Here is a 288358-nt window from a genome sequence, read left to right on the forward strand (position 1 = left end):
CTGCAGATTGAATCAGTACCACTGCTGACATCCAGTATAAACACCATACATAAGTAAAGCAAAGTTTTCCAATCTTGAGCTTGGAGAGCTGCAGTAAACATTTCTTTCTGTGATTGTTATAAATTGGTCATGATGAGACACTCTGTGGTGTTTAATGATGACATATTCTTTACAATCAGGTGTGTTGGAAAAGGAAAACGCTTAAAACATGCAGGACCTCCAGGAGAGGACTCCCTAATGTGAAGTTACTGACTCAGATGCAGAGTTCAGTACATCCCATGCAGTACCTGTGGTGTCAGACTCACCGTGATGAAAAATGTTGGTACTTGCCTCAGTGCAAAAATCAGCTCAAAATCAATGAGACAGAAGCATAGAAAATTTAAATGCCCAGCAGAACCCAGTGCGGGCAAAATCACAAAGAATAAATTACATCATTGTTGTTTCTGACTGCCGTGTTGGAGAAAGTCTCAGTGCACTCCTCCTCTATTCTGTGAACGTGCTGTTTATTTTGAGTTCATAGCTCACTGCCGAGTCTCTCTTTAGCATGAAAAATGAGCCATATGAAAAGCCAGTGTGTGATTAGTCACTGTGTTTCTGAGGCTGGGACACAGCCGTCTGTGTACACTGCAGCTACATGCACTATGATTCATTTTGCTAAAGGGTCCAGAATACATTTGTTTTGTGTGTATGTGTGTGTGTGTGCGTGTGTTAGTGTGTTGTGTTTACCTGCTTTTAGTATGATATGTACATAAGACATTTTAATCCTTAATTTGTCTGTTTTGCTTGTGGGGCATTTATCAGGCTACATGCATTTTAATTTCTATAGAAAAAAATGCCTCCATGGTCTGTTTGTGGGGATCAGTCAATTTTCTGCATGGGTGGTCTTCAAGAGGAAGAAGTCGGCAAACCTGGTGGTGTCGTAGAACCGCGTTTCCTTTCAAGGGGAAATTATGACAGATTAAATGACAGTGGAACTGATACATCAATCTATCACTTCACGGTCTTCTTTGGTTTTTACTAAAACACAGCATGTCTGCTGAGTGAGTGGGAAGTTTTCATTGATGTTTTCTTATAACACGTAAAATTTAGTACTTGGCGTGAGGCAAATGATGTGCAACGTGAGTGAGAGGTTTCAGATAATTACGTGACTTTTATCCTCATACGGTGATCGCTAGGAACAGCCAACTAGTCAGCTATGTAATTGAGAAAATTAAGATATGGTAATCAGTCAGTGCAGTGTCCATGTACAAGGCGCTACTTCACTGTAATATGATTACATACCACCATGCAGAGGTGATTGCAGTCTTCCTCACCGTAGCAGTGCTCAAGTTGACGGATAACACAAGTGAAAACAGGCTGTCTCACTAAACCAGTGTTATTTGGCAGAGTGATTATCGAGAAAATTAAAACAAGCTGGAGTCTTTGCGAGGTCAACCGAGATGACACATAATCATTAAATATGATAGGAGCGATGCACAACCACCATAAGATTTCAAATGACTGCTCATGCTAGTACAGCTAACTCACCACACTCAGACCTGTTAATTTTCTTTTCATCCCTCATAACTGTTCTTCTTGCATTTTAGTAGTTAAAATGTATTTAATTTCTATAGTCATTACCCTTTTTTTGTCTTTTATCACTTTGAGGGGGGAGAAGATAGATTTTGTCCTCCATAAAACTCCTGATCCCCAACTCCCTTCAACATAATTAGACAGGAAAGTGCCTACAAAGACCAGGGGGGTAGTAATTTGTTCATCCCTGCCAGCAAATGGCACCCTGTCTGTTACTCAGTCATATATCGTGTTCATTACACATGTAACAAGAGGACGAATCTTGTCTTGACATAACAACCCGTAACAGTTTAAGCCAACCCTGAAGCTCTCACAGCATGAGGACACGTTTCGCCATGCTTTCCTCATAATGTTTCCATAAATATGAATATTTTCGCATGCAAATATTAACACATACTGTGCACAAGTGAAACTGGAGCTTTTCCACGCACAGTTACCCTTCAACGTTTGATCTTGTGCCTGCATTCACGTGTGTTGAGTTATTTAATTTTTTTTTTCTGTGTTTATTCAGCGTCCCAGCACAGTTGGAAATCACAGATCCTTAGGAGCCTCATTTATAATTACAACAATGATAACTTCACCCTACACTATATTGTGGGCCCCAGGGTGAAAATAATAGGAGAACAGCCTCAGAGCTGGCAGGAAAACTGTGCGAGACACACAGTACCAAAGCTGAGATTAAATTAATATTGCCAAAAGAAATGAAAATAACATGGTAACAACACAAATAGCAAAGGATTTGAAGCATCCAACCAACTAATCTTTAAAAAAAACATTCTCTCACACAAATAATTGTCCAGTGTGGAGAGTATCAGGCACACAAAAAATGGGATCCTAAGGGTTTCCTTTCCTCTAAAAGCCATTTCGGATGAACCAGTGTTTTGCTTTTCTGTGGCATCAATTTTGTTTGTGACACTCCAAACCATCTATGAGCATACTTGGCTGTTTTATGTTTTCACATAAATGTGGCATGAAACTAAGCAGGGTATTTTCTGGGCAGAATGGCCTCCAGTAAACTCTTCTTTATTCCCATAAGTCAGTTTGCTGATTAAGATGAGATTTTATAGTCAGAGCAGCCATGCAGTGCTTTCTTTTCTGCGAGAACATTTATTGTCACAGTGTTGCAAAGAATCACTTGATGATTCAGGTGTAAATAGATTGCTGCATGTTTGGTCTTTTATTGAGCATCTTCAGTGTCTGTAGAGTGACTTTGATGCTTCTTGCCTCCCTAAAGTCTCTTGCAGATCAGGTTCAAGAATCACTTCCTCTTGTGGACTGATCTTTGAATCCAAGTTTACTTGCATGGAAACTTTCACCATGTTTCCACTTTTCCAACTTTCCACCTGTTCTTAGTATGTAAAGACCTATCAGTGAAGCTATTTCAGCATAGTGGGGTTTCACATAATAAGTCAGTGTTAATCACAATGATTAAAAGTATGGAATGAGACTAACAAAGGAGCAAGGCAGAATTATTAGTCAGAGCAGTACACATTCATATTTAGGAGTTAACTTGGTTCAGAGCCCACTGCGGCTGAACTCCACAACCTCTTGACATCCAGATCTGACCCTGCCAGAGCGCAGCACTGTTTTCTTTATCACCTTAGCGTTATCAGCTTCCACACAAGATCTAAAATCTGCTTTCAGGACCTCATCATCGTTACAAAAAAAAAAAAAAAATCCATACATATTATTTGGCTTTATTTTGACACTTGATCCAGCTTAGAAATTATTGTTTGGATTTGATTCGGAGCAAAGTTTGTTTAATTTATGTGAATGAGAAGCACAGTGGTGGAGAACTTTATTTGTCCCTGAAAACATGTCAGTGACAATGGAACATGCAGCGATGAGCAACACACCACGTCTCTTGGAAAGCGACTCACCATGTGAAGCCACACACCAGGAAGCTTCAGCTTGTTTGTGTCTCCTCAGAGACGGGAACTCCATACTGCGATGCTGCAGAATCTCTGTGTGAAAGCCACTTTGTGGACTGAGCATGAAACAATAAAGAAGCTATTCAATTTAAACTAAATGAAACACATTCTTGAAACTACATAAATGTGCTTCTCTGGGCATGACTTTGTCCAGGAAACTTACTTTCCATTTTGTGCCAAACAACACAGTTACAAACTGCAAGGGAATTGAAAAAGTCGAAACAGTGGATGAAAACGAAGGTTTATGAAAAGGAAATATTGTTTGAAAAAGATATATATGTAACTGTGTTCTCGGTCAATATCGCTCTCTTCTGATGTTTATACCCTCCCCCATGTCAGGCTGATTGGTCATCATCAGTTTGTCGGTCTGAATCTTGAAGACCCACAGGATCTTGGCTTGGTTGTTCTCCACCACTGTCGGGGTTGTGCTCCATCTAGACCTTGGGGTCTCCAGCCTGTACTCAGCACAAATGTTCCTGTATATTAGGCCCGCAACCTGGTTATGGCGTTCCATGTATGCCTTTCCTGCCAGCATCTTGCACCCTGCTGTGATGTGCTGTCCTGTTTCAGGGGCTTCCTTGCACAGTCTGCACCTGGGGTCTTGTCTAGTGTGAAACACCCCGGCCTCGACTGGTCTTCTATTAAGGGCCTGTTCTTGTGCAATTGTGGTTAGTGCCTCTGTACTGCTCTTTAGTCCTGCCTTTTCCAGCCACTTCTTTCTATGTCAGCCACTTCTTCAGTGTGTCGGTGGTTCATGCCGTGTAGGGGTTTGTCTTTCCATGATCCCACCTCTGGCTCCTCTTTCTCACAGGGTTTCACTTGTCTGAGGCACTCGCAGGTTGTCGTTGGAGCCATTTTCTGGATGTATTCTTGGAGGGATGATGTTTCCTCCTGGACGGTGGCTTTGACACTCACCAGTCCTCAGCCTCCGTGCATTATGAGGAGTTTTCTTGTCTTGATATTAGTAGCTGGCATCTCTTCCAGTGGCCAGGATCTTAAACCATCAGGGTATCTGATTACTGGTAGGGCATGTATGTTGATGGCCTGGATTTTATTCTTGCCATTCAGCTGTTTGTTCAGGACCTATCTCACCCTCTGGAGGCATTTGGCTGTGGCTGACCTCTGGGCTGCTTCATCGTGGTTGCCATTTGCCCGTGGTATCCCCAGGTATTTGAAGCTGTCTTCTGTCTTCCACATCGCTTATGTTGCCTTCAGGGGGTTCAACCCCTTCAGTAGTGATCGTCTTCCCTCTCCTTGATACCATCCGCCCACACTCCTCCTGTCAGGAACTGGAGCTGTCCAGTTCTTCATTTTTGCCACTCTTTTCTGAATGTCTGCTGTTGTGATGACTACTGGTTCTTGTTCTGGGAAGCAGCAATGTTCTGCTTGCAGGTCTGCTAGCCACTGTGTGTTAGTGTTGTGAGGCTTCTCTTTCTCCCAGATCTTCCAGTATTGCTCGGTCTCCGTCCTGAGAGGGTCTGCTGTGGTCTTACTGCCCTGCCATTGAGAAAATATCTTTGCAGGACTGTTGGATGATATTGTGTTTATTCTCCTAACTTCCACTTGCCTTGTATATCTCTATTTCTGATGATTACGTTATTTTCTTATTCAATCATTGAATTGGCTTAATTTTATGTATTACATATTATTGAGTCCTCTCTTAAACAGGTGTGTCAAACATAAGGCCAGGGGACCAAAATTGGCCCACAGTCCGCCAAACCACATTTCAAAGAACATGTTAATTTTTTTTTTTTTCTCCCCCACAGATTTCCTAGGAGACACAACACAATAGTGAGAACCGAGTCTGGATTTGGCAATGCTGCCATTTAATATAGCAAGCTAGCATTCATCTCAGAGTGATGTGTTTGTAAAAACATCCATAAATCAGTTATATACAGGGACATTTGAGTTGAAAATACTACTGTAGTCTAATGCGTTGTAGCCTACTGGAATGCATTGTAGGTCATCAAATGTGATGAATAATATAAAACTCGTCTTACCTCTGTCAAATTGGCAACTTCTAGCAATTCGTCTTCAGAGCCTCGATTTACTGGCTGGTAGTCCTCCATGTGTAACACTCCCCATGCAGTCATCCTCAGCAGCAAACATGGAATCATGAAGCTCCTCTTTTAGCAGCAATCAGATCAGAACGGGAGAAGGTGGCTTGAATATAAAGTGTACTAAGTGCGATATACCACATTTACATTTTGGTCCTAATTAAAGCACGTATGCAGAGTTAAAAATTGTACTTTTGCTGATGGAGACTGATCAAAGATCAATAAGCCACTATAGTACATTTTTGGATCAAATCAGCTTCTGGCAGCGAAGCAACTGGTCCAGTAGACCAACGTAAAACATAAGCTGACTTCCAGGTTTTGTATTTTAAATAAAGTGTGATAGTGGCTGATAATTAATAACCTGACGAGCAGAAGTTCACTGGTTACATGTTTCATGTTGTCGATCCATTCATGAACAGTCATCTAAGACTACATTAAGAAATAGAACTCACATAGCTGAGGATGCCAGGAAGTGTCTGTCTCTTTTATATTATAGCCACTTTGAACTACTTTTATCTGTACAGTTTTAGGGGATTATTTTACTCTGGATGAAAACCAAGCTCATTTTTGTCCCCTCTCTACTCCCTCGTGGCTCTCCTTTCCCGCTTCTCTTTCCAGCCCTCTTCTAATCCCATCTTCTCTACTCTGAATTTTTCTTTTTTTCTCTTTTTTTTTGCCAAGTTACTGTCCTATCTCATCCTCCATTTTCTCCAGTCTTCACCTCCCCCTTTTATCCCCATTTCTCCTTGACTCCCTCCCTTCACACAATCCTCTGACAGACTTGACTATTATTTTGTCTCCATCCATGAATTTTCTCAAACTTCATTGTCATCATTCACTGTCCTTACATTTCTCTTCTGTATATTCCAGCCTTTCCATAAATCCAGCTCGCCTGCAGAGCTTATAATATTTTGTGTTTCACTGTCCTGCCTCTCTTCTTTTCACACCTCTCCTCTCCTTTCCTTGCCCGCCTTCACTTCCCCGACTCTCAGAGCTTTCCTTCTCAACTTCGCTCATCGGACTCAGTTTCCAGTCCCAAAGCGACGTGTCTCTAAACAGAGCAGCGGAGAAACAGAATCTTCACGAAGCCCGGGGATCTGCCCTCCCGGTCCCCTCCGTCCCCTCCGTCTGCTCATCTATTCATTTGTTTGTGTCCCCCCCCCCCCCCCTTCCAATACCATCTCTCCAACTTTGTGTGTGTGTGTGTGTGTGTAGCCGTCCCCCTCAGCATGTGCTCACCAACACACACATGCGAGCACACACAGACTCTGATTGCGACCTGACGGAGCGTTAAATTACAGCCCCACCAACACTGCTGTGAGGGGATCGCTGTGTGCTCTGTTCGCTGTCTCTTATTCTCTCACTCGCCCGTCTTCTTCCTCTTCACCATCTTCACTTACAGTATCTGCATCTCCTGCCTGATTCCTCCTCTCCTCTCACCTGTTGTGTTCGTCTTTACAAACACACCTGCTTGTGTTTCATTCTTCCGTGTCTTGTCTCTTCTAATTTCTACCATTCACCTGTTCTCTTGGCCTTCTCAGCTTTTTTTTTAAACTTCTTCTCCTCTGTTCATCTTGCATAATTTTTGAAAGCTATTTCCCTCTTCATGTCTTCTTTGCTGACATATTTTTCTCTTAATTTTACAGGCACTGCCGCCACAGGAATTCCCCGCGGTTCAGATGAACTCTTTTAATTCCCCCTCCACTTTGCGTCTTTCCTCCCCAAAGCTACAACATGTTCTGTAGCCTTTTCCAAGTCCGTCTCCTTTATTTCTGTTTTCCCCTAATTCCCCTATCAGTCACTTTCTTGCACTTCCCATCACATCTCCGCCTCCCTCCCTCTCATGTCTTCCCCCTTCTCCCTCCCAGCCCTCATTACCATGTGTGTGTGTCTGTGTCAGGTTTCATCCTGTCAGTAAAAGGTCAGCAGCAGGGATTTCCCTGGGCATCACAGCTAGCAGCTTTAGCACACTGCATCACCAGCCTTATGCTGCATATTAACAATAGCACCAGCAGCCGTAGCCCTTAATGCCAACCGCCTGCATATTAAACAGCTAACACCTCGCCCCGAGCTCCGGCAACAAAAGCCTTCTACAGTGTAGGTTATTTAAAAGACTGGCGGCTTTAACACTTATTGTCATCAGCTGAGGGCAATAGCATAGCTTAAGCTACAGCCCTTTTGCTGCATATTTAAAGAGGCCAGCAGCTGTTGCAAAGGGGTTAAGCACTGAGCCACCATGAAGGCGGAGCTCACAGAGATCAGACAGCATTTGGCTTAGCATTCATGCAATGGATATTCCACATGTGGGATCCAACACATCAACATATGTTCAATATGAATTTTGTGCCATGTTTCTGTAGTGAAAAACTGATTATATTTAATGCTGATTTTTACAATTCAGATAATCCTCTGTCACGCGTTCTGCATTTTCCAACATGAGGCTGTTGATTTTAGCGGCACGGTAGTATACGTTAGCAGCCTCGCCTCACCGTGAGAACATAACATCTGGATTCCGTGCTTGTACGTGTCTCTGTATGCAATTTGCATGTTCTCTCTGTGCATGAGTGACTTTTCTCCAGGTACTCAGATTTCTTCCAGTGCTTATGAATAAACTCTGTGAGAATGTACAGAAACAAATAGATTCACTTTATGCTTTGCAATCGTAGAAATGTAGGACAGAGAAACAGTGGACGGAGGGATAACGTGTAAGTGAAGAGAAAATGAAACAAGAGTCCGATTGAGGGAGTTGAAAACCAGACCCGGTCAACCAAAGATCTGTTAAAGTGAGTGCAGCAGCACTGAGCGTAAGTGTTGGCGTTCAGTAAATGTCAGCGTGCGATTGTGGCAGTATTCTAATAGCAAACTTGCAAATGGGACTTTGCTGGCTCAGCTCCACTGACGAATTAAAGATATTCAAGTGTGACAGAGATGAGAAATTCTCTCCCCTGCTCTGAGCAACAAGTGTGAAACTACTTGTGACAAAAAAGCATGAATGCTGAACGCAGACAGAAAAACTAACAATTGGGAACAAATTGGTTAAGATGCAAAAGCTTGGTTATGATTTATTTTATTTATTTATTTTTATTATTATTAGGATACTCTGATACTGGAGCTCTAAAACACACAAACCAAACACTGACAATAAACTAGGAAATTTAACAAAACATAGGACAAATACAAACTTTTCCTCTTGGGTTATTCGAAATGTGGGATGAAGACCCTTCAAAACAACAGTTAGACCACTGATAATTTGAATTCTTTCTTTCTGAAAGTGAAAAGCAGATAAATCATGCTGCTGATGCTCCCTGTGTGAATCTCATCAGAATGCCCTTAAACCTAAACCCCGGCCCGTACCTTTCTGAAATGTGGCGCTTAATTCAGTGAGAACATTTTAACTGTATTTCCCTGAAGCTGGTTCATTAAAGGTGGAGCAGTGATTAGCGCTCTTCCCTCACAGTAAGAAGAGACTGTAGTTTCCTTCTAAAGTACAAAACATACATGCAAACTGAATTGGTGACCCAAGAATGTCCATGGATGGATGGATGGATGGATGGATGGATGGATGGGTGGACTGGCCCCCTGGCCTGTCCTTCTTTACACTATATCCTTTGGAGCATAGGAGCAGGAACTTCACAATATATTTTCTGTGGTTAATATTGCATTAAGCTTATCCATTGTCCCACCGGCTGTAATAGCAAACCTCCTGAGGTCCAATTTCTTGAAAGCAGAGAAGTTTGGGGTTAGGAGAGAGGGCTCTGGAACATCCATTACTTTACTCTTCCCTTCTCTACATTGGTGTGGGTAGAAAAAGAGAGAGAGAGAAAAAAAAAGAAGAACTTGACGTGTCCTCAGCTGCCCTGTCTGCTGAAATGTAATTTAGAGCTCCCACAGCCAGAGACCCTCACGCAGGCCGGGCGCAGACGTAATGCTGGACAAATCAAAACAGGATTATGCTACACGCAGTAACAAGCCATCACTGGCTATGGCAATATGTAGCTGTAATTTAGACCAGCTTGGTGAAAAAAGAAAATAAAGTAATAGATCAGCCGCTGCAGCTTTGCTTCCATTGCCTCTCTTATCATTTTTTTGTTTAGTTTTCCACCTGCACAATTGCCTTTGTGTTTATGCCTGAAATCTGCATTAATTCTTCAAGTCTGGAAGGTAAAACTTTTTAAACCCTGAAAGCAGAATTTGATCATTCCTACAGCATGAGGTGTTGCCTGTCTCATATGTTTCAATACATGTTTTTCACTTGTTTGTTAGTGTATTTATTTATTTTTAAATTTTAGGGAAATGAGGGTGTTGCTTATTTTTTCCCTGAAAGAGGTTGTCAGTTTCGACTTGTCATGAGGCACGAGGCGATCTGTCTATATTTGCATATTTCATCCAAGCGAGATGCTTAAGGTGAAAGGCACTCTGTCCCAGGGGCTTTCTGGGATTCGAATCCTTCCAAATTTGAACTTGTGATTACTTTAGGATATATCTATGTATCAATGTATTCACAAAAAGAACCATGCTGAGAAAAGCCTCATTCCCTCCCATCTTGACTTCAATTTGGTAAGAGGGCTTATTGTAATAACAAAAAAGTGATTGACTGTATCGACACAACACTGCTGCAAAAAGAGGAAAGGAAAATGCGGCTATCCTCGCAAGATAAATATAACCGCACATTAGCATCACTCCTAAGATGCTAAAATGCCTTACAGCAATTCAAAAACTGATACATAAGCATGGGGACTACGCAAGTGTGTACTTTTATTATTACACTCTTCACAATTATTACTAAACAATAAGCAAGGTACAAAGTCTGCCAACAGGCAGAGTGCTGACGGAATACCTTTTTTTTTTTTTTCCTTCATAATTAGTTGGAGGATTTCAAATCTGACCTAAGATTGGCCTCCTGGGATGTTTAAATGAGTGAGTTTGATGAAGTATCAAAACAAATACACAGCTAATAAACCAAGTAAATAATAAAAGTTAAAGGTAGCAGGGATAAATACAGAAAAGCGGTGTAAAAGAAAATGACTTTCATCTTATTAGGTTAGTTACATAATGGCCATGCCGTCCCCTGAAGGAACTATTTCCGCCCCATTATTGAAGCTGAACAAATCAACCCAGTGGCATAAGGAGCAATGCTGTGCAACTCAAATGTTGTCCTAAAATTGCCTGTCAAGGAGCGGTAAACTGTAGTTAAATTTATGAAGCTGTTGCTTTGTTTTAATTATGATCTTGTCGAGGAATGAACAATGGGCCTTTTGGGAAAATGTTGGCGGAAAACGAAAAGAAAAAAAATGAACCACCGAGTTCTTTTGTTGAAACCTGAAGAAAAACGAACATATTTGCGGTGCTTTGATTCCTTTATGCGAACTGTGGCACTAATATTGAATTTCCGAACACGGAAGGACTGTAATGTCCTGAGATGTATTCATAAATAACTCAGTTTGAGAACTGGGGAAATACATGTGAAAATACTAACATTTCAGAAGCAGGTACAAGCTGCTTAATATGCAAAAGACATCAATAAAATAAATGAAAAGGGGGAATCAACAGTGAAACATGGACAACAAACCTTTTTCTAAGAGTGAAAACTGTCTATTAACAAATTCCATCCATCTCAACAGTGCAGAGTGAAAGACAAACATTCCAACATTTCCATCAAATTTACAGTCACCAAGTCAAAACAAAGACCCGTTTTTGGACCAGGAGAGGAAACTGGAGCCCAGAGAAAACCCACATATGCACTGGAAGAACATATAAATAGAGAAAGGCAGTCGAGTCCAGACTCCATGGTTACCTTGTGAGGGGAGAGTGGTGACCACTCCAAACACAATTTAGACACAAAAACCTACGCACTCAACTATTTTTTTTAATACTGAACAAAATTACAACTAAACATTAAAAATAAAAAAAAAAAAAAAACAACTTGAGGGTCATTATAGTCCTAACTGCTACTTCCATAACAACCTTGTAATCATGTCTCTTCTATATAATGGGGTTTTTTTTTAAATCACATAATAATCACAGTGGTACAAATTTTGTATCTAAAAAATTCACAAGCTGCAACAAAACAAAAATTCTTCCATCATAACAAAATTAATTTCTGGTGCAAGGTTGGGAAAGTAAGTCCATGTAATGCCTCATATATTTTTTGAGTAACTTTGCAAAACCCACCCATGAGTATGTTTTCTCTGGAACATGTTTTTCACATTAATTCAATATATTCAACAACATAAAACATAACAACCAGGATTCCTGGTTTCCAGTGGAGATGTATTATCTGCCTTGAGTGGAATGGTGTGAGTGTAGATTTACTGTTATGCACACACAGCCCTGCCTCACTTAGATTTCCAATGCATTTACTGGACGTGTTTGGCTTCTGCTGATGAAGTGGCTTTAATTCTTTCAGCCCCCCACGTACGATGAAAATAATTCAGTATAAGAGAGGGAAGTGTGGACTGGAGAGCAGATAGAGCCCCCATCCATCATCACTCCAAATCCCACAATGCCTACATCTTACTTGAAGAGATCAAGACATAATAATGAAGCATATGGTAATTTTAATAGTGTGGCTTTTGAGAGATGAAATTGTCAATTTACTTGCATTACTTTGATTAACCCAAATAAGACTTTTATATTGCCTGCTGCTGGTTTGTTTCAGCCACTTGGAGTTACTGCTAATTAACATATTGCTTTCTTTCAACCTATTGTTCACTCCTTCCATTGTGTTGCTCTAATAAGAGTAACTGCCTCTGATTAGAGAGGTCCACATTCATCTCACACACTCAATGGAGGAGACACAGACACATTGTACCTACACAGACCAGAACAGGCGCAGAAATGCTCAGTGCACCTGTGAACAAATGTTCCGGCACACCGGTGATGTGGAAGCAAAAGCCCACAGAAACGCTTTTGCGCTGACGCCCACTTCTGCAGAACTCCTTTTCTTCCTTCCATCTGAAAGCCAACAGGTCTACCGTGGACTAATCAATTGTTTATGTCACTAAATATAAAATGATTAACACGATCATCCCATCCATTCATCGTGGATGTTTGTGCTCAGGTGGGGAAGCTTGTTGAAGAGAGTGTGGGAAGTGTGGAGGTGTACATGAGAGGCTGCATGTCTGAGCATGCAAAAGGTTTTTGACTGCCTTTGTGCACTGTGTGCTTGTGCGTGTGCGTGTGGGTGTGGGTGTGTGTTGGCTCTGTGTCCTTGAAGCGGTGCTTCAGTGGCAGTGGCTGCTATTTATTGTTTACATGGTAGACATTAAAAGCACCTATTTATTGCTGGAGAAGGACTGAAGGTTCTTTTTTCTGACTTATTTCGGAAAAAAAACTGGAGACCCGAGTGTGCTTTGAAAATTAAAGTAAAGCAAGAATAAAGTCACATTTGATTTTCAGACTTGTCCTGTATGCTTTTGTGTGTGTCTGTTCGTGTGAGTGTGTGTCACTATTCCACTTTCCCACCTCTCCCCTGTAAAAAGCATTTCTTGGTAGGTAAGAGGCCAGCTGTATCTGTTATGGATGGGTGAGGATGCACAAGGTATTTATGCTAATGTGAAAGCAAAGTGCCTGATATATAAATGCTCAGTTTAAAGGTGAACAGTTTTATAAATTGATTTTTAAAAATTAGTGTCACATCTTGGAGCAGGGAGTGGAGCGGAGGGCAGAGAGATGAGGAGCTCGCATTTTCACTTCATATAACATTAGTGTCAGTACTTGGGTGCTTCACTCTACTGGGTTTTAAAACACTGTGATTACTTAAAGTATGTCTCTGCAGAGGCTGGAAACAGTGGAAATTTAATGGTTTAAGGAATTCAACGTGTGATTTCTTAGAGCTATGTATTTCACTGAGTTGGAATTAAGGGAAAACTAAATCTTAAATAAAATATACATTTTAATTATGAACATTTAATCTGAACGGCAGTCTGTTGTCATTCCGTTATTCTGTACCAATAATTCCTATCATCATGCACAATCAAGTCAAGTGTGAAAAACATGTCCAAATAGGAAACTCGAAGGCTTTTGACAATGTCAGGAAAAGTAACGATCACCACCTCACTTCCTCTCAGAGTGTCTGCTCCAGATTTCAGCTGCTTACAAACTCTGAGCAACAGAGCTGCACCGAAAGTGCAGTTTGCAATAGTCTGAGTGTCAAAGAGGTTGACTGCTATACATCGTTCATACTGCAAGAATACTGAACTCTGCACATATAAGCAACCAAAACAGCTCTTCAAATCTTGACTTATCAGCGTGCTGAAGTACATTAGCAGTGGTCATAGTGGAGAGAGAACTGAGTCATCTAACTTCTTGCTCCGGTGAGTTACTCAAATCAATCAGTTTATGAAATACAAAGCAAACAGTGGAGTATTTCATATACTTTATGGCCGTGCACATTCAGTGTGTGTGGTGGTCTGAAGAAGAGGTGTGATCACTGTCAAAAACAGATTTTAATATAAGATCATTATCAGGAAGTAAAGCTGTGTTCACAGCTATGGGTAGTGTTTCAAAATGACACATTTTAAATATTATAATTAAGGTACTTTGTTTTCTTTGAACTCTACTTATTCTTTGGTAGCAGACTGTTCTCCAGCTGTAAAGTGGAGAACATGAAGGACCTGCAGCAAGCAGGTGCTGAGGGTTCCAGAGTGCACCAGAAACAGGACAATACCCCCCCCCCCCCCCCCCCCCCCCCCCCCCCACCCACCCCCCACCCCCATCCACACTGATTAGACCAACTGTAATTTAAAGGAACCCAGGCCCATCTCCCAGCTGCCCTCTGACAGGAGACAGTTGATCTGATCATACCTCCAATTTTGATTAAAATCAAACCCTCTGGTTTTGTATTTCTGAAGACTTCAAGTTTATTCTTTGACAGAGAAGAATACCTGATCAGATGTTGAATCTTATGCAAATAATTTAAGCCAAACATCTGCGACACACTGATACCAGTTGAGTTAAATTTAAGGTGACAGAACTTCACACTTTGAATGACATGAAGACATGTGGGCAGCACTCCCTCCACCTCAGCTCATCATTGATTTACCTTTTTCCCCCCAAAGTAATCTAAATACCAGTGGCATTCTTCCATGGGTATCTGTACGATAACGCGGTAGCAAAGCGAAGACCAGATCAGCCAGATTTTCTTCGAGATGAATAAATTAGTTCAGGCACAGTAGCAGGTCTCAGTGTGGAGCTCAATCATGGCTGGTGTCTCCGCTGCGTGGCAAAGTGGCACAAACCTCTTGAAAGGGCCCACAGGTGACATGCTGTTCTGTTAATGTGCTGTTATATTCAGCACACACCGGTGGATAAAGCAGAGCCACCGTGTTAAACCAGACACACTCCAGTGGCGAAACAGTAAAAATGGGCTTCTAAGGTCCAAATATGTTAGGATCCTGGATATTTTAAATAAAGAAATCATAAGAAAAAATTATAAAAAACAATCATTTGTTGAATCAGTTATATCATGAATTTTCAGATAAAGTCCCAGTGACCTTATTGAAAACATGATTAGTCGTTTGCCTCTGATGGAGTTGTAGCGTTCGCCCAGTTTGTGACCATTTGGTCCACCAGTGTCTCTGGAGATGCGTTGGAGCAGCGGAACAGATGGGTAAAGGGATTGATTGAATGAAGAGCAGCTTGTTGGATGGATGTGTGTATGTGTGTGTACGTGTGTGCATGAATGTCATAAGGATTTGCATAAAATAAAAAATATTGAAGTCTACTAACGATTTAGGTGCCTGTTCACTTGATATGTTGTGTTAGACGTCAATGACATGGATTTATCTCAAGAGCTTATTTATGCTGAACTGAATGAATGACACTGCAATGTTATCCAGTTTCATAAGTTCTGTTCTAATAATTAATCACGTGGGATCGGTTTCTGCTGTTGCTCTCTGTCTACCCTCCCTTTTCAGTACTGCTACTTGACTGTGTGCAGGGGATTCTGTTCAGCTGTTAAGCCACAACATAAAGATTAGAGACATAATGGAGAACAAGGAAGGACAGTAAAATAAGGGGTGTTACCAGGAGTTTAATCTGCTTACCTAAAATATGGCCAAGGTGAAACTGAGAAACTGAGAAAGGAAATACCCATACTGGTTCTGGTTTAACCCTAATCTGACCCACATCTGACTTGGTGAATTCTACAAAGAAAAAAATATTTGGTACTTGCAACTGCACAGTAGTCATTTGACTGCATTAATTCTTCAAAGGGGAAGTCTATGGGAGTTTGACTTGTTCAGTTATTAAAAACTTACTACTACAACTACTACATTACTGCACAGAAGGACAAAGTCCATTTTTCTGAGGGTGTAAATCTCCATAGAAAAATTTTTTTGTAAAAAGTTAAGCTTGACCGTTGTTTTCTTTTTTCTTTGTTATTCAGTCCTTTGTTGGGGCAATGGCTCAATTAGTTGCCAAGTTGCCCCAGGTGTATCTGGGGCACCTTCCATGGATGCCATCAGCCCTGCAGTGAGGCCGTGATTGTGGAAGTTTTTCAGAACCTTCTCTTTATTCAGGTGTGATTGTTCTTTCCTTTTGTTTTGGTGAAAATCGAAGGCTTTGGGCCTGAAAGTTCAGCATGTGGTTGACCCCAATGCCAATTGGGAGCAATTTATTTGTTGGAGCAGGCCCCCTTCATCTTTTGTATTTTAAGTTAATACCTTTTTTGACTGTTAATTCTTAGGTGAACTCAGCCACGTAACTCGGAGTGTTGCCAACTTAATTGCATTGTTGCAAGTTTTCAGACTCCTCCAGCAATGCTTTTATGAAATTGAAAAAACAGAAACTAAACAGCAAATAGTGACAAATCCAGCAACTCATATTGATTCTGTTCTTCTAGATAGTGCACATGTTTAGGGTGATTTTCCTCAGTTTCTTTCTTCCCACAATGGTGTTTCTTGGTTACAAAGCTTCCATTTCTCTCTCTTGCACATTGGGAAATTTTCCGATCGGTCAGTGATACAATTCTGGGACTTTTGCAGTTTCAGCATTCATTTATTTTACTTACTTACTTTTACTTTTAGTACTTATTTTGTTCCAAGTTTGAAGGCTCCAATGTGAGTTTGCATGTTCACCATGTGCATGACTTTTCTTTCTAGGTCTAGTTTAACTGGTTCCTTCAAACCCCTAAAGGTGTCAAAGTGTGTGTGTGTGTGTGTGTGTGTGTGTGTGTGTGTGTGTGTGTGTGTCTTTGGACTAGCATCATGTGAAGCATATAATCTGCTTTTGTGAATTGGCACTACACGGCTCTAAATTCAATGAAGTATTATCAAAAGTAGTTAGATTTAGATATTTTATTAGCTTTCCTGCCATTTAAGGATGCAGATGAATGGCAATATTAGCATTAATTTTTATTTTATTGAATATTGCATGCTTGCGGTCGTCTCATAACCGGTTCCTCAGGGAAATAACTCTCTTTTAGCTCTGACGTGGTCCTCAATTTTTACAAGCGCTGTGGGTTCGTTTTTATGACTGACTCCATCCACATTTCTCTCAATGATTTGATCCACTGCATAAATATTGATCGAGCATTAATTGAGTTGATTCTGCTCCTTGTTTTTGACCCACTTTTTGTTTTGTTCGCGTTCTTTAATCGCCTTTTGCCGCTCTAGATTTTCCTCTCTGCCGCTCACCTGCTTTCTCGGTTGTTTTAAAAGATTGTCCAGTGGGAAAAGCTGCAAAGGTCTCGATAAATATCCTGCCAGTCATGTTAAGATAGCTATTTGGAAAGCCCATAAAGACAGACCTTGGGGCAGAAGTCAGGAACCCTTCGCCTGGCAGTGGCTCCACCGCTGCTCACCCATTTCAGGGAAGAGCATTATTAATACACTTTGGTGTATTTATGTGACTGCTTTGTGTTTACTCGATAAAACCATCTGTTCTCATCAATCTCCTCTCCTCAAAAATCTACAGGTAATACCAAAGTAACTCCCATTGTTCGCAGGGAAACTTGTTTGTTTTTCTCTCCAGTGCATGACTTTGAGATTTCGAGAATTACCCATAAGACTCTTACTGTCTGTTGCTGGTGTTCTGGGTACTTGTTATGTGCTGGTTTTAAGATGGAGCAAAACCCCTCAGGAACAATGTGGCAGCCTGTCATGGAGCTCATGTGAGAGACAGAAGACACGAGAGCGCCAGTGGATCAGAAGACAGCGTGTGAGAGCAAAAAGAGCCAGGGGGAAGGAGACAATCTAACTTGTGTTGATACTCAGAGGTTGAAATGTTTTTTTTTTGTTTGTTTGTTTGTTTATTATTCAAGGAGCAACAGCTTGTTGACAATCAAATACAGTTGAGGCATTGTTAAACCCCACCTCATAAGTCGGCGCTTGACACAAAAATGCATAATAGCAACAATTTTCATTTTGTAATAACATTTAACAACTGTCAAATAAACTCCCGTTTAAATTCTCATGCATGTTGAATGATACGGCAGATTTGAACGATACGTTAAAACCAATTTTTATGGGTGATTGTCACAGCATTGCAACATATATTTAGGAAAGGCTCTCACTTGTCCAGGTATCATTTTGCCATCAGTCATCAAGCAAAACGGATGTTTAAAAAAAAAAAAAAAATGCAGAAGCTGCTGGATGAGGACACCAACCTGGAAGACGACCAGACTGACATGCTTCACAGGAAACCAGCTGGGAATGGTTAAATGCACTTGTCTTCAATCTGCAACTATGAAACTGTTTAGTGGGAACATTTTTCTGAACATGTTCAAAATTCGAGCGAAATGTTTGGAGACCGTGCAATTCTACTGAGAATCTTGTGCAACCTGTGCAAATGTTTCAGGAAACTGCTCGGCAAATTCTGTTTACCATTTGTTTCAATCTAGTGAGACGGGAGCTTCAGTTTTCCTCCAGTGGAAAAACAACTCCAGCAGATTGGAGGGAATGGTTTGTGCAGTGAACTGCTCCCTGGCTTTATGTCTCATTTCTCTACAAAATTTGATTCACCCTGGAAGTGTCACCACTTTTCAAACTTTCTTTTTTTTTTTTTTTTATTCTCTCTTTTATTTGTCTCTTCCCCCCCTCCTTTCTCGGTTGCTTATATTATCCTCATACTTATTCATCTTCTCCCTTTGTCAAACCCAGGCAGACAGGGCAGTGTAGCAGATGCAGTTGACGTTCTGCACCAGCGAAGCATAACAGTGTAGTTAGCCTGCTTGGCATGAAACAGAATGCCTCAGCACGGAACAGAGCAGAGCACAGCGGGGCCGAGGGCTTTGTGGAGCAGCGGGAGCCTCTCACATCATCGACATGGAGTGAGTTCAAGTCCAGAGCATCACCTATTGCTGTACCTCTCTCCCTCTCTCTCTCTCCATTGTGACCAACAGTGACTTACTCGAAGCTATCATGATTATTCACCTACCCTTAACCCACACTCGGTCTAACCAGAGGTGGGAGTACGGGTCTGATGCCTTTCATGATTCTGAAATACGGTGGTGCTGTTTTTTCTATGGGTTTTAATTTTCTGCCTTATATTATTTCTTGTTGTTATAGATTTATAAATCGTTATTTAACAGTGTTTCTCACCTTATCATTACACCTTGGTGTTTACAGTCCTTTTTTAGTTAAATGACCATTATATAATATGATACATGATAATAGAGATAGATAATGATAATACAAGAAATTCTGATTCAGAGCATTGGGAAGCAATCAACAGGGTCTCCAAGGAGAGATCTTGGGAACCAGTGTTTCATAATCCTTTGGATGGATTCATGAGCTCAAGAGTCATGAGTTTCCTACCCTCAACTATGATCATGAGCTTTGTGTCATGACCAAAAGGACTCCATCCCGGGTACAAGTGACCAAAATGATCTCCTTTTGTAGGGTGGCTGGGCGCTCCTTTAGAGATAAGTGAGGAGTTCAGTCGCCAGGGAGGAGCTCGGAGTAGAGCTGTGACTCCTCCACATCGAGAGAACACAGCAGAGGAGGCTCAGGCACCTGTTTCATGTGCCTCCTGGACGCCTCCCTGGGGTGGTGTTCCAGGCATGTCCCACCAGGAGGTAGGCCTAGGACACTGGCTACGTTCACACTGCAGGGCTTAATGCTCAATTGGGTTTTTTTTTGTGAAATCCGATTTTTTTGCAAGTTCGTTAACATTCACAATAAAATGCGACTTGTATGTGATCTCCCATCTGAACGGAATACAACCCAAAAGTGTCTCGCATGCGCAGAAGAGGACATAACGACGTCACGCAGCAGCGCGCTTCAGTGTTTGCGGAACTCACAAACAACATACAGAATCCGTAGCTTTTCAAGCGTCGATGATTTATTTAAGAACTGATCAAACACGCGTTCTTACAATTGAACATTGAGTGATCATTTGAGCGCAGCGCTTCTAATCAGCCGCGCCGAGCTCCTTCTGTGTGTGTGTGTGTGTGTGTGTGTATGTGAGAGAGAGAGAGGGGGAGGGAGAGAGAGCGCGCATGTGGATATTATTATTATGTTTTTCTCTCCATTGTCCTGGCGCTGCAGAATTTAGCAAATGAGAAGGAAGAGAGCCAAGTTTTTGGCCATGGCGTGTTGTGGGGCAGTGGCAGCAACATCCGTCCAGAGAAACGCAGCCAGGAGTGGTGGGACAGTGATGAGAGGCTTTAATGATACGGAGTTCAATCATAATTTTCAGATGACAACAACTCGATTAATGTACGTCTGCGAGCGCCTTTTTTTAAAACTCACGGTAAGACACACGTCTTCAGCGCCCTATATCGTGATGTGTAGGTCGGATAAATGCGACCTAGCCGTTCAGACTGAAGTCGCATGGCAAAAGATCAGATACGTATCGGATTTAGGACCACATATCCAAGTGACCTGGGTCGCATTTGAAAAAAATCGGATCTGTGTCGTTCAGACTGTCAGGAAAAGATCCGATCACTTCAGCCTGCAGTGTGAACGTAGCCTAAGTCTCTCAGCTGGCTTAGGAATGCCTCGGGCTCCTCCTGGAAGAGCTGGAAACGGGGGAAGTCTGGGCATCCCTGCTTAGACTGCAGCCCCCACAACCCACTCCCAGATAAGTGGTAGAAGATGGATGGATGGATTCAACCTTCTGGTATTGTTTTCCTTACTCATTGAACTGTACCGAGTTCCTCTAGTTTGTTGACTTCCTGATACACAAACTGAATCACATAAATCCAAGCTAATACATTTGAATACTTGGGATCTTTTTCCATGTTACTGTAATTTGGTTTGAGTATCATCATTCGAGATGTGAAAATATCAACCCCATCACTCCCAAGAAGACATCCACAAAAGAATGCCTGTCCAAACAATCTTGAGCTAATCTTTCAATTTTATGCTATTCTGACCTAGTTTGACACAGTTCCTGTTTTGCTGATTGTTTCCAGCTCAGTTTGGCTCGTTTTCTCTTGTGCTGCAGATTTCAAGATAGTGCTTGTCTTGTCACAGAGTCCTGGGTCTCCCTGAGCATGTGTCCGATCCACCTCCACTCCTTACGTCCATTTGGTGTGCCGCTCTTTCCTGGTTGGTAATCTTTCATAGATCTTCATTACAGATTACCAAAGGCCATTGGATCCCAAAAGTGAAATGCAGGCACCAGATATCGAACAACTGGGCCCTGCCGATGATGTTTTTGTTACCCTGCAGGTCTCCATATTGTTTTTTTAGCAAATGGAAAAACTGATGTTGCTTGACCAATCCTTGCCTGCACATATTTTTCAGAGTCACCATTGGTAGGAATCACGCTGCCTGGATGGGTAAGGAAACTTGTATCTTCAAGTGCTTCGTTGTCCAGGATCATTGAGATCATTGATCATTGGCTGTGCTATGATTCTCATACCCTTGGGATGTGAAAATAGACGTATGAAGATTGCACTTCCTTTACACGAGCATGTTAGCCCAAAACAACCCTCATCTAATAGCAGTCATTAATGTGGCTGTAGCCCCTCTGTCTGGTTCTACTGCAAATTGACCTTAATAGTGACTATTAAAATAAGTTTTAATAATTCATAGAGTTTCTGCTCATTAGTAAGGAGGTCAACATTTGAAATATCCCAGCATGTACCAACTGTGAAGTCTGGTTATGCCAGTCTTTCAATGAACTAATTGTTGAAATTTGATCATTTGATTCCAACACAGAAAAAAAAAAGCTCAATTTGAAAGAGTCTGTGCGGAGTGAAAGTAGAATGTATCGATCAAAATGAATAGAAAAGAGTTTTTATGCTTTGTCCTTTCAAATCTTTTTGAGTGTTTGCTGTGCCAGATTTGTTCTCATAATGGTGTTCACTTTGGGGTACTTTACTGTTTGCCTTCGGGAGTTTATTCACCAAAAAGTACATTTTATTACTGAAGAACACATAGTGAGCCGGTTCATTTGGCTGATAGTCACCACATTTCAGGGCAGATGGGTTGAAAAAGTATGTTGTTCAGTTGGTTAATGTTGGAAAAATGCACAAAATGTTTGGAATCAACAAATTTGATTGATTGACCATGAGAATTCTGAGTTTCTGGAAAAGCAAGAAAAAAAGAGCATCACACGAAAATATAAGCTGAAGTCATTAAAAAGCATAGTGTTGGCAAGTATTAAGAAATTGCACCCTTGAATAAAAATCAATCAGTTGAATCATTTACTGTGTATATTAACAATTTAGTATGCATAAACAACTGAATTCATGTTGTATCTGAGAAATCTACAGAGTAAACATACCAGTGTTAAAGTTAAGTGTCAGTGTTCAATAACAGTTTTGGTGTTGCTTTAACACCACACGGCTATAAAATAATTTTGGTGGTATTATTTTTAATATTTCCATGTTGTCAAATCGGAGTGTTGATCAGCCGGTGTCATGACACATCTTCCCATAAGGGCTGCAAAATGAGAATCTTCCTTGCCAACTCATGTTTTTTCCACAGGCAGTGGACAAGATGTCATCTGAAGTTAGCAAAACATTCACATACAACCATTATAACTTCGATGGATATGTTGAATTTGATCAGGCATTTTTGCATGGATTTTAGCCTAGTTCAACTTCACAACTAAGAACACCCAAGTCTTTCCTTCTGCTAACATCAACAATAAGTTTGAATTCTGTTGGTATTGTTGGGTGTCGGCAGTGTTCACCCTCTTTCCTCTTGTTTCTGCTGTTTTCCTCTGTTCCATAGTGTCTCTTGTCTGTCTCTCTCCCCTGTCCATGCTGGTGCTGCAGGTCATGGCTGGCCACGCCCCTGCTGCTGTTCATCCCACCTCCAGTGTTTCCTCCACAAGCCTCTGAGGAATCTATGAACACAATTCCACTGTATGTCTTTGAATGTTGGTATGGGTGCTGGCTCGATAACGCTATAGGCTCGGATTAGAGAACTCCAGCTCACCTAATTAAGTCAGATTGAAAGAGGCGATCCTTATTGGATATCTTCAACATGTTTTGATCAGCAACTTGTGAGGAAACTTTTTTTTCAAATGTCTTTTAATTTTAGTTGTGGACAAGTCTGGGATCATTCCTTGACAGATCTGCACGGCCCCTCCTGTGATGAAAGAAATTTATAACCGCTGTTTTATATGAGCTACGCATTGTTTGGGGTCTTAAATATTGAAATGGATTCAATGAAAGGTTGAAATTTAATTCACTTTTCTGTGTCATGTCTTGGATATTAGATGGTTGGGTGTGGATGTTTTTACACTGAAATTGGTTGGTGTTGACGCAATGCAGTGCGAAAATAATTCACTTTTCCAACACTGCATCTTGTTTGCATTAACAACTTGTAGAGTCACGATTCTTACCTTTTCAAAACCAAAATGAGTTGTTTTTAACACCCTACAAGTGTCACAGTTATTAACCTTTCCAATGCCATATCTTGTCAGGATAACACTATGCTCATGTTATTTTTAACAATGCATTTTAACACCAACGACAGTATAATTTTAATGTGACGTGCAGTAGCATTGAATATTACTCATGGGTGTTAAGTCAACAAAAAATGAGTGTTAATCTTTTAACGCTTTAGGTAATGTTACTTTAACAGCAGTTAGTGTGGACGCATACAGACACTTTTGTGTTAATTTAACGCTGTTGGTGTTGAATTAACTCTAGCATTTTGACTGTGTAAGTCATGGAGCTAACCAGCTAGACACAGCACCATCAGCCATAACACTAGTACCACAGGAGAGTGCGATGAGCTCCCTCACCAATCTAACTGCGTTCAGTCCCAGAACAGAAGAAAAGCAGGAAATAGAATGTCCTGTTAAGAATTTAATGCTCCCATAATGCAACAGCTTTCATCTCAGCTGCGTGCTGAAATGGCTGCGAGTTACTTCTTTGTTCTAAATCTTGACTGTTCTGTTGTGCTTGATGTCATTTTGCTATAAGTTGTTTTCCTTAACTTGCACGTGTTTCATTAGAAACACCATCTGTGTTTATTCCTGTGGACATATGTCTTTAAAAATCTATTTCATTGGCTTGATTTGTAATGACACCTGCTGTAGATCACTGCATATTGTGTTCTGACTCCAGAGTCAAGCACACCAAGATTCTTTGCTTAGTTTTGATGTTTTTTACTGCGCCAAGGTTTTTCATTCTGTACAGAACAGCATCATATATCATCCTGAACTGAAATGTGATTTTCTCAGGAACGCTGTGGCATACCTTCCCTCTGTTGTGCTGTCCTATGCCATTCTCTCCTGGAGTATTGAAGATGATGGCATTGCCGCAGTGCTCAGCTCTGCATGCTTCAGCGATTGTCACGATAAAATCCTTTAATGAGCAGTTTGGCGCCACGCCATAACCATTCCAGGGTCCTGAAAACTGTTTAACATCAACTCAAGTTCAATAAACTACCGTCAGTATTGAATATAGCGTGGGTGGCAAAGGTCTGATAATGTTATGTCCAATCATTTAGTGGGGAAAAGAGGTAAAAACTATATTGAACTGTGATAGTTTCATGTCGAAAAGGAATATTCTGGATTACAATAACTTCTTCACTTTCAACTTTTTACAAATACAGGTATCAAAGGTAACTTCTCCTTTTATATATGTAGAAGTGTATATATATATATATATATATATATATATATATATATATATATATATATATATATATATATATATGTCTGTTGAATGAGGTCCTATCGAGGGCTTGTTTGTAGATTTGTTGTTTTCTAACTGGTGACCATGCAACATTTCATTCACAACATAATTTCAAACCATTTTAAAAAGTTTGCCTCCCCTAGTTTGAAAGCTGGTGTACGATTTAACAAATGCATTAAACACAGTTACTTGACACTGATGTGGAACTGAAACTAAGTGATATAACTCCATTTTTAATGCCTGACATTCACACATGCCCTGATTGATAGATGCCATTTATTTTTAATGTGTTTCACAGCCGCACAACTGGGCAGCAAACAAGTTTCAGGCACCCCATTACTTTGATTTCAGAGAGTTTCAAGATACATTATAGATGTTGGTGATGTACCAAATATCTTCTGTCTCTGGGAGAACCCCTTTCCAGCCAATAGGGAGCCCCATTATGTGGATTTGTGACATATTGTCATTGTATACAGTATCTGCTGTAAGTAAAGGGCTTCAAATATATTGTCACTGATGTGGGCCAAAGTCAGCCCTCTCTGGGTCCCCTCTTTGCAGCTCAGGGCCCTGCCTTGCCTAACTCATTGCATTGCTTGTGTTTGTTGTGTTAGAAATCACTGTTACTTCCAGGAGCTGCTGATTTGAAGGTTGCATGGCTGAGAAAAGACACTGTAATCAAATAAACACACAGAGTAATAAAAGTAAGGATTCAATCGAGAAGTTTAAAGCTCGAGTTTCAATTATGATGCATCTGCAGCTCTGCTTTGCCTTCATGTATATGTATGTTTGTTCGGCGTGCTTTGTCAAGCATTCTCGTGAAGTAGCTTCACTTCACTGTAGGAGGGAGTTAAATGTTAGTGTTTCCTGAGATAGAAATTCTTCAGCGGAATGATGATGCATCAACCGAAGGGTGAAGAGCAGATCTAAAGATCTGAAATCCAGGTATGTGTCATGAACTGAAATGTTCTGGTTTGCTTTGACTATACTCCCACTGGAATCGGGGAAAAAATACATTCTGGTACACTTTCACTTCATCATCACTTTCCAATTTGGGCTGAAGCACATCTGCTAGTAATTATGGAGACTGATTGAATCTGGGTGTTCACAGACACATGAGTGCACGGTCAACTGCACTCACTCTCTAAGGATTTTTATTTTTTTAAAGGCAAAACAGTTTAGTTGGTGATGCTCAGTTTTCAGTGTCTGCTGGGTGGATATCTATCAATGAAATGGATGGAGCATGTTTTCACTCCCTGGTGTTTTGCAGGATAAAAACGACAAGATACGGTCAACTCGAAAAAGAAAAAAGCACACTAAGCTGAAATCACTACAAGGAGCATGAATGACTTTTTTTTATTTTTTACCAAATTATGGTGGGACTAAAGGTACTGCCTTGCCTCCATTCTGCCCTCATACTGGTCAATAAAACCAGCCATTGCAGCATTCATCACTCGTTCCAAATTGCTTACACAGAACTCTTACCCCAGGACTTCTGCTGGTCGCACAGCTCACAGCTGGTCCCCCCTTCCCCGAGACTCAGATTGGCTGGACGGTTATCGTGGCTGCTCTGGCTGACCGGTGTTCATAGAGCTCAATCAGCTCTGTGTGTTTAGTCTCAGCCAGATCCAGGTGACCTGCCATTCACTGCCTTTACTGCCTCAAACTGCCTTAAGCGTCACCGTTAGCCAGACGACAGGATAAGTGACGGGCAGGCGAGAGCGCTCCCGTTAGGCTGCCACCAGCTCACCACCACCGGAGACACAAAACTGCAGAACCCACAGAATAAGCTGGAGAACACACACACACACACACACACACACACACACACACACACACACACACACACACACACACACACACACACACACACTACAGTTTGATTATTACCAATACTTATGGGGTTTTAAATTATGCAGAATTCAAAAGCATTTAGCGTTTTCTTAGTTCCTACTTTGCAATTTCGGTTGGAGTTAAAACTTAAATTGGTAGTTTTGATTATTTGTGTAACTGACAGGACTTACCTGGTGTCCATTATTTTCCTAAAGGTGATTTCCAAAAGAAACTAACAGGAATGATCATTTTCAGTAATTTTTCATGATTATTTCTGACAGCTGAATTGATCTTAACACACAAACATAACCAGTGCCCACACAGAGGGCACGTCGATAGCCAAGCCTGCTTGACACAAATGCCCTACAATTAACTGAACTTAGAATTGTCTTCAGGCTAATATTTACTGAGTCAAACAGTTGTGCTGAAATTCAAATAGCCTAAGATGCAAAGTTCGCCTGATCAATTTTAAGTGGCTGAACTTTAAGTATTTTTCCGTGACAGAAATTTTTGAAACTTCGAATGAAAACTGTTGACTAAATGCAAATGCGTTAGTTTGTCCGCTGTGTTTTTATTCTTCCCCCATCACTCTCCTGCATTCACAATGGACTACATCTGTACAAGTATACAATTTGAAGCACGCAAAGTGTGTTTATTACTATCTTTATCTCTGTCTGCAGTTTGTTCATGCCCGTGTTGGTTATACTTATTTTTGACCGGCTCATACTCACGCTTTGCAGCAGAGTACTCAGACTTGACAAAAACACTATTGAAAGAACGTCTTTCTGCACACCTTGTTATCTGGCTGAGTGCTTTAACAGCTCCCTCTAATGCATACGGAATCTTACATCGTAAATATGCACCTATTTCCTCCTCAAACATAGACACACAGGTTAGTGGACTGTGTACTTCACCCGAATGAACAAGGTGAATTCACACCCACGTCAGTGTTAAACTCTTACGGGGTCTGCATCATTTTAAAACATATTTTTATTTCTGTCCTCACTTTGCCGCTCTCTCCTTTACTTTTCTGATATTTTTTTTTTTTCCTGTTGTCAATGTAAGTGCATTTCTCACTTTCTGACAGCTGATAGCAGTTTCATCCAACTTCGAGTTGCAGAGGGCTGGAACGGATCCTTGCCAACATTTGGCAAAAAGCTAGGTCACACTCTACACTGGTCATCTGTCATTCTCAGACCAAACACAGAGAGACAAACAACAACAACAACCCACCTTGACTGTCAGTCAAAACAGTGGAACATTATGAGATACAGAACAATGTCTATGGGCTGTTTGAAGAAACTAGAGTACCCCGATAAACCTTAGTACCGAACATGCAACAAAAAAAAGAGAAACATGAGCAGAATAGAACCGTGGGCATTGATTATGCTTCACAACAATCTTAACCACTAAAGCACTGTTTACCGTCACCTGTTTACCAAAAGAAGATAAAGGTAAAGCCAGGGTATATATTAAAAAAGCATGCCGTATGTGTAACAACAACATTTTGAAAAAACAAAACAAAAACAAAGGCAACATGGCAAACCTCATTATTATGACTCACTTATGAAATAACAGCAACATGTGCTTCTTCTCTCATTCTCTTATTTTTGTGGTTTCAAGATTGAACCAGTTTTCATTTTGTGATAGTCTGATATGTGGATTTATTTTTTTAATCATTTTTAAAAAAAAATACTCATAAAATTAACAGTTACAAATTTTGATAATTAAAAAGAAACGAGTTTCTAAATTTGTTTTCATTAAACAATACTTAACATTTTGTGTGGTTAAGAGTTTCGAGCATGACTGTAAGAGTTCTCTTTCAAGAGTAGAGTACAGTACTGTGTACCCAGTAACCTACATTAATTGAAAAGTCAGTGACCTGTAATGTAGAGCCGAAAAAAAACCCCACTCTTACTCCCGTGCGCTCTGATAGCCTTTCCCCACCTGTCTCTCTCTCAACCTGTCTTTACTGACCTTTCCTCTCCTCCTTATCTTTCTCCCATCACTTTCTCTCAGCCCGGGCCCGTAAAGATAGACATCCACCAACTCGCTATCTTCTTCCTCCATCTGCCTTGTCCTCCATTTACTCATCTCCCTCAGCCTTCAGTCAATCTCTACAGATAACTCAAACCTCTCCCCTACAACATCGCAAGCTGTTGACAGTGTAAGTGTATCTCGCGATTGCTCAATTTATACATTTGCAGTATATGTATATCTCTGTGAACATTATATTATGATAAAAAGCTTGTTTTCTCCGGGTCCGTCTCTGCCGCTGTCCTCTCGCTGCCTCGCAGGATAATGGATGACCACGCTGTGTTGGTGTCAGGGTCTCCACACCTCTCCCCATCTCTGCTTCCCCTCTATTCCCTTCAGTGCATCAGTGTGGTGAAGGAAGGCCGTGAATTTGTGCTCTTTCTCCCCGTCTGTCTTTCTCGCTGTCAGTGTATAAAGCATAGAGTGGCTCTGTTCACCCTCACCCCATCCCCCACCCTCCCTGTGTCCCCCCCACTAATAGCCGGTCATTGTGGGGTTCGGTGTGTCAGGAGAGGCATTCATGTCGACTCCATTAAACTGTAACCTTGTTGCTCTGAAGGACAGTACTATAACATCTCTGTCTGGCTTTCCCCCGCTCTGATTCTCTGGTGGAAACAAACGGAGACTTTAAATGCTTACTTCAGTCACACATCGACAGAGATTTGCATCCATTTGTTAGGATTATTAAATCATTTCACAAAGCATAGGTTGTCTTGAACTGGAGTCAAATGAATGCAGTTCACTTATTTTTTTTCTGTTCCATTATTGTATTATAGGCTCAACATTGGCAACAAATACATCACAGAATCAGTACAGCAACATGCAAGTTCTGACCCCAAGACCCCAAGAATGTGTCAAAAGAAAAATGGGAAACAAAAAGGTTTCTGCTCTTTCAGCTGAGAGGTTTAATAGAAGGAGGGATTCCACGAAGAGCCTGATATATTTTATCATGACAGTGTGAAGCAGGACTGTATCCAGGCTCCCACCAGGGCAACAAGACAAAAAAAAGAAGAAAAAAAAAAAAATCAACCTCAGATTAAATTCGAAGGAGATAAAATAAAATCATCCAAAGAGATACAAGGTGAACTTCAAGAAAAGGCACAGCATTTTCTGATTTCATCGTCTTTCACTCTGTGAGTGACAGTGGGCTCTGCGGAGAAAACACCCAAAATCACTCCACTGTTGAAAGGAGAACACATTTTCGAAAGAAGCAGGTAAAATCACAATAGTTTTGGGAGACATGTTTGCTCTTTGTTCATTGAAAATGAAAATGTATACAACTGAATGTAAAGGAACTGAAGTCTGGGGCTGCTTGAATCTTTTGGGACAAAATGAAGTCTCTTTATGATTAAGGTATTAAGGGATGAAATACGCTGCACAGCATTAAAAAAAATGTTTTTTTACCTGTCATAGGTGATGATGAATGACTGTGAAAAAAGAGTTGAATCATTTATTTGAATTCAGCCTTGAAACATGAATAAACTGCTAAGGTTTATTCAGTGAGAATGAGCTCTAATGAATTGGAGAATTCTCTAAAGAGACGATGACAGAAATCACTTCTTTGCAGTTTGAAGCACTCCCTCAGACTTTTAACATGATATTTGGATGTCAATCAGAAGCGGAATCATAGCAGGTTTGAAAGAATTGTCGTCTCAAATTTAAGGAAATTGAATGCAATCCGGGTTGTGCATCAGGTCATTAAAAATAAAGAAAAAGTTTGTTGCCACAAAGTCGAACATCTGTTTACAGACAGAAGTCGAAAGAAAAAAACTTAAATAAAAGAGTTAAAGTGGAAAAGTTTTAACATTAAATCAATCTGCACTGTAGAAATTACATTTCCATCTGTCTCTTTAGTTTATTACGAATAAACCAAAATATTTCAAGACATTTTTGTTGTATGATCACATAAGGGAGGAAACACTGCATTTTCAGATAAGATGGCTTTGCAATCTTCTTTAAACCTGAAGCCATAATGATCAGAAATAAAATGTATAAAATGAGTGTAGAAATAACTATTCAATTTATCTAAGGTGCACCAGTATTGGTTTAACTTCAAAAATGCACATTTTCACATAAAACATATGTTAAATGTTGTAAATGTTAAGTTAGTGCACATATGATATTGAGTTGTGTTTTCCTGGAGTGTAGATACACCTATTTGATTATTCTCTGCCCCCTAGAACCACTCATAATCGAAAATTCTGGTTTCATTCTCCCTCCAAAGATGGAAAACCCTTCCAGTGAGATGAAGCAAAGGTCTGAATTAGTTCTTCACGATGTTACTCAAGGTGATGCCAATTTTCCACTGTGGCCTGTGTTTATGTCAGAGCAGAGAAACTCTCCTGTATTATTAATCCATTTGTAATTCTTCTGCTTTCCTTTGATCCCTCTTCTCACCTGGAAGTCTTTCTGGCTTCCCCCAGCTGCTGGCTGTGAATGTGCTGAGATTATTAATATGTGGATGCGATCATCCAATAACTCCTTCACATCCTCATCTTTCACCGATGACCTCGTGAACCTGCACGGAAACTCAGTTTCACTCAACAACAGGCACTGATTCAAAGCCTCGGGGTCCTCTGGCTGTGGCACAACAACAGAGTTTTCTCCATTCACTTTCGAGAGACCTTTTTCAATGCTCTTTCATTGATCTTTTGTCGATGAGGGATTTTTCAAGGATCTTTTTTTGTCTGTTATGGCTGACTTTGTCTCTTTGATCACTCCAGTGAAATATAACCTTGGTGTATAGTTTCTTAAGATTGGTGAAAGCCAATTTTAGTGAAAGTCACTTCTTTTCTCCACTTTATCAATAACAGTGGGGGTCCCTGAACCCGAGCATGCTGCCATTTCCCCTGGTACTGCACTGTAGCACACCACTGCTTGTTGTATTTGTTGAAAATGGTCACTTAGAATTGCAACACATTGAATGGAAAGAAAAGAAATCTGTCCGGAGGGGATCATTAAAGAGTAACTTAAAATCATTGGCTTATGTCCTTTTACATCCCTCCTGTTTGCAATCGAAACGCTCCTTGCATAGCAAATCTATAGCATCCTGTTCTTCTCCCAAATGTAAAAGGCCATTTGACGCTTCATTTAACTTCATACTTGAGGAGGAGGTTCACGGTGTGTATTTTTCTAGCCCTCTGAACATGCTGTCTGGTAATCTCAAACCTGACATATGTAGACCATACGTTTACATTTTACCAGAAATACTGAAATATATCAAAGTACGTTGAGCTTGGAAAACAGGAAGTAGGAAGTATGCTCACCTCTGGAGCACACTGGATTAGCATTCACAAAGGTATGAGTTATGACACCTACTGGTTCAGAAAACTGATGGATTCTGAGCTGGATCCAGGGCTGACGGCCCCTCCCTCTTGGTCCACAGCTGTCAGTCAATCAGTCAGTCACACAGATGGTGGAAGTAGCGGCAGGAGGAGGAGAGACCGCAACACCAGGTGGGAGTGGAGGGAAACTGAACCTCAGGTGAGAAATAATGAACTACAGTCTGCCTGGGTCAGATATAAATCAAGTTTGGGGGTAATTTATTTTCTTTGTGCTGTAGGCTACAAGTAGCTGTGCATGCTAGCTAGCTAGTTAGCATGACGGACTGGGCGGTTTTCCTTGATGTTGTATCAGTGATCATGGTTTTAGTCAGGGGCAGAAGGTGCGGCTGCCCCGAAGAGGGCCACTGCCAGTAGGATGGTGGTGAAAACAAACTGGAACGCAGTTTTAACCGCCTGAAATTAATATAAAACTATCTCTGAGCATGCACGAAAGAAGCCAGACTCTGAAACATTCCTTGCTCTCCACAGAGAGGGGCAATATCATTGATAAGAACCAGGTGGCTGAAAAGTTTGTGAGGATGAAGAAGAGGAAGATGGTGCTATATAAGGTATGAGGTCACATTACTGTATGTTGTTTGGAAAAAGTTCGAGAATGGCATGTTCAAACAGTGTTGGCTGCAGTGGATTTTTTTTGCTGGATTGGATACATCTTTGTAAGCACTTTTTCTGGATCAGATTCAACATTGGGGATGACATAGACTAAGCTGACTGGCCTTTTGTCTTAAATAGCGTTGTTTTCATAGCTGTCTGTCTGTGTTATGGACAGCTTGTCTGCTTGGTTGTTGCATGAACAACGGGCCACACATGCTGCTTGTACACTTGATTGTTGTCCTGTCTGGGTTCATAATAATGTGTGACTTTGTTATGCAGGCTCAGACTGTATGGTATCCATCATTGCTGAATGTCATTGACCTTCTATCCTTCCTTAACCATCCCTTCGGTTTAGTCTGCTTTAGTTTTTAACCTTTATCTGAACCAGGTTTTAGCAAATTATTTGAAAACTTTATGGCGCTGACCATGGTGCTGAAATAGCTAATCGGCAGTTGTGGGAGATTATCAGCAGGTCGCTGTGTTGCGGTTAATCCATGGCGCTGTCCATGGTGCTGAAAAAGCGCAAACTGTCCAGCACGACACATCGTAATCCAGACTCTCTCCGTTTGGCTCACTACAAATCCCCACCTGCTGCAATGTGACACAGGCTTCACGCCTGATCTTAGTGCTCAAGTAATTTTATTTTATCCAAGTTAGTTAAAGGGGCTGTATCAGGCTTTTTTTTAGCTAGTCCAAACCCTAGAAATGACATTAACATGGTAATAGTTTATTTTTGGCGCTAAGGAAAAGTCATTTTGTGTGAAATAAAAGATTTTCTGGGGCTAATTCTGAAACCCGGAAGAGAAAACGCTCTGTTTCACTGAAAATCCCACCTCTCCCCCTGTGGACTTTGACTGACAGCGTACTTCAACCAATCAGCGCTTCAAAATAAATACGCTGGCTAGCTTTAGCTCTTTAGCTCTAGCTTCTCTACACGCAAAGACACGCAGAAATGTCTTTTCCTGTTAGAAGCTCACCAAGCGCAGACCCTTCGGACTCTTGCTCTTGCTTGATTGTTGCTTTCAGATGATGGTTAAAGTTTAGTAAAGGGCCTGCGGGGAGTGGGGGGGGGGGGCTCAGGGGAGCCATCTTCGCCTTGTGACATCAACATGGGAAACAGCCCGTTTTCACGGGTGCGGGAGGGGCTGCCTCTCTGAGCAGCAGAAAAACGAAGAAAGCTCAAACACACAGGCACGAAGGAAAAAAAAACACTTTGGGGGTGTTTTTGGTGAGTACGTAACTATATAACAAGGTTAAAACATACAAAAAGTGAATTTTGCATGATACAGCCCCTTTAAGTATAGTCTTTATTGGCGAGGTAGTTTCAGTATTTATTATTTGATATGAGTGCACTATACAATAATTTTTACTCAGACAGCTAAAGCTTAACAGATCAAAAATGTCCACATAAAATCAATTGATTAGGTGAGTATAGATCATAAACCCTCGACACGTGCAGATATCATTTAGATTGAGTCAAAATAGAATTCGCCAGTAGATGTGATGCTCCTCACTAAAAATTGCATGGAGTTTAAAGTAGTTGTTTGAATGTATGTCTTTTAAACATCAATATACTCTTTTATTCTAGATAAGTGCTGTTTTTATCTCATTCTTTTTTACTAACACTTGCAAACATTTATTGACATTTATTGCCTGTGCTATTTTTGGAAAACTGCTTTTGTAGTCCAATGAGGTAAAATAACATGATCAAAACACTCCTTTTAATGTATCAGATGAGATTAGATTAAACTTTATTGCAATTGCAAAATAAACAGTTTAAAGTAAAGCTGCGTTCACACCGAACGCGATTTTGCATCAAAAATCGCGTCAACGAGAGAAGCTGAACGCGCATCAATTCTGAGGTCCAACGCTGAACAACGCGGGTCCAAAAGCCGCATTCACACCGAACGCGTCAAACGCGTCGCGTCTGGTAGGAAGGCGGGGCTTCCGGCCGTATTTCCTGTGTTAGCTTAGCATCATGGCGAACCCTGTTGAGCGGGTGGCTTGGCTTTATTTGCTTAATAAAGCCAGACAAAGACGCCGTCGGCGGACAGTACGCCATGCCTGGGTGCCCGATAATATCCACAGACGGTCGGAGTTTGGCGAGTTTCACTATTTGCTCCAGGAGCTGCGCCAGGATGAGTGTCGCTTTCACCGGTCCCCGCTCCCTGACCTACGTCACCATAGACACGCTCTCTAATTGATTTGACGTAAAATCGCGGGAAGCACTTGGCGGTGTGAACACAGCTTAAAAGTTTTTCATCGAACTTGACTTTCAACAATTAAAATACTCAGAAAATGCCTTTTAATTAAAATTGATTAGAACTGGTGCATCTTAATGTCTCAACACATAAGGCATGAGATAGAATATATATGAGAATTAGGTATTATGTGTTTATAAACAAGTTTTTCTGTAGCATTAACATTTCACTGTGTCTTTTAGAATGTTGCCACTCGTTTTTTTTAAACCTGCTGTGGTTTCTTCTAAGTAGGTACTGTACAAAATACACAATGAAACTATTTCTGTAGAGTAAAGATATGAGTACTGTGATCATCTGAGTCAGTCCATCAAGTTTCATTCTTACTCACCTTTCTCTGTGTGTCCCCTTTTACTTCTGAAAGGTTTCCATGTTTGTGGGAATAGTTGACATTGCAGTGCTGATTGTTGCTGCTGTGGAGGTCACAGGTGATTTTTTTTTTTTTTTTTTGATGTACGCAGTCCGTGGATATACCAGCCAGTCACAATCTGGGCACAGGGAGGATGGTGTAGGTTTAAGGTTTTCAGACAAATACATATACACCAACAAGACAGTGTACAAGCACCGTCACAAAAAAAAGTTTGTTTTCATTGATAGGCTTCATCATTTTTCCATCAATACCTGGTTGGCCGGTCAGGGCTCAGAATGCCTGGTCTGATCTTTGGCCCCAGTCCAGCCCTTCTCTGGAGAATCAAGTGTCCTCCTTTCTTCTTGCGAGTCCCTCACTCAGTAACTAAGTCCTTTACATTCTTCATGTTACAGAATTAGATGTTGCTGACTTCTGAAGTTTCATGAAGCTTGAACAAAACAGGTAGCCGTTAATTGCAACTTTGAAATAAATAGTTTTTATGTAATTATTTAGTCATCACAAACACTTTTCCTTTGTCCTAAACAGCTGACTGTATTACCATTACAGAAAGGAAATCCCACAAAGAAAACGGTAAAAACTTTTTTCCTGGTATGGATTATACAGACCAGGAATTACATTTTTACAGTATTAAGTGTTCAAAATCTGACATGGAGCTGCAGTGCTGAGTGTGTTTTTCGATTTCCTTTGTCCTTGACTTTTGCAAATGAAATAAAATAAAAATTAATCAATATTGTTTCATAAAACAAGTTAAACAGAACTACAAGTTAGTTTAATAAATGCAACTTTTTGGCTTTTATTAAATCCATAAACAATGAGATGTTAATTCAAAGCTTTTTGAGCCGTAAAAACTGAACTTTCTATACTTCCCTTTAGGGAAGACATTGAACAATCCACCAGCTTCATATTTTGCAGCAAACATTGTTCTTGCTCCTGTTTTGTTGTTTGCCTTCTAAGCTGTGTCACCCAACATTGATTGTGAGGATACTCTTAAGTTCAAATGTCTTTTAAACCGTTTCGGATCACATTTTGCTTCTTGACTTGCAAGTTGGAGAATCAGAGATTCTCCAAAGGATTTCTGGTCATTTCTTTAGACCTGAGTCTTTGTCTCATCTTCATCCAATATCAATTTAACACTCTGACACTGCCGGACAGAGACCAGTCAATGCAATGTTCTTCTATTTCTTCATAAATCAATTTGTTGTTTCCAAACGTGGCAGCTGATTGATGTTGTGTCATTCATTGGTGTGTTGGCTTTCTCCTCTCTTCTCCTGTTTCTTTGTTTTGTTTGTGACAAAAGAAAATTGTTTAGGCCAGACAGAGGGTCAAGATAGATGTGGTCAAGACATTTTTCAAAAAGCAAGAAAAAAAAAAAACAGTCCATGTTGTCCACTGGTGCCATAAAATGAAGATATTGGAAACAAAAATCTTTCTCTCAATGTCAGGTGCATCTTTCGAGCTATATTTTGTCATTTTATTTGAAGGAAATTTGAGATAAATCAGAAATGTTGTTGTGCAAAGTACAAATTTTGCAATCATGTATTTAAAGAACCCACCTTGTGGTAATCTGTTCATGAGGAAAATCACACTTAACCCCTTTTCACACTGACAAACTGAGTCTGCAGATCGCTGTGCAGCAAAGTTGTGTGAGAAGTGATTTATCACTGAAAAAAATAAAAATAAAAAGCGCTTGTGATTGTGTACTGATTTTCATTGTAAAAACTGACAGCCCTACTAGGTCATATGGACTTATTTTGTCTCTTAAACTCTACTTGTAATAACACCATTTTGGATGCTGAACTTAAGTTTCTGCAGATGTTGAACTTATTGAACTTAATTTGTCTTCACATTTTTTTCGAGTTGTCGACATAAAGTCAGCTCATGAGCGTTAGTCATGAGGAAAAAACAGAAGGGAGGGTCACTGTGTGGTGCCAAGTTTGAAAAACTGTATCAGCAATTTCGAAAAAAGACCAGACAATCAGCTTCTGATAAACAGTAAGAATTTTAAGTGTAAATTACATCTTCATTACATTTACATCACTGCCAGACTGTGATATGTGACCTCCGTGTTTTTTAATTTTGAATTCTAACCGTTTTTGTTCTGTCTTCCATCTTCTGTGGGAGGGATAACGAAAGAGAAAATGGAAAAAAATTGTTCCCTTTTTTGACATGTTTCAATGTTTATTGGTTGTTGTTTTCAATAAAGGAAATTGATTTTAGAAAAATGAAGTAGGATAGTAGCCAGATATCTTCAGATGACAAGGATACAGGATTTAAATAGGAGCTAAAACATTCACTTGGGAAGTAAAATCAAACAACCCAAAAAAACAGAAAACACTGTTTTACTTCCCGCTGCAGAGGGTTGCAGTACCTGAAGCTGTATCACAGAATAACAGCCTGGAGGAGGATTACTGAGCGATGTCATCTCACTGAGGGTGGTGCAGTGATTAACGCTCTACCTCACAGCAAGAAGGTCTCGGGTTCAAATGTGTCCCGGGGCCTTTCTGTGTGGAGTTTCTATGTTCTGCCTGTGTGTGTTCCCTCTGGGTAGTCTGGCTTCCTCCCACAGTCCAAATGCACACATATTTAACTGGTGACCCTAAATTGCCCCGAGGTGTGGTTGTCTGTCTTTGTGATGGAGTGGAGACATAATTATACAAGTTCTCTTCCAAGGATAATGCATCATACTAACATACTACTTGATTTGATTCAAAGCAGCAAGCTTAAAGAACAAATCATCATCAGGTGACCAATATTTACATGTAATCTCTTTGAGTTGAAATCAGTCTTGTCTAACAGTGGAGTTTACTCACTTTTTTGAGACAGCTTTTGAACTTTCGTTTCTAAGTTTTACTGACCTAAAATTCATACCAGCGATGCATCACTGGTGGAGTTTTCTTACAGTGCTGGTGCACTGACTATATATATATATGGTGTGCATATGGTCACATAAAACCATATTGTTGTCATATAGTTGCTCAGAGTTGGCGGATGGATGTTGTACATTATGGAGGGATGGCGTTCTGTTCTACCATGCAGTCTGACCTAGTTTACGTGGGGCATCGTCGCAGTCAGTAGGCATATTGCCCCGCATGATTACATTTGCACGCATGAAACAGTATAAATGGGCAGATGAATTGCCACACGTAATACTACGATCTGCGATTATTTGATTACTGTAGCCATTATTCATTTTACTATGACTGCATACCATCTTGTTTGAGTTCGGATTGACTTCGCAGTGATGTCTCACTTTCCACATTTTGCAGATTTAGTTCAGACTGTTCACGTGTAACCCAGTGCCAGCCAGTCTGCGTATTGATGTGTTTTTTCACAACGCATTTCATAAAGTCACATACCAGTCAGTTTGATAGCGCACACAGCCTGTTGTGAAGGGGAGTTGAGGAATGCTCTGCTTCATACCATTATTGGTCCATGTTTAATTATCAAGAGAGACAATTTTTGAAATGTCATATATTTGTAAACTAAGTTCTCTTGATTTACTTGACAAAATAATACCTTTATTCTAAGTGAAAACTGCAATATTTACTCCTAGTGTAGTATGTGAAAAAGACTTCAAGGTGTCTTAACCTAACACTTACAGTACCTCCAGCATTAACTAATCAATGGCAGTCAATTACCTGATTGATTGATCATCAGTCAGCCAGAGACACTGACCTAATGATCCCTTAACTGATCGTTTTGCTTTTTGATCATTTTTTGTCAATGAGCTGACATTCCCTTAAGCCCTGGGGGTATTTTAACATTTAACAATGACTGAATGATGCCACTCAATTTTATTTAAGGTTTCAAGTTTAAAACTGTCATTACTAATACCAACATTCTCAAACTCTATGACTGAGTAACACCTGCAGGAGAGAAACATCAGAGTAAGACTTGAAACTAATTTCATGAAAAGAAAAAAAAAAAAACACATTTGTCATCGGCTTCATTTCACTATTCATTTTCATCAGTGTGATATTCTAAATATATAACCAAAGATGCTTTTCCATGCCACTTTTGGTACTTGTTTTGTAATTTGAAAGATTTTATCAGGCTGCACTGTTACGAAAAACTCCAAAAGCAAATCACATTTTACATCAAATTAACTAATGGTGAGAAAATGCTGATGATCCCTAATCAAGCTCAAAAAGTCTCAATCGCAGCTCTTCCAAATGGGTTGAAAAAGACAAGAAAACATCACAAATACTATTTCTGTTGCAGTCATGAGGTTATGAACAGCATCTTTACTGAGTCTGCCACTCCAGGCAACATTGCAATCATCAAACCATCAAACCAGTAATAGTTTTATCGCTGTTATTTAAGATGAAAAGGTTAAAAACAATATCTGTACACAGCAGTAAGATTAAACTCAAGTTCGGTCTGAATGACTGCTTCAATTATGAGAAAGTAACATTGAGTTAATATTTCTCTCAGATGAGCCTGAATGAGGCAAAGACAAGAGCCTGGGACACATCTGACACAGCTGTGACAAATGGAATCGAGGAGGTCAAATGCCTTGTTGTCATTGTCTTTTACATCCCCGATTCTGTTTGTTACCTTCGAAATTTCTTTTTCTCCACTTTTTATTCTCTCATATTTCTCTCTCCGCTGTCCGTTCTTGCCTGTACACTCCTCTCTCAGGACTGCATGCACTTGTACTGTTTATAAATCACTCAACCGGTTCAGTACGCAGCGTCCTTATGAACCTTTTGCTCCTCTCAGTAAATCTATAGTGACTTGAAGGGGAAAGAAAACAACACCGAAAAGATGAGAGAACGAAAATAGACTACAAACATCTAAATGAGTGACTTCGATGAGGCTTCTTAAGTATTTTCTAATCATAATCCACACAATGAACTGGGGGGAAACCAATGGCAGAGGAAGAGTGTGTGTATCCGGTGGGTGGGTGGTTAGGTGCCGGGTGGGGGCAGAGCAATAGAAATACATGGCTGAGAGATAAGTGCATGTAAGAGTGGAAGGGAGTTAGAGTGAGAGAGATCAGAGAATGTTGAGAAGAGCTTTTGGCTTTTCTCTCCGAGGATAAAGCTTGTTCCGGCCTTGTGCAGCTGAATCCCGCTGCAGCACTGTCCATGGTGCTGAATCGGCTGGCGGGTCTTCCGTCTCTCTTTATCTATCGCTCTCTCTCCCTTCCTCTCATACAGTGGCTCTCCCACACTTGCTCCCTCTCATTGTGTTCTCTCTTAACTTCACAGGCCTCATTGTTATGAAACGCAGTGTTTTGCCGAAGCACTGTCAACACAGAGTAAACTTAACAACAAAGCAGCAACAGAATACATGAGGATGCATAAAGCAGATGTGATTAAATATTATGTAAAATGTAAAAGAAAAATGAGCCTTCAGTATTATTGGAAATATCTCTATTTTTTTCCACTATACGCCCAGTTTTCCTTCTTCTTGTGCAACTCAGTGCTGGAACTGGAAGAGAAAACATTCTGAGCAAAAACATGGCAGCTTTTTTCATCCATTTAAACTCAGAAACCTGCTTATGTCTCCCTCACAAGGACCTTTTGTGACCTCAAGTAAACTCTTCCGTTCACAGTTTCCCCCCAATCTTAAGTGCTTTCTTAACCCGATTCCGTTCCACCTTGGAGGTTTCTGTTTATGGATCTTTCCAATTTTGTTTTAAAAACATAGCTGGTGCTTTTTCCCCAAGGCTTCCGAATATGGCACAGTCACTGAAAAAGCTGGCGACTCATAACAGAAATGGGTGCAATAGTTACAGAAGTGAAATCCTAATATATCCTGGAGTCAACTAGAGGGACCAGATCTTTTTTTTTTTTTTTTGCTCCCTGGACAATAAAAATACGAATGTCTAATACACACACTGGATTTGTAGAATGGTCAAGACTGTTTGGATATAAAATCTATAGTTTTGATATTCCACTTACATTACAGAGGCAGGATGCTATCAGTTATTCTCTCAAGAAAACATTAAATTGTTTCATTGGTGGGGAAAAGGATAAAATCTATCTCCCTGTCACAGCGGCACAAAGGTGAAGCTTCTTCACCAGCAGACTGAAGGAAGCGCATTTTAAAATCCGGCCAACTGTCACAAAAGTGAACATCATGTGGTTGCACCGAAGACCACATGTGGCATGTAATCGTCCCTCGCTGAGGTGAACATTTTGATCGAGGTCAGAAGAAATTTTAAATCAAATAATGTTCTTACCCATTGTTGGGATCAATAGGCAATATCAGGGTTATGAGAGTTGTGCTGGAAGCTTTCATTGACTTGCTTTTCCAATGTTTTGCTCAAGTAGCGATGATGTTTTAAACTTTCCATTTCTTCTCATTTACAAGAGATTCTGTGCATACAGTTGGTAGATGGTAAATGGACTACACTTATATAGCGCTTTTTACCCTGCACTGACAGAGCCCAAAGCGCTTTACACTGTAATATCACATTCACCCGTTCACACTCACATTCACACACCAGTGGAGGCGGCTGCCATGCAAGGCGCTCAGTCCATCCACTGGGGGCAATTTGGGGTTCAGTGTCTTGCCCAAGGACACTTCGACATGCAGACAGGGGGAGACAGGAATCAAACTAACAACCTTCCGACTGAGAGACAACTGCCCTCCCCACTGAACCACCAAAATAAGACCAATGAAATCCAGTTGGATTAAAAAAGTTTAAACAAACCATTAAGCACATTGAAACTTTAACCTGCTTGTTAAAAATGCTGTAATTCCTGAGATTGCCCATCAGAAACACACACCAAAGAGCTGGCAATAGTCTTTTATTTTCTATTAAATGCATTTAATGGTGAGAAGGAATAAAAGAGAGGCAAACATTTGTGATGTATGCTAAATTAACTTGAAAAGAAAGTTCAGTCTTTCACTCAGCCTCATATCTCTCTACACCCTGAACTCCACTTTTATGTTCATTGAATCTGTATTTTCTAACCTTTTCCTTTTTGAGTGTTTATTAGTCCTGCTGTGTTCGTCTGCCATTATGGTGCTCCGCTCTCTCGGATAAACACAATTCAGTTTATTGTCAGGATTCTATTATCATCTTTATAGTTGTGTTTTTTTTTTTTTGGTTAGAATTTAGTTTAACAATAATGTCATGAAAGGTTGAGTTGAATGAATAGCACTAATTGAAAGGTTTATTGTTGTAGTCTAAAGTATATAGGTCGTATTTATGGTCTCTTTATTGGAAGTCTCGTATTTGTTATTTTTAGAGACGTTTGATCGCCTGTCCGCCTGGGCTGCACAGACGGCTGCACATCGCGTCAGGATCCTTTAGGCTCAGGATCATGTAAGTAACTGACTTTATTCGGTCGTCCAGGTAATAACTATCAAAATATTGTGAGAAAATCTGAGAAACCCTCTGTCTTGATGCTGCAGGCTTATTCATTCCTTCTCACATTGAGCTTTTAAATGCCGCGAGAAGGGACTTTTGTTCATACTGTTTCGTAAAATCAGCTTCAAACATGTTCACATCTCCCCATTCTCTCACTGCCTCTTTGTCTATTTCACTCACACGTGGACATATTTTTTTATTTATTTATTTATTTTTCATCGCTCTGACCTTTACCCTGTGTAGCCCAGAGATGTTTCTATTTCCACAGAGGTTACTGAAGATGAAGCAACACTTTTCATTTTCCCTGGCCTCTTGTCTGATCTTTGTCTGTTTTCTGAATCTCTTCGTCCGGTCATTTGTGCTGCCGCATGTTCTTCTTCTCATCCTTTCATTACCTCCTGCCCTCTTGATCCAGCCATCACCTCAGCGATTTGGTGTTTTTGCTTGCCGCGCACCATATCATTTGTCTCTTATCTTGTTAATCAGATAATTGTATAGAATTCTCACACATTATAATCCATAAAATCCTGCAGAATCTGTAAAGTGAACCTTCTAATCTTCCACACATGTTCATGCTCTCCGACATCTTTAATAGCAGATAAACCCTGTAGATACTGAGGTTATCTGTATTCATTTTTAAAAAACGGAAGAGAGAAACCAGACACATGAGAAATTTACAGGAAAGCTTATGTTGAGTGTCTTTGTGACTTCAGTTTCAGGTTATTTTCTTTTTGAACTATTGAAGCATCTCATAGTGTTCTGAAATATAAAATCCTTTTAAAATAGTTAAAATTGTTATATTTTGATGTTAAATGATTACAATATGAAAATACTCATCCAGATAGTTTTAAAGGAGACAACATTTGTTTTTTGGCTTGAAGTCCTATCTGAACTTTGGAAAATGATTGGATGATTTGCACTGTGTTTGTATAAGTGTGGCTCGTTTCGGTCTATTTGTTCCAGTCTGGTTGCAGCACACGCAAGATAATTTTACTACCAAACAGTCAGCTGGCTTCAGTGCTGCCAACTCAGTGGCCGCTATATTTAGTGACTGTTCAGAGCGTTTTTAGCAACACATTCAACGATAGAGACAAATCCAATCAAATGCAACGTGAACAAATTAAGAATTCAATTGTTATTGAAAACCCATCAATGACCATTGGAGCAAATGAAATAAACAATTGATATATCTCATGTGTTTAATATGTACAAAGAACAAAATATAAAAAAAAAAAATACGTTATTAAGAGGAACACTCCTCAATTGAAATGCTAGTCATTTGCATTCAGCATTTTTGTTCAATTCATCTGGAAAAACAAAAAAAAAAACAGGCATTTGGCATTATGGGCAGTTTAAAGATGATCCAACATCTGAGATAGAAGAACCGTGCTCAAAGCAGCCTCTCCAGGATTACGTGACGTCCAGCAGTAATATTCTGTGCAAACTGTGAGTGACTTTAAATGATTGAATTGTGCCTTGAAAAACCACACCTGACATTTTCATGAATTTATGAAGAAATATTGGAAAGTCTTGAAAACTGGACAGGTCTAAGAAAAAAAGAATGTTTGAGGAGGTAAGACAAGCATTTTCAGCGTATGGACACATTTATATTTATTTATACATACACACACACACATATATATATATATATATATATATATATATATATATATATATATATATATATATATATATATATATATACACATATAATTGAAAAGGCATTGAAAAGGTATCCTCATGCTGAAAGCTTCAAAGCTAAAGCTGATATGTCAGCTGAAAGAGCTTAAACTGCTCTAAAATAACTGCAAAGGCTAAAACAGCGAAACTGTGAAAATGGCTCAAACAAATACAACGAATAAAGTGAAACCAGCTAAAGTGGTTAACAGTGTCCAACGTGTTAAATTAAAAAAGGACAGGGAAAAATGGGAAAAAGGTTACTCCCTATGCTATGTTCTATTTGGACTGTTGTCTTTGGTTTGACTTTTGTAGGATGTTTTTTGTTTTGTTTTTTCATACAGTGGTGAGGTAAAGGTGGGCAAAATAAGCTTTGGCTTCAGCCTCAAACCTTTTCAGTCAAACTTTTGTACCTTTTGTACTTTTTGGTACTTTTCTGTTTATTATGCTTTATGACTGAAAAAAAAAAAAACAACCTCAATTTAGTCTGTTTTCCTGCGTTAAGATGGGATTAAGGATGCTGCTTTCCCAGATTTTGTAATAAATCTGAAATAAGATCGTTAATGTACAGGGATTTACTGTGGAAAGATGCACTTCCTCAGCTGGCTTCTCACAACTTTCAGGTGTGGACTGTGTTCAGTGTTGTCTCTGCTGTACGGTTTCCACGGTTTACCAATCACTTCTGAATCTCTTGTTCCTCCTATTCCCACAGGACAGTGAGACCTGATTTCCCGGTTTGGCATTTTTTTTTCTCTCTTTCGTCTAATTCAGATTCACTTTCGATATTGATCTTATTTGTTTGATAACTTCCTCCACTATCACGTAGAATCTCCAGTGTGACGTTTCACTCTGTCCTTGTTGAAGCTCGGCGCTCCATCTGATCACTTCACGTCGAACACAAATGAACATGGAAACTGTACTTTTCTCAGATGAACACACCCCTCATAACAACCCTCTGTGGCATCACTTGATTTCCTACTCTTAGTAAAACTCAGTTTGGTCTTTAAGTGATCCCTTTTGGGCATTTTATTCAGGATCTTACTAAATGAAGCTCAACATCTGTCCACTTCTTACAGTGATCCCACATTGTGACAATGTGACGCCTTCGCCGAAGTGCATGACGCAACTATTCCACCATATGAAGGGAAACTCTGATTCAGTTGAGGTTTTACTCCTTGCAGTGAAACATTTGGTCAAATCTGTTCTGGAGTTTTGTGAGAGAGAGCAAAAGATGAGGAGTCAGGGTTTTGATGCACTCGGGAAGGTTTATTCGGGGTTGCAGAGGATCCAAACACAAGGCGGCAGGTCTGAGCTGAACTCTTCTTTACTCTGTGGTCACTGGTTCTTCTTCAGCTTTCACAGGGGCAACTGTCCTCTACAACATCTGCTGTCTTCCTGTGGCTTCTGGGGACAGAATCCGAGGTTATGTGGCCTCATAAATTGATCTAATGTCAGGGCAGTTTGACCTCTCCTACAGTGGGAGCTTTATCAACAGGTTAGCTGGTTAGCTCACTGACAAAAGAAGCAAAATACAAGTCAATGCAATGTAAAAATGTCCAACTTCCAAACAAAAGGGAACAAAATGAAGAATAAATGCATGTGTTCTGCCACGGTTGTTGCAAATCTGTTGTGGATTTAGTCTGGTAAAGTTTATTTTTGAGCTTTATCCATATCTTGAAGAATATAATGTGAATTTCAATAATTTCAACTGAATGCGTTTGGCTTTTTTCAGTTCAGAAGACTGAAACTCAAATATTCAGGACAGCAATCCAAATTTATAACGTCAAAATAATGAGTTTACAAGAATGCTAAAAGTCTGAAGATGCCTTAAAACAGCTACATTGGTAGCAATTTAAAATTCTTGTTCTTTTCTTTAATTTAATGGATGCATCATCAACCACAATAGATGCATCGAAACTGTGCAACCGTGCCATTTTAATTATGAAGGTTCCATCTGTGTATTGGCTCTGTATGTGGTGGAAAGTGTGCATTAAAAAAAAAAAAAAGGTTGCAGATCCTTGTCCTGAACTCCGCGTTACTTCTTGCAGGCAGACGCCCCTGCGATGGCATCACCCAGCGTCGTCATAACGCATCCATCTGCTCCGAGCAGCTTGTAATCCCGGAGCAGCGACTCGTCAATAGACAGAGCCGGACACTGATCCGGAGGGAAGGAGACAGACAGGAGGGGAGCTGGTGGGCGGAAAACCTCCCGGGACAAAGCGCCGCGCCGTGTGAAAGTACCTGCAGGAGGGGCGCGCGCTCGCCGTGGAGGATCGGAGCGCTTTTTACCCCCTTTTTTCTCTCTTTATTCAAACCACGGGATCGGGACATAAATGTTTCCCTGCTGCGAGATTTACGATCCTCCACCTCTCTCTCTGGATCCCGACCGCCTTTCCCTCTGAGCGTGCACGCCCCTGCTCACAGCCGGCCATCCCCGCGCGCCCGTCCGGTGTCCCCGCTTGGAGAGAAGAGAGAGAGGTCAGGACAAAGTCACTCCTGAGGCTGGAGAAAGAGGGGAGACACGGCGGACCAAGCCCCCGCGATTCTGCAGTTCCTTCTCCACAAATGTGCCACTTCTTGACACCAATCGATCATCATCCAGGGAGGATTATTTTCCGGGCAGATTAAATGCAGAGTGAAATGTGGTGTTCGGACTGCAGCGACAGCTGCTGAATGGGGAAGCGAAAACCTTCTGTGGAGACCGGCGGAGTAGCCTAAAAACCGACTCTCTCTCTCTCTCTCTCTCTTTCTCTCTCTCTCTCTCTCTTCCCCCCACCACCACCATCCTTTTCTATACTCAATCCCAGCAATAAAAATCCCGGCTTGTGTATTTTTCTTCCTTCAATTCGATTGCGGAGTCTTGCAGAAACGCGGGGCGCTCATATGGAGACCAAGTGAGTGCGCAGCGCAGCGCGGCGCGGCGGTGCGGTGCGGTGCGGTGCGGTGCGGTGCGGTGCGGTGCGCCGCTTCAACGGCGTTTTTTTCCCCCACCCCAACACGCACAGTCCCGTCCCAGCGGATCGCCGGTGGACAGTGGATTGCTGGAGGGTTTCTTTCTTTCTTTCTTTCTTTCTTTTTTCGTTTCTTTTTTGAACCTTTTTTTTTTTAGGCTACCGCCGGTCGTGTGCCAGTGTTGGGCTTCTGATGCAAACTCAACGGGAAGTAAATTGAAACGCCCGGCTCGGTGCGCCACCGCTCCAGGAGCCAAGCTGCGCGACCGGCGCTGCGCCCGGTACGAGACCGGGCAAAGAAAAGAAAATTAAACAAACAAACAAAAAAAAAGTGGATATGGTTTCTTACTTGGTTTGACATTTTAGGAGGGGATTATTCGACAGAGCGTTTGGTGAGCGGAGTTTTTCCACCTGGCTCCACAAAGGAGGAGATAAACGGAGGTGAAATAGCGGAGGAGGAGGAGGAGGAGACGCGCAGGTATGACTCTCTATCTACTTTTTTCCTCTGTCCGATTATCGCTCCATTTCTGATCCTTCCATCACCTCGTCGGGGATTTTTCTTCTCTTTTTTTTTCTTTCTCGAGACTGCTTTGTAATTTCAGAAGAGTCGGGTTGAGTACACAGACAGGGAGACAGAAGAGATGGCAGATGGGGAGATAATGGCGCTGGTGTTTTCTCTCCCGTATACGATTTAGAGATGCTGATAGCCTCTCTCCAGATTAAAGACGGTGGGAGGGAAGATGAGAGGTCTGGAGCGAGGCAAGTGTGCAGAAATGGGTCTGGAAGTGGTGAGGAGACAGAATGGGGCAAGAGATAGAGCCTGATCAGCTTGCAGGTGAATGCCATAGGGCATGGCATGGGGGGGAGAGGAGAGAGTTCAGGGTGGGTGGGGGTGTTAAAGGGAGTTGTTTGGGGTAGGTGGTGCTGAAGAGGAATACAGAGAAGAAGCAGGGAGGGGAGATGGACTGGATGATAGAGGGGAGAGAGAGGGTGGGGGTGGGGGGTGCTGGAAAGGTGAGTAGAGAAAATATAAGGGGACAGGGGAAGGTAATGGAATAAAATAGATTTGGGTGAGCATGTTAATGCAGCCGAGGGAGAGTGACCAAAATACTGGAGTTGAATGGGGAGAGACGCTGAGAGCAGGTGTTGCAGCTTGCATAGAAATGATCCCCGAAGAGAGCTCTAACAATATGATGCAGCAAGCCAAGTGTGGAATACTTAATCTATGCTTCAGATGCTACATTATCCAGTGGGTCGCTGTGTAATGGTCGCTGCTGCTCCACAGAGACACGGAGACAGAGAGACCACAAATAGCTGAAGCCAACAATTTACTTTGCTGTGTCAGCTCATCAGCCTCTCTTTACCTGGTAGATTTCCTCATCCTTAACTGCCACATTTGCATTTTGATTGGGTTTTGCAATGGCTCCAAGCCACCTTCAAACACATGTAAACACACATGCAAGAGTAAACCAGCTTTTCAAGAATGTGCGCACTGCTTTTCCCATATCTGTGTGCAAAATGCAAAAACCTGTGGCTTCAGTGAAGCTTCTTTCAATGTTTCATCACTCCTTTTCGTGGTTTTGTCGTTATTGCGTTCTTGGCTAAAAGTGCTGCGAGTGCAGATATTGTTAATGAAAGATTCAATCTGTGGTGATATATTTTGGGATTTCATGTCACATCCTTAATGCATGGAGCATCTGGAAATTTTGGACACAAATGAGTTCATAGTAAGCTTCTGTTCTTCTATGCTGTTTGTCATAACCTGCAACAGTGCCTCCAATGACAGGCAAGTGGGAAGTTGAAGTCTTAAAGGTTGCAAACCTTAAAATAAAGAAAGGTGCAAACTGACTTTTTCACTAAAGCAACATAAAAATGCATTACCGTCAAGCCTTGGTATAAATAGTAAAGGTGTTGATGCAGCCCTGGAGTGTTCCTGGAGTTAGACAGACCTTGGCCCTTTAAATGATCTCAGTAACCGGCAGCTCTGTCAAAGTGACCCCACCATAGTCTTTGTTAACGCCCATACTTTGGCCGAGCTCACATTCGAAATGCACTATTAATGATCTTCAAACGCAGCGGACGAATACCACTGTACAAAAATAAACAGAATATCCCTACACTGCCATGGAAACAGCAGCGTTCACACAGACAGCCCAACAGTTAAAAATACAAAGGGCTTCTCGTCAGCGTTTTACCTTTTTTTTTGTATTGATTTAAAATATATTCATTTACAGACTGCTTGGAAACCGCACAAAGAGATTCCAAAGGATAATACCTGGGTTTCTCTGTGCGTGCGATTGCATTAATCAGCATCAATAAGTCAGACATAAACCATTTAAACAGAATCATTTGCACTAATAAGTCAGAGAATTCAAGACACTGAATATTAATGCATTTATTCATGTGAGAAAAGCTATTTGTGTTCATCAGTGGAAAATCGCATCAACACTTTGGTTTCTTCGAAAGCACCTTATCGAAATCATTGTTAGCAAATTTCAGTGCATGTAAACACCCTCATTTGTTTAGGGCCGAGCGTACTGCATTACTGGCTGCAACAGAGTAACAAAAAGCAATTACAGCTCCATTCAGTGTCGGCTTGATGAAGCTGATGCAGTGGTTTTGTTTGCAACATCACATCAGCATGATGGACGTACAGTATCAGTTACATAATAACGCTGTGAAGGGGGTTTGAAGTAACGTTGTGCGCATGGATCGATTCCTGCCATGTTGTATTGGCTTTAAGGGACTGCTTTAATATTTTGGGAATCACTCTCGCTTGTTTGCGTGGTGAGAAATGCTGAGTAGATCAATAGCACTCCTGTGTCTTTATGCCGTATTTTCATTAGCGGTTTGATGCCCTGCTCTGCGTGCTGAAGTGTCCTTGAGCAAGACAGTGGTCACTAAATTGCTCCAAATGGTGAGCAAGCGCCTTGCCTGGTGGCGGTCTCCAATGGTGTGTGAGAGTGTGTGTGAATGGGTTTGTAAGTAACTAAGTATTATGTTAAAAAGCTTGGAGACGGGTCAAAGCTCTGAGAAACATCTTTCCTTATATATTTTACACATTGATGAAATATTTGGGTCCAATTTGTGGTCTGTGTGTCACGGCGGAAACGTTTCTTCAACTGAAAAGAAACCCATCTCCAGTTTTCGTCCGATATTTCAGACATAAGGAATTCAAGGACCTTCAAGTTATCAGAGTTTAAACTGCAGTATTTTTGATGTTTCTCAGCTTGGGTTAAATAAATGTATTATAAAGTGCAACTTTTTCAGTCTCACCAACCGTGGCCAAATAATTAAAGCTGTATTAGTTAAGAGTCACAGTATCCTTTGACTTTATAGTTTTTACTGAGCAGCATTACATTGCTCTTCTTTAAGCGGTGAGTGACCAGTTAGCGCAGAACTGGTAGTTCACAACTGTTTTGTATTTAAAAAAAAAAAAAAGAAAATCCCTTTATAGTGATTTTAAAGTGGTTGCTGTACGCATTATCCATCCATCCATCCGTCCATCCATCTAATTCTTACTCTATCATGATTTGGGGTCGGGATGCTGGCGCCAATCCCAGTACATCCTGTGTACTGTTGTTACCTGCAGTCATATTCAGTTATTTGTTTTTCAGGAACAGATTCTACTGATTAAGCGCTCCTTCGGAATCCCTCTGAGAGAATTTTCAGTCACTGCTTCTGGCAGGAGGTTGAATTTAACCAGAGTAGTCTGGAACACAAGCGCCTGTCAAATTACAATGTCATGTTTTCAAACTTCCATCTCTGTATAACAACTAAAAACAAACCAGGCATATTGTTGTGATTTATGCGCTAAAGAACTAACAATTGGAGGCTGTTACTCAATGCTATTGTGAGACACACTTCATTGAGTTTGTATAAAAAAAATAGCGAGGTGGGCTTCCCTTGGGGATGCTGCAGTAAGAATAATCCAGTAATTATTTAACAAAGAAAAAAAAAGGAGAATTTATCTCATAACTTCATTCATGAATACATTTTAAGAATTGTCTACATGCACACTGCCTCAGTTATAGTGTGTATCAGTAGGGTTTATTTCCATGTTAGATACAACCTATGTGTTTTAAAGGTAGTTACAAAAAAAAGGACTTTTTTCAGCTTTTTAACTGTTGTCATTATACTACCTATATGAAGCCTAAAAAATTAAATATGTAACATACACTCAAAAGTTTCAAATATAACAAAAAAAAAAAAAAAAAAAATCACTACTCCGTGAGGAGCTTTGAAAATCTTTTGAAATCCCTGCGCTCAGCTACGAAAACCAGCAGCTGACTCCCATGTCTTTAATATCTATACACCACCGAGAGAGCCGATGAGCGTAGTTTTCAAAATGTAGAAATATTCCTGTGGATTATTGGAATTGACTTGCTCACGCACAGTTTGCTCTTGGTTCTGAGGCGAACACAAGGAAGAAAGACATTGGACTCAGCATCAAGGAGTCTCATTTGACCCTGGTTTCCAGGTTGAGAACAGGGTGTGAAAGTGGAACTTCATGATCCCTCTGCCTTTTTCAGTGCTTTACTGAAGATTTTAGAAAAAAAGAAGAATATTAGCTGACAGAAAGCGTGGGAAAACCACTGCCGAAAACTTTTGCCAAGCTTGATTTCCAACACACAAAACATGCATAGTCTGCTTCTGTTGCTAGAATTTCAAACTGAAAAACAAAAATAACAAACCTTGCTTTTTTTCCCCCAATTTTTTTAACTGAAAGCAGGAAAGATGTGAGACTGATGGGAGATGGTACATGGCAATTGCAAGTTATAGTCCCTTGACAATGTGCCTGTATGTAATATTTAAGTATATTTATATATCTTTGCAGTTTCCTCTTCTTGATGCACTGAGCTGCTTCTACCTTTAATTTCATGATGCGTCACCATGACAATCAAGGAACTCTGATTCTCTTCTGATTCTGATGAGTTGGGTGTGTGGTATTGAACATCACTATGTCAAAATACAAGACATTTGTTTTTCAATTATTTGAAGGGACACAATAGGATGCTTTCATATTTAAGTCATTGCCTGTATTAAAGGATTCGTGACACCTAGTGTTACAGGTCTGTGTTGAATACTGAGAGTTTCTGTTGCTCAATGGCCACAGAAAGGTGATCAAGAGCCGGCGCAAGCAGACTCTGAACATGAAAACCATCTATTTTTGGCCCCATATAAAATACTGGCCATTCACTTGACGTCAGATTGAACGATGAAGCCGAGGAGAAGTGTAAATTGTGGAGGAGTGTAAACTTTAATTGATTGATGTGTCTGCATGCAAGAGGCAGAGCAGAAAAGAAATGGAACTCACACAGAGAAACCCGTTGAGTTTTTGATGGGGAAGGGAAATGTTTCCCTCACTGTTGGGAAGTAATATATACCCCACGTCTGTAGGCGCAAGAAAGACTCCTGCAGTGGTGTTTCTAACGCGGTATGGATTGAATGTACATATGTTTACACTGCTGTATCGATACTTTGAAGTGTCTGCTTTGGTTCCACTTATATTACAATGCAATTGCAGTAAGAGCTTCTATTACAAGAGCAGAGAAGAGAGTTATTTTGGGGTGGCGACAGATGTGCAAGAATGAAGGCGCTGAAGCAAAGACGGGAGATATAAAGTGCATGACTGCATGTTGGAAAAGTGGAGAGCACTTCTGCCTAACAGTGAGACGATTATTTGTGCAGTTTGTTTTTTTCCTTTCACAGCCCATTAACATATACTGGAGGTTAGTTTGTTAAGTTCATCCAGGTTCAAGTAGTTGTCTCTCTTTTTGCGTTAACCTTGTTCTGGACTGATCTTTGATGTCTGTTCACTGAAATCAGCCAGTAGTGTATTGGTCCCTGGAGAAGTGGGTATACTATTCATTTCTGCCTTCTTTTGAAAAAGTATACCTTTTTTAAAAAAAAAAAAAAAAAACTTGCATGTAAAGCTACTCCATTTATTGAAAATCCATCCATAGTATTTGCTCATTGGCAAAATAACAAACCTGTGCTGTGTAGCCTGGTTCCAACTCCTATTGGCCTTAAGTTTTAAAAAGTGGTGTCAAATTGGATCGATACAAAGCGGAAGGACTCCTATGAAAAAGAAAGCTGAAGGAGAACACAGGTGACTGTTGTGTGAGGGTGGCCATCTTTAATCATCAAGTCAGATCAATTAAGAACAAATCCTGTATTAAGTAGAAGCAGACAAAGACAAAAAAATAAAATATGGTATTTTAAAAGACAAAATGGTAAAGAAAGAAATGTTGGATACATTTCAATGTGGAGGAAAAGAGTTAAAGAAAGGAGTGGGGGTAAAAAAAAGAAAGGAAGTAGGTGAGAGGATCTTGTAAAGAATGTGTAGGTGTTCAGGCTGTAATGTGGCAACCTGCTGTTTAATAGTTTTAATGCCCAAAATATGTCTTCATGATGTTTCGAGCTCAGTGACATGCTGTCCACTCCAGGAGGGATTTAAATGTCTGCACAGTCTGCGAGTGTGTACGTGCGCGTGAGTCCGTGTGTGCGCGGGCGAGCGCACGTGCATAGCAACAGATGCCGGTTCAGTGGCGCAATCCCGCCTCACCAGGGAAGAGCGGGTGAAAGATGCTGTTGAGAAAAAGAGAGAGGTGAAGAGAAGGAAGAAGGGATGGTGCCAGGAGAAAGAGCGTGAGAGCAAGAGGGAGCGAGCGGCGAGCTGAATGCCAAGCAGCACGCCGTTAGAATGGTGCTGTGTTGAAGGAGGCGGGCGGAGGAAGAGAGCGCTGCTCAGCTCGCCGCGGTATCCCGTAGGCTTCCCAACTTTACCTCTCCAGATGACAACTTGGTGAGTGGAGTTGTGTATTTATTTCCCCTCAACCTGAAACCGGTCTTGCTCATCTTTCGAGCTATACTGAATCACTTGAAATACAGTGCTCGGTGGTTAACCATGAACACCTAAATGTCTCCTTTCACGCTGCCTCAGTAGACCTGCAGTCATTGAGGAGACTTCAGCTTTGTCAAGCGTTCTATGGGAATCCATTTTCATTATTGTCTCACCTGCCTTTGGGCTGTGACTTGGCCTCTTGTGTGCAACAACAATTCCGAGCCCACTGAAAGAAAAGTCCAGCAATTATTTAGAGGAACTGCCTCTAAAGTCCCACAAGACCGGCGTGGTGCATTCTGAAGTCACCTTTTATCCATCCATTAAGAATCTGTCCAGGATTTTTTTTCAGATGTTTGGTACTTTGGATGATAAAAGAGATGGACCTGATTTTATAATTCTTAGATGTAGACATTCAGTTGAGCATCCTTCCTTTTGTGTCTTGTGATATTTTTATGCATGCTCCAGCTTCCTGCCTTCTTGTCCAATATCAGGTGGAATCGACAGCAGTTACCAAGAAACAGTCAGAAATACATCATATTTAGGAAAAGGCAAACCCCAGAACTCCATATTTATCTGACAGCTTTTTCTCCTCCCGAGCTATCTGGCACACCGCCAGCAATAACCGACGTTCAGATTAAGGAAGATTGATGGATCTTTCCAATATGATGTGTCACAAAAAACAAAAACAAAAAACAAACAAGCATTTCTTGTGTGTCAGATTGCTCTGACATGACAGCACAGATTAAAATATATGGGATGATTCCATGTTCCAGATACAATTTTTCTCCATTTGCAAATGAGTTTAAACCATACGACAACAAATGATGTTATATTTAGACGTATTTACAGACGTGAGCAGCACATTATGCTGTGGTCCACTTTTACCAATGGAATGAGGTATAAATATTGTGAACATGCTGTTAGTCTTTGGTTGAAGCACAAATCTTTGTGCTGTGTTGAAAAGAAAAATCTAAAAAAGTCTAAATGAAAAAAGTCAATGGGAAACGTTGTGTTAAGCGCAATTACCATGAATGAAAACTATTGCGGTTGCTTTTGTAAAAGCCCGACTCAATTCTGTTTACTCAGAGGCCTTTGTGACTGCAGCCTCTACAGCCAGCATGCAAATTGCACTGCAATGGATTTAATAATCATTGCTTTTTTAAATTACCCAGATCAATATAGTTTGTCTGGGTAATTTAAAAAGGTAAATTGATAGAAAAAATGAATATTCATTTGTATATAATGTTATTTAGTGAGTTATGGGTTTTTTTTAAGTGTGGTTTGAGGTTTGTGGGAGCTCAACCTCCAATGTTTTCAAAACTCCACATTCTTTTTTTTCTTTTGCTTATATTGTTCCCATTTGCTAGTAAGTGGTGTGTGGTTGAACGTAAATCTCTGTGTTTGTATGTAACTGTGATAGTTTCCCCCCTCTGTCCTGCGATTGTCTCCGTCTGGGGGTGACAGAGCAGACCTGACAAGCAAACCCAGATCGTGAGTGGAGATAGGTTGAGAAGGAGTGTCAGCTCTCTCTTCTATCTCTCTACATCTATTACTCATGTCTGACTGAAGCGGCGTCGCGTGATGGATGGATGCACCACTCCGTCTCCATCCACCCCTCACTCCGTTCCCTCTGTTTCGCTCTCACTCACTCATTTCTCACCACTTACTTTCTCTTCATCTTCCCTTCACTCGTTCTGGCCATTTTCTTCTGAGTGTCATTTGTCTTGCTTTGTCTCTATTTCAGTTCCTACTGCATCTGTTTTCCTCACTCTGTGATTTCTCCTCTTTTGTTGGCAGGATGTGCATAATTAAGGTCGCCTCTGTTTGCATAAGTGTTTAAATGACAGTGTGGTGATATACGCAGGCCTGGAGTTTCAAATTATTGCCACATTGCGATCTGCCGCTGTGTTTGTTGCGATTTGTCATCCTGCTTTGACTTCTAGGAAGGACGACTTTCTACCTGTGCTTACATTTGGTTACTTCCGTTTCATGCTGCGGGCGTAGTTACTTAACTTTTCAAACACGGATGTTCTGATTGAATTGCATGCAAGTTGGAAATTGCAAAGCTGATGCAACTCTGAAGATATTTTTTCAATTTTTCTGAGTTACGTAATAGAGCCTTCAGCAACTTACAAAACTTGTTCTACATTGTGGCTATTTAGTCTGTTGAAATAATGTACAAAATGCTAAATAAGTCAAACTTAATCATTTTGCATGGTGTCTCAGGCCCGATTTTTACAGTGTAATCCGAGGTAATCCAAGGACAGCCCAGAGCCTGCCTGTGATTGTCATGGCACAAGCCAGCAGCACTTGGACGGGATCTGGATAGTCTCTCCTCACACTCAGCCTCAGTAAAACACTGAAGTTTGGAATATTCCACATCTCCGAAAATGTTTCTGAAACGTTACCCAAGATGACATTTATAGCCAAGTCTGGCCGTGCTCGCTTTAGTCATAGAGCGCGGATGGGTTTTCAGTAAAAGTGCTGTCAGCTATTTGTGTGGTAATTTCATTCTGTGATTCACAACATTTGCAATTCTTATCTTTGCATGTGGAAGAGATTCCGCTCTCCTCTGCAGCCCAGTGCATAACACAAGAGACCTTTGCAGTATTATTAAGACAAGCAGCAGGCGAGGAGAGAAAAAGATGCTCAAGATACAAAGCAGGCTGATCACACTATGCTTGTAAAACAGTTCAGGTAGATTTTCATTACAATGAAATAACAACTGAATGTAGACGTCATGGAGTGTTTAGAATAAAATTGGAAACTATAAATTAAACGGGTCAAACAGCTCTGCAGATCTCAGAAGCTCCAAGCAATATCTTTTTGTTTAGGAACTCAAAGTGTCTTTTTGTTGTTTTTTTTTTTTAAGCATACAAAATCCTATGTACCTGCCCATGTTTTGCTCCAACAGAACCTCATCTCTGTAACAGTGTTACTATGCCATGCAGGTATGCAGGGAATGTGCATAGGGGAGACTTACAAAGGATAGAACGATGTTAAATTGGGTGACAAAAAAACTAATGGACAACGTAAAAGAAATTTGAGCTACACATAATAGACATACAAGTAGTAATCCATGGTCATTATCACAGAAATATTTTTTTTTTCTTTATAAGTTTAAGACAGTTGACATGTAACATTAAATTTCTGAGCATACCTTTAAGTTTCCTCCAATGTTAGATGATACATGAGGTCTGTGATCCATTGTTTCAGTGAGTTTTTTCTTCCATTTAAATAGGGGAAGTCATCTGGCTAGGAAGACAACCAAAGGCTATCATATCTTTTTTTCTTGGTGATTGATTATGCATATCCTGCAAGGCTATTCTGAATTCTGTGATAAGAGCACAAGGGTTCATGGGTAGTCCCAAAGTGCGGAAGGAAATCAAGAATTCAAATAAACAAATATTCAGTTAAATGTGATTAATGTGGGTTTATAGTCTGTTTATTTGTTCGGCTTAGAAGTAAATTAGAGGTAACTAATTGTGGTAGGAGAAAAAAACCTTTTAGCTGATGTTCGGTGGACCACATAGTGGAAATATCCCTCAGCAGCAAATCATACAATGTTCGTGATAATGAAAAAAAAAAAAAACATGGTGTCATTATCATTAGTTGTCTGCTCCATGCCCACCAGTCTGCACCGACAAGTTGTCGATCACTGGCTGTTTGATGATGATGTCCAGTTGGAAATCATCACACACAGCCCAAGACGTACATTTCATCAGAATACATTCATACGCTGAGGAGAATAGGTGAAGGTCTGTCACCCCAAACACGTTTTTGCCTCACCTGCTGTACGGAGTCACAAGTACTTGAACATAACCTTGTCTTAGGTTTTAAAAAACAGCTGAGAAAGAAGTCAGCCCTGATGTAGCCCACTCTGCAGTTCACAGAATGAGTGTTTATTAACACAGCTTAACAGGACAAACCCTGCTGCGTTGAAATGGTCCACTTGACACACCTGCTGCCTAATAGTCTGCAAGATAGTCAGAGGAGTAATTAGACTTGAGAGGGCAATCTACTGTAGATCATGGCACTCCTAAGGCCCCAACAGTTAGTTCATAAAGCTCTGCAATAGTTGGAGCTTGTGCATAAAACAATAGTGAACCAATAAATATGTTTTAATAGTGGTTGTGGTCTCGCTGTAATTCTAATCTGAGCCGCAATATTATTGTACATGGCTTTTATCAACCTATCTAATGAAAATGGCGACGCATGTACAGTGTATCATTGCCGCTCTAATGCGATATTGCAGTATTGACTGAGCAGTCACTGTATGGTGTGTTTAGCTGGTTACTATTCCCCCATGAGAGGCGAGTGATTTAACTGTAATTTTCTCGAGGCTTAGCGGCGATAATCAGAAATTGCATTTCTAACTGCCTCTTAAAAGCAGGGGACTCTTTAAGTCTACTTATATGAACGTTATACCAAGTGGAAAAACCCACATTAAATTCATCTCTCCAATTAAGCTTAAACTGACTCCGTCAGGGAATTTTTTTTCTTCATCCAGTGTTTCCGGCTTGCACACGACGGTGCTATTTGGACCATTTCCTGTCTAGATGAACATTGGGTTCATTGTTATCCTTCATCTGTATTGGTGTATTTAAGTGGGAAAATAACTTGTGTGTGCACTTGCAGAGTTGTGTGTATCTTCATTTTGTGTATTAGTATTAATATTTTATTGTGCACAATGTAGTTTGTGTATTAAGGTTTGTGAACCTACCACTCGCATTCGTGTTTCCCTACAGACACATTTCTGTCACACCGGGAAGGGAGCAAAATCCAATCGACTTGAAAACATTTACAGCCCCCCCCCCCCAAACATGCATGAATCACATTACATGCATCAAATACGATGAAGATCACGGATCTGACTCCACGAGCAAACTTTGACACATGCTTTCAAATATGTACTCATGAGTCTGAGTGTGAGCTCATGAATCTCATTATAGGCAGTAGTAATACACACGCACAGGTCGTGATACACGCAGAGCTCTTCACACACATGCGCAAGTCAAGTTGCTCCTTTAATCTGTTTGGAAAATGTGAAATATGGAGATTTTTATAAATCTGTGTAATTTATGTTTTTCCTATGGCAACTTAAACATTTTACAGAAGTTCTTAAAAAAAAAAAAAAAAAAAAAGAGGAAGTGGTGGCGTAAGTCGGTGCTTGAGGGCGATGGTGGGGGGAGCTGGTGGGTGTGGAGGAGCCTTTCCAAAAGAGAAAAGTTGGTTCAGTTTGCTCTGAATGTGTATGTGAGATGTGTCGAGGCTGTGTATCTCACAGGTCACACAAGGTCTGACTGAAGGCATTTATCAGCAGCACAGATTTATATTCTGTCATCCTCTCCAAAACAGCTCTTGCATACGAGCATACACTTACTGTCAAACATTAAAAAAAAAAAAATCCTTCATGGAGATGATTTTTTTTTTCCCCCACACTTTGCTTTTTGGAGCTTCTCGTGCACGTTGGATGTTAATTTAATTGACAGCACCAGAGTTGGTGTGCAACAAAGACCGTACAGGAACTGATATGGAAAAAGCTGACAACTGCGCCGAGTTCCTCAAACTGTACAGCAGTATTGACGATGGTGGCGAGCTCGGTCCAAAAAAAAGAAATTTATGACTACCGTCTTGACAAATGCAAATCAAATGCAAATTCAGTGTTGACTCCTTTGCCGTTCTTGATTGATAAGTGAGTGATGTACTGCGAGCGGCTCACTGCGCAACTTTTCTTTGCTTCTACTGACTCGTAATTGGTTAGAGCCGCTCCCGTCATTTGTTTTCTGAATCACTGAAACATGTCTAATAGGATTTTTCTTAAATGGTTGATCACAAAAATGTGACAAAGAGGTTGTTGTCAGAAGAAACCTCCAGAGTCATTACTAAATAAAGAGCTTCGCTCTGGTTTATTGAGTCCTTGAGGTGCTGATTTTTCCTGCAGCAGGCAGCTATTTTCAATCTAGTGGCTCATCAACCAAATGCACAGCACCTGCTTTGCATTAATTATTCTCTGCTAATTAATTCAAGGTTTTTCTTTCAAGAGTTTATCCAAATTGAGGTAGGACTAAATGTTACTGTTTCATTCGCCAGAAGGTATGAACTTAAAATTAATTAAAAAACCCTCCAACCATAATTTTATCAAAGTTTAGTTTTAAATATTCATGTTAAACTTAAATTAATTCTCCAGAAAATGTTGACATGGCAATTATTTTAGAAAAATAATGAATGTCCAGCTTTAAGAATGCGACAACAGCCCCATCATGTGCTGCTTCAAGTTTTTATTAGCGGTTTGAAGCAGGATGAAGAGCTTTAACTCAGCTGGCTGAGAGGAGTTAACCTGAGAGATGTTAGATATTTATATATAGACAAGCTATGCATTGATTACTTTAAAATACTTTGCAGGTGAAAACATCAGTGTGAATGTGACTGTTGTGCAAAATGAGTCAGCTGCTAAAAATGATCAAAATGGTTTTATTTATGGGCATATTTTTAGTGTGCTTTAGTTTGTCAGTCAGTAAATTCACAGAATGCAGAACCACGCCCCCATTTCCTGGAAACACTGTACAGCCCAGTGCACAGTTTTAGATAATTACCAAATAATTTATTCAGTTCAACAAAGCACTTAATGGTAAAACTTCCAAACCACATGGATGAAATCTTCTTCAGCTTGTATAGTGATCACCACGAGATAAGTTCGATTTCAGAATGTAGTCCCTGTAAGTGTAGTCCCATGTCCTGTTTACAAGACATTTCAAATGGAAACTGAAAACTTTGGGTGTTTTTTTTGTTTTTTTTGTAGGTCTTGTTTAAACAGTGCTCAACGATGCTGAAAAATTCAACTTTTTGCATGTGTGTGGTTTTGTTCCGAAAACAAGCAGCTCAGTACTTGAAAACTAAGTTTTATTTGTTGTTGTTGTTGTTGTTGTTGTTTTAGAATTTATGCCATTATTTTGTGAGAAGACATTGTTTTCAAATTATTTTCTGAAACAAAAATGCAAAAAAAGATGCATTTCTGCCACGATCACTTCATCAAAATGTTATTACAATCCAGAAAGCATGAAAATTGGAACATGCATAACAACATAAAATACAACCCATCATTAGATAACATGACAATAACATTGCGTTAAGTAAAAGATGACTAAGGAATTACAAAGCTTTAAGCAGCAAATTGAACTTGGCGGTGTGGCTCTGTTCTGGGACCTCCCTCCCCTTCCCCACGCCTGTGGGGAAAGCCTTGAGGCAGGGAGAGCACTCCCCCCTGCCTTCCAAGTGCCGACTTGGAGGGGCACGAGGGAGGGAGAGCAGCAGCAAGAACCCCGGAACAGAGCAAGCATCCAATTCAAGTCAGCTTATATGAAGTGCCAATTTCAACATGGTTGATTCTAGACCCCTTTACAGCGCAACCCAACAGATCCACATGAGCAAGCATAAGCGACTGTGGAAAGGAAAAACTCCCTCTACAGGAAGAAACCTTTGCAGAACCAGGCTCAGAGGTGGCGGTTTTCTGCTATTCCGGTTGGGTGCAGGGACAGAAAGAGGAGATGGACAGATACGCGGTAGTCGGAACACAAGGAGGAGCTGGGGAGGAGGTGGGTACGAGCAGCGTGCAGATGACGGCCAGACACTCAGGTAGACTGGGGCGGTTTAAATACACACCCAATAGATCAGCTGATCTGCCTGGGAGGGGAACCGATCACCTGACATGAGGTGGAAGGCCGCGCCCCTGATGCGTGGGAGCTCGGCCAGCAGCTTGACTCCGTGTGTGTCAGAACTACCGTTTTGCTCCATTTTCACTAGAAATGTTGTATAAACAGTTTTTAAATCAATATTTCATCATCTAATATATTTTTTTATAATTCAAGGTGTCACCTTCAATGTTTCCATCATTCACAGTGTAGGATTTTTCTCTTTTTGCCCAGTTTTTTTATAGTAAGGAGATGAGCAATGTGTGTCTGAAATATTAGTCAAATGATCCAGGGGATCATCAACTTGCCAGAAGGAGCAGTAAAATACTATATGAGGTCAAACATCTGGCTCAGGCCTCCTGCTCAGTGTGCCCTGCTTCAGAACAGCCAATAGAGACGTCCCTGTGTGAAACCAGGAGCTGCTGACTTGCCAACACTTCATAAATCAGATTATAGTGAAACACAAATTACTCAGCAACAGCCAAAGGGGAGGACTGTGGAGCCAAGATGGCGACCATCTAAGAAATGCTCTGATTTATGTGGGTTCCCTCACGCGTATCTTCAGGTTTTTGAGTCAGTTTGAAAGTATTTTCACCAACATCGATGCTCATTGGACGTTTATGGCTTCAAATGAAGGCTTCCCGGCGGTTCCAGGTTTGACACTCCTTGTGTACGCGTGTGACTGCGTGACAGCTGCAGGAGTCCGTGTCCCAGCTGTTGTGCTTTGCAGCCAACTCAATGGGCTGGCAGCTGTTACAATAACATTGAAGTGGGTAGTTTCTATTCCACCCTACGATAGTCCTGCGAGTATCTGGAACCATTTGGATCATGCACACTCTGAATTCATCACTGATATTCATTATTGCTGCGGTGCGTACACCTTGCTCGTCCATTTTGGTAGCTGTCATGAGGAGTGTAGCAATGAAGAGGTTTTCACTGGTAATTGTAGTTTCATAAAACATGATTTAATTGTTTTTCCTCCCCGAGGAGATTGAGTAATGAAATGGGAACATGATACAACAAATAAATAACCCACAATGTTAGAAACAAAGTGTCGTTTGAAGAAGTCATTTCAGGCTAATTTGAGGGCTAAAAGAAAATATTTTTGCACATGCAAGGCGCTAAGAGAAAAGCCACAGTATCCCAGTGCCAGGTAATATAACATTTGCACAGTGTGACGGAAATATTTAAGAAATAGTTAGTCAACAAGCAACTTTTAGTTTTTCATATTTGGAAAAAAAAAAAAAAAAAAAAGAACAAAGAAAAAAGTCTGAACTCTTAATATTTCTTGTTAGTCAAAGTTTGAACTTGTGTTCAGACTTCTTGTGTAACAGCTCTGCTTCCCAATCTGTGTTTCTCAACACTTGCTGCTAATCTCCACATTCAGTTACGGGAACATAATTACTTGTAATTTCAGAAATTATTACCTATGAATGTCTAACATGATATGAAGACCACTTTATGTCGCATTTGTCCAAATCAAGTATTGTATTTCACTTGGATGCACGGTGGTGCCTTTGTGTCGAGTTTGCATGTTCATTGTCAGTGCATGCGAATAGTTTCTGGGTGCGTGTGTGCGTGCACACGTTTTTCCTGTGATGGACTGACAACTGATCGAGGGTTTAACTCACATATTACGTATTGTAAAAGGATTAATTTCAGGCCTTATAACACATGATACGAAGTACAGTGGGTGGGTGAACAGACATTTTATTCTAATCAATGAATACATAAATTGAATTTGTTTTTACATATGTGAGGCCCTTACAGCAAAACATGACCCGCTTTGACTTTTTGAACACGACAGCCTCTCCTTCAACAGTCACACGAAGAGGCTGCAGGCAGTTTTCATGACACCCAGCCAGATGTTTGAACCTCATTTTGGTTTCCGAAGAGCAGTTCAGCAAACTGTTAATGTTCGTTCACTTCTGCTTCTGTTTGACAGCCATTTAGAACGACAGAGGGAAAAAAAATCAAGCTTTATCATCATTCAAACACCTTAATCTTACTAAACAGTGTTTTACAGCTCATTTACAGTTCAGATTTTGGACATTGGTTGAGTTATTGTCTTATTTTTCCTGTTCTCAACAGCAATCAAGATTACTCACAACACCTTGGAAATTGAATTTTGTTTTATTTACCTAAAGGTATGATGGATAGAGGTTGACTTGCATGGGACTCGGTCCTTGTTTCTGTCAATATTTGCCAATTAATCCACTCCTTTATGCAACACTTCTTCGCAGATTGGCTATGAAAAGAGTAATTTTTATGAGCTTTCTAATTTCGTCCAAAAACAACACATACGTCACAACACTTCTGAGTAGTTAATGATATTGAACATACAATTTAGTTAATGAAGACCTTTTTATGGTTTTAACTGGGAAAAAAACGAGTTAAAAACATCTTTTCAGTATTAATTATGCAAAAGTCTCAGAATAAAGAATTAAATGTGCAATCACAAGTCATATTTGTGATAAATAAAAGAATCACATTCACAGAACTTAACTTTCCACACGATGTGGTTATAAGAAGTCTTCATCAGATATTGTCTTTAAATATACATGAAAGCACACATGCACCAGCATTTGTTAGGCACACAACACCTAAAACGCAAATTTGTAGTTTCCACTGAATAAGAATTCAAATCCCATTATAGTGACTTCATTAGGATGCAAATCCAATGAAGACCTTTTTTTTTCCTGACAAATGTCACCCAATAGCGTGAGAATGAGGTTTGCTTCAGCAGAAATCTAAAGGGTTCATACAAACTGGCTCAATCTTGAATTAACTAGAGAAATCAATGAATAATTAAATAATTATTCATTTTCCTCTATAGTCGCAGTGGAGGAAATGTAGTGATGGGACCAATAATGAGAGCTCAGTATTGTTCAATGGCGGTTGCCTTTCTTTCTTTCTTTCTTTCTTTCTTTCTTTCTTCTAAATACTGCTCTGTTTTGGTGGAGGATTAACATTTATATTAAATGGAAAGCCTCCATTTGACCATACTGACTGGTGTCTGCATGGGCTGTAAAAACATTCACCAACATAAATCACGCTGCTGAAGATAGCATTTCATACACATTGATCCTGTTAACAGTGGCTTTTTTCTGATGCTGTTCCCCAAGGGTTTGAATTATCACAGGAAGTTCTTACTTCAAGCCAAACTCTGTACCAGCACTTCTCCTTCTCTTCACTTCTACTCAAACACAAGGAAATGTGGACCTCGGGTCTGCATTCAAATGAGGCATCAGTACATATCAGAATCAGATTTCACTCAGTGTTTTTCCCCATTTAGTTAACATTTTAATTCAGCTGGTCACACGTGAAGGATTAAATCAGATGACACACACACGCACACACACTCGCAGCCACACACAACATGCCACCTCAAATCATATTCATATTTTTAATTTTAGACCCTTCTCAGTGGCCTCTCAGCAACTTTAATTCTGAGCCTTTCCACTTTTCTTCTACACCCAGGGATATTCATTTCCATGCCAAATGCAGCTCTGAAAAGAGATGTTTGGACCACTGAGCAGTGGTCCAATTATTCTGCTTAGCACTGCTAAGCTTCTTCAGACGTTGCCTTCGGCTCAGCATTGGTTTAACATTGAAATGTGACACTTGCAGTCCATTTTAAAATTGACACAGGTTTTCCTGAGACCTTCCATTGTTTATTGATGGATGACAGATTCCGGTGATTCGCCTAATTTCCATTGGATCTCTCACAAATCAAGCAAGTACACAAACAGTCACACCCAACAGGCAGTATTAGACTAAATGTCTTAAGGTTTTCATTTTTAGTTTGCTCTTCTGATCAACCAACAAGCCAACTAACAAGCTAGCTGACCAACTGACCGACCGACTTACCAACCAACCAATTGTTTATCAGCCTTTGAAGACGTTAAACTGGAATAATGACAAACAACATTTCATCTACAGCAGTAATGATCATCTGGTCCTTGAGAAATGTAGACAGGTAATCAATGAATAACAACACATTTGAAAAACACCTTGAAGCCAATGATATTGTCTTCTGAGCTTCTCATACGTTGCAACATGATGATGCTTGTGCTTTGTTCCCACACTAGCTTCTTCTTGTCAACCTTTCAAGAGCATGCTTTGATCTAGTGGAATTTGCATAGCCAGTTCTTTCTGCGTCTTTTTAAAGGCTGACTGCCGTCTTTAGAACAAGTGTGAAGTCAGCAGTTCTTCATAGCAGAAGTGCAGAGATGGCCATCTCTGCTCCGACAGGACCAGAATCCCGCGTGGGTTTGACATGACTCCAGTAGACCTTATTTAATGAGGGAGTTGCTGTGTGAGTTTCTGTGGAGCGTGTTGATGACATGTTTATCGTATTCAGGTGTGTTGGAGCAGGAAGACATTGATAACATGTTCAGCCGGGACCCTCCAGGACCAAATGTTTCCACCTCTGCAACAGTGTGTACTTAACCTCACATCAGTATTCATGTAGCGGTACAACATTTGTAGAAATCTGCCCCATCTTGACATTTGCTGCATATTTGTTTGAAGTGTACACCTTGAAATTCAAAACAAATCATTTGACTGGTTTACTTCTCCTCAGAGCACTGTATAGTGCTTTTGCTTTTCCAGGCTACACACCAAGTGCCTGGTTTATATCACAGAGATTTTAAATTGCGGGTATTAACTATTTAAGAGAAAATCAATGTGGGACTCATTCTCCCTGAATCTGAAATTTGCCTCACATTTCAATTTGCAATGCATCCTTTCATGTGTCTCTTGTTGCTGTTGTCTGTGAGTTTCTCCAAATCTTTTCTCCTGGTGAGACAGCAAACGCTCTAATGTGGGGGTGAAGAAAGCCGAGTAGTTTTTCCTTCAGCAGCGAGAAGTAATGATTATTTAATTGTGGTAGACGTATAAAGTTTTATTCAGCTCACTGGTGGAGAGGTGGCAGGGCTCCAGCGAGTGTGTGTTGCTTTCGCGACTCAAAACATCCCCTCCTACAGCTGTGACTGCCGGCACAGAGCAAATAACGTTAATCCCTCTTTGTTATCGTCACATATATTATTAATGAGATCGCTTGTAATCTCCAGATATGTTGACAGTTGTTGATAATGATTATTTAATTAATGACCTGGGGTCAGGCTTTTAAGACAATGCTTTGGTTATTTCCCATGTAATAATGAAAAGAGCAATGATATCACATACATGTAAGCACCCTTTTTGTTTCCAACAGATAATTGAAAGATAAACCTTCTGAATTGTAAATGGACATCCTGTGCTTTGGGGAATCCAAAGTGTTATTTAATTGCAGTCAACTTTCTATTTACGGACTTCAGCTGGCAGATTTAGCTGCTCTGAGCCAAACCAACAATCTATACTTCAGTTTCTGTTATATTCCATTTTTTTTAATTTTTCATGACAAATAACCTTTTTTGTTTAAGTTCTACGGGTCTGTTTCCTTCTAGAGGACATGATGTCCGTGTCGGACGTGGTTTTAGAATACAGTTGGCCTTTGGCTGTCTGTCAGTGTCTCTGAGGAGGGGATGGGGGTTGGTAGTGGAGTGTTCATGATGCACTCTGCCACCCTCCCAGCTGCTCCAGGTCCTTCCTGTTCTCCACTGTGCAGCTGGACAGTCACACAGGGCAGCACAGTAAGTCGCAGCGCTCTCCATGTCTGCCTGAAAATAATCAGCAGTGGATGAGGGAGGTCATCTTGAAGAAGAGCGCTCTCGGTTAGTCCTTTTTTCCCCTGGTGTCCGTAGTCCAGGTGAGGTCAGCTGAGATGTGGAGACTAATGAATTTTAAGCTCTTCACCTTGTCTTCCTCAAGGGCACATGTACATCTCTTCAACTCTGCTGTAATTTCTTTAGTCCTCCATAGATCTTTCTAAATGCATTGTTTTGTTTTGTTCTTTGGGGGGGGATTCACCCTACTGTGTTGGCGTCATCATGACTCTATTAAAGGTGAGGATGAACAAACAGACACAACTGTAGAGGGAGTAGAGAAAACAGTGAGTAGATAGGAAGCCACAAAGCTTCACAGCATTTTCTTAAATGCCTCTCATTTCCTCATCATTGATTGGCTTAAAATGAAACATGTTTTAGGAGTGCCTCTGTAAATTAAATCAAGTCCAAATTAAATAATTGTGTGTGTTGATGAGAAACCAGGGAAATGTAGAAGGGACGGTTTCTATTCAGCTTCTGTATCTCATTTTAGCACATTGTATGTTCTTCTTATGCAGTATTGCTGACGGTACAATATGTGGAGCATATTCTGTGTGCGCACGAGGCATGCATTGTGCTTTAAATGATGTTTACCTACTTTTATTCATATCCATGTGCATGAGTGCCCGCACATGCGCACGCACATTTTATCACTGTTGTTGTGACCTAAATCTGTTTACACACTTACACTGCAGACAGTAGAGATACTTGTGGGGACAAAAACGACAACATCTCTTAAATTGTTTTATTTTTTGCAGTGAAAACATATTTTTAGGTTGCAGTGAGGTGTTAAGGGTATATGATACTTCTGGTTGACTTTACACTGAAGAAGATGATAAAAATCAATGGACTATTTCCAGGAGTCATTGATACACAGTACGTGTCTTTGTGCATGTGTGGATATGCACTTTCATAAATCAGCTGTATCAGGTATCTCACCCACTCACACATGCAGACATTTCTAGTTCGCTCTTCGTCTTTTTAGCTGTGCAAGAGCAGCCACTTTATAGATTGGCAATCAGTGCAGCATATGATTTACCAATTGATCCCCATCAACTCCCATTATTCTATCGGAACGGCCTGCACCACCCACTTGTCTACTGTATATGTATTCACAATATCTGTCAGTCTGATTCCCTCTCTTTCACTGACAGACACTTATCCCCACTCAGATCTTCAGTCTCTCTGTCTCTCTCTGCATTTATCCCTTGAACACACACACACACACACACACACACACACACACACACACACACACACACACACACACACACATTCCCACACTTGCTCTTCTTGTTAGAAAGAGGTTGCATCAATACTGGGGTTTGAAACCTTTTTTTTCACCTTAAAAGAAAATCAATTATGGCCAGTGACTGGCATGTCAATGTCTGCATGGTGCAATGTTTCTCACTTGTCCAGAGCCGTGCGAATGTGTTCGTCCCCTTGTCTGCCTCGGTGTCTTAAATGTCCCTCAGATATGAAAGAAAACCACCTTTAAGTTCAGAGCAGCAGCTCTTTGATGTAATTCAAGTCAAACACCAGTGACTGCTTGATCACAGCTACACTAATGACTGAACTCTTTGATATTAGTCCATCATTTTTCCACATCTCGGCTTTGTACTGTGTAATGGATTGGTTTTTATTCCTACAAAGCATGTCTTCCACAATGTCACCGCATGAACCTGTCAGGTTTTATAGCCTTTTTGCAAAGTGAAGCTTTCCATTTCTGAAAAGAAAGCTTCCTCTGACCAATGATGAAACTTAGTCTAATATGATAGTTAAAAATCTACAGTCTTTTGGAGTGCTCATTAAAATACTAACTAGACATGATGGTGTTTTCAGTTAAATGCTGAAATTCATATGGAAATATATTCATAACAGTAACAAGGAGACTTTAAGGCACTAAAACGCTTCCTGTGTTCAGTGTTCAGTGTCTTAATGTAGAGATTTACCCAGTCAACCTGGACTAACAGCACTAAACAGGAAGTGCCGCTAAGGCTGATCAGGCTTCCATTAGTTTTGCAGGTACTTAACAGAGGTGCTGTTAGCTTCCCTGCTGCGGCTCACCAATCAACCCAAATGTTTGGAGAAATATCTCGAGGTCAGCACAACGCTTCAGATGAACTTGAAACGTGGAGAAAATCAGTGGAGGTATGATTTATTTGTCATCCCAACAAATGATCAGATGTAAATGAACAATTCAGCATTACACCATCACATACCTGCCAGCAATCCATGAGCAGGTGTGCTCATTATTCCATGACTCTGCCATGAAAACACTGTCTTTACTGTCAGTGCCAATTAAATTAAGTCATCGTTCACTTGTCCAGCTACAATATTTCACATGGATGATTACCAGTTGCATGCATATCTGGATTAATTCCCTTAATACTTCCTATCGGAGGTTAAGAGGTCAACTGCTGTAACATCTAATGGCGACATTAAAACATCCTGTTTCTACGGCTTTGTGTGCAGGGATCATATTTCCTACCCAGGCGTAGTGTGGTTTGACGCAACACTTGAGCTTCACTTGCCTTTGCTGTGTCTCATGTGTTTTATTTTATCTTTACCATGCATGATGCAGCAATAAGAAATTCCACATGACCACATTTCTGACACTTTCAACACTTATGTTTCATGTATTCAGTGGAAACATTGATCAAGCTCAAAATTTAAGTACTCAACAATTTAAATGTAACAATGGCACCAGATGAAATGACAGTCTGAGTGTGTGTATCCAATTTCATGGAAATTCATGATATTGTTGAGTGAATGTTTCTCTCAAAACCAGGAATGCGTGAAGGACACAACCACAAGGAGCTTTAGAGACCATAATCTTGGACTGGTTACGTATCACTGCATAAGTAAACTGTGACTTTCCTGGCGGTGTAACTTGAAAAGGACGGCACGTCCTAAATTTAAAGGCCATCCATTACAAGGAGAAGTTAGTGGATCACCAGCTCATTCTCTCGGGAGCAGGGATGCCTCCACACTATTTCATGGCAATCCATCTCAGAGTCGTGGTGGCACAGACCAGCCAGAGACACAGAAGCACAGCAAGTGGCAAACAAAGCTAAATAAATACAAGACTTCTAACGAGCCAAACTAACAGCCATTTGGAAGGGAGGTGAAGGTGAGCAGCAGGGCAGCAGCCTCTCGTGTGAAGTGCAGTGAGGTGTTGTTTTTATTCTGTAGCACAGTGGCGTTGGGCTGTTGAGAGGCCGACATCCCACTGAGTCCCAGGGGCTTTGCAGGAGGCCGGTGGGATGGGTGTGCTCTCACACTGTGTCATAAGAAACAGGCCGATATGAGAAAATCGAGCAGGCAGTACATCGGAGGAATATGGATGTTTCAGCTGTGTCACCTTGTGATTTTTTTTTCAGCTTTGGCTCCAGCTGTAAAACCTCTGACTGAAACCACAACTCCTAAAGCCATTTCCTCCTGATTCTGTGTGAAGCCGTATGAAGATTAAGTTCTATTGTTCTCAACTTTGGCATCTCAAGTCGCTTTTATCTTCAACTTTTTCCAAGTGGGACTGAAATCCTTCATTATTATTTTTAGTATTCCTCAAAATTTATTTTAAATATCCACATTGAAGGGAAGCTTTTGTGTTTGCCCAAACCCCCGAAGCTAATTTGCTTAAAAAGGAACATTTTTTTTCCTCCTTGTCACATTAAGTTTTAAAGTTCATTTCAAATTGCTGCTTGTTTACTACAAATATGTTTGAAGAAACAATCAGCAGACTCAAGGACCTGTGTACTGTAACATAAGCAGCCTTCAGGAAGGTTATCGTATTCATATTCTATTGGCACACTGGATGAATTATATTGTACGACATTTATTTGCATTATCGACGCTTGAGCTGAACGCCCGACCAGATCAAATATTTGGTTCATTTGTTGGCAGCTAATCATTGAGACTAATGAAGTTATTGGTATTAGATTTCTGGAGGACTTAGACCAGAAGGCTCAGTGGAGAGAAAAACTGTAACTTTGTTTGAATGTGGGAAACAACTTTATATACATCTTTCATTTGTGTAGATCTTTCTCCAGCAAATGTCTTTTTAATGGCTCCCTTTTACAGGGGTCCCCAGAGCAAGTCACTGCAACTTGCACCATAAACTTGTCTGGTTATGTCACCGGATGTCCTTCCTAGTACAACACAGATTCAAGCCCAGGTCCTTCACACTCATTTTCAAAGCCTTAACAAGAATTACCACCTGGAGAAACCCAATGTGTAACATATACTGAGTTTTCATTGTGGCCTCCATGGATATACACATAGCTGGACTTGCAAGTTGGACAAACTTAGACTTTATCTTCAGTATCTGCAGAACAAACACACCCTGTAGACATCAACAGAATAACACTGTGACTGTTAGCTTCTTTTATGAGCTTCTTTGTGAAAGTTCTTCATACCTTTCATGTGGCATCTGAAAAGTCAGAACTGTGTACAATAGGGACGTAGTGATAAGTGGAGATATAATCACAGATCTCCGACCGCGCTGAAACAACTCAAGAAAGTATATTCATTGAACGTGAAAGTTTTTTTCTGGGTGTAATCAAAGGCTCTGCAGCAACCATGAAGATGAATCATTTTAATAAGCTAATTTGACCTTCCTAAATACAGGCAAGGCAAGATGGAACTGAAAGTCTTAAGCAACGAGACATTAAAGGTTTTCGTATTTCAGTTTGAATGACAAGGGATGGAAGAAGGTAAAAAAAGAAAAAGCCTGACAGGGTGCTTGTCCTCATTATGAAGCGTCCTTTCCTTGTTAAACAGGACAATCTGCCTTTTGTAGAACTTGCTCACAAAACAGCTGAACGGGACACAATGGCCTAAACACCGAGGGAATCACTGTTCCATTACTCCTCACACTCTTCCCTCCCTGCCCTCCTTCTTTCTTCTCATCCCAGAGTTTCTTTCCCTCTATACTTTTCTCCTCGGGTCCAGGTCGCTATGGTGACTCAGCCTTTCCCCTGCCAGCCACCAGAATCCCACTCACACTCGCTGCCATCATGACCACACACATGCACGCACACCCAGCGCCACCAGTGTGGCGGTGCCAGAGGCCTGATGAGAGTAATGACAGATTAACGAGTGTCTCCCGGCCACGGCTGACCTCTCCGTGGGCTACTCATAAACAGCTCATCTCTCCGCTCCTTCCATATTTTTTTCCTCTTCACTTTTACCCCGCTCTTTGTCTTTTCTCATCTCTCCATGCCCCGTTGTCTTCATTTCTTTTTTTCCCCGTCTCGTCTGAAGTAATTGGGTCCACACAATAAGGTTGAGTGTAGCTGCCAGAAGTGATATTTTATCGCTCTGACTCAAGCTCACCTTAGGCCAACCAGATACACTTTTATGGCGCTATGAGGCACTTAAGATAAAAAATGGCTGCTGCAGCCATTGGGAAATGATGGATTATGCTACTTTACAAATCAGGTAGGTGTTTTTACTTCTGTGTCACGCAGGAAATATTCACTGAAGCTTCGCTGGCTCTGCTGATGCATTGACACTTTTTCCTGTCAGACACAAGCCTTATACATTCAGAAAGCCACTAATTACAACTAAACACATCACCTGGTGACAGAATGCGGCATTAAGCAAGTTTAGAATCAAATTCATTAAGTCCAGCTAAGCAAATCAAGTTTGTAACAATTGGATTTTACACGTGAAGCTCCTCTCACAGAGCAGCCTGTGATCTCCCTTAAACAAGATGAAGGACGGCCACTCTTATTTCCTTTAGGATGTGACTTTACTTCTCAGTGCACCTTTCAGTTTGAGCAACTCAATGGTTATTGTACAAAGTGACAAACTTATCAATGAAAAGTAGTGCATTTGTTGATTTCTCTCCTTTTGGGTTTGTTACTGCTCCTATCACCGCTGGATGTCTGTCTGAATAAATAAGGCAGCTTCCACATCATCAAACTAACAGCCATAAAGCTGGAGTCAGCAGGATCACATTAAACCCAAGAGTGCAGCATAATGAACTAATAAGACATGCACTAAGACTCTGCATAGCAAAGTACATACTAATAAGATTACCACCACCTACACTACAAGTATGGGCCACTCTACTGCTTCGCATGCACAACAAGCTATGATACACTGTGAGTTGTCACACCTTTCCAGAAGCGGCATTAACTTCTGCAGCAGTTGGAGCTGCGGTAGCTCATCTGTTGGCTCGGATGACACGGGCCAGCTTTCGTTGCCCACCTGCGTCAGTGAGACTTGGCTCGACATGTCCCTGCTGGCAGTTTACTGCCTTTTCTTTCTTGGAACACTTTTTGACGGATACTCACCGCTACAGAGAAGCTCCGATCCGATCGTCGAGCCATCGCGATGCAAGACCTGCGGATGTGGTGTCATTTTGTGACATTCAGCCAAAACCTTAGTTTTACTATCGCATTGTGCCAGATGTCAGTAAATAAATGGGAGATTAGGTACCTGTATTAAATATTCATTCATTTCCACATTGATATTTACCTTAACTGGACTCAAATCCCAGTGTTAGTGTTGTATCGTGTGAGCCATGAGGTTAAATCATAGTTAAGGTGTCACATCTGGGAATGTGGTGAAGGAATGGTACAGCAGTTCATCAAGAGCTTGTCTCTTTTTAATTCATTCACTGTAAATTGATTCTGTGGCAGACTCAGGTGCTTCATTGAATTTGTAATTAAGTGGCAATTATTTATCAACAAGCTTTGCCACCAGTTTGGCTTAATGCTTTATAAAGATCATCTCTACAATTGAAAAATCCGTAATCCATGTTAGAGTAAATAAATGATGGCATTGCAGTTAGATAAAGCAACAGGACCCCCACAATCTGGAGGAATTTCGTGAAAAGTGTCCATCAGAGAGCAGGAAACCTCTGAAATTCATTTGATTTTTAAAAGCTTGGTCCTCGATGGTTCCTGGGAACATTGTAAGAAACGAAGAAACAGAAAAAAAAAAAAAGCTCAATAATCTTGGTCTCAAAGCTTATGAATATTGTGTATTTTTTTCAAGCTTTTAGCCAGAGACTGGTGCATTTGGTGTCTTGCCAGTAGACTTCAGTAAAAGCTTAATGTATCAACTGGTCCCTCTCATGCTTGAAGTATTCATGGAGAAAACTGGGACCCCAAAGAGTGCCTTCATAGCAGCAAAACAGCAGATGCTCCATGTTTAGGTGGACGTTCATTACCAGAGTTGCAGATGAATTCAGTCGAGCAGCGCAGTGGGACTGAATGTACTAACTGTCCCTTATCTGGGGCAAACCACAGTTTTAACTCACTGCTTTGTTTTGGCAATTTGGATTTCAGATTTATTTGCATAGTCTGGAAGAAGCTTAACTTTTAAATAGAGAATCTGTTCAGTGCCCTTATTTGGCTTGTTTTCAGTTTTTTTGTTGTTTTTTTTTCATGAATCAGAAGTGCAGACTTTTCTGATAACAATCATTGCTAAGTTCAGACAGAAAATATTGATATGCACTCTCTGAAGTAAACAACACAACTACTCTGGAATATATTGCATTTTCCAAGTTCAGGAGCTACTATTTATTCTGTCAAAAAATAATATCTTGTATTATTCTGTTGATTTTTCAAATAGATAAGAATGTAATTCCACATGAATAGTAGTTCTATTTACTGCATATGGTCTCCAACAGCTGTTAATAATATAAGAATTAAAACGAAATCAGTTGAAGTTAACTTGCAGTAGAGAATCACCCATTGAAATTGTGTGACATGACTGTGCAGACTGAAAGCCTTGGGCTGGTTTATGCCTGTCACCAGGCACAACTAATATGTGAAAGCTCTGCTTGGTCCACAATTCCTGCAAAGAATGGACATAGCAGATAATTAAAAGAATCAACTACTTAGAGTATTGAAATGACAGCTGATATCTTGAGGCATTATTACACAATTCCTGAGATATTTTGTAGAAAAACTACATGACACACATTGCCATTGAGAGGAAAAAATACTGACATGAAAATACAGACATGACAAGCTGAAGGCGCATCTGAGTCCTACTATGAGGCGTAATATAATGTTTATGTTTATTCTGAGTCAATTCATCAACTGATCTCCAGTTCATAACTCACCTTCTGTATGCACTCTTCATTTACACTACAGAGTGGTTAACAACCACACTGACAGTTTGCACCAGGAAACGCACTGCTGATGTTGACATTTGTCTCTGAGTCGGGTTTGTCAGTTGCTCATTACGCCTCGCTGTTCGTTCTCTTGACACCACTTAGCGTCATTGTTTCGGTCCTGGTGACTCAGTCGCGGCTCACCAGTGACTGCACCTGGAGCAGCGCTTGTTCTCTCCAGTGCCAATGAGAAGCCATTTTCAACTAGTAACGCAGACCCCATCTCATAGGGTCACTCAAGTTGGGTACTGCATCTTATCCACTGCAACGTGTTCTTTCAAGCGCAGGTTATGGGAATGACTTCACTTTTTCAGTCGAGGACTTTTTATCCACATTTTGTACCGATCTGTGGGATTCCGGGTTCGATCCCTGCTTGGAGGATGGATAGAAGGCAGGGCGCACACCGGAGAGGTCACCAGTAGATCACAGGGCAAACGCAGAAAGACAGACAGTGGCACAAACGTTAACGCCTCGGGGCAGAAACTCTCTCACACCTCCGGTTTACCTCAAGCACATGTTTGTCTGTGGAAGGAAACCAGAGTATCTTTACAAAACCCACTGAAACATTGAGCCTCCACACAGAAAAGGCCGCCTGCTCAGAATCTGTTCTATTTTTTTAATAAATGGTGTCCCATTTTAAAAGGAAAAAAAAAATGGATTCAGCCTTGTCACTTTTGTAATTTTGAGGACAAAGCCAACATGCTGTTGGACTCAGCAGTGCACACATGATCACTTTCACCGCTTGGTTAGCCTTTAAAAAAACAGTTTCGCTTAATTTATTTCATTATAAAACCATAATCTGCTCTGAAACACAGAATGCAAATTAGAGAAAATAAAACATGCATGGAAAGAAAGTGCGATTGGCCTTAATGATTTCTGTTAATGGGTTTCAGATGAGTCACTTCATGAGCAGAATGCCTAAGCACAGAAAATATAAAAGAGCACTTTATTGAATATTATCTTAATCCTTTTAAATACTTTTAGCACTCTGAGATGGTTGTGCATGTGTGTGTGTGTGTTGGGGTGCAGATAATTTGGAGCACTGAAATTAAAGTTTTTTTTTTTTTTTTTTTTTTACTGCGTGGTTCGTACAGCACGCAGTAAACTCCCAGAACACACTTCATATCAGCTTGTTTGGGTCGCAGTAACACTTGTGGTGACATTTAATTTTATTTTGCATCATGATGCGCCAGAAGGGATTTGGCCCCAAACAGCCCAGGTCTCAGTGTGGCAGAAGTCCGTCTGGTGTGTCCATTACCTGGAATCGAACCCTCTGAGCGAGCATAGTTTGACCAATAAGCATCAATGCTGCAGATACACACTCGTCACAGACGAAGACATCAATGTGTGACACTGTTTGTTTTTTTTTTTTCGTTTTTCTTCACTTTCCTTTTCTTTCAGTCTTTCCTTCACACTTTTTATTCTGAGCTGCTATAAATAGCTGTTCTGTGTCACCATCTGGTTACACAAAGGCTGCTTACCTCTGTGCGGTAGTCGAGATGTCTGCTGTGAACCCTGTGAGCCTGTTGGCTCAGGCGCCGCGTTACTGTGGCCTCTGTAAAGCACCAATTGTGTTAGGCCAGCTGGCCGGTGGCAACAGCGTTGATCCAGGATCACCTGCCTTCACGGCCTCGCTTCGCTCCACCTCAGCCGCCTCCCGGAACTTGGAACCGTCCCTAAACCGATGTCAGGAATAATTTATTCTTCAAATGAGGTTCAGCAAAAACTCAAAATACACAAATCGATTCATCAATCGTCCCCTGCACCTCCACTCACACGCACTTATGCGAAAATGGTTAATCCTCTGCGTCAAGATGGAGATTGGTGGTACAGGTAGAAACACATCAGTACAGTCATTGTCTGTACTATAAATGCAAATATGAAGTGAATATGAAAATTTTGAAGAGACTGTCATATTTTTTCAAACATGCTATCTTCAATGAGAGGATTTCAGAATTAATCTCTTAAGCAAGGTTATCAATTTTTGAATTCAGTTGATTTCAATTAGTTTTTAAACCAGATTTACTGCTGCTTTCTAATAGCTTATTTTTTAAAATGTTTAGTTGTGCCATCTTATTTAGTTTTACTACTAATTTCCTATATTAATTTTGGAATCAAAAACTCAAAAGATACAGTTTTGATAGAAAACAGATGAAAAGTCATCCATCAGTCAGATGAACCGGTTCACAAGATAGCAGCTTTTGGAGCAAAATGTGTACACATCGTCTGAGACTGGATGAGGCTGAAGACGTGCATTAACGTTACATGAACCATTCGTGAGACACGTCAGCATGCTGGAGAGCGACGAGTCTCAAAGCTCTCACTGTGAAACACTGAACAAAAGCAGCTCTCCCCAAAAAAAAAAAACGGCAAGCTGGAGGCTTCAGGTTTGATTCCTTTAACAACATGAAGAAGTGTAGAGGCGCAGCAGGCGGATAAATGTGCACTTTGGATGTCAACATTCATCTGGAAGAAGACAGAAGCAGATGTTTAAGATACAGCTCCATCTCGGATGGTGAATGAAATACATCTACAGAGATGGAAGTGAAGGATGTTTCCTCCATATCTGCAGTTATGTTAAGTTTGCTTGTAAATTTGTGTATTTTCAGACTCACAAATCACTTCTACATACAAGCCAGTTGCAATGAAATCTGCTGGGAAAGTCATCATTTTAGCAGCGCTTGCAGAATTCCATGGTAAATACGTTTCAGGGTTTAATCAAGAATCATTTTTTTCACCAAAGGTCATCCCGAAAGAGTGGAGCGTAATGAAAGAAAGAGCCTATTTCAGTTCCACTTATGAAGCAAGGCTCTAATAGGTCAAGCTTTTGTGGCATGCAGTAGATGGAGAGCTTTCCATTAACCAAGCGTGTATTGTGCTTTAACAGCGGCTGATCTGACTGCTCATCGCTCATGGTACGTGACTACCGCCTCAGTCCGGCCCTCTGCAAACCTGGATTAGGACATTTATTCTAAAACGGAGAAACTCTTGTGTGCAAGGTCAATCGAAAAGATGGAGAATTTTGAAGAAAGTGAAAAAAGTTGCATTAGGCAAATCATATTTCCCCTTCAATTATTCGAAAGGCATGAATAGTGCTTCGTTCATCATTGTGCTTCTTCAACCAATTTAGGGAAGCTGTCCTAGAATAAACCCACTTTAATTTTAATAGGGCCCAAAAGGAAGTGCTTGCACATGAAGAATTTCAGCTCACTGTGCGATTAACGCGTATTTGAAGAGCTTTAGGCCTTTAAACTCAGTGCAAATAAACACTCCTATATGCCATTTGTTACAGGCTCAACAAACTCCTCAGAAAGGCCGATGCAGAGTGCAGTGCAGAGCCAGAGGAGATCATTCATTCCTCTGGCAATAAAACTCCCCCCAGCAAAACAGTGTTTGTTGTGGTTTTTTTTTTTTTTTTTTTTTTTTTTTTGGTTAATTTCATTCTTTTATGCCTACACAAGTCACCGCTTAGCTCTGTATATGTTAATATTTAACACTTCTTATTTAACTTTACTCTTTCAAATTTATATTTTAACTGTTTTTTTTAATTCTCTGTTGATTTCTGTGTAGAACTATGCTCCACAATTGTATTGTGTTGTATTCTATAGTACTGTATGTATTTAAAATAAGAAGATCTTATTAAACATAATTTGCTTGTAATGAATTTCTGACTGAAATAATACAGTAAACCAGACAAATGCCTTCTTGAATATCTGTAAATGTCAAGCCGTCCTATCTCACTGCCACACTATAAAATAAAAAAAAACAAAAAAAAACCAGACTGCATTAAATATCCCTGCTATCACCTGCACTAGTTTTATGTTCTCTCTCTTTTCAAAATGTGTTTTGTTTTTTTTTTCATATTATAAGTTTTAAGTAATCAGGTGCAGTGACTTCAGGGAGCAAATTGCAACAACAGCAACTGCGAAAGTTATGAGGAAGTAATGTTTATGAAGACTGAATAAAAGTCTTGTTAAAATTAAAAAGGGGAAATAACATTTTTTAATGATTATTATTATTATTAATTTGCACACACTCTCTCTCTGTATTGCGTGTATAAAAAGTCCTTTGTAGTGCAGCGTGCAGCCTTGTCTGCCCTGGAGGTTATTGAGTCCAAGCCTGGCGTATTAAGATCCGTTTAACTTCCAGAAACCTTTACCTTTATCTGTTGTTTGGTGCCTTTTAAATACAAATTCTTGAGTTGACGTGGTTGTCCAATTTGTTTATGTTTTTTAATGTAAATTTCCCACTTCAATCCTCGAAGTCCCATATCAAGGTTGAATGAACTGTGATGTGGTTCGCTAATATTCCCAGCAAGAGGGTGAACTTTAAATTGTTCGGCCAACTAAGCACGTGCATTCATCGCAGCGACTGTCAGTGTTCACCATAACTTTACTGGAAGCTATCAAATATGCCGTTTGCCTGAGAAAGGGTTAATCTTAAATGCTCTCAAGGAAGGAGAGCCAAGTTGAGCCTGGAAAAAGATGTAATTGTGCTAGTTCTGCTCTATTTCTCCATATCTCTGTGGCACTGGAGGCTTCCAACGCACACAGAAGGGGTAATTTCACCACTTCAGATCGAGACCCAAAATAGGTCATAGACCTGTCCCTGGTGGTTCTTCACATGACAAGAGAGAAAATATGTTTTAATGAACCTTGTTTTTACAGCAAGAGACTAAACTTCCTAATTGGTCTCCTTGCTGAAGACCCTGTTGGATGGCTTAGTGAGAAATATATTTTTAAAACACAATGAATTCAGCTCTGCAGAGAAATGTGGGAAAAACATACGGTTATGTAGGCATGAACTTTTTCCAAGGATGAAAAACCACTTGCAGCCTGAGAAAGAACGTGGTTTGAAAAGCAGATTGTCGTGTGTGCGCCTCAGTAAATATCGACAAGGCATCAAGTGCAGAGCAGACTCAAACACAAACATCACAACAGATATGAAGTGAAGATTATCAAATGAAAAAAACATGAGCTCTGATAAAAAAATACAGGTGTTTCTTTTTTTAAATAAATTATATCAGTCAAACGTCCATGCTGAAGATTTATTCTATGCAAGCTGAACTATGTTCTATATTTTACTATCAATGAAGTTGGGAAATGAAAATTACAATATCTATAAATAATTTTATATTTTTTGATGGTGTGATGCACCATGTTTATCCCAAACAAAACTTTTAGAATTATATTGCATATAAAATAGCTGTGACAGGTGGACCGAATGGAGCAGAAATGGAGGGGAAAAGAGGAAAAGATGGTGTGTTTGTGCTTTGGGACGGAAGCAGGCACAGTTTGGACTCTGCACTCTTGATTCGTCAGAATGACTCCCCCTCCTCCTGTTACCTGCCCTCATGTCTTTCACCTGTGCCTGATTGTGTGATTGTCGTCACCTGGTGCCTTGGGTTTATCAGCGGCAGTCCCGGGGTGTGTTCTGGTCGCCAGTCCGTCTGTTTACGGTGCGTTTGTGTCAGTGTTTCTCAGCTTGTTGGCATCAGTCCTGCAGCTTCCGTGTTTTGGTATCTTGCTCCTGTGATGCAGTTTCTCAATGGTCTTTTTTGACTTTGCCCCTTTTTTTGGACTGTGGACTTTTTTGCTTTTTTCTGTTCATATTGGACAGTAAAATAAATTTTATTTCAAATGTGAAGTGATATCTGGGAATTTAGGTCCTCCTCCCAGAACCACCATATAACATATACAATCATCCATTAATTCAGCTTAATTAACTCATCTAATTCATCCCTTTAGCTATTTTTTAATTATTTACCAAGCACGATGAGAAATTTCCGTCACGTTGGAGTTAATGAAGCCAGTTTGAAAACAACCAGCCATGTTTCATGTTTCATGATCTACTTCTCATTCCTGTTCGGTACTGCTCCATAGGAAGCGAGATGCTTTCTGAGTGTGAGTTTAAACCGCAGAATGGGAGATTAAAATCAGAAAGGAGGATTTCTCACGCTGGCCCTCTTTCACACCACCAGCTGTTTTAAAGAGAGTGTAACGGAAAGACTGCGGGCCGGAGGATCTGGAGACGGGCAGACAGTGAGAGGCTGAGCCCAAGAGGAAAACACTGCGAGGAAATAAGAAGAAATACAGAAGGTGGTTGGGAAGTCAGTTCTGATGAGCTCCTGTCTTCCTGTGCCGTCATAGACACCCGTAAACAACACGTACTACAGTGGGCCGCGCGTCCCGTCACAATGCCATGTGGGCTGCACAGAAATCATTCAACGGGCTGACATACCACATCCAGTCGAGCACTTTTTACTATGTAAATGATAAACTTTTTCCCTCGCAGGACGCAGTCGTCTGTCGAAGCGTTGACTGCTTCCCTCGATGTGTTTCGTCTCTGTTTTCGAGCCCGTCAAGCCGTTATTTGCTTTGTATTATTCCTCCTGCTCTCCTTGATGTATTCTCTCAAGGAAGGCGCCAGTCATGTTGGAGCCTGGAGAAAGATCTAATTTTGCCGGTTCTGCTCTATTTCTCAGTATCTCTGTGGTGTTTTAAGTTGTCCTCGGAGCCCTGCAGGAAGCAAGGAACAGTAGCAGGCGGACATCCACCGCTCTCACACAGACGGGGTATTTTTACCACTTTGGGTCAAGACCTGAAATAGGCCATGGACTCATCCCCTGTGGTTCTGCATATGACAAGGGAAGTGATAAGCTTTAATGAAGCCTGTGTTCAATGCCAGAGAATAAACTTCCTAATTGGATTCAATGCTGGAAAAACTGACTGGATGACTTACTTAGATGGATATTGTCCTTACAGTAAAAATAGGCTTTTAACCATCCACAGTAACAAAGTAGCAGATTCTCAGTGTGAAGTCCGGTTAGTGGCTGAGCGCTTTTCAAGGTTCTGCACTAAAGTTACCAAGACTGGTGGCCTGGCGGTTTGGAGGGCCATGTTGAAGATGACTTGAGATCAGATGTGTAAACAACTGACCACTGCTGTGCCTAAATAACGAATCTCCCTGTACCTTTGATATATATTTGACAAATATATTCCTCTTCTCTGAAATGACTATCTGACATAGAGAGTGTGTGATCCACTCAATAAGAAGTAATTTATACTTTGAGTGGTTTGTACTTTTTTTCTGTACTTGTCAACAGTAATGCTTGAATTAATAACAATGAAATCAGTTAACAAAATCAAACAGTAAATGTACTTGGTTTGGGTTTAGGGTAAGTCTACAAAAAGTTAATGTGAATCAATGCAATTGGACACAAAAGCTGTGTGTGTTTGTGTGATTGTGTTTACTGATTTAATTTCAGCTGCAAAGCACAAATTAAAGCTGTTTGGCACATTAGCAAGAACCAGGTGTTCAACCAGGTGCTTGGGATGTTTCAAACAATCTCTTGTTTTATCCTCGGACTTAATGTCGAGCTGTCCTTTAAGACGGCACAATGAGGCAGTGGAAGCACCTCTTCCCCTCATCCCAGAGGTGGAATTCTGCTCTATAACCCAATGAAAAGATGTGTCACAACACATAGCAGCAAACCACGCCCTCCAACACAAGGCCGCTGTGTGCGAATTGAAAACTAAACCGCCCGTTTTGGTTGCAGCCAATTCAGCTGTCCTGTCGTTGTTTGCATCAGCTGTTTGTGTCTCCGCATTTTGTGCGTTAGAGGATAAAGCAGAATAAATGAGCGGAGGAACAATCAATGCAGGTGCTTCCACAGCGAACACAAAGCCTCGCTGAGTGGTATTGAGTGCAGAGTTTCTATGAATCATACAACCTCCGCTGTCAAATTTCCAATCAGATGAACACAAGACAGCGCCTTTGATCAATCTACATCAAGAATCAACTGAGGATGAGGTTTGAACAATGACTGAATGATCGATTTAACACTTTTAATAAGCCATGTTACTGTTGTGTTCCATTTCATTTGTGTTTATATATCAGGAAAAGAATGTTTTTGAAAGCATCAACAAAATTTGAACCATTTTACAAATACATTATGAGCAGATGTGTCACTTAGTGATGATTAGTTCTGGATTGAAGTCATTACTTTATAAATAAAAGGGAAATGCTTGGAGAAGTTTTGCTTTACTTTTAAGTGCCTCATATTTAGGCTGTTTTCGTGAGTTCACAGTGCCATCAGCACTGTGTGGGTCATTCTTATGATGATCTGATGGTCTGCATCAGATAATCATCCATTCATAAAATCTTGTTTTATTCGGCTGCACATGCTCCTGTCAGGGCGATATATTTTTTTGGCTGCTGTGCAGAACTTCACATATCGCCTGTTCTTGACAGAGATGGGATTTATTAGCGAATGACAGTGATAAAAAGCAGCAGTAAAGAGCCGGCATAAAATCCAACCATGTAGAAAGCAGCACACTGGTTTTATAAAAGTGAATTAATTGATTTCCATTTCTACAAATTCATCAACTTCTCTGCATACTTACTAATGATTTTATTATCTTTCTTGCTGCTGTCAAGAGAACTTAGTTGGTGCTTAGTGAGATGCTGTTCCTTCAGTAAATAGGAGGTTTAAATAAAAAGTGTTTGTTCAAGCTGATGCAAACAGTCGGACAGAGACAGCGGCTTCACAACTCTTCGCTTCTCCATCATAGACTTCAGTTTTGTAACTGTTGATTTTCTAAAAGTGATTAGTTAGATGGTTGATACACACACACACACACACACACACACACACACACACACACACACACACACACACACACACGCACGCACACACACACACGCTTATTAGTAAATCATTTATTGGCACAATTTCCAGAACACCAGTTCCTAAATTTGTGGAAAAGACAAGTCTCCTGCATGATATGGAGAACATTTTGAATTCTGGTGCTAAAACTATAAACCAAGGCTTGAAATGGTTGTATTGTTTGAGGATGGCATTCTTCTTTGTTATTCACGTCGCCAATTTGCAACTGAGCCAGTGGATTTTGAACTGCAGTTGAACTTTCCCACGAACATGTGAATATACAGTTTTCATGGAATTCCCAGAAGAGCTGATTGATGGTCTGGCACCAACAACCACTCAGTGTAGTGCAGATGCCCACTGTAATATTCAGCCGAACACTGACTGAACTCGGTGACCCGATCCGCAAACCTCATACTTATGTTTTATTCATGTTTATGCAAGTCATTGTCTGGAGGAGCTGGACGGTTGCATAAATGGAGAGTTGTACTTTTTAAAATATATGGAGTGGCGAGGATGTGCATAAGTGTGTGTGTGTGTGTAAGTATGTGTAGCGTGAGACGCCTTCGCAAAAAAAAAAAAAAAAAAGAAGAGGATCACCTTGGACCTCGCCTAAAAATAGTGTGTGACAATATAAACTGACAAGACAAACTCCTTCAGGGGAGATTTCTTTTTTAACACTGCAGACTCAACCCTGAGTAAGGGCCGGGAACTCCACCGCCGCTGCTGCATTATTTCTGTTTACCTGGGGTGATAGTAGCTTCTGAATTGGCTTCTATGAGGAATTTCTTTAGCTGTCTTCCACCGTAAGGACTCGTCAGTATGCTATGGTTTTAAACGGACTGGACTTGACTTTCTCCAAATATGTACCAAGAACATATTTGTGCTTAGATTTGTGTGACTGCACGAAGCCCACCACATGTCAGATTTATTTTTGACCTTAAACTGAGGGCATTTTCGCACAGACATTATTTAAAGTTCATTATATTTGCATTATTTCATTTGATGAATAATTTTTGCAGTAAAACAAAACAAAGTCTTTAAAACTGGCACACATATTTGTAATTTTGGATGGAGTATGGCGTTCTGGCACAATTGTACACATTTTCACACATTTGGGAAAGAACATAGGCGCACACCCAGCCCACCATAAACTCTTAACTCTTACAAGCAGTTGTCTTGGCGGGATTGTGTGCTGGTGAATACAGTTTGGCACCGACAGACACAGGCTTGTATCTATCCCGGTATTATCACTTGAGCTATGCATTTAAATGATGGGGAAGTGTGAAATTTAGAAAAATAAAAAAGACTCATAGGCGATCAGGCGGTTGCTAGGCAGCAATGACATTTCATGCTCCTCCAAGCAGTCTGTCTCAGAGAAAGAAAGAGAGGAGAGACGGAGAAGGAGGGATGTCACTTCTGTCTTTATTCAGTGTGATGGCTGGCATATTCAAATACCACACCGCACGTGCACGCGCGCACACACACACAGAAACGCAGATATGTATACTAAAGTCCCACGGTGTGTGTGTGTGTTGACACGCCGCAACTGTCAGCATGCATGTTGTTGAAACTCTGATTTTCACCCTCACTTTTCCTCGCACGTCAGTTGCCTCGCGTTCCTTTTTTTAACTTCTACCTCCACAGTTGCAGTTTTTTTTTTCTCTCTCTCTCTCTCCATGCTAAAAGCAAATGGATTCCTTCCATATGCCATCTATCCTGTCCTGTCTGTTCCTTCGGAAAGTCTGCGGCGCTATTAACATGGTCGTAAAAGGTTCAGGAACGACAGTTGTTGCAATGAGACTGTTATGAATATGTCTTTATGTCTGCAGGGAAACGGGTCATTTTACCAGCAGCCCTGGCTGTGTTAACAGCTGTACCGTAGAACCCCTTGTAGAGGCTTCTCATCTCGATCACAGGCCTAAGCAGGCAGAGAAAAGAGCAAGACAGCGAGCCTGCCTGGACTTGTAGTCATTATGAATGAGCCTGAAGCTGCTTGTCTGCATGCTGTTTTCAGAATCAGGAGATGACTGCACCAGAGAAATGTGTGGTTTGGCAATCACTGTCACTGCTCACTGTTAGGTTAAAACACACATCGCACCCTGTGGGAAGTCTGCCATAGTTTCCTTGGACAAGCAGTAATACACATCCATTTTTTTTTTTTTTTTTTTCCTGAAGTTCTTCTTCAGCGTGAGTCTCATTAATATGACAACAGCCATAGTGGGTAAATACTGATGCTTAGCATAGCTGTTTTGCTGTTGGGGTGCTCGGAGAAGCAGATTTTAGACTCAAAATTAAATCAAATATTCAGCACAAAAGAATTTATATGCACTTTTAAAAGCAAATACTGGTCCCTTGCAGACATGTGGAGCCTAATCTGAAATCTGAGGAGAACACTTGTATATTTAAAGTACATGTAGCAAATGATGATGCCAAAAAAATTATCGAATTAAATTTCCATCATGTTGAATACATTGTTGTCATTAAAAGTAACATGGATAATCCTCAGTCCGCTGTCTTTGCACATGCACTCTCTTGTGGATAAGATGGGTAGCGTCTTATTTGGAGCATCTCATTTGTCTGTCTCGGTACGAATCAAAGCACCGCGGTCTGCAAAAATCAATTTACGCCTGAAGACTCCATAGAAGGATCACAGAGCGTGTGGGATCCATGAGGACAACTTGAACCCTGACATATGTTCGGCCCTGCTACTGAAGCTCCTCGCTGACAGGTGAAGACAAGCAGGTGGTGATGTGTATCAGAGTGGACAGAAGCCTGTCAACAAGAGCCCAGGGCACACGGAGAGAGAGATAGGGGAGGCTGGACAAACGGAGATCTGCTCAGTTTAGAATTGAAGATGTCTATAACCTGAAGAACTTTAATGTCACATTCAATTTTTTTTAGTAAAGATCACTCTGACATACTGTTTCTGTCAATTTTTTTTTTTTTAAAACAGCTTGCTAAATACGATAGTCTTTTTAGGATTAAGATTCAAATCTATTATCATTTCATGTACAAGTACAGATTAATGAAAAGTCGTTTACCAGGGTCAAGCCATAAACTTGGTAGAAAAGCAGATACACATTACAATAATCGCACCATTTGACTTCTGCATCGTCTTGATCTTACGTCACATGCCTCTTTTTATTCCAGTATTAACGCTAATTAGTGCTAATCATTCCATAGTTTGTACACTGAAGCCTGTTGTGCACAAGCACCAGTTATACTCACCGGGGCGGATGTTTAACCATTTGGCCCACTATTTCCACACATCGATATTTCTGAATTTACCTGTGTCCCTTGCTCTGTGTGTTTGGAGTCTGGCTATCCCTTAGCCTCTTTTAATGATGAGGGTATTTATATTGAACGTATCACTGATGCAGCTTTGGACCCGAGGCACATTTCCCTGCTAGAGGCAACCGCTTACTGAGACAGTGCGAGTTGAGCAGAGGAAGTCTAAAGCCAGGACAGGACGCCAGGACAGGACGCCAGGACCCCTGTGTGAAGACACATCTCTATTAATGAAGGCCCAGTCACACCAGCCAGTCACGGAGTTGACTGATCCCTAATTGGTTTTGGGGGTTGTTTTTGAATCAAGGTTTGCAGTTTTACGCCCAGTTCCATCTCGTCACAAACCACAAGTTGCTCCTTAAAGCCCACTGGCACACAAGTGTGTATTTGTGTGTATCAATGACTGAGGAAAAATAGGTGTATGTCTCTGATTATGTAAAGCTCATTGAGAATCATGAAATATTAAAGTGTTGCTATGTCAGAGAGGTTTATTTACCATTTTACCATCTTTGTTGTTTCTTTTTTAATTATTGTTTTCTCTTTTTAAGTACAGGGTGAAGTGAAAACCTGTGACTGCACAGGAAAACACAGAGCTATTATGCTGTAATGAGAGCAGCAAATTGTAGCTGACTAGAAAAACATACAGCATGTTTTATTTAGCTTTGTTTAAATATTGTATCATGAAGTCAGTGACCGCAAGAATGTGTAGAAAATAATCAAAGATACAAGCAAAGCTGTTACATCTTCCAGCAGCTCTCAGCCTTTGAAATAGCATCATTTATTGAACAACAGCTCAGCTGAATCTATACCACGTGACACCATTTGCACTAAACTTCATTACCTGTAAGTGTACAGTTTAGACAATCCAATACTGTCACACACAAACATCTGCCACCCCCCCAGAAAAAAAATGTCAAAATAAAAACTACACTAAAAGCATAAAAAGTCAATGTAGTGCTGTGAAGAAATGACCAAATTCTCTACAGAGACACGTCATCAATACACTACACAGATTTCTTCATTGTCCAGACCAAAGAGCCATAAACAATACATAAAACGATATACTTGTGGAACCCTATAATTCTGGCGGAAGTCAGCATAAAGTTAGTCAGCCTGGGAGTTATTGGCTAACTCTTGCTCTGGAATCCCATGAAAATGTAAAATGAAAAAAGTAAAGCTGACCAGTACCAACCTAGTGGATGCAGAGGGCTGGACTGGTAGACTGTGGTAACCATCCTGATACCATCTCAGTCCATCTTCTTCAAACTTCCAAGTTAAGGTTAAATACTAAATCGGGTGAATGGCAGGCCCACCTGTATGGCTCACCAGTTTATCAACGGTCTTTCAGAGAGAAACATGCACTTAAAATACTGAAACCCCTAATCAAACCAACATTTATGTCACTGGTTCATAGAAGGATGCTGATGTACCTAAAGGACTCCCATAAATAGACAGGGAAAACATATTCTCCACACAAAAATCAAACCTGTCCTTTCTTGCTGTGCCCGCGCCTTTAGTTATGATTAAAAAGAGAAGAAAATATTCTTCATTACCATTTGATTGACTTTTTCTCGGTAGTCACGGTTTGTGCCAAAGCAACGTTGTTCTAGAACAACAAAATAAATTCATGTATTTTTCTTTTGAAATCTTTACAAAATGTATTTAAAATGATCCGTTATTACCCTGATTACATTTTTATTCTGGTTTTCTTCAAATGCCAGCTGCAGTGTAGTGAAACAGATTAACTATTAACATTATTCCACTGTGTAAAAAAAACAAGAAAAAAAAAAGATATGATATGAAGTCATTAATTATTCATCCAGTGGTGTCAAGAAGAAAAAAAATATATCAGCCTTTCAGCCAATGGCTCATGGATTGAACACTGGGAAACAAAATCAACTGGTTCTCGGGGAGCAGACGGCCTGCTGGGAGCAGCTTGCAATTTACTGGTGGCCTGAGAGTCACTTTGGCAGCGAGCAGTCAACTTGACCAGACAACAATGCAGCAAGGAGGGATGAGTTGACAAACCTCTCAAGCTGTGTCTCGACAGAAATTGCCGTGTGAGCGGCATGTTCAGGAGAGCAGCGGCAAATGCTCTGGTTGTCAACAGAAGTGTCCAGGTGCAGTGTTGAGTGGAGTTCTTCTGCGATTTGGAAAATGCCCAAAGCTGAATAAACAATGACTGTAGATGAGTGCCTGAAATGGGAGGGGAAAAAAAAAAGAAAGTCTGACAGTCTGTGACTGCTGCAAATGTATGACCAGAGGGAGTAAGGAAAAAAAGGAAGTGGAGGAGAGTGGAGTAACATTCAAGCCTCGATATGCCTTATCAAATGTAGGGTTGCAATGAGCTGGATCTGTTTGTCTGTCACTCTCTCCTCTCCCCCTGGTGGACCTCAAGCTTTTTCCACACCGACTATGAGCGCCGTAATCCCCCCAGTGGGTCCTGGGATGACCCTGGCCTCCTGGTAGGACGTGCCTGGCTAATAGGAGGAGACTGGAGGCTTCTTAATCACCACCTCAACTGGAGTCCCGCTCATTCTGTCACAAAGGATGAGACTCATTTCACGCAGTTGTATCCATGATCTTATTGTTTTGAGCGTGATCCAAAGTTCATCCCCACTGGTGAGGATGGGGATGTGGACTGACTGGTGCAGTGCGTTTTGCCTTACAGCTCAGTTCTGTCAGCCAGTCCCAGCTCACAGAGGAGCAACTGAAACAGGTCACTAGTCCATCACAAGGCAAACACACACACACAGAGGCATCAGAGACACTTATTCACACCTGAGGTACAAGCAAATTCACACAGTACACATGTTTTGGGACACTGGGAACAGTTCAGGTTACTGGAGAACATTCAAGAACGTGCGAACTTGACACAAAATTTGTTAAAAAAAAAAAAAGGATGTTCTTGTTACCCACTCACCAAATCCTTTTTTTGAGCCGAGAACTTCATTTTTATGGTATCACTATCTCCTTTTTTTTTTTTTTTTTTTGTATTAAGATGAAACATATCGTGACTGATCTGATATGTGATGTGATATGATCTGTGATTTCAGCTCTTCAAAAGAAAGACTTCTAACAATGATTAGGTCTTTGATAGTCATTGATAAATGATTTAAGGATTTAATCTAGCATCTATAAGTAATGTTTAGATGTAACAAGAAATACCCATAGATAAGAAGGAAGCAGTCACTCTCCATCTGCGCTTCAAAGCCTTTACAGCTGTGACTTCAATTATGCATTATAGGCGGTCATACAGCTGGAAGCTGCGAGCTCTGTTCTAATCATGCTTCAATTCAATGTATGGCAATGACCTCTCTCAGTGTCCACACCTTCCTTTTTTTCTTTTGAAGGCCTACATATTGGCAGATTACACCCAGTACATCATGTTCCATTGGATCAACCTCTCTGCTAAACTCTCTTTCTCCAAGCACTCACTGTTTGACAAAGAATGATTTGTCCAAAAGTGTCAGCGCTCAGTATTTCCAGGCTCAGAGAGACACTGTGGAGGGCCTGATACACACACACGTTCTGCACACACACACCAAACATTCTCATAATCCAGTCTTATGCTGTGTAAATGTAAGTGGTTTTATAAATGATCAGCACAGTTGCAGGCGTACACAAAACATGGACGCTGACGTGTTCTGCATTATGGTGAGATTTCAAGCTATCGCCTTCTGTTAGTCCGTTATTTCCACACATTTTCCATTAGTCTGATGCTGTTTTAGGTTTTGTAACAAAATAATCAGTGTTGAAATAGATACATGCTTTTGTTGCAACACTGCAGGAGCTCTATTGTGCAACGAGACATGCACACTCCATCAATACTTCAGTTTTTGAATATTAATAACAATATCACTGTAGGCTGCTGCCTGTAAAATTCCAGGTAGTATCACAAGGTTTTCAGGCCATTGCAATTACATTTTAGGTTGTTACGGTGCTGTTATATGTGGTCATGTTTTCAGGAGACGTTCATGAAGGCTTTGATGCTATCAAGAAAAAAAAAATCATTAGGCTGGGTTAACTTGACATACATTTAGTTAAATATTTTCATTCCATTTTTAAGAGTAAAAATATGCAGATCTGGACTTAAAGACAAAAAACATGGAGCAAAAGAAAACCTTTGTCGGTCATGGCCTCTCTGAGATACTGTCCTTCCATCCCCTGACTTCCAACCAGAGTAACAGGAAGTTTCCACCTCTGAGTCTGGTTCTGCAGGTTTTTTGAACTGTTGAGTTTTTTCTCTGTAAAAGTGCTTTGAAACGACTGTGTTGTATTTGACACTGTATCAATAAAACAGAATTGAATTGAAATATCCACACAAAACCCCAACCTAAACAGCCCGACACAGTAGGAGCTCAAATCAACCCTCCTCGACCTCAGGTCACTCTGACCCACTCCTGCAGCCCGGCCAGGGTGGATCCTGTGGTTAGAGTAAACGGCAACTGGTATTAATTCGCTGCTGAAGTGGTCTCAGAGCCCCTTTCACAGCTAGTCGCTGTGACTCAGGCTTTAAATACACTGTTGAAGGCTGACATGCAAAGCAAACCTCCAGCATCCGTTTTGAGGGAAAATTCAGGGTTCAATGTCTCTCTCAGCAACACTTATGAATGGGGGATCGACCCTGTGCAACTGTGTCATTGCAAACCACAGCGCTACCCAGTACTGGATAGGTGTTGAGGTAGCCCATGACTGAGTGTAAAGTCATTTTTTCTGAGATACAGTAAGCTAACCAGAAGCTGGCTTCAGCTTTCTACTTAACAGATTTCACAACTTTGAGTTGGATTTCTCTTCTAACACACTGTAAAGAAGTAAGAGCCTCAAACGAGCCAAAATGTACCGTATGGTCAGTTCACTCTTGAACTGGTTTAAACTGCAACAAATATGCTCCTTGTGTCCACCATGTTCAAGTGGCTTACTGATAAACACACATTGCACGCCGCCGTCAGGCCTGAGCCTGGCATTTTCAGCCTTCTTCTGCTGGAGAAAATTTTGCCTACTTCATGTATAGTTAGGATTAAGTCCGTACTTAACAGATTTTGGACAGATGATGGGTAAAGCGGGTCGCTTGATTGAGCAGCCCATCAGTTCCAGTGTGACCTTGTGCCGTGGAAGCTTAGTCGAGCTGAGAGGGCGGGTTGGGGGGGGGGGGGGGGGGGGGGGGGGGGATGGAGCTCTCAGCTTATGTAAGTGGTGTCACATTCTGACTTTGCTCTCAAGCTAACTGGACTGGCAGGGTCTGGCCCACACTAACAGATCAGGCTGTCGCCACATGTCTGCTTATGCATGGGCTGTTGTGTGTGGCTGACGGAGGGGCATTCTGATCAGCTAGATTATTGTCTGAGAAACATCCAGTTCATTAAAGCGGCAATGCTGACAAATCACCTTTTAATCAAGATCATCTCTATTGCTGTTTTTCATTAGGGGGGGGGGGATCAATGATTGAAAGATACTGGAAACAATAAAAGCCCTCTGTTTTATCAGCATGCCTGACATCTCCAAGCAATGTCACCTATGAAAGATAATAACTGTTCCTTTATTCCTTTATTATTCATGCTTATGCCAAAACAGCTACAAGGAAGCTTTTCTGTTGCTGAATGTGCTACTTTTATTTTGACACCAAGAATTATAAGCAAATGGACATGTCACCCTTCAGCATCACTTCATCCCCTCCAACCGTTTTCTACTCGGCTTTATCCAACTAAGAGGTAAAGTGGGAACTAGAGCTGAGCTGCACCTGATGATAGATCACTATAGCTTCAATCAGTTTATGTGTAATACTTGTTAAATTACATCAATGTTTCAAATTTTGAATCAGTTTTATATATATTATTTCTGTTTTTTTGCCTTTATGTGTAGGTTTAATTGCTCTTTTAATGTTACTGATTTGAACTGAAAACAATATGCCCAAACAATCCTCCCAACAGTTAAAACAAGACACTTTGAAATGTGGGTTTGGGTCCTTTTCCAACAATCTCTAAAGCTGTTCAGCTGAAGGATGACAGCAGGTCGGCCCAAACACGTCTACGTGGATCAAACCCAGGACGTGTCAGACGTCGGATCCTGGTGTCGTCTTCTGAAAACAGGAAGCTCTTTCTGTTGATTTGACTTTCTCGTACATTTTGCAAGCTGCTGGTTGAGCTCACTGTCGGTAAAAATAGCATAGCTGTCCCCTATGCATCGATTAGCATTTAGCCTGTCAAACAGCTTGGTTGTGGAATGTATGAAATTATAATTGCATAAATGGGCTAGATTGTATTGTAACAAATGTTTTGCATGCCTTATGCTCACAGATTTTGATCCAGTATCTATACATTTCTGACATGAACACATGAACAACTTGTGAGACCAATAAGGCCCAATTAATGTAAATATTGATTAATGATGCAATTTGGTTTGTGTACATGGACGGGGAATTATATACATTTTTTTTAATTATTATTATTATTATTATCCTATTGAAAATGCAGTATTCATTTTGACAAGCATCTCATTATGATTTAAAACAGAATTTGGATCTTGTTGCATTTGTTTCAATCACCAGCCCAAATGTGTGAAAAGTGGTGAGAAACACTTTATTGCATTCCAGAGGGAGGGTTACACAGAGGGCTGTATATGTGTGTTTGGGTTGTTCATTTATAGCTTTGCCACAGATATATGTGTGTCAGAGCTGCCCGCAAAACATCAGAGGACAGAAATGGCTGTTAAGGATGGAAGGAAGAGGAGAAGACTGACAGAAGTAGCGTGACAGTGGGTGGAGAGAGATCAGACATCCAATATGATTTATTTGTGGTTCTGAAATGTGCTCTATATACCAACATTTTTCATCTGTGTGTCCCTGCTAGAATGGCTTTTGATTGCAGCTGAGTGATGTCAGCAGAGCCTCCATATTTCAGACAGTCATCGAGAGCGTGTGTGTGTGTGAGTGTGTGTGGTCGGTGTTTGTTACATCTGACATTAAGGAGAGGTGAGGAAAGGTTATCTGTGTTTCTCCGAGAGTAAACATCTTGTTTTTTTTGAATATTTTATTACAGACCTTAGGGTATGATCGTAGTTCCAAAAGTACAAAAAGAAAACTTCCTCTTCAGCTCCGGGGGAAGTTTTGATCTGTTGGAAATATTTATGCCTACAAGACATTTCGAAGTACACATGCCATTCTGTGACTGATAGGCCTTGCTTTGGAAACTCAAACTTTGATGAAGAAAAGAAAAAAAATAAATAAACAGAATCAAATTTTGCATGCTTTTGGGGGGGTCAATCATAAGATTGGAGCGCAGGCATTGGATTTGTTGGTCAGGGAGCTATAGGCGCTAAATACTGATCAACAACTGTGCCAACAAAAAGAAACTGTCTTTGCAAATAAGTGATCAACATGTAAAGATTTATTATCCTAGTTTGGACTGATGTGGGACCGGACTGGCTGGTTGGTGTCGTCCAGGGTTTATACAGGGTTTACTACAGGTACTCTGCTCTCCTCACACTGTCCAAAAACACACACTGAGTGAATCTATCTTCCCTGGGTGTGTGCACGTGAGCTGGTGTTTTGATGGTGGACTGCTGACCTGTCCAGCCTGTTAATACATATCAGACCCACTGTAGCCTTTTTTATTCCTTATTTGTTTTTGTTTTTTTTTCTCACTGAGGGAGTTAACATGACCCATACTTATTAAGAGCAACAACATACGTTTGAAAAATGTAAGAAAGGAAAAAAGTCAATTCCTCATTATCTTTCTTGAGCCATCCTTAACTGAAAAAGAGACATTTTTTCTCCATAAAGAAGAAGAGGAGCTCTGCCAAAAAACTTGAGACTGAGTTGCATATAAGAGAGAACAGGATTTATTATTTCTGCAGTAAACTGTACATTCAGGTTTGTTAAATAATGACACGGCAAAGAGCAAAGCAGATGTAGAGTCAGAGGACCTGCCATGCTCTGAATTCCACCATTAACCACAGCATTATTACTTACCGGCACACATTTGTGAGCACAGTGTGTGCTGGTTTGATCTGTGCCTCCGTTTAAGCAACACATCTTTTGCTGAGCAGTGTTTTACTTAACAAGGATGGGGTGGTGCCGCCGGTTGCCATTATGAGGAATCGTGCTGGAGGTGTGTACGGGGGAGAAGTCTGGTGAGGTCTTCATCATTATTCCCCATAGTCGCCTCTGAAAAGATGTTAGAAGTTAGTTCGGGCTTTCTTTTGCTATGTGTGGAGAACAAGATAATAGAATCTTTTAATTAGACAGGAGCACATGGGTTTTCTCATTTTTTGATAGAAGGAATCAACTTCAAAACATTTTCTTCTTCGTTTCCGGCAATTATAACACTTTTATCTCAACACCTGATTTTAATGCTTGGGATTAGAATATGTGTAACATTTTGCTGTTAACTTTGATTATTTAAAGCATAATGCTGCACTTGAACCCCTGTGGCACAGCAGGTACAGACATTGTTTTTTTTGTCTCGGCTCCTTTGAACATGGCTGCAGTGAATTACAATTTAATGATTTAATGGATTGTATAATAGAAAGCTGCTTATGTCTCCAGTGCTTTTTCCAGATGTGTTTAAAAATGCATGTGGCATAGGCTGTTATTTTCAATTATCTTTTTTTCTTTCCTTCGGAGTGTGTTTTGGACTCACATGTGGACACGTGCACGCCACTATACGAGCGTTAATGAGAATGTTGCTGACATAGCAGGGGTCATGCATAATGTTAATTAAAATCAAGTCAGCGGTATATATTTGGCCTCGGCAGCGATACATGCATGTGACTAGACTATTGTTTTGGTTGTTACTGATAGCAGAAAATAGTGCGACCGTGCTAATGACATCCAGCGTATGTATATGCGCACCGTGCTAAAGATCTGACACAGCTGACTCGTTTTCGTAAAGGTCTCATTTAAATGTTGTTTACTGAGGCAATGTTCAGGCTCAAATGCACATTTTTGGACTTCGCCCAGAAAATCTCAACTGGGATTCAAATTATCGGTAACACTTTACTTGAAGCCCCTCTTTATAACACATTATAAGTAGTTATAAACACTAATACATGATCACAATGCTTTATAACTCACTATACAGCAGTATACAGCATAGGATTAAGGTTAGGGTTAGGGTTAGGGTTAGGGTTTGGTTCTGGCATTGTGATCATCTATGAATGTTTATAACTACAGCTACACATGTTATAATGGCATTATAATGCTTTATGAATGTACTTATAATGTGTTATGCAGGGGGGCTTCAAGTAAAGTGTTACCAAATTATCTTCTGTCTATGAGGTGAAACCTTAACCCGCAACACCACAAAGTAAGAATACTGAAGCTGCGGAAACATTGTGAAAGATGAAGCAGATCCAACAGTGGTTGTTATAAAGAGGGATTGAATCATATTAACTCAGTTGTTTTATTTACCTGTGCCAGAGTATGAATAAAGTAAAGCAACGTAATATTTGTTTCTTTAAAGGATTTGCACTCAGTCACGTAGACAGTATTTTAGGGGAAGACGAGCGGAAAACTGTGTTTCTGATCTCTGTTGCTCTCATCAGAATGTGCATTTACTCTTGTGAGACAATAAAATAGAAACTATCTATTGTTAGTTTGTGAAATTACAAGAGCACAATGTCTCTTCTGGCTCTGGATTCACTTGTTTCTCAAAGTATGGGAGATACAATTTACGTTCCCTACTGCTGAGGCGAGGATGAGACATATTGCATGTTGGGATGTGGCTTAGTGCCGCGGCTCCTTTTATGTGGGAGCTGAGGTCGGAGCCAAGTTCTCAATCAGTCTACACAATCCAATCTATTTTCACGGTCATAAACTTTGAGTGGCGGCTGAACGCTTGAAATGAGGGAAAGTGGCTAGTGTCTTCAGGATGAGGGTAAGGTCACGGTGAGCTTCTGGTTATGTTTTCAAGGTCAAAACGGGCAAAACAAAAACCCTCCTGGACTTTCTTTAGAGGTGTTTTTGATTTTATTTTAGAAAAGAAGAACATGCTGGTCTATCCAGAAGTAAATGCTGAAACCTAAGTGTTACAAGGCCGATACGGGGTCTTTGTTTGGAGCTTGAAGGAGGGTCTTGAAGGAGCTATGTTTTTACGCCTGTGACTATGTTGAGTGAATCTAACAAAATTTTTTTTTTTTTTTGTACTAGAAGAGATAATGTATGGTTGCTTGCTTCATAAAGGGTTAATGAACAATCCTTGGGGCAGAGTCCATGTCATGTTAGCCAAACTGTAACACATTAATATTGAAGAGACATGATTTATACAGTCCATCTGAGGCCCACCCTGTAGCTACTTGCACTAATGGAGAAGTCTATCTTCAGTACAACACTGGAGACACAAGGTCACCACATTTTCCTTCAAGCAAACAAAATAAGTCTCACCGGGCACGTATGTCTTTTCCTGCAGAGAATTCAAGCCTCTGTATTTCACCCGGAGGCCAGGGGGTAATGTACGGAGGTCTGGAATTGACAGCAGCAGGCCTGATCTCGGATCAGTGTCCACCCCCATGTCTTCGCGAATCTCCTTCATCATTCAGAGGACAAACCGATTGCTTTCCAGCGCTCTGTGAGGCTCGGTGCCGTCTTCCACCATTGTGGGACTGCAGTGGACCCTGGTGCAAGGATGCTTTGTGTGCCTTCGCCTGCCCCCGCCCCCATCCGTCAGTTTTCTTTTGGATGAAACCCCTTATAGGGCCCCACTGGACCATGTGGACAGCTGAATGGCCCAGTTGCATTTTCACAATCTCTCGATCGCTGGTGCCAACCGAAGGGAAAATAAGGTAAATTCAGAGCGCCGCTGCCTGTTGAGGTTACTTTGTAGCTTGTATTCAGTGGGCCTTGATGCGGTTGTGGCTGTCCTGAACCCGTGTCTTCTGTTCTGCACTGCTTGCAGTTAATAGACCTCAGATGTGACTTACACCTCAGTGCGCTGTACTCTGCAGTCTCTTTGTTCTCTCTTGCTGCCTTATTCATGCTCTTTTATTGGTATCGCCTCCACCATCGCGTACCTGCTTGAGCTCGAAACACTTTCCTCCTACCATCTCCCTTTGCACCCAAAATATTTGTTTCAGTTTTTTGCACTATATATGTTTAACAACAATTTACCAATTTTGCGGTCTTTCAAGCTACATTGGGATTCCAGGTGTAGATTTTTGTGAACGCAGATTTTTATGTACTGTTTACCTCTGTAGAGTCTGACTTATTATTATTATTAATATTATTATTATTTTGTATTTAGTGACTTGTGGTTACTTCACAATAATTGAAGCCGAAAAGACAAAACACATTAAATAATTGAACTTTAAAAATGGAATAAAGCAGAACTGGAACCTTTAATGCGTCGATAGTAAAACTCATGCTGTTAATTCTGAGACCACACTTTGCAGATAATTAGTCACATGTTCGGCAGTAAAGTTTGGGTGACATTTGACTTCACGAGGAATTCAAGATTGAAATGTTTTATTGTTAATGGCTGTTGAGATTTATGGGCAAAAAAAAAATCCTGATGGAGAAATGCTTATCAGAGGCTTTAGTTTGAAACTGGAAGGCAGGTGAGTCGCTTCTAATATGAGTTACAGCTAATATTTCTGTCACTATTTAATGACGGGGGGGAAAAAAGGATCTTTTTGCCTCCAGCAAACTTAGCCTGCACATGTGGCTGCAACTCGCTTTTGAGGAATTTAAAGGCTTCAGGATGGCTAAGATGGCAAATATTTTGTACACATTTCATTAACTTGACAGCCTCTCACTCACACGCACAAATCCAGGTGTCATCCACTTGACGCCGGCAGGTGTTGATCCTCATGTCTATGTAATCTTGTTGGACCAGCAGGGGTTCTTGTACACGAACACCCTCCCGTGCTTTATTTTCTCCTCCGGCTCTTGTCATCATCCTCTCCTCACAACCGTTTTCATCCTTTTTTCGGTTTTCTACACATGTCTCATCTTCTAACCCTGTCTCTCCTAGCAACAGCCTTTTCTCCTCTCACATTTCATTATGTTACTTCAAAATGTCAGAGAACTGGTTTTCCTACCATGAGATGATAATCAGCGTTGTAACAAAACAAAAACAAATGTTAAATAAACCATTAAAGAGACAGAATAAACACAGAACATACACCAGTCTCATAACTTCTTCCTGATATTTGTGAAGTCTACTCGGCGTCTGAAGGTGTGCTGTGGGTGCCGTGGGAGCTGTCAGGAACAGATCTTTTAAGCCCTGGAAGTTGTAATATGGAGCTTCTATTAGCACCATGTGCACTTTTTCCCTTCTTTGGACCAGGAACATCTGAACAAAGCTCCAGTTTTGGTGATGTTCTGATCCACACATTCCACCACGTCATTTTCAAAACGTTGCTGAGTGAACGCAAAACGTCACTGAAACGAACATATAGAAACACTGCGTTTACACTTGCCTTAGAGACCCTCCAGACATGTCGCTCTCTTGTCCTGAAGTCAGTTCCAGTACATTCCTGCAGCGCTTCGTGCCACCAGTTGACTGCGTGACGTATCTGCTGTTGAAGGAAGGAGCTCTGCGTTTCCGTTGTACGGTGCTGCTGAGCTGCTGAACAGCTGAGCTTTAACAGGGCTGACCATAAACCCCTAAACAGTCACTGTGCTAAAAGCATTAAACATGGCTGCACAAGCAAATGAGTAACCTGATACTGGCTCTTAGTGTGCATCCTGAGCACAGAGCCATGATAATACCGGTTAGTTATTGATAAACTGCTGTATATACAGCACCATGCTGTTTGTTGGGAAAAAATACAAAAAAAACTTAAAAAGCAGACTGATTTCCAGCAGACACCAAGTATTCTGGGATTAAAATTCCCTGATAGATAATTTTTTTTTTTATGACAGTAAAACGAATGTTAAAAAATGTGAGCCTGCTGAGGATATAAGCGGTGTGCAGGGTAATGAGAGGAGCCGAAAGCAAACGTGAGACTGATTCCAGAAGGCATGTGAGGAGTATTGTGCAGTTATAGCTGCAATCGATATCCAGCGGAAACTGATCAGCAAGGCCAGGACTGGAGGCTGTATAGACGAGGAGGAGGAGGGCAGCGAATTTGATCTTGATGCTTTCAGTGCAGATCTCTTTTTGTCATTCTTTTCCTTATTTAATTCAGCTTTAGCACACTTGGTTCCATCGTCTTTCTCCTTTTTCCACCTTCTGCCTCGTCGTCCCCTATCGTTTCTTTACTCCCTGTATTCTGGATAGCATTCTGAGCGATAACATTTGTGTGATAGCATTTATTTAGCTTACACTGAGATGCCGTATCGCAGTGACGGGTAAATGGGTGCCCTCCAGCACTTAGTTGTACGACAGAGTGGCTGCAAAATGGCAGACGCTGAAGCTCAGTGTGTTTATAACCTGAGGCTACACTCAAGCACTGCTCTAACTACTGCCACTAAAACTGAGGAGCCTATAGATGTGACAAATTGTAACCCATGCAAACAGCTGCGACAGCTGCACAGATAAGAGATGCATCATAAACTCTGCATAAGTAGAAGACTGAAAGTGTGAAAACAATGTTTACATGCATTGAAACGATCAAACATGCATGTAGTGGAAAATTCAGGTTGAGAAATATTTTGCATCATTGATTCCATCTCGAAGATGTCTCCACTTCATGCTTTTAAACTGCTTACATTTAAGTGTACGTTCAGCGGGAGCCATTATGCATGAAGTAATTTAGCTTTTTCCATCTTCACTCCTTACTGACGCTTTAAGCGTTTTATTCAGAGCTGTAGCGTCAAATTTTGAGCACAATCATCTGCATAAGTTTTCTTCCAAAGCATTTTTCATCACTTGGTGACTGATGTCTGTTCTGACGGCATGAGAGAGCAGGGATGTGATCTTAATTCAGGCAGTAAGTATGAAACATAAGGCATTTAAACAAAGACCAAACCATAGTTTAAAGTTGAATTGGCCATATTATTGCATTATCTTATACGCGACCCAGACAGTACAGGAGGCAGGGATGCTCACAGCGTTCGGGATTAACACACCCACATCCAGCGCTGTGTGAACGCTCACACACAGGGTTTGAAATTAAAGCAGTGCCTCTCCTTGCACCGAGGAAGTAACTCATGTTGCATGCTGAGTAGGGTCATGAAAGCATGTGTAAGTGCAAGTGCGAAAAATGTGTGAGGGGTGATGGTTATGTGCTCCATAACTGTGTCTCTGTGTGTATTTTAAGCAGCTGCTGCCAATGGCACTAAGTCATGAGTTATTTCGAGGTCTAACGACCAATAGATTGCTTAAATATCTGCTCCTCTTAGATGAAACAACCTTCTGAACATCTGAACCTGAAACAAGCCTCTCAGATGATCATTTTGAAGCCTCTTTGCATTCACACAGCGCTCTCTCTCTCTCTCTCTCTCTCTCTCTCTCTCTCTCTCTCTCTCTCCTCTTTTCCCTCAGTTCCTCTGGCTTTCATGTCGAAACCAATATTACAGCAGAGTTTCTCATAATTTATTGAACACACCCATGTATTTCAATAGATCAACATCATGGAACACAAACAAAACAGACGATATTTTGATTCTTATAATCAAAATGAATGGAACAAAGAAGCAAAGCATAGGAGCATATGGTGAAGCATTTTCAATAAAGTTTGCGTAAAACTCTTCTGTTCTTCATTGAGCCATTTGTTTTTGGAGGATGTGTCCTCACATTTTGGGTGATGATGTTTTTGATTGCAATTCAGGTTTAAAACATAAAAAGGATCAAACCCTTCACACTCGGCACACTGTTTCCTCTGTGAGCCCTCTGGGTTTAGAAAGGACTCCGGCTGAACCACTGACCTTGAGAGGGAAATATCTCCCATATCAAGGGTGAATTTTTGTAATTGAAAATCAATCATTAACCTCAACGAAAGGGATAATCACTCTGACAGACTGTTTGGAGGTAAGCAGGTGTGCAATTTATCAGTTGTCTTTCGGACGTGGGAAGGCCCTTAACGATGACTTTCACAGTCTCATGGGTTTATTGCCTGCTTTCCTGGGCAACACGGATTAAATAAACTTGAGAATGACAGGAAGGCTGACTGCACAAAGTCACCTGCCGCTAATTCGAAGTCGATATGGACAAATAACTTTGTTATCCTGTACATCATCCAGTTGTGGGATAAATGCTTTCAGGAGACGATAATTGATGCTAAACACTTGTTTTTTGATAGTTTCTTCAGTACCATAACACATTTGTTGTTTGCATCCTCAAAGTGGTATTATCAAGAACATTTTTGTTACAAGACTCACTAGAAACTGATCTCGAAAAAGAAAGACATGAGTGTTTCTATCTTAATTCAGCTGTCATGTCAAAATGAACCATATTTTCAGGAAATGGAAAAAACAAAACTTTTAAAATGTTTTTGAACCTGTTTGATCTGGATGTCTAGAGTTCAGGACATTAAGGCAATACAGACACCGTTGTCTCTCTTGATTTGAGCAATCATTTCCCATCTTGTGTAATGTACACAGCTGGAAATTTTCAAGTCATAAGTCATAATTCTCCGCAGAGCTTCACAAAGATGATTAGAAGTCAAAGTTTTACAATATAGTAGAGAACAGTCTGTGTGACTTTGGCCAATGTATTGATGCAAACCTCAGTTTGATAGGCTTATGTGAGTAGAAAAAGAACCGACTTACCCTCAAGTGACTCGCCAAATGAAACTCCAAGTGTTGAACAGTCCTTCATTTCAGATGCTTGGAGATATTTTTATCGATCTGTGGCCAAATTTTCCACTGCTGCTGTTTGATCCCCCACAATTTCTCATTTCATTTTAGAAAGAAAAAAAAAAAAAACCCTGCGTGGTATTGATATTGAGAATGGATGTTTTGGGTTGGCGGACAGTCTGTCACATCGTCATCATTACCTTTGTTTTTGCTGTCTCTGCAATGCACCATTTGCTTCAGTTGAATTCGATGCGCTCGGGGACGGCGGATATTACTCTCAGGAAACACTTCCAGCAGCAGATTCTTTGATGAAAAACCTCATAAAAAATGTCTTCACTCCACCCCGCACGCCTTTTTTTATCTGTTTTCTCCTCCGTCAGTGTTGTCATCGGTGCTCAGAGAGCTTTGCTTGCATGTTTTTACATTTCTAACAGTAGGTGCAGTGGCAGGGAAAAGAGGCTTAGAGTCAGGTGGCAGATTGGCAATATTGCAGAAGAAGTGGCGAAGGATAACTCACTGTAGCTTGACGGAGTACTCGGGGTGGCCATGGATTGAAATAATTTTATTATAATGAGAGAAGAAGTGTTTGTCAATAAGTAATTTTCTTTCCAATTGCTGCAGATTAAATTTATCTTACTTGATATTCTCTTTGAATAGATGGGACAGGCTGTGTGTGTGGGAGAGGAAGCTGAGGAAATCAAAGGAGAAAGTAGAGGACAGTCGAGACAGACTAACCAGGATGACAAAGGAGGGAAACACCTTAGTATTCGCAGCCTGCATCCTTTCTGACTCAGTATAAACTAGGCTTACGTGGCATAGCAGAATAATCCATCATAAAAAAAAAAAAGTCTGGACAAAAGCAAACATCTTGCCTTGCCAGATTTTAAAGGCCTTACTTGATGTCTAATACGGTGCGAAAGTCTGAGGCTCATGTGACATAGCGCTACTTATTCACAATGAAACACTAACAGGAATGTTTCTGATTGGTCTGAAACTCATTCTGCAGCAGAGGAAAACAATTCCAAATGTATATTAATAGCAACAGATCCTGGAGGTGAAACCGTCTCCCCCTACAAAGCCCTGATCTTTACAGGATGTGGGTTTGTATGAAGACACAGAAGGATCTGAGGCAGTCTATATCCACATACCATCCATGCTTCATTATCAAAGATGTTTCAAGACAACCCTTGCGCAAGATCCTTCAAAAAGTGTCTGTAAGTGTGCTTGGAAGAACTGATGACGCTTTGAAGGCACACGGTGTTCGCGCACGATGCTGTTGTTTCTCCTGTCAATTCACAGCGAGTGTGTGTGCATGCGTGCACTTTTTGACAGAACATACTTGCTGTAGCTTCTGGATGGTAGAGTCGGTTAAAAGGAAGAGAGCAATAGCACAACTGAGGACAAAAATAACGTGCTTACATATGAATCACAGGAGCCCGATCGGGACTGGATTGCCCCTTTTCTTCCAGTGAGCTTGTTATGTGCACAAAGAGGTTATCATTTCTGTTGTGTTGACTGATACAAGCTCAGATTGAATATCTGCAAATACAAGACTGAGAATTGTTCTTACGGTACGTACAGGAGGATCTGTGAAGACACGATGTAGCCATTTTATATATGCCAGCTGTGTATCGCAGTTTCAGAGAGAGAGGGCGTGTGTGTGTGTGTGTGTGTGTGTGTGTGTGTGTGTGTGTGTGTGTACATGTGTGTGCGAGGGTTGAATATATCATGTAAAGCCCATCCATTATTTAAGCCGCGTGGTGATGGTGTGTGTTTTTCGGCAGAGCGGAAGATGAAGCTACTCTACCAAGGCTGCTTCATCACACACATGCAGCTGTGTTCACGCTTACCCGCTTGCGACACACGCACGCACACACTCTCTCTCTCTCTCTCTCACACACACACACACACACACACACACACACACACACACAGGGGTAGCTGTGAAGGCTCAGCAGGAATGCTGACAGCTTGACTGTCTGACTAATGATTTTTCCTCTGTATTCCTAGACTCTCTCTCTCTCTCTCTCTCTCTCTCTCGCTCTCTCTCTCCCTCCCACCCTCTCCCTCTCCCCCTCTCTCTCGACCAGGTGTGTCCTACACCAGCCTTGATGCCGAGGATCCATCAGCTGATTTTCATGCATTTCTCAGGTTAAAGCATCTCGTTTTAAGATGTTTACATAGATCTACAGAAACTCAGCAGCTTGACATTTGCATTTAAAACTGCATATGTCTGCTGCGGCGTGTAAAACCATCAACAAACCCTTCAATTTTGATCCTTCCAGGCAAGAAGTGACCTAATTTCCTTTGACTGAACCTAAGTGTTTGTCAGTGTGAGTTTCGAGTGCAAACCATTATATCATGAGAATCAGTGCGCTGTGTTTTAATAGATTTATACCATATTGTTAAGCTTGTAGCTCAAAATTAAATGTGTTGTCATCAACATTTTGATTTTAGCATGCAAAAGTAGACCTCGGAAACCCTTAAATAATGTAATTGCAACTAAAAGACTAAAAAGTGTGCTTAAAAGCACACAGGGGAACCATCAGTGTTATTTGCAAGAAATTCCAAAAGAGAAAATCTAATATCTAATATTTTCTTTTTTTGAAATCACATCATATTTGAGCAGAGGACATGATGAGGGTTAACATGCACTTATATCAACCATAGTTTTGTATCAGAAGGAAATATGAAAAGGAGCCGGTATGTTTAGTTACATGCAGTCATGAGGATACTCAGCATGGGGGACGGAGCCTCCGACTGTCCTGCTGGTATCGCAGGTTTCCTGGGGATTCTACCATTGAGAAATGGAGGCTTATTTGGTACTTTTACACTCTCCATGTGTGTAAAAGTGCTTCTGTACATCACATGCTGTGTGCATGATATGGTAAAGGAGCCAACATGAATCCTTATATATGCAGTATTGAGCACAGGACTGACCTTGCAGAGTCTTGAAGGAACCTTTCTTTTGGTTTTTAACTGGTCTTCAATATTTCAGCGCAGGTTTCAAACCACTTACTGAGACATTGACTCAAAGAAGTGCTGTTGAAAGTGGCAGAGTCAAGCTCCCAGCTAAACTCCACCAAGAACGGCACATACACATGAATAATTACAAGACGAGTGACAGCATCCCAATAATGCAATCAGATACACATGTGCTAGATGTATTGATCCGGGGGATTAGCTGGTCGGGTCAGTTGATTAGAATGTGGATTAGGTTTCTGATTAGCGTATTGACCCTGGAAGGATCTTATTGGTGTGGTTGATGAAACTTCTCATAATGAAAGTAGTGAGGTGGATTGTTTTCACCAAATGACAGAGATGCAGAATTGTTGCCCATCACAACTGTGTGATCAATGGGTTACACAACCTGAAGTTACAAACTTTATTGGATCTGTTAATCAAGATCACAGGAAACAATTACCAACAAATGACACTAACCTGTTCTTGTTTTAGAATTTGTAACAAAGCAGAATTCTTTTCTGATTTGCAGGTGTCCCAGTTTAATCAGCTGCTTGATTTGAAATGGCCCTGGTGCGCCGTGAAAGCACTTTTTACTCTCCAATATTATGGGTCAAGTTTCAGCATTCGTAATGAGGAGATTAAATGTTCCCCAAAGTTCCCCGGAGAAATCAGTGGCTTCAAGTGCTACCAGTTGTTTCATGTTTTCAAAGACCTGCCAGTTTGTAGTAACTGTAGCCTGGTGTTTTACAACTCGAAAAACAGGCTAGTCTCTGTTGAATGAGGCTCGCAGAAAGTCAGCTGCATTAGTTCTGCTTCTGTTTTGTTGTCAGGATCTTAGAAAGCCGACTTCTTTTTGACGTGTTCATAATTTTTACCCGTTATACCAGAAAATAATTACTGTACGTCCCCGTGTCTTCGCTGTTTTAAAACGAATTCAGATTGGTTGGAGGGGTGCACAGGATCACTTTATTAGGACAGCTTGCGGCACCACAGGCCAACTGGCATCCAGTCAACACACACACACACACACAAACGCGCAAGCACACACAATCTCTCACACACAGACTTGTTTCTCTCTGTGTGCTTGTGTCTTTCATACATCCGGAGGCTGCCAGCACTGAGTAGCCACTGGTTGCAGGATTAAATTGTCACAATGTTGCAATGATAGAGTGGAAAAGGGAGCGATGAAAAAGAGGAAGTAAGAGTTTAGAAAAAAAAGTGAGATGAATAGAGAGTGTAGAGGAAACAGGAATTGGGTGCAGACAGAGGATGAATACAGTTGTATGAAAGACGCCGAGGAGGTTACAGCAGAATGAGAACAGTAAGAAAAATACTCAAAGGATGGTGTGGGCATGGTCCCTTCAGGGAGGCCTGAAGATTACATTTGAGAAGGACCGTGGCTTCGTTTGGTATTTCATTGCCATGTCTTTATTTGTATGGAACGCTCTTTCTTCAGTTCTCTTCCCATACCATAATCAGGGTGTCATTTGCTGGAGGATTTACTGTGACACACTGTGTATCCCCCCCTTCAGCTCAGCAATGTTTCTCACTGACAGGGATGAAATTTATCCTCCATCATCCTCACAGTGATGAGAGCTGCTTCACCAGCAAAAACACATAAAATCACTGCATTAAGAAATAGAAGTCGAGCAGAGCTGTCTGTCGCCTCTTGCCCACCTCAGGCCACCTGCTGAAGGCCTGGAGGGTAGAGAGGCAGGCTTGTGATTGGGAGTTTGCAGGTCTGATCCCCAGTGACAGGTCACCAGAATGGGTGCCTGAGTAAGAGCGCTGTAATGTGACTGCACCTCCGCACCCGAGAAATAGGATTGGTCAGTGTGGGGGGAATGAAAAAAAAAAAAAAAAAATTCCCCAAGGGGATTTATAAAGGAAGATTAGTTCAGAATTCAATCAAATGAAGTCAAAACCAAGGTGGCACCTGAACTAAGATGGGCTTCATATTTGTGCTTTAAAGCCGCATATACTGTACAGTAATGCCTTGGAAAGCCAAGTGGTATATTTTGGTTGAATGCCTGACTTTCTGGTGTGGTGGTCAGTGGGTTGAAATGCTGCTTTTCCTCTATAGGCGTATGCCTGGATTTTCTCTGTGTACTCCAGTGTAGCGGGAGACCCTGGTACTGGTGGGTTCTCTGCTGCAGACAGACACAGCTTTCCAGTATACCATCTTAATTGAGCAAAATTGGAAAAAAAAAAAAAAAAAACCCACCCACACACCACTGTTGCTGCCTTTTCAGGCAGAACCCAGCTCTCCTGGAGACCCACGCTGTCCTGCTGCCCTCCAGGCCTGGCAGTGCTCTGCAGCATGCTCTCCTGCTCTGTGTGTGTGTTTCCAGTGTGCTTCTGCCTTGTGGCCACACAGTGTGTCCCGTCAACGGAGAGGAGGTGATTAGCGCCTTCTCTCCGAAACTGGTTTCCTCCCACAGTCCAGAAACATGCATGTGAGATTGATGAGTGACCCTAACATGTCCGTAGGTGTGAATGCGAGTGTCTGTGCCGTCGGCCACAGTGAGCTGAGATGGGCTCCAGCAGCCCCAGGATGAAGTGGTACAGAAGATGGATGGATGGATTTGTTAGAGGCGTTCAGTTTGAGGGTGAAGTAAGCTAGACGCTACGTCTTTATAAAAAACCGTCACACCTGTTAGACAGAAGAAATAGCATACGTTATTGATCTCCTTGGGGAAAGCAGTAGGCTGCCGCAGTGCGGGGGGGGGGGGGGGGGGGGGGGCGGTGGGCTGCTAGACATCTGTGGGCTTGCTCAAGGAACCTGTGATCATTGGGATTGAACCTCTAAAACACAGTCTCTTGTCTCCGTCTTTGGGCCACGACTGTCAATGCGGTTTTTCATTTTAACTTGTTTTCTAACCATATATTCCCCAATTAGCTGAACCACAAAGTGCCCCCGATGATGATGATGCATTTTATGGCTCTTCTTTTTCTCTCCGTTTAAACTTGGAACACCCACCAGCAATTGCTCCTGTGCGGATTCACCCCAGTTGTCCCGAGCCGCGCTCACACGGAAGTTTAAAGTTGACCAGCGCTTCAGCGCTTCAGTGGGCCTGCTACCTGGTGCCGCAGCTCAACAGACTAGTTAAATCTCCATCCACCAACCACTCCACTCTCAATGAGTCATACTTGAACTGCTCAGAGTGGTCACTCCACTGTCTGTGGTTGGCTGCTGGTGCTGTTGAATCAGCACACTCGTATTTCCGACTTCTAACAGACAAAACAGAAGCAAAGGAGAGAGCCGCAGTGGACCCTCACCAAAGAAGTGCAGCTTGTTACAACGCTGACTCTGTAATTATGGCACGGAAACACATAGCAGGGTGACTTAAGGTGATGATTTGATTTCGCTGTAAAATGGAGCCAGAAATGAGTTGAATTTAGAACTGATGGCAGAGCGGTAAGAAAAGGTTACTGGAAACGGTCCGGAGATTAATAGCTGTCATAATGATGATCTTTGTTTTCTTCTTACTATAGCGACATCTAACCAGTTAAAAAAGCCATCCATCGATTAGTTCATCGACTTGTGGAGGAAACCAGAGCACTGGAGAAAACATGCATGCAGAGACAGAACATGCAAATTCCTCAAAGAAAGGAATCTAGCTGAAGGAAACAGTTTAATTAAGTTGAATTTCTAAACACTGAAATATTTAACAAGTTTACTTCTGGAAATGTTTATTGTGGACTCATTTATGTACACAATACTTCATGTTTTATGCAAATGTACTGGCTGAGCTTCAAAAGTCCAGAAATTAAAATACAATTAAAATCAGCATCTTGGCAAATCCTTTTTATTTTGCAGTGATATTTCATGGAGCAATGTAGACTCCATATTATCAAGGTGGTTTTTAGACTATTGTTCCAACAGTGTATGTGTGATGGCTCTTGTTTTTGTTTTGAAGACTATACAGTTCCTTCATATTTTCAGTTGGAAAGTTGATCTTCTGCTGTGCAACAGCAGCATCTGTACAAACTAGCAAAAAAAGATCCCAGCTGCAACGGAACAGCTGTGCCTAACACACACTGTAATTTATCATATCGGTGTAACACCTCTGTCCTTGTTATCAAATGTAGACAGAGACAAACAAAGGTTCAGAGGATACCGACAGAGACTGCCAGTCTGTATCTATCTGCCCTGTGTTTAAGGCTGAGGCACACACTGAGATTGAGTGGAGCACAATTAGTTTAGTGTCAGCTAGAAAGGTGAGGAGGAATGTCTAAATATATTATGGATCATCTTACCGTGAGCTGCTCTGCTGGGCACATCGCAGACATTTGGGCTGAGCTGAATTGCAGACACTATAATATTGCACAAGGTCAGGAGTTGTGCAACAGCCCTGGAGCTGTTTTGGTTCAGACAAAATGAAAATAATGCAAAACTTCTTTATCATGTGCTTTCCACCTGTCCGCCTCTGTGCAAGTGCTAATCCTCAAACTAAATACATTAAAAAAAGGAAAAAAAAAAATTTTTCTGGAAATTGCAGTATTACAGCATCTGTGTCAAATGTGACCTAAATTAAATTGAAATTGAAATCAGAATAGGGAAAATAGTCAGACTGCAAAGCTGCGTGAAATATAACTGATACAAGAGTTACATTCACTTTATAAAAATTCCATGATGTAACCACCATACATGCCACACAGCTTCCATTCGTTCATCCATATTTTATACCCATTTTATCCAGAGTTAAGGTACTGGGCCCATGGTGCCAGAGCACCTCATCTTCAAATATACAGTATAATATATTCATCAGAAATCTATAGGAAAGACTCTCCTTTTAAAACTGGAGCAACTTTTCATCCACGGCTCTGGTTGTAGTAGGAAACCCATCCTGAACTGCAGAAGGCCACAGCAACTGATTCCGATGTGAAAAAATATATACAAATACATGGAGCCATGATATAATAATAGCTCTGGATGATCACACATGAAAGACACACTTTTCATACTTTTTCCACTCTTGTCTCCATAAATCATTCTCACTTATCTTCTCTACAGGAGGATTTCTGTCTGTGTCTCTGAGGCGCACTGCAGATAGATTTTAAAGCAATTCAGCCTCCTCTTCTGGATTTCTCAGCTGAGACTCTGGGGGCTGTGAACAGATCGCAGTAGGTGGTGGTCCAGCATCGACCAAGGGGAGCGCTTCTGCAGTCGCTTCAGACATATTTATTCAACTTTTGAAGAATTTAAAGAGTCAAAGGAAAGACTTATGTTGGAAAGGAATGTATGATATATGTATTAGTCCAAGGAGAACCCAGAAAACCTACAGGATAGATAGATAGATAGATAGATAGATAGATAGATAGATAGATAGATACTGTAATCATGAGGTAAATTTCAAATAATGTAATTGCTTAAACAACCTCTTGAATTTAAGGAATTGAACACCACTGAAGAGAATATCCTAAACTTGCCAATACAAATTGCATTCAACTCCTGGGGAATTCACTGGATTCAAACATTGTCCAGATATTTCAGCGAGAGCAGTGCCATGCAGAGGACACCCTATCCCAATTCTGAGGTACCAGCCTCAGGAAACGTATGTATGAAGAGAGACAAAGCACATGCGTTTTGACCATCCGCAGATGCTTTGTCTCTGTAACAAACATTAAAAAGTTGCTTTTAAGGACAAATTTAAGGCCTTCAGACTGACCGGCTCCTGCCAATGTCTCAATGTGGAACAATGTCTCTTTCCTGTGATGGACAGAGTCAAAGGGTTGAAAGCAAAGACTGGCAGTCATATGGTGAGTTTTTTTTTTTTTTTTTATTGATCACAGTGTTTTAGGAGGCTTTTTTATTTGGCACCACTAAAGGTGTCCAGCCGGATTTGTGTTAGTACTTACTGTTGGCCAGTGAAAAAAATGTTTTCAATCATTTCTTTGTGCTGTTTGTTCTGTGCTTTCCTGTGGTTGACTTTTACTTCAAACCCAGTTTCCTATCGTTGTGAAACATATTTCAGTCCAGAACGTCCTGGTAATGTTGAGATGTCATGGTTTCTTTGATACGTCCATTACATGCAGCACTTGAGGCAGAAAAGCAGTCCCACAGCTTGATAGCAGCTCCGATATGGTTTACAAGGTGCAACAGTGCTCTACTTCATCTCAATAACACATTTCACTATCGATATATCTGAGTCTGAAACTTTCATCTTGAGGCTTGTCTTGTAGAGTTTCCTTCAGAGTTTTTGCAGCTACCTGGTTTCTAGCTTCCCCGCTATGAAAAGAAAACTGCAACAATAAGAAACAATGGCTCACTGTTTCTCAGTTCTTTCCGTTGCAGAATACCTGATTGTGTCCTTTTTATATTGCAACTTTGAGAAAGTGGTATGTCACCCTAAATTTGGCACAAGTTTTCACAAGCTGCTCTTCCTCGTTCACTGAAGTGCTCAAAAACAACATGTGCTCTTTTAGTATGCAGCTTGTGTCGCTTGTTGTCCTTTTAGTTAAAGTAATTCCAAACAGCTCTCCCTTTAATCCAACTGACAATTCATGGTGCATCACTCATTCACGCACAAAAAAAATTAATAGTTCTGAACAGTATGTTTTATTCCCTGTGCATATTTCTTTGCGCACATGTTTAGAAGGACCTTTTCTCAGGCAAAAAGAAAAACATATTGCATTTGTACATTATTGTTTTGGACATGCTATAGATATTCTGATCGAGTCTCCTTGGTCTTACCCCTGTCTTGTTTCACACTTTTGATATGAATAACATTTAATTGCACTTCCAGAAGGGCATTCAAGGTACTATCGATCTACTTTTTTTTTTTATCATTTTTAATAATTGAAAGCTTTCTATGTCTAAGGCTGAATGAGGTGAAGGTGCCCCCAGTGTGCCTAACAAGCTGTAAACAAAGCTACTGTATTTAAAGACTTTATAATCACTCTGTTATTTATTCACAAACGGCTTTATTTATTTTTTAAGTGGTTGGCATTATCTGCAGCTCCAATTTAAAAATAGCTTGAGGCTTGAGAGGTTGCATGTGTTGAATACTACATGAGATAGGCTAAATTAGACAAAGTTGTTGCCTTTATAGTGGGTACAGAATAAGCGCTTAATCACAGCTATTTGATGTCGCTTGTCCTTGGGCTATTTCTGTCTGCATAACAGACATTCTGTACAATATAGTGGTTTTCTTTGTAAATGGCTGCCTTTTTGGGAACTCCTCCCAGCACATGTAACACCCTCAGTGGCGCCTCACAAGTGCTTATGTATGAATGCCAACGCCCACAATTTTGCAGATAAAGCCCCATTATGTGTGCTTATCTCAGCCCTGAATATAAGCCTTGGTGAATTCACAAGGCAAAATAGGGGATCTACATGTCAGGCCCAAACGCATTCAGTGAATTAATTAAAAGTTGAAAGGACGACAGAAAAAAAGAGGAGAGAGAGAGAGAGAGAGAGAGTGCTCCGGAAAGAAATACAGAGAGAGAAACTGCTATGAGACACAGAACAGCAGCCTTCATCAAAGGATTAGACATGACTGGGAGAAGCATGCAACAAGAAGCAGGTACAGAGCATTTCTTCTGTCACATCCAGTTTGCATCTGAAGCACAGCGAATCTCCGACTACATTAATCAGGCCTGATCACCAATCACAGCTGCCCTGTCAATTCCTATATAGAAACTGAAAGCACTTCTCCAAAACACTGGAGAAAACAAGAATTGCTCTCTGCTTGTTTCTCTTAATGTTTCTGCAGCCTTATGTGTCATTTCAAACCTTTATATAGCACTCGATAAATACTTCAGTTTGAGTCCATAAAATGAACTATAACTTACTCAATTGGTATCTTTTTCAAAAATTACATTAATTTTCACTAGAGAAGCCACTCTTTAATTTACGTGCAATACAGCTAATTCTTTGTGCGTTCAATTTTTGGTCATTCGTGTGGAAGAAATCACCAAATATGGTCACTTTACTGATAAAAGTTTAAGTTGGTGTGTTGAAATGAGAAGAACACAAAAGGTTGAGTCAGAAAGCGAGCAGGGAATAACAAGCAAAGCTGACAGGAATAAGAAAAGAAAAATTGTGAGGGATGAGGGAGAAAGATGAACCGCAGAGATGAAACAGTAAAAGCCCAAATTCGCCCATTAAACTGCACAGTAATGAGGTCCGGGGGAAGTCAAGTGTTGAAGAATGCACCACAGGATTTATGGTGTGTCTCAGTAACCATGGCTCACTGCAGCAGCATGTGTGCGCCTCTCCGTGCGCGTTTGTGTATTGTGCGTGAACGGAAGCTGTTTTATTAGCGCGGGCTGATTGGGTCATATTGCAAGTTTAGATCAGCCGGCCCCCTCATTATCACCGCACAGACACACGGAGCCAGCATGGGACGGATAAACAGACAGATGAATGAGCAGTGACCACTACGCTGTGAAGGCAGACAGGTGGGATGGAAGAATGAGGGAAAAGAGGTGAGTCACATAGTTGGGTGGGAGGATGGAGAAATTAGAGCTGTGACAGAGAGGAATGGGGGGGGGAAAGAGGCTGTAAGGTCCAAGAAAAGGCAGAGAAGAACTGGTGACATGGAGGTGTGTGGGGTGTGGGGGGGGGGGTTGAATGAAGAATATTAAAATGAGATTTAAATTCAAGTAATGGCAGGATGAATTTAGAACGTGTTGAATGCACGAATGAGAAGGTGATGGATGTTGGACAGAGCAAAGCGATAGACAGCCGTGGGAGGCAGCAATCAAACGGGGTAAATGGAGTGAGTGTGAAATAATGTGGATGAATGAGAACAGATGGTAAGAGAGAGGACCATTCACAAAAAAAAGAAGACGAGGGTGACGGTGATTGGCTTTGTAATCTCGTTAGACTCTAATCTTCATCCAAACTACTGGCAACTGAAACTGAGTACAAAGACTTCTGTTTGTGAATTCCATGTGTCCTTAGAAAAAAATCAATTCAAACCAAACACATTATTTTTGTTTTTTTTATTTTATTTTTTTATTTTTTTGCACTCAATACAAGATGACTGGGCGTCTTAAGTTGTCAGAATGGGTTTTAAAGAATTATGTATGGCATGCTGGTTGGCTTAGTTTAATGTCAGAATGAGCGTGATGTGTGTACCTGATATGGATTATTAGCCTTTATGCCGATCATCCACTGAAGAGGAAATTACTTTAAAGTATCAGTACGGTCCTCCAACAGCCGAAATACACAAATGTAGGTTATAATTGCCCGTATTAATGGCGCTGAAAGCGGTTTCTCAAGGTAACATATCACCAAAAAGAAAGTGTTGCTTCCATTTTCAATACCTTTCTCTTTTTCACGGGACTGAAGCCATGGTTGCTAGGCAACCAGTGCAACAATTTCCAATGCAACTGTGGGGCTGGAAATCCCCCCGTAGACCCTGTCATTTTCTTAGCTTTGCCCTGCAGGCTGCCCTCTGGAAGCTGACAAGGCCGTGTCCTTGGAAGGATACAGCCTTCGAATGGACCTATCATGGCTAATAATGCTATTATAATAGGTCCCGCAGGAAGTGCCAGTAAATCTGATGCAGACGCTGGTCATAGGCCCGATTGTGAACCAAAGTTTTTCAGTTCCTCAAGCAGCCCGAATTTTGTGACAATACCTTTTGAATGGCATTTTCAAAACATGGCAGCACCTATTTATTTTCTTTTTTTTTTTCCAAACTGCAAAGTCACAGCTCATCAGAGACCCATGGAACAATCTGACATGCCTCAAAACGGATTCTGCACAGTCACAGTGACACTGATCATGACCAAGATATTATTAGAGCCCTCTCACACAATAGGACACGCACGGAAACTGCAAGATTGCTATTATAACGTTCCACTGGGGATTTCAACAGAAGAGGTGGCGGCGAGTTGAAAGAAAGAGGAAGATTTGAATAGAGCAAAAGTAGGTCTCAGCAAATAAAGTTTTTATCAAACCTGTAGCTCTGAGAAACAAGAATGACTGTTGGAAAAAGAAAGAGTAAATATATGGTAGGAATAAACTTGAGAGGCAGGGGAGATAGAAGACAATATCGACAGGCATTTGATAAAAGGGACGAGGGAGAGAGAGAAAGAGATAGAGAGAGAAAGAGGAAGAGTGAGAGAGTTGATTTTGTGTGGGAGGTGGCGATAAAGAAATGGAGAGGTCAGTGTTAACTGCTGTGGTCTGGCTTTCTCCCCAAGACCTATCACAACCTATCAGCTCACGCTGATGGGACACACACACACACACACACACCGGTGATGTGGACAGCCTAAATAGAGAGAAATAGTTGTGCTGTAAGTGGTTTTGAGATTGAAGAGATTGAGAGAGGGAAGGAATGAAGATATTGTTTTAGATGAATTGTGCTGGAACAAGACCACACTGTGAGTGTGTCTTCAATCTAGTCGTGTTTGTGTGTGTTTCTGAGTGTTCGAGAACAGACTTAATCCCTCTGACTAATAAGAGAAAGTGCAGCACACCACTCTGCGGGTGCTCTGCGACCTGCCGGCGAGCTGTTGAAGGTTGTGGACGGGCATCAACGAAGCAATTCTGACACAAACTTCAAACGCTGATGTACAGTGTCAAAGCACGAGAATCAAACGCTTCAAACGATGAACTCTCTGTACTTCTTCTATCTCGCAATTGCATGTGGGTTTGGCACTCATGGGCACTTGAGCATGATGCAATGAACACGATTAACTTTAGATACTGTTTGGTATTCCAGTTCCATCGTTTGGGGAGTTACAAAAACTCGACACTGATGCAGCAGAAACTCTGTGATGCATCATTATGGATCAAGTTGTGTCTTTGGAGCTTGATGGAGGCGTTTCTGCAGCAGGCAATGTTAAATTAGCAGTGAGCGGTGCTGTGGAGGCTCGGACTGAGCACATGCTCATGCTAACACTTCAGAAAATGACGTTGAGAAACATGCCAAGAAAAGGCCGCCCCCTGATGCCCCCAAACAACACGCAACATTATTACTGCTGCAAAGGTGACGTTTACGGCAGAGCTGTTGCACTGGATCACTTTGTATGGCACAAGCGTGCGCGATGAAGTGTCCGGTGGGTGTGGACATCTGTGAACGTTCACAGACCTGGAGACAGGTGAGGATGAGAGAACGAGCAGAGAGGGGCCGTGACGCCGTGAGCAGCTGTCACTCATCATCTGCCAAGTGGCAGAGGCGAGCTGGACGCCGCACACAGTGATTATACTCCTGACATCAACCAACCACCTGCACACACATCACACACAAACAGCGCAGCGCCAGTGTGTTTACATGCCAAACTCTCATGGGTAATTTGCACAAGCCTTTGCGCGATAATTGGCTACAGATTGAAATTACAATTGAAGAAAGGTAATTGTTGGTTTGTGTTTCGTGTTATTAGTGGGACTGTAATGGAGCTCAGCTTCTGTCTTGAACTGTTGTTTACTGTGTTTATGCGAGGTTAAGTTCAAGTGATCGGGTGTTTTTAAGAGTTTGCTTACTTTGGAATGAAAGTTAAGTTTGACTTCTCTTTGTGTCTAAGACACAAGCTGTCATAATGACTGACACTCGGCTCCCGAGAGACCCTCGACAGACAGAGATGTGGCGTCCCGTTTATGAGCTGTAAAGACCTTCTCAAGTGCTCTTCAAGTGTTCTCTCTCACCCCTTTCCTCCCCTCTACTCTCCGTTCTTCACTTTCCTCTTTTCTTCTTGTTTATTCCACTCTTGTACTAATCACTTTAAACCAAATTAAAAAAAATTTGATCCTCTACTTTCAGCAGTTTCAGGTTATTGCAACTTCATAGCTAAAGGCCAGTTTAATTACACAAATATTCACCGTTCCAAAAAAAAATTATTCACTATGATTTTTCTGCGCATGTAAAAACCCAGTACTGCCGTAACTTATAATATAGTTGATGATAAATAAGTTAGCCTGTCCTCTGGAAATATTTTGTGTCTTCTTTTTTTTTTTTTTGTTCTTGTTTGACTTAATTCTCAGGAGGCATACACTATTAATGCTGATGTGTTTGATTTAAAATGGGCTTAATAATTGATAAGACTAAGCACGTCAATAATCTCATAGCTTTGCAGTGGAGCTTTACACAACACAATGCATTACTCAGACACACACAAAAAAAAAAAAACAGGTTTGAAAATGATAAATAATTGTAAACAAGCAAGAGCTGACTGGGAATGTATCAGGATATCAGGAGTGACGTTATCAACTTGTTCCTGCAGTCGTGCCTTAAAGACGTCGGAGGATGTTAGAAGTGCACTGGGTGGTTTTCAGATTGAGACGGATTCTCCGATAAGAACAGACCTAATGTCTGCTGTCAACTCATCTCTTCTGTTGTGCGGGATGAATGTGAGGAGATGTATCTGTGTGGTTATATTATAGACCGCTGTGTTCAGATAGACTCATCCCTTTGACTATTTTAATCTCTAATCCCTCGCACAGCTGGGGCTCTGCATGCCTGTGTGTGGACCGTAGGTGTGTATGTGTGTTTAAAACACGCCGCACAAGCATCTATTTGAGATTCCTTTTTTTAATTTTTTTTTAATGTGTATTTTAGCGTCTGAAGGACCCTCATCAGCAACATATGAGGTGGTTAAACTGGTGCTTCTCCTGCAGCAGTAAACAGTAGAAATAGCAGATGAAATATATCTACTCAGTAGAGTCTGGCTCGCTATTGAAGATTACATGAGTGCATCCGTGGCAGAGGTCACTTGATATTACTGTGACAAAAATGGATGAAAGGTTTACTGACCTTCATTTCTGTAACAGCAAATGTGTTTTTAGAACAACACAACTCCATCCATAAAGCTTTGCCCAACCACTGGATTACAAAAGAGGAACACAGGAATATGCTTTTCTTTTTTCCTTTTTTTTTTAATTTTTTTTTTTAATGTATTTTAAAAAGGGAGACACATTGATATTTGTATTGGCCATTTAATAACCAGTGGTGAAATAGTTTTTCATCACTGAACATGAACCATATAGTGGTATTTGGAGGAATCAGACTTGCAAATGCAACGTTGATATAGACCATCCATCCATCCATCCATCCATCCATCCATCCATCCATCCAAACTTCTCAGATCTTTGTCCAGTGGAGTTCTTTGAGTATCGTTGTCATCAATCTCCACATAACTGGAAGGAGTACTGGGTTTGTCTGAAAACTGACCACCCACAGCGTAAAGAACTGATGAAAATAAAAAATTGATTATTTGCGCATATGCCTTTGATTAAACGGTGACACAAGATTTATATGTGGCACAGCTGGAGCTGTGATCCTCCTCTGTAGACTAAGTGCATCTATATTTGTAGTAGTGCCAGATAGCTTCAGGGTAACATCATGTGTGTGTATGTGTGTGTGTGTACATAAGCACATATGTGCTCTTAAGCACATGTGTTAGTGTTCTTAAGTGCACTGGCTACATGTGTGTGAGCATGGCCAATAACACAGCATCAGAGGTGGAGATCAAATGTTACACTGGGCCCAGATCCCTGTGTGCAACGGTGAGCATGCACGCACACACAAATGCACACTCTTGGTAACACACTTTCACTTTCTGTGCAAGGTTGAATGTCTGCCAGAACACGCTGTTAGAGGTCATCACAGGGACATTTCACAGTCCTGTTTTTGCACTTCCCTTTATCTACTTGACAATCTTCAGTTTATTATTAGTGTATGTTTCACAAATGCTCCACATATTTTTTTTCCCCCATAAATGGTATTCTTGCACTGTATTTTCTGTCATACTCCACAAGCTATATATTTTTTTAATCACCAACATTTTTACCACAGTGTTACTAGAAAAAAGTCATTACATTTTACAAATTACTAATTTAAAAATATAACATAACCATAGCCACAAAAACAATCTTATGAATGTGAAATCCAAAATAAATAAGTAAATATACCCTCATGAAAATGTTTCAACAGCAGGACTCAATTTACAGGACTGCTGCCGCACTTTCTTTCCCTGGGCATCAATATTATGTATACACTCTAAACTAATAAATGCTGGATACTCAATTTAAATATATACAAGTCATTTATACATTCAATGCCAATTAAAACTATCAATTTAGCCTAAAAAAGATTAAGTTCTCTCAGATCTGCTGTGCTGAAATGTTTACAGTGGGAGGAGATGAGCACAATCGTCATACTTTAGAGCAGTTACACTTTTTTATTGGAAAGTATTCCCGTTAAGTTTATAAATATCCTAATTTTTGGAAATGGGTGTCTTCTAATGTGACTATGTTACCCCCCTACAAAAAAGAAGGAAAAAAAAACATTTTAGTCTTTATTCTGTGTAGATTACTCACCTCAACCACGAACTGGAAAACATCAGACAAGTCTTGATATCAGGATTAACTCTCCTAACTGACTGGATATCTTGTTTCTTGACTTTTTGTGCTCAACTTCAGTTGCGTCTGTGTGTGTTTGTGTGATTTCTCTGGAGAGTGTTTAGGTGTGCTCCCACGAAAAAAAACAAAAAAAAAACAAACATATTGCTAATTGATGACACTCAGCTGCCCATACTCATGAAAGTCAGCCTCTCTGTGTCTGACAGACTAAGGACTTCTCTCGGGTGTGCTCTGCCTTTTCTCCTCAGGAGCCCGTTGGGATCCAGCCCTATGTTGGATAAAGTGTTATTTCAGAAGGATGGATATACTTTAAAGCCAGTGCCGCTGCTCAGTCAAAGCTAAACTGCAGGATTCGTTGATGGTTTTTGCTCATTAGGATCATCTTTGGGGATCACAGGACTCACATTAACAATGATGCCACCAAGTACAAGACCACGCCTCTTTGTTTGTCAAATGGTTTAGTGAAAGAGACATCAGTTTATTTAAAGTTAAACTATACCTACAGTAACTCATTATTGGCTGCATTCAGACCACAGTGTGCAGTGTGTGTACCATCACTGTCATTCCTCTGCAGGTCACAGCATATTAGTTCATCTTCACCCTTCTCTTGATGTAATTACTCCAGACTAGTTGCGCCTCTGCGTTCGCTCACTTAAATTGTTCACATGTTGGAACCTTGATGAGACGCATAAAGAGAGAATACAGACTAAAAACTGTACCTGAATGTCTGCGAGGCTGGCTGTTTATGCTGTGTCGCTTGGATTGGAAATCAGAGCAGATGGCTTTATAATGAGGAAACAGAATGATTCTGATAATGATGACCAGATAATTATACAGCATCTGAAGGAGAGAGGAAGGCATGGAGAAAGTGAAAGTGGAGGAATAAATAGACTAAAATTGATGAGAGAGCCAGAAGTACATGTACACAAAGAAGGGTTCAGAAATAATGGATTCAGTCTATTAGGAGAAATGACAAGGAGAGAAGAACAAAGCATATAGCAGCACTTTGACTCATTTAAAAAAGAATAGGATTTTTTTTTTTTTATGTAGGTATCCAGACTGTGTATTCAAAGCCTGTGACGGTCTGATGTTGGATCCCTTAAGATGAACTGAATGGTTTGTTTTGTTTGCCACTCAGGAGACCGTCATTAATGCAATATGGGCAGATGCTTTTTTTCTGATCTTTGACCAATGCACATCTATACATCCAGTTAATGATCTCCTGGACCCAGATAGCAAATCATATGATGCAGAAATATGAGCCAGATTTACTCTTTGATGTACACAACAATGGCAGACACATTTGGAGAGACAGAGACAAAGCAGTTACATTTGAACTGAGAGGAAGAAGAGAACCAAACTGGAAGGAACAACGGTGTCGGTAATTTACTTGTGTACAGTGCAAACACATTGAGTTTTGAACATGTTCCCTAACTTATGCAGAATAGTTTCAAAAATGTTGAAGATGTCATCAAACCCTCTCAACAGCTTTGTTTTTGTTGAATTTGAAAATGTATGAGGGGAGTCACTGGCGAGTCCGTCTGGTATTTATCCAGGTTGAGAACCTCAACCAGTAGCTCTATTTTCCTTGATGTTTGATGGCAAAACGATTGCCAGACGGGACAGAGACCCTGCATTTATCTGGTCAGGAGTGTCAGATGATGCTCATGGTTCCAGTGCTAGACAATAAGACACCAGCAGTTCATCATTTTAGCTTGCAGGTTATCTAAAGCAAGTTTGTTGTGAGAAAGTTAGGATGACCTTGGACCCTTAGAGCTGAGCTTATGTCTTTTTTTTTTTTCTTGCACTTACTAAAATTGGTCTTGACAAAACAGTCTCCTTGAATCAATTAATCCTTCAATTATACTCTGAATAAAAGTTACTTTAACCTTTTGCTGAAAACCTGCACAGTAGTTCTGCTTCTTCATTGCATGGACTCCCTTTGGCAGTGGGATGGATATTTGTATGAAATTCCTGCAAAGAAAGACAAATCAGAATGTTTTTTTTGTCCTGGAAGTTGAGAAATGAACGAACAGAAATGCCAGGCTGATAATTGCTTTGGATGAAGCACGTCCAGGAGCACTGATATCAGCAGCAGTGGGTAAGAACAGCAGAACCACAGAAACACCGTCTGAATAACTCAGTGATGACTGATCCCTCACAGCAGGACGACAACACTAATGTGGATTAACACTACAAGTCCAACAGAGCTAATTTCATTCCTAACCATGTTTGCACCCCCACATATTCTGAATTCTGTGTACTTTGCACTGATGCTGCTTCAAACCTGACAGTCTATCCAATAAATCCTGATCCCCTGTGCATAATTTATACATTTGGCTGTTTTCATTACATGAAATCAACCTTAGAAACTCAGATTTAGTTTGTTTTGAGAGAGAGAGAGAGAGAGAGAGAGAGAGAGAGAGAGAGAGAGAGAGAGAGAGAGAGAGAGAGAGAGAGAGAGAGAATAAGTAAATTTTGGCAACATTGGGAGAGGAAAGATGTGTGTTTTTGAGGAAAAAAACAAATGTATGTACTGATATACTGTATACTGAAAGGAGGAGAGTTCCCTGCCTTTTAAAAAACAAACAACAACAAAAAAAAACAAAAACAAATCTGGCAGCTCTGTGTGTGTTCTTGGAAGTACTCAGTTGTGAGGACCAGAATGAGTTTTTAACAGAATGAGGACATTTTTGTCCTCTCTTATTAACAGATCTCTTAAGACTTGATGTTGGAGTCAGGGTTAGAATTAGGTTTAGACTGTGGGTTAGGCTTTTATTTTTGATGGTTATGGTTAGAGTAAGGGACTAGGAAATGCATTACGTCAATTAGTGTCCTCACAACTGTATAAGAACAAACTTGTGTGTGTGTTTGCAGTTGCTGTTCTGTTTTTTTCTTTTTTTTTTAATCATTTAAGCCTCTGAGGTTACTCTTTTCACATTGCTCTTTGTTTTGTTTTTTCTACGGTATATCTTACTTTTATGTTCAAAGCTAAAATATCAGAACCATCCCTCTCATGCACGTGCGCACGTACACACACACACACACACACACACACACACACACACACACACACCTCATGGATGCCTTTTTTTTGTTTGTTTTTTTTTTGGCTTTACACTTAAACACACACTCACTGTTTGCCTCTCTGATTTGCATTCATGCACACGCATGCGTGTGCACACTGAGCTCACTGACAGGTCATTTTAACACCATCTAACGTAGCTGGAACAGAGAGCAGATGCTAAATATAGAGGCATACTGAGCAGAATATCAATGGCTTTCAAGATCACACAATACAGACGAGCCGCGCGACGGTTCAGCGGTGGTTCAAATGAGGCAATAAGGCAAAGACTTTCAAAGAAGAGTTCAGAGCCTTACAGGTGAATTATGGGACGCTTTAAACAAGCTAAACTTGAGGATTGATGTAACCCTTTTTTAGAATTAGGTTTGAAATAAAAAATATATAAGTTACATCCACCACGTTTTAATGGATAAATATAGCAGGTTGCTGCTCATGACCTTTTTGTAAGCTTCGTGGCTTTTCTGCCTGTGAGTACTGACAATGTCTGTTTTACCCAATTAGTATTCCAACTCGTGCTTTGAATGATGGGCTTGGCTCTTGGGAAGCATCAACATTTAACATTGCCTGCACACATTGGAGGGGAAATCTTTCAGCTTTTAAAATGCAAAGTTTGCCGGTAATTAGCCATTCTCTTGGGACATTGTAGCAACTTGAGAAAGGAGGAAGACATCGCATCAGGTTGAAGTTATTCTCGACACAATAAAGCACAAGTCAGATGACCTTGTGGCCTTTTTTTATTCTGTTCTCACTGTTTTTCCTGTGGATTTTTAATGATATTGTTTCATCATGTGTTGTTGACTCTGTACAGGCCAGCTTTGTCTATTCCTGCACCCATGCTGCGCAGCAATGCTGCGCTAAATAAACAGTTCAATCTAAAAACACTGTTTGAATTCAGAATTGTCCTGTATATGATCATGCAGAGAAGCAAATTTCTCACATTTTCCAAGTAATGAAACACCGGAACTAACAGTGAATAAAAATCCTCAAAATGCACTTTATTTAATCCAAATAACTATACTTTCAATATCCTTAAGCAGTGAATATCATTAGAGACGGATGAATAGCAACTGCAATAAACGTGCGAGGAAGATATATATACACAGAAAAAAAATAGATAACGAGAAGATTTTTGCTATTTAGTGGGCACAAAACTGCCACTCCATTAATAAAAAAAGAGGATAAAAAGTGACCAATTTAGTAGATGAGTACTTTCATATTACGAATTACTCCTCAGTTTACCAACGGCAGACATAATAGCAAGTTCATTTTCTGCCCACCAGAAATTTTTGGAAATGATTTTAAGAAGGAAAAGAAAAAGCCGCGCTGCAAAAGGTGACCTCGGCGACGCTGGTAGCGCGTCTCAGGGGGCTGAGCGGCAGCGGGGTATCACACCACAGTGTAGATTACTGTTTCGCCGTCAACTACAGAGCAAAGTGCGTGTTTGTGTGTAGGTGGAGGAGGCAGAATGCCTTTTCTGTTGATAATTAGCGCTTTAAATGTCAAAACTCCACCTGCGCTGTGTCTGTACGTCTGATGGAGCGGACCACAGGGCTGTCGTGTGCGTGTTGCATCTGATTCACTCTGCCGGTGCTGCTGTCACTGAAATGACTTTCCAGCATCTGTGAGGGGGAAAAAAAAAAAGTATTACCTTTACTTCTGCCTTTAGTAGCTTTTGATTATCTGCGTGCGTTCACCTGTACGCAGAGTGCCGCGCTGAGTGCGATCAGCCGCCCCGCTGTTGTGTCACATAGCCGTTTCATGTCTTAGCGAGGAGACGCCTTTAGGCCTCTGATGTGAGTAATGATTTTTCTAATAACCTGCAGCTTGTTAGCTCAGCTGGCTCAGAAACTGCCTGCCAAAGTGTCTACATCCCGTTTGATGTGTGTCTCTTTGTGTACTCTCCACTCGAACTCAAAAGTACAGCCTGTCAGTTTCAATTTGATCATACTTTGATCAATATTGGATGGATTGTTAAAAAAAGTGACATAATTTTTGCATCATTGTCAGAGTTAAAAATGTGCTTTACTTTTGGAACGTTTTGAGGTGCCAGAAGTATTTTCAGTCCATGCTCTGAAAATTTCAAACTATGTTCGACTTCTAGGTTTTTGCCTGTCAGGAACATAACTGAGGTCCTGATTTCCTGATATCTTATTTTAGAGAACATGAGGTAAAGATTCCTTTTGTGATCATTAAAAAAAATACTTTTTAAAAAACTACACCAGCATGAAAAGCATTCCTGCTTCATTTAAACTAACATACTTTAGTTTAACTTTTTTATCGATTAGGGGCTTACATCATTGACTCAGTCCCTTATCAGCAGAGATGTGGAAAGTTTTACTCATGTTTGAAAAAGATGGGCATCAGTATTTGAATTGGGCCACATTTGCCTGCCGTGTGAACGTAGTCTAAATCAATCCAAGTTGGGATTGTGTGTGTGTGTGTGTGTGTGTCATGGTCAGTCTCTTTGGGTTTGCTCTGCCTTCCCTCATCGTCAGATGGAGTCAGCTCCAGCAGTCCACGACCCTGAGCGGGATTAATCAGCAGCCTATAGACGAGGGACAAACGTTTAGTTGATGCCTCACACACAAAAAAAAAAAAAATATCCCCTGTTCAACCCTGACCTTGGAGGCGTCCCTTTGCGGTGATTGCATGTTAATCCTGTAGACGTGGGCTTTTTCAGCGTACTCCTGTTTCACTGTAACAACATGAATATTCATTTAATTACTGTATCCAGACTCACTTCAGCTGTGTGTTAATCTACGTTCAGCAGCTCTGAATGTGTGTGTGTAAGCATGTGTGCTCTTTGGTCATGGCTTTGCGATGGACCAGCTCCCTTTGTCTGGTTTCCGCCCTGACGTCAGCCGGGATCAGATGCAACCCCATGCCAGTGAGATAAAATGAGTATCGCTGGTTGGAAAATAGCAGAGTGGCGTCCTGGTGCTCGGTACGAGTGTCACAAATCACAGCCTTTCCTTTACTGCGCCTTTGCCTGTTTCAGACTTACAGACTTGTGCTGCCGTCTTGCACCCACACAAGTCACAAATGTACTTCCGCCCATATTAGTTGTGAAATGAAGTTCACTCAGGCACACTGGTGGCACATTGAGGGGGGGAAAGAAGTGAAGAAGCGATTGAGCAAATCAAACTGGGGCTCAGGTCAACAGCACATTGTTCTCTAGATGCATACATGATATAGAGAAGTGGTGGACATCCACACTCTGGGATTTTTTTTTTTTTTTTTCTGAAGTTCTGTCAGAAGATGAAGTTTTGACTTGTTAAGCTGAGTTTGTTGCTGCAGCCAGAGTGGCTGCATGTCCTCCATCATGTGCTCCAGACTGTGATTGCTTTGATTCACGCTATACTGAAAACATAATTTTGAATAATTTGGGGATATATATAATCCCTTAAAACTCACATCCACGCTTTGCACGCACACAATCAGTTAAAAAAAAAAAAAAAAATGAAGTTCAGGCACACAGACCGTCGCTTCTCAGACGTCTGAAGGTGGACTCTGTGTTTTCATGTGAGGCTGTTTTAATTGTCTATGTTGTCATGGACAGATCTTGATATTTGATCTCGACGTTACATAACATGTTTTCCGACAGATTTTTCAGGATTTTCTCGGAAGTAATTTTTGTTGTTGTCCCCTGTGAGGCGCACTGCTGGTATGCTGTCCAGCTGGTTCGATGTAATGATCCAGGTTACAATCCCTCCATAAGTACTGCATGGATTGTCATGAAATTAGGGCATTCCTTGTCTATAGAGGATTAAGCCTGCTGACTTTGGTAATCCGTTTGTCTGTGAAGTTCCGGTTATGGATAAAAATATCTTTAAAACCTGCTTCATGGATTGCTATTTAATGTAGTGTACATCTAACATATTTTACCCTCCTAAATATTAATAATCGCTGAGTCGTGTCGGAAGACAGAGATTGTAGAAATAAGTCTAAATATAAGACGCCTCTAATCATTTTTTTCCCCTGTCTGCTTTGTCCTCCACAGGTCTTTGGATTCAACCCTTTCTACCGTCAATTGCCAAACACTGCAGTACATCTTCATGTCGGTTCTTCATAAAGCACAGCTCACCAGATAGAGGTAGGCATGGACACACACACACACACACACACACACACACACACACACACACACAGGGATTTGTGACAGTTGTTTTTTTTTTTTTTTTTTAATTATATCTGAAAGATGAATAAATTGCTATTTCCAATTAAATTTACTATAACCTTAATGATGCCCTTTGGGAAATTAAATACATATAGGATATTGAATTATGCTTTGATCGATGTTATTAAGATCTACTCACAGCATTATATGAAAACAGACTTCATGCTTTGTTTTTATATATGTATTTGATATCATGGTGATGAGTTGGTGGTTTGGTCCATGTTTGAGTGTGTGAATGGCACAATGCACTGATTCACAGACACCTTTGGGGGGTACCAGGTATCTCAGATCTCTTGAGGTTCTCAAAATCAGGTCTGAAAAATACACTCTTTAGAATCTAAAGCAGACAAATAGGAAAAACATAGCCTTTTTTTTAAAACTTGTGCTTTATGTTGGTGAGAGTAGATGTGTACAAAACTATTGGCAGATCAATGATCACAGAGGGGGTCTGCGCCTTTCTGAGAGGCCGTCTGTGGCTTGGGTTCCAGGAAACGGTATCAGGAGAAGCTATGAAAGGTTTGTTCGTCAAACAGATTGCATATCCATGCGCTCACCTGCATGGAGGGAGAAAGAGAGTTTTTGACCAAAACAGAAAAATGCCTGTGCTCTGCTCAATAATCACATAAGGTGGAGTTCAGTTATTAATACTACATGTGAATGCAAATGGGATCCTCTCTGTGCACGCTGTCTCCTTGTGGCTGTGTAATGAGAGCAGAGGTGCGGTCCAGAGCACTGCCAGTGCTACAGACGTATTCGGCCGGCTGGAAGAGCACACAGACCAAACAGGCTTGCAGACAGGCAGTTTAGATGAGCAGAGGCACCGCTATTGATACTGGATGGAAGGAGGGTAGATGGATGGACGGGAATAAAAGAAGGAGCTGTTACTTCACAACACTCGACAAAGCATCACTTGTCATATGCCTGCTTTTGTCTGGATTCATATTCTGTCTGAACCTTCTAACACATTCTCTTGGTGAAGTTTATGCTTAACTGCAGAAGTGAGATCTCGCTTTCAGCCACAGGCAAGATTAATCTGTTAAGCTTTCCTCTTTTCTTCACTAGGACCAGAGATTCAAAGAGACATGAAAGTACAGCTCACTAGACATTCAGTTTGATCCATCAGAATCAGATTTGTCAATTAGAATTCCAAAACAGTGTTTTCATTTGAAATGATCTGTACAAAAACAGAAGGATTTTCTGAGGGCTTCCTGTCTACACCAGGATTTTTCACCTGTCATCTGGAAAAGTGCAGTGGTGCAAAGTTAAAGGAAGACTTTTCTTAAAGTAATAAACAGGGAACGGGGAAGTAGCCAACCACTTAAACATTATCATCTGTGCGTTCTCTGATGCAGTTTGCTTCTTTCAAGATAACATACGGTAACCTTAATGTGGGTTTCCTGTGCTGTTATACACAGTGATCATCAGTTAATCAGCTGTAGACTTCACACTCCTGCAGGGAATTTACGACAGTGGAGGTGACCAATTTTCCCCAACAAGTTTGACCAACAGTATTGCTCTGTGCATGCCGTGCTTTTGCTCTGTCTTGTTTGCACCATTTCAGTCTCTTGCTCTCCAGCCTCTCGTCACTACAAGCTGTCAGATTGAGTAGAAATAGTTGTCAGTTATTTTCTCTGACCCACAAAACACACATCTACATGTTTGAGAACTTATTTCAAATGTAAGTATAACTTTTTTTCTATGAGGAAAAAGTGAGACAATTAACTTTTTATCATAATAAAGACTTCAAAGCCAACTCAAGATTGGTCCTTAGAGCTGTGAGATATCTTACAATGCATTTCAGTTTATATTTATGTTTCTTATCCTTCTTGTGCATAATCTTTACAGATTACACATTTGAAATCAATAAAGCACGCTGTCTGTGATGCCAGAGAAGATTCTACTTATCTATGATTAGTTATCTAAGAAACTGAAGAAGATTGATGTTAGAGAATTGGATATTTGATAAGTACAGATGAACAATCCGACAGTCATTTCTTTGAGTGATGCTGTGCATGTGGACAGTTGGATTGTTGTGTGAAACTTTTTTCACAAATGGTCTGAAGTTGCAGTGTAACAAGGACGTTTCACTGGAATGTGTTTCAGCGTTTGTTCCTGTTAATTAATCCCCGTAAGGAAAGCTGGCAGCATTTCAGAGGGGCCTGTGATTGATCGAGGGCACATTGATTGACAAGTCAAACATATCAGTCACAATTTTACAACATTGCTTTTCTCTTTTTCTTTATTAGGACTTTCCACTGCATTTACACAAAGTTGGGGCCAGTTGTTTCATATATACCCACCCTGTATGTATTCATATCTTGGAACCTGTCCAGGGTGTATCCTATTCATGTCTGTAGTCAGCTGGTTTTGGCCGCACTTCCCTGTAGATCTGAAAAAGATGTAAACAGCATTTTCGAACATTTTTAGTAATCGAGAATGATCTTTTTTTTTACCTTACATATGTGACATCATTTTTATCTGTTTTCAATTTTCATCCTCAAGCTTATTTATTACTTTCTTGGAAATCTTTAGAAATATCTGTTTGGTTGTTGGCAGTTGAAATCGGTAGCCCATCAGCTTGGTTAACTGTAAGTGGTTTTATACTGAGGAACACTGATCATGGCATTTGGACATTTATGAAAGCCAGCTTTAGTCAGCTTCTGCACATTTTGTGCCTTTTTCTGTTCACAAACCTGTAATTTTGCCTGTGAAAACATGCCAGATTCAATTTGTTTGGAGTACACAGCTGGTTCGACAGTGCTGTCAATTCATGTGACTCAAATGACTCTTATAAAACCATTGTTGGAGGCAGCAGCTACTCACACAGGGGAAATGATACGAATGCTTCACCAGCCCAGATCTGAATCGGTGAAGTCGGTCATGTTCTTACCTCTTGAAGACTACAATGGATTTGTAAGTTCCCACCAGGAGACACAGACACTAATGTAGTAATGATGCTTCTTTCAGATGCTTTCCTGCACCAGTGAATATAAATGTCATTGATTAAATATGTCTGGTAGTCTGGAAGAGCCGTGTGTCTCTTCACAGCTCCACATTCACACTCAGCAGCTCTCCTCTAATTTCATCTAATCTCATTTCTTATGTCTCATTGTGGAAAGCTTTAAGTTAATGCTCTGTGTGTGACAGCTTGAAATAAAATACAGCATTTTTATGAATAATACTAAAGTTTTGATTGCACATAAAAGCTTTGCATCATGATTAGAGTTTACTGTTTACAATGGTTCCATAAAAATGAAGGAAAAGACACGGCAACAAAATAACTTTGATTGTTGAATATGGACAATTTGCAGCGTTTTGTCTGGATGGTATTTTGCAAACCATTGTTTGGGTATAGAGGTGGTGCAGGGTTAATCTCTGAAACATTTTCTACTGTATATTTTTCTAGTTTGAGATTATCCATCACTCCCGCAGAAGTCGAACTGTGAGGTATTGTATGACGGTGGTAATTTTATCTTTGGTCAGGAAACTGTGACAACAGCCATCCGCAAATCCCTTCAACTTCAACAAAAGGCCTCTGTTGTGAAGGTACAACAAAAGCTGTTGCCCAAGTTGTTCATCTTTGATCTGGAATAGGTCAAAATCAAACAGTATATGTCCACCTTTACCTCCACAGTGTTTCCTGTCTTTGACTCTGTCAGCTGGGATTGGCTCCAGTCCCGTCTTCCCTCTTCTAGACTGTAGCCTGTCTCATATAAGATGATTTATAATGTTATGTTTTCTAAAGATATGATTTATTTAATGTTATTTAGTATGACACAGGCCACGCCTTTTACCAATGTTTCTTTTCTGCTTGATTCAGAAATCATACAGCAACATGCTGCAGATCCGATATCACATTAACCTGAGCTGAACGTGCAGATTTAAGAGAGGTCGTCAAAAACTCCTGTGGTTCACAGAGTGAATAACACACGACAGTTTGGAGAAGTTTCATGAAGTGTTGACCCATCAGATCATTTTACCAACTTTGCCATTAAACTCATTCCAATTATTCTCAGATTTGTTCAGTGCTGGGTGGGGTGGCGCGGGGGTGGGGTGGGGTGGGGCGGGGGGGTGGGGGCTGAGGACAGACAAGATTGTTCCAGGATGACAAGAACATTATGATCAAGTTGTAAAGCGGCAAGTCCAATTAAAAATGGAATCTTTGGAAAAGGTGGGACATAATTGGATAATGGTGAAGAAAAGTCAAACAGTGAATCACTGACGGAATCCTCCCAGCGTGATTAGCACTGATGGCCTATTGGTGTTTTCCGTTGAAGCTAAAGTGAGCTTATTCAGTCAGTGTGAGAGCTCCTTATTTGCTGTTCTCAACTGCAATGTTGTCAGGATGCTGGAGGATTTCATTATTGTGCATTTAATTACCACAAAGCCAACTGCATCCTTTTGATTACAGCTGAAAACCGTAAAGACGTGTTTTTAATAAGGTGGAGGCAAGAGAGAAATCCCACTGGTGTAATGTCACTAAAATGAAGCCAAACTAGAAATACAGCACACTGTCATATCAAAAATATAGAGGAACTCTCTTTCTGCTCTCACTGCATTGGCCACAAAGGACAGCACAACACTAAAAATAGCTCACTCCAGGTAGAATGTGCTGAAGCAGAGGCACTTGCTGGTGCCATGTATAAGGCTCAGCGAGGAGGAGATGAAACAACAGGGTGTCAATAGTGAGTTCGGGCTGTTACTACCTCAGCCAAAGCTAAATATTCAGCATTAGCCCCCCCGAAGCAGGATCCCTGCATACCAGCAGAAACGTCAAGGAGCTCCCGGGGCATTGCAGGTTCAGATCTGTGGATGTTGAATAATGGACCAACAGAGTTAATTCTTGTATTGAAAGAGAAAAAAAAAATCAATAAGTCATGAAAATGTACTTGCAGATGTCTCAAGAAATCTGGAACTCCTCTCAGTTTAGTTTCTGTCAGTTTGAAAACGTGAGAAATGAGCCTCCAGCATGCCAGTCTGGTTTCATCCAGGTCGGTTCCAGCAGATCATTTTATGAGCTTCAGTTTGCTTCATTTCTGATGAGGAAATAACTGCTTTACGTGCTCAAGAATTTCTCAACTGCCTCATATTTGTGACATGTGCATCTGCCGCCTGACAGTCGCTGTATCATTCCAAGTGAATTGATATTAATTCATATATTTTCTAAAATGTTTCTGTCACCAACTCGGTGTGAGTTGTTACAGCCCAGTGAGCTCAGAACACAACCACAAAAACTCTCTCAAATGTTCTACAAGCAATTTCTGACATTTTCCTTCATGGGAGTCATGTTTATTGTCATATAACGGAACAAAACTGAACTTAACTAGAACTTAATTCAACCAGATTCAAAGCTGATGTTTTACAACGTCTACTTTGGTCCTAACTATTCTGCATTAAATATTATGCAGCATCACAACACAGCCCACCTCACACAGGGTATCCAGATATGCGTTGGGTGACTTGGTGAGGCCAGTGTTGTGTTTTGTTCCTATGCTCATTGACAGGTACCAGGATAAATAATGCCAGCAAATATCATGACAAAGGTAAATAACCTAATAGATTTCCCACCAGGAGACCTTAGATAAATAATGTGAATATTCCATTGAAGTTGAGAACCATGACAGCCATGTAATTCCCTAAGCTGCCTCTGAAAGCCATAATATTCATATTTCTTCATAGCAATAAAGCCATATTACCATATGAAGGCCATAGGATAATATTATTATCAGGCAGCCTTGTGAGTGTGTGTCTCTCCGGTAGCACGGATCAGTTCAAAGCACAGCCCAAAGCATGGGTGCATATGTGTGTGAGAGAAAGATAGTATGTGTGTTTGTACTTGTGTGAGTGTGTGTGTGTGTGTGTGTGTGTGTTTGTATCTGTAACTGAGGGTGTGTGTGATCAGTCCCTTGAAGCGACAGCTGCACACCGAGTTCCTGAATGAAGAGAACTTCTCTGTGATGACTACCAAGTAGCACACACTCATCGCTCTCAAACCCTTTTCTCTTCCTTCCGTCTCTTCATTCTCGTAGCTTGTGTTCAGTCTTTGACTTTGCTTCCCACTCATCTAAGATTATTTGCCCAACTTCCATATTTTTTGTTGTACTCTTTCATGCAACTAGTTTCTTTTTTATGCTGGCTTTAAAATTACCCCATAATCAGCATAAATGCCAAATCAGTCCTGTTTGCTCCTGCTCTCTGTTATTTGAGATGCTTTTTTCAGACGCTACCTTTCCACTCCAATGTCTCTGCTTTTAATCACAAAGGTTTGGTGAAAGAGAAAATGGTATCAGGGACCTCAAGTTAATTCAACTGTAAATATGTGTATATTGAGTAGTTCAGATTAATGTTTGTAGTTGCAGCCTCGTCAGTTACATGACTTACGTTTTTGCTGAGACGCTGCTGCCAGAGTGGAAAAAAGCAAGAGATAAACCTACATAATTCTCACTAACTCTCAAAGTTTTCATGTCAGAAATCCACTTATGCATGATTCAAAGACAAAATAATCACAGCTTATGTTGAAAACAAAGTGGATTATACAAGTGGATTAAGTTCTTTGCTCATTTTGTTGGCTTTTCTATTAGCCTTTATGCTAACATCTCGCAGTCGGCTCTCCCAAGGTCAACGTCGCTGAGGTTTGAGCGTCATCAAACACTTCCCATAATCTTTACAGCACTTTGGATTCCTTGGTGACTCTAAGTGCAGCGGCGCTGTTGTTGTTGCTGTTTGTCTTCCCCGTTTCAATATTTGATGGCATTTTTAGTATGTGTGTCGTCACATTGTCAGTGGAGAAGGAGTATAAAGTACCAAGAAAAACGCCAAACAAAATGCTTCATCATGACAAATGAAGATTCACATTTTGAACACATGCCACAACTTTAGGATTACCGGAGGACAAATATGGAGGCATAAAAACCTTTTAAGGCTCAGCTGAGTTAGAAGAATTATGTGGTTGAAGGGCCTCACCTTGACTTTAACAGAACTGTTTTCTGCCTTTACACAAAAAAAAAAAAATGAAGAAGAAACAACCTCAGCTGTAGCAGAGCTGTATTACTTCTACTGCCACTGCAGTCATTATTAATTATTGTTAATTTGAAAAAGCTTTTTAAGGGAAGGTGTGTTTTCAAAAAGAGCAATGAAGGAAGACAGGGTCTTTCCAGACTGTTGGAGAGAAGGCGCTGAGGCCACAGGTCTTGTGTATTATTGCTGGAGACCTTGGTCTGTGTTCTGGGTCAACAATGGAAAACATTCAGTGATGAATAAGGGGAAACGTGGTGTTCTTTCTTTAAAAGTAATAACCTGTACGATAATGTACTGAGAGCCAGGGAGAAGCCAGAATCAGTGATTTGCTGACTGCAGCATCTTGAATTAGTATCAGTTTAATTATAATAAACTGGAATATAAGATGTTTCACTAAGATAAATGGCTGATAATGAATGCAGGCATGATAGTTTCTATGGTTTATACTCTGCCAGTATGCCAGGCTGTTTTGGAACATGATGTTACGTTTAGCAGTGTCTAGAGCAATTAAAATAGCTCCAGATTCACCTGTATTGTGTCCAAGAAAGTTATCTAAATACTGTATCACTGAGGCGCGCACACATCGAGGTTAGGTGATTGTGGTGTGTAAGATCAATGGAAAATAGAGCTGGTTGTCATCAGCATAAAAGTGGACAGTAATATTATCTCTGCATATCATCTGTCCAAGTGTCCAAGTGGATCTTTTATAAATATATATATATATATATATATATATATATATATATATATATATATATATATATATATATATATATATATATATATATATATATATATATATATATATGTATATTTATTTATATAAGACAATGCTGAGTGCCTAGTTTGCAGATCTTAAGCATTCACCTAAACCTTCATCGTCCAAATAACCAACACTCCCTGTGCATCCACAGAGCATCTCCTATTCCAACTTGATTTTCATTTTTCTTAAACTATGAAAAACTGTGCTTGAAGATCTGCACTGCAGATAAAAATAAATGTAGTTTCAAACATTCAATAAATAATCCTGGCAAGTCATATCAGTTCTTTTCGAAATGAGTGTGCTATATTGAATGCTTTTTTTTTTAATGAATGAAACTTTTAAAATTATGGAATCTCTGTGCTTTTGGTTAATTTAAGTCACTTTGTGGAGATTTGTTAGTATATTTTTTATTGTTAATAATGAGCCTGAAGTTTACTTTTACCACTATCTCTCTTGCTTGTTTGTATTTTATAATGTCCTGTGGCACTCCTCACTTCAACTTTACTGTTGTCTGGCACTAACTGTTGATTGACCAACTGTCGACTGCCAGTCATCATTGCAGCAGAGCCTGTGGTGGATGATAGTCGTGTCTCTCTCCTCATAAAATCAGCTGGTTTGACTCGATGTGAGTGTGTTTCCTTCCAGCTCGGGGCCTCGTGAACTGCTTGTGCAGGGGACACTGTGGCGCATATAACTGTGCTGCATTCACCCATAAAGTAAAGCCCCCAGAGCGGCATGGGACCCTGCGCTGAGCATTTTCTGCTTTTTGGGAGTGGCGGCCATGATACCAACATAGTTTACCAAGCTGAATTACAACACATCATACAGAGAGCAAGAGAAAGGTCAAACAACTAGAACTCGACATGGCAATCGTTCCGTATTAGAGTGTAGCAAAAATAGAATTATTGATGTCTGGAGCTGACGGTTATTTCATACAACGCTGGTCACAATGAGACTGAGGTGTTTTGTTGTATTGGCGAAGCTGTCAAAGGGTAAAATGAAATGAAGTCATGGGAGCTTTGTAGCAAAGATGGCACCAATGTGTGGAAGAAAGGAAAAAATATTGAAAAGGAAAAAAAAAATCTTTATTTAATATAGTACACTGAGAAAGGGAGTCCCATAAACCAGAGTAGTGTGTGTGTGTGTGTGTGTGTGGTGTGTTTGTGTGCATGCGTGCGGTTAGGATTACAGTAAACCAGAGGCTATGGTTAGTATTACAAGACAGTACAGCGTGACAAGCATTGATGCACTGTCCTACCAGCCGCAATCACCTCATTATCTACTGTACTGACAGAGGAGAGGACAGAGCAACAGAAAGGAGAGACAGAGAGGAACGGGAGGCAGAATCAGAGGACGACAATGATGCTAAAAGGAGAAAAAAGATTAATAGATTGAAAGGGAAAAAACCGAATTGGTGACAGCGTGTGAAACAGCAAGGGAGAAAAATGAAAGGAGAAAGGGGAGGGGCGGGGCGCGGAACAAAAGGGCCGTTGGCAAACGCTTGCTTCCCTTCTGTGCTCAGATCTCTTAAAGACTGCATTCGTGCACATTTGTGTGGCGCAGACCCCAGCGGCATGGCAGACTCCCACTGCAGGTCAGGGAGGAGCTTCGCTACTCTGACCCAGTGATTGTGTGGATGAATATATTTATTAATGTAACTTTGTGTGTATTTGTGGAATAGCCATTGATTGTAAGGGATTGGACAGAGACCCTCTGTTAGCAACATGCTCACACTGACTTCTATATAACTTTAGCAGCATTTTGCCTGTTTTAAACCTCTGATCACTACAGTCGTGATGATTAGTGAAACAGTTGTATTACAGTGAAAGGCAGAAATGGCAGGTTGTATGTGAAGTGCTCTTCTTATAAAAACTGTGCTCTGAGCAAAGCAATCGGTTTATTTTACTGTGGTATATTAATCATAATTAACGCAGCAGCAGCATAATGTCAATTCCCTGATCTTGCAGCAGCAGTCATGGTTGTCTTAAATTAGCAAGCAAGTTAATGCCAATCCCAACTTTTACAAGGTTATTTGGAGAGTTCCTCTCATAATAAAATTTGATGATATGTGCTTCCTCAATCCCTTAATGTTTCTGCCTGACGGCATAACACATTAGCCTTTATTCAAATTTAACTGAAAAAGACTGCCAACAAAGCGTGCATTCAGCTGTGAAATTATAAACTTTTCCAAGACACTTTTACTTCGCGTAGTAAATTATTTATTTATTTAGTTTTTTTGAATGGGGGGCTTTAATTGAGATTGTTGGCTTTCAAAAGGTGGGTCGGGCCTTCTTTGGGAGCCACCGGAGGACTTGATCAGGGTCACAGCTGCATCTGTATTTAGAGGTTTAGTGAGTTTTATTTTCCTAACATTTTCAATTCCAAAAAAAAAAAATAAATAAATAATAAAGAAAACATGATGATAGAAAGGGGAAGTCTAAACTCCTTTTTTTTAGAAGCCCTGTTTTTAATGGAGCATGCCTCTGAAATGTCTTCTGGTCATAACAAACCCATTAGGAAGTTTGGCATTTAACCCATTTTGAAAGTTGGCGTTGAACAATGCATGTGCAGCGTGACAGTTGGGAGTGTAATGTGGCTCAAGCTCTGCGGGGGGAGGGGGGGGGGGGGCTCATCTTCCCACACACATCCCCACTTTAGCTCCTTCGTCATGTTCTAAATGAGGCTCATTAGCTGTGCCATTTCCCCACCAACATCTACGTTCATGTTACTTCAGCAATCCTCCCGATATTTCCTTTTTCTCTTCCATTTTGGAGTTTGAGAAAGGCAGACGATTCAGTTTAATGGATTAGCGGTCTCTGCCATAGCTTGTATAGAAGGTGTAAATTTAATACATTTTGACTTCAGGAATCTATTTCCACCATTTAAAACCACAACAAAGCTCAGTCAGAACTGTATCGAATCCAACATTTAAAAACACGGCCGCGCTTCCAGGTTGAATAATGGCTGTGACCTCTTTACACCAACCTCAACCCGGGTTGACTCATGACTCACTGCGCTGGCCTACATAGCCCATATGTACATGTGTAGATAATGAAACACGACAGCCAGTTCGGAAATGTAAAGCAGGGGAGTTGAGAATCGAATCACACCTTTTTACACGCGTTTCTATTAGAATTAGTGTCTGAGGTTACAGTTCAGGCACTGGAGACCTCGAGGTTATCCACAGGTTTGAATCTCATAGCTGATGTGTCACCGCTGTGGGTCCCTGAGCAAGACCCTTCGCACCCCCACCACCTCCATGGAGTGCCATAATGTGGCTGCACCTCTGCATCTTAGAAACAGAATGGATCAATGCGGGAAAAGAAAAAGGCATTTCCCCAAGAGGATTAATAAAGTCCGATTAGTTTAGTTTAGTTTAGCTGCTTCTCTGACAATGAGAAGGACTGCGTCACACTTTCCCACTGATTTTTGGAGGGTGAGCTGCACAGTTCATGGGCTATAATAATAATGATCCCCACACAGAGAGCTTTTAATCTCTCATTCTCCTCCATGGGAAGGTCAGGGTCAGTCAGAGAATAGCACCGCCGCAGCCAATGGGGGATTCAGCTTCTCACTTCGGTAGGAGAGATCCTTGCTTTCACCGGTGTTGTGCCCTTATCCTCCTGCTGGAGGCTGATCTACGTGTTTGACATGTGGACGTGGAACAGACTGTCAATCGACGAGATCAAGTGGAACTTATCAAAGATTTATTCTGGTGGGGTTTTCACAGACGCGCAGGGAAGTTTAGCTCAGTCGACCCATGTGTGGAACGTTGGACACTGACGCTTTCACAGCATACACAGACAGATGGTGTATCATTTTGAAGTAAAACTGTGTATTATTCTATTAAAACACACGTTTAGAACTCAGTATATGCTTAATGTGATAAAAACTAAGTCAGATCAATAAATGAGTTTGAACCCGAGATTTGGGATGAGACGCCTCTTACCTGAATAGATAATGCCACGCATAGACACGTTGCAACAGCTGCAGTCTAAAGACTTACCAGATATCTCAAATTGAAAAACATCTAATCAGTACAGGAAGCTTTTCATGGCTTATAGTTCTTGGTAATCCTTCATTTAACAAGAAATTGCTACGTTGGGTGAGACATGAAGCATTAAAGTTGGGGGGAGATGTGATTGGGTCTCATCCGCCTACACTTTAAAATCCCCTGCTCCATCCGAATTAGCTGATTTACGGCATAGAGAAGTTGTTCAAAAAGATACCTGGGCTGCAACAACGTATGCGTCTTCCTTATGCAACGAGAGCCTCTTTTTTTTTTTTTTTTTTTGGTGGGTGGGGTTCCTGGCTCCTTGCTCTTTACTTTAAAGTAATCTACATTCACACACTCCACACATCCTAAGCAGTCAGCACAGGCAGGGGAATGTTTGCCCGTGGATCTGAAAAGTGTCAGGCTATAAGAACAGTTGGAGTGTGTCTTCATTAGTTGTATATTGAGTAGTCGGGATCAAGCACACTTACCGAAGCCAGAGGGTGGGATTTATGGGATGTCGGGATGAAGAATCAGCCAGCGTCTTCATGAGGCTGATTGGAGTGATGCTGAGAACCAAGAAAAGAAAGCCTGGCTGGGAAACATGTGTTAAAGCATGACACGTGCGAAAAACAGCAGAACAAATGGAAGGAACATAGTTTCCAGCACCGTTTGTATTAGCTTGGTGTATTTTCAGATATTTTCCATCACAGAAAAGTCATTTGTTACCAAACAACAATTGCAAAATGATGATGATCATATATTTATTGATGTTAGCAGGACAGGAAATGCAATTTCCTTGGGCTGGCTCATTGGAAGCACATTAGTTACTCAGTTGCCATGGAGATCTATAGATATGTCCACATCTACAATCTCCCTCAGCTTTGATTGTGTGCATATCACTTGTACCAAACAAAGCTTTGCATGATGATTTATATGTGCAAAGCTTTGCTAAATTATGCTAAGTTCCCACCCAGGGGGGTTCACGGGTGCAAGTGCAGCTTTAGCTTTAATATATCGTCTGTCTTACTGCTTTATCAGGGTTCATTACAGTGCTGTAACACAGTGGTTATCCAGAGCAGACCTGGGAAACAGTCTGTTGCTTTTATTTGAAGGTTCGTACTGTTGGAGAGGGCGAGTCCACCAGTGATTTCACTGGAGTGTTCTGGAAAATCAGAGACAGAAGAGAGCCCATCTGGATAAATCCCAGACAATAAACCAGTTTGGATTCACAGGTCAAGAGGTCAGACTCATACACACACTTTGAGTTCAAAAAAAAAGAAAGAAAAGAAAATCGTATTTGCTAAAAAACGAAATGAAACGGGGTCAGACTGAATTTCCCTGTGGATGCAAGAGGCCGGTCATCTAAGTAGAGAGGAAGTTTAAAATTACAGGGTTGGCAGGTTTTATTATGAGCACATGTGATTGAAATGCTTAAAACATGACGATGCAGGATAGTGTTGATGCAATGTTTATGCTTTTCATGGACAAAAATGACATTGTTACTGTACGTTTAATGCAACACAAGCACAGTGTCTCTCTCTCTCTCTCTCTCTCTCTCTCTCTCTCTCTCTCTCTCTCTCTCCACCACATACACACATGCACTCTCTCTGATGGCAACACTCTACATTCATTACTTGCAAGATCTCCGGACCAATCTTGCACTTTCTCACAGCCCCCATACACACACTCTCACAACACCCCCACAACTATAATACACACACACACACACACACACTCTCCCTCTTCCCACCTCCTCACTGTTACCAGCCATGTGTCATTGGCTGTTGCTAAGATACAAGCCCCCACCAAGTTTTTTTTTTTTTTTTTTTTTTTGCAGCCAATACAAGCTTTGCCTTCACCACCGGTGTAGACAGATACCCCATTCTGTAGCAGCACTTTGTTTTTTTCTTTAGCTTTATCTCTTTTTATTGCTTTGCCTTGCCACAGCATTTGCCTGCACTTCATTCACTTGATCTTAGCCTTGCTCATGATTGATTTTCATTATGTTGCCATTCTACCTGCTTCCTGCTTTTTTCAAACCTTTTTTTTTTTCCTTCCGTCCAGCCAATCATGCAGTAAAACAAAATGAGACATGATCAAGGCGGTGAATTTGCCAGAGAGTGATAGGCTTGATGTAGTTATGGTTAACTGAAGATTGAAGCATTAAGTTTACCTCCATTACAATCAGAGTAACCTGGAACACAGACGTGTACATTTCCAGTTCCAGCATTTGGAACAAACTGTATGTATTTGTGTGTGTGTGTGTGTGGACTTTTTTCTTCTGCACCGGTGGGGATATAAATCCTGATCACACACTAACCAATGGGGACCCATGTAACCAAAATGTCGGCCCCACCATCAGGGAAATAAATACATTTGGAAGAGTCCACAGTCCACTGAGCTACATCCAGGGAAAGCGTGAGTTTAAGAGTTTAACGGACATTAGCTCAAGTCATAAAAACAAAAATTGCGCGCTCACTGAGTGAGCACAGAATGATTTGAATTCATACCATAAACAGGGTAAATAATGATCTCAAAACAACCCTCTTGGAAGCCCGCTCACACAGATCTCTAGATGGCAGACCCAGAAGCTGATACTCATACATCTGGCCACTGGTTTCTTTTTTCCTTCTTTTTTTACACACAAACTGTGCTTAAAGAAAATGTACATATATATATTAGAATGTGTATTTAAATCAACACAGCTGCATGGCTGCATTTTTAACGAGTCCACTTCATAAACACTCACTGAGCACATGTGCACATACACATGTGAACACGCTGTAGCGAGCGCACAGTACACCGCACGCACAAGATACTCTTCAGTGGCTCTGCACCGGAGCTGACAGGGTAATCCATCTCCATTGCAAGGTGCAGGGCACTCTGGGAAACCAGGCTGGGCACAGCGTAACCCAGGGCCCAGACACACACACTCACACACACACGCAGGAACAAAGATGAATTGCAGATACTGTGTGCATTGGAATATTTCCAATTATAATCCAATGAATGATTGCACACAGATCCCGGTTGATGATTTAGTAACTATATATAAACTGACACTGAGTCAAACATGCGCTCCGTCTATGTACTGTATCTGATACACTGTGTGCTACGTGCTGATATACAAAGAAAGTACAAAGCAGCTTTTTACTCTGAATGGTTTTCAGTTGTATTCATTTCTGCATGTTATTCAGTTGTATCCCTGTATTCCATTCACTCATAGATGTTTTGTTTTGCTTTTCTTTCATAATCTGTCTTCATCCTGTGGATTCCAGTGCTAAATCTGCTGCATATGTTTGTTTAGTGTCTCAGTGTTACGCAATTTAAGTGCTAAATTAGAAATCTGTTTGTGACGAATGTTGCCCGTGAAGGTAAAATCTATCTCCACCAGCTCCACACTCAATTAGATTCTTTTAAAAATCATAAAGGCACACCATCACACAGCCAGTGCAGCCTGGGGGAAAATCTGCAATTTTAGAGGTACTCTTCAATGGCCAATTAACAAATGAGGGAAAAACCCTTTCTCTTTTCAAATGCTCTGACTCTGTCAAGCCAGAAATGTACATGATTTTATAATACGAGCCACAGAGTCATGTGACTAGGAGTATGTTTCTCAGCCGTCGACTGTTTTTGGCAGCACATTTGAGAGAGATGAACTCTCTGAATCAACTCAACCCTCTAATAACTATATCGACAGGGCTTATTTTCATTTTACAGCTGTATATTTGTCCAGAACAAAAAAAGTGAGTGTTTCTGCGTTTGTTTTTTTCCGAGCCAACCTCAGTCTGCAATAACCAGGAGCTTTTCCAAGATTACTGTTTGTTTTTGAATGTAGTGAGAAGCTCATGTTACAAATGTGTGACACGCTTGTGAATCATGTGGGCGATTGGGTGGAAGTCCTGAGGGCCACCGTAATGACTGATGAACGGGCACAAAGCCAGATTTCTCTGCTTTCTCTAGGTCCTTGAATTTTGTGGACGTCACATGTGAAATTAGTGAAAGAAAAACAAACAAAAAAAAAACAATAGCCATGTTGCAAAAAGTTTGAACTATTATCACACCTCTTCACGTTGTGTGGAGTCAACATGCACAAAAGTTTCAATGTGTGTTTGTGCTTGTTTCCTTCAAAAAGGGTTGATACTGAATATTTTAATGGCTTGTATGCAATCTAATATTATAGATTCTTGGGGATTCTGTTGTCTGTCCTGCATATATCATATTTTACAAGAGCTGTATTGTATAAAAAGTCTTCCTCACATTCTCCAGACTGTCTTGTCAAATGTCTTCCTCCCCTTTGCCTCAATATTTGCTGACTCCTTGAATGGTTTCCCTTCATTATCTTCAGCTGCTTTCATTCATTTGGCCCTCTGATTATTTCGCTCGTCTGATGAGTGGAGTTTTCTGTGATCATTTCTCTCCTGCTGACTTGCTCCGCATCGTTCTGGGTCCCAAAAGAAGCAAATGTGTGTGTTCAGTCATTTGTGTTGCTAATTGGTTCAGAGGGAGCTGTAAAGCCATGGCTGTTTCTTTTTTAAATTTTTTAGCCACTAATCCGTTTCATTGTGTCTGACTGCTGAGAAAATTCTGCTTTTTGATGTTGAATTTGTGATATTCACAACATGAATGCCATAAACATCATTGCAGCCTTTTGTCTTCCATTACCCTGTAAATGCATTATGCAGGCATAGAAATACAGAAGCTTCAGCCGGCTTTAGGCCTCTTTGATCACATCTTGTTCCCTCTGACTGAAGAGCAAATGCTCAATAAGAAGAAAGTCCACTTTAATCGAATACACATTCAGGCTCTCTGCCTCTTCAAATCGGGTGAGCGCTGCAGCTTTGCCACCTGCTATATTTACAATAAACACATTAGTGAGGCAACTCCTTGTTTTCATTGATTGGTTAAGAAACGATGAAGAAAAATAGACTGGGAGCACAAGGGCTCTGCATTGCTATTAGGGTCGATAACACCAAGGAAGGAAAACTGTTCTTTTGTAAAATGGACTCTATTCTGGATGTGCATTCATTTATGCATTTCTCCATTTTTTTCTTTTTTTCTTTTTTTTTTTGGTGAGTAATTCTGTGAATTACTTTGATTGCAAATTTAATAGTTGATTTACTCTGTTAATTATAGTTTGATAACATCTCTGAAGTTCAAGCTGTGTCAAAACACTCAGAAGAAATACGGTGAAACTGAGTTGTGTGGATGGTTTATTGATGGTTTATTGCTGACTGACTAGTTGGTTGGTCGGTCGGTTGGTTGGTTTGTTGGTTGGTTGGTTGGTCGGTTGGTTGGTTGGTTGGTTGGTTGGTTGGTTGGTTGGTTGAGTTACTGATTGATTCCCTTACATTTTCTCAAGTTCTTCTTGTTTTGAGGGGGTTAATTGGTTGGTTGATTTCAATTGATAATTACAGCTCTAGAGCAATAATGTTAAGCGATTAGATTTTTTTTCTTTTCTTAATCAAATGACATTTCTTTGACAGATTTTAAATTAAACTTTATAAACACTCAAAATATCAGCACCCATTGAAAAACACTGTAACAGCTGATTGATGTATGAATGCAGTATGGAGAGCATACTGTCAAAGGGAGAACAAAGAGACTGTCAGACTGTCTTCTCTCAGTTCACAGAAACCATAAACACACAAATGTCTGTCAACGCTGAAGGAACCGTCAGCTTTTACAGTCACTGATAGAAACGTCACGGAGCTTTGTACTGTGTTGAGATGTCATGATCAATTAAAAAGTTGAAATGCTTTGTGTCTGAGGTAGGGTGGAACAATATCTGATTCTATCGTCCATTGCGATGAAAACACAAGAGATTAACTGATCATGGTGATTTTCTATTTTTGGGATTATCATTAATCAGGATTATTGCCAGTATTCTTCTATGTGTGAGTTCAGAAAGCTCTTGCTCTCACCCGTTTAGGTAGAATCATGTGAAAAAGTTGTTTCAAGTTCCATCAAAATGTGGATACAACTTTTCAAGCACTTTAACCTCAGTCAGATGAGTGGCCTTTTTCCTATATTCCATAACCATCTCTTTGCTCCCTCACAAACTGACTCAAATTTTGGCTGGCTGGCACAGACATGAATTGGTCTTTCTTGAAGATCTGTTCAATGAAAACTCCATCCTATCCTTTGAATTCCTTGTAAAAGTACACAATATCCCAAAATCTCATTTTTTCAGATACCTTCAAGTACGCAGTTTCGCTTCCAAATTTTTTCACCCTTACCCCAAGCCCCCGGACAAAAAATTATCGCATAATTTGCTAAACCTAAATCCATGGAATAGGGGTCTAATTTCTATGAGTTACAGAATAATACAGAGCATCGACCCTCCATTGCAAACTAAAACACGAGAAGCTTGGGAACGGGATCTAGGTATCGCAATTACAGATAATGTTTGGGCTCAGTGCATTACTAACATACACTTCTCTTCTATATGTGTTAGACATGGGTTACTACAATTCAAGGTCCTTAATAGAAATCACTACTCTAACGATAGACCAGCAAAAATATATCCATCTATTCAGCCCATCTGTCCCAGATGTGCTAACTTAGAGTCGCTAGGTCATGTTTTGGTCCTGCTCCCGCCTCACTAATTTCTGGTGCTCTGTATTCAATTGTCTGTCAGCTTTATGCAATACACCTCTCAATCCTAATCCATTAACTGCGATCTTTGGAGTCGTACCCATGGTAACACATAGTACAAACCCTCAAAAGAGAGCAATAGCATTCAGTAGCCTTATAGCGCGCAGGCTGATCTTAATTAGGAAATCTGACAAATGTCCGCCCTTTAGGAGACGGATCCAGGAGGTACCGTCCAACTAGAAAAAATCTGACATACATTAAATAAGCCAGATGACAAATTTGTGAGAGTGTGGTCTCCTTTTATTGAGTTTGTGAAGAAGTTAGATTTTTAATAGATTGTGTCATCCAAACGACAAGTTTAGCTGGCCTGTCTGAATGGTCCGCCGACATTGTACTTCGACACTGACAGCTTTAGCAGTGATTCTATTCACCCTTTCTCTGAAATTATACCATGCTTTGTCCATGCCTTATTGATCATCATGATCACGGTTCCAAGATCATTATGGCCTTTGCAAGTCTGAAATTTTGCCAGATTATCAATGGGTCCCTTTTTTTTCTCTCTCTCTCTCTTTCTCTTTCTCTCTTCCTCTGGTGTGCTTTTGGTCCCATGGGAGGGTATATGGGGAGGTATATGGGATTATGTTTTCTGGCATTTTCTATGTCTATTTGTTTATTTGTTTATATAACTGAAAACCGTTATCTTTGTTATTCTCGCTTCAAGGTAGTTCAAAAAAGGGGTTTTTTGTTTAAACCACAATGGCAGTTACACCTTTTCAGCGGTACAGCATTGGCATTGTACCTGGGATGAAATTATCTGCACGGTTATGCTACTCAAATGATTGAAGCAGCTGACAGAGGGCCTTGCATTTACTCGTCAGAAGTGCAGTCAAGGGCAGTCAGCTCAACCCTTAAACATCAAGCATATGATCGTAAACCGCTGAAGGCCAATTGTACCTTCTGTAAGGATCCCAGGCTTTATTGGAAACATGACTCTTAAATCACTAACACAGAGGTAGGCCGTGCCCACGGGATAATGAGCTCTGATGAGGGACGAGGAAAATGGCAGCCACCATTCATGATGGGAACAGTGGTGACTGGAGCCATATTTCAAAGCTTTAACACACACGCAAATGTGCTTTAAGAGCATTTGAGGAGTGTCCCACATGAAATATGCTCAAGTTTTAAGCAGTTGCTGTAAAGCAATTGTGTGCATTAAAGAGAGGAATGAAGACTTGACCGAGAGGGAAGCAGCTAAAAATATCTCAATGGTCTGAATAATGTATGGATTGATTTAAAAATGAAAAAGTGGAATGGCAGCACAACTTGTGGCCAATAGCACCTGGGTATAACTTACCATAGTAACTATTCCTGCTCCACTTTTAGACATTCAGTCTTGATATATGTAAGAAACACATCGCAGTACAAGTGTGAACCTTTTTCTCTCTCCTTGTTTTTGAATCACAATTTTGAGTCCAAAATTGTGAATATTTATTCGTGTCATACTAAAAACCAACTGACAACAACCATTAGAAATTGTCAAATATCAGTGACTCACCTCCTGTCTGTTTCTTTTTTAAGTAATCGTTTGGACTGCTGTAAAACATTTGGTTGAAAGGAGGTTGGATGCAGGATTTGTAACTTTGAGTCACATTTTTTGGCTGTATTTTGACTGTGATAGTGTGTGCTGTTTTTTTTTTTTCTTTTTTTAAGACAAGTAAATGTTGGAAGCACTGCTTTGAAAGAGCGGAAGGGGTGAGCTGGGGTTGGGTTTGGCAAAGAGCTGCCGAGCTCGAGTCTGCAGTGACATCTCAACAGTGAGCGTTTGCAGCGCATTAAATTGTCATTCAAACAACTATAATGGTCCCATCTAACTAGTAAGGCGGCTTGCATCGGTTTCTCTTCTATTATTAGCTCTTCATAGCTGAACAAGCATGGGAGTGAGTAATGGTGAGTGACTGATCACTGTTATACTTTCAGAACTGCCAAGATAACCCTTGTATGTCCATAACTGAACAGCCGTAAAAACACCCATGTTCTGTAAGTAAACCTAAATGTCTGAAATCACACAGTTGCGCAGCACGTTTACAATGATGTGGGAGTTTACTCAAGTAAAGGACAGGTGCATTTAGGTCCCTGTTACAATCACTTTCTGCTAAATAAATGCATTAAAGACACATTACAATAAAGGCGCCATAAACCTGAGTGAGGCAAGGTGAGGGATGGATGCTGCAAAAAGCCGGAGCCTGGAGAGCCTGAAAGAAAAAAAAAACAAAAAAAAAAAACAGATGAGGACTTGAGAGAGGAAGGCTGTGAGATAGATGATTATGAGAAAAGCAAGCGAGTAAAAATGAAAGCAACATTGGAGAGGATGCTATTAACAATAAGAATTGCATCCTCTGTAGGAAACATGCTTTATAAATAAAGGTTGGAGGGAGGATGAGCTGAGAAGCGACGAAGGAAGGGGAAGACGCTAACGGAAAGGAAAGTTGTTCAAAGGATTGATGCACAGCAGCAATTTTCAAATTGTACGACTTTGATCCTGATATGTTTTGTAGTACAAAAATGTTTCTGTTAACCTCATAGATAATTTCTTATTATTCATTCTATAGAATTTGCATCTTTTACACTTGTGAGTTTGCCCTATACCTTATTTCACCATTTTAATTCATTTATTAATGAAATCATCAATGATTTTACTGTCTGTTTTAATCGCGTTTTCTTAAAATATTCAATCGTGAAGGAAAATGCCGGAAAAGTCATCATGCTCCAGATTTATGTGTGAGGGAAGGCTTGCAGAAAAGTGTGGGCATCGGTGTGCTGCAAGAGTACAGGAAGTTAAACAGCAATGCCAGTGTGATCTTAATGTATGAAGACACTGTTAAAACCAGAGGAAGTGACATTTCTGTTCTACAAGTGACATGAAATAGAAAGCTTAGGGTTAGTGCATATATAATGCATACGGAAGTGGATAGAGAAATAATGAGGGGACATGAGAAAGTGTGGCCAGGAGCACAGATGACTGCTTTCTTTATGTGTAAGACAGCTGATCATCGTTTCTGTCCTCCAGTTTGCATGGTGGGAGGATGGAGATCGTGAACTATCAATTAGATCGTATCTATTTTTACCAGGCTCATGAGAGTGCATGTGTTTTCATTTGTTTGAGCGAGTTTGGCACCGTTGCTTAGCTGGATAATGGATGGATGGGGAAATGGGACAGAGAGAGAGAGAGAGAGAGAGAGGGGGGAAAAAACATGCGGCGGCACAGAGTTTATTATGTGTTGCCATGTTGTTGGACATTATCATCCTTTGATAGAAATATTGTGTGAGGGGAGTTTTAGGAGTATCAAGGGAGGGAGCAGAGAAAAGTGCTGCTACACAGACCCCCTATTGAGAAAAAGTTCAATGCTATTGATTTGCCTGTAAGCCAAACTGGTAAGGCCAAAACACTGCTTCACACAGCACACCTTGAATGATCAGACGAGCTTTCATGCTTTACTTCACCTCTGGCTGATCTGTCATGGACACAATTTGGACACAAGTCCGTCGAACCACTCGACAATGCAGGTTACACTAAATCTAAAATAGCAGTTTCGGGTCGTGGCTGTAAACGTTCGGCATTGTACTGATAGGCTGATTTTTATTTTTTTTTTGGCCCTTTTTCAAAACTGTCATTTCAAATAGCGGTCAACTTCTAGTGCACTTATGAATGTGACACTTCAGGTGCTGCTTTGGCAGCGCCCATCAGAGAGTAGACAGGTGTCAGAAACAAATGCTGAGCGAAGAAGTGACTGTACTGACGAGGTGTAAGTGCTGCAAATTGGATTGAGGGCTTTTTTTTGGCAGGTTTCTTTATGAAACGGTGCTAAACTGTGTGTGTGTCCTGTGTGTGTTGAGAATATCACTGTCCTAAGCAGTCTTGGCTTTTTTGCAGCGCACACCAATAAGAAATGAAACGGAGCACGGAGCGACAGTTTTTTTAATCTCGCCACAGCGCAGCATTGAGGCCCCTCCAGTGAGTCATGTGTGTATTATTGGGTTTGACCGAGTGTGTCACATTTTGAGTCAGTTTGAGTCACAGGACACAAACATTGTGGATGAAAGACAAAAGTCATAGGATTCCTCATGTCGCACTTTGTTTTGCTGATGATAAAGTCACTAACACACCGTTCAACCCTCAATTTCACTCTGTCCATGTTTCGAAGTGCCTTTATGCAAGGCACTGACCCCAAAGTGGCTTCAGTCACAGTGGAGGCTGTGTGTCTTGCATGACAGCTGTCACCATTAGTGTGTGAGTGTGTGTGTTACTAACAATGTAAAGTGCATCGTGGGTGCTGAAACTCTGAAAATAATCCAATATCGGTAAAATCTATCATTTATTGATGCAAAATGCAAACCGAAGTGGAGCCAGTGGCACTAAAATCTAATGTCACAAAAATATCCAAATCAGAATATCTGGAGAAAACCCAAGCAAGCTTTAGGGAAATGCCAACTCAATATTACGCTTGCATACTGATGGAGGTTTTCATGAGCTGACAGGATTATAAGATTCAGTCGCAGCTTTGGGAGTACAAAGATCAAACTCACTTTTCTCGGCGTTATTGTTCAAATTCAAACTTTTTCTGCTCCGTGGAGATGTGGGCGTAAAACTGCAACTTTAGGGTGACATTTCTCCCCGAGCCGGTCTCTTTCCCTGTAATTCCAGAGAATAAATCTTAATATAAAAAAGTAATACATATTATTTTAATAGCACTTTTCAAAAATACTCACTTAACATCATTACAATAAAAAAAAAAGGCAAACATTAAAACGGGAACATCATAAAACACACCATAAATAAAACAGATATTATGCATTTAAGTCCTTCCCACTTTGAAAAGGAACCAGGACATGTTTTGAGGGTTTCTTTTTGCCAGAACATGTGAAAATCAGAAGCAAAGAAAGTGAAACAAATATAGGTCTCTAAAAAATAAAGAAATGCTCAGAAATTGGATTCTAAGACCATCGTTTCTTCTGTGCTTCATTAGGCACTAGTATTTGACCAAGGGAAGTTTTAGTGCACCACAGTTTAAAAGCTGACTGATTCTCCACGCTGCCAAAGACATTCTTCATGTTGGTTTTCCTGAGAGAAATATATTTTGTACCCATATCTGTCAGGCCTGTGACTGATGTGCTTCCTTGTAGTTCAGAGGTCCGGCCTCGTTCGCCGTGTCCCGACAGCTTCTTCTTCCATAACAAAACTGCGGCCTTCACTTTAAATGATGGCTCTTTTGTTCCTGTCTTCCAGTTGTCCCGCTCCCAGTGGAGGATAATGGAACGGCTGTGGTTGTCTTTGCTGTTGCTGGCGGCAGCGTGCAGGGGACAGCCGTGTCCGAAACGCTGTATGTGCCAGAGCCTCTCTCCGTCGCTCGCCATCCTCTGCTCCAAGACGGGCCTGCTGTTTGTTCCCGCCGCCATTGATCGACGCACCGTGGAGCTGCGGCTTCAGGAGAACTTCATTACAGGTGCTTTGACAGTGTGTTTAATATTAGATTAAAGTTAACCAAAAAAAAAAAAAAAAAAAAACCTCCTGATTTTTAAATGCCACATTGACTTTACACATCTTATGCCGGGTGCGCGCTGGAGTCGGTTGTTTGCAGGGAAACAGACTCATGTCTGGAAGATAATTGGCAGCATATTTACCTTATTTCACAGTGCTCGTAACTTCAACAGTTTAACAGTCAATAAAAATGCTGGCTGAAGTGAAAACATTTCTTTGTTATTCTCTGCCTGACAATAAGTAACGTCTCTCTTTTTTTAATACTCTTTTTGTTTCATGGCACAGCCTAGCAAATCTCATTTATCATTCATTTTCTTCTCATATCAAAGAGTTCTCTTTGTTCCTTTGAAATATGCTTATTTTTTAAGAACTGAAGTGTGTATCTTTATCCTTTTATTTTAATCGGGATGGCAATTAGCTCTCTCTCCCACAGTTCACCAAAACAAAACACACACAGGATGTAATAAAAAAGACAGCTTCCACAGGATCTTGAAGGATAATTTGATGCTAAAAGGAAATCAGTGTGGCACAGCTGTATGCAAAACTAAAGATTCTCAACCTCTTTTTGAGCTGTCGTTGCATTCCTCCACCATTCATCTGAAGATCAGAATGCATTTTGCCGAAAAAACATTTTGAACTCTGTCATAACGTCCTCTATACTGTACATATATATCCGATGCCACTGAGATGCACTTCTACAAACTGTGATTTATACATCTGCAATTCCATAAATATGTCTTTAAAGTATTTCAGTTAATCATTTGCTTGAATTAATCTCAACATCCATGTTTAAGGTTGCCATTTGTTCTGATGCTGAGCAAACAACATGTTGTGCTCAAAATTAAAAAAAAGTATCAAACATGAGGATTTATTCAGTTAAACAAAGGCCAAATTGAAATGGTGACAAAATTGCTCAAAGCCTTTCTGATATAAGTTGGTGAGTTACAGTAATTCCGTTCTGCAGTATTCAGCATCTTTCATGACATGTGGTCCGATGGAACAGATGAAATTTACTGTGGAGGTTTTATGTTGATTCTGTTAAAAAGATGTCAGAACACAACAGAACCTGTGGAGAAAAAGGTGGAACATACTGTAATGACTCACTGCTGGAATACAGTTCAGTTTCTTCACTATTATACTGCTGCTAAAAAATGGATCAGTTTGATCCGACTTCTAATTCAAATCGCTGTTCTCTTTAAGGATCGCGCTGATAAATGGATTGTGCAGATCATTAGGGTTTACACAGTTTAATAATGCTTTTAGCGCCTAATATCTTTTTTTTTTTTTTTTTTTTTTGCATTCAGAGATTATGAGATTATGATTCTTCAACAAGACAACAATTTCTTTCCCAAGATTTAGTTTGGTGTCATCTGCATAGCTGTGATAACTAATCCGATGCTCCCTGCTGACAAAGACCATTAAGAAGAAAATGCAAATTTAGCAGTAATTACCTTTTAACAATAAGAGTCAAATGGTTGCCTGAAAAAAAATGTTCTTTTAGAAATGTGCTCTCATAAAAAAATGTTGTAATATCACCGAATTTATAAAAACGCTCCTTTATTTGCCTTTTTGCCTAGGATTTCCATGATAAAATCTTTCCTTCTGCCTCTTCTGTTGACTCACAGCTGTCCGACGGCGAGACTTTGCCAACATGACCAGTCTGCTACACCTCACCCTGTCCAGAAACACCATCAGCCAGATCCTCCCCTCAGCGTTCAGCGATCTGCGGCGACTGCGGGCTTTACACCTCGACTCCAATAGATTAACTGTGATCAAGGTGAGATGAGTGGATTGACAAATCAATACATAGGTGAAAGGACGGGTGGATAAAAGGATGGAGAGATGAACCAATGTTTGTGACAGGAAATTGATTGCTGTTAGATCACACGCCTGACAAATTGTTCTCACGTTTCTATTTTGACGTCCGCTCTCTGCCTGACCAGGATGACCATTTCAAAGGTCTGACCAACCTTCGCCACCTGATCCTGGCTAATAACCAGCTCCACTCCATATCCCCCCATGCATTTGATGATTTCCTGTCCACGCTGGAGGATCTGGACCTCAGTTACAACAACCTTGACAAGGTTCCCTGGGATACAATTGGACGTCTCACAAACGTCAATACCCTGAATATGGATCACAACCTGATAGAAAACGTTCCTCAAGGGGTTTTCACCAACCTGCATAAACTGGCCAGGTGAGGATGGAGGAAAAGTGAGCAGCGAGATAAAATGTTTAGGTGCATCAGTACCTTTACTGAAACATGTGTTATTGCTTCTCCTAGTTAATAATATATGTGGCTATTTTTATCGCTCTCTCTTCCCCTTTTTCTTTTTTTTTCCATTCCTTTTATCCCTGCTTTACATTTGCTGGGTACAGGTTAGACATGACATCCAACAAGCTGAAGAAGATTCCCCCAGACCCGCTGTTCCTGAGAATCCCAGTTTATGCCAAGTCCAAAGGCTCCCCGCTGTCCTCTCTTGTGTTGAGTTTTGGTGGGAACCCCCTTCACTGCAACTGTGAACTTCTGTGGTTGAGAAGACTCACCAGAGAGGACGACCTTGAAACGTGCGCCTCCCCGCCTGACCTCAGTGCCAAGTACTTCTGGACGATACCTGAAGAGGTGACTTTTTTTTGTCCTTTTGAATGTTTTTTTTTTCTATTATGTTGAAACCAGGGTGACATTATTGATTTTGCTTTGTAGGAGTTTATCTGTGACCCACCGGTTCTGACGCGGAAATCACCTCACACCGCGGCTATGGAAGGCCAACCCGCAAGTCTGAAATGCAAAGCGAATGGCGATCCAGAGCCCGAAGTCCACTGGATTAGCCCTGAAGGACGACTTATATCCAACACCTCCAGGTATCACAGTGCTCTGCTTTTATCCCTGTTCTTTAAATTGCACAAAGTCAGCTGCAAATTACAGCTAATGTAGAGCAGATATCCTCCCAGGGAACGGCGTCCGGCGTTGTGAGAAAACAGGAAAGCTGATTTAGAAGGAGATTCGCTCCTCACACACTCTCTTATGTTGATTTCAGTGCTGTGTGTCGGTGTGAAGTAGACCGTAGAATCTCTCACACACTTTGTGTCTTGGTTATATCATTCGGGTGCAGGAGCTTGACTTGTGTGGGATAACTTTGGAAGCACATTCAGAAACTGTTGTTGAGGTCAACGTTTCCTCACCCGTGACACCTTCCTCATGTTTCCATCCTGTAACCTAGTTGGCACGCTCAGATATGACTTCTAGTTTTGCATAAACTACATTCACTATAGAGTTATTGACAGCATTTTGAAATCCATACGCCCAAACTTCTTTAGAGGTTTTAAATGTCACAATCTGTAATCTTTTACAACACTTTTGCAGACAGGGTTCAATTTTCGAACACTCTTGTTGTAAACTAAATACTGTGCCATCTTGCTACGGCCATTTGATTGCACAAATATTTAATCAGGAGAAGCTGGAGGCAGTTAGCAACACAACCCCTCAGACTGGCAGTCACTGTATTGACGCAGAGCAAAGCCTGGGTTCATGCTTCTGGTGAAAACTGGCATTAGCATCAAGTGCTCGACACAGAAAAATACATAGACGAATAAATGTAGCTTTGAGATCTACATACAGTTAGGAAGTTTCTTTTTGCAACGTTCAAATTGAATGTTGCTTTTGTTTTTTTTATTACCTTTTAATCACATTGTCCTTCTTCTTTCTAGAACTTTAGTTTTTCCCAATGGAAGCCTCGAGATCAACGGAACATCCTTGAAGGATTCTGGAAACTTTACTTGCATTGCCTCGAACGCGGCAGGTGAATCGACAGGAAGAGTGGAGCTGGTCGTCACAGCTATGCCCCATCTGGCAAACAGCACAAGCCGCACCAGGGATCCCTCTGAACCCGCACCCTCTGACATCCTTACCTCCAACAAGGTTGCGCTGCCTAATAATGAGACAAGAGGGGCAGACAAGCGAGTTTCATTGGTGGAGCTGACAGGAAACTCTGCCCTCATTAGATGGAGCAGTCAGACTCCTCCATCTGGAGTCAGGATGTTCCAGGTCCAATACAACAGCTCCGGGGACGACACTCTGGTTTACAGGTCGGTCTCTCTGCACCGTCTCTGGTGGATGTTTTGTCTGTCTGTTCTGTCTGTGCTGGCTTTCAAGAATTCTTACAAGGCGTGCGTGCTCGTGTGTGTGTGTGTGTGTGTGTGAGAGAGCATATGTGTGTGCAGCTGTGCATAAGCTGATCAGGAGACGTCAAGCGCGACTGTCAGGATGAGAGCAGATGATACATGATACAAGTGGAGATTAGTGCCATCGAGTCGTAAATGTCTAATCAACTGAAATGATAAAGACATCTGTAGCTGAACAGAGCCATTGTCATGATCGCAGAATAATTGAAGGCCAGGGCCAAATGTGAGGAATGTGCGTTGAGCAAGTTTTAATGATCGCCTCCTCGTTTGCAATTTTGCTGTGCTGATATTTTCACCACGTACTATCATTGCCGGTATTTACATCATGGCTTTTCACTGAGAGGCTTCACGTTTGGTGAGCTTTCTTTGATTCGAACTTGACGAGTGGAGGAGTTGACGTTTCATTATTGTCAGATGTGACAGTAATTGGCTCTTTGACTAATAGCCAAAATTTTAATCTGAATCAAAACTTTGTCCCAGGAAAAAATGGACTCATACATGAGTTTAACTAGTTTCTGAAACAAATAGGTAAGTTGCAATATACTCTTGCACATAAATTAAACTGTCAAGCCACCTCTAATTAAAATGAGAGCGGGCTGGAATACAAGTGAGGTAGGCCATTTTGCAGTTAATCATTTTAGAGCCATTATAAAATAATGTGAGCCCTTGCATCCGACTCAGTGAACCCAAACACACGATGAATAGCTTCAGCGTGAGTTATATTCCCACAACAGTAATAAAATATTCAAGTGAAGATCGTTGCTCACATCTGGAGGATTGCAGCTGGTGTAGATCGTCACAGTGTTTCTTTACTGTTCATGGAAAAATTTGCTGTGGTAAAACTTTAAAGTGAAAAAGATTCAAACACACTGGAGATCAAAATATTTATAATCTGCTGATGTCATTCAGCTGAGGGTATAGTAATTCTATCAGGTGGCTGTTGGAATTAGACAGAACACATCATGCTGATTTCTTGTGATTTTCTCTTTTTGTGTTTGTTTTTGGGTCTGATTTTCCGGCCTGAAGATCAAGAACAGTGAACTGTTAGTCGAAGAAAAGAGTGCTCAGTGACCCTTCCACTGTTAAACAGATATTAGCTTGCTCTCAGGCCTTCAACAGAATAGTGGGAAGGAAATATTACAGAAAACAAAGTATCGGTGGCATTAATAACAAATATTTATGATTTGAAGTCTGACGGTAGAATTGCTGCTGAGGCTTACATGCCAGCTTAAAGAGGTTTGTGTTTGCGTCATGATTTGTGTTCCACTCAGTGCAGCGTACAATAAATATGTTATGTAGAGGAAAACTGTGTGTTGTACTTTGCACTAAAATGAGTATTATTGGCTCCAGCTTCTTGAAAGTCTAAAATGGAATAAGATTTTATACAAGATAGATGTATGACTCAGCACAGTGGAAGTTATGTGTCACTCAATCGATATGCATAGAGCTATAAGTACCAGTTTCCCATTGAAGTTGTGCTGGCCGTACGTCACCATTTCTTGCAAATGACACTTATTTGTTAGAAAAGGCATCACTCCTCTGACTGTGGCTCAGTTGGTAGAGAAGGCATTTCTTTGAATCTCAAGCCTCATGGTTCAATTCCCCATTTTAGTCCATAGGCAACAAGCTGAGGCTCAGGTTTCTCCCAAAAGTCTTGTGTATAAATGGTCGTGATTGGTGAACGAGCGCATGCATGAACCGGTGAATGTGACCGGTCTTGTAAAGCACTTTGAGGCCACTGAAGCAGTAAAAATGCACCATAAAGGAAAGGCCATTACTCTTAAATGTCATTTTCAATTTTCTCTCAAATGTGCACACAGTTGTACTTCTTTCCCAGTGGCGTGACACCACACCACTGAGTCAGTTAACGACTGATTCACTCATTAGATCAAGATAAAGTTTGGCTCTCCACCACCAGTTTGTCACCACTACTTTTGAAATGAAACAGGAGTACAAATGATATCAGTAACTGCTAAAACAGCAGAATAAACTACAAACACGCATTAAGCCTTCATTATACAGTGTAATTCCATCTTAGCCATCTCATGATACTTTAACAGAGAAACCCAACAATCCTGGAAGTCTCTGCAGAAGCATTCTCAGAGGTGGAGGCTTTGTGCTGGTCTGGTTGGGGTTAGTGGATAAGAAGGAAGAGAACAGGACTGAGACGCAGAGTGCCAAACAAACAAAAAAAAAGACTTCCAGCTAATCCACTCGCTGCAGACTTGATGGAGGCACGAAGAACAGCGTCATTGGTTTGACATTGCTTAGTGTTGCTTTGCCAGCATAGCATCCGTTCATCCTCTGTGTTCCTGTCAGGTCGACAAAAGCAGTTCCAGAGTTCAGCAAACTAATGCTTCATTGATGATTACATTTTTTTTTTTTTTTTTTAATAATGCTAATAGTGTGCTGCTTCAGGGAGGGCACCTGTGATCCTGAACTGCTCTGAGTGTGTGTGTTTGTCCTGCGATGGAGTGGCGACCTGTCCGAACTGTACTTCGCCCTTGTCCATAGTTTGCTTAGATTGCCTCCGTTGCCCCGCGACCCTGCGCAGCGTAATGCTATCTATTTGACGAATGCCTCGCTTCCTGCTAATGTGATGTCGGTAGACAAGGTCTTTCTGCTTTCACTCTCCCAACTCCTTGTAAAATGCTGCAGCCAATATATTTTATATGTCAGTGGCGACAATAATGCAGTGAAGTTTTTTTTAACACGTGCCTACTTAGAGGGCGTTTGATGTGATATCTTTCATGCGCATAACAAGAACCCTCAGCGCTGGCACCACTGTTGCTTGCATGTCTCTCCAAAACTCTGGGAAAGCCCCGTTTATTTTCATTTCTGGAGAGTTTTCATATGTTAGGTAATTGCCATGGTAACAGGTTGGGATCATTTCCCAGATCGTGTTATGAGTGACAGGTGGCTTTAATACTATCACATGGGTCCTGCAACTATATTTATTTCTTTCATTTTTGCTCTGATATGAAAAAAATAAAAATAAGACCAAGTATATTTCTCTGCCACCTGTGATTATAAAAGTAAATCAAAAATGTCTTTGTCGCACTGTAAAACTGTCTGATATGCAATTTGGCCATACAACAACAGCTGAAATTGTGTCTTGGCGGAGAACGATTCTTGAGAGGAAAATCTTCTGATCGTCTGATAAAATCTAATCTCTTCATGTTGATGTAGGAAACAGACACTTTGGTCTTAATTTGTGAAAAGGCAACACTTAAGAATAGGTAAATTGAGGTCTCCTCAGAAAAAGAAACATTCATATTCTTTACACAGATGGTTTTACAACAAAGAAAGACTTTCACCGTTTCCTGCATGCTAACTCTCCTGCATGCCAGTGGTCAGTATGGACGCTGTTCATGATCCTGAAGCTACAAAATACAACAGGTGACCCGTAGGTGTCGAGTCAAGTGGTTTCTTGACCTTCTGGAGTTAAAGGTGGAGGTGCAACACTCCCCCGATATTGAAGGTCTTGGTCATCGTCCTGGAAGTCACTGTGATCCAAATCGAGGTTTTATTACTGCACCGGATTCAGGCCCCCTCGTCATTTCTCATCAGCGATGCTGGAGCCATTTCAGACAAATTAGACATTAGAGGGTGGACTGTTTGACAGGTGCATCAACATGATTGTTCCTTTATCGCACTACAATTCTAATTGTATCAGCGGGATTTTTAATCACTCCTTTTTCACCTCCATTTTCCAAAAAGTTGACCTTTCCATTGTTTGCCTCAATCAGAGGTGGCACCAGCCTGGTGACTTGGCCAAGGTAGCTCCAGAGCCGTTGATTCAGTCTGGAGAGAGGAAATATAGAGAATATGATAAATAGATGAGCATCATACAAAACACCTAATCCACAGGAAGCATGTGTGTATGCGTATGGAACACCATTATTCTGTTTGACAGTTTTGTTTTGATCTTCACAGTCTCAAGCCAGAGAGATCGAGGTGCATTGATTTAGTCATGTTTATAGGATTTTTGCTAAGTTGTGAAGCAGTTAGATCGGAATCTGGAGTCAATATTAATGAAGCACTGCACTGAACAAAGAACAGGCTGTAAACATGACACATGGAGGTGTGACTGCTTAAATCAATCTTTTTTCTTTTTTTTTTTGTCACTGATGATCACTGTAGACGTGAGGGTTGACAATTCTTCAGAGGATAACCACTCAGGGCCTTTCTCTCCTCGCTGAATGAATATTCAAATGAATTGATTCATCACATCAATCACTACAGTCTTCAGAGAATTAATAAACCCCGAACTAAACAAGGAGAATATTGTCCACACTGGAAGATTGTTTAGCTGTTCTGAAAACTAAACTGCCTGCATATATCAAATCATAAAATAAATCCCAATTGGAACAATTAGCATACTCAAACAATTAAATACAAAAAAACACTACAATCATAAAAATCTCAGTGAAGTACTCAACCTTTTACACTCAACTTTCAACCTCTGCCCCAGTGGATACGAGCCACTTGAGAGGGTTATGAAATGCAATTACTCTACTCGTCTCCATAAAGTGAGATTTTTATGTCCGGCCATTAAAAACAGAGAGGAAGCTACATATTGAATAGTAAACATTGGACGGAATAGCATCAAAACTCTTTTCAGTAGGAGGGAAATTTCATCGTATGCCTGGTAAGCCATGAATGACTGTGTGTGTGTGTGTGTGTGTGTGTGTGTGTGTGTGTGTGTGTGTGTGTGTGTGTGTGTGTGTGTGTGTGTGTGTGTGTGTAAAACAGCCGACATCAAGGTTAAAAGTGGTGTTCAAGTACTTTACAACAGGTTTTATTTAGAATTAGCAGTTCAGTGACACTGAGAAGACAAAGACAGGGGTTGTCTGTGTTTTCTTTCAGTGAGATCTTTATTGACTATTCAGTTTTGGTTGTTCTTGAGCACAAAACATTTAAAGAGGCATTCAGAGAAAGCTTTTAGTCCTGGTTATGACAAGACATTCTGATTTGTATTGAACAGAGTGATGTAGGCTGGAAGTGTGTCAATCTGACACAGTGTTAGCATCTTGAGTATGCATTAGTTGAAATGACGGCAGGTTCATTTGTATTAAATTGAAGATCTGAATATCTTTGAGGCGAGCATGGAGGGAGGTTAAGTGTTGTTTGTAGGGTCAAAAGAACATTAGATCTGGGTGTCATCTGCATAAAAGTAGAAACTTTTATTGTGTCTGTGCATTATGTGGACATATTGGGGCCCAATGACGGACCCCTGAGGTACACCACAACTGATATAGACACATCATTCTGTAAAACAGCTGCAGTCAACAATAGCAATTCAATTTGCAGGATAGCAATCAGGGATCAATAGGAACATGTTGAAATAGCATTAACTATTGTGGTAACATTTCCCACTGGCTCCTGTGAATGTTTTGGAGCTGCATTACTCTCATGCACACGCACACTGCCATTGTTTCACATGAAACAGACTGAACTTGTAAAACATGTCTTTGTGATGCAAAACGGATAAACAAATGAGAACCACCTTTTCAAATGTCAGGCATGTTTTTCCACAGCAGATAAGCTTTCGGGTTTGCAGAGGAGCAGAAACAGGAATGAAAAAGCTGTTAGATGTAGAGCTGCCCACCCTCAGCTCTACAGGCAAAATAACTATCTCTGTGGTGCCCTGTGTGGCAAAGTACTTGCACCATGTGGAGCATGAAATCAGATTATGGTTGCAGTTATTTCTGACTCCCTCCCTTATTGACATAATATGTTCTTTTTTTTCTGGTAGTGCCTTTAACGAATACCTTTGAGGTTTTATCTTTCAAAAAGGTAAACTGTTGCAGCCGTGTATCAAACCACTTCTAGAGTTACCACAGTAACAGTGTGGCAAGAGAAATTCAACCTGAAGGTCAGTGAACAAGAAAGAAATGTTTACATAATGATTCCAGCGCCAGTAAGTAAATCGATTTTATTTATTAGATATTGTGAGTATTTATACGCAATAAAAAATGTCACTGTTCTGCTGGTTGGATGTTAAATTTTAAATACCTGGTCAGTCATGATATAATATGTGGGGTTTTGCACTAAAGCTTATTTTAGAACTTTGACTTATAATCAAGTAATCAAACTCTGCTTTCAATACGTGTTTGAATAGTTAAAACAGATAATTGAAAGTTTCACCCTATCCTTGTTATTATCATGATTATATTGTCAAAAGTTAAATGGAAGAAGCCGTGTTCCCCAGAGGAGAAAGGCCTCACATAAAAACCAGTGCATTATAGACAGGAAGATGAAATATGATCATTTTTATGTCAGGAAAAGGTATCCAGATCATTGAAAACAAAATGTGCACTTATTGACTGTATTATTCCAGCTGCACTTTATATTTTTTTTATTGTTTTGAGTGTAAATCTTTTTTTTTCTTTTTTTTTTTTTTTTTTTACATCATATTACAATAAATCTGAATCGGGGGTTTGGGAGTGTGCTTTTCACATGGTATCATGAGTAGAACATCCTTTGGAAGCTTCAGCATTGCAGCATTTCTATTCTGAGTCCCAGAGAAAGAAAATGAAGCAGCTATGACTGTGTGTGTGTGTGTGTGTGTATGTACATTTTCTCTCGTCTATCTTTCTTCGGTCAATATCCATTAGAAGGGGTGAGGCCAGAAGAGAGGGAGAGATGGGGAGGATAATCAAGGGGAGGGTACTGAGCACTGGAGGCTACAATGGACAGGAAATAGAGAAGAGAGCATGCAGCAATGGATCTGCAAGGAGACACCATGAGAGCTTTAACACTTTTATTTAGCTTTGGTTATTTTTGTTAGACGGTACTTTGTCAAACAATGACATGAGGGCTGACTCACTTCACTCTTGTTATTTCTCAATTGATATTACTGTTACGAACCAATAGGAAAAAATGCGGAAGTCCAATATTTCTTTGCATGTTCTTCAATTTAAGACATACGTTGGAGTGGATGTCAGTAAAAGATGGCTCAAGACATACATTTTCTGATATGTTTCCTACATGACACACTACCTTTAACCGAAACACAATGCCCAGGGTTTCCTTTTTGTTAAGGTTTTGACTGAACTCTAAACCATACAGATGAATCTCTGATGCAGTCTCAAAATCCCTCGAGTACTTATGATCAATGCATTTGTGGCATATAGTGTGTGCTTGAGTGTGTGTGTGTGCATTTGTGTGGATGCTTTGGCCACTAAATAACCCTCCATCTAAGAAACCTCCTCAGAACCCAAATGAAAAATTCAATCAATGCCTTTTGAAAAGTAGATGAATGAATGAAAGGACAAATGAATTATTGAGTCTTGATCAAAGTTCAGTGGGCAATATCTGTTAAAAGAAATATGTCTCATTCCAACTCGGCTGTAGAGAAATCATTGGAACTTATTATTTCACAGATATTTAGTCTTTACTCTTCTCTGCTGTCTGGCCTTAAACCAAGGGAAGGTGAAGAAGTTAATAAAATTGAACTGCTGCAACTGCAGGCACATTTTTTTTCTAGCAGAATCAATTATATTTACTGATATTTAGACAATGTCACACATGGGTATCATGTAGGGACTGGTTTTGGTGGATCTTTTTACTTTTTAAGTCAATAATTTACTGTGTACCTGATCACTCTCATCCTCCATGACTTAAAGGATCTGACGCTACCCTACAGTTATAGATTTTGCCCATTTTTTAATGTCTGACCTGCATATAGTGAAATTAAGGAACAGTAATATTTTTTTTTTTTCATCGACAAGTGTTTGCACACACTTGAATAATGCAGAATAAATGTTGACAACTTATAATAGACATTTTGGCCTTCAGTTGTTTGATTCTTAATATTTCTTGGGACCAGCGGTGATGGACTGGACAGCTCGGGGACATGCAGACAGTTCAGTGTTCATGTGGATGAGTTGTTTTATCCTAATCTGGTATTTCAATCAGGTGTGAGATTGTAGAAATAGATGCGGTCCAGTGAACACAACAATTGGACAGTGCCTGACTTCAAGTTTTCCATTTTAAAACCAAAGCCTCCCGAGTACATAGCTGAACAATGCACTTGATAGATTAATTTGGTGTAACATTTACAACCCGAATGAATGAGATCAATCCACAAAGACACGTTTCCTCTCCACTCAAAGCCTTCCTTTTATCTCTTCCCACCTTATGTCACGTTCTCCAGCTTCATTATCTCTCTCCCTCGTTCCGCTGTCCTACATTTTCCTGAATCTTTCATTCATAATTTTCTTCACCTGCATGAATTTGTAAAGATGTGTCACTTTTATTTAGTATAATGTTTGTTTAATGGACGATTCTTCTCAGAAGGGAATGTAGTTGACTTTATTTACTCTAACTGTGCTGACAGTTTTGTAATTGTAGTCTAGAAATTATCTGATTGGAAGTTTAGTTGGGTTTTTTTTCTCCCTCTCTCTTGGTGATTTTCTTAAAAAGAAAAAAAATACTACACTACAAAATCATCTGTGTGACGGTTGACGTTTAAAGCGGAGGAGGTAATTTAACTATCATTTATTCTATTAAGAGACACTTTTTTTTAGATTTAGAAAATGCTAATTGCAGTAAAGAAAAATGAAAGTAATCACAGACAACTATAACTTTTATTGTCAAATTGCTGAAGAAGTGCGATATCAAGCAAAATTTGCTACTAAATTTGGTAGGTGGGAGTTAATGGCCTGACAGTGGCCGCGTTCCTTTACTTGGAATTTGAAATACACTAATTTGATGTGTTTTGTCCAGTCTGCTCGTGAAGTAACTTTAATCACTATTAGAGGGAGATATATTTTTTTCCCGCCCCCACAATGAAAAAATTCAGCAGAAGAGGAATATGTTGTCCTCTGAGGAAGGTCGATCCCTCACCGCCCCCAGACAAATCACACCCTCTCATACCGTATATCAGTTAATTGTTAAAAGAAGGCGTTGCAAAACTTGGATCCATCAGTAATACTTCACAATCTGGCTTTTTGTAATACAAACAAAATGCAACATTATTCTCACGTGACCACTTTCACAAGTTTAGTCCAAGGACAGGCTGCTTCTATTTCTGATCGATTTATTATAGCTTTAAGCAACACAATCTTGCATATTTGTTTCTCTCTCTAAGTCTCACGTCTCTGAATTATTATATATTTATGCAGGAGGTAAAAGTGTGGTGGTGGAAAAAACAAAAAAAAAACATTTGACCTCGGAGTTCTTGTGCGTGTGCGCTGTACGTCGGAGTGTCTGGCTCAGGACTGCAGAGTTGGCATCGGAACGCACTGCTTAATGGACACGGACTGCTTCAGCAGAGTGCAGTATGAGCAGAATCTGTCTTGATAGTATAGAGACCTGTCAATCAGAGGGTCCTGCCTGAGAAATAAAACAGCAGCGGATACTCGGACTGTCTCCCAACCTCTCTGCAAGCATGCGAAAACACACTCTGACCGAATGGAATGAAGGTATAGAGCAAAAAAAACAGAAAACATATGAACTTTTCTCTTTATTTAAATGCACCATAGGAGAAACTGGCCCAATTAAACAAGAATGTCAATGAACTCTACGCTTGTGCTTGTAACAAAATGAATGATCAGTAAAAAGGGTCTTTAAGCTAAATGAGCTTCTCAGAAGTGGAAATGAGGGTGAACGCTAGGATCAAGTGTTTTGGGTCGATTTATCAAAATGAAACGATTGGCAGCATGTTGAATTGCTTGTGTGGAAGCAGCTTCTAAATGTAAGGGGGCAACAAGCACACATGTTTATTTTAGCATATTTAGTATTTATACCTATACCAACTGACTTACATGCATTTTCTGGAGACTACATAACTACTACTTAGCTAACTGCATGGATCCTACAGCAGCACAGCACTCAAACACACAAGTCCTCCAGAAAGTAAATAGCACTTATAAATTCAGTTTTTTTTTTTTACGCTGGCATCTTGGATTTTTTTTTAACTTTTACATGGCCACTTTTGTCTGGATCAGGCATGTGAGACTTTGTGTTTTGTCTGTGGGATTCAGTTTTGGAGTGTGTCCGTGTGTGTTTATTTGTGTCTCTTGGGTGTGTGTGTGTGTGTGTGTGTGTGTGTGTGTGTGTGTGTGTGTGTGTGTGTGTGTACGGGTTGATTTCAAGAATTTTATTCGCCTCACATTTCCCTCAACCTGGCAAGGGCAGAAAGAGGTCAGCTCTGTCATACAAGAACACACACACACACACACACACTGCAGACACCTATACAGATATCTTTACTACCTTTCCTTCCTTGTCGTGATTTGTGGTTCTTGGGAGACATAAAAAGGCCATGAAACCGAGGTAATGGAGGCTAAAACCTGCACTAATAGTCCTCGGACCACTTGTAATGAATTGCTGCTCTTTTGTCTGTTTTTCAGTGACGTCTATAATCTTCAGACAGAACAGTGTGCAATTTCTCTTCCTATAGATGTCACAACAAACTGTGATGCACATCTTTATGTTATTCTGAATCTTCATGCCTGGCAGGCATGACTCAATTCATGTCATATAAAAAACTAAGTTACAGGATCATCTTTTCTATTTCTGGTCGATAAGAAGACCTTCTAATATATTCTCATTGAAGGGATCGTATGAAAGGCTGTTACCCATTAGGCTGCTTAGTGTTGCATTAGTAGTAAACTGTGCGTGTACTGAAATATGAATGAACTGATATTAGTGCAGGTTTTAGTTGCTGATTCAGCAAGCATGGAAGTGGGTATGCAGTTGTGTTCATGTTTCTGTGCGTACATGAGTGTACTCTTGCATGTATTTTTTTTCCCACTTTGTGTGTGTGTGTGTGTGTGTGTGTGTGTGTGTGTGTGTGTGTGTGTGTGTGTGTGTGTGTGTGTGTGTGTGTGTGTGTGTGCGCGCGTGCTCAAACTTTTGTTTCCACGTGAGTCTGGAAAGTTTGCAATAATTTATTTATGCAGAAACCTTGAGCAAATCGGACTCTGCACTAGGATAATTAATCACATCTATCTATCTATTTATCTATCTATCTATCTATCTATCTATCTATCTATCTATCTATCTATCACGTGGAATAAACAGTTAAAGAGTAATTTGGTTCTGTGAGAGTGAAAGTGAAAATTGCATGACTGTTCTGTGGTAAATTGCATGATGTAGCTAATGAGCTTGTCTTGACTAGCCCCATTTCACACTAAATTGCAGTTTAATGAGTGAGCTCTGGCCAAACGCATGTGACCTTGGAGTAGGAAATAATCCATCATATACTTCATGAAAGCAGGGGAAGATAACCCTTTACCTTTTGCCTGACTGTGGCTGCCGCTTGTTTTCATACCAGCCTCCACTGATCACTGTGTTGTGGTAAGAGTCGGTATCCTGTGCTGACAATGTCACTGTTTCCAGGTATGATGTTTTTACAGACGTGGTTTTATGTTTTCCAGGTTTTACGTCAAACACAATACGGTGCACATTCCCACAGCGTCACATGCACTTCGCTCCGCCCGCTGGCTGCAGCGATCTGTCGGTTTGCTGTTGGTTATTGTCAATTAAATGAGTGATTCAGAGGATATGAACTAATGAGCTTAAGGGGTGGACTGACAAATGACTGCTCAGACGCAGACAAAGACTCACACAGACGCATGAAGAGACACACACACACACACTGACACAACCACGTGCACACGTATGTTTGCATTGCGGGTACCTTGCTGTTGCACTTGTGCCAGTTAAATGCAGAGCTAATGAGTCAGATCAGAGAGGTTAGGTTCAAAGACATTGGAAGTCATGGTCTGTTTAGTCATCTCTTTCTGTTTCACGTCTGCAGTCTCGTTCAATTACCTCTTTTTTCATGCAACCATCTTCCTTCTTCTTCTGATTCTTTTGTTCTTTCCTTTCACATTTTATGATGCCTATCTTAGTATGTTTTGCCTTGTTTACAATATAGCAATACTTTTGAGGGTTGTTGAGTTGTTTTCCTTTTTTTTTTACTCTATATTTCTCTGTGGATTCCTTATGTCATTTAGCCTATCAGCTCTATTTTCCTTATCTGCCCTCGTCTCTATTGTAGCTCTCCTTTGTATTCTATTCCCTAACTTGCAGTCTTATCGTTCCTATTCCTCCCACCCTCCATCCTCTTCCCCGCTCTGCTTCCCGTTCCTCTCCTGGATATTTGCGGTGCTCAGCAGAACGCCCGTGGCTGTCCGACCCATAATCCCCTTGTTTGGCCGTTCTCGTTGCCGTTTTCATCGTCGCCCCAAATCAATGCTTAATTATCCCGCGACACGCCTCCACCCCCACCTGCCTCCCCCACCCCCTCCCCAGTTTCTCTTCCCTGCATCATCCATCCATAACCTTGTTCCCTCACCAGCCCTCATTCAGCCTTTAGATCCTCATGGACAGAGGGGAGAGTAATTAAAACGGACACATGACACCAGTGAGCAAGCGAAGGGGAGAGAGAGGGGGAACGAGAGAAGGAGGAGGAGGAGCAGAAAGAAAAAGGCAGTCGGTTAGCAAAGGAGTCCGAGGGGCAGGAGGAGGAGGAGGAGGAGGAGCAGGGCGAAAGGAAATCTGGAGAGGATGAGAGGAGAGGAGAGGAGAAGAGGGGATTTGGACAGTAAGCAGGGATAAGAGGCGAGAGCCGGTGGATGGATTGCATCCCATAACGCTCAATGGAATATAAGTAAACAAAGTCTTCATTAATGATTGAGTTTCTGTTTCGTGCTCACACAGGCTAAATATTAATCTTCATTTTAAGCTCTTCACTTGTGCTGAAGTCAATAATTAATAGTGTGGCAGTGATCGGGACAGTGACAGCCCCGCTGAGGTCATCCACAATATCAGCTCAAAGAAAACTGGTATCATACATGAGAAATGCTTCAGTTTCAGTATTTTTAGGAGCGAAAAGAGCTATAAAATGCAACAGCTTTGCTCTTGTGAGCAAATGTGTGAGTTTTCATCCCATAGCTTAATTTATTTTAGACCACAAACCCAGACATGCACTGAGCTTCACCTGGGCTCAGTTCCAACCCTTATGGATCTGAAACTGGACGTTCGTCTCGGCCAAACTGTAAATCTGATATATTGCCATTGGTACGCCTCTTATTCATGTCTGTTTTTGACGCACACTTAATGAATTCTTAGTGTGTTTCACTTAATGCAGAATGTGGAGTTTTACTTGATTGTTGATCAAGTAAAGACAATTTTTAGCCTTTTTTTTCAACCCTTTACTCTAAAGAGTAAAAGTGCAACCTCAAATCCAGACTGTTGAGTTCTGGGTCTGGGTGTTGCGTGACGTGAAAATGAGCCCCCTCCATTGGACAGATTAAGATCTGCAGTCACACCTGTTGAGAAATTGTTGTTTTTGTTCTATTCGCATTTCGCGAGGTCATCCCACAGGTCTGATGGATCGTTATGCGAACCATTTCTGGCCTTCACACTCTACAAATTCAAAAGCCTAACTCAGGAAATGAAATCATAATTGAGCTGAACTGGCCTGATGACTCGCATCAGATCATGGTGGCACAGTTATCCTGTGTGACGAGATATGACAGACGTACCTTGACAAATTTTGCCAGCTGCCTCTGTTTAGGGTGGAACTCATGCAGAAAAAGCCCACCCGTCTGTTCTGGATGCTCTGATGAAGATATGAGGTGAAGGTTGTGCATATTTGGAGTGAAAAAAAAAACCGTTGACATTTCCGAGCCCAGGCTGTTAACCTACAAAGTGCACATTGTTGTTGTGACGCAGGAAAATGTTTAATGAAATATTTAATTTTTATGTTACATCAATATGAATCTCCCTTGTTTTCCAGTTTTTTTTTTTTTTTTTTTTTTTTTTTCGCTTCCCTTTCACAGTCCAAATGGTTTTCAGCTAAAGTGGAAATGCTAAATTTGTAATTCCCTGGTAGCACAGTCCCTGCTTTGGTTTTGTTTGCTCCTTTTTGTTTATTCCACACGAGCGGCTCAGCTGCAGCCTTACACCAATAAAGCTGGGCAGGAATGAATGGATGCTGATGAATGAATGGGAAAATAAGATCATTGGAAACAAAACACAGGAGTAGCATAAAAACAAGAAATAGTATGGCAATAAAGCTCTGCACAGGTTCACAACATAATCAATGTTAAACAAGACAAGTTAACCAATTCCAGTCTACCAAAACCACAAGTTACAATTACCCTGTGAAAGTTGAGGATTTTATATTTCAAAAAAAATTACAAGATATTTCAGTTTTGAAGCAACAAACTTGCACTGGAATAATTCCGTTTTCGCCTGTGGACTCCCAACAGTCCATGACAATAATATTTTCTAATATGAAGGACATTAGGAGGCCTGACATTCAACCAAAATGAGACGAAGCGTGTGTGTAATCGCACGAAGAGCAGAAACAGAAGCGTGAATCTGAGGTAAAATTAGTTTATATTCACCGCACAAACAAAACTGCCATCACAATCACCACATCACAACCAATATCACCTTATATATCAAAATGTCACTTTTTACTATTTATTTGGTGAACAACCACTAAAACAATAATAATACAGGGGAAAACAGAGGAAACATGAACAGATTAAATCAGTAAATAAATAAGCCTGTGTTCCTTGAATGAAAATGCTAAAAACTTATCAGGGGAGATAATCCTGGAAATTTGAATATGAACAAACATAAGCGGAAATCATCACTCTGTTAAAATATAGAGTAAATCAGGATGTGCAATTACAGGAAAACCATGGTTAACCTTGTTTTTCCAACTTTGCATGCCTTAATACTTTATGAATAAATTTTGAAGCTAAAAAAGCATTATTCTGTCCTGTTATTGCTTTTTTTTCTATTAAAAGTCCATTTTGTGTTATTTTCCTGAAATTTGTGGATTTTTTTTAAGCACGACTTCATCATCAGCAGAATTGTTTTAACCTTGAGCACTTTCCTCCGGTCTAAACAAACCTTCATTTCTTGTGTAAAACCCGACGTGGAAAAGGACTTTCTTTGGGATTTCGCATTAAGGTGTTCCGACTAAAAAAAACCAGCCATTCCGCAAGTTTGATTTATCTATTTACCACTCTTATTCTGATCATTATTTTTACTTCCTTGGTGTATTTGTTGGGTGTGCTGGCTCGTGTTCCAGTCAGAACAAGGGCGTGACATATGAATGCATAATGAGGAACCTGCGGGTCGTGTGAAACATGATTACAACCGAGGTATTGACGTTATGCTCTGTAGATGCGTTGGATATCGCCGGAAGATCAATCCTTCTCCTGTGGTATGGACTTGAAACGTAACACCTTTTGCTGTCTCTGTTTCCTTATCTTGTCCTGTCATTTCCCTGCTTGATCTCGTCGGTATTTATACCACTGCCCTCTTACTTCGGCAGGTGTCTGACTGCTTTTCATCCTTTCTTGATTCCCACTATAAATAAACACCTGCCTCCACGTGTACCTATACAGTGACCCAGGATTATATCATCTTATACTGGGTCATACATCTCTCTCTCTCTCTCTCTCTCTCTCTCTCTCTCTCTCTCTCTCTCTCTCTCTCTCTCTGTTGATCACTTTTTTTTTTTAATCCATTTGACCCCATTAATTCTCCATTGTGTGGTGACTGAATCCCGTTGAGGTTAATCTGCATTACATATGTACTTTAAAGAGTCCGATCATTAAAAAATTGCTCTGTATTCTATCTGAAAATATTAGAGCACAATAGAATTACCGTGGACATTAATTAGTCTGACCTGACCTGGGAGGCTTATTTGGGATTTTGTTGCGTGTGTTTAAGACTTAATGATACAACTTTATTTGATCTGAATAAAGACCACTTGTTTTTAAGCGGTGAATCCTTTTTACAACACATTTACTTGACCTTTTGCTCTGGTAGAGGCCATAATGACTTTGGAAAGAGTAAGCAGGCGATTCAATCTGTTACAGAAGAAAAACTCAATGTTGTCAGAGAGAAGTCCAAATGGATGCATTGAACAATGGACGATATGTGGGCATCATTTGTTGTTTCTGTATGTTTTCATGCTTGTATCTTTTATCTTTTTGTTAGTTCCAACAGTGTGGTTGACATATTATTAAGAGTTTGAATATCTCCTCGTTGTCAAATCATGATGCCAGCGTCAGCATCCATATAGTTATGACTGAAGTCATTAGTACTGCGATCTGCAGTCTCCTCAGGCACCCTCTCTCCTCCTGAGTGTGTGTGTCACCGTTTGACTGGTTGACTGAGTGGTTGATGCTGTTCAGGTGGGGAGTGCTGCTGGAGCTGGTAGGAGACCTCTGATTGGCTGTTGGCTGGAAGATTGAGGGATTTAAGGCCGCCAGTTTCCAGGAGGCAGGTTCTCAACTTCAGCTTTCCACCTCCAGCAATGCCACCACCTAAACTGTGTGTTTGTGTGTATTTCATGGGCGTGTGCTTGCACCATGATGTTAGGATCTTTTTGTGACAGCAGTGTTAATGAGTAGAGTTATTCATTGAGTAATGGTTATCACTGTTTTGTGTACCACTGTGTTTAGAGCACTGCAGGCAGTGAAGCTGGACTGAGAGGAGCTGTTTTTATTTGTCACAACCACATTTTTCTTCAGTTTTCCTTGTAAGTTAACAAATTTTACAAAACGTGGCCCAACTCACATCCTAAAGAAATAAAGTGCCCTTTTGGTTCATAAAGAATCATGTGTTTCTGCCTGCTTGGCAGTGGGAGGAGTGTGAGGAGCCTCTAAACATTTGGTGTCCTAAAACTCTTTGAATGGGGACATAATGTTTCACTGTGCTCTATACTGTGGATTAAACATTGTCCTTCTCAGTGGTGAAGCCATATACTGAGTCCATAAACACGTTCCAGGATCACACATTTCTTCCAGTTTTTTGTTGGCTGATCATTGATGAGAATCTCCAATCTCTTCCACCAAGTCCCAGATGTGCTCTTTTGGACCCAAATCTGTTGTCCATCCGAGACCAGAGAACTCGTCCTCATTAAAAAGAAAGAGAGACAGTTGGAGCTCCATGACACGGTGCAGAACTTGATGGAACTTTTTAGGTTTTTCACTCAATCTGCGCCTCATTTTGGGCTCAGGATCATTACTGGTGACGCCTGTAATAAAGATCACTGCATCCGGTAGAAAAAGTTGTGATGCCGTGTGCCGTCTCTCGCTGAGTCACAAGGTTCGTGCGTATATCTGGTCATTTATGAGACCATTATTGGAAAGTCGCCTTCTTCGATTAAACCCATGCTGGTTTGGTTCTCTGGAACACGTCGCTCCACATTTCAGCATCAGTTCTGGAACAATTTACACAGCATTTGAAAAATTGAATTAATTGATCATTGTTGGTAATTTTAAGCCTTCTGTTTGATACATTTTTCACCTGTTTTCATGTGAATTTCTGTCACACTATTTAAAATTGTCTATATAGTTATTTATTTATTTGTATTTTCAGTATGTGTAAAACTATCTAAACCACATTACACATTCCTGATTAAAAGGCTTTATAGAAAGCAGATGTGTAAAATAACTGGCGGTCACACACAAAAGGTCAGTGTCAGAGGTGTGGGAGCGTTTTAGTTCAAGCCAGGGATTTCTGAATCACCATGCAGGCGCTGTCATCCGCCACGCTGCGATCGACGATCGCCCTCTTCCACATCACTGGAAGCCGGCATGGCTTTGTTTTGTTTTCTCATAATCGTAAAGTGAATGAAGGTGGAACAAAACAAACCCGAGTCAAAATATAATCATGAAATTTACATTGGTAATGACTTTGATGACAATGAATTATGGGTACTGTTTTTAGCAGTTACTTAACAAAGGAACACCTTGATATGAAATTTTAATCAGCGTATGAATAATTACTGAACAGAGCATTAATCAGTTATTTATAACATCTGCCTAAGCCATGCGTACATGCAGATTAAGGCTGCCATAGGCAGAATTATGTCTGTCAGCGGGAGCCTGAGCACTGAATTAATATATTGAAGTGAGATGGTAGTGCAGCGGCAGAGACTCTGCAACGTCTCCTCATCGCAAACCAACACATTTCAACTGATCCGACACTTTATATCGGCTCGTTTGTCAGAACGTTAGTCATTTTGTTACAGTATGACGTATTTTATGTTAAAAGCTTTTTGTGTGCGGCCCACAATAAGTGACCTTGATATTTCGTTAAAAGAAAAAATATTCAAAATATTTGTATGTTTTTTTTCATACCATGTTTTTGACATGTCTGGAACAAAAATAAATGATTACAAATGCATGATCTTATAAAATTCTATATTCTGCAGTTTGCACTTAAGGTCATTCAATAATTTAGCACTATTCGGTTAAAAAAAAATCACGTTTTAACAAAATATCCTTTTTAGTTTTTTTTTAATTTAACTTACTAAACTTCAATTAATTGAAGTGATTTTAATACATTTATTCAACTTTCCATTTCAGTAATGGGAGCAATTAGCAGTATTTATGATATCGCCGCTCATGGTGAGTTTCCATTCCGACACTTGATGTAATTATCCAGCTGTAGTCGCCCAAACATCATTCCCATTTGGTCCAAATGGCATCCAGCAGACAGATATGGGCTTTCAGCGTCGTCCTCTTTCATCCTCGTTTACATAAACACTTTTTAAGCAATTGGGTGAAGCTCTTATCTGCAGTGACTTACAATAACTTCAAAGAGTTGCATACATTCATTTTCATTTCACTCCCATTCATTAATTTTCATATCACTGAGATGTGAGGAGAAGGGGTAAAAAATAGGGCAGAGGGATGAGTGAGAAGCATGGTGGAAAGTAGAGAGAGAGAGAGTGGAGATGGAGAGCCATGAGTAGGAGTTGCAGGTTAGAGTCGAGGACAGATGAAAGAAGAGAGAGGAGAGGCGGCTCGAAGGAAGAGAAGGTAAAGAATAAAAGTGAAGCAGAAAGAAAACTGTGAAGTGGTGCAGAAGGGCAAGGAGCAAGATGATAAGTAGGGAAAGGCTCTGGAAAGGAGGGTACAAAAGGTGGAAGGGTGGTGGAAGATAAAAGGGAGATTAAATAAAGGTAGGAGGGCGGAAAGGAGGATCTCTCATTAGGAGTGAGGACTCTGGCTCGGCTCCACACAGACAACCTACTGAGGTCCCTGTGAAGAAGCTCCAAGACACTGCTGAGTCACCAAACACACAAACACACATCCAGCCATCCACCATGGCTTATTCATTCAATCTGAGACACAAAGTCTCAAAAACCTTGAGGCGGCTTCTTTTTTTTTTTTTCCTGTGCTACATCCAGACCACAGGTTCCACCACCCGTATCACTTGTATTGATTGAAGTGTAACATAGAGCAGTATTTCTGATGTGTGTTTACGTGGAGTTTATGCTGTTAGATTCATGTGCAATCTGAGATTTACATTGCAAAGACCTTCTGAGCCTCCAGCTGAGATGCTGCTTTTATTGTGGCGAGAGGCCTTTCCTCAGCTGGCTTGACACTACATTTATTTCCAGACTTTCTTTCAAGATATTTTCAGTGCTCTTTTGCCCGTCTCCTCTGTTCCCTTTCTTTCTCACACAGCCTCGACTTTGTGACAGACCATCTCCCATATTGCATTTTCCCTTTTCTGCTTTTATTTTCTAAGCCCTGATTTAATTTCGATGACACTCCGGTTCAAGATTTCTTCCCAAACACATCCGGCTCCATGATGTTGCATTTCATTTTGTGCTTGTGGAGTGTCGGCGCTCCATGGTGAACACAAGCAACGGTGCAGACAAACCCCTCATGTGAATAATCCTGTTGCATGCGACGGCACTCAAGGTGTTCGCACATGAGAGGCATCTATTTATAAATGCTTTTATTGATATTATACTTCTTAGTAATTGTATTTAGTTTAATTGACTCTCCTCTTTTATCATTTTGCTTTGTGTGTTTGTAATTTACTAGTTGTGCTGTGATAAGTGTTATTAATTGTTTAATTGTTCTATGCTTGACTAGGATTCTCTTGGAGAACAGATTCTCATTAAACTAAATGTGATTTATTAGTGAAGCTCTGCACTTGGACTGATATAAATATCAAAGTTTAACTGAACTTTAGGAGACAGACTGCTGGCTGCTGAGTTGTCCTTTTGCTGGACGCTGATTTAAATCTGTCCTTGAGCTTTCTGTTGCAGTTCCTCCCAAAGATCTGTAGCTCGGGCTTGGAGAAGTGTCAGTAGAGTAAACAATACATGTGATTTGGTGCGTTTCCTCGCCACATAACGGACAAATGAAGAGCAAGTGTGAATGTTTGTAAATGAAAAGAGGTCTGTTGCTCTTGTGGGTGACCGGCGCTATCGCGGATCCGGCTCCTCTCCGCGGCTGGACGGATGCCCAGACCATGGGCCGCCTGGTGCTCCAACAGCTCCTTTGTGCCTGAAGATGTGTTGAGATTGTGCTCCTTTGAAGGAGAATACAACAATATGAAAACATTGTTAGGGGGAGAGGAAAAAACCACTTACTGGAGTTGGATGCCAAGGCAGGGTCAGAACTCCCTTCCCCAGACAGAAAGAAGACTGTCAGTCAGCTCAGTGCTACGCTTTAAAAGCTGAAGTGCAGCTTGGATTTCCAAACTGCTCAACCTGAAGAAACGTGTTGCTGGTGATGGTGGCATAAAAAGCACAAATATTTTTTTTTTTTTCTAAATTGAAATTAGATCACAGGTTCTTTGCATTTATTTTATTATCAGAAGCTTCAAGTCAAGTCTATTTGCTTGCCAATAAATCTATCCTCTCAGCCCAAATCAGTGTATCTTAACTGCTCCTGTAGAGAACGTTGCTTTTTGTGTAGATGTTTATCAGAACTTTCCATTATCCTTCACTGTAGATGTACTATTATCAGGTCAACTAAAATTAGAAAACAAGGAACTCTGTGACTGGATGTTTTGTGTTTACAGAAAGGGTGGACGATGAGATGAAGTCTGAGTGTGGAGATGAAAAAGCTGGAGTTGTGGCGTTGTGTAACATGGAGTTCCTGGATTGCTCCGCTGGAGTTGCTCGGGGTCACAGCGCTGCTGTGCACGTGTTGGACTGGAAGTGTGATCAGACTATTCCTGTAAAAGCAGTGAAACTACCCTGAGTGTGAAAAAGATTAACTGTAATAATTCCACTTGAGGGGAAGATAAATAATTCATGATTTACATCAAGATTTTTCTTTTTTTTTCTTTGTGCTCACTGGCTGTTCATGCATAAACCCCAAAGTCGAATTCTTCATTTCTCTTCCTAGTCTTGCAGGGTAAAGGTTAAAGGTAAATGATATAGACTCTTTATGAGATATTTCTGAGCTCACGACGTTGCTGCTGTTGTCTATGATAAGAATTAATATTGAAGTTGTTTCTCAGCATTCTGCTGCGCTTCCAGCAAGTAGCTTCATGGCACAATTATCACTGAGAGCAGAGATTTCACCTGGCCTGTATACATGTGTACCAATCCATGACATGCATGGATGGCGGTGAATCCTATGAACTCATGCATGCTCATGTGTGGGGTCAGTCATGTATTACCCAGGCAGTAATGAGTATAATTATCTCACTATCTTCCATAATCAGGCCACATTATTTTATTCTCTCTGCTTTCCGTTTGTTCATCTTTCTTCCTTTGTCGCTCCTTCTCCTCTCGGCTTTGTCTGCATTCCCATTTACCTTTGCTTTCATCTTCGTCTCCGGTCTATTTCTTAGTTTTCCACACAGCAGGGCGCTGCGGTAATGACCGACTCTCAAATAAACACCATATTCTTACACTCTTGCAAGGTTAGGCAACGATCGAGAATGCAATTCAGATCTCACACACACAGACACACACACACACGCCCTCACACACACACACAGAGAGAGAGATGTGAATGTTTATGAGGTCCATAAAGAAAGAGGTGGAGTGAGCAAGGACAGTAAAGCAGTGCGAGTGTGATGGATTGAGAAAAAGCTGCAGACGGCAATAATCGCAATCTACCAACTCGTCCCTGCGCTGTCAGCGCCCGTGATTTACATGTGTTAATGTGCATGCGCATCTGAATGCATTCGGCTGTTTATGTGCGACTGTGCACACAATGATTGGAGAAATATTAATCAATTATTGAAGGGGGGGGGGGCTATAGTTTGCATGTCGAGAGTGTTCTGTTTGAGGCGTGTGTGTGTGTGTGTTTTGGTGTGCGTACGGAGGACCTTGATGCCGTCCGTGACGACACGTTCTGATTTAATAGTGTTATCGCATTTGCTGACGCTGCATTTGCATAAGCCAAGTAGATCATTTGCAAAGACTATGTGTGAGGGTGTAAACATGTAACGAAGCCAGCTCCCGTCAGCGCAAAACATCAGTATTAATGTTTCTTTCCTGCTTGAGATATGCAGCCGGCCGATAAAAAGAGAGAGAAGGAGGAAAAAAATCCCCCTCTCCTTCACTTTGAAGTTGTAATTTTTCCATCTTGTAAAACTTCTCCATTCTCTGCATTGGGCTCTACTTTGTGCATCTTTTTTTTTTTTCCTTCTTACATATCTATACTTACAGGAAACCATTTCCTAAAAATATATTATGTATTAATGCATTCATTACAAATTGAGACGGGGATGAAGAGTCCTCAAAAACTCTAAGGGGGGCTTGATATATTCCCAGGATGGGTCACTTCTTGAAACGCTTTTGTATGCAGTAAGAGATAATGAAATTCACTGTCACTCCAGAGCCGTTGTAGTACGGATTGCTTATACCCTTGCTTCCGCTTTTCATTTTTACTTCTTTTTTTTCCACTCCTTCAGTCAGAGGTGTCTGTCATTTACTGGCATGTGTTTGAGTTTTATCCACCGTGTAGTAAGACTGCATAATGAGTTTCCCCTGATGAAAACTGATTGGTCCAATGTGACTGAGCCAAAATACGGTTTGATTTAAATGTACTTCTTGGTTTGTTATCTCCATGCATTGTTGTTTCAGCTCTAAAGACGCTACTGGAAAGGGACAAATGAAACCCACATGCATTGTCTGCGTTTTCTTGTCAGTTGCGAGTGGCTCGTATAGAGTGGAAACAACACGGCACGCGTCCAGGATACCTGACGTCTTCATTTAGTTGCAGCGCTGCGTTAAAACTGAGGGACTCAGCAAGCCTGAATCCTGCTTAACAGTACTGAACTGGAAACATGTTTTTTCCTGAGCCTCTAAAACCTCCATCGTGTATCAAGCACAACTTGTCATTGAACTCAAAGTCTATCCCAGCCCTTACAAGACTCTTAAGCCATTAACAAGCACCAGCCTCAGCCGCTCTCTCTCTCTCTCTCTCTCTCTCTCTCTCTCTCTCTCTCTCTCTCTCTCTCTCTCTCTCTCTCTCTCTCTCTCTCTCTCTCTCTCGCGCCGTCCCACTTAGATGGATGCAAAATTAGGCTTTAATCCTCCAACTGAACTAAATACATGCTCCCCAGTGTCAACACTTCTCATTCCATAATATTCCATCTCTCTCTTTCTTTTGCTCTTTTACATTTACGCTCCTTTCTTTTATGTTTCTCATTTCTTTTTTCTTATTTTTTTTCCTCTTTCTGGTTTTCTTCTCCGACTGATGCTCTAAATTTAGTTCGTGGCCCCCGCTGTCATCGCTGCTCTTTAAATGAATTTAATCTCCTCTTTCTTTCTATCTCACAGGCCTTTGGATCTGTTTCTCTGTGGTTCATGGCCCATGGGTGGTTTGTGGATCAATAGTTTTGATAAATGGGAGGAAATCCACCAACTGCTGTTGGAAATCTAAGCTATTACAGCTGATTCAGGAGCTAACTGGTTAAGAGTCTGTGTCTGTATTCATGTGAGCGTGTATGTGCCAAAATGACTTAGAAATGAAGAGACAGGAGAAGCAGCAGATAGACGGGAGGTAGTTACTGAGGTGTTCAGCTGGGAGCTGGAGGAACGATACAATACACACTCCCTGCGGAAACCAACACTGCCCAGCATAACACAGAGCCAATTTGAGGATTTTTTTTTTGTTCAGATTACTGTTATTACTGTTGTTTATTCACAATATTTTCTATCATTGAGTCACAGTTGCACATTTCCAGCATTCATTCATTTCACACCACCAGGCAAAATCACCAAATTGCAAAAGATGAGAGACATGCTCCCTGCAATTACTTCACAAAGGAAAAACACCAGCATCTTGCAGCTACCTGATTTGCATGCAACCCCCATGCTGTTGTTCAATTTTGAGTGTTCCAAGGTCACAAAAAAAAGCAACGTGTTGCACCATTTCTTATCAGAAAAAAGAAAAGAAATGAAAAAGAAAATGAACAAAACCTTCACAGAGAATGCCGAGTGAAAGAGAGTGACGGTACACACATGGAGGCCTGTGTCTCTATGTTGCTTACAAATATGCTTTTTATTTCATTATTTGTGTTTTAACAGGTAAAATGAGCTGGTAGTGGGCAAAACAGTTGAGTTCACAACAGATGGGAGAGTTGTTTCCTATGAGGGCAAAGAATTAAAGACAGACACTTCAAAACAGATGTACTGATCCGCTGGCCCGGAAGTTTAATTTGGTTCCTATAGTCCAACATGTAGGATCTAATAACGGTTTTCACATAGAATTTTTTGAAAAATAATGAAATAAAATAGCATTGTCCTGTTTAAGCTACATGAAACATTGCTGTTCATACATGCTGGTGGTAAATATGTGTCATCATTTTGCTGCACCTGTTGTTCATCAGTGTTCTACCTGACATTTTAGCTTCTATTAGCTAAACACAGTAATGAATTGGACTTTGAAAAAAACTAGAAGCAAACTAGAAGCTAATCAGTCAGCTGGATGACACAAAGTCGCTAACGTGCAAAAAGTACATAAAACTGTATCCACTTAGAGACAGAACCACAACTTCCTTACAAATATGGATGTTTTTAAATTAAGAACCCAAGACTTTAATCATTAAAAGTAATTTTTAAAGAAAGCTGCTCAGTGCTTCTCTCAGAGGACGAGCAGGAGTCCCTGAAGGACTTGAGCATGAGAGAGAAGCACGACCCACATTTAGGGGTGTACAAAGACGCACCGCCGTTTCTCAGCAGGCAGTGGAAAAAGACCTATTTAGTGGGGAATCTCAGCTCAGAGGTGTGGCTGGGGAATGCCGTAAAAGAGAATTAAAACCAAAAGGAAATATGACTCTGGGAATATCCCGGTCTGATGGGCTTTGCCTGGACCCAGGATGCACACCTTCACAACAGCAGCTGCATCCTGACCGATTAGAAACATTATTCTACTCTTCAGAGACGCAATATACAATCTGCTGTGCGTCGTTCTGGGAAATGACTCATTTGTCAGCTCGAGAGCTTTTGTAGTATTTCAATGAAGATTAAACTCAATCACAAACACGAACCAGTGGTTCCCAATGTGGGTTGAGATGGTGGCACAGATCTAGAGGGGAGGCTGAACCTTAATTTATAGTCCATACGTTAATGATATGCGAAGCCTGTGTATTGATGCGAGCCATCTCCACATGGCGCCTGTGTCTGTAAATTTGATCTGCACATGTAAAATCAAACCCTGATTAGACTTTATAGCCTCTTGAGGGGAACCTGGGAAACTTTCTATTACTTCATGTTGAAGGTTCCTGCTTTTCTACCTTTGTGAGAGTGTGTATGTGTGTGTGTGTGTATACGCCAGTACTTTATGGCGTTTTTAAGAGGGGATGAGGGAAGGCTTTAAAAAAACAAGGTTGGGTGCCGCTGCTAAACTATTGTGGTGCTTCTGCCAGTGTTTAAACGTCTCGATCTCACTAACAATCTCCAAACGTCCGGAGTCAAGCAGTGCTTGCAGTGCTCTGCTGATAAAATGTTGAATAATGCTCCACTAAATTGAATTCATGACGCCTTTCATCGCCACGGCTGGTGTTGTTGAGATGCTCTGAACAGCCTTGGAGCTGCACTCGCTCTGGTTTGGGAGTGATTAGAGAAGCACAAGTGCAAGCGAACGGAAACACTCTCGACCTTCATGTTTGATCACATTTGGATAACAAACATTTTCTTTTTCACATTGTCAACTCTTCACTATGATCTCTTGTCCCACCGGCATATTTTAACACGAAGAACATTCAAAACAGTCAATTATTCACATTGAGAGAGCCTTTAACCCATTTCTGCATGGCTTTCTAGTTTTTTTTTATTTTCATATCATTTCTGCGTAAAGCCCGATTCGGAGCCTGATATATAAAGTGTGATTGTCCAGGAGAAATCTATCATGGTCTGTGGTCAACACATCCCCCTGCTCTGCTGAATTATTTTTCCTCACTGCAGAACAAAGGGTTATACTTGGAAAACAATCGTGCCACCGCCGCCTCTCTTTATTCCTTCACAAATATGATTGTATGTCTGTTACTGCTGAATCGTGACTCCTAATCCGGTTTGCTCCTGCTCGGGTTTGCAGGTTCACAGCCTTTGAAATCTGTACGCTGTTCTAGTGTGCAAGCTCTCTTTCCCTTCTTGAGCTTTTGTTCATCTGGGTGTTTTTACGATGCATAAAATACCATTTTCCCCATTGCTTTCGTTCATGTTCTGCAGTCTGAACGAATGAAAGGCTGAAATGCAGATAGCGGCAGGTTATGCTTGTAAAGTTGATCTGCATTGAGTTATTTGCTCATAAACAAGGTATGTTCGATATTTGAGCCGCATGTCGTCGTAGTGGTTGACGCCTGTGCCTCACAGAGAGGTTTGATTGGTTTGATTCCGTGCTTGGGGGTGTTTCGATCCGCCCTGTGCGTGCACCGATCCTTGAGTTGTGTCCCACAGCGAGGCAGGTGGTTGAAGCAGGTGTGAAGTGTGTATTTACCCCATGATGAACTGGACCTGTCCAGCTGTCCAGGGTGTGCCTCACATTCACCACAGGACTCCGCTGGGACTGGATTCACCAAAGCCGAAAGGAGAATGAAACTTGTGACTTGGGTCTTTCGCTGATAGCCACCGAAAGCAGATCTACAGCGCCCAATTAGCGCAAATTATTCAGCCTGCTAAGCATGACATTTTATTAATATTCATAACTACTTTATTTCTGTTTGTCTGCGTCACAAGCTGAGCCGAACAGGAGCTGGCATGAGGACAGAGAGAAAGAAAGCCAGGAGTGGAAGACGTGTGGATAATTCAGTGAGGTAGAATGGCGGACAGAAGGCCATCTGGGCCAGACTGCGCTCTGGAATCCACCGCAGGTCTGCACAGACTGCTGCGAGCTTACTTTACTGTCATTTCAGAAATGTTTTGTGTGCTTATGGAAATTATTATCAGACGGAAATTCACATTAACACCAACAGACACTTTTAATTTACAGATAAATGACTGCAAACGGCTAACAACACAAGCTAAGGCAGCCTGCATTACAGATGGACTGAACAAAGTGCTCAGAGTATAATAATAACAGCGAGTGTAACCTCCACACACCCACCCAGCCTCAGCTGCTCTGCTGTTTCATTTATTCATGCATTATGTATATTCACAGCAACATTCCCATTATTGATTTTGAAATGTTACATTTTTTTCTCACAGGGCGAATGCCGCAGCCCTTTATGGCTTTGTAACTGCCTCTGGGTTGAGCCGCAAATACTCCAAACAACATCCCCTTCAGTAACTTGAAATCTGGCTGTAATCAAGACCGATAGAAATATCTCCTTTGCAGAAGCTCCCTTTGAAATCCGGTGTCAGAAAGCCATTTTCCTGGCAATGCTAATGTGGCCACTGTATTGATACCAAAGCTGCTCTTTGAACTGTGGACTGTGTGTGTGTGTGTGTGTGTGTGTGTGTGTGTGTGTGTGTGTGTGTGTGTGTGTGTGTGTGTGTGTGTGTGTGTGTGTGTGTGTGTGTGTGTGTGTGTGTGTGTGGCACGGTGGGCACGGCTGAAGGAGGGATTAGATTTTGACTGTGTTTGTGTGGGTCTAAATCCCTAACGGAGCGAGCTGACCTCAGGGCGGATGCACAGAAATGAGTTCATCCTCAAGATAAACACACACACACACACACACACACTCTCCATCCAACACACACACAGACTTTTCTCTGTCTGTCAGTCTCCCCTTTTCCCCTCTCTCCTCTCCACACACACACACACAGTTTGGTTGAATAATGGCCCAGTGAGTGGTGTGCCTATGGGGAAAGCTGTCAGTTTAATTGAATCCAGTATTCTCCATTCTCCCTGCCTGCTAATTGATTCTGTCAGGCTCTTCTGCTTGACAAAGAGACTGACATTTTCCCCTGCATGGTTATGATTGTCACAGTGTGAGAGGCTGCATGTGTATGCGTCTTTGTCCTTGCACATTATTTACTTTGCGCACACAGGTTTCTGTAGCACAATCGTCAATGTGTGTGTTTGAAGGACATCATCAATTTAGGAGAAAACGGGACAATCCAGCCGGCCGAGTGTGCATATTTATGAATGTTGTGTGGCCTCATGTTGTGTGTGTGGTCATGGGTATAAATTAAAAGCATATTATCTAGGAGCAATGGCTGGAATAACAATGAGTTTTCTTCAGATTTTCTCGGCCCTTGATTTTCATGCCTGTAGATTTTTTTTTTTTTTTTCCATTCTAAAAATAACTGAAAAATGATATTAATAAAAGTCTCAAATTCCAACCTCAACTTGAGTAGGGAACCTTTTTAGTATAATCCTAGAGTTTTTTTTTCCCGATTTTTTTCATTGTAGTGAGAAGTACAGATGTTTTAGATCTGTCGCACAAAGAAAAAAAATAGCTTTATATGTCCTTTACATTTTTTCCTCATAATTTATATTAATCTCAAAATATAAGCAATACCTAAAGAAAATCTGATGTTTTACAGTTTTGTTTTGTTTTTTTCGACGAATTTGATAATCATCATGACATAAGTAGAAATATATTTTCACTTTTAGCTAAATGTGAAAATGCATGCCTCAGTCTCTCTGCTGAGAGTCTGTTTTTGAGGCACGGACTACAGAAATACACCCTGAGCCTTTGAACATGCATACCGGTGAACAAGGTTAGTGCTTGTACTATATATACTGACCTTACTCTGTGTCTACCTTTGTCTGACGGTCTATCTTTATGTTCACGGGAGCGTTTTACTATAGCGTCAACGGGGCCTGCATCATTTTTATTTCATTACGCGTCAGCAGTTGATGTATTGCATTCACTTGAGTTCAGACACTCCAGGCCCTCTTCGCTGCCCTTTCAAACAATGCAAGATTGGAAATGGAGGGAGGGGAAAAAAAAAACACTCCACAACTAACATGCACACATGACAAACAGCAGGTTTTGACCAGAAAGCAACCTGGAAATGTCAAGTTGACAGCTGGTGTATTAAAAAAAAAAAAAGGTTGAATAATTACTGAAAGTCGTGTTGAATAGTCAATGTCAGGGAAAAGCCCTGGGAATGATCCACAGTTTCTCACTGGAAACTGAGACAGCAGCCCCCGTACAAACCAGGGAAAGTGAATTACTCTTCAGTGACGCAAGTCAAACTGTCCAGATGTATCAAAGACAGAATGAAGAGGAAATTCACTTGAGAGCCAACTTCTGTCTCAGTAAAGAACATGACACCGAAACCCTGGATGTCTGCTGACACCAGGCTCTGGTGCAACTTCTTCAAAAAAACACATCAGCCCATCTCACGCCATCAAACTCCGCTCCGTTGTTTTCTGCACTTCAGTGAAATTCCAGATGCTGATTTACCTGAACAAGTATTATTTCTCAAATAAACTTCATTTTTTTAAACCCTATTTACAGAGGCGGACGGTGCATGAGTGCAAACACACACTAACCACACACACACAAATTAATTGTGACGACAGATTATTACTCAACATCTGAGTTCTGAGTCATGAAAAAAAGCAAAAAGAAGCTATTAGTAGTTAAATTTCTATTTACTAAGTGTACAGTTTTCAACACTTCAGGTAAAATATAATGGAATGAATGTAAGGAGAAAACGATAAATGTTCTAAAATGTGCAGTGACCTAAATTTAACAGGTAAAATCATGATAAGGGATAAATAAAGACAGCAAAAGCTTTTGCTGACCACCTCATGAAGTTGCATTGAGAAATGTAATTATTTCATTGTGATTTCCAGCAGCTTTCTTGTTAAACCAGCTTGTCATCAGAACCAGTTAAAACTCCTCCGAGACTGCGAGTGAGCAAAATGTTCAAATGTAGATGTGTTGTAAAAAAAAAGGAAAGTAAAAGACGACACTACCATGGAATCGATACTGACACTGAGAGGCCGTCACATATGTCCCTTTTCTCTGGTTACTGTTGTGAGGTTGATGCTATGTGAATATACTAACTTCTCTTTATTTATGTATGCTCCACCACAATGAAAGCCTTATAAAATATGTAACATATATATGATGCACGGTTTGCTCTGTCTACACATTGAGAACATGGAGTGGTAAAAGGGTCAGGACACTTCGTGCGACCTATAAAAGGGTAGGTCAAAGCGCACAGACAGGATGTTTTGCGTTTAAATGACTGCCTTCCAGGCTGACAGCCTCCCAGCCGTTTTCCGACAGGTCCACATTTTAGTGTCTGTCTCCTGCCTCGCGCTCTTTTTTGTTTTTCCTCTTCCTGTCAGGCTGTCCGTCACTCTGTTTGTCTTCGGCTCGGCCCACCGTGTCTCTGTGTCTTGCTTAAATCCGCCCCTGCATCCGTCCTTACCTCCCACCATTCATCATCTGTGGCTCTTCCGCCACAGTAGACACACACACACGTACTCTCTCTCCTACACACACACACACACACAAACATACAGTAGACACTAATCTCACAATAATCTCTGCTCAGATTATCTCTCTGTTTGCAGGGGTGACAGAATGGGAGGCAGTACAGACGGAGAGAGGGGAAGAGATTAGAGTTATGGGTCACTGACTGCTGTCTGCAGTTCATGCAGCCAGAAGATGTTCTCAGTCGGGTTAACTGTGCAGCAGTTTTGGGAGGAGTGGCGCATGGCGTTATGGGGAGCATCCTGTGATCGCCGGGGGTCTTTCTGACTTACTGTACCAACCAAACCTGAGCAGCTGTGAGTTTGTTGGTTGCTTTAAGCTTTCTGTATGAAATGACACCTGATTTAACTTAAGAAATAGTCACATCAGGGCATCTTTTAACAGACACTGCATTCATTCTAATGTTGATCAGGATGGCATCATGAAAGAGAAACAAGTGGAATTTGAAACTGTTTATTTCAATAAAAACCACATGAAGTGAATGTGATGAGGACAAATTAAAACATAAGATAAGTTTAAAACCACAAGTTTCACAAGCCTGGAAGAGGATGCATTTATCCATTTTCAGATATGGATCTTTAGATCCCGACAGCCGTAACAAGAGACTCTTTTTTCTTTTTTTCTGTCATGAGGAAGTTGAGCACCAACCAAAAATCAACCTTAATGTGAAACTATGATAGATTTTTTTGTGTAGTTCTGTATATGTGTGTCAGATGATTATCACACACACACACACACACTCACCAATGGTTCCAGCTGCCATGCCAGGCACTCACACTCCCTTTGGAGAAACTGTGGGTTGTGTTTGCTCCACTTTGAAAGGGTAAACCACAAGACTGAACCTTTAACTTTGAGATTAAAAAAAAAAAAAAAAAAATTAGCAGCAAAGCAAATATTTAAGGACATTGTTAAAAACAACTCTATCACAAAAGACTTTTTTATTTAGTCATATGCTAAAACTCAAGTACATGTTGTCCTGTCTCAGATATGCTGTACGGTACAGTTTGAGTCTGTTGAGTCAAATTAAGGCAATTGTAGCACATTAATATTGATATTATTATTATTAGTATTAGTATTATTGTTTTTATTATTGCTGTTGTTGTTAGGATGGCCCACATTAAATTCATCTGTATTATAGAAATGACTGTAATGGAATTAAAATACTTATGGATCAGTCTAGGAATAAGAATGGCTTATCAACAAATCAACGCTCAATCCATCTCCATTTCACTCTTGAAAGTAACATAATTCAAGGTTCACTACTGAAAAATGCTGCTTTACACGTGGTCCATTAATCATCTTGAGCGAAAAGCAAATGTGGAAAAAGAAATGTAAATCTTGCTGATTGAACGGCAAGATTTTAAAGACATTTTTTAATCATTTGCTTTTTAAATGTAGACTCAAATAAATGGAACATAAGCCTCATTGTTTCTCGCTTCTCTTGTTTAATGTCTTTGAAACCAAGTGATTTATCAACTTGTGTGACGAATTCTCGAGGGCTGCATGGTGCTGTAGCGGTTGGCGTGGTCACTGCAGTCACAACATCCTCAGTCCGGTGGAAACGTCTTTGTACAGTTTTATATCCTCATGTGGTTTATTCCACAGATCACAAACATCCATAGCGGGTTAACCGGTGGTGGACATGAGTGCTTGGCTTCACTGTGTGTGTCCGGTGATGGACTGCCACCCTCTCCCACGTGGGGCTGCCTCCATCGCCTCCTGACCTGAAGTCAGATGAAGCAGTGTGGAAGATGGATGGACGGAGACATTGTGCAGTGTTCACGGAGTGTGTTTTGAAAAGTGTTTTTCCATCGCGTTCACCCAGATGCAATCATTGCAAAGTGCTATATTACTCGCTTTAAGTCTCTTGTTGGAATGTTCTCATCTGTTCTCGGGACTAGGCATTACATAAATCCTATAGGCATGCTTTATTGTAACAGATTACTTCCTGTGGGACATTCGTTAACATAACGGAGCGCTGAGCTCGTCACACACACTGAAGAATTTAACCTGAATGATGAGTCTCATCCTGGTGAAGAACAGAGACACTGGAGATTATCCCTGACTTTATCTGATGCTGATCATCCTTTGACCTTTGTCTCAATGAGAAGGTCAGCCGTCTCCGTATGCAGTAATAAGTATTATTGATTCATAAGATGTTAAAGGACACCCTGTTCATATGGAAGATTAGCTCGGTTCAATCAGGAAGCGCAGGGACAGAAAATCTATGTATTGTCATTTTATATGAGAAGAGTCGCAGCCATCTTTCGGAGATTGAGTGTCGGCGCACGCAGGGGAAGAGCAACCATCGCTCCATTAAATAAACTGACCTACTTATGACTGTGCTGAAGTACTCTTTGTAGAAGCCGTCCCCGTGCCTGCGCTTCCGCTGGGCGTGCGAGCAAGACGTCAGCAGCGGTTCCAGTTCCAGTCCTCACTCATCCAGCTGCCTACCATCCACCCCACAATCACTCTGCATTGTGCCTCCCACTAACAACCTGCCCCCTAAGGTCTGTTCCATATTAAGGAGCGAGATGTCATGCTCGACTCCTGTCTGTCACAGAGGGAGGTTATTTCCTTTTTCCCATGCATCCCAGATTCAGCACATGGTGTTCCCGCACACACATCTGCCGAGCGAGGAGCTGATTATTCAACTCGATGCCTGTTCATAACTGTGTGTGATGATCATCATCTCTTTCACTCGCTCCTCATTTTGGCTTCTGAGGGCTCGGTGCAATGTTCTCATCAGAGGAATAAGGCTGCGGTGAGCTTTCTGTTGAAAACACAGCAGGAAAAATGGCTCTTGCTTTTAGCCTATTTATTTTTGCATTAATGCTGGTTTTGTCGATTCACTAATTATCTTATTAAAAGTTGTAATATTATTTTTTGGGAGAATATGAGTCAGATTGTAGGAATACATTTTTTCAGTCAGCTTTCATGGGGCTTCATGCCACGACCCGCAAGTGTGTATGCAAATCCCACAACAAACACTCCTTTCAATATACGGTGCATTGATGCTTTGATAATGACTGAGACAAAGACTATTTGAAGAGTGAAGACTGAAAAGAGGACTTTTAAAGGTGTAGTATGTCAAATACATGTGCTGCCTGTCTCTTGAATTCCTGTCAGTTTAATGTTTAGTCGGTAGATACCAAGAATTCCAGGCTGTACCATGTGTAGTATTGAAACTGCAGATGCTGGATAGAATGGCATAATATCATGCTCATGTTAGAGTGTTCAGATCAGGCTGGGCTTTATGTGAACCCTGAACTCAAAGGAGTTTAACACCATTGTGTTGGAGAGTCTCACACAGAGAACTGGAATCTGCCACATTCAGCTGAACAGTGACTGTGTGGCGACAAACTCTCCACTTTTATACAGTCCAAATCATTTTTTTTATGCCTCAAATCTCTTCGATTGGGGCATTGTGGTCTTGAAAGAGGTAACTTCCTACAGGATAGACATGTTTGATCATTGGATAAAGATGGGCTCTTGTAACAACTATGTATTGATTTCCCTTTTAGAGGACAACTCAACCGATCTGTAAATATCTCTACAACACAAAAAACTCAATGTATCCCCTACATTTTTATCCTCTATACCCTTTTGTAGAGAGGTCAAATGTTTGCGAAATATCAAAAAAACCCATTAAATTTCCAAGCCAAGTGATGGAGGATCATTGCTCAGTGGGGCGATAATGTTAAATGTAATGGAAAAGCATTTTTTGCATGGGTAGTGACTCGGTGGTGTTTGTAGTTTAACAGTTGAATGTGCGAAGGAGGGAAATGTCTTTTTCTGCTAAATGCTCGACACCTAACAAGGTTGCAGAGCATGTTAAATGTCGTGCCAAACATTGTAGTGGGGAACTTTGATGAAAGTGTTTTTCCTCCTCGGTTACAGTGAATTTCAGCAGAGAGAGCCGCACCACTGGAAGTGGAAGGTAATACTGTTAAATTTAATGTTCAGATAAAATACATTCCCTCTGTGGTTAGTCAGCAAGTTCTTGAAATATGCCATAAAAACTGCTGTCAGATTCCATTTGAACTGGCAAATAGGGACATATATATTTCACCCCCTTTCTTCAGTTCGCTTCATGTTTGAGAATAGAAGGAGAGTGGAAGTGTACACCTCTTTTTTTTCTTTTTGGGGGATCCCCCTGTGTTCTCCTGCCAGCTGGAAGCCCCTCCAGCATGCCTTTCCAGCACACTGCAGGCCTGCCGCGGGCCGCTCTCTCACTCAGCCGTGGCCGGTATACATTGAGCAGGGATGCACATGAGGGGTCGGCGTCCCCATCAGGCGCCAAACAGCATCATCTGGCTCCTTTAAATGCGGAGAAGCTGGCTTAACTCGGAGGCCCTCTGGACTGTTTGGCTCCTCGCTTGGTAACGGACACGCGTGCCAGTTAGTCTTGTGGAAAAAACCTTATTTCCGCTGCTTGAATCCATATCCGCGTGCTGTCGGTCACCACCCAAAGCTCTTAAGAGAAATGCAAATAAAAATTGACCGATGAATAAACATGGACGCGTTGTCCCTGACACATCTGCTGATAACCTCAATTTTGCACAACCGTGCAAGACCTTGAAGCCGGCGCTTCGCTCTGAAATGTCACTATCAACAATCCTACGGTACATAAAGGAAATCACAGCCCGTTAAGCAGATTGAGGACGTTATTAGCGAACAGACGTACCATCCTAACCTCACAGAGCTGGACACTCAGGCCACGGTGTGGTTCGGGTTTCATGTCCATGATTTGCTCAAACTGAAGAAAGGCATGAAGGCCAAATGCCTCATCAGAGAATGTGAAATAACGCACACACCCAACACGTCTTGGATGCCCCTGGCGTGCTATAATTGCTTTTGGCACCCCGCGAGATAAAACACAAATAAAAATAGAAATAGAATCACAGCCTTCCGGTTATATGCCTCCGCCAAATCATCAACTCTCAGTTTACATCCCCATCCTTCTAAACTCATAAAAAATATATGGTGAGGACGACAGAGCGCTTCAAACGTGCACTTTGACTGCAACGGAAGCAACAACCTTAAGAAATGGAAAGTTTTATAAACATCTTTCTCTGCTCTGAATAGTTCAAAAAAACTTTCAAGGCGAGCACCAAAGAGTCGTCTCTGAATGTAGCATCTTATCCAATGTGCAGAATATGATCACATCTCTTGAAATGTGTCTGAGTTTGGCCTTTGAATAATGAGAGATGTTCTTTTTTGTTTTTGTTTTACACTCTGTGAACTCACAGTGGCGTATTTTTTTTTTTTCTTTTACCTTTTTGCGTGTAAATTGTCATGCATTCATTAGTTTCTCACGTAACGTGTGCGTATCATGTTAGTGTGTTTTCTTGCATGTTTATTTAGGTTAGAGGCTAAAATGACAGCTATCAATATGATCACAGACGAAGCACATGGCAACCCCACTGAGGTCAAAAACATCCCAGATAAGTACAGGACAGGACCGATTCCCTCCCATAAAGGCAGAAGCGCATTGCAAGGAGTACAATCTTTAAATAAGACAATGACTGGAATCTTCCCATGGAAATGGAATTCAAGTTTGGGGTTGAACTACTGGAAATGCATAACAAATAGCGACTGTTTCACTGATAATATCAACAGTCCATCTCAAGGTGAGGAAACATAATCTCCTGAAATACAGAGAACAGTGAAGAGGATCTGATGTCAAAAGGTTTATTATTCCACACAAATAGAGCTTTGGAGGAAAAACAAAATGTAACATTCTTTCTTTTCTTCTTCTTGCCCCTCCTTTACACCGGATGTGGAAGCAGTGCGGCTGCATCACGCCGCGTCACGCAGCAGTAGCCGTTGTAATTAACAGCTGTATTTACACGGGATGCAGTTTAACAGCGACATGACGCAACGCAGCTGCACGAAACACCATATTTTGCACGATTTTGCCATTGTCGATGTATTTTGTGGAGAGCTCTCTCTCGGAGGTTGAAATCTCGTGAGACGATGCCGTTCCCGTGCGATCCTGTAATCTGGCGATGAGTCAGTCCCTCCTCCGCTGAGACTCTGCAGCTGATGCGTCCGGCAGGGAGGACGCCACGCAAAGCAGACGCACCGCAGATCATGGTAGATCATGGAAGGAAAAAGCTTCTTTACAAAAATTATAAAGAAGCAAAGGAAATTATAATAGATAGGAATAAATTGTCATCCCAGTTTTTCTGTGTGATTTTGTGTCAGTTTGGAATCAAGCTGCTTGACAGAAAATATGTTGTGTAGTTATCTCAGAGAAAATTAAGCTTTGCACATTCAGAATGTGCAACTTCAACCAGAATGTTCCTGGTGCAACATTTCCCCATGGTGAGGCCTCAGCAGCATTATGAGGGGTGTGAGCAGTTAAGAGAGGAAACACCGTCCAGCATGTCTGGAAAGAAAGACCCTAAAAACCCTCCATGGTTTTTCCAGTTAAAATCTTTTGTGCAAAACAATAATGTTGTTTATTATTTTCCATTGTTGCTGCATAAGTTCAGAAGAAGGTGCATTCTAATTTTTTCTGACAGATTCTTTGCCTCAGTTACTCCAGAAAATTCTCATGTTTTCATGTTATTTGATTCCTCTTTCTGATTGGACGTAACTGATGTTGTCAGAGCAGAGGCTGAATGGAGTCCCAGAAAAATATTTGGACGTCACTGTGACCTCATTTATTTTTTTCTTGGAATAACAGGAGTCACTGACAGAAGGAACTAATATATTTAGGTTAAACATTTTGCATTTCGATGAAAATCATATTAAAGTCAGAAAGTCATAAATGGGGAAGCTTGATTAGGTAATCCCCTCTGGGTCCAAAGAACAGTAACACAGAGATTATGTTAACAGATGAGAAGGTTATAGGCAGGATAAAACGCCCGAGTGAAAAAACAATGACATTAAAAGTGCAGTAAATAGAATATGAGGGTTTTTATCATAAGGCCTGTGGCAGGATTTAGCCAACCTATTGAACATGCAAAGTGTAAAAAATTGCAGGCAGTGCGTTAAAAAAGCTGTATATCTATTAATTATATCAAGTGATAGAACTGAGTCGCCGTCGTCCACGTTTTGCCTCCAGTTCGAGTCTTTTAATTTCTGTCAGAGTTTTATTGCTTTGTTTTCCAGTCAGTAGCCACAAAAAGCTGCAGACTTGTTGTGCTCCCTGTTCAATCTGCCATTTGTCTTTTTGGAAAAAAGGATTTCCAATAGTGGACAGGCTGGGGTCACGTGTTTTTCTCTCTCACTCCACATAAACATCAAAAGACTAACATGAACACTGCTGTTCTCTTTGAATGTATTATTTTAGAAGATTTTTGCTGCTGCTCCTTTTCTTTACGACTTGCTCATGATTGCAGATTTTACGTTATCATTGTCGTTTCATGCCAATAGCTGTGTTTAATGTTTTAGTTTTATTTGATGCTGATACAGTATCAATATCATTGCACATCTCTGATTGTGTGTCACAGATCATGTTTGTACATTTTAGGTGTATTTAGGTTTGTACTGAAAAATAAAAATTCAAGATTTCCAAAGAATGAAAACGTCTTCATAATGCAAACTAAAGAAACTATATCATCACTCTGCTTTTTAGTGTCAAACTCATTTTAGTTCAGCGGTGACATGCAGCCCGGTGTGAGCTCTGTGGGGCCCAAGCAGCAAAAAGATGGTATTATATTAATAATAATAACATGAAAGATGACGGTGACACCATTTTCTCTGAGATTATTTGCAAAGGAATAAGAGTACGTTCTGAATATGTGTAATAAGTGAAGACCTCACATGAACAGCCTGAGTTTTCTGGAGGAACAGAGTGACATCGGTCAGAAGCTTCTTTGGTCTCATGATTTCGTGACACGCCCTCGTCGTATGGCGGCGGTATGGTTGTTTGCTTTAACTGCTGAATTATTCTATCAATGCTTCTTTCCGCTGTTCGTTTTTTTGGCTCTCGGTGGTGCGCCATGTCCCAACTCCTCTCTGGACAAATAAGAAAATAGCACCGTTATTGACTAACTGCAGATCATGTTTTCTTTGTCATTTTCACATCAGGCAAGGTCATTTTGCCACTGGAACACACCCTGTCAGGGGGATTCATGTGTGACATCCCTGTTCTATTAGAGAAAGTATTTTTTTTTTTAAATCAGACATGTATTACAAGCTGATGACACATATTTTTTAACTCTTTGGCTTCATATTCAAGTTTATTCCCTCCTGTCAAAACCATCAACAAAAGCACAAATGCTAGAACATCTCTATCCTTGAGGACGGCTCAATCTTCTGTTCTCTGTCCTCGTGAAAAGTTTTTTTCTCCACAGCAGTCCGGGTTGAAGCAACCCTATAAAGCCTTGACAACCTTGTAAAAACATATTGAGGCATTAACTTGATGTTTTGTAATGAGGACGGAGCAGCCAGAGAAGCGGAATGAAAGGAATCAGCGGTTAGGGAGGTGAAGGAAAACACTTAAAAGTAGGAAAACAAGTGATACATAACAAATCTGACGTGCACGCACAGCAGTGTCAAGAGATGGTATCCTGAGACTTTCACCCTCAGTGAATCTACATCGAGCAGCCAGTGTATGAAGTTTTAGGCTGCCATCTTTCCTTGGTTTGCATTGCTACTGATTTTTAATGATGTGCCATCACAGATTATTGCAAAAAGACGGAAAATCTACTCTGGCAGAGATCAAAACAGTCTAGGAGTTTCAATGACCATGTAAAGAAAAAAAAAAAAAGCCATTGTTCATATCGTGTTACTGAAACGGCTCCCAAGCTTCAGTCACATTAATTGATCCTGATTGCCGAGCAGCATCATTGTCTGCAACATTGTTTTCACCTGTCAGAGAAAAGTAGGACTGAAAGATGATGAACTACTCAAAATACTCCTATAAACACTCCAGTCTCGCACAGGATGCTGTTCAACATGCACCGCCTGGAGTCTCTTTGTTTTTTTTTTTTACCATCAAAACACAAAGTCCCACCTCTGAGAATAACCACCAATTTCAAGCCGCACTGGCTGAAATAAACAGGATGCAACAGATTTAATCCAATCTAAAATTAATGCATGCTGATTATTTTATTATTTATTTTTTTTTGTAGCCAAGGGAAACAGTGACAGCACATTTCTCTGCTTTAAAAAATATCCCGAAGATTTAATGCCATGGGATTTTACATTTGCCAAACAGTCTTTCTGAGTCGACTATTTGACTGAGCAGGTTTGCAGGATGTGCCGAAACAAGCTGGTTTGATACTTTACCGGGAGAGGGGGGCTCCACACACTCCACACACTCCACACACTCATTTATATATATCAAATTACACCAGTTTCATAAGAGGGTCAAGCTTCAACCTCACAAGTTGCTTGATGATCCCTAGCTGATCATCTACTTACGCTATAACTCATGTATTTAACTGGCCATCTGGACGCTGGATATGAGCGGGAAAGGCCCCGAATGAATCAGGGTCATTGCTTTATTGCTGATGGCTGCGAAGAATTATGACACTAACTAACTGCTTTTCTCCAGCAATGAAAAAATGATTAAAGGATAATGTGGCTGTGGCTCAGTCGGGAGAGGAGGTTAAATTCTGCAGGTTCCGTCTCCTCCTGTACATGTGACAAAGTGTCCTTGAGCAAGTGCTGCAAGGGTGTGTGGATGAAAGAACGAAAGAGCAGCTTAAACAGATGTACATGTGACTCTGAGGGTGAAAGTGCCCAGTTAGATTCCTGTCACGGTAAAATAATTACATTTTTTTGATAAAATGTGTGTCTTAATGTAATGGATATAAGCACCTCCCTGCTGATTTTGGGAAAAAAACATCCAGTGTCTCTTCTGGAGTTCTCTTCCTGGTGCCCCTCAGTCGATAACCCCCCACCCTCACCCTCTCTCCCACCCCCCCACCCTTCATAAACACTTCATAAACCGCTGCATTAGAGTAATCTGAGATGCGTCTTCACCTGCTGATTTAACAGCCAGGGGCTTCTTACATCATGAAACTGCAAGTGTTCCTGCAAGGCTGAATCCAAATCTGATCCCTTTTGTGTGTGTGTGTGTGTGTGTGTGTGTGTGTGTGACACACGGAGAAATGTGTTGATGGCAGGAATGAAACGGAAGAGAGAAAAGAAAAGACTGAGATTCCTTCAAGGGGAAAACGGAGAGAGAAGAAAGGCCGTCTCAATAAAACCTCAACACATTTCAAATTACTGACTCAGTTCCCTTTGGGCCAGTCGAGCCAGTTTACCTCGTTTGAGAGGGCAGCAGGACGGGGCCCTAAGCTCACAGGGTCCCAGAGGGGAAGTCCACACAGTATGAATAATTATGTGAAACTTATTTTTCATAATTACATCTTGTACCATCAGATCCTGTCCTCTGGCGAGTACCTGACGGCTATTCTGTTCCGCCTGGAAAAAAGAGAACTTCTACAAGTCATTTTGTAAGATTGTCATGTTTCCAGCCATGAATTATTTCTCTGAGTAATGTCAAACACCTTTTTTATTTATTTATTTATTTATTATTTATTTATTTTAAGAATAATGGAGCGTCACACATCCTTCCATCAGTCCCTCCATCCATGTTGAGTTTGGTGTCATTTTTCACAGTGTGCCTGGCGCGGTGGACAGCGGGTGTGTGCTGCAGGGATTTTTCTGTTGAACCTTTGCCCTCCTCTGTTCCGGACTGCCGACACTGGAGGGAATAATTGGCACATTAAATTATTCAAAAATGGCCGGGGCACATTTTCATAAATATTCTCCTGACGTTTTGCTTAGATCAACAGTCACAACCCCGAGCTCTGGATTTGACTTTGTGACACTGCGCGCGCGCGCGTGCTTCCGCGTGTGTGTGTGTGTGTGTGTGTGTGTGTGCGCACTGATTGATGGACAGTATTTACAAACAAACCGTCTTCCCATCTTCAGCCAACCTCACCGAATGCAGACAGCATGAAAATGTCAGGCTCATGCACAGACAGATGTGAGCGTATGTCCATGCTGGGCATGAAAATGTCAGAGTGGGCACATTTACTCAAGAACACACACACACACACACACACACACACACACACACACACACACACACACACACAGGAGCAGGCGGCGCAGCCCCCTTCATCGGTCCCCTGCTGTAACACGAGCCTCTTTCGAACCTGTCACCGGTCCGCCTGAGACAAGACGATCCTGACACGCTAACAAAGCAGAGCTCCTGAGAACGGCTCAATTAGCATCTATTAATGCCATTTGTGACGATGGACCCACACCTCAGTGGAATCGGCCCTGTGCCTGATTTTCTGTCACTGTATAGCTGATATTACATATAATGAAACATATTCTTTACACAGTTACAGTCCCTTTGGAATTTAGTTGTTTTGCAGGACTGCTCATGGGTCAGGCTCTGATCTGCTGCTCTGTCAACACCGGATGTGGGAAACTATCACTTTTCTCAACACGACTGTGACCCCAAAGCAAATAGATTTTGTGAAAATTCGTCATAATGACACAATAGTGGTGTTAAACTCCTTGTTTCCTTGAGGTGGAGGTAATTTACGTGAAAGCATAAATTGATCTTTATTGACCGTATGTAACAGATCAGCTCTGAGAATTGGTTAAACAGAAAACCATCCATCCATCAACCATCCATCCGTCTTATTTTCTCATTTAAAGTCGCAAAGTAGAGTCAACCAATTTTTTATGAAGAGTCTCTCGAGGGATTTTGTGTTGCTGGTTTAAAGCAGATAGACGGGAAACGCACGGTTAAGTTGTGCTTTGTAGTAAGCAGGCAAGGAATAACCCGGGGAAATGACAGCAATCTACTGTAATTACTCTTCTTTGTACGCGGTTGTGTTGAACGCTGTTAAGAGATGAAAAGCCAAGACAACAAAACTGAGCGGGTGGGGTGTGGAAGGGGAGTGAAACATGTCAATATGAATCATCTGTAGAGATGCGCGCAGGAACAGACCCGATGGCTTCCAAAGCGCGTTATCGGGGGAATGAAGACGACTCCAAGCCAGATCCTCTGCAGAACAGTATCTCGCCTCAACAGCACATGCAGCGATAGCGACATTACCGCGGCTGCTCTGCAGACACAGGGATGCATGTGCTGTGACAGATTGCGTTCTGTCACAGCCACGGGGGTGGGCATGTCTCGCTCCCCAGCTCCAAATGGTCAGAGCGAAATCTCATCGGGCTCTCAGCGGAGATTATAAATAGTATTCCGAGATTGGGGAGTAATTTGCAGGCATCATTAACACCAGGAGTCAAAGAGTGAAATGTGCAGTGGGAAAAGACTTTGTAGTGAACGGGGGCGATTTTTAAGTAACCGTAAATCTATGCAGTCGGGGATGGTCTTGAATAAAAATGAGGATACAGAACAGGAGACGAAAAATAGGATGTTATGTGATGAGGACGGTTGATCATTAAGTCTTCAACATAATTCCTGGTAATGAGTTTGCTTTGCCCTGCATAAAGTGGCCGGCTGTTTCGGCGCCATGCAACCTACTTTTTCTTCTTTCTTTTCTTTTTTTTTTTTTTTTTTTTTAATTTTATTTTTCTAGTAGTGACTGTAACCACGTTGCTCATGAAAATGTTACCGTTCATCGTTGACGTCTGTGTTTATTTTCTCTCTCTGATGGCAAACTGTACACCGTAGAAAAATGAACTCTTCCACTGTGTTTTTTTCCCTCAGATTCCTCAAACATTTTGTTGATTTTTTTTCCTTTCTAATTTTTCTTCATTAGGAAGATATAGAATACAGATTTCCAAAATGTAGATCAAATGTTTGACCTCTTTTTTTAATTACCTAAACACTGAATGAACAAAAAAAAAGTTCAAATCAAATCATCGATCACGAAACCAGCCTGTTGTCATGTTCGCAGTGTTCTTGTGCACACACAGCCGGATCCCACAGCGCGCCGTAATCCGTTCATTTCAAACAGTCAAATTGTTTGTTTGCGTATTAAAATGGTTTTCGTCCCGTAGCTGTTTGACGGCGCACAGTCATGTGTGCCGTGCGTGTGTTTGCATGCGTGCCTGTGAGTGTGAGGGTAAACTGAGGAGTGACAGAGCAAAACTGACTGCTCGTCTGTGTGTGTGTGACGAGAGCACGACACTCATGCAAAACATTACTTAGGTTTTTGGCACGTGTGTGTGTGTGTGTGTGTGTCTGAACAGTAGAGAAAAAAAAGAATCCATTAAGCTGTTTAACTCTCTCTGAGCATGTGTGTGTGTGTGTGTGTGTGTGTGTGTGTGTGTGTCCGTGGTTGAACCCATTAACTGAATAAACCATCCAGTATGATTGCGGTGTCAAATGGGTTTGCTGAAGCATTTCTGCTTGGCCCAGCAGTCCTTGTCCTTTTTTTTTTTTTTTTATTTTTTTTTTTGTAAAGTCATGACACACTTACGCAAGACCCAAAACTCCCAGCCCACAGTTAATTATTGATCGGTCAGAAATGCTGCATCAATCCTCTTCCATCTGCAGAACGGTTGATGTACAAAACACAAACAGATGCTGACCGATGCGCAAAATTAAAGGCCATATGCTGAAGTCTTTAGATATAATTGAGGTTTCTGCATTTATCTTTATATCAGGAAAAGCTGCAAAGTGGGAAAAACAAAAATGGCAAGATGTTGAAGACCATTAAGTTTTTTATGTCTGTAAACAGTGGTTTGCCAAAACAGGATGTAAATGACGAAAAGTAAGTACGCTCTCAGCATAGTTTCAGTTTTGGATGATTTTTATGAGAAAAGGAGGAAACTTCCTACTAAAATAATCCTACTGGTTAAAATGGAAATAGACTGATGGTGGTATTTCGCAAGGATTTTTGCTGCTTCATCACCACTGAGATGACTGGCATGAAGTCTGAAAGGTCAGCTGATGGGATGGAGCTTCCAGAACATCTATAAGCATTCACTCAGATCTGAAATTTCACTTCAGTTTTGTAACTTTATCAATGCATAGCAATTTCCTTACTCTTGCGGATATCTCAAATCCTTCTCAATCTAGTTTTCATGAATTTGAAAATGTAAAATGAGCTCAAAGCCTTCAGCATGTTAGTCTGGTGTGACGGATGCGTGACACGTCTGTGATGAGCTCCTTTTGGATTGTAATGTTTGGTGGACTAGACAGAGATCATGTGTTTATTTGATGTTTATCAAGTGTTTGTCTTTCATGCAAATCATTCCCAAGCATCCAAAATCTGTATTTTTATTAAGTAAATGTTTAGGGAATCATTGTCCAGTGTACACGTAAACCTTACACAAATTATAAGTAAATTATGTAATATCCTTGCAAGATAAGTACAACATAACCAAATGCCTGATTCAGTGTGATTCTAAGTTAAAATTGTAGCAGTCAGTGACATAGAGGTTTGAGGTTCAAATCCAGCTGTTTTATAATGAGGTATGTAGGCTGTCAATATCAGGAAATGTCCAGATCCCATCAGGCAAGACCTGTTTGACTGAAGGACGACGAGTGCTTTGCACGAAGAGAGAGATTTGTTTGTTTTCGCCTTTGCTGATTCTCAGTCAGAAGGTTGTGGGTTCAGCATCTCCCCCTGTCCTGTCCTGAAGCGTCCTTGAGCAAGACGCTGAACCTGTAACTGCTCCCAGGGGATGAATTGACTGCCTTGCATGGCAGCCACCTCTACTGGTGAAAAAGCGCTTTATATCTGTGAAATCCATTTACCCTTTTACTCCTTGGAGGAGATGGAAAAACTCAGGCTCTCGCTTGGTATTGACCACACCCAGTTAGATTTTACTGACCGATCACTCCATTGTTGTGGTAAACACTACGGTTCTGCCAAGATGAAGTGTTGAGAACAAACTGCAAGTCCCAAACCAGGGCTGTGAGTAAAGAACAATGTCATGTTCATGATAAGGGTGAGATGACGGCGGCGTTAAGATTTACAGACTTAAAGCAGAATAATGGAATAGACTCCATCTCTCCATCCATTCCATCCATCCATGAGAGGTCCTGAACAGGTTACGAGCGAACAGAGACCAACAACCACACATACTAATCCACATTGATTAAAAGACCAGTGCATGGAATGTGCATATTTTTAAACCAGGAAGGAAACGGCGTCCCTTCAGAAACCCATGAACATGCAGAACAGTGCCAAGCAAAGCTCAGCGCAGCCCATCGTGAACATATCATAGAAGTTGCACTTCTTCTGTAGCTTCAATTCCTGCAGTTTCCTTTGCACAGTGTAGTGATACCACAGGGGGATGTGACTGTGATAATTTGTTTAATGAGCCAAGTAATTGTAATGTGGAATAAAACTAATCAAATCAACACGACAAAGAGCTCGCTGAAATAAAACCAATTGACAACAAAGTGGAAAATGTCAAGAATCGGCCGCAGCGTCGGCATTACACACTTGAGCTTCTTCATTATGCTCTTGTTTTTGTAAGTTATTTGCACAGTGACACCTGCGATTATTCCGTTAATGCCCTCCCTCTCTGGTCTCATGGACGTACAGTGGTGTCTCTGCAGCTCCGAACACTGACAGTCTGACTGACTCCTGCCTTCAGCCCTCACATTCACTTCAAATAACTTTGTCATCTTGAACTGTTGGAGTTGTGGGTATTGTGGGGAGTCTTGAAGTTCCGCACAGTTAGCACAGGATGATAAAGTCACAAGCAGTGAGCCCGGCTCCCCCCGTCTCCATGACGATTTAATTATGATCAGTCACGACTTTTACATAATGTATTTTTGAGTCAGACTCTTGAGGGCACTTTCACACACCTCACTTTGTGTCGTGACAAACATGACACATATTCTCATAGCAGCAAACTATGGGTGTAAGTTTAACCACTTAGTTGCTCATTAAAATAGAACACGGTGTGCCAGACGGCAGCTCGATCGACGCTCCAGGATTGGAAAAAAGGGACATTACCAGTTCTGGCCCAGCCTCTACACTTGCCAGTAGTTTTCCTTTTATAAACACAGGCCGTTTTCTCTCAGGATGTGTGTGTGTGTGGGTGTGTAGGGAGAGGGGGAGTCATTACATATACATATGTAAACGTCATTTGTTCGTTTTCCATTTTTTTTTCCCCCTCTTTATTCTTTTTTCAATGATTGGAAGAGACACAAACAGCCAAAGCATCGTTGTGTTCAAACACTGCAGGAGAATTTCCAGCCAGGATATTTTGAAGTTTATTATTGTGAACACAGGTGCCTTTTCCTATTATACACTATTTTCTTCAGTACCCCTTTAAGAATTTCCTCTGGGAACAACAGCACGGCTTTGCTGGCGAATCACGATGCTACCCTTCGGCAAGACATCAGGGCCGTCAAAGTTTCTTGGTTCAATTCCTATTAGGAGCGCAGTCCAGGGATCCTTTTCACAACACTGAGCAACAACAGTAGGTCAGACACGCAAAGAGAGAAACACACACGGCGCTATCTGCCAAGTTCTACTTCCTGGTGGAGGTTCAATGCCATCGATGAGCTTGGCACCGAGACTCGGCCAGCCAGTACCCGGCTGCCCACTGGCTCTCACAAACACAGACACGAGCATGCACGCCCGCCTTCCATCACTGCTGGTTCACTCTGACTATGCGGAAAAGCTTGGCTGCCTCCATGCAGAGGTGGGAATGCATTAATGAAATGAAGCCGAGCAGACAGCGCTTTGGGGGGAAAGCAGGTGACGAAGAAGTGAAATAGAACTTTATCAGTATGTAGCATATGACAGTTTCATTTATCTTGTGAATAATCCCAAGGGAAGGTTTTGGTAAAAACAGGTAGCAGACCATTAACCAGGCTGACTAGTTTTTTTTGTTTTTTTTTTTGTTTTCCCTCCATGAAAATGAAAAAAAAGCAAAGAAAAAAGTGATCCACACTGTTTAGCTTTTGAAAGTCTGATGAAAAAGTTCACAAGAGGAAGAATCAGGAAGGTGTTTAACCGAAAGATCGTGGTTTCCTGCAGCTGTGAGGGTTGAATCCGTGTTTTCAGATCACAGACTTATGAGTCTCAGCTCTGTGGGGAAATAAGGCCAGTGAGGTGCCGCGCACGGAAATGTATGAAGACAGTACATGTGTCATTGTTAGACCTTCCATATTATAACGCTCAGCAGAATGTGAGGAAACAAAAAAGAGCTCTGTATTGCACAGATTGCTGTGGTGATGAAGTGACAGAAAAAGCTCGACAGGCAAGGTTAGTGTTGGAAAGTGTGGCGGTTTCTCTTCCCCGCCGTACAGCAGCCATCGCCTGATGAGAGCCGCCGCATTGTGAACGGCTACTGGCAGAATTGTTTCAATACATTGTGGCAAGATCAGAGGGAATTGTTGGCATATATATGAGGATTTTTTGTTTTTTCCTATTTTGATGTCTTTAATGAGATATGGTTAGTTTTTCTTGCTCATTGAAGTTTTTTTTTCTTTTTTTCATTTTATGAGAATTGAGCACTATGTGCTTGAAATTGAAACTTCATTTCTATATTATTCAAATATAACATACACTAATTTCTATTCTTTCATTCAGGTCAACAATCCTTCTCGGTCAGCGTATTTCTTCACAAAGATAACAGATTCCGCTTTTTGTGTGTCTGACCCACTTCTCTCCTTGATGTGGATGCATACCCAACATGTTTACTACAAGTGAAGAATTCCTTTGAAAATACTGTGAAAGTTTTAGTATAGCTTCAAATAATGGAAGAAAATGTTTATTTTATTTTCTGTAGAGTTGTCCACTGTCCCATATAACTGTGTCTTGTAAGCCTGAAACGCAGGGTCGAATGTTCAGCTGACCAAAGACGCCAGATAAATACTCATTGTATGAGCAGGGATTGATTTTTTTTTATTCTTTTTTTAAGTTTATGTGTGTTACTTTGGGAAATACAATCAAAAGAGGAACCTTTACTGACAGGTTCTTCTCTTTTGTCTCGTCCATGCAGGATGATTCCGTCCAGCAGCAACGACTTCCTCGTCCGAGATCTGGCCCCCGGACGCAACTACGATCTGTGTGTGTTGGCTGTGCTCGACGACTTGGTCACTTCGCTGACCGCCACGCGTCCGCTGGGCTGTCTGTCGTTCACAACAGAAACGGCGTTCAGCCATTGTGAAGAGCTGCGCAGCCACTTCCTGGGAGGCACCATGATCATCATCATCGGAGGGATTATTGTCGCCTCTGTGCTGGTGTTCATCATCATCTTAATGATACGGTACAAGGTTTACAGCCACCATGGAGCGGGCCATGGGAAAGCCGCCATCGCGGCGGCCGCGCCAAGACCGCAGAGCAACGGACAAGGAGGAAGCAATCAAGTCCAAGTCCTCCCTCGGTCTGCCTCAAAGATGACTGACAGTCAGGACGACCAGGCCCTCGGTCCGTCCAGGGCCATGTCGCCTAGCAACACTCTGAGAGACACTGTGGCATTGGTCGAGGAGGAGAGCAGTGGACGGAGCACAATGACAAGGACTGACTCCTCGGCCAATGAGGAGTTGCTCTCGCCCACCAAGGCCCGCTTCTCCTCCAGAGTTGCCATTGAGATGAAAATCAGACCACCATCTGTCGCCAAAGAGCCTACCTCTCCCAAGGAATTGGCAGGTAGAGGAGCGATAGACATAAAGGATGTGAGCAGCAGAGCAAGGAGGAAGCATTTCAGAGGGGTGAAAAGAGGAACTGAGAAGTTGACAGGGAAAGAGTGGAGGGGGACATAAAGAGAAGGGACACAAAGGAAGACAGTCGAGCTGCGAGAGATGGAGGACAGGAGGTAGACAGTGTGCAAGCGAGTGTGTGAAACCGAGCGAGGTAATAGCCAAGAGGAGAGGAGCGAGAAACCGAGTGAGTGTGAACGAGAGAATGAGGAAGGGAGACACAGTCCTTGCATAGGAACGATGGCAGGAGAGACGGAGGGTGAGGCGAGGGGGACTGCAGTCGTATGTAAGAATACGTGAAATTCTCAATGCACTTTTTAAAGTCACTTTTTTCTGAGTAGAAAATGGGAATCAATTTGAAATGGAAGCGAGATCATCCCTCACAAATCACCGAATATCATTCACCTTCCTGTCCTCCATTCATCCTCCTCCCACAAACTATTTGCTTGGAAACTAGCCGCACCATTAAGAATGACATATTCAAAGGAGCGAACTGCGAAAAGAAGAAAAGTTTCTTCTCTACAAATGATGTCCAACAAATGCTGCAGAAAAGATCCACATTTCCTATGAAAATGTGGTTAAATTTAAACCAAAACTAGAGTCTAGATCCATTCCTATGAAATGTGGTTAAATTTAAACCACAACTAGAGTCTAGATGCTCAAAACCCTCAGCGTGGGGGTCTTTCTGAAATTCTGGCCCTTCTTGTTAACATTTAAATTCATATTTTTTTACTCAAAATTCTATTTTGACAGTGTTTCCCTATAGATACACACAGAATAAATACACGTGTGCCACTGTGCACAGCACACAAACTTGTTTTGAATCTTTATACTCCAGTGGATATATGAATGTTTCTAATGCTGTATATACTTGCAGTTTACATTTTGCCCTTGAGGGTGCTCTTTATGTAAATCCAAGAATCTTGTTTTGCAATATATTCACTCAAAATATACCCGAGCCTCCCCGGGGTTAACAAATCAGAATCCTAGCAGACCCATTCCATTATGAAAGAGCATGATATTGAAAAGGAGAATTCACCACTAGCAGAAATAACTCTTTCTCCAGCATCTTAGGTTAACAGAACTAACAGCAAGTTGCAAGAAGTCAAAGTCAGAGGTATTTGCATGCGTCTATACACCAATTTTTTTAAGAAACTTAAAGCATCTGGCGTTAAAAATGTAGAAGGAACGAAGCAAAACGAGAGAAAAAAACATCAATAAAATCAGCAGATGAGAAAGCTGAATGACCTTGAACAATTGAGCCAGGAAGAAAGATGAAAACATGCCTCTCTGACACCAACAAATTAGAAAGCTCAGGTCTATGCTCCTATCCAAACCTCATTTCTGAAGAAGTTCCAGTGAGTTTGAATGACAGTTTGAAGTTGAACGTGGTCACAACCCCACCCTCTTACACCGAAATCAATAAATATTAGCTCTGCCTGTGCTCTGAGCTTTCACTCACTGCGGCTTGATCTGTTGGTTTTCCCTCGTCTAGTCATGGATCATCCTCTTCTGCCAGCTTCAGTGTCAGTAGTTTGGATTTCTACAAGAGTTGCTATTGACCTGATGCTAGACAGTAGCGCTCACACGTCTGGTAAACAGCATCAAACTGCACAATTATGACATTGTCTCAAAATTCTCCTGACGTTGATGCCTTTATGTAACGCAGTCTGCTTCCCATGATGCATTATAACTTGCATACAAAGCTTGATTGAAGTGCTCTATCATCCTGCCACAATATACATCAGCAACCACCTTTATTTTTTTTTTTTTCCCTACCTGTAATAAGCCTGCTAAAGTCCACTTCCCCTTTAACACTAATCCACTCAGGACATGGAGGTTTTATTGGAATAGATACACTATTTCTCATGAGTGGCTTAAACAGCTGAGTTGAAATACTTTATCTGTGGTTAATATGTCACTGGATTGGCCCCTGTGAATGGGCTGAAATGAGTTGTCACTGAGCCTCACGCTGATAGCAGGAGAGCTCGGTGCAGAGTGCAGCAGCTTTGCCAGCAGGTTTACGATAAGTTTTCACCTTCGTGAACTTCGCAGGTTCTTCAATAAGTCAACACAATCAAAAATCCTCGCCATTGCTCTCAGCTTTAATTGTAATTATTGTGTGAATTGAGCAATACAAACAGTTTTTAATTGTCTCCAGTGTCACACAAGACTCAGTTTTTCCACAGTACTGGGTCCTTGTGCAGGTTTGCAACGGATTGACGCAACTGTCAAGGGTCAAATGTACGAGGTGGCACGATGGCACCTAATTTACAGAATTCATCAATTTTGGAAGATGAGCAAGTATTTCTTAAAACTCAAACAAAGTCACGTAGAATGACTCGCCTGAATTCTTGTTCTCTGACAATATCAGTCATGTTTTAAACAACAGGAGACGAAGTTTACAGCTTTTTCAGCAGGTTCGCTGCTGGGTGGATAGCCAAATTAGATGAACAAAAAAAACGACTTGGGCATGCTCATTAAATCTGCTACAAGTTAGGAAAACTAATAGAAAACCCGCTCGAACTTTATGTGCCGCCACATAACGGCGCCACCATATGCACGAACTCCGGCATTTCCCCCTATAGACCTAATTAACACTTCCAACCTCACTTCAGCCTTATCTGACTGAGGTGTGCCACTCAGAGGAGTTTTTTTAGACAACACCGCAGCCAAGCATTCTAATTATTACAGGCTTTTTCTTTTTTTTTTTTTCTTTTTTCTTCTCAAGTCTCTACCCAGGAAGAAAAAGTTACCGCTGCCCTTTTGTGTTCTTTGTTTCTTTGCTTTGATTCCAAGATCGTTGGCACTTTGAGGGCAAGCCACAATGAGGGATAATACTCCTGTGTTTGTACAAAGGCGGTCGGGGTTTCTGAGGGTGTAACTGTGTCTGTGATGTGTTTCACTGGTTGCTGCATTGCAGAGAAAGGCAACATTGATCTGATCAGAGAGAGAGCCGCAGTGAGTCAGAGAGCCTGAGGAACAGAGCAACTGACAGCTACACAGAGAGACCCCATTAAAGGCCCAGGGTTGTCAAAAATGTGACCCAACATAAAAAAATAGGCACATTGTGGGTGATAGTTTTCCCTTTGTTTGTTTGCCGTGCGCAGACTATTTTGCTCACATTCATCGGCGAATTGGATGAATCATTTTGGATGTGGGTTTGTGTGTTGAATAATATTTTTAAAGAGGCTTCTTATTATTATACAATCGCACGCAAAGACACATGAGTAATAAGCACAATCTCCCGAAATTTAACCCTCTCTTATGCAACAGCAATCACGAGGTGTCTAATAAAAAGTGCTGGGACTCGGGCATCACATTTTAATGCATCATGGAGATCAGCTGACTGGAAACTTCAGTCGCCTCAAAATATCAGATAATACTCTAAAAAAAAAATCATGAGCTTACCTTTTAAAAGCTGTCTGCTGCTTTCTGTTAGTAGTTTATCTCAGTTCTGTTGTTGCTGCTTTGCCTTGGTGCGATTCGTACTTAAAGCCGTTTCTTTTCATGTGCGGAATCTTACACAACCATGATAAACTGCCCTGTGTGAAACTGGAAAAAAAATTGCTGATTAATTCAAACTAGAGCTGTCAAAAGATGGCTTTTTAAATCACAATTAATCACATCAATTCCATAGTTAATCATGATTAATCGCGCTTTGATTTGCATTTTTTAAATTCTGCTGTTTTGCATTTCAAGGCAGTTTTCAGCTCATAACGTAAAGCATTCGTCAGTCCAGACAGTCAGGTAAAAAGTTGAATTTGAAGTAATTGTTTCATCGTGCAGCATCGTGACTTCTGCAGCCACTGATTTCTCACCAGAGCGTCTTGACTGGGAATCAAACAAAAGAATCTCCTTTTTGAGCTTGCTGGATCTTCGTCAGAATAAAGTGCCACTGACTTAATACACTGTCTCTTTAAAAATACAGTTTTCAAACTGAAAAAAGCCTGAAGCCTAATTATGTGATTAATCACAATTTAAAAAAGAAAATCTGTAGTCATTCCTACATTAATTAATCATAATTAATGCAATTAACTCTGACAGCCCTTATTCAAACCGATGGAAATAACGCGTGTGCACCACCATTTGACTTTCCACTACGTGATGTGACTTCAGCTGAACGCAATGAGTGAATCGGCCACTGGGCCGACAGACGCCATGATCTGTCACAGCAGTACAGCAATACAATAAGCCCATTGTTAAGACATCATAAAGTAGACAAAGGTAAAGCAGGGTGACTGGTACTAGTTTTTATCTCTAATCTACTGATAGAGTAATTTCACATCTCCTGATGGCTTTAGAAAGAAGCACTTAGCGGCTAACACTAATAGCTACTATATTAAATCCTTTCTTTCTTTCTTTCTTCACTGTTGTTCACTTTTGCTAGAATACAATTTAAAACTGAAATGAACAAATTGTTAGCTTCAACATGTATATTTTCGGCAATTTGTGACTATTAATTTAAATGAGTGTTCATGTAGAATAAAAGAAGAATGATTAATTATCCTCCTAAAAATTAAGAAACATTGTCAAGGTAGGCTGCTATCCCCTAAATTAAAATGGATTAGTAAACAAATATACATTTAGCAGACAATATTTTGGCCTCTATGGTGTCACCTTGGAACAGTGTGTGTGGATTCAACGCTTTAACCTGAATACCAAATGAGGAATTTTCTATCTGGGTTAGCAGTAATTATATGCTTGAGTCAAACATATTATGATTATGTCAAGCAAAGTGCTATTAGTTCAATAACGTTAAATATAAGGGCGTGTGTGTATGTGTGTGAGTGTGTGCACGTCTCTCACTGTGTGTGCGTTTAATTGTGAGTTTGTGCACGTGTGCCGGCGCTTGTCTAACGTATGATGTTACAGGGACAAAACTCTGTGGCGCTGTCACATCGCGGTGACCCAAAAAAAAAAACCATGTCCCCACGAGCTAAAACATTTATTTTGTGAGGTTACCAAAAACATTTAGGTTAATTTTAGGGCACGGCCCAAGGTCACGCTGGTGTGAGTCTGCACACTGACCTCTCACATATGAGTCACACAAGCGTGAGGCTCAGCGATGGAATCCCCGTGAGTGTGTTCCCTGCTGCGAACACGGGTTAACGGCCTTGAGCCGACACGAACGTTCCCGCAAGGTTGGGCAGAGATGGGAGAATAGAGGAGGACGACACAGGGAGATGCGTGTGAGTGTGTGCGAAGAGCGGCTGTGTGTTCTCCCCATGGCCCATCCGTGACCCTGTAGCCTGTCTGTCCTCCGTGTATTTTAATCTATCATCACTCCGTTCAGCGTCATCCCGTGTGCCCGGTCTCATTCTTCACCGCTGTCTGTCTCCCCGAATCGCCTCCGCCCGCTGTGTTTTCCAATCTCTCTCTTTTCTCTCTCCCTCGTGCTTTTTGTCTTCCTCCTACTTTCTGGCTGTCATGACATTTTTGCTTCCTCGTTCTCCCCAGTTTTTACTGTTTCTTTCTTTCCTTTTTTTTTTTCCACTGGGCTGTTTAGCTTCATTTTTGTCAGTGTTTTTCTCATCATTTCTCTCAATGTCTCTTTTCTGCCATCTCTGTGTTTCCTTCCACTTTTCTCTCTTTCCTCCTCTGATTCTCGGACGCCTCCAGCAGCAGACGACAGGCGGCCTCGTAGTGTCGAATGGAGAAACTTTAAGATCTGAAGGTCTCTCGGCCTCATAACGAGACCCAGCCAATACTGCACAGAGTAATGACTGACACTTAAAGCTTATGCACCCCCTGATCCCTCTTCTCTATATTCCCACAATCGCTTCCCTTCTGTCCCCCACATGACTGCTCCTCGCCGATCCTTCTCTGCCCCGGCCCGACTCCTGTGTCGCATTTCGCCCTTTGACCCTCCTCTGTCTGCTGGTTTGGTCCCATCAAACCACAGAAATAAGGACGACTGGTGTCGTGTTTCCATTTGGTTTGTTTTCGCACTGAAGTTAAGAGATCATCCTTGATGTTCACGCCTCCACCGTAACTCAGAAGAAAGCAGTGACATTTAATTTATGGCGCTTACAGCACAGAACGATTACTGAGACAGCAGCCATTAGTCAGTTAATGGATTAGTTGATTGATAACACTTTTCACACGTTATAATGAAATTATTTTGGTAAGTAATTTTTTTGCGAGTGAATGTTAATTAATTGTAAGTGAAGCTGTCAAACACTGCCTCCTTACAGCTGCTCGTCTGCTCTCTTCCAGATTTGTGTGCCGTTAAATCCTCAGACTTCTGACTGACTTTTAAGCTCGAGAAGTTGTTTTTTAAGGATTTGATTTTTCATTTCAGAGACAATCCAATTCTAGCGTAACCTTTGGCCTGAAGAAACAATGAGTTAAATCTGATTAACCAATGATGAGGATTGCTGAAATATTTTTCACTCAGTTTTTTTTTTTGTAACAGAAAAAAAAAAGTAAGAGAAATTCCTGGAGCGATAAAGATGAAGGATTTTCTCATCTTGTGCTTCCTTCCCAAATGTCCCTCCCGCTGCTCAGTTTAGTTTATCCTGTTTGTGACCCATATTTTCACCCTGTTTCTGTCTGTTTTTAGACCATAATCTGTGTTCCTGTGCCTTTTCTTTTTCCTTCTTCTCTTCACACCTCAACACTCTCGCCACGTTACAATCATCGCACACCACCTTGTTCTGTCTCTTCTCGCAATCCGTCTCCGTCTCCTCCATCCATCCGCATGGTACCGAAAGTGACGGAGGCGCGGGGAGAAGAGTGGAGGGTGATTGAAGAGGAGACGGCGGAGATGTGCAGTGGTTGTGATGGATGAATATGGTGGAGCGCATTAAGAAGTTTGTGCTTCATTCTTGAACTGACACAATGAGTAAATGGAGCTGAGGAATATTCCGTCTGACGCACGCAGTTAAGAAATGCTCTCCTGACAAACATACACATCACCAGTACCTGCTGGGGCATTATAAACTGCCACAACAAGCGCAGCGACGTCGCTCCACCAAGCTGCGCTGCATCTCCGCCTTCCCCTGTCTTCAAACCGCTCTTTTATACGGAATCAGTTCCACTAATCACCACGTCTCACAAGATAAAACTAACAGGATTTGAAGAATGTGCAGGTTGATAATATTTCATTAAGCACTTTTGAAATAAAAGAACATGTAGGCTGTTATGTTCAGGGTGGAATTTTAACCAGAGGGATTATTTTTTTTTTTTTATCCTGTGGTCTATATATTCTCTTTTAATTGGTTTCACTAGAGAGTGGGGGAAAAATGCATCTCTGATTTATATTGTATAAAAGCTGCTTCCCAAGCAAATCGGATATGAAATAGATGAATTAAAGCAGGGCTAAAAAATTTAAAAAAATGCAACTCTTAATTTGCTCAGCACACACATTGACTCCTCTTATGTAGTCATTTTTTTAGCAAATGTAAACGACGGAAGGAAGTTTATAAAGAACTACAACAGAAGCTGAACTTAATTCATAAATGTCAGAGGCGATTGTTACTGTTACACCCCCCTCTGTTTCTGTGTTTTTGGTTTTTTTTTTTTGGATATGCTATTGCATCTTTAAAACTTTTAAAAACACATGAAACTATTAACGACAAGCTCAATCTTGTATCTTTCCAAATATCTGCCTGCAAGCCGAGTGCGATGCTGTCATAAAGTCAGAAAAAAACACACATTTCAACCTTCACTTCCTGCGCTCCTCGTGCTACACGGCTTCATCATCTTTCTCCTCAGGGAGCAGTAAAATCACACAAATACAAATGTTTCCCCTGTCTTCTTTAGCTTTTCTTTAACTTCTAAATCAACACATACAATGTGAAAACAAATTATAGCAGCTGCCACTGAGGATTGTATGAATCTGCCCCATGGTTAGGATTAAATCTAGCTCAGGTTATTACACTATATAAAAGGTGTTAAATCTCCTGACATGTTTATTTTCCCCAAGCCAAATAAAGCCATTTCTATTCCGAATACCATCCTTATCCATGTCTCATACATCTTTGAATTTGTGTTTTCCGCCTTATCTGCTTACACTTCTGATTGGCAGCTGGTGGGGGAAAAGTTTTTCCAAAAAGTTAAAGGCAGATTCAGTTTTTTGGTCACATTCACACCCAATCCAGTTTGAATCTAATTGTGTCGAAATAAACCACCTTTTGCATGTTAAAAATACCTGTCCCTACTTGAAGAGTTTGCTCAGTCAGATCAGGTGCTTCCCTCTGCAACACCTAAACTTTTTTTTTTTTGTTTTTTTAATTCTGCTGTCAGCTCTGCTCCAGATCCCTGCTTTGCATTGCCCACTTTGTTCCAAGTATCCCTTGAAAAAGTGATTTCATACCCCGATTCCCATGTGTGTGTTACTGTGTGTTTTTGTTCCTTCTGCTCAATGCCGCGTTCTCAAACATGGATGTTCTCACTCTTTTCTTTCCTAGAGCCCTGATGATGTTCTTCTGAATGGTCAATATGGAGACTGAACGCAACTATCAGGGAGAAGCTGGTGAAGACTCTGAAGAACAAAAAAAAAAAAAAAAAAAAAAAAAGCCCTAAAGCTCATCTTCCTGTATCTCCCGTTTCCTGTACCTATACCATTTCTTTCCATGGATCTCATGGAGTTTTAAATCTGTACTGTCTGGTTTACATTCAAGTGCTTATCCTGGTTCTCATGTCTGGATTGGACCACCGTGTCAAGGCCCAGTGTTTGTTGTGCCATTCTGCTGCAGGATCAAGCTGTCAGCGTGATCATCTTAATCATTTTTACTGCAAAGATTTTTCCGGAGTCACTTAATTTATTCAAACGGCATCGTGAAGAAGCATATGGGTATGTTTTAGAGTTTTGAGAAAAAAAAAGGACAGGAAAACATGGATTAACCTGTTACCATCTGGGGCGGCGTGGACGTGGAGCGGATGGTGAGAAAGGAAACGCTAACAGGGAGGCAGCGTCGGACGGGCAGTTCTCCTCAACCTGGATGTACGATCCGATCGGCTGCCGCGGAGAGGGTTCTGGATTACCTGTTCCACCTGTTACACATTAAAGGATGGCTCTCCCTGAAGCTCAATATGACTCTTATGATCATTCACTCCAGGTGGCTCCACTCTATTAATCTACGCAGAAAAAAAAAAAAGAGGCAATTTCGGTGTACTGAACTTGTTTGAGAAGGTCCTGGCTGGGCTGAACTGGAGCTACATCTCAACTGGAACTGAACTCCTATCTATTAATCAGAATTTTATCTCTGGAAAGCACTTAGAATATATAAGGAAACTTGAACTGAACAAGTTTGACCCGGACAGAGGTGAATAAACCTTGGCCCAGCTCAGCCAAAACCGGAGCGAAACAGAGATCAGACGCAGGCTAAACTGTACGGGACTGTCCCGGCCCGCCGTCAGCCTGGTCTGTGGACCCTGGTACCCCTGTGTGTTTTTTACTTTCTGCTGGATGGGGGCCGATGAGGGCATTATGGACCCTAACCAACCTCTCTCACGTCTCACCAGGCCCACTTGAACAGGTGAGTAATCTGCTCATTAGCTCCATTAACCTAACAAAGCGAGGAGCCGATTGAGAAGCGCTCGCAGCCGAAGACCCCGACTCAGTCCGCGAAGTAACCCCCCCCCCCCCCCCCCCCCCCCACAGTCACCTCGGCCCGTCCACCAGTCCGGGGTCACGCTCAGATGCTGCTGTGTTTAATTCTGCAGCGGTCTGCAACCTAATGAGGGTAATGCTTTAACGAGCGCCCGTCTAATTGCTGTCAGGTAGACAATTAGAGAACCACACTGGCTGAACGATCTGTTTCGTTACTACCTTCCATTGACAGTATCGCAACAGGAAATGCAACCCCCCCCCCCCCCCCCCCCCACCTCTGTTATTGTCTCAGTGTCTGACTCGCTCTTTATCTGTGCACCTCTCTCTCTCTCTCTCTCTCTCTCTCTCTCTCTCTCTCTCTCTCTCTCCCTCTGTCCGTCAGATGTCTAATTTTTTTTTTCTTTCCCAGTCTGCCCGAGGCACTGATTGAATACTGGTGGAGAAAATAATATGGTAGAGGAGGATCTGGTTATGAGTGAGCAGCACAGCCTCGGGGATAGCCTTTGCCTGTACAACAGGGGGTCAGCGGTGTCTTTTCAGTCAGTTTAAACACAGATGCTGATGTCTGATGCTGTGGAACTAAACGCACACAGACCCCAGGCTACGCAGCTTTCCTCTGTGAAAACTCAATTAGTCTTTTATCAGAGGTAATCGTTAGTAAAGTCTTAGAAATTGTAGACGATGATGTTCTTATTTAGTGGACACTACAAATACGAAGAAAAGTTTTTCACTCTCAGTTTGCATGTTTCCCCTGGGCATATATGCTTGATAAAATGGATATAAGAGACTGATGGGTTAATTTGGTTTTTGGCCAATGAAGTATTGAAGACAACACACAAATCTCATACATTTAGAACTCTTTCATGTTTTGGAAAGTCTTGTAATTCCTGATAAATACTATTAGAACTGATTTTATCATCATTTATCAGCTAATTCCTTTCTTGCCAACATTATTCACTGCAGTTCAGCGTAAAGCACAGTTGTTTTTAGAGTTGTTTTATTGCACCGTTGTTGAGTAACTACCACCAATGTGCTTCACTGATTGAATTTCCCTCACGATGTATTTCCTCTTGCAAATTACCCCTGATTCACTCACACAGTCCTGAATACGGAACAGCACAAAACAAGATATTTCCAACAATTTCACATTACTTTATATGTCTTTGGTGCCTTTGTTAACAATGCTATCGTGCCCCATGATTCTTGACACAGAAATGGTTTCTAATTTAGTGGATGACGCCAAGCCTGTTTTGTTTTTCTTAACACTTAAGTCTGCGGTGTGTTTTGTTGCCATTGACTCTACTATGAGCAGGGTATCTCGAGGAGGTGCAGCAACAAATAGATCTCAAAGGCCCATTTATAACATTAATGGAGTAATTTAACACACTGATTTCTGGTGTGTTTTGACTGGAAAGTGTAATACAGACATTATTTCCTCAAGTGACTGATGATTATGAGATGTAGCAGGACAGCCCGTAATGACACCGTCTCCAGTTTTAATTAACATTTCAGAAACAAAGTGACACAAGAACTTTCATTGTTCTTTCAGATGCAGCAACAGCGATGAATCACGCGGTGTTTTGTACAGCCTGCACGAGACCAGGAAGGCCTCAGAACAGCAGTTTTCAGTCTTTATACACACATTAGTGTCGGACTGTGTGTGTTTCTGCAGCAAACACAAAAGCCAGAAAGAGGAGGAAACATATGACAAACTTTTAAACCAAAAGCAGTGTCCAGTTTATTTTCTTTTTTTGGCAATAGAATTTTAGATTCACATTTCTTTCCTCTTTAGTTCGGATGAAACAGACTACACTTCCCACTGCACATCTTTCTTTCTGTAAGATAAGATCTTCATAGTTATAGTAATGACGCCCTCAGATTGCACAGCAGGAGCACAGTGTTGCTCAGTATTGCCTTAATTATTCCATTGTTGCATAATACAACATTATGGATGACAACAGATGTATTCTGGGCTCCCTTATGACTTAACTCTGCATGTCAGATTGATTTATGACTTTGTTTTTCTCATGTGACAGGCATCAGTGCAATCCACAACAAATCCAGCAGCTTGGATTTATCAGAGCAAAACATACCAGTCCAAGAATTCACCGTTTGGATGGATGGATTCTGCCTACAACAGTGGTCTGAAATTTTAGCGAACAAAACAGACGGTTTTGCCCACTTTGAAAAGACATTAACAGTACAGACCGATGTAGTATATATATGAATTAGCATGTACAACTCCCACATTGCATCGCACATTGTCTTAGAAATCACTGAGATGACATATTTATGATTTCTAATATGCAGAAATATCAAATTCATGCCCAATTGCAAACACCTGCAAACAGCTGAGCGTGTCAATTAGCACTTTCAAATTTACTGTTTTTTATTTAATTTCTGTCCACAGAACTTAATGAGCCGTCTACATTTAATAAAACATTCAGTCATTCCTCCAGGACTTGTCTTTATTTGGATCCATCAGTGATCAGAAAGCAGCAGTTTATCCACTGCAGTAAAGAGCGAAAAGTAACAGACTGGACGGGCAACTTCCTGCTGGAGAAAAGCACCGTCACCCCACGCACTGGCACCCGCTTCTGGTTTGAACAGACGTGGAAAGTCAGAACACAACAAAGCTTCAGCTGACTGAAAGGCAGCTTCACACGCACATCTTGGTGTGCAAGAAATTGATATAATAAAGTACAAAAAACTTGAAATTAAAAGTAGAAAAAGTCTCTCCATGGGGGCTAAAGAGCCACAGGCTGCAGAGTCTGAGTAGAAAACACATGTAGTGACATGGGAAGCAACATTCACCCCAAGATCTCAAACTAAACTGCTGAGCTTAAACTCAGTCCTGCAGTGGAAGCTGGTGGTCACCCAGGCTTGTTAAGAAGAGGTTATTATCTTGATTGAATTATATCCGTCCTGTCTAATTGCAAACGGGGGAGTGCGCTGTGAGGAAGCTTTGCCCACACTAATTAGCATTCGTGTTACTCTGTAACACTTTGTGCACAATGGGGAAACTCATTTAAAGCAACAGTTCAACCACAAGGTACGAATTGAGGGACGTATTTTGTGGTCTCTGACAAGATTGGGCATGTTTACTTCTCGTAACAATAAATCCTAAACTAATGTAGAAAATAAATATAGCACTATTCTATGACTATGAAGGTGTACTTTTCTTAAAAGGCCATGAAAACAGACACAGACATCACAAAAATACTAAGCTTTTCAGAAGATAAAAACATGCATTGTCACTTAAACATGGCTCAAAAGAAGGGTGAAAAAAAATCTTTCTGCTAATATTTTTGAACGGTTACACTTCAGTCTTTGTAGAGGCATTAAATACAGAACGAATAGTTCAGTAGAGGCTTCAGAACTGATCTAAACTTGGTTGAGATTCTCTGTGAAGCACTGTGACCATAACTTGAGTTTGTTCCACCTGATCAAACAGCATCCATCCGTATCCATTTACCAGAACAACTCTTTCTCAAGCCACCAGTTTTCTTGAAAGAGGCTAAAATGCTTTGTGGGAAACACACGGACTGCAGCTGCTGTTGTGGTCTTCCGGTACGGTAGACACGTGGCCATGTGAGTCTCTGCTGTCTTGGCCGATGGGCCGTGCTGCGACTTCAATCTGGGCTGCATGTCACATCTGGTCGCTGATGTGTCTGTGATGAAGCCGGATGTGGTCATGCATACGTTACTGCATTTGTATAAAAGTACCAAAGACCCTCTCAAACACACTCACGTGTCACTCTCTGCAGAGTTCTCTGACACGCGCGCCGCTGTTTGTTGCTTTCAGGCGGTTCATAACAGTTTCAAGATGTCTGCTTTCAACTATGAGCTTTAAAGAAAATGTAGCTTCAAATGGAAAAGTTGTATGGATTTCATACATTGGTGCTTCCATCCAGTGGTATGCCACCTCGACGCGAACAGGGGCATTTGTGTGTGTATTCCTTGATTGTGTTGGGAATGTGTGGCTGGTGATGGGGGGTGGGTGGGGGGGGGGGGGTTTGTACAAGGACACTGCTCAAACAATGGCTGGTATGGAAGAGAATAAAAAAAAAATGAGTTAGAGAGAGAGAGAGGTGAAAGGATATAAAGCATGGAGGAAGGTTCAATGGCAAGGACACTGGGAGAACACAGACAGGGATGGACTGAACAGGGGCGGGTGGTTTTGGATGGACTTGTTAAAATAGACTGTACCGCAGCAAAGAGAAACAGGAAGGAGCAAAGCGTTCGGTGGGATAATTCAGAATCTGCATACATGTGCTTTTACAGCAGTTTAACATGGTCGATTCATAAATGTTGATCTTATCGCCTCGACGTGGTTTCTTGGAACCAGCGGAGGGAAGGAAATGGAACTGAGCGGCTGTACATGATGAGTAGCTTATTAAAGAAGAGGAGTGAGAGAATAGGATGATGACAGGATGAGGAGAATTAACGGAGGAATAAAGGGGAAACCAGAGGAGCAGTGAGTGGGATGCGTTGAGGATTACTCAGTGCGTTCCGAGCTTCAGCTGCATTGTCCAATGAGGTGTTCCTGTGCTCTTCAGAAAGCAAACACCGTAGTATGAATAATAGATGACACAATACACACGCACACAATGCCTGTTTATTTTTGAGGTTGTTTATTGTGTGACTCCTCTTCCTTTTTTCCAAAGGCTGAAAAACCTTTGTTGACAGCACGACGGATGATTTGCTCTGTTAAGCAAACGTGTCAACACGTGGACATTTATTCATCCGGGCAACGGGATCTTTGTGAAAACATCCCAAAACCTACCACACATCTGTGGGTCTTTGTAAATTTGCGTGATGATGGCCTCACAAAGGACACTCAAATAGTCACTGAATGTTATTATTTTGCCATGTTTGAATACTCGGCAAGAAAAGATACAGTCAACAGTGAATACAAAGAATTATGAAACTCTTATTTAGAGATCTACTGTGATTGATGCCAACAGAAATAGTTTTTAGTTATGTTGGTTCTTTTATCTCAAGCATAATAACTAAACCGTGTCTACAATCAAATTTAATATGTTGATAGTTGTGTTATTTTTTTGGTAACACTACAACTTTTATAAAGTCTGAATTTCACTTTTTTTTTTCCTACCTGACATTCTCTCCTAAACCAACACGTTTTTCTCTAAATCCTACACTTTATTTCCAATTAAATAAAATCACATATCATGACAAGAACGAAATGGAAAATGATGTGTTGAAAATAATCGTAACTCACTGCTACAAATAGCAGACATGCTGTAGTTATGGTTCATGGAATCTGCTTTTCCAGTAAAAATGTGACCTTTAACTTTAAGTGTAGTAGAAAGTGAGATTGCTCGTGATATAAGCTCCTGCAGGTGTGCACAGGTGTGTAAGTACGTGAGTGTATGTTGCATGAACCTCTTCATTGATGATTAAGTTAATTTCTCTCACTTTCCACTGAATGAACATCATTTAGAGCTGAGGCCAAGCTTGGCTCAGCTTCCTGCGAGCACATGCTGAACGCTGCGACGTGACAGTGTGATGCAGTGTGGGTTTGCTGATCACTGACACAACAGGCAAGAAATGATGAGTGTGTGACCAGAGCAAAGCCGACACTATTTGTTAGGAGTCCACTAATAAGCACAACCACATCTGGACAGCTGAAAAGCCTCTACTCTTACCATCTCACTGGTTGCTCTGCTAGAAATCAACTCATTTTAATTGTGGTGAAATTGTGTGAAACACAACCGAACATGTTCTTCATTATTACGAGACCCTGATGCTCGATTGAGACCCATCCAAGATGGTGGCAAAACATATGAGCCTACACGTGTAAACATGAACATCCAGTAATCCCATTGGCTAATTTGCCCCTCGCAAACTCTCCATTTTATTTTAAATCTGTGTTGCTGAACAGGAGAGGGGAATCGGCTTACAAAAAGCTGAATAATTTATCCTGATTAAATCCTCGCCATGCAAACTACCCAAAATGGATGGATTGTCCTCTAATCATCCAGGGCTCTCTTTTTTTTTCATCATTTTTTGCCAAGACAAGTAATTAGGACCACCACAGGGTGACTGCTGTCAGCTGTGCTGAATATTCATCCGAATGCTTCCCGCGAAGCACCCTTACCGAGGTATTTACAGGACACCCCAGACAATACCTGCGCTTGTGTTATCCTCGCTAACGGGGGGAGAGAATCCAACTCTGCTTTGGTGAAGTGTGTACACACAACAGCCCAGAGGGGAAAATACACACAATCATGTCTCAAGAGCAATGTTTGATGGGAATAAAAACAGTTCCAGTTATCCGTATGAAGGAAACCAACAGAATTCAATTCAATCCGGATGAATATCAAAATATATTCATGTTTGAAACAGTGCGGATGTGCTGCATGAAGGTTTTTCGGAATATGAATTTCCATCAGTGACTAGTAAGCTGAACGTCCAGATGAAGATACTTCAATTTCAACTGTCTGTCCATTTCTCTCAGCAACACTTCTGCATAACAGCATCAGTATTCTCTAAATAAATGCAAATTTCTGGGAACAATAAATTCGTCAATGAACAAACCCTCATCACTAAACTCAAATATTTCACAGGAGAGTTTGTTGAGGCTTCTGTCAAAGCAAGTGGATTAACTATGCATCTGAATGTCGGTCAACTTAAAACACGTCAGTGCATAAAAAGGATTTCCACCCCTGAGAAGAGAATTTATTAACTCTCCTGTAAGATCTGGAGCAGAAAATTCTCCTCGGCATCCTTCGTCGCTGGACTGTCTGCCGTCTGCAGCGATTGTCAGCATCATGCTTGACCTTTGGTGTTATGTGCCAGGCACAACAATAAAGCAGATTTCCCAGAGCCTCGCCGGGCTCGTTTCAACACAAAAGAAGCATGTGTTTTTGATGTTATTGAGAGATCATACTTGAGGGATTTGTGAAAATCATCACCGAGGCCTGCAGGAGTGAGTTTTACTTTGAATCTTTGAGTTATTCGCTTGATGTTTTTATGAGTCATCCAAATGAAAAAGTTGGCATTTCAGCCTGTTGTCCACCTGGGAACAGGATCTGGAAATCTGTGAATACTAAACAACCAGAAAAAAATGTAGCTTGTGCAGGGCTCAAATATTTCTCTTTTTCAGGGGAGAGCTGAATGTTCAAAGCCACTCTTTTGTATGCAAACATTTGAGAACCAATGGGATTTGTTCTGCAAAGATTTCGCTCTCAGTATCCCAGTTTGTGAAGGTCAAAAGCATATTCTGCCGCTTAAAAGCACTGCTGTCGATTTGAGTTTTCAATAGAGAGCTACAAAAAAATGAAAAGATGCAAAGTAAAAATGAAAGAAGAAAAAAGATTTTGATTTCCACTCATTTCTGTCGTTAATAAATCTCTTTACTCTGCAGTGCAGGGCTACATGTATAATGTACTGAACGCTGCAGCATTTCGCCATCATTTGTTTATCACTTGTTGACTTTTTAAGACCTGAATCAACATTCACATATAATCATTTTAAGGCGGCTGGAAACCCACTTTCCACAGCTGAATTGGATTGCACATGTGTGTATTTCTACACACTGTAATCCATTTAAATTCAGATGGATCTGAAACACACAAAAAAAAAAATAAAATGAGTGAACGAAAAATAATGGAAGCGTGATTAGATCGCATTTTCCCCTTCAGGGAAAATTGCCTTGTCGAGGTCTAGATGGGTTAAATGACAAAATCAGGCAACATATATAGGTTCTAAATGGATTTCTTGACATGGTTATTTTCTGTTGTTTGTCATTGAAGCACATCTGCTACATATATGCTGGGTGGAACTGATGCGAAGGTTTATCTACATATGTATCCTCTTTTCTGGTATTTTTTATATTTCAACAGGCGGTATCGACGTATACTTGCCCTTGTCGTTATGAAAGCTACTTTCTCAGCAGACTGGTCAGAACATTAAATAAAAGTAACATAATCTTATGACAGTAAAGCTGTCACCTCTTGCACATTGAGTGTAAAACTCACACGATTAACTCTAAACTCGAGCCTCGCACCATTTACATTTTCGTTGGATGCCAGGCTCCCTGTATTTTCTAATTCATCAATGTTTTTTCAGCATTGACGAGTTTTAGGGTTTCCGTAGGGGAAAGGTTACAGGAGAGAGGAAACGAGACATACAGCTTCCACAGATCAACCATAATATGACAACTACTCACAGGTGAACAGAAGAGATTTTAATCCTGAAATTTTATGTTATAAGCATAAAAATGTGAAAATATAACGCTTTGAAAATGACTGAGAGTGCATTTTGTTGGCTCGACTGCTGGGTCAGCAGAGCATCTCCCAAACTGCAGCCTGGTGTTTCCATTTAGTGGTCTGAGGAGGGAGAGGAGCTGACCCAGCCGCAGGGTCAAGCCTGCTCAGAACCCTTCGATGCGTGTGGAGATTGAAGGTTGGCTGCAGTCCAGTCCGGCAGGCGAGTTCAGACGAGGGGCTCGCACAGCAGCGGGCCGGTGGTCGTAATGTCACGGCTGATCTTTGAATACGGAAGCAGTATTTCCCAGCCCTGTGATCACGCTATGCATCTTCCATGTGCTCTCTGTGTCATTTACAAGGCAGTCGTGACGTGATGACGTGGAGCCGATGTGTTAATTAAACACTTATTAAAAATACTGATGTCAGTTTGTGTAAAAATTACCTTACAGGTGATACTTTTCTGTTAATCTCCCTGAAGAAAACCACAATCTTGAGCCCTGTAAAGAGCAGGCGACCATGTGCTTTTTTTTTAGAAACTAAGGAAATATAGAGGGAAAAGTTTGAAGAAGCTGATTATTGGTGTGATTTTTGTTTGTTTGATTTATCCTCTGTTTTAGCAGAGCATCTTCACCTTCAGTGTGTTTGTATTGAGGAGGGAGTGCAGCGATGGAGAGGCTTCAGAGAGATTGCAGTCTTGCAGGTTTTATAAATTTAAGTGCTCTGCCGTGCCCTATTGTTTTACTGGCGGCTTTAAAGCGTTGGGCAAATAATGACGGTGAAGTAATAATGATGGTGGAGTAATAAAGTGAGTATTGAGGGACAAGCTTCGCATTAAAATGTCAGCATGAACAAAAGCCCCGCAGTTACTTTTATTTATTCTCGCTCGTTATTTATGCTCTGTGTATGTCAAAAGTTTGACAGCTGAGCATTTATTTCTCATCAAATTATAGCCATCTTTGGGTTTATCCAGGCTTTTAAAGGTCATTTATTTGTCATACGAACCAGGATTTGTTTAATTATGCATCACCCAGCTTGAATGAAACCCTCAACACGTTTTCCACATGTAGCAGAGGCCTGCACGTGACACTAAATATCGTTTCATTACATCCATATATCATCAGAAATACACTCTGTGATGTTGTCATTTGCTCAACATTGGCTTTGTCGGAGCAATAATATATATTCATCTCAATAAGATGAGACATATGTTGATATCAAATGTAAGGATCACTTATAAATATTCAAGATTCATTTGCATGTTTTCCCTGTGCGTACCTGAACACCTCCTTCTTCCCGCAGTACAAACAGATCCTTGTTAAGTTAAGTGGTCTCTGTGTTCACGCTGCTCAGACTGGTGACCTTTCACACAGTGTCGGCTGGGAAGGGCGCCCGTCAAGAGAACTGCATGAGGATAGATGGACGTTGAAGTATGATGAAAATTCATGTAACAGGACAATATGAGTTGCATCAACACGCAGGCTGTCTTTAGAGAAAGCTTTCATGTGTCTTTGGCAGCATAATTCATTAATATGTTGGAGCAGATTAAGCAGGGCGGGCCTCGATGTTATCGCTTGATCCAACGCTGAGTTCAATTTGTCGGATCAGTCAGATCAGTAACCTCGGATCTTATCACATTTACAATGAGTGCTGAGAACATGCTGCCAACTCTGTTTCCGGCTATATGAAACCTTATGTCATCTAAAGTTCAAGGAATATATTTCCTATCCATGGTAACAACACGGCATTTTGAATAAAAAGACATGTTCATCAGGAAAAACACCATTAGGAGCTGGTTTGAGGTGTGAAACTGTGAAATAGGGGTTTGCTTATCAAGTTAAATTGCGGTTTATTTGTTTTGCGCCACGTTAATGAATTTCCCCACCGTTCCTGGCTGTCTTTGGTTGTTCAACCTTGAAGTTGCATTAAAAGTTGCGGCCGATAACTGAGATAGTCTCCGCTTGGAAAGGTTTACAACATTCACACGGCAGTAACAAACAAGCAACATGGCCGCCTCCAGAGCAGAGCACAGAAATAAGACAGACAAGGTCTTCATCACATACATCAACCAAGCAGAGTTCAGGGTCGATAATTCAGTCTTTAATTAGTTTTCTGCCGCTAACATCTAGAAATGATTATAACCGTTGTTGAAAAGCTTTGTGGTTACAGATGGGAAGTGTGTTTTGCTGAAGTGGTGGGAGGAAGAATCATAACTTCTGCCTCGGAGAACGAGAAGAAACAAGATGGAAAACATTCAGGGTGCAGAATCAGAACGGAAAAGTAAAGAAAAGGATAATGGCTTTATTGATTGATTTATCTTCTTCATGTTTTATGTTGTTCTATCACCAAAGTGCCACTGAAGGCAGTTTTGACCTTGTACGAGTAATCACACGCTATTTCATCAGGAGGGAAAGCTGCTACAGTGATTGACTGGCTCTGACGCTGTTTTTGAAATTATTCACTTTTTCTCTATTCTGGTATTCTTCAGTAAACTTGCCACCATTCTATTGTTTATATTTCCAATTCCAAAGTGATTATGACAGTCTGTGAAAAAATGAAATAAAATCCATCCCCGTTCCATATCCTTCTATATCACCGTTCAGTTTAGGCCGTCTTCAAGTTCACACAGAAAGTTTCTGGAGTGTTTTGTGTGTCTGTTTACATGAAAATGGTTCTCACAGTCATTGAAAAAAATGACTTTCAACACGACTCCCAATAGGCAAAACTTTTCGAAAACATTCCAACTCCCATGTCGACAGGAGAAAATGCGAGTTTTTTTAAAACGCTCCAGTTCCGCCTATTTTGGAAACAGTGAAAACCCAAGTTTTCCAAAATGCATTATATCCTCCTTGGACTTGGTAGTTTAGGGTTGAGAGTTTATAGTTGAGAACAACAGTCCAGCTTCATCATCTGTCCTTCCTGTGTAGATTTATTAAAAAAACAAACAGTATTTCTGCCGTTTCTATGAAATCGTACACTATTTTCCAGACGCTGCTGTGTTAACGTAGAGACTTTCTGTATTTGTGATAATCTTAATCTTAATAAAGATGTTCTGCATAGAGAACTTTACTTCAAAAGGGAAATTCCACTTGGCAAATTCTTATATATAGCCCTACATCTGTCTTATCCATCACTGTATCCTCTATTGTTTTACGCCACAGGTGTTTTTTTTTCCAAATTTGTACCATTCATGCTGAATTCGACTTGTTTTCCCAAATCAATTTTTTTTTTTCATTTGCTTTCATCCGTCGGTGGGCTGGAGGCACGGGTTTCATCCCTTTTACCAATAACACATAACAATAGTTTGCTGTTTCTGCCAACTTCTAAATGAGCTACTTGAAAGTAGCTCCAGGTTTCCCCCCAAGAGGGCCACTTACAGCGTGACAGCTAATCATTTCAGTGTTCTCACATTACGCTACTAATGAGCCAGGCAGGAGGAGATTTGTTCAACTTTAACAAGAAGAATGCTGCTTCGACCACTTGCCTTCCATTGCATTTCCACCATAAATCTATAGGCGCAGAGTCGAAGGCGTTTAATAATTTCTTTTAACGGAAGCGCTGGCAGCCAACTTCACGTGCTCTTTACACATTCAAGGTTTTTTCAACACATTGATTTTGAGAAATCCATTTTTCTTAAGTATTAACGGCTTTATTCATAAATAGAGTAAAGAAATGACACAAATCAATCGAAGGTTAACCGGATGTGAATAAAGAAAAATCACGATTTTTTTTTTTCTTTTAAAGCATCAACAGTACATCAATGACAAGCTTTGAGTTTGTGACTTAGCTAAAAGGTTGTACGTTATATAATCGATATTTGGAACAAGGTCAGTGTAAGTGAATGAAATGGTTTGATATCAGAGCTGCACAGGAAGCAGCCGTCCTCCTGCGACTTAATGTGGATGAAGAGCTCCTCATAATCTTAAATGTGATCGGCCGCCCAGGGGAAAGACATGGTAAAGCAATGTTTAGCTCTGTTGCCTCTGAGCAGGAGGACTGGCATACAAATCCAAGACGGACTGTTTCTGTCTCGACTCGGCTCCTTATTTCTGGATCTATCTGCACAGGATTTATCTGGGAAATTCAGCTTTTTTTCCCCATGATCCAAACACATTTCAGTTAATTTGTGACTTACAAAAAGTCATTGGTCTGGTGATGTGTGCGGCCTCCGTATTACCGTTAGGATTGGCCAGGGCCGGCAGAACATGGACTGATAGAATCAGCTGCTGATTTGATCCAAATAGATAATAAGTTAATAAGATAATAAGTTAAACAAAAACCTGGAATTTTACACATTTCAAGGTCATCCCACACGGAACCAGACTGAGACGACATCCCGACGTCAGTTTAACCGCAGAGCAGATCTTCTCCTGAACACGTTTTAAACATTTTTTTTGCCAAATGGTTCTTTAATTTTTGTTGGGAGGAAGACTTCATGATGTGCCTGTAAGAAGAGAGTTATTAACCACAGAAATATTACCTCAGCCTTTACTCTACTAAATAGATAAAGTGTCCTGCCTTCTGGAGACATGTTTCTGTTCCCTGCAATATGTCGATGTTGTACCGCTCACACACACATACACACACACACACACTCACACACACAAGCATACAGACACAATTATAATTCAGGTAAACATCAGATTTTGTTTCGCTGCAGGCTGGAAATATGGCAGTCACAGGTGTTGATAATCTATGCTTTACGATTAGAAACTGTCAGATTCCTCATGTTTCTGCACGAGGAAATGAACTTGATGTTTTCCCTCTCTTGTGAGGAACTGAAATTCCACCATGAATAATGCTTTGAACCTAGTTTTTCATTTGCCACAGTTGTTAACGGGCCATTAAGTTTTGATTTGTTGCCTTTGAGACAAAGAGCAAATGCAGGCAAAGACTCCTGACGTACGGTACGCAAACTAACTCTTCTCCTTCTCTTTGTTTTTCAGACCCACCGATAAGGAAGAAAGCCACGCGTTTGACGTTGAGAGAGACAAATGAACCATTATGAGGAAAAACGTTGAAGTAGCAGGGTACCAAATCACATCAGTCATTATCGATATCACCCACCATTTCTCATCCGACACGTCACTGTTTCTTTCAACACTGAATACATTTCAATACTCTTAAAAGCACCGAGGTCTGCGCTGTAGAGCCGGACGAGAAGAAAAATGCTGTTTGAGCGTACATCACCGCGCAAGCCGCATTGTTCGCCTCTCAGCTCTCACACATCCTCGCCACTTTTTTTTTTTCTTTCTTTCTCCATCATCGTGGCCCCAGAGTGCATTTGTGTGCCAGCATGGTAATTGATAACAGGTCTCATCTCACACAATGCTCCGTTTCTTGACAGTTGCAGCTCCATGTGTCTGTGACAGATGTGTCTTTGTGTTCGTCATCAGACTATTCTGGGTGCTCTATACTCGCGTCTCCGTCATCAAAAAGAATATTTGGCACACGTGTTGTCTCGGACATAAAAACGCTGTGTGTGTGTGTGTGTGTGTGTGTGTGTGTGTGTGAGCAGGTAGTTGCACCAACTGCCATCATCGCCACCGTCATCCTCGTCATCATGAATGTTTCAGCTCCCTGCAGATTTCAAAGATGGTAGAGCAAGAAATGGACAGAGAACCTCAAACCAACCCCCAGAAGAAACACACCAAAAAAAAACAGAACGAAAAAAGAAAAACTGAAACAAGCAAATACTTCGTCTTCACTCTCCCCCTCCTGTGTTTCTCTCACTTTTTCTTTGGGCTTTATCTTTTGTATGTGTACATAAAGCAATTTCAAATCTTATAGTTTTGTACATGTAATTTTTATGGTGTGTGGATATTTTGTAATAAAATAAAACAAACAAAAAAAAAGGTAAGGACTTTCTCCTGGACTGCTTCCAGTGTCTTATTGTTTGTTTTCAGTTTATCCCCAACCTCTAATTATACTGTAGTTCTGCACAAGACATGACGTGGAGCTATAATTACCCAGTTTCAAAATGCCATGTATAATTCTGTAGATAGAACTGGTGTTAACGATTGTCCCAGGAGGTGAAGATAAACAGTGAACAACACTTCACTTGGTTTAATATTTCATCTGTAACTGCTGAATGGAAGCAGTCATCCTGACATAAACCGAGAAGAAGGAGAAAAGTCTTCATGTGCATTCTCTTTAAAAATATATATCACCTTCTGATCCCAATAATGTCTTTTCAAACACTTGTGTATATTAAGCTGTCTGTGCACCACATCACCACCCCACCCTCGAGAAAACAAGTCATCAATTGATTCCAAGCTGGAGTTAGCTGATCAATAACCTCACGGTGGGATGGCACCATCAGTGCACCTGAACACATTCAGAGACCAATACGCCCATTAGTGCTCAGGTGCACACATGTATTTTTTTTTTTTTTCATGTATTTTGTGAAGACTTTAGGGAGGTGTGCAGGAGTTCCATCAGTTAAACCCAGAATGAAAACCTTTCTATTCTGCAACTCTGGACGCCAACCATCAACAAGTCACCGACAAGAAGAAGAACTGGAGATCCTGGAAGTGACCGAGGCCTCTGCGTCCGCTCTGCGTCGCACCGTGGAGTCAGTCTGGGGTTAGAGGAAGGAAAAGAAAAAGCATTTTGAAAACCTGAATTTACTCAATCTACATTTTGTTAGAGAAAAGAAAGAAAAAAAACCAACACTGCTTTTGGATGAAAGAAGGATGAATTTGTTTTCATCAAAACAGAGAAAAAGGAATAAAGTCATAGAGAGATTGGAACTTCACGCTCTTCTTCCCGACATCTTGGGCCATTAACACGTGGTCACTTCTAAAAGTTTGTTTCACACTAATTCTCCCACAAAAAACAAAAAAATATTGTGCCTGATACAGCCTTTGTGTTAACCTTGCCCTTAGTCACAACAACAGCGATGGGCCAAACTACTGTGTGAAAACTGATGGAAGATAGAAGTATTTGGAATGTGAAAATACTCTTTTCCATGTTTACATTTGGCTAAAATGGTTTAAAAGTAGTTAAAATACAAATACATACTTTTGCTCTCTAAGTCTGTCATATAAAGGTGCTAGAAGGGTTGTTGCTGATGGCGTTCCAGATGTGAATGTGACACAAAACCCTGCTTCCACCAACATGTGTGATCTCAAGGTAGGTGACAGGATATACGAGGGGGCACCCAAAAGAAACCAGAATTAGGTCATAAAATACTAATAGTAATGAGTTTCGACTTCTGGCTGTCATATGTGCTGCAGGTAAGCCTCGTGCATATCTGTGAAAAAGCTGAACTCCCAGAGTGACACTGACGCCTGTCAGGCGCTATTTATAGCAACAGAGTGCAGAGGAGGTCTGCGATTTTTTCCAAAATGGCGACATTGACCGGGAAGCCAGAGCAACGCGCAAACATTAAATTCTGCTTTTTGCTGGGAAAAAACAGCAGAAACACTCACCTTGTTGCAGCAAACCTACAAGGATGATGCTCTGGCGAAGACTCAGGTCCATGAGTGGTTCGGGCGGTTTGAGAAGGGCCAGATGTCGGCGCGTCAGGTCCGCTCAGCCGTGAAAACAATGCTGAGCTGCTTCTTGGCTGTCCAGGGTATCATCCACAGTGAGTCTGTCCCTCCAGGTCAGACTGTAAACCAGGACTACTACATGGAAGTCCTCAGACGGCTCCGTGAGGATGTGAGGAGGAAGCGGCCCGCGGAGTGGCGGAGCGGAGCCCGGTTGATCCACCACCACAGAGCGCCAGCGGACACGGCGCTGCACCTCACGCAGGCGAAGAATGAGATGAATCTCCTCTCCCATCCGCCTTATTCGCCGGATGAAGCCTCGAGTGACTTTTTCTTGTTCCCCAAGTTGAAGAAGGAGCTGAAGGGACAGCGGTTTGCAGATGTGGAGGAGGTGACAGACAAATCGCAGCCGGCAAAAAATGTCACAATTACGCGCGGGTCTTACGACGCATTGGTGAAGTGGGAGACACGGCTGGAGCGCTGCATTAATGCGGATGGAGACTATTTTGAAGGCGACGGTGGTTTTTTATTTTGAAATGTCAGAAATAAAAAGTTACAGTCAAATTCCGGGAACTTTTGGGTACGCCCTCATAAAATGAGAACAACTGTGCTTTTTTTGTTCTAGCGAGTCATATGAATGCAGCCTCTATCTCTGTGTTCCCGTCTCGCTTCCCTCTCGTTTACCTCATCTCTTTCCAATAGTCCCTCATTCTTCCCCCCAAACTGCTCATCCCTCCACCCCCTTCCGGCTCTGTTCTGTTCTGTCTCGTCTTCTTCCGTTTGCTCCGTCACCACCTGTTAGCTCCGTCTACGCTCACACATTTTTTTCTTTTTTTTGTCTTCATATGTATGAAAGGAGCAAAAGGACATAGAATGGATGTGGTATAAATAAAGAAAGGAAAAGTAAACTACGCCTTTCCTTACAGAGGCAGAAAAGGAGAATGAGCGCTCCAACATTACAGCGACATCATGAAAGACAGAAATAGAAGAAGTGGAAGGAGGAGAGCGAACACAGTCATCCCATGAGCGATCAGCAGCTTGAGGAAACGTGGCACCGGGGGTCTCATTCCGGGAAAGAGCCTAATATTAAAATGTGATTCATGTTTCTCTCTTGGAGCTCTATAGCAGCGAGAGGATTTGATTACACCAAGAAATCAACACAGCAGAGTCGAAAACAACGGGAAAAAAAAAAAACATCCTGATGAGTCATTATCATCATGAATTAATTATTAAACGGTCACCTTTGCATGAGCGCACGTTTGAAAGTTTCCCTCAAAGAAGTATGAATAAAACAAAAGGCATTTAGGCTGCCAACACCCAGTCATAATTACCATGCCATTGTGTATTAAAATAATCAGTTATATTGGTGAATTCATTAATTAAAGCTCAAGTCAACATAGCTTTCACAGGATTAATATGAACTGAAAAGTGTTGGTGGTCTCAGGTAAATTGTTTTCCACTCATTAATATGGAAATATCATTCAGCAAGGTGCTCCAAATTTAATCAGACCGGCATCTTCGCGAGAAACACTTCACGTGCATATTGGATTCCATGTCATGTTTTTGAATTTATGTTAAACAGGAATACAATTAATAATAACTCCACTCATAGATGTACTGTATGTTTGTATAGTGATGAAAAAAAATAAAAACAAAAACACTGGAACTTTGGTCACAATGTCCTTGGTTGTGAGAATTACAAGTATGGTCTGGGGGAAAATGATTCTCTCAAAGTTCAAATCCAGACGACAGAAGACAAAAAATGGTGAGTTTACCCACAAAAGGCAAAAATGCCTGAAACGTGTAGCCTTGGATGAAAAAGCCTTGAAACTGTACGCTCAAAAGCAAACCGTTAGAGCAGATGAAGGCTAAACTCACGCGTACACACACACACTCACACACTCACACACACACACACACACACACACCCTTCTTACAAAATCAACATGCATAACAATACAACGTCTAATAAGTACTACATGTTTGAGGCACTTTTCAAATGTAAATGCGGAGCACTTTACAGTAAAAACAATGAATGAAATAACACACTCTGGAGCTGGGAGTTATAGCTGACAGGCACAGACAGGGAAATTGTGGTTAACTTGAGCGTGCATGGCTCTTATTCGCACATAATCACATGCAGGGGGGCCCTCAGAGACACATTTGCATAAGACGCAAACATCTTTAAGTTTCCCCAAGATTCTTTTAAGAATTACACTCTGGGAAATGGTTCTGGGCATGCCTGAAGGACTTCGACGCATCTCAGTCAGGATTCCGTCCGAGCCACAGCACCGAGAAAGTTCAAGGTCTTCAGAAAGAACCACTGGAATGAAGACGGTGACAAACTTTCAGTCCACTGCAGATGATTTTATTTGACACTGTTGATGAAGACAAACCACTAACCTGTCCGGAGTCACTGGAGAAACACTGCCCTAGTTTAAATGTAAGTAAAAGACAGGGACTTCTTTATGTCAGTGTAGTTTCTGGTGCGACCCAGAAGATGGACGGATGAGTGGTAAATATATAAAAAGATGAATTCAGATTGTGGTCAATGATTCTGCATGAATCATACCAACGATAACGGCAAGAATTAAAGGGCTGATGTTTTTAGAGGAGCTGATTCATGTATTTACCTTCAGGAGATGGACCTTCCATTAAAGTCTGGGCTGGTCTTCAAGAAACACCCATCTGACCATTTCGGCTGCTTCGCCGAGAAAATCGGCCTCGGATCTTCAGGTTCCTGTGATGATTCTCTTTCACACAGGGAATTTACTGCAAAATACTACTGTGGATCTACAAAACTGATGACTGAGGCCAAAAATACTCTTTACATTGTTGGGTCATTGCTTTTTGGTTTGTAGAGTTGAGGAAAATATTGATTGACCAAAGATTAGGAAGAAGTTGTGGGAAAACTGCAGGACGGCTGCAACACTGATTTCCTTTAAAACAGCACTGAAGACCTTTTTGTTCACTGCTTTTCATTAAAGTAATTATTCATTTGCAGTTTAGCTTTAACTCTTGGACTAGCTTTATCTTTAGTTGCATTTTTAATACCATAGAATTTTTTCAAGGCTCTTATGTTTTTTTTCTCACCTTGTATTTAATCAGCTCTCTTGTTTCTGATTACTGCATTCTGTTCATTTATTGTTCTAAAGCACTTTAAATTACCTTGTTTCTTACATGTGCTCTCCAGGAAAATGTTGCCTCCTCAGAGTTGACTCTGCACACCCCATTTTGTCTTTGTTTCTTGGACGCCAAGAAGCTTTTTTTCATGCGAGTCTGACGGCTTTGCCCGGTCGCAGGTTGTTTTCGGTTTCCCGGATAATGCTTCTCTCTTGGAAGTAGACGTCTGCGGACTGATACAGGAATAACTGGAAAGGAAAACACTGGAAGACATGTGACTAGCATACTAGAGACAGGTTTAAACCCGGGGTGTCTGGGAAATTCTCATTTGCAAGTGTTTAACGTTTCATCCTCTTGCACGCCCCGGGGAGTCCGTCGCTCCACCCAGGTGTGCTCTGCGTTTGAGGATTGCCTTCTCGCTGATACCATCTACTCAGGTGGAGCCTCACCTATTTCATTTGCAATTCATGTGCTCCATTTTAATTTTAGGGTGCAAAATGGTTTTGAGGAGCGACGAACGCAAACAGAGAAACATGTGGTTGCCTTCAGCCTGAATTTGTCTAATTTTCTGATATCCTCAAGGCAAGCGAAGACCACTGTAGCTGTGTGTTCAAGAGATAAAAGGCAGGGGAGAAATGCAGAGTGGGAATACCTCTGAGCGAGATTTACATTGTCCCTGAAGAGCTTGTGGGATGGTTGGAAAGCAGGAAAAACATTCTTCTCCCACACATTTGCAATATGGCATAGGAGGGGTGTCTGTATTGCCCATTATCTGGAACTTCATGAAACAAATGATACAGCGTTGATGGACAAGAGATGCTGCTTTCAGCCAGCTGTGCAGGGGTGAGAGAGAGGTAAAGAGTTTCTTTCTGCCACTAATTTTTTCATCTATGTATTAATGAGGCGGAAACATGCGACTAGTTGGTTGTGCATCGAGATTTGAGATTATTTTATCACAGCCTGCCATCATTTGAATATGATAAACACAGTGGACTCTGCTTTTAACCGAACCCCCCACTTCTCAGATCAGAGGGAGCAGATTTCTAAGTCCAGCTGACATCAGATGGTCAGAGAGACCAAGTTGACCAAAGGACATTTTCATTTAAAGAAGCTATCGATGGCAGGAACAGTTCACTCTTATATTCAAAACAGATAAAGGCAAACAGCTTCACCAGAATTACTTCGTGATGCAAATAGAATCCCATACACTTCACAAATGTTATATCTAAATGTTTAATTCCAGCCATGACTGAACTGCAACCAGATTCTGAACCCTTCATAACACAGTAACCAATGTGAGGCCGCGAGGTACAGTCGGTCAGGCTGTGGAGTGCAGTCCTTCTAACAGTCGGATCTGACTTCCTGAACCACTGTCAGCAGGTGAATTGAGAAAAACTTTAAAGTGGACCTATTATGCTATTTTTCAGTCATGTCATATACGTCACGGATGCCCAAAAATATAGTATATAAGTTTTTTTGCCCCGAATTCGTCCTGTGTTCGGAGTTTGAGCGTTCTAAAAAGTGGCTCTGAGGAGCCTTCTTCAGAACAGGCTGTTTTTGACAGCCTACTTTCCATGATGAACTTGAACGCATCTGGCCACGCCCACCTCGTAAATTCACTGATTTTGAGAAAGCACCTTACAGGAAGTTACACCGGAAGTTTCAAAATAAAACACAATGCACAACCGCACGGACCTAAAGTCTTTCCTATATGTTGTTATTACGTCGCCTCGGGAGGAGAGAATCAGCTCAACAGGGTTCCAGACAGTAGCAAATGCGAAAATTACCGTTTTTATATAGAATAAACCATACAAAAGGAACTATTGGATAAAGAAAAGCACTCATTTGAGATCAAAACATAACCATGTACTCATCCTTGCTGGAAGTACTATAAATTACAGATCAATGTGGCTGGACGAGCAGAGCGACCTTGCAGAAGCGAAAAGAGGTGTGTTTTTTTTTTCTGTTTATATCATGTGTTGTTCATGTGATATCGAGAGCACGACAGCCTCTCAGAGGAGCAGCCCTCCCCATCCTTACGGTGCTGCCGGTGTACGTTGCCCCGCGTGCAGTGCGCCTCCACTGGGCTCCGGAGCTTCGCAGCCTCCTGGCGAGCCGTGCGTCTCCGCCGGCTTCGGGACTTGCGGCGCTTCCGTGGAGCAGCTCCAGGCCGTTTACCCAATCGGCCCCAACTCGGTCCCTGGAAGTCAGGCACCCAGGCGCTGTGACAGCTGAGGCCGAGCCAAAATGCCTCTCTGCTGGGGAGAGGAGCTCCACAACATTCCCATTCGAGCTAATTGTGGCTAAGTTAGCGAAAACTGTCAGCTAGTCTACAGTCTAACGGTGGACGGTGGAGGAGCTGACTTTATGAAAACACTGGCGATGGATGAAAAAATACAGCCGAAATGAGCGAGCGATCCGGGGGCCAGCCAAAGGCTGGATTCTCTTCCGGGGGGGAGTGGTGTTCCTCTTCCTGACGTCAGAAAGAGGGAGATTTCAGAGCCGCGTGTTTGAGTGTATATTTTCTTAAAAGTGGAGCGCACAATTGAGGGAGGGAGGTGACTGAATTTTTCACTTCTGGGGGATGATACAGAGGCTCTGGGGGATCATACAGAGGCTCTGGGAGGCAATATGACTGTAAAGACACCTTGTTAAAGTGAATTTTGCATAATATGACTCCTTTAAATTTTCAAAAGACTGGAACATGAAAACAGTTGAATCAGAAATTATGACTGTATAATACAAAAGATAATTTTGGGGAAAAAAAATTGTGTTTTCTCCATAAATATGTCCTCAATTGTAAAATTAAAATCTTACAACCTGTGTTTCACCCACTGACTGTTTATAAAAATGGACTAAACTGACATGACGTCTCCCATTGCTTTCTGAAATCCAGTTTTTTTTTTTTTTTATTTGAGCAGGACGTCTCCATGTCGAACATTTGAAACCAGATGTAAAAGTGATTGGTCCAGTCTGTCACATGACCGCATCACTCGGACAGAGGAGGCACTGAGATAGGGCAAAATTTATGCAAAATTTTAGCTCGTAAAATAAAATCAACAGATGATTTATGTGAAAATCAGAGTCTGGTCAAGACCACACGGTTGAGACACCAGTGACGGAGACCAGAACATGTTCTGAAACCAGACGCTTTATATGTTCAGTGCATTCTAAAAATCGCCATTTTTCCAATGCGAAAATGAGTCTCGTTCTCTTTTTTATGTCCAACATCATCAACATCAGCCCCCAGATGGAATGTCCCCGATATTGCAGCTTTTCTGCATTTCCGCATGAACTTCTCGCTTTACCAGTGGAGGTTGGCTCTTGGTTTCACCAGGCTCACATGGCGTTCGATGAAGACATTTTGTGGGTCTTCTACATAGTGGAGTGACTGTCCTACTCTAACGGAGTGCGGCGAGACAATACTACATAGATATTTCCCACAACCCAATTGTTGCCTGTGTAAGTATGTCTTTCTACGGCGCATGTATTAATGTTTCTTTGAAAAATATTTATTTTTACTTCATACACAGAGGGAAGAATGATCACATAAATGTTTAGAAAAATTGAGATTTTTATTATTACTTTTATGATGTTGTGTCCCAAGTTTCTGTGGCCCAGAAAGTGGACAAGTACAAGATTACACACACACACACACAGTTCTAATACTGCCATTAGCGAAGAGATCAGCTTTATGATTTGTATTACCATGAACACACACACACTCACACACACTTTTCAGAGAGGAAAGTGTCAGAGTATTGCTGCAACAGCTGGACAATGCTGATAAAGTTAATACATTTTGTCGCATTAATCTCAATAAGATTACAGCGTACACAGCTTGAAGCTGGAATGTCAGATGGAGATAGTTTTTTTTTCTTTTAGATAAATTGAGTTTGTAACATATTACATTTAATTCATATTTACATAAACCCAACCTGTTGGCCCTCTAAATTCATTTTTCATGCATTCATACGATAATATAGGAAATATAATGCCACCAATGTCGCTGCTGTGGTACAGAGCAGAGGCTATAAACAATGAGTGGTTTTCCATCTCCACTAGTTAATCAGCCTTTCTCTCTCTAATTAGACTGTCACAGTGGCATCAAAATAATAACCAACCAGCCAAATAATTTGCAACTGGCCTCAGCAAAACCGCTGCCATGAGTTACATCTCTGTCTTGAATGAAAGGGTGAACCTGTTAACATGAAGGAGCATGTTTGCATACAGACTCTTCATGCGTTTATACTTCGTTATTTAGTCTACATTTGACTTTTCCATGTGATGAAGTGAGATGAGCACTTCACCGATCCTTCTGGCGTGTCGCTATGGTAACAGAAGCTGAAACAGTGAGAGGTTGATGACATTCCACCTGTGTTTTCATAGAGATCCACTCCCTCTCTCCGCCTCCCTTTGCCCGGTGTCGCTCCAAATGACGCATGCCACACATCGCGCGCCGAGGCTGTCTCCCATAGTGGAGTGACGTGAGCGCACGCTGCCGGAATCCACGTGTCCAAACTGACTGATCCACCAGGTGTCTTCAGGCTTTCTAAATGCTGAAAGAGGTGAAGAGTGAGTCACTAATGCTGCTTTACATTTGCCTCAAAGCCTTTCATTCAGAGCATTTTGCAGAGGTGCCGAGTAGAAGCAATGAAAGAACCACTCATTTAAGTCCATAATGGGTCAGCTTCAAGGACATGGAGTTTTTTCTTCAGCACGGCAGCTCTGAGCATGAAAACTGTGATTTTGTGTTGGTTTTACAGCATGTACACGCTAATCACCTATTTCAATGATATGTACATGTCACTCTGCTATTGTGCGCATGAAGTCACGTTGTTCCCACGAATTAAATGCTGAGATATATTTCTATTCATACTCGGAATGAGAACAGCTTTACTTGGCTGCACTGTTAGCAATAATGGCACGCCACGAGCCGACTTTTCACGCTGAGTTATTCTAAATAAGGAATTCTGAACAAAGCAGGATTGTGCCCAAGCTACAGAGTCCACCCCGTTTCAAAAGCAGCCGAAGAAAGACAGAATGACTCCCTAATTGAGATCATGTCTAACTACCTGCTACCTGGGTCCACACGCTGGTTTAGTCACTCTGAATGAACGCTTAATGTTTTAATTTAATAGGTGGCGGGTAGCAAATGATTGAATCACCCACTGATGAAATATACAATGGCTGCTTTTAAACAATCAAAAGGGATGGACCTTGGAGAGTCAACATACTTGTTATGGAAAGGAGGCAGGCCTGCAATTGTTTGTAATCAGCAGAGCTCAATATTTATAATAAAAGCACCTCTTGGTGTTTTTCATTTAATCTTCGGCAGACAACCATCAGATGTGTTTTAATGAGGACGGCTCACAGTGAGAGATAACTGAAAACTCAGCTCCTCCCTGGTTTTATCTCAGGTTGGATGCACACCACAAGATCTCATCAAGTTTAGTTCAACTAATTAAACCCAAAGTTACCGTCCTCTGCTCGCCCAAATTTTACAGATGAAGGAGCTGCTGTGAGAAAGCCACAAAGGGAGCAAGATGTATTCTGGAAAAGGAAAATAAAATTCAGAATTTGTACGTGGGACTGTTTAATTGGGGCTAAATCTTGTCAAACCACGTAATGTTTGTCCGGATTTGACAGGAAATAGCAGGGGTCTGCAGTGATCTGAATCTGTATCTGAAGAAACAGCAGGGAAGCCTGTCCAACCAGAGCAGCTCTCTGATTAGTGTCACATTTCTGTGTGCTCCACAGTCAACGGTATACTGGGATTCTTCACATTACATCTGGTGTCACACCTGCACAACAGGACGTCACATAAAACAACCTGGATCATTAACAGAACCGTGCACCGTCTCCTGTTCCGATGCAGAGAAATAAAAGATTGATTTATCGTCTGCAGCTGTGCAGCATTTCTTTCTCTGTGTTCGTGATGCAACTGCGTCGTGATGACTCAGTGATCAGACATGAGTGAGTGAGTGTGTGTGTGTGTGTGTGGTTTTCAAACACATAGATAAACTGTGCAGCTGAGATCATCTCTGAATTGAGGTCCTTCACTGACGTCCTGCCTCTGTCCAGACTGCTGCCCCGCTGGATTATGGTTGAATCCACACAATATTTAGGGAGGTAAACGCTGCGGGAGCATCAGTCCTAGGTTAAATAAAATGGTCATTAATTTAAAGGAATTTTACTGAGACTAGATGTTGTTGCGCTGAAAGCTTCCTGCTATGACTGAAAACAGAGTCTGGGTCGAATCCAGCAGTCTGCAGGAGAGCTTGACACGTCTCAGTATTGAATACTGATGATGCGCCAAACTATTTCTGTCCTAAATATACCAGGAAGTCCCAGTTTCCATGACGGAACTGTGCCATTTCTATCACCCTGCATATTTTGATGCCCAAGGTTTAACCAGTGTTCTTGCTCCACTGAGCCACTTGCTGTGGGTTAAGTCCTCATCACCTCTATTAACAAGCAAATGCAGTCCTCTAGGACAGTCTGCGCAGGACAGGCCATGCTGAAATTCCTGTTTAGTGCATGTACCTTTGATTTCACCGTGTATTTCCTCTTTTATTTATGTTGTTTTCTGTCTGTCACATTGGCACTATCAGAATACACACATGCTGATCACTATCTGAAGAATCAAGATTTTGTTTTGTTTTTTTTTAAAGACACATGAAATTGAGGTGTCAACAAAAGAGAAAAAAGAAAACGGTCATGGTTGGTGAGCGATGTAGGAGATAATCAACAAATCAATGTTTGGGCCTTTTCTAAACCAAGAAGAAATGCAAGATGTAACAGTCCATCAAAGAATAACCACAGAGACGCAAACAACTACGTCACGCCCATTTTACTTGATGTAAATGTCTGGGCTGTGTTGGAAAAGCAGAGTACCTGAGAGAAACTGGCACAGGAGGCGAACATGAAAACTCCAACATCCACAGAATTTAAAGGGGTTAATCTCACTGTGCATCTCGAGGATTTGCCACTTCATCACCCTTTTTGAACAAGTCTAGCAGAGATAGTCTTATTAATCGCTGATGACTGAGGTGGTGCAGACTGATAATTGCTCAGTATTTATTCCACAGATGTGGAGTAAATATCCGTCTTCTTCTCCCAGCAACTTTTCTTCAGCTGCCTTTGGAAAAAGGTTTTTTTTGCATATATTGCTGACACATGTCAAGTTAGAAGCATTTCATTTATGCCAGCTTTCAGTACAGAAGTGCCGAGAATGACCATGTTGGTAACATGCTGACAGCAGCATCATACCACAAGTGAATGCATCAGGTTATCAGAGCTGTATGCAGCTTGTGATTGTTAAAATATTAGGCATATAAGGCACTGTGATCATATGTATGGGAGTTTTATAGATCAAAGATTTGAGACTTTAATTGGCAAATTCAAATAACAAACAAACAGAATTAAAACAAGTTGTTTACTCTAATTGTTAGAATAGAATAGAATAGAATAGAATAGAATAGAATAGAATAGAATAGAAAAAATGGAATAGAAATACTTTATTAATCGCAGGTGGAGATTTTTGCACACTGAATGGTGTTGGATGTCGATTTTATATTTCATCAAGCAATGGCCATAAGTTCAGTTCAGAAACTGTGAAAGGGCTCATCTGTAAAATAATTCTTGGATTGGGTATGCTGCCTTGACATGACTGAATTATTATTAAATTCTCTTTTCAGCCGCAGACTTTGATGCATTAACGCAGCACTCAGAAAGAAAGGGTGGACGATAAATTTTATTAAGTATAATGATATCTGTGCTTGACATCTCTGTGTGTGTGTGTGTGTGTGTGTGTGTGTGTGTGTGTGTGTGTGTGTGTGTGTTTGAGAGGAATGTTCATATAGAGTCCAGTCTGAGATGCAAATAATGAATAAATAAACTGAATTGATGCACACAAGACAAGACAATAATTCTGCAGTGTGTTTGAGCAGGATGCTGACAGGGTCCCACACAGACGATACAGCAGGGACACAGCTGGACTCACCGGTCCCTCAAGCTCTGTCACTGTTCTGTTTGATGTTGTTCTTCTTATTGTTTTTCATGTAATTCGTTATTACTCCAGTCTGTTGAGATTCATAAGCAATAAAAAAGACAACTTCTCACTCTGTGTACATAGATGCTTTAAATTTGCTTTATACCTCTGAAGCCTTTATAAGCTCGATGTGACTAACCATACACTTGTGGTTTTAGTTCAAACGTTCAATTCATCTCCATTAATAGTTCTATTTTGAAAACATATCAATAAAATAATTAGCAGTTTTACCTTCCATGTAATTCTTTTTCTCAAGTTTTTGTTTTCCTAAAAATAATGAAAATAGAATTCATGTTGGAGAAAGGCATCCTCCTCATCCCCAGATTAAGTGGAGGCCTGCTGTGTGCTACCAATATAGAGTATGAAACTAGAATACAGACTGTGAGTCGGGCCACTCTGGAAGCCGCCATGTTTGTTACTCACACATCAGCAGAACCATTTACCAGAGTCAGAGCGTCTCAGAAAAGTTCCGCCTTGTTTCAGAAAGCTGTTTTCAGTAGTTCCAAGCACCATGTTGTGTAACAAGGACACCCAAATGTTTTTCAGCTTCACTCATTTTCAGCCTCACTTAACAGTTAGTAGATCGTGTATCCGTTTAAACACAAGGTAACAACATAAAAACTCTATTGCAAATTTTCCATGACTCTACGTAGATTTTCTTCCTGTAGCTTGGTTGAATCTCCCTCCGGCCGCCGGGTTCAACTCATTTTGCTCTCAAGAGACGTTCCTGCTTGGTTATAATAGACATGCTTCACTGAGCGGGCGCTTCAGAGGAATAAAGTTCAAACCCAATCTCATCTAACAACTTATACGAACAAATAATGTCAGAATTATCAGAATTAAAGAAAGTAAATCCATGTGAAAGAAAACAGTGACAAAGATCTCGGGAATTAAGCCGCTACTTCATGGTCTAAAAGGCAGTGAAGCGTTGAGATTGATATACGGATGGCAGACCGCAGATACAGTCCTTTTATATAAAGATGGAAAGATCAGAGTGAGTGGTGATGGCAGATAAGAAATGATGGCCCTTCATGACGCACACACACACATGGACGCACACAAGCCGGAGATGACTTTAGCCACAGGCACTAACGTCTCAATCAGGTCCCTCTACCGAGTCTAATCTCTGCTCTGATTGGCTGACCGGATTGTTTATCTGTGATTGGATCGTTTCGATAAAGCTGTCCTCTGACAAAACTCAGATGACTTGTGAAACTTTCTTTGTCATCTTTTTTTTTTTTCCTTTGCTTTCGTCTTTCCGTTTCCATCACGAGTAAAGTGCTGGCGCTGATCACCACTGTTCATGGAAAGAAAATAGCAAAGAAAAGGCAGCAATCTGAGGTAGAACAACAATCTGTGAGACGTTTAATCTAACACAGGTCAGGTGTTCTAAAGCGAAAATGAAGTGACACTCACCATTCATACTTAGAAACAGACAAAAGAGCCACTGGTTGCTGCGGCTTCTTTAACCCTCCTGAAAAACCTGCAGGGGATTGCATCGGACAGCAAATTACTTTCAAAACTCTGCCCTCTCTCTGCCTTTGCTACTTTCCATTAACAATAAATGGGCGCTGGCCTCTTACTGTCAGACTCCACTATGGCCCAAAACAAACACCAGCGTCTCTTCCTGTCTGTCCGTCTGTTCTCTACATGAAGTTAAACCCTTTGATTCTCTTTGCCGAAGGAAAACACTGTTTGGACACAATGTAATGAAAAATACACAGTAAGTTTTAAGTTTTCTGCTTTCAACAAAATTACATTCAATGCATAACACCTAAAAGCCACTCCATTCATTTCATTTCCTTCCTAGTCTGTAGTCACAGAAGATTTATTTAAATTAGAGAGAAGGCTAGAGACCCAGAGGTAACCCGTCAGTGATCCAACACAAAAGAGTTCGATGAATTTAAACACATGCAAAGCTCATCGATATCACAAAGCATAGAGCACTACTCAGGGGGAAACAATGTGGAAATAACACAACAAATAACACTTTACATTAGGTGACACAATGGTTCAGTGGTGAGCTCTGTGACTCCTCAAGCAAGAAAGTGCTATGTTCGAACCTGACCCAAAGCTTTCTAATAACCCACAGTTTGCATGTTCCACAACGACCATGAGATTATTTGAAAATTATTCTAAAATTATTATTATTGATTATTGTAAAAAGAATGTTTTTTTTTTTTTTTTTTTTTTTTAATCTGCAGTAATGACGTGCTTAAAAGATGCTGCAACTCGCTTGAGGAAAAACACCTTCAGAAGTTTTCATTCCCAGAGAGTAAGGAGTAGCAGCCTAGTTAGAAAGGAGCTTTAACCAGCGAGAGACAAACTGGCCTGGGTTAACTCACTCTTTTGGCCAGTACCAACTCAAAAATGTTCCAAGTTTCATTGATCTCACTTTTCTCTCCAGTCAATATATATATATATATATATATATATATATATATATACGTGTGTGTGTGTGTGTGTGTGTGTATGATAACATATCTTATCGTATCTTCAGTAGCTGAATACACAAAATATATAAATAAATAATAAATGTGTCTTTGTCTTTAAGTGCCTGCTACTCAAAGACATCCGACCCAAACACTTGAAGTTGGGGTTGTATTTCATCAGATTAAGCAAAATATCCACATCGACCTTACCTTCATTATTATACTCTGTATGCCTTTATTAAAAGGGGACTTTATACGTGTCTCTTCAGTAGGATTTACAAAATTGAAGAAGAAACAAACAACAGTTTTTTGACGCTGGTCAAAATAATTTCAGCAATTTGTCCTTTTCTTCCCATCTGATATTCACGGTTTTCATGAGATTGGGTGGGAGGTGGGTTGGGCCTCAGAATGGGCTTTCAAACAGTGTTTGACATTATCAGCAGCTGAGCTTTGACTGAGCTGCTGAAGAAAAGTAAGAGACTTGTTTCAGAACCACTTTTGTATTATGTCTAATGTAAACTTAATGTCATTTCCCTTCCAAGAAAATAGGGAGACAGAGATCCATGAAGGCAGAGGTCTGGATCCCAACTGACTCTCGACAGGTGACACTCTGGATCGGGTGTCACCTCATCACATGCACTAAGCTACACTAATCTACATGCTACTTACAGTTCTAAATAGATTTTAAATGTGCGGTTTGGAACTGTGGGCGGTTCAGAGAGTTCAGAAACAAACCCATACACACACAGTGTTATGTGTGTTTGATTGGTTGATTGACGGGTTGACTGGTTGACGCAGGGCAGGTGGGAACTGCTGCTTGAGCTGGCAGAAGACTTCTGATTGGCTGTTCACTGGAAGACAGAGGGATCTAAACCTTTCCTCCTCCAGCAGTGCCAGAACCATGTGTCCTGCATGGGCCAGGGTTAAGTGACTTGGTGTGGGGAGTGTTTTCTGGGATTTGGATTAATGATGTGATTTAATGTGTGGATTAGCATTGTTCTGTGCAACACTGCAAGATAAGTTGGAGTGAAAGGGCCTGTTTTCTGAGGTGCTAAGAGACCTTAATACATTATTTATTTATTTATTTATTTTTTAAACAGTATTTTACCTCAGCACCGATGTCGTGTACTGAAAACCCTGGACTGGGAACATAGCAGCTGGGAGAACATGCAAACTCCATACAGAATACTGAACTCAAAACAGGATGATTCTCCCTGTAAGGCAAGAGTTCGCCACTACACAATGCATGGCTGGAGAAATGCTAAATGAAAAAGAAAATAGTGCAAAAAAAAACTATTTAATTAAGTGGGAAAAGGTTGGGAACACAGAACAAGAGGAGGGTTAAGTGGTTATCGCAGAAAGAGGTCGAGAGGTAGAAAAGCAACAGGGAGCAAGAGATGAGAGTATTTAATTGAAGAAATCACACAAACAGGCTGAAGAATCTGTGCTTTCTTCAAGGACGTCGACTCACATTCAATAACAGAAAACAGAACATGAATTTCTTGTTGATGAAGAAATGTAAGAATTTGTCCTGATGATTAAATTGCACAGAAAACTGAAGCTTTTCAAACTAGTGGAAGATGTTTTGATGATGTTTGTATCTTAGGCAATTGACTGAAGACGGCTATAACTCACATGAGCACAAAGCCTCCAGCACAGTTTAAAGACATGAAAACTACTGGTCTGCAAACTGAAATGATTAAATAACCCTGTCAAAACAGATTTGCTTTTTTTTTTTTTTTTTTTTTTTTTTTTTTTTTAAAGAAGCACTCTTGTGAGTTTGAAAACTGATTTGGGCCTTTCAGTTTGCTGTGAGTACGACGGTTTCCTGCCACAGTCCAAAAAAAAAAGTCTTCTGCATGAAGAGATACTAAAATTCCAGTGCAGACAGAGATCAGAGTTTTATATTGCTTTTTGCTTCAAGCACAATCAAAGATTTTAATTGCTGAGGGCAACATAAGCTCTTCAAGGACATTGTTCAGCTCTGTTTTAGTCAGAGACTGATTTTTCCGGGCATGCAGCACGCAGACATGCTGCACGATGTGTTCCTGACTTGGTCGGTTCAGGTTATGGACTCTATTGGAGCGTCTACTGTTCTGCGTGATCTGATCCACAGCATGCACATGAAAGACGCATGGAGGAAATCGAGAGGTAAATATGAGCCACGTTTTTCTTTTTTGTTCAGCCGAGTGCAAAGCACAACAGGGACCAGGTCTCTGGATGCCATTAATCAGCTGAGCACCCCCATCTCTGAAAAACCTCAATCTTAGCCGTTCTCTCATTTGTTCAGCGCTGATCAGTAATGCAAAACATCTCCTTTTTGACATTTTGGAATGTATTTTTTTCCTTCAAATCCAAAAATTTGTTTGTGTATGTCTCTAAACACAAAAAAATGTAAAAAGGATTTTTTGTTTGGCTTTGAGAAATTTAAGCTGCTGTTATTCAACGTCTGGTCAAGATATGGCAAAAAAAAAATGTTAACAGCACAAGTTCAATAGAACAAGTTATTTACATTTATTAAATACAATGAAAATTGTAAAACGAACTCATTTTAAGCCTTTACGTATGACACATTTAAATTGGTTTAAAATGCAGCAAAAACCCACAATTAATGAGCTCTGAAATTACAATCAATAAACCATCAAATTGTTTTAAATTTGGTTAAGGCCTGGAAACCGTGCAGCGTTTAGACTACTGTCAAAATAATTAGGCTCCACGAAACCAAAAGAGACCATTTCATTTTTAATGAATTCTAAATCAAACACTGCAGAACGCATTGTCTCGCTGAGGCAGTGACACTGTGTTAATCAAGAGGCAAATTCAGGTCAGCCTGCACTGAAAGGTTTAATATCGCTCCCTTCTTGGGAGGAACACTTGAGAAAGCATTTCAAATAAATCATGTGATTGAATTTCAGGTTTTCCCTCATTAAAATAGGATCTCTGATTCTCTAAAATCTGACATTAATTATATATCTTCACACAGTAGCTGCAAAGTTACACATCCCAGCCTCTCAGATTTTAAAATAACTTTGTCTCACTGCCATAGAAATTCATGAGGAAGAAAAGAGAGCAACTTTTTTTTGCTCATGTCTTCTACGGTTGTCCTTCCAAACAAGTGACCTCTGCGATGGTTTTATATATTACCAATCGAAGAGAATTTTCAATAAATCAATAATAGCTATCCTACTCATGCAACAGTGAAGTGATCTTCATGTCCGTCTGTTTTTCTTGCTGGTTTTGTTGTTTGTTAATTTCAGTTTCATTGCAGCAAAAGGTTTGAGAGTGTATCTTGTGTCTTGTATAATGGATTTTCTTTATTATTATTATTAATCTGATGCACTACTGTTGAAGCCAATCAGTAGAGAAAGGTTTTTCTCATCATGACATCAAATCTCTTCAATCCCATTCAGGTCTCCTTCATAAACTATTGTGAAGAACTAGCCGGTCACTATTCATAGAAGACATTCATGATAAAAATGCTCAAACGTTTACAGGTTTACAGATATAAACATGCCTATGTCTAGGTGCTGAAAACGAACATTTTGACTTGTGTTATAGTAAATGAACTCAGTGACCACTTTGCTCTCTTCCCTTCAGTTCAGAACCGGGCAGATTAATCACGTTCATGAACTCATGCTATGCAAATATTGCCATGTCACTTGATTATGCAGCTGCTGTTGTTTCAGACAGCAACACTCCCTGTTTTTATGAACACAACAGATGAAACGCACAAGATGAAAGCGAAGCTGAAATGATGGAAGAGGGTTGGAGGGAAGGAGAGGTACAAGAAAGGCAGAGGGGATGGCAATCAGAAGTCAGCGTACGGCCACGTGCACAGAAATGTACTGTGTGCACGCCTTTCAGGATTTGTGCGTTTTTGCTCTCCTTTCATCTAAGTAGGTCCTTTTTTTTTTCTCCTGTTAAATGTTCATTTGGTTTGTGCTCATGTTCTGTATCTTCAAAATCGTCTCCATCTGTCCCGGAGGTCGTGTCCTATTAGCTGTTAGTTAAGCATAAGCTGCGAGGGGAGGGCATGAATCTCTTCTCCTCCTCATCTTTCGTCCTCTGGCCTTCTTATCTGCTGTACGTGCCACTTAATCTCACATTTTTTCTCTTCTGTCACTCATTCCTCTCTTTATTTCCTCCTCCTGAAATGCAGTTTTATCGCAGTTCGCTCTTACTGTCCTCTCATCACCCGCTTGCTGCACTTCCTCCTCGTCTTTTCCCCTAAAAAGTGTGTGTGCGTGTGTGATACACTTTCACTGCACAGTGTGTTTTCTTTGCCGGTATTTTGGCTGGCCAGGGTCCCAGTTCTTCCCTCACATGGCTGAGCACATTAAGAGAGAGAGAGAGAGAAAAAGAAGCACTCCTTCTCCTCTCCTCTCCTCTCCTCTGGCGGGCTATCTACCCTTCTTTTCTGCCATCTGCAGGTGGCTTCAAAGGAAAAAAAATGAGGAAAGAAGACGTCCAAGTTAGATAAAGAAAAAAGGAGAAAAAAAAACAGATGCTGAGACTTGGGCTGGGATCAAGTATGCATTTAAATAAATGGCCATTTGCAAATGTAGATATGAAACAGAGGTACTGGAAAGGAAAAACAATGCATCGAACATTGTCCGAAGCACATTAGATCGTCCCATTAATACAAGAGACTAGGGCGAGGCTGCTTTCCAGCACAATGCACCACATTTATGGAACAGCAGACTTAAGACCTTCCTTTTTAATAAGGCTTCTAACTAATGTCATCTGTTGTAGGGTTTTATGTGTATATATGAATCTTTGAAATTATATTTAGTCTGGTTATTAGTTCTTACTGTGTTAAAGTAACACACAGGCCTGTGAAATGGTGAGATGCTGGTGCACACATGTTGTTTTGTTGAGGGAATCACTCATCAATAGTGTCCAGTATTTTCAGGTGGTCCTGCAAAACAGGTGCAATATTAGAAGTCATGATGTACTCAGAGTATTAGTACCTGTACCTGAGATTTGAACTAATAACACGAGAAAGCAGCAAGAAAAACTGCTTAAGTAAACTGCTAAGATGCACAAAGCAGCAGACAGCTCCCATCAAGGGAAGCCAGTAGGGGCATGAACACATCACAGCTACTGAGGATAAAATAATAATGTTTCTGACTGAGGGACTTTCATGCTGGCAGGTGGACTGCGGATGTTCAGATAAAGATAAAGCTTATGCAAACAACCCACACAGAAAGACAAAAGCAACAAGCGATGAGCTCCTTCAGCTATTTCAAATGTGTCATCAACTTTGTGATATTAGTATATATTAAAATAAGATACTATCTTATTAAAACAGTGGTATGACAGTTATTCCCGTGAGTTATGGCTAACTTGTCAAATTGAAGTTAGTTAAAAACAAAAAAAAAATCAAACAGGTTAAAATCCATGTGTAAATACACATGAATGAATTCACAAACAAAAATGATTACGGAAACAAAGAGGTAATTTCTTACAAGCTACATGAAGAATAATTATGAAATGAAGCAAAGAGACTGGAAATTTGGAAAATCTGTTAAAGCTAAGATAGGCGATGTTGTCCAAAAGCACTTTTGGTCATACTGAGTGAAATGCTCCTTGCCCCCTGGGACAAGTCAATACATTATGTGTACGGAAAAATGTGTGGAAAAAATCTGACAACTGTAGCGGCCACTGGACTGTAAAAACTCTGAACAATCGTAAGGCGCGGACCGCTCTTAAGAAACCAATCAGATGCCGCGCTCCGCTGTCTGAACAGCCCCGCCTGCTCCGCTCCATCTGTGTGTGTGTGTGTGTGTGTGTGTGTGTGTGTGTGTGTGTGTGTGTGAGCGCGCGGCACAGATCGGCTCACAAGACCGCCTCTCGGTAATTACGTCGTGCAACAAAGCACTGATTGGAGTAGGAGGAGCTTAGGGGGGATGGCTTGAGGTGTGCGACTTTCAAATCTTGCAGGCTCTTCAACATCGTCTACCCTAGCTTTAAATTTCAGTTGACTTTGCATTTTGTATTTACTTGTACACAAGCAAAGGCTTAACAAATGTCACAAAGTAGTTTGCCGGGAAACAAGACAAACTATATTTAAGCAGCAGCGATATTAGTTTGTTTTAACTGCCCACAAGCATTGGTTGAAACTGAAGTCACATGTTTAAAACACTTATCGAAAGAGTTAATCATGTCCTCAAAACTTTCCCCCCAAACACTTCATACTTGTCTTAAAATAAGCTCTTTCAACCACAACATAGCAACAAGTCTCACTTTGGAAACCAACACGGTCGCTCTTAGCACACTGAACTAGAAAACATAAACAACAGAGAGCATTACATGAAGTACATTTTGATCTTTCAAGTCTGATTGACTCCTTTTTTGATGAATCAGTCATTTATTACAAAATAAGATCGTTGCACTTTGTTCTAAATTATTGTAATACATTGCAGCAATTATTAGTCAGGGCTGCACCTTTTTCTTTCAGGAACATTTATTTTCTGTGTGCCGTTGTGCAGGTACTTTGGTACTTTCCAAAAAAATAAAATGTTTACTGTAAATAAAAACATGCCGAATCTCAAAAATACAGGGGAAGAATAGAAATCAAGAGATACAACTCAAAAACTAGCACATTCACATCCGGTCGTGTGCACTTAGCCTCATGGTTCCATTCAAGTCACTTCCTCTCTGGTGATGCACTGTGGGTGGAGCCTTTTGGAATGTCTGATCCACACCTGGCAGGAACATCTCCACACCCAGCATTCACTGCATCAAGCACTGTGCGGAGAGTGATCATAAACTTCCCACCTCCATGCTGAGAGAATCTTCAGTGGGGTTCAAGAAGGGTGAGTATGGAGGTGAAAACAGCGCAGACATCCCGGGATGAGCAGTGAACCATGCAGTCACTGCAGCAGAGGGCTGGGATGCCACATTGTCCCACACAGCTACAAATATGGTATTTCCTGCCCTTTGACCCATCTGCCCTGCTGGCTCAAGTTGAATATAGAGGTCATCAAAAACAGAAATGAGCCTCTCTGTGTTGTACGGGCCAATGAGAGGTTTATGTAAAAGCAAACCATCGTTGGAGAGGGCTGCACACACCATTATATTAGCGCCTCTCTGGCGTGTTTCCCGCTGCCCTATGACGTTTCTTCCTCTGCATCTTTTTTCATCAAGTAGAATCCTGCTTCATCCATGTGGGGCTCGTCTGGTCTCCATCTCCACAGCCGTCTAAAATAAAGGAAATTCAGTTTTACAGCACATTATGCATTGTTATGTCTGGTTGGTTGACACTTTCATTTCTTTCAAAAGGTACTTTGTGCAGTTGCTTCATCCTTTATGCTTCTCAAGGACTCGGCGTTCAGATTGGAAAGGGTCGCTTTGTCTCACAGCACTCTGTCCTGAATTTCCCTCAGCTTTATGGCATCGTTCACGATGACCAAATCAATGACAGCAGTTTGCTGGACATCGCTGAAAATCTCTTCTTCCTTACGGGGGCAACCTTTGCCTCAGATAGTAAAATGAAACACAAATTAATGTAATCCATAGATTTCCCAAAATGCCAGCTGATTTAAAAACTGAGCACTTTTTTGTAAAATCTAGTGGAGTTGTGGTATGTAGGTCTTACCTGTTGTTTTGCTGGACAATTCTCATAATTGATGCAACTGTTGAACACTGTAAGTTTGGCTGCACCCTTGAAGCGAATTCACTCGAAAAGTTCAATTATTTCAACTCGAGCGGCGAGCGAATTTTCATTGGAAACGCTTGCCGCTCAAAACTGAGTGAAAATCGTATAATTACAGTGACTTTGTTTGTAGTTTCATCGTGCGAAAAATTTGTGTCGCATCCGGTGGAAACACGGCATAAGTCCTCCTGTCCCTCTCCTGGCCACTCTTCTCTCTCTACCAACCTGAACCACTGCTCTTCCAAATTCCCAAAGGACAAACAATCAGAAGCCACTTCTTCTATATAGTTCCTAATTAGGCCAAACTCCAAACACCTGGATTGGATTTTGACTGAGCTGTGTTTGGAATTACATCATCTTTATTAATTTTTTATTTTTTTACCGTCAGTATTTTTATATGATTTTCTATGGATTATAGCTACAACAGAAATTCCCCGTGTTTCCCCTCCATCATTCTGCTTTCATTGTGTTTTGACTGTTTTGAAAAAAGCGTGTTAGCATGTGAAAAATGTTCTGAAAAGGACTGTGTTTTGCGCGTGGTGAACTAGCAATGGAGAAAAGATTTAATACATTTTGGTGACCAAAGTCACTGAATGTATTTTGAGTGAAAGCAATGAAAGCCAAACACAGTTCAGTCCACATGGACGTCTGTTTGGCAGACTGTGTTCAGAATCTGGAACATGTGACTTCGGTTTTGACCAAATTAATGTTAGCAATTAAAAAACAAACAAAAAAGAATGTAAATGCATTGATATTTTGTATTTGTCTGTCTCTTTGTGACTGATAATTTGCCATTGTGTATCCTATATTAGTTTGATAGCAACTGGGTATGACTCCTACCCCTCCCAATCACAACATTAATTAATGACTGGATGGACAAATGGACTGCATGGGAAGTACAGACACAAAACAGTTCTAGGCTGACCATTAATGTGTGTGTGTGTGTGTGTGTACACAGTAATTAGGTTCATGAAGCTGATCTCTGGCTAATAGAAATACAGTTCAGCTGCCAGAAAGATGGAAACCAACTAAAGCGTGGAAAATCCTGCACACATGAAAATCCTTCCATAAATAACAGTGATACGCGCCACAGCTGTGGGCACTAATACTACACACAGACAGGCCGGCACAAACATCAGCCAGTGTACACATGAAGTCCAAATTCATGATGTAACCTGGATTTGTCTTTGCTGTTTTGTTTTCAAAAACTGTTTCTGATAATTGCTTTAAAAAAGATTGTCTAAAGCTCATAAATCATTGTGGTCGCACTTTTAATGTGTCTTCTCCAATACCAGTTAAAACTAAAACACCCACAAGCAACACATTTGTATTTTCAGTATGTAGATTAGCGCACTACATCGAGCTTGCACCCATTTTTGTGGATGCAAACCTGTAAGTTGTGCACACACACACAAGCACACACACACAGAGGTTGATTCACACTGTACTAAATGGAACTTGACTTCACTTGCTTCCCTGGTGATATTTAGCATCACTTGTGGGTTCCAAATCACTTGAAACACTGGGCAAATAGATTAATATAGACCTTTAAATGTGATTTACAACTTAGAAACATGTTTCAGTCATATACAAAACATTTTCATAAGGGCCAAAGTCGCATTCCTTTAGCTGAATGCTCTTGTGTGTGACGAGAACATTTAATTTATCACACTTCAAACAGGATCTCAATAAATGACACACAAAGTAATGTCAATACATGGAAACTGTCAGATCCAAATCTCCTAACCTTTCTTTCTTATTTAGGCATTCATGCTCGCTGCCTTTGAGAAGATACCGCGTACAGATGGTAAAGTTTTCATCAGGCCCTTTGCACGGTGACAAATCAAGCCTTTCTCAAGGCAGGACGGGCCAAGTTCTTCACAATCATTCATTTAGTTTTAGGTCAAACAGTTTCAAAGACTTTTCTAAAGCTGGACCTCTGGGACATAAAAACCCCAGAAAAAGAAGTTCCTCAGGTGGATAGATAGACTGAGACAAAGTGAAAATGGGGAGCAGCCACTCAATCTCCCCGCAGCTCTCCGGCTGGATTGTTCGCTGGCATCCTGCCTGCACTGGGTGCAGATAGGATAACACAGATAGGATCATCCTATCACTGCACTCATTAGGAATCCGAAGAGCACAATATCATGAACAAAATGAAGATTAGCTTAGCCTTAATTTGTTAATACAGCTAGGCAGTTCGCTGGCATTTTGCCACTTCAATGTGACTCAACTTTTGCATATTATCATCACATCACTGGGTTCACGTAGAATTTAACAAAGGCTTACATTAGAGAAGCCTCTTAATTTTAGACGCAGTAATTTTTGCTGGCAGGCAGCCACTTTATAAAGGCTCTCAAATCAGGATTTAAACAGGCACAAAAGGATTTTTTTCTTCCTCATTAGGGCACGTAGGCTTATCTGATCTAATCATGGCTATCTGCTAAACAGGAAGCATTGCTCAACTTCGAATTTCTGAGTGAAGTTGTTTTGGGAACAAACCAATCTGAGTGACTTAACACTGAGAATCTTTAACTGAGTGATCCCACTGAAGAACGGAATGTTCAGGACTATAAGTAGCATCTAAGTGTAAGTCACATCTGTCAGAAGATGTCATATATTAGTGACACTGGCAGATTAAAAGCTCTTGTCTTTTCAAACGACTGCACCGTCAATTAGCCTCAACCAGAAGCTGCTCTTCAACACCCGTCTGTGAATCTGCTCCTCCACCTCTGATCGTGCTTTTAGCCCACAATTAGCCTCGTATGTTTCCTTCAGCATGGCATCTCTTTCTCTGCTTTTCTACAGGTTTCTCCAAATAAGTTTCTCCTGGATAAGTTTAATAATAAAAAATAAATAATTAAAAATAAAATTTATAGTATTCATGCTGCTGTGTAGTTTTATATTTTTACTGACATTAAGTCATGTATGATAGTAACAGAAGGGTTTTTGCTAATGTAGCTGCATGATGTCGTCATACATTGCCATCTAGTGGTGTCACATGGTATGTACCAATATATTGAAGTCACTTCTTATAAGTCACATGACAACCAAATGAATAAAAAAAAAAATGCAGATAAGACATGAGCTAAAAACTTTGCTACAGGTTGGATTCATGGGGTTTTATTACAATACATATGCATATGAAACATTTTAATAATTATATTTACTTTGGAATAATTTCAAATATTTGATAAAGTGACTTATGATTAAAGTTACAGCATATCAAGGATAATTTTTCATAGCTTGAGAGGGAGAGAGAGAAATTTGCATGACATATATATTAAGTTTTGTGTCTCTCTAGTGGCGCTCTCACCACCACACACAGAAATTGCTGGCAGTCTGCCATATCACTAAACTAAATAATAATATAAAATGTCCCTGAGGATGCCAGACCCACACCCGTTAAATCAATGAAGCAAACTGAAGCCCGTCCCTGCAGTATTTAGTACAGGTCTTCACTGTAGCACAGGCACTGATATAAACGAGGTCCAGGAGTGACATTCTCGTTCCAGGCATAGCCGAACCTGTGCTCAGATCAAAGTGGTCCAGAAAGGAAATGGTCGACCCAATCGCTGCTGATTAAAGTCTGTAGACTCAGACCGGGATGCCAACAAGAAGCGAGAAGAATTTTGATTGACAGGCAGCTTGTTACTCCTCCAATTAGTCAGTGTTTACAGCCTCCCGTGGATTGTGTGTCCACTGTGCACCAGTATATGTGTGTGAGACGCAGCTGTAAGAGCAGAGTGCAGGTAGGGTTTACAATTCCTTCGGCACTGGTGGTCCTCTCGCCTTTAATTGGTGTGTGCTCTAATGACAGCTTGGTGCAGATTGACACATTGACAGGCAGGAGGGAAGTTCGCTCAGCTTTATTTTCAGCTCTACTGTCCACTTGTTCTCTCACTGTCAAATACAGTGTTTTGATACAACAAGGAAAACCATGATCAAGTTTTGGATTTTTGAGATTGAAAACAAAAAGGAAAATTGCAAATTGAGATTTTTTTAAAACGCATTTTAAGCTTTATACTTATTCCCATCCCGTCTCTAGAAAATTAATTAAAAAAATTACCAAAAGCCATAAATAGTTACCTTTGTGGTCATGTAGTCATTACTCTTGCCTTCAGGACTCCTGCAGTACAACAATCCAGTAACCGATAAGAAAGGAAAAGAAACAAACCACAGCTCTGGCACTCGACACAACAAGGTTACCTCATTGATTTCATACATTCTCCAAACAGTCTGTCAGTATTTGTTTAACTGATTGTGATTTGTATCACATGTTTCTCAGTACAGCCAAAGAAACCTGAACTTTGAAAGCTAACCATATCTTGGAAAAAGAAATGAGCACTGAGTCATTGTTTACTTTATTTTTCTAATTGTACATACATAATATAGGTAGATAATGGTCTGATCAAAAGTTCAGGAATGTACAACAGGTCAGGGCAATGTGAGAGAGGCTCTGATTTGAACCGAAGGCGCGCGCACACACACACACACACACACACACACACAAGCTTGTCGCAAAAAAAAAAAATCCATGATTTTTTTGTTTGTTTGCTTGTTTGTTTCGTGGTTAAAAAGTGGAATATTGATGTGCAAAATATGTGTGATATGACTCGGTACCACATCAACTCAGGTTCAGGAACTGCAAATTAGACTCCCCCAAAAACTAAATAGGCACACAGCGTCATTACCATAAGTGCTACCTTTCTCGAAAACAACCTGTCACAAGAGATTTATACAGTATTGCTGATATTCACAGCAGGACCGGAAAGTTGTGAAATGCAGAATATGAGCAGCGCCTGTGACAAACTGATTTACAAAAAAGAGGCCATATCCAAAATGAATGAGTTTACACCAGTGTATGCATGTAGCTAAAATTTCACACTTTTGCATTTGTGTGTGTGTATGTCTGTGTATGTGTGTGTGTATGTGTGTGTGTGTGTGTGTGTGTGTGTGTGTGTGTTTCCATTTCTTTTCACTCTAACAGTGTTACCTTGAACTCAGCTGACTGGGATTACGCAACACTGAAGTAAAATCCAACCTCAGCAGCAAACCATATGGTCATTCTGCACTAGAGGACTCCAGAGTGGCTCTCCTCTCCTTTGACTGGCTCGGAGCGCGACGTGATTTGACCTGTCAGTAATGTTCAGCGTTCCTTTAGGGATTTTGAGAACCGCAAAGACGACTCGCATACTGCGTCCACATTCCTGGTCTGATTTGGAGAGTTTCAGCTTGTAGCAGAGTCACAATGATGAAGGGTATTTACATGTCAGATGAAACACTTTGAAAAGATGCGTTTTTTTCTCCATTGTGGGTATTTTAGGCAAATGATACACTTATTGTGAAACAATGTCACCATGCCACAAACCATAGCAGTACTGAACACAGTACGGCTATAAGTCAATATAAAATCCCATGTCGTAATGGATGCACATGGCATTACCTTTCTATTTTTGTGGAGGTCATGGTTTTGCTACTTTTTGCATGAGCACCGACTGCTTTGAATCAGAACAACCATGAATTTCTGCAGCAGTTTCAGTTACAGTGACTCATCAGTTGGACTGGATGCCATGGCCAGCTTTCACTCCCCTCATGCATCACTGAGCCTTGGACCCCAATGATGCTGGTGGCGGATCACTGCTTTTCCTTCTTTGGACCACTTTTGACAATGGAGAACACCAAAAGCTGCTCTTAGGTGCTCACAGTTCCCAAGTTAGTCAGTGGTCTGGCCCATGGTCCATGTCAAATCCTCAGACTTGTTCATTTTTCTGCATCTTAACTATTAACTATGAGGACAAGATATGAACTGCCTGTGAAACTTGGGTTATGGCTGACTCGTGTGTGTGTGTGTGTGTGTGTGTGTGTGTGTGTGTGTGTGTGTGTGTGTGTGTGTGTGTGTGTGTGTGTGTGTGTGTGTGTGTGTGTGTGTCACATTTAAAATGGCCCCAAGTGATATGGTCACTTTTTATTCTGCAGCTTTTACTGTTTTTGGAACTGCTCTGTGTATTCAACAAGTCAGTCAAGTCTAGAGTAGCAATGAAAAGTTTCACAGACTGTCCTCAGACGTGTGTGTGTGTGTGTGTGTGTGTGTGTGTGTGTGTGTGTGTGTGTGTGTGTGTGTGTGTGTGTGTGTGTGTGTGTGTGCGTGTGTGTGTGTGTTTGTAAGTTGAGATAGTGGTGTTTGAATTGTGTTGCATGCCTCAGGTCTGTGCTCTGCTTTGAAGTCTGAGAGCTGTGTGCTTTTGATATGAGGGCATTTAATAACCCTTTCTCGCTGTGTGTTTGCAAACGTGTGCGCATGAATGTTCAGCAACTAAAGAATTCAATCTGCCCTGCTCCTGCAATGTGCACTTGCACATATGAGGGTGTGCGTGTCAATTTGGAGACAATCAAGACTCACTTTTTTGGCACTGAGCACTGCCATGGCTCGTGTCCTCACTTCATAATGTGCATTCTTTGAAACGCACGCTCTTGCAAGCATGAATACATCAAGCTAACTCCACGCTGCCTATGGTGATTAGAGGAAACAAAGCGAAGGAAACCTTCACAAATGTCTGCGGAGATAGAGAAGGAAGGATGCTAACGGAGAGAAAAGCGGAGGCTATATAGATCAGCCTGTTTGTTGTTGGTGCTTATGGGAAGGTATGGGGCATGCATGCATAAGTTATGACGACGACTACATGCTTCCGATGCTCATTTCATGTGAATCGCTTTAATGCTCTGTTCAATGTACCAGACCTTAAATCATGTTTGCTCTACATAGGCATCTTTTCCAAAGAAAATTGCACAATATATTCATACAGAATCAATCACTACCTTCTCTGTGATGCACAGAATATCAATGCGTCCATTGCATTCGACCAGTAGATCACAAAGGTATTGTCATCTGACTATCACACACACACACACACACACACACACACACACACATACAATACCTGCACTCTCTCCCTCTCAAACACACAAGTCAAGATGAAGTTGTAGTCATAACCTCTTAATGTCAATCAATTTACTGCAGTGCACAATTCTTCAACTGGAATTAAAGGAAAGTGTTTTAGGTGTGACGGAGCCGGTGTTTCCGATCCGCCGGTTTCCCCGGCAACTGTTGACCCCCCCCTCCCCCCCTTCCCACTACTTCAGTGGCTGCTCATCATTACAGCAGGATTTTAAAATGAGAGAAAAACAGGTCGCGGTACATGTATACGCCATCCAGTTCACAGCTGATGAATTATGAAGATCATAATCAGTGGTGTCATGGTTAACACGTTCACCGCACAGCAAGACGATCCAGGAGTCTGCAGTCGGAGGCCTTTCTGTGTGCAGTTTTGCATGTTTTCTCTGTGTATGTTGGGGACATAAGGCGAAGACATCTGCCCCAGGTTAATTATTGATTTTAAACTGTAAGCAGTTGTGAACATGTGTGTGTTATTGTTTGTGTTTGTGTTTGTCCTGTGATGGACTTGAGACTGTTTCTGACAGGGTTGAATAAAAATGGGCAGGTGGGTGATGGCTTGTGGAATCACAGTGAACCTGTCATGTGCAAAATAACACAGCACGACAACAAGAGCTCAAAAGTTATAATTGCCTGTAAACTGCAGTTTTTCTTTCAATAATTAGTTAAACCTGACAGATGCATATAGAATTAATGACAAGAGTCTAAACTTATTTGCTCAAAATTTGATCAATTGCAGCCAAACGTTTTTAGTGTGGCACATATATTATTTTCTAATAAAAAAGATCTGAAAACACTGAAGCAGCAAACTTTGTTAAAACCAATTTTTCTCAAAACACAGCTGTACATATCGACCGTGCAGTGTGGGATGCCATATGTTCATTTAACTAAATATCAGTACTTTCCTCAATCTGTTATCATGTTCCGTACTGTATGTGAACACTGCTTCACTTTAACTAATGCAAAGTGAATCACAAAAACTGGAGCTTAAATAACTGTTGCGTCCTCTCGCTTGTTCTTCGAATCATCACTATATTTCTCAGTTAGTTGCTTCTAAAGCACTTTAGGCTAGTCCTTAAACAACTATTCCTCTCTTTCCCCTCTCCTGGTTATCCCTCCCTGTCTGTTCCAGCTCCTTGTTCTCGCTCAGTCTTCTGCTGCCACTTCCAGCTTTTCTCTTCTTTGTCTTTCATCTCTTCTCAGTTAGCCTCCACTCTCATCTCCCAAAAGATCGGTGCGCACGCCGTCTCTGAAGCTTCTGTCTATCTCAGGCTCCCACTGAGCCCTGCTCAGAAATCCTGTCATTACAGAATAAAAAAACATCTTTCATCAGAGGTGCCCTCAAAACAACACACTGCCCCGTGCCACATGTGCACACACACACACACAAATGACGCCCAAACAAAAGTCATGCAGAATGCACATAAGGCTCACGCTGACTAAAACACACATGATCCATATGCATGATCACGGTTGTGCTGGAACCAGAACACTGGGTAAATTCAAAAAGTTGTATTACACTCATGCACTGCTTATATAGTCTCACACACATACACAGACACACAGACACAGACACACACACACACACACACACACACACACACACACACACACACACAAAGAAAGTACCTAGTCTGTTTGACCCTTGTATTTCAAGTGTGTTGGAGATTCAGAATCGATCCTAGAAGAGCTGACTTGGAAGGAATTCAGTGTTTTTGCAGAAGGACGCCTGAGCAGGATGGATGGCTCCTGTCATACCGGGTTGAACAAGGTTCCCGCAGCTAAGGGACAGTTTCCCAGGTCACTAGCGTCCGTCACAGCTCCGCCCGTGTGTTTCCAAGTGTGTGTCAGTGAACTGTCTCCAACGGCTGACGGCAGGGAATAGATGGCAAAAAAAGAAAGGGAAAAAAAAAAAAGGTATCTGTTATTTCAGACAAAGGTTCAAAGACAGGCTACCATGATATTGGAAGATATTGGTGTGCTTCTGATTTCTTATCTGGCATGGAGAGAATATTGCATGTGTGGCGTGCATGAGCTGATAGGAGAGCAAGCCGGCGAATCAATTTGTCTAAACGTGATGAACTGCAAATATATCAATAGCTAGCTGTTGATTTTCGGGCCTCAGTGAAGAAAGCCGGGTCTGCTGTGTCTGCATTGCTAGGTGTGTCCCGACACTCACACTGCTTTCTGCTTTTAATCTCATTTCTCTCCCCATCATCTTGGCTTTGTTGGCAGATTAACACAGGAATGGGATCAGCTTGGATTTACTTTCCTTTTTAGGATACCAAGAACAGGTTTCTTGCTCGGTTTGTAAATTTGCTTCACATATTATAAAATCCTTTTATTTACCCTGCCTTCTACCACATTTCTGCTGCAGTTCGTCAGTATGATCATTTTGGTCTGAGCCTGCACCTCTTCATCTTTGTAGTCTTTTCATCACGATAGACCCTCTGTATGTGTCCATTGTCCATGTGTGCTTTGCTCAAATTCTGTATTTTAACTGATATAAATAAGAGATCAGATTGCATTCACACCATTTTTAAATCTAAATTTTAGATCATATGTTCACATTTGATCGTTTTGTTCACATGGTTCGAGGTGAACCCCTTCTGTCTGCAATAAAAGCAGTGTTGGAACACGTTTTTGTACCAAAACAGTATTTTTTTACTGCAGAAAGTTCTGTGTTGCTATAAAAACGATGACAATAAGGACAATTAACAGCAGAAGAAAGGATCTGCCTTTTAACTGATAAGTTAAAAGTTTAGAAGGCATTTCATTCATAAATTCTATAATTTATGTTTGAACTCAAAATATGTATTTGCGGTGTGCTTTCATTTGAGAGTGCGATGAGATGTTAAACTGATTTTTTTTTTAAATCAAGATTTCAAGCCCTACTTTTAAGTTGAGGGAAACTGAAGAAAAAAGTTCATTGCCAACTTTTTGGACGTCATCAGAAGAATTATCATGGGGGTTTTTATAAGCATAACAGTGAGAATACAGGAAACCGAACCCAAAACTGATCCTGAGCAGAAACGGGGAAGAAACCAGCAAGTACCTCCAGCACAGTGTTCGAAGGAGCCCTGCCTCTGGTGTTGCTCGTCCAGCTAAAGAGCCTCTGATTACATAATTGTACTCTGCTCCATCTTTTTCAGCCACTGTAAAGACAGCAGCCTCAAGATAACAGGAAGCAAACACACGACAAATGCAGACAAAAAGAAAAAGGTCAATAGGAAGCTGCATTGTCAAGACTGTTCTTGTACACACACAGTGATAGAAAGTCTGTGATGGTGTTCTAGCTCCAGATTGCCCACCCAAATCGCTGGCAAGCCATTTCATTCATGTTTGTTTTTATCAAAAGCCACTTACATCCTCACAATATGTTAAGTAACACATAAAAGTGCATATTTAGACTAATACACAGCCGGGATAAGCTGAAGGCTGAACGACCAGCCTACTGGTTGATTTACCAATTTACTCACCCACTACTAACAGCTGTTGTGGATGTTCTTCTCATTTGGGCTCTTTATCCCTCTTTCTCTCAGCTTGCCTTTTTTTTCTCTTCAGCGCTCAAATCTCACACTGTCATGTTGTGTGTGTGTGTGTATGGGTGTGTGTGTGTGTGTGTGTGTGTGTGTGTGTGTCTGATGAGGTTAAGCACATGATTAATGGGTCTATCTAACAGCGTTTACACTGCACTCATCTCCACTTAACTGTACACAGAAGCACACACAGATGCACGCACCAACCTCTTCTGCACCTTGTCGCCCAGGGTAACGGTATGTAAATGATATGTAGATGACAGGGAGTCAATTAGGAAACCAGAGAGCTATGACTCGGCAGAGCTCTACTCGAGAAGCACTGATCAGCTCTCAGGCTGGATGTATTCATTTCCCGTCATCCTCCATTATGTGGTTCTGGCTAAGTATACAAACAATACATTCAGCAAAGCTGACGTTTTGTCTAAAGCCATTGCAGAGAGTGTATGTTTGCACTTCTGAAACACTGTAGCCTCCGCTTACAACTGAAAAGGTCAATGGACTTTGAGATCTCATGTCATTTTGTGGAGTTGTTTAAAGTTTAGTGTTACAGTGTAAATATTCTGAATTTAAATTCAGCCTTTGAATCGGACTTGCTGTCGTTTGTTTCTCAGGTAGTTTAGATTTGACACAGGTTTCTTATCGTCACCATTACTTATCGTCACGAGAAAATACAGGATTCAACATGGAGTCTCAGATTTGTTACATGAATGCTGCCAAAAACAGTCACATTTTTTGGTTGTTTTTTTTTTTTTTTTGGAAAAAGTGTCAAAATCACCTTTTCTAACCATTTTACAGCTCCAAAAAAAAAAAAAAAAAACTTAAATGCCATAAAATGGCAAATAAAACATTGAAATTCCTACCTTTTCTGAATATTTTTGAAATATCAAACACGCTGCTTTAGTTTAATACAGTATTCTTATGAGTGGAAATATATATTGTCACTTGATTATTTACTCAGTTTGAGCCGCATTGTCAACGCTTGAACTTCCAATCTCAAAGTCCAATCTCTGCCTACACATCACGAACAGCAGATACACAGACCCAGCACGGAGTTCGTGTCATTATTATTGATTATAAAGTATTTAATTAAGTATAAATAATATTGATTTTAAAGAAATATTGATTTTATCAATGAATTGAGTCAAAAATGTGTCAAGGCCCTCCTCAGCAGTCCCAGTTTTTCATATGGCCACTTTTTTCTCTCTCTCTCTCTCTTTCTCTCTCTCCATCTCTTTGCAATAAGACAAGAATAAAAAGTGGCGGTAACTTTCTGCCGGTCTTTCGACCTCGCTTCTTCTTATCAAACTAGGGCACCTGACTTCAGTGTCCAACTCCAAATAGAAGTTCTCATCTCCCTTTCTGTCTGACCTCTTTCTCATGACCTATTCTCTTTTCCTGCATTCGACTGAAATCACAATGAACGTCCACTCTCCATTTTTTGAGGCGCACGGAGCATGAATGGACAATTTTAGACCCTTGCCTGTTGTCCTGTCCCTCTCCTAACCTTTTCTAAAAACATTTCATCTTAAATCATGCATGACTTTACCTTCAGTCACAGTTGAAGAAAAGGGGCTGAAGGGCTGAAGCACACCTGTGTCTACTTTATTTTCCTTTTTTCACTCTGTGTGCAGCAATGGGTTTGACCAGATTATTACTCTCTCACTCTTGTCTTCCGTCTGTGCATGCTCTATTTGGGAGGCTTTTCCCTCTTTTCTTCCCCCATCCTCTCTTTATTTTCACTCTGTTTCTAGCCACACAGTTAACAAGCAACTTGTCCTCATCCGATCTTTTCCCCTTCCTCTCCCTCTTTGCCTCATGCGCCGACATCTTTCTTTATTTTTGTGGTCCAATCTTTCCCTGTCTGTCACTTCTCTTCGGCACTCTGCCCCGCTCCGTGTTTCCTTCCTCCTGCATCTGTGTGAGCGGTCAAGCGGTTAACAGCAAAGGGAAGCAGGTAGTTGCTGCACACCGGGTTAACTCACATGGCACACCGAGCCTCTGACTCGCCCGGGTCGAGCTGAGACACTCGCAGGCATAAATAGCATTCACGGGTGCTCATGTACTCTAAATGAACTGTATTAATACCATTTCAATAACCCGCAATAATAGACCAGAACAGCGGTTTTATTTTTCGAGCATCTATAAAGGTCAAGTGCTGATCAATTCACATTTTCAATTTGTCTTGTGAATGAGAGAAGATATCATTTTCTCTCTCTTCTATCTTCCATTGTGTTGTATCATAATGTGAATATGCACCAATCAGCCACACTATTATGACCTGATGTTGTGGTTCTGACTCTATTACGTTGAGTACTTGACTAGATGTCTGAATGTGTACTTGTGCTGTTTAGTACAAAGACCTTAGAAGCACTTCAAATAAGTACAGGAATTCTCTATGGATTAGACTTGTTTCTCCAGAACATCCTACGTTCTGGATTGAATTGAGATTTGGTGAATTTGGAGATCAGGTTGAGATCTCACACTAAGGCATTCCTTGGCTACTTCTGTTTTGTAGAAAGGTGCGTCACTCAGCAGAATAGGCCTCCCTGACGTCAGGAATAGATACTGTAGTTGCCATGTGTTGAAGTAACATCCCACATACAGTAGCTTAAAATACTTTAAGTATCACACAGCTTGGTGCACAATACAAGAGTTACTAATCAGCAGCGATGGCCGTTCGTGCCTTAAAATAAACGGTGTTAGTATTTTGAGTCATAAGTAATTTAACTAATTACTTTTTCCAGTGTTACACCGTTACTGTTACTGACAATAAATAATATGAGACATGGTTCCTCTTCTATAATTTACTGCTTTCAGTTTGTTTTTCCCTCCACAGAGTCCAGCTGAGCTGGCGGAGCATCAAGTTAGTGTATAGAAAGAAGGAACCTTATTGGTCAAAGTGCATCATGTGACATAACAGAGATATTAAATTATTATTAAAAATCAATTTTGATTGGTCTCCTGTCATATTGTCACACAGCAACGTTTGAATAATTTAGATTCATGTAGCGTTTCCTGTTTGTGGTTTATTCTGTCAAGTGTCCATATATTTTATTAAGTATTAACCTTTAAAAGAAAGATTTCTTCTTTTTAAAAGGGAGTTTTTCCTTTCCTTTCCACAGTCACTTATGCTTGCTCATGTGGAACTGTTGGGTTTTTATCTACTGAGGTTTCTAGAAATGACTGTGTTGTACTTGACACTGTGTAAATAAAGCTGAACTGAATTGAATGTTGAGCTGTGTTACAAATATTACAGTCTCATGATAATTTAAAGCGTATAATTTGAAATAATAATATTCACATTATTTTCTTAATACTTAAAAACGATACATTGTTGCCGACTCCTGATTCAAAGAAAGTTGTAAATGACATCATCATCAAATTTTCTTAGCTGCTCATTTGCATATCTGGGTCAAATTAGTTGACGTCATTTCAAACAGATACATTGTTACCAAATCCTCAGTCAGGAAAGTTCTAAATGATGTCATCATACAGAAAGAATTAAGACACGATCACGTGTCTTTAGTCGATGCTTATCGTGGCGGTCAGGGCCGTACACCGCAAACTTCAAATCACTACGTATTCATGAAGCGTTCTATCCAAACAAGCTCTGCAGTTTGTGCTCCAGCAGCTCGTCTGTTTGATTGGACCACTCTGTGCTGTGACCCTGTTTCCCTCTCAGCCTTTTAACAGGCACTAACCACTTCAGCAGAGCTCCCCGCTAGAGCTACAGCTTTAGAGGAACTCTCGTCCAGCAATCAAAACTCCAAACTTGTCAAAGCCGCTCAAATCAGTGGTTCTGTTGAACTATATTTATATTCTGCTTCAGTCTTAACGTTCTGGAGGTTTTCGATGATAATTATGACTAAGCACTAAACACTGTAATCTCATAGCCACTCGATTATCGACTACAGTCAATCCCTAAGATCCTGACAGCTTGCAAGGATCTTTCTTTTCTTCCCAACTTTGAGTTTGCACGTTTACGGGGTCACTACAAATTACAATATGGAGAAGCAGCTGTGATGACTTACCAATATGTTCATTTTCTAGTGTATTTAAGACAACAGACGGGCCATGTATTCACTTCAACAATATCAACATCTTGAGAAAAATTTGTTACATTGTGTCCAGAAATGAGGTCAAAATAAATTCACACTATTTACTCGAATATAATCCACAGACTTCTTTCTGTCCACAGACACACCTGGAAATGGAGAACAGGTCCCGTCCTTTCACCCAAACAACGTCCGCGCTAATGCGTGCATGAAAGGCTCTCGCCGCAACACGAGGCTCACACATGCGGAGCAAACACACACCTCAAGGAATGTGTGTAGAAAGCGAAATGTTGTTCTTCCCACCGTGCAGGCGTGTGGGCTGCAGCACGCGTTATCAGCCCCAGAACAGTTTGAGTTCCAGATAATTGAAAGGAGCTGAGGAATCTGTCTCACTCTGTCAAACAACCACACGTCCCCGCACATTTTGGGAAACCGGCTTCACTTACTTTTCCGCCGCTCTCTTCTTTCGTTCAGCTGTTTGTAACACAAAGAATTTATGAGCTGGATAAAAATATGAAATAAAACAAGCAAGTTTAATGCTGTAAGAGGCTGTTTCGCTTTGGCAGGAATATGCAGAAATCTGATCCTGGCAGAGATGATTTTGCTGCATTAAGCGTATATTTGTGCACATTAAGCGTGTATTTCGGCACATTTTTTATGCAGCTCAGCGATCGTTGCCATGAATGAAAGGCTCTTTATGGTGGTTAACTTCTGCATGTGATATGTACTTTTATTTATTAGCATTGTGTCACATAAAGCACCTTTAAAGACCAGTTTTGGGTGATAAATACACTAGGATGCATTTTTCGACAGTTCACTGGCATTTGTGACATTTTTACTCTATTCTTTATCAATCTTTTCATCTTGTTGTATATTCATAAATGAAGATTTTCCATTTTTAAATTGTGAAACTTCAATTTATTTCACTTTTATTACATATGAAGTTAAATAGCAAACAGATCAAGGTAAAGTATCATCTTATGATCAAATATCACTTTAGATGAGATGTTATTTTAATTGAAAAATTCATATTTGAACCTTATTTTTATTTTAAATGTAGGAATATATGACAAAACAGCCATTTTTCAATGATTATTGAAATTATCCTTTGAAACATAAAACAAACCATGATTTTACAGGCTTTTCTTTTCAGGCAAGCACTTGGAATACAGAGGCTCATAAAACTAAAAAGACTCGGTTCTCAAAGGCATTTCTGGAGCACATACTTGTGTTTTTCCTCTCTGGCCGCGAGTTGCAGCTGATCTGGTCAAACTGCCTCTGTCTCCGTGACCACTGAGCCAAAATCGCTCCCTGTCTCTCCTGAGTTCTGCCCATTTTTTTGCTTTTCACATAAATAAAGACAAGAAAACAGAATTCTGTCAGCTGTCTCTAAGAGGAAGCATTTGTGGTGAGAATAAACGGAGCAGTGGCAGATTTATTTAAATCAGTGAGTGTAATAATTTGACAACGGAATACTTCTCCGCACATCAGGCATGCATTTGCAAATTGGCATTCACAGAATCAGAGCAGCACAAAATTGGAGTGTTTGCATTTCAGAGTGCTGGCAGAATTCTTTTTTTTTTTTTTTTTTTAGAGTAATAAACCACGAGAGGGTATTTCTACAGTAATTTTGAAATTGCCAAGAGCTGTTCATAGGCTCTGCAGTGAGAACCCCCCTCAGTGGCTCTAAAATCACTTTAGCCCTGCCTCAAGTGGATTATTGCTTTTTATGTAACAAAGGTTGCAAATTAGAATGCAGAAAGACTCGTGTTCAATGCGTCTTTTAGGCTTTCAATCAATGAAAAAAAAGAATTACATTTTTACACAATTACCAACTACTTTTATTGCCACTGAGTCTCGGAATGCAACCATCCTTTAAAAGCACAATCAGTCAGGAGAGGACCATTTCACCACACAAGCCTGTGATTTTTCTTCCCTTCCTCTTCTTTATAAGATGAAACACCATCACAACTCATCAACAGAGCTGTATTGCATGTCAGGACAAAACCTTGGTGGGATTTTGACTCCAGTCGGAAGAAAGTGTCAACATTTGGCTTTAAGAGTTCCACATTTTCCTGAAATAATGTGTCCCATAGTTCAAACTGGCCTGGCAGTTTTCCATCTGGCTCCCTTCTTGTACAACAAAGCCTTCTTTCTGTCCTTCCTTCCATCTGTCTCTGCGTTTTCTTTTTTTCTTTACGTCTTTATCATTTCTAATTCAATTTCTTACTCTGTGTCACCTGCGTTTATCTTGATTAAGGCTGTGTTAAGGTATCCGGCGCTGAAATTGAGATGTGACTTGGGTCCTCTGTGGCGCTTCCTGAAATAAATCACGTTCTACTGCTGCAACCGACTTCACTAAAATAAACCCCTGGGAAGCCGATAGGAGACGGACCGGGTTGAAGATATATCCATGTGTCTTCGTATCTGTGTGCACATGTGACGGCAGAGAGCAGCTGGACAAAGAGATGGAAGTAAATAATGAATGGAAGACATCTCCGTGGCTCCCCGTGGAGAAAGTATAGCGGGGATGGATTTGGAAGTGAGGGAGGAGGCGGGGATGGAACGTCGGATGGATCTGCTGCGTCCGTCCGTCTTGTGTTTTAACATGCAGGGGGACAAGTGTCTGCAAAACGTGAGGGCGGGATGATGAAAATGATTTAGGAGCTGTGAGAAAGTGACGGATGTAAACAAAGGACAAGGACTGAGATATGGGGTAATGGCAGACTAAACAGATGATGCAAAGAATCCAGATGTGAAAGGGTGCGATATCACTCAGGAGGATGTGGACAAGGTGAGAAAGAAGATGGGGAAAAAGAGATCTGCGCTTCAGTCGTGACCCATTTTAAAACAAAATGTAATAAAATCATCGAACGCTATGCTTCCCACAAACATTTTTTTCTGTGGCACTGGCATAAGTCAGGGATGTCAAACTTATTTTGGTTCAACAACCACAAACAAAACCGGTGTGATCTCAGCCAAGCTGGAGACGACAACCGAAAGAACAACAGCAAACCTCTTGTTTTCAGAAACTTAAAAATGTTTTTATCTGCCTTTACTCCAGAAGGCCTGTTGCTTCTTTGGTTGTATAAATTATTCAGCCTTCAGCGTCCTTATATTTCATATTGATCCATATCACAAACCCACCATCATTTCATCTCATGCTAATGGTATGTTCTAACAACAAAAAAGAGGAGTTGCATGTCTCTGAGACTTCCAGGTAATACCATGCTTGTTCTTTTTGCAGGATGTAAGGTCATCCCCGGCAGACTCGAGACTACATCAAATCTGGTGCACACATTGCATCATGACAACCCCGCCCAGTAGGACATGATGAGTCTGGGAATGCACAAGAATAACAATGTGATCATGCCCTTCATCCCGATGAAATGATTGAAAATAAACCAAAATCAACCCACAAATCTTTTACTGAACAGAAACAGGGGCATGAAAAATCAGGATGATCTCTCGATTTGCCTCCACTCAAATCACTAAGCAGTCTATTTGTAGACTCAGTGTTGCATTTTATTGTTTCGTCATATTTTGCTGCATTTCGATCGGTCCGTTAGAGCACACACACTTTGAGACCCAGTCAGTGGGCTGCTTCAGATATCGCCTGTAAATTATTTCAGTAACAGGCAAAAACAGTCTGCAAACCTTTCTTCGCTGTGCCACTCTTCATAGTTTATTCTCTTTTTAGTTTCAGTATGTTTCAGTATGTAACATATGTAGCTGCACTCAAGATACATTTAGTGACACATTGTCATTTAAGACATTTGTGAGCCCCCATCTTCTGAAAATATTCTGATATTTTAGGGGTTTCAAAGCAGTTATCAATAGATCCATGGAACAGTTCAAGACTTTAGGGGAAAAAAATCATCAGTGACCTTAAACAAATGCGATCGCTTCATAATGTGATTGATAATGGTAATAAACAGAAATAAGAGTGACTGATGAATGGTAAGAGTATATAGCAAACAGTGTGGACACAAACTAGAAAAGCACTTGGAGAGCACAAGTGTTAATACTCAATGAAATGTTATGGTGCAACTATTACACTTGCAGTGGTTTGTGCACTTTAATAAGATCCATTTAAAGATGTATGAGATATGATGAGCAATTTGGATAAAGGGACACGGATGTCGTATTCCCACAAAAGAAAACTTAAAAAATAAAATAAAATCTCAGGGATCAGTGGTTTGGAGGATTTTAAACTGGTGCCGTCGCTTAATTAAACTTTTTCAAGTATGAAATTTAGTAGCTTAGGCTCATCTTGGGACACACATTCAATTAAACAAATGGGAACCTGCAGACCCCAAGCACTAATTTTAATCTGTTTCTTAAGTGCAAGTGGCTTTAGGTTTTGAAGATATTAAAATCAAACCTTTTGTTAAAATAAATGTGTTTGCACTGCTCCGTGTTCACTCTCTGTCTCTACTGAAGAACTATTCTTCTTCCACTTTCAGCAGTTCTGAAAAGTCCCGGGCCTCGCATGTCATCCCAAGTAATGCCAAAGTAAAGCTTTTTTATTTTTAGACTTGACATTCAAATGATGGACTTCAGCACGAGCCTGTAAAAGTCTGTCACGTGGTGGTGTCCAATTTTGGGCAGCTTGCAAACTATTACATGTGGATTTTAGTCCTAACATCTGAAACTGGTTGTTGCAGTGATATGATACGGCGGGCCTTGGGGGAGATTCCCGATACTTCTCCCCCCTGCAGCCCCACCCAGCTTTTTAAAGCACTCTAACTCCACTTGTAGTCCGTCTGTGACGGCACGGGATAAATAATGCAGCGCCTCTCACGGTGCTCCTGCTCTTTTTGCTTCTCACGACACTAAAGTTCTACAGAGTGACGACAACACTCAAAGTCATTTTTACACTTTCCTCTTTTTAAAAAAAAACAAAGATAAACTTGACAGAAAGACATCAGCAAAGAGGGAAGAGAGAAAACGCAGGGTCAAAGTAAGAAACAGCCGAGGAGGAATGTGAAACACCCCAAATGTGTCACGTAATACATGACTGATCATTTCAAAGTTTCCTCTGTGAAACAGGGTCATTCCACATTTTCACGACCATGACACTTGTCTTTGTAGTCTGAAGGCCTGATAGAAAAGAGTTGAGCTTTTTGAAATAGCTTTGGGGAGGTTTGTTGGTAATGCAGGAGCAGGTACAACTATATTTGGCTTTTGGGAAATCAATGCTGATCTGAACCAGCCTCTTTCAACTACAAAAAATTGTCGAGCTGCTTTGATGTGGCCTGCAACTTCAAAAAAAAAGAAAAAAAAAAAGAAAAAAGAGCAATTTCTGTTTAACAGCACCCACTTTCACCATGCAAAGAGCAAAAAAGTTTGAAATATGGATCTCTGGGTGATGCTGCTCTTGCAGATTGCTCAAGTTCATAATTATTATTTCTGCTTTTCATTCTTGAAATCGTTAAAATTATTATCAGTGACAAAAAGTGAAAAAAAGGATAAGTGTTTCTGCTTTCATTTCTCCTTTTGTGTCCCTTTAACTATTCATCATGGAACGAAAATAAAATGTCAAACAGTATCAGAGCAGCAAGCTGCTTGTGAATCGCACGTATTAAAAAAAAGGAATGATCCTCATGAGTCTGAGTGATGAGACTTTATCCTCTGAACAGATGCTTAAGCATCGTACCGTGTGTCTGAACATTTCAGCATCCAGACACACCAATGAAGCAAAACAGTATGACCACAACTGTGCATGTCGAACCCCAATCTAAGATTTTCTTGGGCTTCTCCTTTAAAATCTGTTAAACTCTGTCACCTGTGAGTGTCTGGGTTGACAGTTCTCTTCATTTTCTAACAGCGCCATTTCTGAACTGAATATTTTTTGTCCACAGTGCTCCAGTTTGTATTCATATAAAGACAAGTATAGTATTTCAGGAGCAGTGAAATATACAGCTTGATCCTCGGCCCATTCAATCTAAATGCAAGTTCAGAAAATTCATATAATCTTGTGGTTTAGGGTAATTTAAGTGCAGGGTTCACGCAGAACTATGTTTAAAAGTTAATAACTGGAGTTAAAATTGGACGAATTGCCAGTAATCATACACACTCATGCTTGACGAGAGCCGAGCGCTGCGTGCCAGGTAATGGCAGCAGTGCACTTTTTAAAAGTGCTCCTCATGTGAAACTCTTCCTCACTTGAAATAAAATAAGGCACCGCTGACGACTCTGGGAGGATTTACGAATTAAATGCAATCACTGCAAATTCCAGACATACAAATTGCAACATGCAAAACCCTGCTGGTATGGATGACTGTCAAACTATTTTTGTCTGATTAATCCATGTGCGTAGTGTAAATCCCTACAATAACATCAAAAAAAAATAAGCAATAATCTAAAAACGATTAATCCTTGATGATTTATCTTGGATGTTTGCCAATGTTATATTCAGGTTGTGATCATTTTCTTGATAAATGTGCTTGGAACATGCATCAAATTGGAGGTTTTACAAGCTTTTTTTCAACCCACATCCAACATGAGCCTCTTTTTCCTCTCAACCAAACACTCAAGTTAAAAACCTGCTATGAATATAATAAGCACATTGGAAGTCGAGTCATGTGTGAAAAGACCACAGGTAGGAAACCCTGGACTGAAATGTCTTTGAAAGTCATTTTGAGTCGATCTGCCTGAAACTGGTTGCGATTGGCACCAGCCAGTGGAGCGCCTCCCGACCGGGTTCAACCGCTGCTCCCAGCCGATCACTAACAACTCGTCACATTTGCGCCCGTGCTATAACTTAGGTATTTTATGTTAATCCCTGTTGTAAGCTTTGATTTTAAAAAGCAAGTGCTCCTGTTCCAGCGAGAGTCCGAGACCCACAGCGATGGTCTGCTCTCCTCCTCCGGATGAAAGAAACGGGCATATTGAGCTCACACTTTCATAAATTTTACGCACTGTCATGCTTTTGCATAGCAGTGAAACAACATGAGCCTTCTCCAGACAGCAAGTCAGAAAAGTGTCTTTGGTAAAAATAGAGTATGTCTGCTTGAGAATGAGGGAAAAAAACTGACATCTCAGCATCGCTGGCGGATCCTCTTAGTTACTTTTTGCCCTCTTCATTTCTCAAACGCAGACCCTGTGATTACATCCATTTTTAAATTTATTTGAAAAGAGAAGCTGCTGCAATTTTTTTTCCCTATTTTTTTTGCTGCAGATAAGAAATAAAGAGCTTATCTAAATAATTATGTTTGCTTAATGTGTCATCATGAGACCCCGAGGCAAGAACCACAAATAAATGTGTGACCCGAGCCATCCATGGGCTTCAGGGGCTGCATTTACTTACATAACCATAAAAAACTACAACGGGGGTTTCTTAAATTTTAATGAGTTAAGTTGCCTCAATCAGGAAGAGAAGCAGACTTCGACTTAAGAAATGCAATTTCTTTACTTTTTCAGCCATGAAATTCATGTTTGTCTTTTCATATTGTTGTCTACAGTGCTGCATTGTTTTGTTTTTTTAATCAATATTCCAATATATTTAATCTTCTTTTACTCTTCAGTTAGTTAATTTACAGGGAAAAGCATGAGACCGAGGCCTCTGATGGTGTGCTGTCGTACGTCATACTAAAATCTAAGCAGCGGATCCTTTAAATCCTTGGGGTTACAAGGCGGGACCTCAGAGTCACGACCTGCATCAGTGAGTCTGGACTGAGCATGACTCTGTTGCCAGATCACTGCTTTTACTCCCTGAAACTCCATCTGATAGATACTGACCACTGCAGACCCGTCAGAGCTTCAGCTTCAAAGCCATCCACAACTTGACAACTCGAAAACAAAATGTTTCTTTTACCGCTTAATAATCGATAGGCACTCACAGGAGGTAATCAGTGTTATTCACTTTAGCTGGTGGTCACAATGACGCGGCAGAAAAGGACTTTGGGTCAGTTCTTCCAGTTTTTATGTGCCATTTCAGCCTCACGTTGACAAACTTAATCACAGATATTGTATTGCACATGTATAATCAGTGGTTAAGTTACTGCACTGGAGCTGGTTAGCAGCACATTGAGCAAAGAGGAAACGGCCACCGCTGAGCATTTAATAATGCATGAAATGCTGTTAAAGAGATGAGAAATGCAGTAATGCCAGCAGTGCATGTTTTCCAGAAGCATTATTAACTATAAACGGGCGGACTGCGTTACTGTTGGGGATAGCCAAGCAGTCTGAGGAGGATTATATAATAGCACCAAAGGAGATATGACTAATGCCGTGATATGACAAAAGAGATCTGACTAATGCACTTCCCAACAGGCAACAAGCTGGTGGCTGAGATATACACCCGATGGACTTGTGTTCACCAATCATCTTTATTTATTTTTCACCACAAACTCCCGACTGCTGCCTTGGGAGGGCACTGCAGTCTCCACCTTTTACTGAGAATAGTTTTGTGTTGTTTTTTTTTTCTTAACGTTGAGTGTGAGCTGCTTGAAGTGCTCAAACACACGCAGACATCTCGGGCTGTCAGCAGCTGATTCTACACACTGTATAGAAGGTGAGGGACGCAGTAAGAATCCATCCTCCAGGGAAGGTTTTCTCCACCCTAAGAAGGAGAAGAACACATAAACCTGCAATCTTTCACCAAGGTTACGCAGATTTAGATATTTATGCAAAATGCAATGGCGTCCTTGTAACACCTTTTAAAGTCCTCCCTTTTAAAATTAAGAAGAATCTTGTAATTTTTAATGTATTTGGGACTCTAAACAATTATGTTTCTAGCGCCCTGCCCACTCTCTCCCTCAGTGTCAGCCAGGACCAACTTCAGTGCTTCATGAAGCAAAGTAGAAGTGAGAGGAATAGAAGATGGATGAATGCTTTATTAGCAGAAAATATTCTGAACAGCCTTTAAGTTTTATATTAAGCCTATTAAAGCCACTGGCTAACAAAGCCTGGATCATAAAACCGGGGCTTTTGAAAACATCACCCTTTACTGTAACTTTTACAGTGCCGGGATTTTACCGCTGAGGGAGTTTGTGTTTAACTGAAATGGATTTATCTTTCCTGAGGCAAACTTTACCAGTCATAGCAGGAATAGGCATTGTCACACTTTTCTGTAGGTTTCTGTAGTTTCCAAATGTGCTTCATTCAAGAGCGTATAATGGAAATATTAAAACTGTCTCTAAAGAAAGAAAGGAGAAAATTAAGTTTTTCAGCAGCTCACATACAAGAACAAAACAGGGTTAAACAAAACAGAAAACACGACGCAAATAGAACATTTCTGATTTTAAAACGCAAAATTTATTCAATACGCATTATTTCTTAGTTGATACATTTCAGGCTGTCAATGAAATAAAGTTGCCTTTGAGGTACAAAATTATCACGTTTGTGTACAAACTGCTGTCATTTATGACAAATGTGACCAAAAAAAATCACACAAATGACTGCTGCGTACAATGAAACATTGTCTTTTTGTTTCTTAATTTACCTAATTTGAGAAAAAGAAGACATATTTCAGTCACGTGGACTCATATGGTGCAGTTTGACATTTTCATGCAAGGACTTTTTCCATTGAGGCCGGTTGTATTTCAAACAGAAACGTTACGGTCTGGTAAGACCAGCTCTATAACCAGCCACGCTAAAACAGATAGTTGTTTGGAAGTTAATAGCTCTCACCACCTAATGAAATTACTGCGTTCATTCAAAGGTATTTTGGTTTCTCTTCTCTCCTGCAGTAATTATGTGTCGCTTGTGTTGCTAAACGCTCTCCTGTTGATCACCTCATGAAAGTAATCTATTGTTGCGGAGCAGTTGGGAGCTTCTGGGTATTAGCCTTTTTTTAATTGTTCAGTCATTTCCTGCTTCAGCTGGATTTTCGGCGGTTGAGAGGAAAGTGAACGAATCATAAACTCCGGGTCATGGAACCCAAACCGCAAAAATCCTTTAAAAAGATCCTGCCGAGCTTTACTGCAGTGACGGGGCCATGACAAATAACGCGTTTCCCTTTTTGTTTCCATTTCGACAATAAATATAAACATTGATACGTCTCTTAAAAACTGTTTTTTTTTTGTTTTTTTTTTAACAGATATCTGCAAACTGATGGACAATCAGCCACACTAGAACACAAACATTAGTAAATGAGCTGCACCACATCATCATACAGTCATACAACAACAACATCACAATGTGCAGTCAATCCATCATCCAGTCACGGGTCAGCATACAATCCAGTGACTTTTGACCTGCAGGTCTGTCAGGAGGAATACCTCCACCTGACAAAACATGAGCATGTCTGCAAATGTCTTTTCAAAGACAAACTGTTCACATTAAAACTACATGAAATACATTTTATTATACTTTAGTGGTGTGAGCATGTAACCAGCCCTGCTTGGATGCATTACTTCCTTGCTTCATAAAAAAAAAACCTAATAACCCACATGGTTATGCAAACGGGGCTGTAATATACTGCTTTGCATGAGCCTTTTATTGTTTTCTACCATGCATTCCTCTTTCTCATTTACTTCTCGTTTCAGCCTATTCTGCAGTGTCTGTGTGAGCTTTGTCCACCCACCAGCGCTCTTTAACACACAGTCTTACACACACACAAAACTACTGCGGAATTAGCCTCCTCTCACTTCGTGTCAGATAATAGATCAACTCGCCGCATTTTACACACACACACACACACACAAACACACACACACACACACACACACACACACACACACACACACACACACACACACACACACACACACACAGGTTCAACACCTCCCTGCTGGTGAAGTCGGTTATGGAGAAGCAGACCAGAACCTCTTGCTTTGTGGCTGCAGCAGTGGGTCACTGAGTTGGCGCCGGCGCCGTGTGAAGCCAGGCAGCTCAGAAGACGAGATGAGTCACGAGGAGAGACTCCAGGAGAGGGAGGACGACCTGTGATCAGGAAAGTCAAATGAGCCCGAGATGGGAAGGGTGAGGGACGGAGCGAGAGACAGACAAGAAACGGAGTTTAGCAGAAAGAAGGCGAGACACAGAGTTTGGTGGGAGGAATGTGATGAAGAGATGAAACATTTCACTCATCATTAGTGAAGTTGTGCCAGTCTCTGAAGTTCCCCCGAGGCCTCGATATGGAGGGTCGAGCTGGGGTCGCGTCTTTCAACTCCACCTGGCTGCTGTTTCAATCAGCCAGCAGTACGAGAGCTTCGCTGTCTCTGGCACTGCTGCTGGGAACTCAGTCACTAAACTGCCATTTTACTGTGTCACCTCCCATCCAGGTTGGATAAATCATCAGCTGAAATTATTTGTTGAACTACTCTGATTCGAAATCTATGCACGATACACACAGGTAATGATAAATCAATCCAATCCCTCTCAGGCTTTTTTCATGTCACCCATCTTTGAAGGACTTTTCTAACACCTTGGCTAAACAGCGGACGGCTGGAGCCAAATCCTGCGGGTTACAAAGTCCGGTGTGCAAAACCATGAAATACTGAAACACCTTATCAGCGTCCTTGACATAGCAGTGCACCAAAACAAGGCCGTTTTCCTGGATTCAGCTTCAGTGCTCAGGCCACTTCAATTTCCATATCACCAATCACCAGCCACTGCAAACACAGCTGGGAGCATTTCAGGGCGACCAGTGACTGGCAGAGGACAGGCTGACTGACGGGTGCAACGCTGGGGTTCTCAACGGGCCTCAGTTTATCTCACCAGGGCTTGGTGATGTCTCACATTATTTTAAAAAGAAACAGCAGCAACTTCAGTTTCTAAAATACAGAGGCATAGAATTTCAGAGATCAAGCACATGAAGAAAAACAAGCTTGGTTTCAAAGGGTTAAACATTTGATATGGACAAGTATATATATTTCCTCTGAGAAAGTGTTTTGAAGCTATAGTTCATCCGCATGTGGGAGCCACATACAGATTCGCTGTTGTTAAAAAGTAAGAAATCTCACTTGGAGCGTAAAAATACATTTAAATCTGCAGTAAAGAGTTGGAGTTCTCCCGTCCATAAGAAATGTATGAGATGGACAACTGAAAAACACGTGTCGACACAGCATAATGCTTCTTGTGAGTGCAGCGTTGGCAGTGTGCTCCTGGCAGAACCAGCAGGATGAATCTGTTTGGGAGAAGTGAAAAAGCTGTGGCTTGCTAAGGTGCCTTTGAACAAGGCACTTTACCCCCAGCTGTGCCAGTGGAGCTTCAGAGTGTGAATCTAAAACTAAAGTAAGAAGAGAGCGGGAAGCTCCTGGAAAGAGCGAAAAATAATAATAATAACATCTGTCCGTGCAAAGTTGCTCCGGTTAAATGAAGGTTAACAAAGTTTAAACAAAGGAAGAAGTCAACTGTAGTTTAGGATTTATTTTAGCTTCTGTATCAGTCATTCCGAAAGAGAAGCCATATCCTTGATTGCCTTTCGAAGTGCTGTAGGCCCAGATCCAACGAGGCCTGTTCAAATGGCCACAAAAAAATCTGTCTAATTTAGTGTTTATCAACTTAAAAATGCATATTTATATGGTTGTGGGAATTCGTTACAGAGCTGACCAGAGCTGGGGTCTGCTTTGCATAATGCTGGACTGTGACTAAACATGCACGGACATGTTCTCGTGTCCTTTTTAACCTGTTAGTGTTTCATGTGCCAGGCACTGCTTCGTGTTTTACAGCCTCCTTGACTGTCTCATTACAGTCCGGTCATGCACATGTTTTATGTCTTGAGAGCCGTGCCATTTTTCTTCATGTATGTTGTTTGTCTGAGAAGGCTTGATTAGTGGGATGCATTATCGTATTTTTGGGACCAAATCATTTTCTGGAGGTGGTTTCGATGTTTATCATTGTTTCACTGCGGGTAAGGTCACTGCCGCTGAGGGATCCATTTTTAATGCCATTATCCTTCCTGACCTAAATAACAATGATTTGAAAAAAGTGCAGTTTCACAAGAGGATTTATTCTAAACTTCCAAAGAATAAAGTAGAGAGTATTTACTTGCTGTAAAGCAGTTTGTTAAGAAGAGCAACCTCTGAAAATGTATATTTTGAATTAAAAAGCAAAGGTCTTTGTCACGAAGACACGTACTTTTGTTTTAACTTTGGACTCTGAGATTAAGGCTGACAAAGTAAAGACTTTAATAAGGTTTGCTTTCCATAAATCTTTGACTCATTCCTTCACCTGGCACAGACTGAAGAATACAAATGATGAGCCGAAACATCTCACTTCAGAATATTGGGAGATAACACAGATTTTACGAAGGTTTCTAAATGACTTGGCTGCTCACGGCTTCATTTTTACATCTTTAAAACAGACTTCATGCAGTGAAGTTTATAATATCAAAACCCAGAATTCTCATATTCTAAATAGAAAACCCATAAAACAGCAAATACTGCATTCCTTGTCTGTCCGTAGCTCAACTCAAATGTTTAACAAAAACCCCAAACATTGAAGTGATTCATTGAAAAATCCATAAACCCTCAACTAAACCAAACAGGATTGTAGTGACTGGACAATGGAATCAAAGGGAAGGAGGGGATGGGGCCAGTTTAAGACCACTTCTCTGTGAACCCATCAGACCTAAACAAATCAACCACCTTCAGAATTAGAAATAAAGCTGGAACTTATACATTTACAGATGCAACCTTCTGCAGGAGGAGAGAGGAGGAGAGAGGAAAGGGACACATAGCAGCTGTTCTGAGGCTTCACTGTCAGAATCACTGAAGATGACATCAACCTTTAACATACGTATGATTCTGTAAACACACCAAACTAATATCCTAATTTCTAATGCATTTCTAATTATTAGACATATTAGAGATCTGAAAATGGTATTATTTTGATGAAAACATACTTTAATAACCTTGTTTTTGGTAGTTTGTATCAGCTGTCCTCTGCACGAGGTGCATCAAACGCCGATAGTCATGTTACATTTTATGTGATAGTTTTCTTTATGGTAACACATGAACTGTCTTGTCACATAGTCCCCCCACCCAAAAAAAAAAATGATGAATAATAAGTTAAATATATATTTTTCATGTGAAGGTAAATAATTCCCTCCACATTTTTTTTTTCTTTAGGGCTGGGATGGTTAACTCAGCATTAATGAAAAAGGCCCACTGCAGGTGAAAAAGGTAATGTCATTCACATTTTAGTTTTCAGACTGAAATTGAACCTCAAAAATTGTGTTTCACAATACACCTATAAATTAAAATAACATAGAAATAAATAATTCTGTGTAGGCACAGGGAACTACAGACAGCTGCAGATTGCATTGACCCGCCAGATACACACACTGTGCTACACAACAACCCCGTTTATCTCTGAATCAGGAGCGAGCTGAGTCAATATGAGCTGAAAAATTGACAAGAAGTTTTGATAATGCTGCATATGTTATGGATGTTTTAAATATCTGCATTCAGGGAGTGGGGGATGTATCCCTTTTTTACTTTGGTTGAATCAATTTTATTGTGTGGCTCAAGTTTATCTCCCCTGCCTGGACACACTGCAGAAGACAGATGAGTTGATGATTTTTACTCAGCACTTTGGGCAGCTGATGTTGGTCAACATCTGGAGTTTCACTCAGCTGCAGGTTCTGACAGTCCACAGCTGTATAGCATCACCTGTGCTTTTTTAACACAGGTTTTCTGAATATAAATCGCATTCCTTTATGCCTTTGACTTGCATAACAAGGATAATTCCCTGTCGAGCATACACGCTTACTAACACAAGCAAACAGCCTGTCTTCCAGTAACATGTTACACACACACACATACGTTCGATGGGAAAGAATGAGAATCAAGGGGAGAGTGTAATTGCGACCTAAATCCAGTGATTAGAGGGAGCGAAGCAGAGAGAAGCTGATCAGCTGATTTGGTTGATTAGCCCGATGCTGACAACTTTAATTCACTGACAGAGTCAGACAGAGGACACGGCAGCATTAAGAAGAGCGCCGTGGTCTCAGTTTGTTTGCAGAGGAACGTCTCATTCACTTAGTCAGCAAAACATTTACAAAGCTTTAAAGAGTTTCCGGTGCGTGTGCATCTGTCCTCTCGAAAAAAAGAAAAAAAAACCCCCACTAACATAATGGACTAATCAGCAGTGTTTTCTTCAGCTTCTTAGTGTAAAGCAGGAGACATTTATCATAATTGCATCTGGCACTTCCTCCTGCATGTAGAGAATCATCAGTAAGAATCAGGAAACGGAGCGTGTAAGGCATTTCACAGCTTCTTAAACAGGATAACAGCTACAAAAAAAAAAAAAAATCTCTAAAAATATTCAAAATGCAATAAGACATGTCAAACTTTTTCTTTGTAGGTAAGTTGTAATGTGGTACACTCTGCCCCCCTAACTCCTCATCCCCAACTGCTGAATCCAGCAGCAGTTTGACATAAGGTCAAGCTGTAAAGCCCAATTCTCAGAGAGGTGGTAAACTTCCTTCCTCCTCCTGATGAGTCTCCTGGCTCTGAGTTCCGCTGCTGAAGGGGCCGATATGGCCGACAATGTGATGGAGAGCTGCCAGAAGCGAGCTTGCCCTACATGTGGGGTGGTAGACAAGGAGGATGTAGAGCTGAATATGAGGGCTGTGCCTGACTGCCGCTGCTTTTCCCCACAGTGCCGAGGCCGAAGGGCGGCCTCGCTCCAGCAGAGGGTCCTCGTTTAGGAGCAGCACAGATCAAGCGAGTGACTGTTCCATGGGACAAGTGACGTGTGCACAAAGTGAAAAAAAGAAAACAACAAAACAGAGGAATCAGTAAAATCACTCTAGTGATTTTCCTCTTGTCTGTCAATGTCAGTATCTTGATTGTAAAACGAGCCTTTGGGCTGAAGAATATCACAAAAAGAAATACAGAAAACTAAGTTATACATGTTTAAAACATACGACTTTCACTTGATGGCTGAGACGGAGGCTGCTTCTGGACCAACAAAAGTCAATTATATGATTTGTGTATGTGTGTGCGTGCGTGCGTGTGTGTGTGTGTACTGTGTCCTTCATGAAGAATTGTGCCCTACCAAGTTGGCCTCTTACAGAAGAGTTTGATTCAGTTATGTTCAATTCCATTCTAATCCCTTTTGAACATTTTGGCTGCAAACTTGAAGAAATACTCTTCACCATTGTGCCGTCCGTTTCAAAACCACTGAAAACTCAAAACTCAAGTAAAATCTTTTCGTTTGACCTTTGTAAAGGTTACATTTCTAACAGAGCTGATACACTGATCACAGTAGTGTATTGTGTTCAGTGCCTGTGTGGGGTGCGTGTATCATTTTTAACCTTAAGTCTATATATTAATGGGACAGACTGATGTTCTCCATTAGGGAGGGAAGGAAGGCTGACACCTCATACGAGCACATCAAGGGAAAAAAATGTGCGTGCCGAAGCTATGTGTCAGTTCACTTAACTGACTTTGCTGCTCATTGGTCTGGTTTGCCATCATGTGCTCAATTTCTCTTCTGCATATTTATGCTCTGCGGGGTGACACGGCTCCCCGAGGAAGCTCAAGTGAGGATACAGGAAACCAGCCATGAGTCTGCTATCATCAGAGCAGCTCTCCTTCATGAGGATACAGCGAGCGCTTCAGCATTCCGGTTCTGACGTTACAGCAGCTCGGTTTAACAGAGACTCGTCAGTTCAGACTGAAAATCACCACCAAGCTTCAATTTCAGTGTCTGCGTGTCTGGAAATGTGTGCTTTGACTCACAAATCATTCAAGCTGAATATTCAACTCTCAAATGACCAAAGATTTTTCGACTCAGGATGCAGGGCTCAATCATTCTCAACATGAATATCCATGAAAACACACACCAATACTGTTGGTACAGTATATATACTGCAGCATGACTGGTGATGCTTTATTTTATTTTTTTTTTTGATGATTATTGATCATTTTGAGCCTTGAAAATACTGTACCTTTCCTAGAACTCTCAAGGGCCCATTAGTGGTGCTAAAATTGTTGCAAATAAAAGAAAATCAATGTTATCATTACACCCTTTGGAACAGCTGTGTTTCTGATGAGGTACAGAATTCTGTTATTTCCAATCAAAGATTTATTTTTCAATCAAGCCTAAACCCATATCAGTAACAAATCAATTTGTTGCTTTGTTGGTTGTTTGCAGCACCTTGAATCACCTTTGTCACCAGGTCCAAACTGTAAGATTTTGGTCTGGTAAACACAAAGCATGAGCAATTTTAACAACATCTCTCGTCATGCCTTAAAGATGGCGTTCTTGTGTTGTACAGTAAAGGAGTTGGCAGATGATCCAGCCAGAGATAGTCTGACAGTCTGACAGTGTCAGACTTTTAACGGCCGTCGTCTCACTGTGTAAATCATCCAGTGTCGCTTCAGCTTGAGCTGCAACCATCAGAAATGTGGCTGGAATTTAAAGCTAATTCAGAAACAATATCTTTGCCTCCAAAGGAGGTGAAATACTTGACCACAACCTCCATCTATTCTGAGCTTTTCTTCTGTGCATAAATACTGCTAGATCATTTACTCCATTCTTGGAAAGAAATACCCAAGAATGTATTGAAGCACGCCATTTGGGAAGTCCCCTCCGACATCATTCAGTCGAGTACCCTTCTGAGTGAAATCCACGTTGCACAGTGTAAATGGTAAATTGACTTAAATACGGCATTTTTTCCACTTCAGCGATATCTAATGCTCCTACACTAACACGCTCGACCTCCACTGGGAGCAGTGGTTCAGTGTTTAGCCCAAGGACACTTAGATGTGAGCATTGTGAGATGGGGGATTGAACCACCAATCTTGGGAATGGAAGATTACCAAGACTATCAAGCGAGCCACAGACGCCCCCGCTGAGCGCATGACCTGTGGCAGGTAATAAAGTTATTACTGTGCAGTCTGTCAGACGCTGAACCCTTCATAGGACGCTCACCGAAATACTGGGAATGAGAGGTAAAACGGTTGAAGTTGAACCCTCATGAACACACCAAAATTCTCCTGCAAATGTTTCAGGCTTCATTTTCTAATTATATAAAAACTGGGAGTGCATTCTGCTGTCAGTTGTTGGATTTTCAATGAGCATATAAGAAGGCACAGAACATCTGAGATGCGCGTGGGTAAACAGATGCATTTGTAATTTAATGGTCTCAGATTTTGAGCTGCCCACACTGTTCCCCGGCCTTTTGCAGGAAAAATTACATTTTTAGGCACAGTCAACACAAAGGCACTGCGCAGAATAAAACAATGTCCTTGTTTGCACGGAGCCGAAACAAACGCCTCTGATAATGCAGCGGTCTCACGGGTGCCAAGACCGCACAGAGTCTGCCTGACCGATTGATTTTCAACAGTTAACATTTTAAAATGAAATGGCTGTTAGAGTTATATGTTAATGCACCCACGTTGGCGTGCAGCTGACTTTAAAATAGAAAAAAAAGACAAGATACTCAAGGTTAAACATACATTCATTCAAAACCACGTTAGAGAGAGAGCTTTTCAGCAGACCTATACAAACCTTTTTTTCTGTCAAATTGAATCAACTCTAAGGGACTTCGTGAACAAGTACTGCAACATTAATTTAAACAGTCATCACAGTGCTGCAGGTCAGCTGTTTCCTTGATTTTACCACAGAGATATTGTGGTCTTCTGGGCATAAAGCAGATGTTCACTCAGTAGGAGGCTGTTGAGCTGATAATTGATAGTGTCAACACTGAATTTAAGATATTTAGCAGGCCTGTTTTCTTCAGTTGCAAAGAAATCATGTTGTATATTGAGTTTTAAGGGACTGTAGGACCCTTAAAGAATACATCCCAACAGATGTCTCCCTGTTTTCAGCTGCAGCCCTGAGAGGAGAACTGACGGCGCTGAGCGGAGGGACAAAACCAGGCTGAAATGGCTTTTGGTGAGATCTGCGGCAGAATTGTAAAGCGGCCTAACAGCTCTGCTGAAGTGTCATCTCATCATCTGATACATGTAAACAGCATGAATGGCTCTAATGCCAGGGCTGTTAGTGTCAAGGCAACATGAAGTCAATGTTTCTACAAAGAGATACACGCGCCGTAATTCCACACTGCACGGGCAGAAGGGCGGCATTATCAGCAGCGCAGACCGCATTTTCCCAGCGCTGCTAAAAGGTAATTTTATGTGGTGAGTAAACAATTCGTATCATGATCTCCTATAAACCCAGGGGGGAAAAAAAAAAAAAAAAAAAAACACACCAGCACGCACACACGTTGGTTATGAGGCGGCCAAAGGCTTGTAGGACAGTCGAAAAACAGCTTTCAAAACAAAAAACCGCATCCACAGGAAGGTAATCTGCTCGGGTTTACAGAAGCTGAAGCTCCCGCTTGATGATGAATGTAGTGTCCATGTGCTGACAGGCATGGAGGAGTTTGTGGATGTAGTGATCCGGTCAGTGTAACGCTGGCAGGGCAGAGGATAAAGGGGCTAAAACATTGACCCCAGCTGTGAACCTCTCAGCTAAGTGACTGCAGGCTTAAGCTTCGAGAGCTCAACACAGCACTTCCTTACTTCCACATCACAAGGTTGTTTCTACCTGACGCTACCAATGTGTTGTCACGGCAAGAAGAGTGGGGGAAAAAAAAAAATACGGTTAACTTTACAAAATTGTCAAAGAGTCATTTGAAGCCGACCTAAAAATAGTGCCTTTTTTGGACCAGGCAGTTTCATTTAATTTATCCACCGTGAATAAGCGATTCCATCAGCCAACACAGACGACAGCCGGCAGCCAGAAAGTCGGGTGTCATTTTCAATTCTTCTTTGAGCTTTGATTAGCAGGTTGAAAGAGCTGCGAGAGCCTTTTTCTGCTAACTAAGGAATATCTCCAGAATTGAGCAGTTTCTGTCCTGGAGCCATCAGAACACAGCCCTCTGTCTGTCAGCTCGCTCACTCAGCGCTCCATGTTGCAAAACTTCAAACTAGCGCAGCGTAATAGTAACAAGTAATGGTGCATTTATTGGTGTGAAAAAAAAAAATGCAGACAAAAGTGGTGAGACTGGGTTGATGTGATGCTGCAGACTCCTAAAACTACATTTGGGGAACTGTTTATGAACCCAAGATTGATCTGGAATATTGAAACATGGACACTTAAACTGAATGAACCATCGAATAGCAAGAACACATCCTTTAAGATTCCACATGTTAAAATGTGCTTTTCTTTGTGTTTGATGACTACAAATTAGAGCACACCATTAGAGGATTTCATTTTACCTTCACAAACAGCTGATTCTTCTGTTTCAGTGTCATCATGTAATCCACCCTCTGATCAGGTCGTTCACCTCTACTATCCCGCTGCCATTTGTTTTTGCAAATAGCACTGAGATAACAACGCACAAAGTGTCTTGAAGGTAACTCACAGCGCCTTTATCTCATGGCAGCAGCGCTGTGGTTGACAAGAACGCAACAACTGTAACACTAAATAATGAAACTATGTGACGATAAAAAAGTTTTTATCACGATACCCTCCTTTCTTCCTCTCAAAGGCACCGTGAGACATTTTGACAAACAACCTAATCCAGGCTGTACAGATTAATAGGGAAGATTAATATCACTGTTATGTCTGTAGGTGTAACGTCAAGATAAAGAATCTTTATTTCAAATAAGACACAGGTTGGATGATGAGGCCAGGTGAAAAAGACTCTCCTTTCAGTTTCCCTGCTAAATGTAAGTGATTCTAAGAACATTATCAACGCAAAAGGGTTTGGGTTGGTTCAGTATCGGTCTTTCAGTGTTTTTCCATCTTCTTCACTTCATGCTGAATTTTTATCTCCTCTAAAGATCTGAAGTTTTCTCAAAGTTTCAACCTTCTCTGGAATATGTTCCCTAAAAAAACAGATCAACCTTCTGCTTGATCACAAGAACTAAAGTTAGAACTGGCTTTTAAATTTGTTCATCTCTACATGAACATATTGTCACAAAAGAACAATTTTCCGATGTTTCAAAACAAACCAAAGTTTTATATATTTCAGCCAGTGTGAAAGTTTTTATGTGAACTCTGGTGAAGATATAAAGTCAGCGGGTTTTGTGGAGTGAAAACAAATCTAATCTCTATAATTATGTCAGATCATAGTGTGTTTTTGCATCATGTAGGAGATCACGAAGTGAAGAGGAGTTTAAGGTGTCTCTCTGCACCAGACGCCTCGCATTTTCCTAAATCCTCAGGAAATTAAGACTGAAAAATACTGAACCTTCCAGCCCTTCGATGCAATCAGTTCAATATTCAGTCCAATTTTTATTTTCTTGATCCATAATCATTTCTTCATTTATTAGCTGCAGTCTCAAGTGGAATAAATCAAGGACATTCTTCTTAAACTCTTTATGAGTATGTGTGTATATATATATATATATATATATATATATATATATATATATATATATATATATATATATATATATATATATATATAAATACATGTTTCACTGATGGATTTTTAGTAAATTATTCAGTTTCATAGGTTTCTCTGAATTCAGACATTTTCTGGTAGGGTAAAGACATGACTAAAATACAGTGCCACATCCATTCAGTCATTTTAAATGAATAAATCAACAGTTTTGCAAATTGTGATAACAAATCGGAAGGAGTGCAACCCAGTGTTTTTGATTTTTTTTTCCAAATGAACTGCATGTGTTTCCCTGGACTTCTGATGAGCATTTCCGTCTTGTGATGTCCCACCACCTTTCTTTACAGGCAGCACAACACAGGTAAAGTGTTGTGCACCACAAACCCATTTTGTGCTGTCCGTCTGTCTTTCCATGCACCATGCACTGTTTGTCTTTTCTGTTTCATGTTTTTTGATGGCACGGTGCTCCTAACAGTTCACATTCACAAGTTTCTCTATTGGTCTGAAAAACATGTAAATGAAATAAATAAATAGAAAACATGTCTTTGTGTTGCAGCATAAATGGGGGAGCATTGTAGAATATTACCTCAGTTCTTTTCAACACATTTCTGGAAGAGGGAAGCAGGAAAAAAAAAAGGAAAAAAAAAAAAGCAAACAACAAAAACAGCTTTGTTAATGATTATGGTCTATTTTATGCATGGTTGAATAAGCATGAAACAAGAATGAAAACAAACAGCAAATGTCAAGAAATGCTGCAAAACATTTATATAACCTAGAATCATCTGTGGGAAGATGCTTTTTTTTTTCTTTTTCCTTTGTGCAGCTGTGCTGTGTGTGTGTGTGTGTGTGTGTGTGTGTGTGTGTGTGTGTATACACACACGCACGCTAACGATTTAGTGATATTTGAAATCTCAGGAACACGCTCAGCTCTCGGTGAAACAGAGGAAAGGCGATGGAGAGGTGAGCCGTATGTCAGGAGTGAGACAGTGACAGAGGTGAGGCGCAGAGTGCAACGGCCAGCCGGGGTGAGCGGTGGGAGAATGATGGAGGAGAGGTGGGAGTCAGGAAGAGGACGGATGGGATGCAGGGAGAGAGACAGAAAGATGGTGGGAGTATAGAAAGAAGGAAGAGACAGGGAGGGGGGGAACAGCAGTGGGAAGGATGGAGGAGGAA

At 40.9% G+C, this 288358-nt stretch overlaps 1 protein-coding gene and 1 long non-coding RNA gene across 2 annotated transcripts; both read left to right on the top strand.

Moving 5' to 3' along the window:
* The first annotated feature begins 47351 nt into the window (after positions 1–47351).
* LOC115400178 (leucine-rich repeat and fibronectin type III domain-containing protein 1-like protein) lies at positions 47352–213576 on the top strand. The gene is made up of 10 exons (XM_030107886.1): positions 47352–47471; positions 127375–127467; positions 151210–151426; positions 153087–153238; positions 153405–153658; positions 153841–154084; positions 154166–154323; positions 155170–155547; positions 204130–204779; positions 213244–213576. The coding sequence occupies exons 3-10, from the start codon at positions 151234–151236 to the stop codon at positions 213249–213251; spliced, it is 2037 nt and encodes a 678-aa protein (XP_029963746.1). The 5' UTR covers positions 47352–47471; positions 127375–127467; positions 151210–151233; the 3' UTR covers positions 213252–213576.
* Positions 213577–214201: 625 nt separating this feature from the next.
* Positions 214202–227627, top strand: LOC115400179 (uncharacterized). The gene is made up of 2 exons (XR_003932773.1): positions 214202–214314; positions 227566–227627. It is a non-coding gene; the product is annotated as an uncharacterized LOC115400179 (long non-coding RNA).
* Positions 227628–288358: the final 60731 nt, after the last annotated feature.

Source organism: Salarias fasciatus, chromosome 14, assembly GCF_902148845.1.
Source record: "Salarias fasciatus chromosome 14, fSalaFa1.1, whole genome shotgun sequence".
NCBI classification, from domain to species: Eukaryota; Metazoa; Chordata; class Actinopteri; order Blenniiformes; family Blenniidae; genus Salarias; species Salarias fasciatus.

Coding starts and splice junctions, on each gene's coding strand:
- LOC115400178 (XM_030107886.1), top strand. CDS start 151,234: ATGGAACGGCTGTGGTTGTCTTTGCTGTTGCTGGCGGCAGCGTGCAGG. Junction 153,659..153,840: donor AACCTGCATAAACTGGCCAG/GTGAGGATGGAG, acceptor TGCTGGGTACAG/GTTAGACATGACATCCAACA. Junction 155,548..204,129: donor GACGACACTCTGGTTTACAG/GTCGGTCTCTCT, acceptor TCGTCCATGCAG/GATGATTCCGTCCAGCAGCA.